The sequence below is a fragment of the Aythya fuligula genome, chromosome 7, assembly GCF_009819795.1.
Source record: "Aythya fuligula isolate bAytFul2 chromosome 7, bAytFul2.pri, whole genome shotgun sequence".
Classification (NCBI taxonomy): domain Eukaryota; kingdom Metazoa; phylum Chordata; class Aves; order Anseriformes; family Anatidae; genus Aythya; species Aythya fuligula.
Genome location: NC_045565.1, coordinates 25133355 through 25341897, shown reverse-complemented (window position 1 = coordinate 25341897; position 208543 = coordinate 25133355). Strand labels below are relative to the sequence as shown.

Genomic DNA, 208543 nt, shown 5'->3' with positions numbered 1-208543 from the left:
TACATCCCATTCCATACAGTCTGATCCACAGAAGATTTTAAGGGGAGATCTGATTAAAGGGCAGAGCTACTAATCCGCTTGATCCTTGTTTATTGACTTCATCTTCTTCCTCTGTTCACCAGAACTGGGAGTATGCATTTTCTTCTTGGCCTCTTTGAACTAATATGTTGTATCCTTTACACCCATCCACGGGGAAGGGAGAGAGCCCATCCACTCCACATTAACTTCTCCTTTCCTTTTAAGGCTGAGCCCAAGTGTTGCATATTCATTACCACATCAAAAACACTTTGCCTGAGGTCTGTCTTGGTGTGCTGTAATGGGTTCAGGACCCCAGCTGTCTGCCCGAGGATTTAGAGCACTGATATTTAATAGTAAATTATACAGCAGAATATTTCATTTTACCCTTTCTTGCTGAAGCAGCATATTTATAATGGTACACTCTAGAGCCACTAAACAAAGATGGGGAGAGCACAACTTTTCTGTTCACACAGTACAGTCTCCTGGTTACTGTGGTCTGGACTCTGGCACTTGAATTTTTGGATGCCAGTCTCTGTTCTTAACCCGTTGTTGGACCTTCCATAAGTCACATCTCCCACTATCTCCCAGTAATACAGTGGAGCAAACTGCAATGTATTCCCAGCATGCTTATGGAAGCCAATTTCCAGCCCACTTTACTAATAGCTTTAACAACCAGAGCACCTAATAAAACCAAAACGCTCTACAGTTAGTCATTCTCGGAATTTTGCTGCTGACATCTCACTAACACCATTTCAAGGCTTGTGGCACAAGTTCAAACCCTTCTTTCATGTACTGAAGCAGCCTAGATCTGAGTTCTGACACCTTGCAGCTGTAAGATTCCTCTGGGTTCTCTAATCACAATCTAGTAATCATACACAACATCAGATCTGAACTGCAAAACTTTTAAAAGAACATCAGCATTCTGGAAGGAAACAGCAGAGTAATTAGTTTTTCTCTAAGTAGTGCCAGATGTGTTTAAAAGTCACAAACATGAGTGCAAAACCTGCATAGTTTGAATTAAAACTAGTAAGAGCATAAACAATCCCCTCCAATAGCTGCAAGCTCACAGATTGCCAGGCTCTGTAAGCTGGTAGGAAGCATGTTTATCAGAGGAGCTCCTGCTAACTCATTTTATTCACCAAATCCATCATTCCTGCTTGAAGTTGAAGCTACACAAGCATGCACCTCCTCAGAGTTCCTGCGTTGGGGCAGTAGATGCTGAAACAGAGGAAAGTTCTATTTTTCTCCAGAAAAGCTCCAAGGCACTTAGAGCCTCAGCTTCCATGAAAACCGTGAATCACCACCTTCCGCTGTGCTACCTTCCCTCACTGCAATGAGAGAAATAGCAAGGAACAGTTCCATTCATCTCATAACTGCCTCAGCACCACTGGAACGGCAGCCCTGTCCTTGAACCTGAGTAAACTGCTCTGCCTTATTCTTAATGCATGCGTATTTCCTTGAATTCTGGCCAGATTGGGTCGTTAGTGGTCTTTAGAGAAAGACACGGACAGCTGAGCTACATCAGAGTGGGTCATAGTTCTTTTAGTCACTTATGTTGGTGGGGGAAGAGTGAAAGATTTCTTTCCTCTGACTAGTTTTTATTCAAATAATTTTGTCTCCACGCTCAAAGTGCTTTTTCTGCTCTATTAGAACCTAAGACAGTTTCAAAAGGCGCCCAAGTGCAAAGCTATTTCCACATTATTGTTTATCTTTGACAGTGCCTCACTCCCCTCCATGCAACCAGTCCAGTGACTAAGAGATGCCTATAAAGAAGAAAAAAAAATAACCGTGCTTAAAGAAAACATCTTTTGCTTTTATTTTCAAGACATCAGTATTACAATTTTTAAAGCCAGTAGTAGGTCAGTTCGGGGACTGACTGACAGCAATGCTTGCAGAGAGGCCTGAGATGACAGACGGTCACCCTGAGTAAAGGCACCACTTTCCTTGATGCAATCAATACCCACGGTCAGCAATGACGTCCTGCCTCCTGCCTAAAGCCAGCGCATCCTCTCCTGAACAGTAAGGAGGAGAGTTCACAGCCATCTCGATCTTTTCAGCACAGATTGATCCCCCCATTAGTAAAGAGAAGAGCCCGCACCACATTACACCAGATCCTCAGAGCACACACTGAAAAGAAGCACTGACACTTCAGCAGGCACGTGCCCAGTGACACCTCAGAGCCCATAATCGCACGCCTCCGGGCTGTTCTTCAGATAGAGCTGGAGGAAGTTTTTGAATGTCTGCGTGTCAGTCATCGTAGCCTGGACAGCAGGGTCCTGCTTCATGGCCTCCATCCAGCGCTGGAGCTTTGGAGCATGGCTCAAGGAGCTACGGGAAAAGGAAAGAGTCTGAATAACGCCAGCGGGACATCAGGAGGGCATCAAGGAAGCTAAACAGCTTTAGAGGTTCTGTTTAACTGCTTGTTTTGCTTTATCCCTCCCAGTGTACCATTTGGCTCAGAGTGGGTGACATTAATACATATCAAATGGTAGGAGAGAGACTGGCATCTGGAAAGTAAGAGTTCTTACAGAGGGTGTGCGCTCTGCAGAGCTGAGCTAAAGAAACAAACAAAGAGCACTTATTGTGCAAGACATCAGCATGTTTCTGCTTGCGTTATTCCTGCTACAAAAGAGACTTTACTCATTTCTCATCTGCTCCGAGTTGAAAGTAGAGGCTTGTGCACCACTGCCTCCCTCTGGAACGCTTTGTTAGTAGTGATTCTTCAACAGATTGTGTGCAGCGGTTGAGTCCTTCTCCACAGCTCACAAATCCCTTCTGTCACAAACCAAAGTAAGCTTCTACTAGCCTGCAACCCAGCAGCTCAAAATGCAGACCGTCTACTGAGGAAACTGAGGATTTGATGAGGAAACTGAGCATTCAACTAACTAACAAAATCCACAGATCCACTCTCACACACCCTTGAGAAAAACTGTGTGGCAAATTGAAAGTTTAACAGCATCCACAGTTCTTTTCCTTCTCTTCTGGCACACTACCTAGCGTACTTCGCATTCCAGTTTCCAAATCCCAAGGTTAGTTAAAGTATAACTTGTCTAGATAGCTCCCAACCTTTACCCAGGAAGCATCTTTTCTTAACATACAGTGGCTGAGCTCTTCAATCACTCAAGTACCTCAATATTTCTAGGCCCACAGTTCTGTATTGTTTGTAATATTTCCCCTTCCCATCAAGGGTCACGCAGAAGACAAAGCACGTCAGAGGTCCACCGGTGAAGTCCTCATTTTACAGTGCCAGAAGTTTCAATTCATGCTGGATTCCCTGCATCTTCCTCATTCTTCATGAATACTTTAGGCAACAGGGTGCCTCTAACTGTACCACACTCCTTGTCCTAGTTTGGGCTGGGATAGAGTTAATTTTCTTCCTAGTAGCTGGTATGGTGCTGTGTTTTGGATTGAGGATGACAATAACGTTGATAACACACCAATGTTTTACTGTAAACACTGCTCAGCAACAACTAAGTCAAAGATTTTATAACTTCTCATTACCACCCTGCCAGCGAGGAGGCTGGGGGTGTGCCAGGAGCTGGAAGGGGACACAGCCAGGACAGCTGGCCCAGACTGGCCAAAGGGATGCCCCGTACCTTATGGCATCATGCTCAGCAATAAAACTGGGGGGAGCTGGCCAGGGGGGCTGCTGCTGCTCAGGGAGTGGCTGCACACTGGTCAGCAGGTGGTTAGCAATTGTATTGTATGTTCCTTGTTACTTTTTTGCTGTTCTTTCTTTTTTTTCCCTCCCCCTTCTCTCATTAAACAGTTCTGATCTCAGCCCATGAATTCTTGCACTTTTCATTTTTCTCTGCCATCCCACTGTAAGAGGGGATGAGTGAGCAAACAGCTGTGTGGTGTTTAGCTGTCTGCCAGGTTAAACCACAGCATTCATCTTCTCATTTCATCACCCACATCCTCATACAAGCTGACTCTTCAGCCCTGTGCTAAACCAGCTATAAATCAGTTCTCCTTTGACACCATTTCCTTATGTTAACCCAATACCATGGTAACTGGAGCTGTTTAAGGAAGTACCAGACCAAGACATTTATGTATAAAAAAATCCATTCCAACAGGGACAGATGACCTACAGCAAGGCAAGACATGATTTACCTACCTCAAAACAAGATGAGCCTCCTTTATCAGCCCAGAACTTCCAAAGAGGATCAGAAGATTTGATCCCAAGCTTGAGGTCTTAGACCAAGAAATTTGAACCTAGGTGTCCATACCTCTACCCACCTCCCCCCCTTCAAATAAGGGCCATTTTCATCTACGATGTAGGAACAGAAAGAAAATCCTGCATTTTGATCACTACTTCTGGATCTGACAAAAATTATTTGTTAGGAAAACAAATCTGACAAAAGGCCTGTTTAAAACCTTTTGTTTTAGTTTTACAGAAGATTCCTTAGCAACTCCCCTCTGGTTTAAGATGCTTTCCCCACCCCAAAGCTGTAACAATGCACTCACTCTCTTCAGCAGCCCCTAAAAGTGGCCCACTGCTGCAGCATGTATGTAAAGAATATTTATGCTGAGGCATTTCAGAGCATGCTAAAAGCCAGGCAAAGTACTCACTCCGTCAGCTCGAATGCTTCTAGGCGTTCAAACCAGGGCCAGATCATGTAGTCAATCATGGAGACTGAGTCCCCACCATAAAACGTAGTGTTGCGTTTGGCCAGAATCTGTGAGGGGCGAGAGAGGACAACTACCCTCAGAAGCAAAATTAGCACATCGGGACCCTACAGTAACAAAAAGCCCAGCTCATAGTGGAATGCAGGCATACTGAAGGAATCAGATGGGAAATAACGCAGATACAGCACACTTCTCCTATGCATGCAGTATCTGGGGAGTCAGAGCTGGTCAGTAACACAGTTGTGATATCAAGTTTTAACTGTTTCATACACTGTCAGTCCAGCTCTTCTCCAGTGCTTGTTCAAAAATTGCCAATTATCATTAATCACTAGTGATCTGCAACTTGTGTGCAAACAAAAAGGAATTCAGCTCTTAGAATCTATCAGTTACTGATTTGTTATCTGTAAAAAAAGGAATAATGGCAGAGACTAGTCAAACAATGCACACGCACTTCTAGAGCAATGAAGTCAACCAAATGTAATGTTGTTTTGGCAAAGACTCTGTTCCCACAACACTTGAGTGCAGTTGGTGCCAGGACAGCATTTCTGACATTACACGTGGAACTGGATTTGATTCCAGGTGCAAAGGAACAGGAAGTATGACGTTTACATACACCAGAAAGACACCCACAGCTCAGCACAAAAAGCAGAGCCACAGGGAATGCATGAGCCCTTGCAGGAAGTTCTTGAAATATGTCAGAAGCCTAAGTGTAACAAACATCAAGCTCAGTATGCTTTAACAAACTTCCAGATCCTGGTCTCTTCTTTTAGGAGTTTGGTCCCCCTTCTTCCAGGCACTTCAGCATTTTTAAGATGGAACTCCAATGGATCTTACAGTGCGTCCCTCAGCCCCCATGATCTAATGAGCTTTAGAGCAGTCCTTTAACATCTCATGCTGTTTGAATTACCAGAAGTCTGGTAGAAAATAACCTGACAGTTACGTTATCTGTAGGTTCCACAGTCCCAGAGACAGGAACACAGCTCCCTCTATTGGACAGCAGCAAACTAAATACAGCAATGTTTGCAAACATTTCCCTCTTGGATTTGTCTTGCAAAAGGCTGAGTAATGTTTGCATGGCTTTGTCCCTTCTTCCCATCCTTAGCCAACCTTTTGCTGCAAAATCCTTCAGAGTATAGTAAAATAGAGACACTGAAAGAGCAGCAAGTATTTCACGGCATTAATAAAGCAGGAAGAAGGTTAATTTTGCCTTAAGGCTGAATAGATTTGTATTTCAGGGAAGTGAAATACTTGAGCTCTTGGGGGAAGCTAAGTGTATCAGCAGCAGCAGTACTCTAGCAGCAGCCTAATCAGATGAGACTACCCTGAAAACAGTTTTAGTTCAGCAATTCAGTGGGCAAGGAAACAGAAAGCACAGGACTGTTAGGAGAATTAGGGAAGTACCAGAAAGCTATTGGAAGCTTCACACAGGAAGCAAAACACGCTGGGGGAGGATTGCTTCTTACCTAAGCTACACACGCATTAGTTGTAGCTGCTAAAAACACAGAAGGAATGGGTTTGTGATGCAGAAAAGTCTGACAGTTGTTCAGGCTAGCCAAGAACCACTGCTGACACTGAAGCAGGATTGTGAAGCTCCTCATACAGCAAAGTCACCTGGCACTTCTGGAGCTCTGCTGCAGTTGCCTACACGGCTGAAGCAGAACACAGCCCATGGCTGGATTTCTGCAAGGGACAGATTACACTCTGCTCCCTCAGCCCACTTTTCCCCTTCCACCAGAAGATAGCAGGCAGAACAAGGATGAACTCTTAGCAGCCAGAACTCCTCAGCCTTTGCTGCTATAACATGCTGCAAGGCCTCCTTACATTTAAGGAGGAACAAAGATGTAAGTGGTCAGCTACAACTCAGAGATCTCCCCATATCCAACAAAGATTTCATCATACAGATGAGTATCAGTTTAGCTACTTGGAATTTGCTGTAATGGTGCTGTTATGCATCCTAGGCTGGGGGGAGTAAATTGAAAGACCGTTGATTGCTATAGCTACCAACCGAACGGGAAGAGATCTAGCTCCAAATACCAAAGCATGGGGAGAGGGATGTAAGGGGAAACTACGTAACTGCCAACCTGCTCACTACTGTGAAACGTTCTTACCTCTTCAAGTTTGCCTAACTTTTCAGTAATCTCCGCTTTCTGAGCTGTGGTATCCTGTCCATCTTTGAGAGCCATAGCACACTTGAAAAATAGAGGTGTTATCTGTATAAAGGAAAGGAGAAAGTTTTTAGTATCACTATTACAATAATACAAGCAAGTCATTCAGAGCTTAGGACACTGAGTTAGATGTTAAGATGTTTTTAAACAGTTAAAGTCCATTAACAAAAATCTTTTATACTTCACAAAAGGTAAAGGCTTAAAGGAAGACAAAATAAAATACTAATGGATTTTAGTCCTGTAGTGACAGAACAAGAAGAGGAGCGTGTTTCTAGCTTGCATGTACTATCAACAAAGTGGCAAGGTACAAAGCAGTATTTTTTTTCCCAGGTACACACTCTTGAAAACCAAATGCACTTTAATTATCAACAGTTAAGGTACTTTTACAAAAAGAGATATGCAGCCCAAAATATGCAGGCTTCTAGAGACCTGTACATTTTTTAATACAGTAATTGCCAGTTAAGAGTATACAGTACAGAAAGTTGCCCAGCAATTAAGCTTAACTATATTTTTAGAAGTTCATATACAAGCATTTTTCTAAGATCTTGTCATTGACACAACCAACATTCACAGCACAATTCGTTTCTTGCAAGATTGCTCCCTGTAACTCCTTTACAACAGGCCTTTCTGAATAGAAATAATAGGAAACATTCTTCCCCTGCCCTTTTATCCCCCTTTCTTTGTCCACATCTTTTCTTCTTTGCATCTTGCATTCCTTCCTCTTCTCTACTGCTTTATATCCAAGACTTCTTTCACTTCCTAGATCCTCCAAAGCACGTGCTTGCACTATCTACATTTAGGGTACAGAGAAGTTATCTGCAGCCAGCCACAGAGCCCGCCTCCACCCCATACTGAGAGCCAAAACCAGGGTGCTTATACAGGTCCCATGTCTATGGCCACCTGCAAGCTCTTGGCCTTGGTTGTAGGCTCTCTCAGTCAGGCACTCGTCACATTCCACAGTCATACAGTGTCCTAAAGCAATGCTCAGATTAAAATAAAGTAACTGTCACTGCCTATGTCTCAGGTTAAATTTAAATGCCGTTTATTTGGCTTTCCTATACACAAGACCCCTCAAGAGATAAAAGCAGCATTAGTAATACAGCTGGAGATTTGGAAGCTCTAGTGAGGTAAGGAACACCCCCTACCCTGATCACACAGTACCTTTGAGAAGTGTTCCAGGAGCATCTTCTGGAAGGCTCGCTCATACGGGTCTGAAGGCATCAGCTTCTTCCCTGGAAATGCTTCATCCAAATAGTCGCAAGTGATCGGGGACTCATAGATAAGCTGGCCTTTGCAGGTCTCCAGAATAGGAACCACCCCAAAGGGGTTCTTCTCAAATAACCAGTCAGGTTTGTTCTTTAGATTGATGTTAATTACTTCATAGCTAGAAGAGTAAAGGAAACAAAATCCAAGCATGTTCAGCCCCACTGCAGTTGACTCCATACCATGGTGAAATGCAGTCATTAAACCTCAACAGCTACAGTCCTTGAGAGGCTGAATGCTCATTCTCCTGCTCTCCCTGGTCTTCCCTGGGATCCTCTCCAGGACTAACCATTTGACACTCAGAACTACTGCCAGGGAGCACTTCCCTTCACCAGAGAAAACCAGAACTGACTTACAGTGATGTGTTTATTAAGTTAATAAGACACACAAACCTTCTGTGAGCACAGAGCAGCAGGCCTTCCAGTCATGCTAAAAACAAAGGTCAAGCTTGGCATACAGCACACTTACCACATGTAAGTTCAGGAACATTCTGAGAAGGAAGCACTTAATTGCATTTAAGCCACACTACAATTAAGAGCTGCCCCAGAACTTTAATCTGACTTTGCACAAAAGTGCAAGTCTTCCCTGCCTGTGATAAGCCTTCTTCTACCTTACATAGAATAGATATGCAGGGCAAAGGCAAAATAAATATTGATTAAAACCAACAAACATACAGGAAATTTGTCTATTAACGAAGCATAAATTACACTCGTGTATGACCCCAGAAAACCCATACAAGGCTTGCTAAACACTGCTGAACCTTCAAAACAATCAAAAGTTACCAGAAGGCGGCTACTAGATTTTTTTTAGCAATAAAAACCCTCCAAACCACTACACTAAAACACACCTCTCAGCCCCCCATATCAGTCCAAAGACACTAAATAAAGGCAGAATTAGACTGACCTGCACATTTTAATGCATCTACTTTTATTTTGGGGGAGGGTGAGAGACACAGACACCACCAACACACACCGCCCTGCCATCAGAGGAGAACTGGGGGCTTAACACTTGCTTTGCTCCCAGCCCAGTGCTGATTATCAAACTTGGGACAGGCTTGGGACTTGCTGGGAAGCAGCAGGTGAAGAACCCCGTTACGCTGAAGCTGTGAGCTGAGGGAAGCATTACTCAGCATTTGGAAACGTGTAAATGACTTGGCTGTCTTGAAATAAGAAACACCATAACTTCTGGCTTCTATAAACTTATTACAACACAAGAATACTTTATAAGATGGTACTTTTTCTTTGTTAAAGATGTCATTCACTTACTCCCACGTTTCACTAAGTGGCAGTATAAAGTTACACTGAAGACTCGCATCTCCTTGAGTTTTTGCTGCACCTTACACTAAAAATAAACAAACACAGGCCGAGGCTCTCTTTGCACTTACTCAGAACAGGGCTAAGTGCTATTACTGCAAACTTTTAGGAAAAAAGCAACACAACTTCTGCATTTGTTTGCTTGTTTTCCTTCGGCTTTACTTCATGCCGACCTCCCACACAGCGTTAAGTACCCCCCACTCCAGCACAGCCTCCCCCTCCCCACCAAACCCACACACGCACCAAAAAACGCTTGTTTTATCAAAACCATCCCCCTTTTCCCTCAGTTCCCGCGGGGATGTTCAGCCAGGAGCTCTTTAGGACACCCAGGCAGGACGGGGGGAGCCTCACCTGATGCCCTTGGCTCGGAGGACGAGGCGAGTCCGCTGGGCGAAGGGGCAGAAGCGCATGCTGTACAGCCGGATCAGCCCCTCGGGCACCGCTCCGGGGGCCGTGCTGCCTGAGGAGGAGAGGAGAAAAGCAGCCCCACCGTCACACCACCCCTCGGTCCCCCTCCGGTGCTCGCAGCCCCGGCTCCCGAGCCCGCCGCTTACCCTTGCCCAGGCTCCGCGAGTGCTCGCCCGCCATGCTGAGCGCCTCACGGAGTACCAAAGGCTGCCTCCTGGGGCGGTCCCTGCCTCAGTTCGCTGCCTTCGTCCCCTTTTTATAGCGACTGAGCGCTGCTTTGTAACCTCCGGCCGCCAATCGCCCGTGGAAATGAAAAATCGAAGGGAAATGCGGCGGTGGGAAGGGCAAGGGTGTTGCAGGCAGCCCTCACGCCCTCCTCCTCCTCCTCAGGAGTCTCCTGCAGCTGCGCTGCCCTTCGCACCAAATCCCAGACTACCTGGGAAATAATGATTTATATAATAATAATAATTTCCACCCTGCCTTCAAGTCAGAGCTCTAAGTGGTGTGGATGCCGTGTGCTTGTGGGCACATGTCCCGGCCATGGATATCTCTGCCAAACCTGTCAGTGCTGATAGAGATCTGGAGCTTTCTGAGAGCCACCAGGGGATCCATGCTTATACAACAGGGGAAGTTTTGCCTGCTGTTGACTTTTAGTTTGGTTTTGTTACTGTAGCTAGGGCTCAGGCATCCTGTCACAAAGACCAGTATTTTTCTGGGGAGATCCTTCCTGCTGGCAAACACTAAGATGGCCACCAGTAAAGTCACCACAAACCTGACACCATAACGCACTCAAATACAACATGAATTTTTGTCAAGTCATTAATTACATAATCAAACACCAATAAGCAACTTAACAGTAAAAGGGAGTGGTAATTTGTTGCACAAGCCTGCCATGCCCTGGGCAAACAGAACCCATATGTAAGACATCCTTTCCAACAAGATAATTCCTCCCACCCTTAGAACTGTGCCAGAGGACATTCCTTATTTTGCTGACAGCCTCCTGTTAGGACAGTTTCAGCAATATTTGGGTCAAAAAAAATCAAAATTTATTTTGAGACAGGCACGCAAATCCAAGGTACAGTTGTAACATTACAGACCTGGGTGCTGTAAGAGCCTCTTGGGGACACAACAGAGGCAGTGCCTGAGAACAGCAAGATCTCACCACAGGGGAACAAATTCCTCATCGTGTTTTGGTTTTGTGCAGCATGGATCACAGAGAATAGTGATAAGAGGCAGGGCAGATGCTCCTGTAGCAGCCAGTAGTGCTGTCAGTGAGTAGCACTGTCTGGGAGCTGCACACTGCTACAGCACACCGATAAAGACTACAGTAAGAAACTGTGAGCAATTATAATAACCCTTTTTTTGTTTGTTTGTTTTTTAGAAGTAGTAATGTATATGTATCAGCCTAGGAGCATAAAAATCAGCTACTTGATGTAACTGGTGTGCGTCTAGGTGGAGTGGAGACTCCCGACGCACCCAGCGCTGTTTCCTTACCTCTACTCTTTTAATAAATTGTAAACTTTGATTATAACCCTATTTTGGGACTGAGCGATTTTTAACGGGGATTCTTACAGTGCTAGTACCAAAAGCCATGAATGTGCAAATCCTGGAAATCGTTAAGGTTGGAAGAGACCTCCAAATTATCTGGTCCAACCATCCCCTACTGCTAACGCTACCAACTAACTCATGTCCCTAAGCACCACGTCCAACCTTTCCCTTTCCAGGGGCGGTGCCTCCACCACCTCCCTGGACAACCCATCCCAACGCTGACCCCCCCCCCCCCCCCCCCCCCCCCCAAAAAAAAAAAGCAGGACCGCAGCCATACACCCCCCCCCTCTCCATATGGGACCACATCTCTCCAGCTGCCTCTGAGGCTTCACCCCCAGAACTGCTTGGGCTGCAGGGCCTCCAGAACAGAGGAACAAGGTGACAGAGCACAGGCAGAGCCGTGCCACCAAGGGAAACCCCAAACACCACTGAAACAGAAGGGAACCCCCCCCCAAAAATCCCCGAGCAACCCCCACGCTGCTCCCCTAACACCAGCAGGCAGCCCGCAGCCTGCTGGCCCTTTAAATACCGAGCGCCAATACATTGGCCCAATCAGCCGCCTGCTTACATCCTGCGGGCAGCCCGCCTCAGCCAATCGCAGCGTCCCTTCTGGTCGCTAGGAGACGGCGTCCCGGGGCGGCATGGCGGCGGGCGAGGAGCAGGCCCCGGGGGGCGGCCGCTGCCCCTCGCCTCAGGAGGCGGCGCTGGACGTGAGGTGGGGGCGGCCGGGCCGGCCTCTCACAGCACTCTCGGCTCTTTAAATCCAATGTTTCTTCCGTGTAATGGGAAAAATGCTTAAGCTTTCTAATCCAATGCAAGTGTTTGAGTTGTTTCATCGACCCCCGTGGTGTGTAAGGGGCAGCTCCCCAGCTAGGAGTGCACAGTTCTTTAGTGGGCAGAAATCTACTTTCAATTTTATTAATTTATTAAAAGGAGGATCAAGCATCGACCAGAGTATATATATATATAAAAAAAAAAAGGCACCGTCTGAAGCATTCATTGCAACGTGAAGCAGGTCCCTTGTGCAAACTGCTTTTACGTGGCAGAGCCGTGACCCAGTTTATTTTTGCTTTGGGGAAAAAAAAAAAAAAAAAAAAAAAAAGCATTATTCAATGCAACAGGGAAAAAAAAAAAAAAAAGTGACCTTTTAAGTGTAGAAGCACAGCCCGTTTCCATAAAACAGAAGCATTTAAAGTTTGCCTTTCTTTTATGCATTCTAGATCACTGTCAGCAGTACAGGTATGTATATCAACATTAGAAGGAAGTGACAATGTTATTTTGCAGTGGGAAGGGGGAATACTATGTTCTGTGTCTTCAGAAAACACAGAACCTTGACAAAACTAAGTTACATATAAAGCCCTGTTTTGAATGAACTATAGCGAGCATTTTTCAGTGAGAAAGTACATTTTGAATGCTCAGTAATTCCGAGTACTTTGTTCCACCTACATTTCACCAGCCAGAAAAGTTTGTCACTGAAGTGCTTCTGACACTCTGTGTTTATAGGGGGCTGGAGACAAAGCGTGGAGAACGTGTGGGGGAACCCCAGCTAGTTCCATGACCCATCGGTCATAGCTGATGTCAGATCAGTCTGGATCCTTTTCCTCATAAACCTTTATTGATTGCATAAGGATAAATTGTGCAGTCAGCCCGTTAATTTATCCCTACATATATATTTTCTAGAATCTGTTTGCAGGAGTAAAACAAAAGTTGAAACTATTTCCACGGACTCAGATCTAGTGCTGGAGGAAAGCATCGAGCTGGTCCTGTGACCCTATTCATAAAGGTCTGCTTGTGTGCCAAGGCAGGTCATACGGTTAGTGCTCATGTGAAAGGGCTGGAAGAGCACTCCTCAGCTGACATGTCTGGGCTCTGTTCCCACAACAGTCAGTATATTTGCAACAACACATGCTAACTCCTCTCTGGCTGTGCTTATTCCTCTGGTGTGTAGCAGAAGAGGCTGAGTAAAAACTGCTGAGAAAGGATGACAGAAGTTATTGCTGGGCATAACTACCTTAAGACTAATCATTAAAGAATGTCCCTAATTACGGCAGCCCTGAGGCTATAATATAATTTACTAGAGTACAGAAGATCAGCAGCTGAACTGCTCTTAAGACTGAGTTATGTTCATGGAAGAAGTATAACAATGCTGCTTGCAATCGCAGAGGGCAAAAATCTCTTCCCACCGCTGCTATGTGGGAGAGGATAAAAGACAGAAAGGGCTTGAACAGAAACTAGAAGGAGCAGCGCTGATGGTAGTGTTGGACACAGGGTGCTGGTATGCTGCCAAAACGGTGTTGCCATGGTACTGCCAGGATCAGCTGTGGCTCAGACGGCTTCACTTAGTGGTTAATGCAAGTCCCCTTGATAAGGAGGTGCTGATGTTGATCCATGCCCTTTCTGAAAGATAAAAAACCACTTGCAGGTGGTTAGGGTTTTGCTGGTATGTTGCAAGTTCTAAAGGTGACTCAGCTTCAGTAATTTATTTCAGTCCCTGAAGTTTTACTGTGTTAAAGTACTGGTGTCTTTAAAGCAGAACAGTCCCTTTAGTTAAGTTTATACAAACTGTGCCTGTTGTTTTTTTTTTTTCTTTTTCTTTTTTTAGTTTACAGCAACGAGATGAACTATGAAAGTTTACAAGAGGTTAAGCAAACATAACCGAGTCCCTAGTATGGATCGTGCTTGTGTAATTATTTCAGAATTAAGGTGTACTCTTTTACTATGACCTATGAGTATCAAAACAAAGCCTGTGAACTGGCTAACTTTATTGTTAATGAAAAGTAGAAGAAATATAAGCATCTTCAAGTTCTTGTGTCAGTCCTTTGTGCTCCATCATTGTAAGATTACCCCTGTGTTTTTGGAAACATGCATCTAGCGATGCATGGTATTAGAGGCTGAAATTCTTGTGGTTTTGCAAGTTTGGTATGAGGATGAATCTAACAAATCCGAAGCATCAGACCAGCATGCCTTTTAAGCTGTTACATTCCATTTTTCGCAGTATTTTGAAAAACGTGTGTCTGTGAGTAACGTTTTAACACAGAGTTGTTCTTTCTTAAGTTGGGTTCAGGGATTCTCGAAAAAGAACTTGGGCTTTATCAACAATCAGACCGTCTGCTACCCTTGTGGCAATTACATCCTCTTCCTGGACATTAAAACAAAGAAGACGACAGTGCTGCAGTGTCCGACCGGCCAGGTGGGAGCCTTCGCAGTGAATGCCAACAGCAAAGTGCTGGCCTTTTCAGATCGGAAGCTGAATCCCCTTATATATGTCTACAGCTTTCCAGAACTGAATAAACTGACAGAATTAAAAGGTACGGGTGTGGTAATGTTCCCTGTTGCCATTTCATTAAAACAAAGCCAGTTTCTAAAGGGTGTTTGTTTTGTTTTTTTTTTGAAATTCTTGAGAAACAGTGTGACAGGAAACTTTCTAATGCCAAGAATCGCATAAAGTATCATAAAGAACTTTTCACTGCACTACTTTCAGTGAGATTCAAGCTGGAGAGGAACAGGACAATATAAAATTTAACTGTTAGAAAGGGAAAACAAATGGAATGAAATGGAATTCGTTACAGGAAAATATAGTCTGAATAACAAAGCAAGATCATATTGCAGGAGGCTCCCAAGCAGACTGCTGAGATGGTCTGATACTGAGACATCTGAGATGTGAGAGGAATTATGGCTCTTTTAGTTCAAGTTTAGAGGCTGTGATCTAATACATATTTCCCCTGTTCCATAATATTTCTCTCCTCAGTTAAGTTGCTTACCCTATCCACGTTTCAGTTTCTTTCCTCTTTAAGAGGATCATAGCAGTTCCTTACCTCATGTACATGATTGAAATTGACTACAAAGGATTGCAGGGCACTTGGGGAAAAAACACTACGAATTTGAGATATTAGTGAAACAAATTATTTAAAAAAAAAATCCAAACAGTGATACTTAGGGAATGTTTTTGTGATCAAATTAAAACAATTTGGTGTGAAGCAAAGGAATCACAGCGTCTTTGAAGAGTGGATACAAAGAAACTGACAAGAGCACTTTGTCACAGTATACAGAAAGTCTGGGCAATTAGAGCTCACGTTCTTTGTTTTCGTGTTTTAGGTAATGTTCAGTTGGACTACACTGTACTTGCATTTAGTTTCACAGGCCCTTATCTAGCCGGTTACTCTTCAATCCCAGAATTTGTTCTTTCAGTATGGTAAGAGTGAAAAAATTTCTTTAATGCTATTTGCATTTAATTAATATTTTTCTGTGTGTGCTATTTTAGTATAAATTAAATTAACAAATGGGAATGATAAACTGGTTGCTTTCACCTTTTTTCTTTTTTTTTTTTTTTTTCCTGATAGATCATTGTCTGCAAACCTTCTGTGCCCAATTTGCTGGTTTTTGTTTGTTTGTTTGTTTGTTTGTTTGTTTTTTCTAGCACTAGGCAGAAAGACTTGTTACTTTGCCACAGCTATCTTCTAGCTTCTTCAAAAATTTTATTTTCAGTAGTACTCTTAATTACTTGTGCTTGATCTTAGTTCTGTCTTATAGGTATGCTCAGTGATCACACTACCATGTGTCACTGGGTTAGATCATCATTTTCATCACTGCAGTGAAAAGAAATATGTGATACAGTGAAGATGCAGAAAGCCAAAATATTTAATTGAATTGTTCTGTAAAAATAAAATTCTGCTCTTGCCTGCATGGCAAAAACGGAAGGAATATACTTCAATGTAATTAAGACCTTTATATTTCTTTTACAATGATTAGAGAAGAGTCAGAAAGAGTTCACATGCTTATCATTCACAGAATAATATGCGTGGTCTAATATCTTCGATGCATGCCCTAAAACAAAAATCCAATGTCTTGAAAGACTATTCTAGGTTATCCCTAAAATAGAAACATCTAGAAATATTTAAATGCTTTAAAGTAGTGACAATTTCCAAGGCCAAACAATGGAAACCTATTTGAATCTGCACAAATTCAACTGTCAGCATCTAATTATCATTAGAACAACCCTTGATTCCAGTCAGAAAGAGTTGAATAACAAAAGAAAGCCACCCTATGATATTAAACTTAGAATTTATAATAACTTGAATAGAGGTAGGTGAATTTACTGTGAGATCAGGATCTTCCTTTTTGCAATTAGATTACAATGTGCATTCATTGTAGAAATTTGTACAGAGGAAAGAAATCCACGTTTAGCATTATTAATGCAATTGCAATATGATGATTACACAATTCCTGTATTTTAAGCACGTAGTTTAGAATAAAAGGTGTAAGAGATGTTTTGAAAGTTAACTCAGACTCAGAACAGACGAAGCCTGTGGATAACTAAAAGCTGCCTTTTGCGTGCCTTATTTTATCCCCAGATCTTTATTCTTTTCTGTTTCAAGGAGAGGCTCAATTTCAGATTCCTGCTTTAGATACACGTACCATAGTGCTTCAGATCTTAATAAATTATCTGCTCTAAGATTGTTGGCACTGTTAGGTATGAGATGAGAATACTGACATCTTTAGAGAGAGACATCTACGCTGGTACCTTTAAAGTCAGAATTACAGCTTATAGCTTTCTGTAATGTTAATGAGAGTTAGTGCTTATGTGTGAATACTTCTCATTTTTTTGCATGCACTATCAATATTACGTTATTGTCTTGCATCCTGATCAGTTCCTGAGAGGAAATTTCTTAGAAGCCAGAACAATGCAATTAAATTAAATCCATTTACAGCACTGTATGCATTTTAGTTTTCTTCATCTCAGCAGTAATGACAAATACGAGAGCTGTAAACGTTATTTAGATTGTCAGATATATTGCCAATGAAATTAAGAAACAGCTACAACCGTTTTTTCAAATTATGTTAATCAGTTTTCAGACAGCACCTAAAAATGCAAATGCATTCAAGAATTAATCTGGACACAGAAATATGTGAATTAGAGTATGAGACTATACAATAGGTTACACCAGACAAAGGTATTCCCATGTTATGTAGAGCTGTATGTAACAGCCCCATACAAATTCTGTGCTGTTCTTTGCCCAAATTAGTTAACGCAGCTGTAGCATGTGCCTGCATTCACAGCACAATTATTGTACAACCCAAGAAATTCATTGATAATCAAGGGCTGACTGAGTTTTCTCTCTTTCCTTCTGAGTTCTCAAAATTATGTTATTATTCCTTCTTTTTGTAGCAGTACTAATTTTATGCGTGGCTAACTAACCACATCCTTTTCAGTCTCAGAACCTGTCTTGTTTGACAGCATTGTTTTTAGTCAGTGGCAAAGTGTTTGTTTTCCAATTGTGATCTTGAGTGTCAGTTAGAATCACATCCACATATTTGGCTTAAATGTTTTTGACGACTTCAGTGGATTTGATTTTCTTTTATTCTCCTTAATGAAGGAACTGGCAAGACAGTATCCTCCTGTGCAGTGAGTCCCAGCCAGGCGTACCAGTGACCTCGTTAAGTTTTAATCCCATGAATTGGCAACAACTGTGTTCTGCTAATGAGAGCTCTGTTACTGTCTGGCATATTGAAAGGAATTATGATGAGCATTACCTTAAGCAAAAGTAAGTAGAACACCTTTCAAGTTAAAAAAAAATAAAATATCTGTAAGTTTATTTTAATGACTAAGACTAGCAACCTACATCTGTTTGCAAAGAATTTAATTCAACTTACTTTGCCTAGCCATTACAATCAGTAATTGTTAAATAGCAACCAGTTTGATTCTACCTAGTTAATCAAGTGAATTGAATTTATGCTTTCATTTCTTAGCACTCTCATATCCCAGTCATGCACACTATTGAAGCTAATACTAATCGGCATTTTTGGTAGTTGTCTCTATCAAAAGCCACCCGATTGCATTAATATAGTGTCTGGACTGCTTTCTTGTTCCTGCAAGTGGTTGTTCTGAGCACTGAGTGGGAACGTGCATTGCTTTTGTGGCTATGAGACTGCTGGGTATGGCTCGATTGCTTTCTAGTAAGCATTGTTAAACAATATGCAGTTATAATCACTAATTGTACCAAAAGCAGTACCAGGTTTCTGTGTGATATCCAGCTTCTGTGGTCAATTTACAGATGTAGAGGGGGTGGCTCTGATAATGCAACTCACTGAGCACAGCAAACCTAGGATTTATTTATGCTAGAAACTTTTTTGAGTCTGATATAAGAGGTGGACTAGTATGCATTGTTCAAGACAGGGATCTTGAAGTATAACATATATGCTGTTGCAGTGGCAGCTATTCTACAATCCCCAACAGCATATTTCACCTCATTAACTATGAATATAACCAGTCTATTACCCCTGACATGGTTATACTACTAAAAGTATAGATGAGGCCTTAATCTGAGATCTGGAAGTTGAAGGCTTGCTGCCTTTTGCAAACGTACTGATACTCTTTTTTTTTCTTCCACTTTTCATTCCATTCAGTAGATGTTAAACCTCCACTGAAAATTATTTTATATAACATTTTTTCAAGTTCTATATAGCATAGTTTGTAAACTATAGAATCCAGAATTCCCACATTATAACAGCCACTTATACACTGATTATCAACTTTTTAACTTTCTCCAAATAAGCATTAAGCTTGAATCCTCACAGCACATATATACAAATTAGGTGTGTGGCATTATTAATCCTGGTTAATAAGGAAACAGAAGGATAGAATAGTTGTTTGTCCAAAGCAACAAGAAAAGACAATGAGCTAGAATGTGGCAGTCCACTTCAGCCAGTTAGGAACATCCCTCCTTTGTAGATAAATGACTATTACTTTTCAGTGACATGGTACATGCCATGTAGAATGATTCTCTACAGCAATATTGTAGGAATTGTTCAAGACCAGGTTAGATGGGGCTTTGAGCAACCTGACCTAGTGGGAAGTGTCCCTGCCCACGGCAGGGGGACTGGAATTAGATGATCTTTAAGGTCCCTTCCAGACCAAACCGTTCTATGATCCTATGAAGAGTTTTCCATTATTATTGTCAAAGTAAAGCCCATTAACCTAGTCAGTGTCTCCACATTTCAAAAACATGCTTCCCATTTTTGTATCAGCATTTACTATTTGTGATATTTCTTTTCCTCAGACAGTGTCTCTTGCTTTTTCACAGCCTTGTGAAACTCCCTTATGGACATGGGTCTCCAAATCTTCATGAAGATTTGTTTTTCCCGGATTCTATTGATGAAGATCCCTACCATGACCCTGTTATGCCAGTTTCAGCCATTGCCGGATTGGTAGGAGATGAAGCAGAAACATTCATGGTAGCTACTAATTTTATGTTTACTATCCAAGTCATTATGCACTGGGGGGAATTGCAAATGTGTGTCTCATAAGTTAAAGCACTCCCTTCCCAGCCTCCCAATGTGAAACATATGGCTTAGGAAAATCAGTTCCTGCACAAGTTGATCTGGATACATTTGCTGTAGAAGATGCTTCCTTGAAATACTGTTTTGTTCAGATTCTTATGTTGAAAAGTATCTAACGCAGCAACTTTCAGTGAGATGAAATTACTGAGCTGGCTGAGTTCTTCAGATATCCAGATATCTTCAGACTGCAGTTGCTGTAAGGAACCAACCTGTACGAAGTATTTAGTGCTGTAACTACCATTCCTCACTGACTTTATAAATTGACAGGCTGCTGCTGCAGATGTTTAAATAAATGGTTGCTATCACTGATGATTTGTATTCTATTACAAATGTACATGAGCAGTTGTCTGACTCTGGACTAAAATCTGCGTGTCAACATTTGTTCATACCTTGGAGTTATTTTCCTCTCTAACATTATAGGGTTTTGTTTGTTTGCTTTTAATTAATAAGAGACAATGTGGTGCTCCTGGGGTGGTTAATGAGGTGCTTTCAGTTTAATGCAGTGGAAACAGTATCATAGCCTGATGAAGCTCTCTTAATCCCCACAGAATTCAATAGAAGGATGTGTTTTCTTTATCACTAAGTCCAAGTCAGCTGAGGTCAATGTGTTGTTGATATAAGCATCAAAACTGGAGAACCATTTATTTAGACTAATAAGTAGAGGAGTTATTGTCAACCTGTAGTCCGTGGTTCCTTGGAGGCAGTAGCCCACTCCTAAGGAATGTGTGACAGGCCAGTAGGAAAAGCAAGCCTGCTGCACGTGCACCCGTTTGCTTGGTAGGTGTCCATGCTCTAGAACAAGATGCTGAGGCCAGGTATGTACCAGAGTGTAACCACGACGGGGCAGCAGAGTGAAAGGAATCGTAACATCCTCAAGCTATCGAACCTTCATTTCTTGCATAATACGGATTTAGTTTTGTTTCAATATTTCTTATAGTTGGGACTGACGTTTTTTAAATTCTCTGCAATTAACAGCCCAATTGACTCCACTTCATCACCAGTACCAATTTTATTCCACTGACTTTTTATAAAACTTTTAATGACAAAAATCCATCCTGGATTTTTTTTTCTCTGCAGAGCTGCTATTCAAAAGGGAGAGAAATTTTTTTAAAAAAAGACTGCATTATTATTATGCACCATTGTACCAATGCACAGTTCAAGAAGCAACCTCATTTTGGATTTACATAATCTCATCCTAGGATTAGCATATTTTATCTCGTTTGCATAAAGGCAGTAATGACAAAGGAACATTATAAAAGTTGTCTTTACACAGGAAGCTTCTGATTCACAGTAGTTCATTTGCAACCTTGCCAAAGATTTGTGCTATTCAAGCCTTGTAGAATCAGGGAAAATGCCTATATTAGATGTTTTTCTGGTGAAGTCCCAACCTGCCATAGATTTATTAGTTTGTCCTATTTGATTTATACAGCAGTAAAGTAGCTCTGCTCACATGCATTGTTCTTTGAATCTTCTTTTAAATGTTCTCACAAGGTTTTCTCATGTGTTTTTACATTTTTTCACTGAAGCCTCTTCAATCTGATTCTTTCCATTCTTGGTATTTATATAACCCCTAGTACTGTTGTATCTGAGCAGGTCGCAGTGTTTAATAATATTTGGTGGAGAGGTACTGTTCTTCCTGTTTTATGGATGACAGTTTTATGAGAATTGTTTTAGATGAAATTCAAGGCACATGGGAGGTCTATGGCTGGGATATTTCTAGAACTAATTTATAAATGACAGAAAGTTTGACAGGGCTGTTTTTTCAGAACAATTTGGGTATACGATAAGAAAAGCTATTCGAACAAAGTGCGTTTTAATGCTAACATGTATGCAAGACCACATGATGAAGAAAAAAGTAAGTTATGTCTACAAAGTACAAGACTCTTCTGAAAAGCAGTTTGAACAACACTTATCAGGGTGACGTCATAGGGGGTAACTCAATTTTGGATTCCGGTGCTATTCTGGTGTATAAATCCCACGATCTGGGAGCTCATTGTGTTGAATTTTATCATAATTTTATCATTAAAAATTGGAAAATTAAATGGTTATGGTGGGCCAAGATCTTTGCAAGAGTATGGAAGATTCCAGAGGGATTTCCAAGCTAGAAGACAAAAATGTTGGAGGATAAATCCAGAAAAAAAAAAAAAAGAAAAAAAAAAAACACAAAAACAAAAACAAACAAACAAACAAACAAAAATATATATATATAGTACACACACCATTTTTAAAGAAAATATGATTCATTGTTTAGACAGGCTTCTGGGGAGAAATATGAGTTCTCTACCTCTATCTCCAGAGACAGGCTTTTCTGGAAGTTGTACTTGGTTCCTAAATTCCTAGCCTCAGTGAAAGGATGACTGAATGTAATAAAATCAGACTTGAGATAATGATTTTTTTATTGGCCTTAAAATGTATGCAACTATACAAATATTTGCCGGTTGCTAATTTAACTGGTTTATTTTTGTGCTGAAGCCTAGAAATGATATTAAGCCTTTGGTGCATTCTACTGCCCACTGCTGGACTGCAACCTCTGACATTTACATGGGCTGTAAAGAAGGACATATTTTGAAAATTGATGCTGAGACACTCAGTGCTTGTGTTCTTCAACAGAAACCTCTACCAGGTAAGAAACAGCTCTGTTGTGTGTTTTATTCATGTAAGGAAGAAGATGGGTAGGACAATGAAGGCTTTTTTTTTGCTTTCTTTTCTTCTATTGTGTAACTCACAGAAGATGTAAAGCTATATAGTAAAGCCATATGAAAAACGTTGTTCTTCTATTAGTATGGTAAACATTTTAGAATGTCTGTTGAATTTCTAAGCGGGTTTCCTTAGCACCCTTTAAAAAGCATTCATTTTTCTAAGGCAAGAAAAAAAAAAAAGCTCTATCTACATGAAAACTGTTAAATAAAATGAAAACAGTTCCAGGAACCTTTATCTTATTAACAGCCCTATTAGATTAAAATAAAACTATTACTATACCAGCTATACACAGTCCATTTACTGCTGGTTAGGTATCAATAATTTATTTGATTTTGCATGAAACGTTAGATTGTCCTCATTTGGAATGTTAGCTAATGACAGAACAGATCTTTGAAGACTCAGGTTTAGCATGATATCAATTAACAGCACAACTGAATTGAATATAATGCTGCTTAGTATAATTCCTTAAGGTCAGCTGTTACATAATCAATTTTCTAATGACAAGTCTGGAAGGACTATCAGGCTTTACTGCAGAAAGTATGAAGCACAGAGAGTGAGCAGAAGATGCCTCTGGCTTAAAACAAAGCAGTCTACATTTAAGTTTTTCTAGAATGCTCAGCACATGTCCCTCAGATTCATTGCAAACTACTAAGGTAATTTGTCTCTCCCATATACATTCCAATCTGTCTGTTTTCATGGAGACCTCTGGCATGCTGGTGAATAAAGTTTTCTGGCAACAACTGCACATTCCATGCCTTTTTTTCTGGGCACCCTGAGGTCTCACCCCTGCTCCCCACCATGTGCTACCCATCTAGGCCTGTTCGGAGGGTTTCTAAGCTGGAGGACAGTTAGAGGTGGGCAGCATAAACTGTTCTGGCAATGGCAACCTGCACCCTGTCATCCTTTGCAGGGATGGAAGGTGTCAGTCCTAGTGCACACATGACGTTCACTGATTCAGTGAACTGGTGGTAAGAGGAGTAGTGGAACAGGCTTCTCCCCAGCACTAGAAGGGGGCAATATGTTGTTGTAAACCAGCATAGAGCTGTTCCGCTAATAAAGACTGAGAGTTAATGGACAGGCTGACAATAATCTTGATTTCTTCTTTTGCTGTTTAAAATATTATTTTTTTTAATTTGCAGCAAGCGTCCCTGACTTTCCCAAAGTACTGTATGTCTGTTCAGTTTTGATAGTTAACACAAAAATGGAAGGCTGCTTCTTAAAAAAAAAAAAAAATAAAAAAAAAATTAAAAATCCAGCTGTGTTTCTCTACTTTTGAAGTTATCAGATCTATAGGTTTACCAAATCAAGAGTTGGAACAGGAAAAGCTGAGGTGTGACTGGAAGTGTTTTTGCCTGTTCAGTAGAAAGAAACAAAAATGTTTGCTAGGCTTTTACTTGGCCTGTTCTTTGAGTCCTGTCCTAAAGCCGTAACAGATTTGTTGGTAATCGTATAGATGCTTCTACTTAATTTAAAATACTTAAATTTAAATCTGTCTCTATTTAGTACAGTACTCAAGTGCATGTCCAACCTTAAGCATGTGCTGTATTCCCACTTCCTTTTACAGCTGCCAGCTGAACTACAGAAAGATTGTGCCTGCCCAGTTACCCAAAGCCTTATCCCAATGATGGATATTGGGAAAGAACGTACATTTTTGATTCAGTATACCAATTCCAGTCTTTTTTGCAGTAGACTGACTTTTAGTGCAGCATTGACATATAAACAAGGCTGATGTTATTTTTTTTTTGTGCAGAACACATGCGTAAAGTATCGGACGTGGTGGCCTATGTTCGTAGAGAAGTATGGAAAAAAAAAGGTATTTCCATGTTCAAATCAAGCTAATAGATTCTTAAACAACACCAGTGACAGCTAAGAGTAATGATATGTGAGTACAGCTGGAAGTCACTGGTTAGAAGAACTCAGATAACGCTGGCCTCTTTAAGACAGATGAATGACAATCTTTTTTTACGTGTACCTGATAAATAACTAATCGGTTTTGTGCTGATAGACAGTCAAATGAATAGCCTCAAGAGAAACAGTGGCAGTGAAATAATATCTGTTCTTTCAAATTTAAATTGGAGTAAGTGATGTTAGAGTAGGTTCTCTTCTGCTTAGTTTTAGTAACATTTTTTTAGATCTGCAGTGACTTGTAATTTAGTTGAGTTAGGATTTAGGGGTTGTTTCCAACACTTTGTTTTGGGTTCCAAAGTGCGAAAAAGATATTCACGTTATGGAGGACACATCATGGAGGAAGTGCAGCACAAGGCCACAAAGATGATTGCAGTTTGAATACTTGACATGGAAAGATGGGCTGAGAGAACTGTTTGTTTAGCCTGAAGGAAAAGGGATATCTTACTATTGTTTTAGCCACCTAATGAAAGGTAACAGAGAAGATGGAACCAGACAGGAAAGGATACAGTTTGCATCAGCACAAATTCTGGGTAAATAATAAGAAAAAAAAAATCATAGTGAAGACATTGGGACAGGTTGCCCGAAGAAGCTATGGAATATTTATTGTTGGGAATATTCAGAGTGGGTATCAGCTGTATATGACCCTGATATGACGCTGGACAATGTGATTCAGCTTTGAAGTTGGGTCTAAATTTGAGTTGGCCCTTTGCTGAGCAGGAAGGAGGGTGGATCAGGGGATTTCTAGAGTCCCTTCCAACATAAATGGCTGTTATGATTCTGTTACCGACAAACTTAGTATATTGGCCTTTGTAGCTATTTAGCAGCGTTTACACAATCAAACTATTTCTCAGATCAGTTTGTAGTTCATCAGACCACAGTAGTATTGTCACTTCAAATTATGTATACCAGCCTTCTCCAGTATCACCAAAGCCAAAAGTCCAAAGAATATGCCATTGAATCGTAGCCCATAGATCTTCTTGCTCTCAAATAGTAAATTCTCCCAGACTTGAAGTCGAGACACATTGTTGAAATAAGTTAAATTTGATATTTTGTGTCGGTCTTGTGCTCTCAGGTGGCAAACCAAGGGATCTGCAAAGAACAGTTGCATTTGCCATGGCATTTTGTAACGAGGGACTGTACACAGCTGGAAATGTAAGGCATCCTTCATGGTCTTAACTTATTCATGCTGCGTGAAAATCAAAGAGTATTTAAATTGAATACATTTGCAGAGTTCACTACAAAGACAGGAGCTAGAAAAAAAAAAAAAAGGAGGGTTTCAGAGCTATAACAGTCCTCTGACATTGTGTATATTTTCCTATTTTCCTTGTTAAGACTTGGGACAAGAAATTGGAAGGGAGCAGAGCAGGAAGAGATTCCGTTTTTGTAGTCAAAGAAGCAACGAAAGAGGATAATACTATTTTTAACAAAGGACAGGGAGATTCTAGAGGAACAGAAAAGAAAGATGAACTTGAAACATGAAAGTAGAGAAAATGGCCAAGAGAATTGCAAAATTGTTTTGTGCAAAATCTGCCTCATTGTTTAACCCTAATGCATGACAGTACACTACTGGTTAAGAGCGGAACAAATTCTGACACTTAAAAAAAAAAATATATGTATATATATATATATATATATGAACTACTAAATATTAACTCATGAGTCTGTTGTTATCAAACATGTGCTGTTACTGAGGAACACCTTAATTTTTCAATAGATTTATTATCCAAGGTAAGAGTCCTCTGGATGTAGACAGACTAAGATCAAATCAGACAACTAGTCATGATATAAAGTTAAAAATTGTTAGTTTAGAGGCTTTCAGAAGTTCTTGCTGATAAGTCTGGCGGAGTGGGCTAGGATGCATGACCTAGACCTGATGATTTGTACTTTTCTGAACAGGAGGGCATTTTATTCTTTTATCACATCAGAGGTCTTCAGTATGAGATGAAAATCTGCGCTGACATCGTAGACCCTATATCCAGCCTCCTGTTCTCTCCTGATTACACAATACTTCTGCTTGTTACTGATCAGGTATAGCATTTGAGAGAATAGCATCGTGTAATGAGATGTTCCTGTGATCCTGTACGTGCATGCCGATGCTGCTAATGTGAAATGTCCATAACGTGATTCCATAAGCCAACAGATGTATCCCAGCAATGAACTTAATCCATGTGGTGTTTTTAACACAAGATTGGAAACTTGTAGTGAAGCATGGAGAAATCATTTTCTACAGATGGTTGATTATAAAGAATAGTTGTTTCCTAATTTCCCAACAAAAACAATGGTTTAGAATATGGATTCAGGGTCTCCAGTGTGTCCAGGCCACGTGGGACCTACTGTGCATGAGCTCTAGGCTTAACATATGCCTGCCCAGTAAGAAAAGTGTAACTTGGGTACATCAGACCTACTGTGGCTATGTAGTAGAGTTATTCTGCACATTCATGCTGAATTTCTCTGGCAATCCAGTCCAAGATTCTTCTTTGAACAGCTTGATGTCCAGATATCTTACGCAAGGGGGCCAAATTCTCATAATACAGCCTTTTTTCCACACCTTTGATCATTTAAATTGGCATTCCTAAGGTTCTTTGGGATGGGGGGAGGTTTCAATGGCAATGCCATGGTAAGTTTGGTCACACTCTCTCTGATTCAATTCTTCTTTTGTAAAATGAGTACAGCGCTTCTAAATTATTTCTCGATATCAGTTATGAATTGCTTCTAAGAGACTCTGAGATCTTTAGATAAAAGCATCTCTTAAAGCATGTTGTTTATGATTTGCATTTTGTGCTGTTTAAGTATATTTATTGATTCTTGGAGTAAGATGAAATAGGATGTTTTTAAATTGTTTTATTGAAGTAATTTTGAGAAGACAAAAAATGTGACTAGCTGGATCAAGATCACTATCAAGTGAACTAACCTGATGTTTAGCTAGTGTACGTTAATATAGTCTGCTAAATTCAGCTGAACTCTACTGGGCACGTTCATTTTAGTATCAAATAAAAACCTTTAAAGAGTGAAGCTCAGAAAAATTGGTATTTTTTTGCTGAAGTATTTGAAAGCTTTTAATGAAAAGTTTGATAGCCCAGTGATGGATTATCTGTTTTTATTTGTCAGGGGACAATCTATACTTACAAACCTGCCCGCAGAGGAGAAGCTGTCAAACTCTTGGATGCAAGCAGCAGTTGTTTTCTGGTGGCTGATTTTCTTCCTCCAGAGAACAAGTACTGTGTGGTATGAAATGATGTTCTCTTTATACATAAGAGTGGCTTTTTTCAGGTAACTGATATGTTGCTAAGGCACAAAACCAACAGTCTTACTGGGACTCATGATGTTTGTTACAGTAGTATAACTACTCATTAAAGGATGTAAATAGCATTAATTCAGGTATGGCTTACAAAAAGGTCAGAACTTGCTTTAGAATACAGGGTAGATAATTCACAGGTGGCTAAAATGTCACACTGGTTTTGCTGTCGATTTGTATGACTCACAAGGGTTCGTGAACAGAACTATGTGAATAAAGTTCAGAGAACAGATATTGAAACAAGGAGTTCCTACTGATATTTGCAGCCCTCAGCACAAATTGGAAGAGAGATGCCTCTGTCATGGGTCCAGGGAGAAAGAAGGCCTTACTCATGGCTCTGTCCATTCTGAGAAACTCCCTGCTTTCGTTCAATGTCTTTGACCTCCTACAAGACACACATTTTAACCAGCAAATCTGATTTGTCCCCAAGCCATGAATTCTTCAAGTAGGAACCCTGGGGTCTTAATTAACTTTGCTGAATCTGTTTCTTTGTTCTTAGCATGGGAACGATAAATTTTACTTCAGAATAAGTAACATGAGGGTTGATTGGTCTCTAGCCATAATTTACTGTGGAATTATAAAATTGTCTGAGCATAAGAAAATGAAGCAAAATTATGATATGCGTCATTCTTCATGTGAGAAAGCAAAGACCTCTCCTTAAGCACTTATTTTTGCAAAGAAAATTCTAAGCAGTTTTGTGTTTTTGTTTTTTTTTTTTATTGTTGGACGAATATTGATCAAGCTTATGTTTTACCCTTGTCTCATCTTGCTTAAAGACCATTCCTGTAGTTGCAGCAATTCACAAAAAATATTAAATGTTTTCTTTAACTTTGCATTTACAGCAAAAGCGAGATCATTCCAACCAAAAACCTTGATCTGATACACCCAGTTGACTGTATATTCCATAGAATAGCTACTAGCTACTTGCAGACTATTTGGTTATTCCACCTTCATCTGACTATGTTTTTCTTTGTTCAAGTCTGTAACAATTTCAGGTGAAGTACAAGTTTGGCTCCTGGAAGATGGGACTTCTCTTAGCAAGACAAACCTTAATATTGAGGTACACGTAACTGGGAGTTCATGTAGTGACTGATACTTAAAGTCTTCATCTATTTTTTTTTCAATTCGTGACGTAATGTTTGATTAAATTGGACAGTTTTGAGGAAAGCTAAGTAGTGTCTTTAAAGAACAAATGAAAGACTTTAAAAAGACTCTCTTTTGGAGTGATTTCTTGACCTAATCACAAAGTTAACTCAGAAAGCAGAAAGGCATTTCATCCTAATGTCCTAGTGATATGTCTTTAAGCATTTATTTAAAAAAAATAAATTATCTAAATCTGTATGATATTACTTTATTAAATTTGTATTTCCAATGAGTATCAGAACTGACAAGAAATGTTTCAAGTGTATAAAAACTGAAAGCCTTGACTGATCTGAAAAACAAGTTTTAGGAATTGAGTTTGAGTTGATAAAGTATTTACAACTGTTAATGCTTTGTTGTGATTGAAGATGCATTTAAGTCCTGAAAAATCCTGTCTTTTTTTCCAGAGGAACAGAGAATTATTTTTTGATAGGTAGATACGGAGCATAAGAAAAAATGCTTATGATGTCTATTAAAATCCTTTATTTGTTTAAAAAAAAAAAAAAAAAAAAAAAAAAAGATTTTTAGATTGGTTTTTGGTTTTCTTCTCCGAATTGTAGAGACTTGTAAATGGTAAAAGAAATTGCATACTAACATATAGCATAATGTCATATAAAATGATATGGAGCTGTTGAGTAACTTCTATATTTCTTAACTAGGCAACTGCTATGGCTTGCTGTCCCTCCTCAAACAGTGTTGCTATAGGGACCAAAAGTGGTCAAATATACTTCATTGATGTTACCGATGTTGAAGCTCCACGGGTTGTTCACATAATTTTTCTTTCCACATTTCCAGTACTATCTTTGCAGTAAGTATGCGGTAACAGAGGCAGGAATAGTATTGATTTGTCGCTCGAATAATGCAGTTAGTTGAAGAAAAAAATTGAAGTTTTTATTCTAAAAATGCCAAAGTAAAGTATTTTAACTATTTCAGTTTTTTTTTTTTTTTTTTTTTTTTTTTTTTTTTTCCTGTATTCCTTGCAAGAGTAGTACCAGGATTTAGATGAGAAAAATATAATAAGGTTGAATTTTTATGAAAAATGAATGGAACGCTAAGGATACTGATGTATAGGATCCTTCTTGACAGATCACCATATGCAGTAATTATGTGCAATTCCATGTATCTGAACTTAGAAAGTTATTTGTCACAGAATATAAATTCAAGGTCTTATGAAGCTAAATTTAAGCCTTTGGGTCATCCCTTCTTATATGGTGGATCTTTTTATTACAGTTATTAACAGTTCATTTGCTAACAGTGCTAGAATTTACCAGTCCTTCTATAAATAGCTCTTGTGATCTGAAAGGATTACTTCTTTATTTTTCAATAATAATAAAAAAGAGAGTATTTTACTTCTATCTTAAAAATAAATGGATTTTGAACTGCTAAACATTAATGTAAATCTGCCTGTTACTTCAAGAGTCAGATGGGATCTCTTGTCATAATTACCTAAGATAAAACATTAAAAATAGATATGGAAAGGAACTTATTTAAAGTGAAATCAATGCAAAGACATGTCTATTCAAAAATATAAGAATATGCTTAGTAGTTTTATTTAAAATAATTTAACTTCAAAGGAAGCTGTTAAAATAGATTGCTACGGAATGACATCAACTTTAGATTGCCAACCCACTCAATTAGAAATTGCACTTAGAGCACTAGGATTTATATCAGGCTCTGACACTGTAAACCTACAAGTTGAAATTTCAATTGCATTTATGCCCTTAAGGTAGTCAGCAGAGTTATGAAACTGTGAATAAAATTTGACCTTTTTATTGACTGCACCAAATGGTTTTTAGAATTTAATATTAAAAATCTGTATTTTACTTGGATTTTTATTTTACCTAGTTATGACCAGAGTGGCCAGTTCCTCATCACTAGAACTACAGAAGAACATATCTTTATTCTAGATGCCCGGCCTTCAAAATTATTCCAGGTTCTTGGATATACAGGTAGTATTTGTAGCAATATAAATTACATCATGTTTTCATTATTTGTTATATTTTATATTTACTTTTTAAAGTATATTACTTAGTCATCAGACTAAGTCACCGTTCTTCATTCTATGTAGGTTTTAGGACGAGCAACCGTAAAAATATTTTTCCCAGCCATTTCCCAAAAAAATCATGTCCTGAACAATCTCATCACCCCATAAATTTAGTTTGCAAATGCACAAATACGACTTTTCTGCCAGGACATGTTTAAGTCTCAGGGAAGAGACTGGATCAGTTGACCAACTGATCAAAAGTCCAGCACAAAAGTAACAGTGGTGGCAAAGAACTTAATATCTCTGTGGCCCACCATGTGAGGACTTATACTAATGATCTATAGGTCATGACACCTGAGAGCAATCTCCTGTTACAAATGCCCACCCCAGACTTCTTTAATATGGGTGGAAGTGTCAGGTTTGGTGATTTTTACTGAAGAGTAAAATATGATGGAATTTTAAGTCACAAAAAAATTCTTCTAAAATTTATAAATCTGCTTGTAGTCTCAATTCCAATAAGGTTATAATTCTGTGCATATAGGTTGTCATCTTTATATATAAAGCCTAAGTATTTTAAGTACATATACATATAAAGTGTAAGTATTAAGTATAAAGGGCATTATTTTATAATTTTAATAGGTTTGATTTCCCAGATAATACTTGGATAGTTGATATGTTAAGCCTATATGGCTTAATTCTGAAGATTATCTAAGGAGAATTACAATCAGAATTTGCCTGATCATGTTCTCCTTGTCTGGCTGACTTCTTAGAACAGGGCCTTTCTGTGCTTTATCTGGTTGTTATCAGCAGACTGTCTCAAAGTTGCTAAAATTCAAGCTAGGTGTCAACTCAGATTTGAATGTTTAATATAACAAAAACACGGTTGGTGCTCAGCATTCTCAGTACCCATTGCCTGAAGCTGAAGTTGTGTGGATTCAACACTTCTGAAGTCAGGTTGTGGCTTGCCTGACACTTTAATACAAATTCAAAATAGTAGAGTTGTGCTTAGATGTGTTCGGAACTGAGATCTCCATTTTGTTTCACGTGATATCACAGTACAAATGTTACCATAAATCGGTAAGAATTTACATTGGTGGTCCTTATCTGCTTCAGTGTTGGCAGATGAAGTGCTGGGTCTCTCTGTAGTTTCTGACTTCGAGAACAACTTAGTTGAAGTAATGGTACTTCTTAATGTAGCAGAGGTCCAGCGAGCGAGGCTGGAAATCTTTTGTCTGCCTTCAGCACTCACCGAAGGTAAGAACTCAAATACATACTTCATAAGGTTTTCCTAAGACAACAACATATTTTTGCCATTCCTTACACAAAATACTAATAATCTTAACTTCTTTCTTTCTTCATCTCATCTGTACATTTTCCTGGGATACCATTTCTCATATGGCTGCCCGTAGACTTAGTCAGCTGAATCATTTCAGCATAAATATTGTGATGCTGTGAAACCCAAGGAAGGAAAAAGAGAAGTGATTCACATGCAGAGTCACAAAGGCTAATTGCAACTGGTGTCCTCACCATACAGCCAGTGCAGGACAGACTTGGTTGTGAGTGACACCTGCACTTCCAGTTTTATGTCTCTTCCAGCCAAGAATTTCCAGTCGAGCAATACAGTTTGAGGTTTCAGTGATATCTTCTGTATGTCACATTACAGAAAAATCATAGAATGACTCAGGTTGGAAGGGACCTTAAAGATCATCTGGTTCTAACTCCCAGAAAGGTAGCTTATGTTCATTATTAACATTTTGTATCATTTTACATTATATGCAAATGGTGACTATCAAAGCCTTTTTTGGAGAAAAATAAAACTAAGTCAACCAAGTGTCAGATTTGCTTGTTATTTACATATATTTTTTAAAAGGCCCTACAATTTATAAACTTTCTAAAACATAATTTTCAATTAAGTTAGTATTTTCTCTAAATATCCAGTAATGTTGGATTACTTTTTGCCCAATTATAGGCAATTATGTTGAAGCTTGATTTTGAAAGATACTGAGGATCAAGAGTTCTTGCATAAGTCTTAATTTTAAATGTCTCTTCTTGAATGCTCAAATTAAACAACCAAAATGAATGAAATGCCCTTCGAAGATATCAACATAAGTGCTTTAACCAATACCACCCAGGCTGTGTATACTTCATGGCAGAGAAATCTAAATGTGATCTAGATGAAAGCAATGATGCCATGATCCTCCCTGCAAACTAATTTGCACTCCTCATATAATACCCAAGAAAGTCAGGTACATTGGTGTAGACAAATTTTCTCATCACTCTGGCTATAATGCTTCTAGTGCTTATTCAGAGCTAGGAGAGCTCTCGCTGTTTCACTGCAGTGTTGCTACATTGGCACAACCCACAGAGTTAGTGTTAGAGCTATGAATCTTAACTCCCATGCTCCTCCTTGAAAACTCAGATCATGCTCACTCTTTGAGATTGTTTGGTTTCAATAATTGATAGGTGGAGCACCTACATTAGTGGTGGGGATTTCTCTCCCTAACTATTTTTTTTTCCAATTTTTTTAGATAATGAAAAGTTTGTTAATGAACAAGGAATGCTAAATGCTAGTGCCATTAAAAAGGAGAAATATGATCTGGATTACCCGTTGAACTCGGCGGTCAGACTGAAGGATAACACAGTGTATGGCTACTGTACCTGTGCACGTGTCATCTGTAAATACAATCTCTCCGAACAGGTAATTCCCTGAAACTGTTATATTTTGGGTGGTAGTGAAGTACCAGCCAACATTTCTGTAGATAAGTGAATACTGAAGAATATTTTCTTAAAAAAAAAATATCCTCTCTGCACTAAAATTCCCAATACTCCATTCCCAAATGTTAATTTTCAGTGTACTACTACTGCTCAGAAACCTGGCAAAAGAAATCTCCTTGTTCTTTTACAGGGAAAGTCAAATACTGGTTCTTAAAACTCATGTAGTTTGTGGACATGTGATCAACAACCCAAAAATCTATTGTTAGTCTCCTTAAAATTGTATAGATATTTCCGTCAACTCAACTGCTTTTAACATTTCGTTTGCTTGGCAGAATATTTTGGAAGATCCACCAGTATTGTCATCAGAAAAGAGGACTCCTAGCAATCAGTTTGGATCAGGATTCCTCTGCTTATCACCCAACAGCCGATGGCTAGCATCAGCAGCAAAAGATGGTGTTTTGTTCATCTATCACACTTCTACTATGGTAGGCAAGTGTTCAGGCACAGGCTTTGTTCGGTTTACACCTGAAAGAGCTGTAAGAGCTACTGTATTTCACTGCAAGCTTTTATTCACTTAAATATAAGATGTTCCTGAAAAATTTTTGTTAAACATGAATTGACATAACATTATACAGTACAATTCTTTTTATAATGAATGTGAATGTGATCACATTATACTACTTACTTTCTTTTCCAGTAAATCTTCAGGTAGATAATTTTACTTCTCTGTCTCCTACAAAATCTATATACTAGAAAATTGCTCCTATCTGTGGTCAAAAACTATGACCTCTAGTCTTTTATATACTTTATATCGATATTTTGGATAGATCTCTATCTAAAAATAAAGCAGCATAATTTACAGACATCGTCTGTTAGAAAAATATATTTGCTGAACTGTTTCTGTGACTTTTCTAGGAAATACTTGCTCAAAAGCATTGCCACTCATATCAAAGAGGGGGAATCAGATCCACAGTATTTTCACTGGATGGCAAATTCATCCTCGTTAATGGTGAAACCGATGGTGCCCTGGTGTGTCTGAAATGGAAGTATGTGTAAAGTGGCAGAACAATATTGATGGTGTCAGTTCTTGGATCCTGACAGACTAATTTTTGCATCTACTTGTGATTCTAGACTTCCTCTTGATTAGTCTCAAAGTAAGGAGGAGAATTTGATGCAGCTGGGCAATAAAATCACTCCTTTCATCTGTTGAGGTGGTCTCCCTAGCTCATGAAAAGGTTCCCACCAGCCTTGTAGGGAATGAATTGTACCTTGGGTGTGGTTACAGATCAAGATCAGAGTGTCTTCTGAGAAGTATTACAGATAATGGGCTTCTTGCTACTTTCAAATAAACCACCTGAGAGGGGCTCTTTGGGTTTATGTGAGTAGGAATTTGAGATATCTGTCAAGATACTGTTTCAACTCAGTGAGTAGGAGACATCACAGTTTTTCAAGGGAATTTAACTGTGGCTGTAGAGAGTTATTAGATACAAAGAGTAAGAGACAGTTGAAACTACAACTTTTCTGTGGTATAAAGTTCAGGTTGATGCAGAGATCAAAGATCTCTTCAGAGCAATATTTATAATCTGGGTAATCCATCTTTCAAAATTTCTAATTCTGTGTAAACTTCATTTAATTCTAGATATATTCATATCTAGATGTATTCAAACAATATGTATTTTAGATATATTCAAACAATATTGAATCATATGTAAAAATACTGAACAAGCATGTTTAAAAAACTTAATGGAAATATTATAGAGAATATTTAAAACTTCAATTTTTATAATACACAACAAATGCATCAGTGTCCTTTCTATTTACTAGGAAAATAAAGGAAACTGAAGTTAAGGAAGCTGCTTTTCATTGGCAATCTCTTCTTACTGTACTGAACAAGTCTATTTCAAATGAAAATGCTGTGTTAAAATGTATGGCAGAATGGCACTTTGACCCAGAATCCACATCGGAATCACTTTCAGAAAAGGAATCTAAGGTATTTTCTTTCTTCTTGTGGGGAAAAAAAAAAGTTTGATCATTATCCTAAGATTATAGGTAAGAGCTGTCTTCAAAAAAAAATAAATCCGTTTGTGAAAGTAGAACACCCCTTGTATATTGACTATGATAATTATTCATTTGTGGAATAGAATTATCAAGGAAATTGAATAGTTTATGGGAAGATGACATATCTTTGATTTCTACTTGTTTGTTTTTTTCTCTCCTCATATGAAGTTATGTCATTCGCAGTTTGATGTTACTGATAAATATTGTGAGTTACTAGTTACATGTTTTTCTGTTGAAATCAAGCAAAGCAGTGATTACAGAGGTCAGTACACTCATCCCATTACAGTCAAAAGTCTTTGCAGAACAGCAAAGCTTTGCTGGGTCAAACCTGGGGAATCATTAGGGAATAAAAATACTTTAACACTCTCTGGAATTTGGTGGTGGTAGTACTGCTTCTAATATGAGTCCATCTTTAAAATTTTATTTCGGGTTCTCTTTCATTCCCTGTAAGTACTCAAGATGAATGCTTATGTCCTTACCTTCAGGAGGCACCAGCTCAGTCGTCTCATGTAGAGGTGACAGAAGATGAAAACTTCTCCAGTTTGCCTTCAGACAGCACCAGTGAAATGACCTGGCTGGGTCAGAAAATAAAGAAGGTATTTTTGTAGAATAAGTACAAACCAAGGCCAAAGTTCTCAAGAGTCAATAGTCATTAGAGGTGTCAAATTATATACAATAAATGAATGCAGTTTTAAGGCATTGTGATGTAGGCTTTTAGAAATGCTAGGTCAAAGTTTGAAATACATCAAGGCAGGAACCTAGCACAACAGGAGCTGTAAAGACCAAGACCACTTCTACACAAGGAATAAACTCAGTAAATATGCCAGACAAGCTGGCTTCCCGCAGAAAGGTATGAAGACATTTTTCTACTAAATGTGTCAAAAAGTTGCACAAAAGATCAGTACAAGTAACAAGGCAGGTGCTTTCTTCTTCTTAAGGGCCACAGTTAACAAACTACAGCAGTGTTAAATTGATAGTCAACTATATGACATTAATTGGAGGAAAAAAAAAAAAAAACAAAAAAACAAAACAAAACAAACACTTTTGGGGTTTATTTCAGGTTAAGGTTGAGGTGAGTATGTTATGCAACCACTTTGATATGAGCCAGAGCACTGTATTTTGTCCAGCTTTTGGGGTCAAATGATGGCAAAATAATTGTCTTTTACAAAGTACCATTGCTTTCTGTATCTCAGAAAGTATCTAAGTAATGACCGTCCAAATTATGATACAGTTTCACAAGTAAATGGAGTGAATCTAAGACATACTTCTAATGAAACTGTGGAATCTTTTCCATCCCTCTCCCAGACATATATTCCTGTTTCTTCTTTCATACGGGCACTCGTGCTTTGAGTGTCTGCATTGGAATTTTTTTGGCAAATCCTTGTGACTGTGCATCCCCATAACTGCCATGTGAATATTAGTGTCATCTTAGGTACAGGTGATAAGAAGCAAAGGTTGAAGTGTAGCAGTGTGGTTCCAGGTTGAGTTAAACTGCTTATTAACGTTTTAGGAGATCTGCACCTGACTTTTAGAGGATATAGTCCATGTATTATCAGAATCATATTTCCATTCCATGCAATCAATAGCTATCATCTTACCTTAAGCTGTAAGTTTATTTTAGAAAAAAAATTCCAGAGGTGAAGAGCAATTTTAATTTTTTTACAGCAAGGCTGTAGCAGCAAAGAATAATATTTCACTCTTTGAAAATCAGTAATAGATACTGGTATACTTCATTTTTTAAATATCCCACCAAAAATGCTTAGTGCCAATGAAAGATCTAAGGAAATATATGGCACCTAACAAATCCTGTGAGTGTGCTTTACCCAGTTCAATGTGTTTGAAATTCATTTAATTTGTGATTACTTCTTTCTTTAATATTTTTTTCTTTCAAGCTCTGTTGATGTAACCTGGCTGGACAATTTTTTCTCTTGGACAATTCTGAGAACCATCCTTCTGAATTAGCATTATGTCTGTTTCAGTTATCTCCCTTTGGAGTTTTGCTTTCTGTACAGATAATGTTCCTTTAGATTATTTCAGTCTTTTTTCTCTTCCTGTCTATTTTTGTCTTTCAACAATATATTTGTTGTATGTCAGGTCATGAGAGAAGAGACTGAGAGGTTTGCTGACCAGAAGAAAGAACTTCAAATGGGAATTAAGAAGCTGCGTAAAACTGTGAGTTTCTTTCAATAATAATGTCTTGACTTCCCAGCTCTTTTTTTTTTTTTTTTTTTTTTTTTTTTAAGGGGCATTTCCTTTATAGCTACCAGCTCTAGACCTCTGTTAGAGTTTTGTCATAAACTCTGGGCAGATGGGTAGTAAAGAGGCATGCTTCTTGAGGTGCTATACTCCGAATCTCTCAGGAGCTACTGTCTGGTTCTCAGTTTCCTTTGTTCCAAAGAAATATTTTGTACCAACTTCATTCCTTGACCAATCTATCTCCTCAGCAGGAAAGTTTTTGCCTAGCATCTTTCTATTACAAAAATTACTGTCCTCTCTTCTTCCGTTTCCTTCCATAAAAATTGTTGTCCGCAAGAAGCAAACAGTCATCTAGAGCAGGTTGCCCAGGACCACGTCCAGACATTTTGAATATCTCCAAGGATGGGGACTCCATGACCTTTCTTGGCAACCTGTTCCAGTGCTCAGTCACCCTCATACTAAAAAACAAAATAAAATAAAATTCAGTCCAGAACTTCCTGTGTTTCAGTTCACATCCATTGCCTCGTGTTGTCACTGAGTCCTACAGAATAGAGCCTGTCTCTGTCATATTTGCATCCTCTTTTCAGGTATTTATATACACTGATGAGATACACCCCTCCCACATGCCCCTTGAGACTTCTTTTTTTCTAGATTCTATGATTGTACAGTCCCAGGTCTCAGTTTTTCAACATAAGAGAAATGCTCCAGTCCCTTAATCATCTTCTTAGGCTTTTGGTGGACTAACTCCAGTATGTCCGTATCTCATTTGTACTGGGAGTCCCAGAACCAGACACTGGTACTCCAAACATGGCCCCACCAATGCTGAGTAGAGATGAAGTGTCACCTCAGCCTGCCAGCAGCACTCCTTTTATTGCAGCCCAGTATACTATTAGCCTTCTTTGCTGCAAGGGCACATTGTTCGTTCATGTTCAACTTCGTGTCCACCAGAACCCTGAGGTGCTTCTGTGGAAAGTTGCTTAGCACCCAGCATGTACTGGTGCATGAAGTTTTCTTCCCCTGGTGCAGGATTTTGCACTTCCCTTTGTTGAACCGTATTGAGATAGATAACCTAATAAAAGCGATAAATAAAACAACTAATAAAACAACTTCAGTGCTCAGTACCTGAGAGTCAAGCATTGTTTACTACAGATTCTTAGAAAATATACAGAACTTCATATATTGCATCCCAATCAACTTTAAAAGAAAGATGAAATACATTCATGTAGCACTCTGTCACAAGCTGTGTGCAGACCGTTCTACCCAATACCATGAAACAGTTAAAAGTGAAGGCAATTAAAATCATTTTACCTGGTATCAAGTTCTACAATGTTAAAAATAGCATCTTATCTATTCGCATTCAATTAATTTTTGTTTCTTAATTAAAAATAAGGTTCAGAAAATGCTGCATGAAAATGAACAGGTGCCAGACATTGAGAAACTGGAGCAACAGGAGTTCAACCTGGATACAGAAGAACAGAAAAAAGCTCAAGCAGAGGCTGAACAAGAAGTGGCCAGGGTATGACAGAATGGCGGTGGGGAGACGTTTTAAAAATGGCAGTGAAAATGAAAAAGAATGATTAAAGAGCAAAGAGGATGGTCTCAAAATTGCTGTTTGCTGCTGAGAAGTAGGAAAAAAAATAAAATCACATTTTGAAGTAGGTGAAACTTTATGCAGACACTGTTAATGGGAATATGAATTATGCCAGAAACTGTAACTCTGACAGTATGCTGAAGTTCTGGGATTCATTTTCTCTCATATAAAAAGATTCCTTTCAATATCATGTGATACAGGGTTTTGGAGAAGGTAGCTCTGAAAGTACAATATAATTAAACGTTAGTAATTATTTTAATCTGTTAATGTTATTTCAGTAAATCAATAGAAACTGCCTGTTTTGCACTTTGTCTTATGTTATTTTATGTACCTTGAAAGGTGAGAGAAAAGATTGAGATGGAGACTTTAGCCAACTGCTACTTGCAGCATGTCATCAGACATGAGTGCTGGGACTCCATGTCTGTAAAAGGACGTACAGTTAAGGTAACCTCTGCTTTTCACCACATTTTCTCTACTAGTTTTTTGATTCCTTTAGGTACAGAGACAAAATAAATAGATGTATAACACATTTCTGATTTACTTATAATATGGGAAAAGGCTTACTTCTCAGGCCTCATGCAATTTTTTCATTTTGTTCATTTTCTCTGACCCTGGCTAGTTTTATCTTCTAAGGTGAGTAAGAGTGCTGATAAGCAGATATGCAATTCCTTAATTCCTTGATCTCAGAGAATATCGTTATGCAGTTTTCCTGAAGTAGTGGTAAATATCATTTTGCTCTGTGCCATGAGTATGACTTCTACTTTACAAAATATAAAGGCCAAATTTAGCACTGATTTTGCCTATTTCTAAGAGAGGGACGTTAGTCTAACTGGTGCTACTGGATTATCTCACGGGTGGTGAAAGACCAAGTGTTTTTACAAAAATCTAGTTCTGGTAGAATTCCCTGTACAAAAATGCTATATCCACAGATTGTTAAAAGGAAGAAAACAACAACAAAAAAATGAAATCAACCATTTTCACTACCAAATAAGCAAGCGCTTTTAGTCTTATTTTTTAATATATTGCTATATTATTTGCTCCTCAATTTTATTCCGGATTTTCAGTCATTGTGACGGTTTAACATTCAGGTATAGAACAAATGAATTGATAAATGCTTTATGAAGACCTTTTAACTCAGTTTTTGTTTTTGAGCAGTGTTTCCATATAGCTTGTGAAGTGCAGAATTATCCCCTGAAACAACTTAATGAAGAAGAGCTGGCAACTTTGGAGAAAGTTCGCCAGTTAAGGAAGATCGAGGCAGCTGATCTTAAGGTACAATCTCTTTGAAGTACTGCAGAAAGGCATTTTGGATCAGGATGTTCTGAATTGAATAGGCATCTTAATCCTTCTTTACAGAGATATATTTCTGAGCTCAATTTTCTTGCTGTAGAAATTGTCCAAATAAAAATAAAAAGATAAGCAAAGATGAACTGTGTTCTTACTCAGAACAAATATATCAGTATTACAGAATCACAGAATAGCCGAGGTTGAAGGAACTCTCTGGAAGTCTAGTCCAACACTCCTGCTTAAAGCAGGATCAGCTACAGCAATCTGCTCAGGACCATATCCATTTAGGTTTGGAGTATTTCCATGGATGGGTTTCCATTAACTCTGTTGGCAACTTGTTCCAGTATTTGACAACCCTCACTTTAGAAGTGTTTTCTTATGTTTAAATTAGGTTTTCTGTATTTTGATGTATACACATTTCCTCTCATCCTATCACTGGATACCACTGAGAAGAGTCTGTCTCTGTTGTTTTAACTCCCCACCATAAGGTTTTTATACATATCAGTAAGATTCCCCCCAAGTCTTCTCTTATTGAGGCTAAACAATCCTAGATCTCTCAGCTTCTCCTCATATTTTAGAAGTTTCGTATTCTTAAGTGTATTAGCAGCTCTTCGCTGAATTTGCTCCAGCATGTCTTTGTGCTGGGGAACCCAAAACTGGACCCAGTGTTCCAGATATGATCATGTATTGACTTGTATTATTTTTATTGCTGGGCAAGGCTTAATTGCTGAATAGAACCTCTAGTACTTTTTCATGCATGTGCCACTGGACTGCTTACAAAATTAATACAGTTATCATGTTTGTGATATTCAGGTTCAGAAGAGAAGTCTTGAGACTGTGTCAGAGACAGAAGAAGAAGAAGAGAATGCGGAAGAAGTAATGGCTGGTGCTAGCACATCTTGCTGCCTGGACGGAAGTCTGAGTTCTCAGTATGGTGGAGACACATCTGTGCTTTACCACCAATTGGACTTGCACTCTAGGGAGCAGAAAGTCAATCAAATAGTATTACTGAAGGTGACTACTTCTTAAATTTGTATTACTGCAGTGACACTGTCGTGTCTGTTGGTTCTCACAGCAGTCACAGCCACTGTTAGCTTCTGGGCAGACTTGCACTGCACAATGGAGAGCTGCCCAGGTCTCTGTTACTGCACTGAAAGCTGATAAATGCACATGGTGTTGTAGAACACCACGTGGTCTTGCCAGCTGAAGTGTATTAATAAACATAACCAGTGTATTAATAAACATAATACAAAAAAGGCTTCCTGTGAAGATGACGTACAAAAGTAGGTAGAAGTGGTTAAATTACTATCAAGCATTGCCTCCTTAGAGCTTTTTAAGGCTGTGTGTGGTAGCAGAGATTAATGATTATGCATTGTAATACATGAAATCTAATAGATATATTGGTGTTTGAAGTCGATGGGGAAGAAACACAAGGAACACCTTTAAATGCAAGCTTGAATGTAACAAGATCTTTCTGTTGCATGGCTTTAAGGATGCATATCCTCTCTCTAACTGTAGAGGCACTTAGATTTCTTGGCCCAGGCAGTGAGCTTGGTCAGAGCTAGATGGTTAGCTAGACATTGAGAACAGCCTTTTTTCTCCCAGCAATAGTGTACCTTGTCTGTCATCCTGCTGTGTTACATCCTACATTATTACTATATTAGAAATCAATGAAATAACCATGGATAGAAATATTTATTGTAATATAAATCACAAACATCTAAGCAACTCAAAATATGAAGCTTAATGGTAGAACTGAAATTCTTTTCACTTTTTTTTTTTCTTTTAGTAAAGTGATGCAGTAGGAGAGATGTAGTTTTCTCTCTTAATATTGTGCTTTTCTTTGTTGAGAACAATTATTTAGGCTAAAAAGGAAGAACATATCCACTAGGGATATATGCTTTTAAAACCATTTACTTTACATGTCAGACAGAAAATCACCTCAAAGCATATAAAAATTGCAGGCTACATCACTTAAAAATCAGGAAAGTATGTCCTTAACATTGCTCTCCTGCTCTTGTGTTTTACAGTCTCTACAATCACAGGTCATGTGTTTTTTAATTTGAAGCGCTTTCTTCCTTCACCCAAAGACTGCAAAAAAATAGCAAATATAAGTAGCCTAATTTTAACTCTTGCTTTGGCAACAGTATGTGTCTCTCAGAATCTTCATCAAATAGCAAAAATAAATAAATAAATAAATAAAAAGTTGACCACTTAACAAACCTTGAACTCTGCCTTTATAACAGAGGGGTCTTACCAGTTTCTCTGTCTGTCACACATACAAATACACACATCCATAATTCCAAAGAATTGAGAAGTAGTACATAATCATTGATGGATGGGACCTGTGAGCATTGCTGTTTCCTTTTTTGGTATTTCAGGACATCATTTACAAAGTGAAAACTGCTTTTAATAAGGAATTTGACATAGTTGCACGACAAAAGGAGCAGGAGATAGCAAGAGTGAAAGAAAGAAACCTGAGGATCCAAGAAATCTTGGCTCAACTTGACCTCCAAGTGGAAGTGTGGGAGCCAGGTCTTACAGATGATGAGATGCCAGAGCAAGTACTCACTGTTCAGGATTCAGAGGTGCCTGAAAAAGAAATCTTTCTCTTTCACCCACACAAATACAGTTCTCTAATTCTTCTCATTTCCAGCCATTGTGTCAGTATTGAAAAGCCTTAAAACAGATGTGTCTGTGTACGTAAAATCATCTGTCTGGCTTTTTTGCTTCCCCTCATTTTTTAGGTAGAAAACTCTTAATAAGCCTCTCTGAAATTAACAAAATACTGTTAAGAAGTTTTTAATTGTCCATAAATTAGGTCCAATTTACCCCTGTTCCTGGTAAGACTCAAATCAGGCTTGCAGGGAGTCACTTCAATAGATGAGAATTTCTCTGTTTTTTTTCTTCAGTTTCTGAGCATCAGAAACTAAGAATCTAGGCACTTAAGCATAGTTAGTACTGTATTTCTAAATCAAATTGATAATATATAAACACTGTACTTTTGATACAAAATATTATTTTATTTCAACTGCTCTTTAAGTCCGTCTTTTCCCTCTTCTGTCTTCTCTCTCACCAATCTATTATTCTACTGCCAGAAAACCCAAAGACATGCTCAAACTATGATTAACATCAGCAAGAAGGACGGTAGTGTATATTTTAGCGTTTTTTTCAGTATAGTTTTTGGAGCTGTTCTAAAGAACAATTTGTTTTCTTGAGGTATATCACCATAAAGCAGAGATACAAAAAAATAATGAATAAAAATAATATTACACCATCTTTCCAAATTTTCTTAATCCATGTGGGATCATGTTTTGAGAAAAAAAATCCTGATAAGAACCCGATTTCCTTCTTTCAGATTAAAGCTGAAAAATACTTGACTCCGCAAGAGCGAGAGAGAGCAGAAATGCTGGCTAAGCTTGAAATGGAAAGACGCCTTACTGCTCTGGTACTTCAAGTCGTATCCTTTTTACTGAACAGGCCATTGTTGCTGATTGGGCTATTTAGTTAATGCTGCCCTGGAATAGTCCAGTAAGGTAGTATAGGAGAATAAACGTAAAAATGCTAAGTAATGACAAAGTGTGCCTTTTCCCTCTTAGTATCATTTACACTTACATGTACATCTACACAGAGCAGCTGAGGGGGAGGAAAGTTTTAGTGTTACACTCCCAGTTATTAAAAATTTGCTTTGTAGCAATTTAAAACACTGTATTGGGAGACTGGGGACTAGATACTTCTCTAAATGTATGCTACGGCTCAGCCAAGAGCTTTGGGCTTGATACAAACTTGTTGGCTGAGTTTCTCTGACCTCTGCTCTTCAGGGATTGGACTAGATCACAGTGCTTTTCTCTGGCTTGTAAATATGTCTATGAAAAGCCTAAAATGGTTCTGGCCCCAAAAGAGATGCACAGTAAGACATTCAACTTGCATCCATAAGACGTACAACCTCATTCATCCTAGCCTGCAAACTGGTCAGGTGTAGTCTACGTACTGCTTCCAAAACTGCCAAAATTGCAGTTTTAGGAAGTTATTTGGTATATGACCATCTGTCTATCAGAAAAAAAAAATAAATAAAAAAATCTTAGACCTTTAGTGTTTCTCACAAGCATCACCAAAAAGCATTAATCTACTAGTGACACAGTAGAATCCTATTGGTGATCTAGAGGTGAACTGTCCTAATACCATTCCCAAAACTTCCAGCTACTCCATCTTCTTTTGTATCCTAAAATATTATTTTTGTCATTCCCAGGACAATGAAAGACTACGTGCGCTTAATGACATGATGGGTGGAGTGCTAGAAGTCCAAAAGGAAGACATATTGAAAATTGTAAGCTGTGTTTCTGCTATATCATTTAGGTAGCTTGTTGTTTTTTTATGGAAACATGAATTGCAATTAGCAAATATTTCCAACCTTAGTAATAAAAGAAGATCAAAGAATTGTAGAATTGCATTGTGCCTAGTTAAATTCCTTAAAAGATCATACAGTGGACTCAAGACTACAAGATTCTAGTGCCTGCACATGATTTGCCCATCAACACCTGTTCCTATCCCAAAGTCCCTATCCTATAGGAACATAATCCCAGTATAATGACTGTTTTATGGGGGAAAGGGTCTATTGCCCGTTGCTGTGATCTTACAGAAAAATAGTGTGTTTCATTTAATGCAGCAAATAAAGTTGTTACAGTAAGAGAGGAAGAAAACAACATGAGTGTCACAGAGAAGGGATAAGGCAGACCAAACCCCGTCAGTGGGATTGATCTGTTTCAGAAAATGAGAACCCCACTTATTCTGTAACAGAAAATATTACATGTCTCGTACTGACAATAGTATGTTTGAGTACAACATACTCGTATTTTACAAGATCCAGTAGAAAATTTTGTAATCAAGTGGAAAGGGACAGGACCATAAACATACAACAAAACTACTGGTACAAGCAACAGGACACAGAAATAGAACGTGTATGTTACTTAGATCTTACCCGTCTCTAATACCTTTCATTAAATTTGATACATGTTGTAGTTTATTAGTATTCTGATGGAGACTTAAAATTGCTTTTTAAGCATGTTTGTCTTTAATACTTGCAGAATATTCCTCCACCTCCTTTTATATCCAAGCCTGAACTTGAATGGAGTGATCAAGAAGTTATAATATTCAGAGAATATGAGGAAAAAGTGAAGGAGTTGAATGAAGAAAAAGAAAAGCGTAGAAGGGTAAATTAAAATGAGAAAGGGAGTGGCTTTGTTCACAGTGCTCATAATTGAAGCTTTCTAATTTTTCTCAGGATCTACTTCTAAAATGAATACTAACAAATAGAACAAATGAAGAATGAAGATCATGCAGCATATTACATAAGTTGTAGCTTAGACAGTAAAAAAGGCAGTCTCTACTAATAACAGTTAGTATATGACAAAACTTGTGATATCTGACAAAAAGTAATTTTCATTTCAAAATAGACCACTATTCCTGAAACGTTTTTTTCAGGTTCCATTCCCAGAGTAGCTGATGCCATACACAAATAATACAATGGCATTTATCCTTCAAAGTGGTATCTGGACAACATAACTTCATATTCTGGCAGCATTATCCTTCGAAAAATGTAACTTCTGGGACCTTTTGGCTGAGGGATTTTTCTTTTACAAAATCATCGTTAATGCCTTTCAAATACAGTATTTAGTTGGTGATGGAAATGAATAGCTTCAGTCCCTGGAACAACCCACAATACTGTTAGGATGGATTCAAAGAAATGTGAATCATGCCTTCTGTTTTGCCACAGTCATGAAAATACTGTCTTCCAGAATGTAGCTGTTGTTTTGATGATGCAAAATATGGACTCTTAGAATTTCTAAAACGGCTGTTCAGAATCATTAACAGGAATACAAACTAGTCTTTTGATAAAAGTGCATAAAGAGCTTAGACACCTTCGTTGCAAGAAAACAGAGGAAAAATGCAGGACAGGACTAAAAAAACTTAATGGAAATAAAAAGAAAAGCTTTTTGTTGGGGAGATACAGTTCCATACTGTGAATTTTCCAGCATTCTTCAGTATACTGTACGAGAATTTGTTCTCCTGTGTATGTTTGCTCCTCTCTTGTCTTTCCCTTCCCCAGTCACTGGAAAATGAATGGAAGAAACTTGAAGCTTCCATACAGGAAACAACACACAATTTTGATGAGACTGTATGCAAGCTCTTTGAAAGAAAAGTGACTTTAGAGATGGTCATCTATCAGGTATGGCAAAGAACATGAATTGTTCATCTCTCCCTCTGTGCAGAAGGAATGTTAACAATTCTTATTATAATCTTTTCACAGGAAGAACTCAAAATAGTCAATCTTATTTATTCTTTACTGTTGGATGAAGAGTTGGACACTAGAGAAGCTGGACTTCAGCATTTCTTTATGAAGAAGCAGAAGGAGAACGTAAATTATTTTAAATGCCGTTCTTAGGAAAAATGTAGTATTTGAAGTATAGTTTCTAGTGAAAATTGCTCTTTCCAAATCAGCATTTTGCTGTAAGTGATTTTTTTGGCAGTTTACAGGGCCATTGACTTTTTCTTGAGGTGTACAGAAGATGTACATTATAAATACATCTACAGATAAACACATTCTTTTGAGTAGAAACTCATCTTGGTTCATCTGGAGTTCTTTGGTGAAGCTCCATACATTGGGAAGGCATACAGCTATTTATTTGTTATATACTCTTTTTTTTTTTTTTTTTTTTTTTTGAGTATCTTATATCAATCTGACAGAACCATAATGATGCTATTTGTGACAGGAAGATGCACAAAAGAACATGTAATGCCATCACATTTTCTCTTGGATGTCTAATGTAGTCCAGGGCCATGCTGACTTGTGTTTGGCAGCCGAAAGCACAGGCAGAGGTAGCACATGAGCACCTGTGTGTGGAAGCTGAACATAATACAGAGTACAATGTGGTTATACACGTATCAACAAACTTAATCTCCTGAAGAGTATGCCAGTCCCTGCCATACCTTATACAAGTCAACAAAAAGACTGGAGAGTGCAAGTAGTCGAGCTGTATTTCAATATGAGTGCTTACTGCTAACAGTAATATTTGTGTCTGACAGTTCTGTTTCCTGTGTCCTGCCAACACCTGTCCGATTCAGGTGATCTAAGTGGTAGCCTTCAGGTTGTTTCTGGCTCACGGCACAATATTAGTCCATTTGCCCAGTTGGTGTAGGTGTTCCTGAGTCCACAGAGAACGCAGTAGTGCCTCCCCATGTCAGACTTCCCACTCAACCTGTAGAGATTTCTGTTTGGAGTTGCAAGCAACTGTTTGTATGTGAGCTTCATGGAAAGGTTCCAACAAAGGCATCTAGCCCGTGTCATTAGTTCACTAGCTGAACTAGTTTTAAAGTTATCTGAGGCCCAGTGTATACCAAGTTACATTTTTCAAAATGCATTTTTAAGAATTTTCTAAATATTCCCATTGGTATATCTTTTGGTCCACGCAGACTGTCAAATACAACAAAGCAGTCTCCCCAGCAAAGTACAAACATTTAACAGCCTTGATAAAACAGATAAGCTTCATATCCTGACGTGTGGCATGCTAACAGGGAAATTGCATTCTACAGTCACAAACCTTTCACTGAGCAGCATTTGAGAATCGCTGATTGATATGACATGATGAAATGAAAGGAAAAGAAAATTTCTATGCAAGTAAAAACAAGAATCAACATAGATCCTCACCTTCAAAATTTAAAAGGAAGACTTAGAAGAATTTGTATAATTTCTTACACAAATTTCATACTTTCTTAAGCACTGGAATACTTGAATTTCATACCTGCTCACCTCTAAGCTGCATCTACAAATAAACCACTGAATAAGGCATTGTATTCTTAAAAATGGCTCATTAGGTTTTCTCTAGAACTGAGAAGGTGTCAGCTTCATCAGTGTACATAAATAGCCATCCAGTGCTTCTTCTGGTTGAGTTTCATTCTTGAAATCCTCTGGTTTTGCTACAGGTCAACGTTACAGAAATAATCCAGAATACAAAAGAGAAAATTGAGTTTCACAGTGATGCATATGAAAATGCAATAGCTGAAGATAAGGTGAGACTCTAGCAAAACACAAGCAAGATTCAGGAATAAAAAAGTTAATGCCGTGTCTCGGTAATAAGAACATACATCATTTTAAGCATGGGATGAGTTCTGCTCAATTTGCTGAGTGCTGAAATAAGGTAATGAAGGAGAGTATATGCATATAAAAAATTATGAAATGGTCCACATTTCCTCAATGCTTGTGAGAGCTTGGAAAAGCACAGTATTTTTGCATTGTTAAGATATGAGTAAGTTGCTGCTTTCTTAAAAATAACATTGTAATGACAAGGAAGCTTTCTGTTTCTGTCCTAGAATCTGGAAAGTGATTTTAGTATGGACTTTGCTGACGTTCCTGAAGATCTTCTTGATGAACTTCTCCAACTTTACAAATGTCGACCAAGGTAAGTTCACCCTGATTAGAATTGTTTAAATACTAGTATCACCTGTGTTTCAAGAATGAGATTGCTATTTCTTTCAATAATCCAAATTATTTTGGTAATCAGTAGACTGCCTGCTTTTATTGGTTGGTTAACAGTATTTAATTTCCTATCATATAAAAAAATGTTATTTTGAATACTAACATTTCCTTATCTACTCTACAAAATCTATTTTAAATGCAATCTAAATAACCATCAGTTCTCAAAAACATATTCTTATTTTGTGTAAGACATTGTCTTACCTTTTTGCTCTTCAAGAGATTGAGAGTATGAAATATTCAGTTATATGTATGAGCTTCTTTTATGTAATAAAAAATAAGTAAATACTGCATGTATTGTGTATGTACACTAGGACCCCAGTGAGAAAAATGCTCCCTTACACCGCTAATCCATATAGGAATTGTTCAGCCTCAACTGAAGATTACAAAGATATACTCACCTGTTTAACGAAAGCCATGGATGAGCTGGATAATCCGAAGCACATGCCTGATGGTTTAGACCCATCTATATGGGAACAGTTTTGTCAAGCTAGACGAAATAAAATGGAGAGTGAGCAACTGGTATGTAAATCCTTCACTTTTCCACTATACTTCTCAGTATTTTCAAGTCTTAAAACTTCTGTGGAGTTCAATGTAGGGTTAGACTGGTAGTGAAGTGACAGTGTAGCATACAAAAACTGCATCTGAGTTGGTAAGTTACCTCTAGTCACCTTCAATTCAGAATAACAGAAATGTCAAGAAGAGAAACCGGCTCTAGTTCTCCTTCAGAGCAAACATTACCATACTAGGGTGGAAGGATTTGATCAAGATAATTATAACCTTAATACAGTTTCTTTAAAAATAATAATAATAAAAAACTTTTCTCTATTTAAAAAGCCTATTAAAATATTTGATTTTCATCATCTGTTGGAGTCTTTCTCTCCCAATAGCATGCTACATCTGCACCAATGTATAACCATTTTCTTCTACAACACCAAGAGCAATTCTTAACAGAGGGTATTGCTGGAAAGCTCTAGTGAACTATTTGCTTATTTTAAAAGCATGAAGGTGGAAATCTGAAATTTCCAGAGATGTAGGTACATTTGACCAAGATAGAAGAAAAAATGATTTCCCTCGATGTCAATAGATCATACATAAATGAATAAATGATTTTTTGAGCTGAATGTAAGAATTGTAACCTCTATGTCATGTGCTCTACTAGGACTCCAAAAATATCAGGCAGCATATTTATATTTACACACACGTCTTCTTAAGATATTATGCTCTCTTCTTGCTTGTCCTGACATGCTTACGAAGTTGGAAAAGTTCAGAATGCCATGATGTTGCTTGTTTAGGTGAAGTGGAAAGCCCTAAATCTGGCAGAGATGCAGGCCTTTCTCCAGAGAAGAATGGATGACGATCAGAAGATTAAGTCAGACATAGAATACATTTCCCAAGAACTCATTTGGTAATTTTGTCTCTTTGCCTATGTTCAGCTCCATATTAATAATCCACCATCACAGAACCAGAAGTCACATACAGAATTACACAGCTGTGCTCTCCAACAGTCTGTTATCTAGAATTCATCTAAAAGAGCTAAGATATTTCAGAGGTGAGGTGTGATTGCAGCATGTGTGAGCAGGCCCAAACCAGTCTTAACCTAGCATTTTAAGTAACAAAATGAGTCAAGATGGCACGGCCTTCGATGCAAACTCACTGCCCCAAAACCTGTTTCTTACACTGAATGCCAAAAAGCCTTCAAGGTCATAGTTGTGCTAGCTGGGTCAGCTAACTTGTGCTCATGTAGGCCTGAGGAAGCTACAGTGATCACTGCTGACTGCAGTTTGCAGCTCAGTCACACATCTGACTTCACTGAGCTGATTTCATTTTTTTCATGTACATGACATAATCTTCACATTCATTGGAATTCAGGAGCAAACCCCAGGATAATTTAAATTAAAAAACAACAGCAAAAAAGAGTGCTTGCTGGGAGTCTCCTTCACTTCCTTTTCAATTGTTGTTGAGGCTTTTGTTTGGTAAATACATTTTTTTTCAGAACAGCTGCTAGAGTTTGTTAAACTGATTCTAGTGGCTGACAACTTTATGTACAGAAATAAATTGCCAACTCCATAGTCATTTTTGGAGCACATAGAAGACAGGCTGTCAAAAAGTAAGCCCTACATGAACATACTGCTTATCAGTAATAAACATTTTGAGAATCACGGGGGGATTTATATAATTAAGTTGAATCACTGAGCATTGTTTTTGTTTTCTGCCATTTTAGGCTGCAGGAGAAGAAGATGAAATTTCATTTGGATTTGACTTTCCAGTTTTTGTTAAAACAAGGACAGGTGGAATTGGAAATTACTGAGATCCCAGATTACACCAATGCCATTCTCATTAATAGGAGTGTTGTTGAAGAACTGAATTCCAGTATCACGGTAACTTATAAGGAAATTTAATTTTTTTAAATAAATATATTGGTCTTCAGGGACTCTGTTTTTTCTCTAGTTTGATATCTAGTTTCAATTCATTAATACACACCAGGAGGCTCAATTGTAAACTAAAAGCTGTTAAGAATTCTGTAATGCCCCTTATTATGATATAGAGATTGCAGTGCAGACTGCTTTCTTGATGTTTGATGAATACAATTCAGATCAATGAAATGACAACAGTTTTTAGACATGCCATCACTTACAAACATGCTGTAAATAGAAAATTCTAATATCCTGGGCTCCAGTCCTAGAATTCTCTCAAGGCAAACATACAGTCATGCTGAGCAGTAGCTTACATTAAGGTTTAACAAACTGATACACCTTTTACGTACGGTGAAATCGATTATCATACTTTAAGCATTCTAGCTGTAAATTTGCCTTTTACTGCTAATACACAAAGCCTTCAGCAACAACTGCAAAATACCTTATACAGAGCAAGTTTGTATTTTGTAGAGATCAGATGCCTTAGCCTTCTTATAAAAGATTGCAAGATGTAGAGAGTACAAATTATTGTAATTTTCTAATTTTCTTCATCTCCTCCTATGATCCAAGACTGTGGCACAGAGTATAAAAGGGAACAAAATTCCACAAAAGATAACCATCTTGGGCAAAGTCTGGAAAGAGTCTGCAGTATGCACATTTTCCTTACTAATATCATCACTTTGGAAGCTTGCCCATCTTGTTGCAAATAATTATTCCATAATCCATAGTGTGTGTTAATTAAGATTAATCTTTTTTTTTTTTTTTTTTCAGGTTCAAGGAGAGAAAAAGATTGCTAGCATGGTGGAGCGTAAAGACTTCTCTAGAGGGATATTTCTGTTGGAATGGGAACATAAGAAAATGAGAATGCAAATAGAAGATCTGAAACAGAAGGCTCGGGATATTGCAGTGCTACCTATTTCAAAAGATCGCCAGCTAGTGAGTTACTTTCTCTAATTTATACTTTATACCACAGAGAATTTTGCTGCCTCCTCTTCTGCAGTTGTTTATACATCTTAACTCTCTTACTGCTACCCAGAAACCTAACATGTCAACAGTTCAGCTTCCAAAGAGAAGTTTTGCTCTTGAGATTGATCTTGAGAGTGATGAAATTCAGTTGCAAATGAGGGCAAAGTTATCCCTGACTAGTTCCCAAGTGCACCCATCTGGTGTCTCACAGAAATACTGTAATTTTTGCTCAGTATTCAGAGATAGAGTTCCTACAGAAGCCTTGCTGAGCCCCAGTGCCATTTGTTGGCCTTGGTACCAGCAGAAGAATGACAGGTAATTGTTTGCTATGTCTGGCAAGCAAGAGACAGCAGCTGGGCAGACCAGTCAGCACCTACAGAGCTTTGAAGAAATGCATTTGGCAGGCCAGAAAACAGGAAAAGGTTGTGGAAGAGCAATGGGGATACCCCTGGGAGAAGAGAGGAGAAGAGAGGTGGTAGAGGAAGTGTAAGGGTGCTGCAGGATCGGATGTAAAGCTGGTTTTGCGGTGATGAGGTAGGGGAAATAAAGGTTCAAAGTAACGGATGTTGGAGGACAGGGAAGCTGGAGATATTGCAGTGGGGAGAGCTATAAAGCACAGGGAAAATAAAGAATATTGGAGAGTGAGTAAAGATATTGCAATTCAATCAAAAGATCAGAAGAAAACCCAAACATCTGTTCTGCTCAGGCTTCATTAGTTCTGCCTGTCCAAACTGCTTGTTCATTTCTGAATCACAGCCATGGGACTTCTGAAACTAACATCAGCAAAACAGCTTTCTGAAGAGGTGATGAGACAATGCACTGAAAAGTTCTTGCAACAAATTTATCACCAGGGTGTCGCTGTTACGTTATGTCAAACTTCACTTAAAGAGATGCACTGTTGGCCAGTTAGACTTGTCCTTGCCCATAGCAATGGTATTTTTGAGTAGAAATGCTAGTAGGAAAGGGCTAGTAGGAAGGGCAACAGAGACCATGACAGGAGCAGAAAGAAACATGGCTCAGAGAAACACATGGGGGCCAGGACCTGAGAATGCCTGGAATGAGGGCTAGTCATAGAAAAAATGAATGAAAGCAATTTGGTGCTGTAGGCAAGGAGCCTGCTGGGTCTTTTCTGTTTCTCTTCTTTTAACTGGAGACAAACCACAGAACTGTTATCTGTCAGTTTGGTGGGATGTTTTTTTTCAGAAAGATAAATGTTACATCCACAGAAACCTGTCTTCTGCGCAACTTTGGCCTCCACCTGTGCTAGCTTTGATGATCATATAAGTAAAAGTATATCTTGTTGTTTTTTTTGACAACCTCACAACAAATTCATATGGTCTTTGTTTCCATCAAAACATATAATGCTTCTTAACGGCTGCATAGTCTATTGTATGGCAAGACTATCTTTAACATATCCATTTATTTATGATCACTAGCAAGGTTTTCCACTGTGTCTAATTCTGTTTTGTTTTTTTGTTTTGTTTTGTTTTGTTTTTGAGTTTCACGTATCATGACTGTCTTTACAGAAGTGTGGAACTGTTGAGAACAGCAAAGGCTTAACAACCTCCTTTCCTTCTGTTTTTAATTCTCAGTTCCTAACCATGCTGAACTATGACAGTCGCATTGCCCACCGCATTTCAGTGATGAAGCAGACTCTTGATGTCATGGATAAGGTAATTATTCCTAAGCGAACCAGTGAACCACCACATTTGAGAGACGTCCTTAATTTAAATGCAACTCCTCTCCTTCATTAGCAAAAGGTGTTTGTAAGGAATAACAGCATCCCACATCAGCATACCACCTCTTCAGCTAACTCAAGGACTGTTAAAGCACAGCCACAACTCCACACACAGATGAATGTATATATACATATACACACCTATGTATTTATTCATCTTTCAGTTTTTTCAAGTTGCCTAGAGCTGTTTCTCTGTAGGACTACCGGTCTGTTCATATCACTACCCTCCTATATTCAAAATAACACAGACACAGCAATCTGATTTGCTGGCTCCCTTACCTATTTCAACATTTAAATTATGACTGTCCTTGTCTGTAAGGGATTCCACTGGATTTTCTCCAGGTTACTGTAGCTGACATCAGCTTCCATTTTCTCTGTGTTCCTTTTCAATCTTTGGTATTTACCCTGGCCCTTTAAAGCCCTTGAAGACAGCATCAGCACAATAGCCTATCTTCCACAGTGGCTGGCAGCCAAGGGAGTATTTTCAATGCGCTGATTCCACTGACTTCCTTTCCCTGCTTTGTCTTTCAAGTTTTCTATTAAATCTCTCTCTCCTTGGCCCATGCCTTTTTGTTCGTCTGCTACTTGTATTAGAACTCCATAAAGCATACTGAAAGACACTATACAAAGTAAAGCTAGCAAATCAAAGCACATGAAAATGAATTGAGCTACAAGACAGTGTTGAAGATTGTAGGCTTCCATCAAAAGTTTGTCTTTTGTATTATCTCATGCATTTGCTTTATTCTTTTGGAAATGGACAGTTGCACAAGAAGAATACGAAGCACCGTCAGAAAAGAATTAGAGAGTTGGAGAAGTGCATCGCTTTAAAAGAGCAGGCAAACTATGAGCTCAGCCTTCAGCTAAAGGAAATGCTTGTGTCTGTTTCAGAAAGGAGGCATATCTCTCGGGCAGCTGGTGAGTCACAGTAACGCACTTTAAGTCACAAGCAAAGAACATTCAGAAAACACCTCCTAAGCTAGACAGTCCTATTCTCCGCCAGCATCACCTAAGGGAAAAGAAATTCCTATCTATCACACTACATGCACAATTAGCATTTCTACCACACCATATTTAATGCTATTTACATAAGATCATACCTAGAGATTGGTGCTCTTGTAGCCAAAGTTAATTGACTTTCCATACAGTCAAGTGAACAGAGGACCAAGAAGCTGAGAAGGGTATGCCTTATTAGGAAAACTGTGTAGTTCTTTTCACTAGTAAAATGGTTTTAACACATTGGGTGTGCACCCAGTGCCTTTTTTATTTATTTATTTGCCTTATTCACTAAAGACTCTTAAAGCTAACTTGCCTATTTTATACAGAACTTGGAATAACTCTGGAGCAGGTCCTGTATAAAGACTATGCAGTTACTGTATGTACAGGGTGACCCTTGTATTTTGTTTTATGCAGACATACAGCGTGTTTCTGAAAGGAACGCAAAGCAGCGTTACCAAGAGATTTTGAAGCAGAAAAACCTGCGGGATCTCCTAAGGGAACAAGAAGAAGAGTTTGGAATTCTTCAGGCAGAAGCTGAAAGACTGAGATCAAGAACATTCCCTATTCTTTAAAAAGCCCAGTCCTGGTAGATGTATAGGAAACTGGTCTTGTCTAAGACCCAGAGTTTGGACATACACCTTCTCTCCCTAAACTCTCAACACTTTCTTCTGTAATTTCTTTTAAAATAGTACCAGTTTGAAAGATGCACGTTGTTCTGTTTCATATATTTTATACTTAGTATTATCTTTCTGTTGTTTTAATATATTTCTGCTGTTTTGATTATATAAACATATAGCTCATTACAGAAAATAAATGGAAGAAGTAGTTGTAGAATGCATATCCTTAGTCTGCAATATGCAATTGGAGGACATTTTGAAATGAAGTACTGCAAGAAAGATGTGATTTTACATCTACAAATTGTTTCTCTCTCCCATGCTTTAATTTCTCTTCCACTTCCATAAATTCACATAAAATCTAAACTTACCCCTTTCTAAGAACATTAACTTTGATACCTTAGGTTTAGCAAAGTTCTGTGCTTATAAGGAAAACTACTTCTGTTTTAACCTCACTGCAGCTGCTTTTTTGCTTTATCACCTCTAACAGGTCTCTAAGGATTCTAATTATATCTTGCACTCTTTTTGCAACATTTTTTTTTCTTCCTGTTGAAAACTTCCATAGAAGCAACAGAATTCCAAATTGCCAAAGGTCTTGGGGAAAAGAAGTACCCCTATCAGGAAGCCCTATCATCATTTCTCAGTAAGCTAAAGAGGCACGAAGACATAGTTTCTTAATACTCAAACTGTGATCAGTAATAAAGGTTATTCAATAATCTCTTCATTAATTCTCAGCAGGCAGCAGCATTCAGTATTCTTAAGAGTAAGAATTCTTGTGACTCCAAACTTAAGTCTAATGAGGCCTATCAGTGTTACAATGAACTATTTCATCTGTGATTTTCTTTCCACTTGAGGTGGAATCTAAGAAATTGCTCCTTATTAAGGAAAACAGGAAAAATAGCATCCATACTGAACAGTTAAGGTACAGCCAATGACAATTGTGATTGCATATGAAAAAACATTCACGGGAGAGATTTATGTAATGTTACACCAGATAAGTGATGATTTTAAGGAGAATAAAAGCTGAAGAGTCATACCAATATGTGTTTAGAAGTGAGAAAATGAGCAATTTCAACTTAAAATAATTATAGAAAAACATTTTGAAGAGACAATGTTTATTGGAGGATAAATGAAATGCTGTTTTATTCAGCTTTACTGCAGAAAGGTAAGCAATGCTGTAGTTGAAGCACTTCATTAGACAAGGGAGCACTTTTCTTATACAAAGGGGAAAAAAAAAAAAAAAAAAAAAAAACAGAACATTGCAGCTTTCCCATAATGTAGTACAGCAGACAGAAGTCAATTCCTGTTTTCTACACTTCCTTTCTACTACCACAGGCTGTGGCCGAAGGGTTAGGAGGAACAGTTCCCCTAAAGGCAACTGTTTTGACCAGCATCTGAAAATGTGTTTTCCAAAAGTCAGCATGGGCTCAATCTCTTCCATAGAGTAATGCCTTTTACAGTGCCTACCGTATCTATGTACAGTTTCACCAGTAGCTCATGAGAAACCCTCCTGGAAAACAAAGTTCACTGTCTGATTGACACTTCTAAGGTTATCAGAATTCATTCAGTCTTTTCTGCTTATGCATGTGTGTAATTGAAAACTTTGTACCAGTAGATTAGGTGTCTACAAAATCTTCTTCTGTTCTGCTGTAGTGCAGTAACTGGTCTTCTAACCCAAAAGAATCTATCAGTTGACTGAGACTCACTTTCTTGCCATCTGCAGAAAAAGCTGACTGTAGCTCATAGAGCATCAGCTGGGTGCTGCTTCTCCATTTCGCTATCAAAGCCTGCAGTTCAGACAGGTTGTTCTGAAATTGGGACAAAAAAGACATTTCAGCAAATGACAAATCAGTTTCATACTCTGCGAATCTATGTTTATAATATGCTTAAAACTGAGATAATATACAAATACCACACAAACTAAATGGCTCAGTATTGTAACTTAAATCAGTAAATGAAGATTTGACTCCATTTCACTTCAAAGTGTGATTTAGAAGTGCTTTTTCAGAGGTTCTCCTCACCTTAGATCGGTACATCTTGACCATTTTGAGCCTTCGAAGTAGTTCTTCCTTCTCTTGCACTTGTTTCACCAGCCTTAGTTTTTCTTCCAGGGACTGTTGGTGACTAAGATCAACCCTAACCCCGTTCTCTCCTGATTCACGGAGACTGTTCTCCTGTGAGGGACTTTTGAAACATGTATGCCCAGTGCAGTTTCCTTCCAGGCTTTCAGAACCATCTTGTAACCTGGAACAATCCACACTTTTTTTTGGCAGATGCTCTTTGTCAACATCAGCACAGTCTTTTTCTTCACTGTCTATTTTGAGCCGCTTTGCCACTGTAAAATTAGCATTAAATGAACGTCTTGTTTTCCTTAATCGTTCCCTTAGAGTTGCACTCATTGGCTGAAGAAAATGAACAGCAAAAGAGAGAAAGATCACAAAAGTCTCATCTTTGATCAAATTTCAAAGAACCAAAACTGAACTCCATGCAGAATATGTCATATACATAGAGATAATTGTAACCAGACTTCTGAATTGTCACTGTAGCATTTGTAAACTTAAAGTTAACAAGTTGATTCCTTCCTTTCAGGTGTGTTTGCACACATGGGTGCAATTTACTGGAAAACATACCTCCATGTTGTCTAGGACCAAATCCAAAAATCCTTACTAAGGGAAAGCTACTCATCTAGTCTTTGTGCAGAAGACATGGCATATATCAGCTTTGCTGATTTTATTTCATCTGGTTTGATTTCTCCTCTTGTTTAATGGAGATTTTTTGTTGCTGTTGTTGCATCCCACCACATGTTTCCTGCATTAGCACTAAAACGTATTTTCTACTTCTAAGTATTTCAACTTGTTCATGCTTTGAGGTCCTTTACTAATGAACATCTAAAAAGGGTTTTTTTCTTCAAAATAAGTATTTTTATAGTTTGTGTCTAACATTTTTACCTGTGGGAAAATACTAAAATAAGGGTGAGAAGGATTACCTAAGGAACGTCTGCAACCTAGCTTTATCCAGCATAAATGCAGTTTTTAGTAACATGCACTACGGTGAGTGTGACAGCATCACAGTACACATGCTAGGAGAAATCCCAAGAAGAGTCTGGCATTATGGAGAATATCCCAACTGCAATCAGAGCGTACTATATTCAAGTGCAAATAGACATGGAAAGACAACTTTGGCTTGAGAAAACTAAGTAGTATTGAAAATTACTAGTATGGGATTTTTGGTAGACTGCTAATAGTGAATACATCACTTTATTCACAGCAAACGTATGCGTATTCAGAGCAAGGCATGCCAAGAACACTCCTTACACCCTTTATCTGCACAACCTTGTAGCTGTACGTATAAGCTACCTTCCAACTACTTGATGATTTCATAAGCATTTTTCTTACTATGAAGAATCACATTATTGGAAAAACAAGTTTTTATACCTGCTTCCCTGAACCAGTCCTCTGGGGAGCTGCTGAGCCAGAGTCCTTTGGAGTATTGCACAAAGATGTCAATTTATCAGACGCTGGTTCTTCCATCTTGAGATGGACAGTCTCTGTTAAAAAACAAAATGAGTTACACGTAGTACCTTTTTCACCTGATTATGAGTCACATGGCTGCAGAAATGAGTAAAAAACTCTAAGAAGAAATACTAGAGCTTATTTTCTAACTGTTACATTCATAAAGACACCTGCTGAAGTTACACAGTGGTTTTATGCACTAAGTAGAATCTTGCTTTATGAATACCTTTTCTTCAAGGTGGCAAATGGCACTACTAACTGGTATACAGGATCTGGCTATGAATTTTGTGTACTATTTTTCCTTCAGTAATAAAAATCTATGGTACTTGTTCTTTGAGATGAAAAATCCTACAAAAAATTTTTAGGTGTTCTCCATTATTATGTTTTTTTTTTTTTCCTCCTAGTGCTATCTATAGCAGTGATGTCTTTTTTCAATTGTTATGCAGGATCAAGACAACTTATGAAGTACTTTGACATATTATACTATGCTTGTATATCCAAGTCAGATCCTACAGCATCAAACTCATCAAAAAAAAGCTCACTCCAAACAAAGTATTTTCTTAATGTGAATGGCTCCTACTGCTTGTCTAACTCAAAATCCTTACAAAGCCAGGTTGTTAAGTACCAGTCCTTTGTTTAACCTTTGTGTAACCCAAGCAGCAATAAAAGGATTGCTGGGAGCCACAAGATTTTTATTGTCCATCTGTATAAACAATTAATCTTTTCTATAAAAAAAAAAAAAAAAAAAAAAAAAAAAAAAAAAAAAAAAAAAAGAATCAGGTACCCAGGTCTGTGAAAATAATCTATTTCATTTGATCCTTCTGGGGATGCTGCTTGAAAAAGTAATTACTCATACAAGTGGACTTTTAGATTATAATATGCATTCCCAGTTTGCTCAGAAAAGCAACTTAATTAAAATGATAAATCACACCACTCAGCATGTATCAACTTTAAATTGATTTGGCAATATCTGACTTAGTTTAGCACTTGTGAACCACCTGCTAATGACCAAAATGCAGCTGGAAAATCGTCAGCTACGCCCTCTGTTTACCTAAAACTTGCCACTGGGAATTTCAAAACACAAGCCTCTTAAAAATAAAATCCCACAAAGAAGTCGCTGGGCAACACAGGACTGGCACAAGGGGCTTCCTCTTCCAAGATGAAACATGCCAAAGTGTTACTAACCCAGCAGCTCTGCTCTTCCTGGCTCTGTACCAAGGACACCTCGGTTATCTCCTCATCTTCATTTGTCTTGTCAAGTCAGCGTTCCCTCTGGTTGTTCCAAATTCAACCTATGGCATCCTATTAGGGAAAAAAAAGGACATAATTATTACAGGGAGTCAATTTAATTGGGAATTTTTAACAATCTGCACATTAAAAAGGAAACCCACAGACCCCATCTGTGATATTATTGTTTCTTAATCCAAGCAAGACTACAAAATGCTTTATCATACCAATACAGTACTGAGCTTGTCATAAATTTGGTTCTCTTACTACCAAGAAGCAAAAATAACTTCAAGCCTATAGGTTAGCTCCAACAGACCCGTTCAACTCTCTCAAAAACGAAACCAAGCCCACAAAACCTGTGGCTTTACACCCCAACGCGGATTACTTGCCTGCAAGCGACCCTGAGCAAAACGAAGACTTTTTCACAACACTTCACTAACACCGTTACTTAAACTTGTTCCTTAAACTTTTTAACAGGACGTTCGCCCACGGGAACACTCCAAGCCCTTCTCCAGCACCCCAAAACCCTTTGCTGGTCCCTGAGGGACCAGATCCTGAGGGACCCGTCCCCAACAGCACCCCCGGCCCCTCACGGCCCCTCAGCGCCACAGGGTGCCCCGCTCCCGGGACCGCGGGCGGCGCCTGCGCGGGCAGCGAGGGCGGGCGGCGCTGCGCCTGCGTGCGGGGAAAGCCTTGCCGGGCTTACGGTGCTCGGTGGGGTGGGTTTGTGTAGCGTCCCCTACACCATCGCCATCACTACTACTCCATGTGGGTGTTATGTGTGTTTCTGTAGTCTGCTGTGTTCCTCAGGCCAGCATGGGCACGCTGTTTTCTGCCCCAGGTGGTGCTCGAGGCTGGGCGCCATCTTGTGGTGTGCCCGCCCGCCTCAGGGAGAGGGGCTCTGGCTGCGCCATGGGGCGCTCGGCACCGTGAGGGGTCGGTGGGGCGAGCCCAGGCATTTTGGCAGTGCTGAGGGAACCACGATGCCGTTTCACGCGGTGATCGCCTCAGGGGCTGTCCCCTCAGTGAAGGGGGAGAGCTGTGCCCGGGGAGCACACCCTGAGGGGTGGGAGATGGGTTGGGAAGCGCAAATTGAGCCACACTGCCTCAGGTGTGCAGGGAGGAGAAGTGAAAATGAAGAAATGTGACTGGAAAAGCAGGCAGGTAGATGGTGAAAATGGCAACGAGCAGTCTCAGCTGTAGTGGCAGTCATGCGGTTCGGTGCCGGATTACATCGCCATGACGTGCAGGCGCTGCTGAAGCAAGTGTCCTGTCAGCAGAGATCTCTCCCGTGCTGCAGGCCTCATTCCCCCAAATGGACTTTAACATTTCTCAGAAGTGATCCATGTAAAACGTTTTTCCAATGTAACTGTGTCAGGACTGAGCAAATGGTTGGAAGTGGCCATAACAGCAACAGCTCCCAGCCTCCAGGTGAGCTGCTCCAAGCTGCCTTCACACAGCTCTGCTGGTCAGTGTGTGTGGAGAATACACACCTGCAGTCTCCATAGATTATTCCCTTGATTTACATAGCAGAACTGCATGAGTATCATGCTTGATTCCTCCTTACAACTGTGGATGAGGATGATGAATTTTCTTTTTGTTTCCTGTAACTTCTCATCTTATTGAAACAGGATAACTGAGAGGTGAGTAAGCACGGAGCACGGTCAATGCTAGCAGTTGCTGTGCTTCTAGCCAAAAGTATACATAGATTCACTCATTTCAAATAGAATTTTACAGTGAGGACAGCAACCTTTTTCTCTCATAACATCAACAGTAAAAGATACAAAAGCGTTCACAGCCCATCTGTAAGAAGTCTGTTTTGGAAACCAGAATTTGGGCCTACAGATTATTCCTTGTACAGGGATTGACTGTGTGTGAAATTGCATATTTTCTAAACTTTATTTCTAAATATTTGAAAATATGCATTTAGCAAATATCAGAAGTTAGATTCTGTGACGAAACTGTATGATCAGGTATAAACACCTAGCAAAAACAAGCACAATGCCTCTACTGGTACTTGAAGAAGTTCTGAAACATTTTTAAGCCCCAGTGTGATCTAGCCCATTTAAATTTATTTATTTATTTTTTAATACTTGCAGCTATTTTTTGTCACTTTTTTTTTTTTTTTTTAAGTATCTAAAAAATGGTTTGCTAATAGAACTGCTGCTGCAAATTCATCAGGTGGGTTGGTTTTCAAATGCACTGGAGCTTTGAGACAACATGTCTCTGGGTTCACAACATGTTTCCTTCTGTCTCTAGGATGGTCCCGTTTTTAAATTACTCATGCTCTGTTGTACAGACACGCTAACAGTTGTGTTGCACAAGAACAACAGAAAGCTTGAGATTTTAGATCATTTGCCAGCTAAGATTCCAGTAAGATTTTACAAGAACACAACGTGAAAAAGTCATCCTGTGCATTATCGTTGCTGCCTTATTAGATTAACGCCCATGTGCCCCACCCTGGGTGAATTCCAGCCAGCCTGAGCCCGTGAATGTAGAAAGATGGTTCCACATGGAGGTTTTGGGTGTTTGATGGACTACACAATGGGGGGAGAAAAGGAAATTTTATCGTTAGTGTTCACTGCTGGGCAGTCACTCTAAGAGGTCCTGTTTCAGGTTGGTATTAAGTGTTTAGCCATTTGTTAAGCTTACCTAGGGATTCACTGGGTGTTTAAACATGTGAGTAGTCCTGCAATTTATGTAACTTGTCCAAGATGTGGCAGGAGGCCCCTGACCAAGCTGGGAACTGGAGAGTAACCTCAGTCACTACCCAGTGACTTCCAGTACTTCTACTGCAGAAACCCAGTAGTGTTTGGTATCGCTATCCACTTAAAGATGGCAAATAGCAGTCAGACTAAAACCTTCCTCCCAAAAAGTGTGCCTCTTTCCCTTGAAAAAGAGATTGTCCATGTGTTACTGATGCTGGCGTGTGTATGGCACGCTGTGGAGCATTTTGCATGCTTTTCAGTTAAGCTCACCAATGTGTGCACGCAGTTAAACATTATAATAACTGTTGTTGGATTACTTTTTATTCCTTTTGTGATCAGACTAATTTGAGTTAAACAAAATGAAAGAAAAATATTATAGGAAATGGTGCACTCGGTATAAAAATTGTTGAGATCTGTTTGCTGAACATACTGCTGCCCTGCAGAGAAACTGGTTTCCCTAAAGAACAAGCAGGAAAATGTGATTCCTTGTTTAATTTCCTTTGGTGTTCCTATGGTGATGTTTTAGTGATTGGATTTTTTTTTTTTTTCCATTTTACACCAGGTGAACGGCAGACAATTTGCCTGCATGAGTGAAAGATGTTGTCTGTAGAACATCTCTTTCATTAATCTTATGTTACCAGGAGAGCACTCAGGCTTCAGCATCTGCACTGACAGGACAAGAACATGTTGTATTCCCCCATGGCATTATCTCTTGTAGCAAATCCAAAGAGGAGAGGAGCAGTAAAGGACACTGACTCTGGGTTTAGAGGCTCCTGTTTGGCCTTCACAGCTTCTTCTCTTCCAGAGTGCCAGAGGCATCACAAAACTTCCATTTAACAGCTTGCTGGGCACAAGAGCCGTGCCTTTTCTCCCTAAACATCGCCAATGAGTAACAGAGATGTTAGTCAACACACCGAGTCTTGAGGCACATATGCATTGCCCCCTCTTCTCACTTTTTGGAAATCTGTTGATCTTGTTTAAAGCCAAATGATGGATCCTGACGCATGAAGTTCGCTGCACTGTCTGCATGTTTTCTCTTGCCGGAGGCGGGAGGGTGGAGTGTTTTTCTGTGCCCAACCACTAACTGCTGCAAACATTTTTAAATCCTTACCCATTTCAGCATGGGCCTAGGGCTGTGTTTTGGCTGGCTGCAATTCACTCCTCAGAAAAATGTTCTGACTTGTTTGCAGCCGTGTAAATGTAGCAAAGGAAGGGCTGCACAGGCTAGATTCCCAGAGTAAAACCAGTTTAGACTACAACAAAACTTGACCTTGGGATACAGATTCTGCTCTTATAATGGTGCAAATGCCCACTAATTACGCAGAAGTTGCAGGACGACATCAGCATAAAGCTGAACCAAAATCAAAATTCTGTCTTTTCTGCTCTGTGCCTGGGGCTTGCTTGAGCTCCACCACATTTTTTGCTTCAGTTTTCAAAGTACCTGTGTTGAAAAGAAAAACTGACATAATTTCTTGTAGCTGAGCTACTGCAATTTGCCATTACAAAAGGTAAGGTAAAAGCCAGCTGAGATGGACTTCCTAGTTCTTGCTGCTGCTTGCGAGAACAACCAAGTGGGTGAGGCACAGTGCTAATGAAAGGGAACAACCTAAGAATGTCTTTTATTTTTGTGTCTGCATGTGGGATTTTCTCTGGCATAGTCATGCCAAAAATTACAGTGTTTGAAGTCTTTATGAGAGAAGCAGGCAGAGAAGGGGAACAATAAACAGACCTTCAGTGTTTTTGTCTTTGGTGGGGAAGTGATTGATCATTATTTTAAGAAATTTCAAGGCTGTTAAATCTAAGCCCTTGCCCAAACTAGTACCTGTTACAGCTTTTGTCATGTGTGATGATCTGAGCGTATTTTTGTGCTCAAGGTATTTGGGAGATTTTGGTTTTTTGTAAGGAACATGCAGCTCTGCCCTGTAATGCTCAGTCAGAGTAGATGTTAAATTGGGGTTGCTTTACATCCTGATTTCAAAAGTCTGTGTCAGTTTTTAAAACGAATTTGGAAGGGAGAAGTTCTTGGAGAGATTGTGGGTGAAATCTGGCTTAGTCTTGGTGTCTTAACTTCCCTGGTCTTCAAGTATTGTGACCGAGGCTCTTGCACCTTCCTCGGCTGTTAGTGGGGACAAGCAGACTCCTTGGTGGCTCGTAGAGCACAGTCTGCTCTGAGGGAGGACAGGCAGACATCCCTCAGCTGAGCAGAAGCATCATGAGCTTTGCTGAGGCAAAAAGCCCTAATTCAGAACCTGGTAACATCTCTCTGTTCCTGTAATATCCTTCGCTGCAGAAGTTTGACTGACTGGCTGTGTTTGCATGACACAGGTTGTGTGTATGAGAGTTTGAAGAGTTGTTTTGGGACACAAAAGTCAATTCCATGCCATGTCCAGGTAACTCATAGCTTGATCACACTGGTCTGTGCTTCTGGCTGCCAAAGGTGAAAGCGTGGACGTGGTTTATCCACAAGTGTAGCTGGTTTGAGGGCTGGTACCACAGTCTGTAGGCCTTGGGGGGCCTGTAGGCAAGTCCTGCAGCAAGCAGGTAAGCACAGACAGACACACACCTTGTGTTCTTCCTGGATTCCTGGGGCTCTCCCTGCTGCTCTGAATGTAGACCTAAGTGAGTCTTGTCCCTCATCACTTCAGCAACAACCCTCGTTATTGGTTTTGGTTTAAAACAACAAAAAAAAACATCATGCTGAGCACACCCCCTGCCTCCTAAACTGCAGCATCAGCAGGCAGGATGTAGAAATACACTCCCTCCCTGTTATTAAGTAACAAATTAGCTCATTAACCTGAGGCTACAGAAAGCCTTGTAAAGTAAAAAAAAAATAGAGGTCTTTTCCTAGGAATCAAATATGAATGTGGTGTTCTGAGAATTTTCCCTCCCTGGATACTGGTGACAAGGAGGTGCCACATAAAGATCCGAGAGTTCAGTGTGCTGTCAGACGTTTGCCTACACTTTTATGGCAAACCAGGCTCAGAATTCAAAGTTCTCGTGTGAGAGCTGGCTCAAAGTGTTTTTCTGTTTTCCTGGTCATACTATCAAGTTAATAACTTGCTTGATAGTTTAAATGTGCTGCTGTGAGAGGTGGGCTCTGTCTGTATGGGTGTGTGCAAACAACATCACACATCTAAGCACAGCTACCTTAGGAAAAAATCCACCGACAATTGTGAATAGGCATAAAACACTCACTTTTAGTGTAAAGGTTGAAGCAAATTCTTTAAAAGTCAAAAGATTCAAAGTATTTACAGATCATGGGAAGTAAATAAACCCTTGTTTAATCAACCCTCCCTTCAAAACATTCAGCTATAGGGAAGGCACCAAGAATGCTGCTGTCCCATCTCTGTCAGCAAGGGATACACAGACTGAGGCTTGTTGACTTCCCCTAGTGTCCTGAGTAAAATGTGCTATGTGTGCCTGTTACGGCTCATCTCAAGCCGGGTATCCCAGTGTTCGTGAGCTGTAGTGGTTCTGTTCTAATTATTTCCAGGCTAATTTCAGGGTAAAATTCCTGATCCTGTTCATATCTGAAGTAACAGCATGTGGAACCCCTTTTTCCACATCAGCGTGCAGAAGGACCTTTACTAATGGGTAACAGACATCGTACCATTTTCATACAGCCTCGATGGGCTTAGAAGAACATTTGTCCTAAATGGAGTCCCATAATGCTGATCTGGTACTAAGAAAATTAAGAAAATTCTTTGGTGAGCCAAGTTACAAACTGCTACCCACTTTAACTGGGGACATTTCCGCATCAGTTGATGATGTAGCTGTGAGGTTGTGTCCTGGCATCAGTGACCTTCATCCCACGTATCAGTGGTCATGTAAAAAGGGCACTTCTTTGTCACCCTCTTTGACAGTCACACCATAAGATAGCACTCCTGCAACTGGAAACCTCCTAATGTAATCACAGCTGAAAGGAGAGCTACTCTGATCTTGATTTTTTTAAAAGTTTAGTGCATTTTCCTTGAGTTAATTACAAGCATTTTCATGGGTAACATGCCAGAATGATCTATTTCATCATTGTTAAATGCTTGGTGGTAACTCAACATATGGGTATGTATTGACAAGTTTTCTCTTGAAAGACTGCGCAGGAGTGAGATCAGCAGATAGATCACCCTGGAGTTTTAACTATCATGTGCCCTGCCTCTTCTTGAGTCTGTAAAAACAGGAGTGAATAACCTTAAAACTGCCCACAGTAATGTCTAGATAGAACATCCTTTGTGCCATCCCTCATTTTTGTAAGATCATGGGCATGTATAGCTGCACCCTACGTAATCATGTGAAACATGGGTACAAAGAATAATCAAATATATCACTATTTGCATCATGCAGTTTGTTTTCTTCAGTGACGACAACTTTTTTTTTGCATTTCAGAAAGAAATTCTGAGTCAGATTTTATTTATTTATTTTGCCTTAAATCAGGATTCTCTAGAAGCCTACCTTACTTCATCATTTTGGCCTATCAAGGCCATTAGTAGAATGAACGCAACTGAAATCTAAGATTTCCTTTCCATTTATGCCCCACAGATGCAGCCATGTTTGAAGTGATGCTGTAGGTGATTAAACCGTGGTTTAATGGTCATCATCTCTGGCAGAGGAATCCCAAGAGATGGCCACCAATTCCAGAAGATTTTGAATGAAGAGATTGGTATGTGCTAAATCAAAGCATCTTTAGAACATATTTCAAAATTAAATGTTGTCTGTGTTTTCCCACTGATGTTTTAAAACTACAGGTCTTAAGTAAAGCAGTAAACAGTGCACTGAAAGGACACTTTTAGACTATTCTAACTCTTTAAAATGCTGTTTTCAGTTATCCATAATAGTTCCTTGAATACTTAGTACAGAATTATTCTGTGAGTATTTCAGATGCACATAGCACACAACAAACAATGAATTTGTATTTGAGCATGTGCTTGTTTATTGATTACTTGTTTATACGTTGAGAGTTGTACATCCTAATATTTTATTGTACACCTCTATTGCTTCTAAATGCTGTTGTGTTTTTTTTTTCACTAGTCTGTTATTTTTCAGTTGTCCACAGTGCCCAGTGCATTTGTTTTAGAAAAAGCAGGATTCCACAGACACTGCAAATAACTCCAGTAAAATAAAGAATAAAAGTAGGAGCGTGTAATCCTAATAACTCATTTAACACCAACTCACCTTCACTGCCCAGCCTCACGTAGCTGACTGCTCTTGACTCTTTCTGGCAATTGCTGAGTCTCTGTTTCCATTGCATCTCTTCCATTTGGTCTCTGTCTTCCTAAGGCTTCCTTATATGATATTTCGTCTGCATGTGTTGGCTTGTTGATTTCTTTGTTTTGTTTGATTGCATATTCTTGGCATGCATTAGCTTCTACAGATGCTTTTCTCCCTTCCAGATTTTGTGTACTGAGATGGAGGGGATCAAACCTTGTATTGATGAGGTTGGGGATATATCAGTAGGTATTGGACATGGCTGTTTATTTTAAAGAATTTTCTTGTAGAAATATTAAGAACACCATTTTCCAATGCACACTTTTTGTGCATGCACTACTAAGTAAATACCTACTGAAACTAAGTTCAACACTGCCTGCTGGTCCCATCTATGAGCTTCACTAATTTGGCACTGCTTGTCATCTTCCAGCAAAATACAGTAGTTTTACCTGTAGTTACAGGTTTAAAGATATCTGCAAGACTGCTAAATTGTTATTATCAAAACAGTAATTAGCAGAAGTGTCATGGAATTAAGCTAGGCCAGCATGTGTTTGACAGCCTTGGGCAATGCTGGGAGTGGAGTCCCCAGCTCAGCACAGTACGTACATACATGTGTAGCTTTAAGCATGTGGGTAGTCCCCAAGAAGGGTAGTGGTGGTGCACAGTGGTCAGAGGACTGGGAAGCCTAAGGAAGAGCAGTGGGAGCAGGAAAAGCTGAGTCTGATGTTGAAATCCCTAATGGCATACACGACAGCAGCGTTCAAATACATAAAAGTGTCAGTGACAAAAAAGGAGGTAAGTTACACTGAAAATGTAGAAGAGAAAGGGATCCTCAGCTGAAGCACGAGTTACTTGTTTTGGAACTCCAAGGTAATTTCCAACAGCAGGCACAGTGAGGTGTGCACCAGATTGGCTCAGGAGGCTCTGAAACCTCTAGACAATTTTGGTGTCTTTTAAAGAAAAATCTGTTGAGAATAGTTAAGTGGAGCTGGGTCTTAGAATAGGGAGATGGACAAGATACCTACTTGTCAGCGTTTTCAGATGTATTTTTCTACAGTTGTAAAACTTTATGTGCTTCAAATTACACACCTACATCAATATGGAATATATAAAGACTCTCAGTGTTCACCCTTACAGACTTAGGCAAATATTATTCTGTCAGAAGGGGGAGCACTGGAACGGAGTTCTCACTGGGCTCCTTGTGAGTGCCTTCCTAATCTTCACAAGAGAAACTGGATTCAGTGAGCTCAGTGGACTAACTCCAGTCATACACACACTTGTTAGTGAGGGTTCTTCACGTCAAATCACCAAAATTGTGCTTGAGCCACAATTTTTATCTTCCCCTCATACCTAACACAAAGATTTTCTTGGTGCAGACTTGAATCTTTGAGAGAGGGGAAATACTTTATTCTGAACTCTATGCTGAAAACTAAACCCAGCTGCGTTACTGAAGTTACATTATTTGCTGAGGTTAAAAAACCTTCAGCTGACAACTTTAATCATGGATGATAATAAAGTGGAAGTCAAAGGGCTGTTCTTTTGAAGGCACTGGGTAAGCAAGGCAGTCACCGTAACGTGCATCTGGCAACCTGCAGTAACATTTTCTCAGAAAGATCCATCCCAGCAGGAACATCTGAAAACCATAAAATACAGAGATGATTTTGATAAGGGAAGGCTGCATGTTATCACATGTCTCACAAGCTGAACTTCGGACAGAAGCAAATTAATGGGAATCTGAATCACTTTGAAATGAAAAGGCTGAATAATAACAAATTTCCAGGCAGTGATCATCTTGCTGACAAGAAGTGACACACAAGAGCCCCGGCTTTTGGGAAAGGCAATACCTGTGTGCTTTGGGTCAGAAAAGGGATTTTTCAAGCAGAGACATGAAAATAGAGATGGGCATAGCCAGAAGGTTCAGAGCCAAGTCAGAAAATTTGCCAGAAACTGGAAAGAAAGGTTACTTAAATAGCTTGCCCCTAAGTTTTCAGTGTTCACTTACAACTGTCTTAGAACTTTTTCAAAAATCATCTGCTACCCTGAAGTCAGTGTTCAAGCCCTGGTACAAGCAATGCACAACAAATAAAAGCTTCCTTTTCCCTCAGGGTTTTCCCCTGTCAGCTGAGCTGCTAGAGTGCAGCGTACTGACCATCATGCTGCTGTTTCTCCCTTTGCTTGTGATTAAATACCTTCCTGGCACTGGAGGAAGGTTGGTTTGCCAAACGAGATCCTCCTGCAGGCAGCGTTATGTGAAAGACTGATAGAACCACTGTGTGGCCATTACTGAGGAGAGCAAGAAATGAAAGAGTAACTGAGCTTAGGAGCTAGATTATATAAAGAGGCTTTCCTCTGCTTCTGCTCTTTAGCTTCTCTGCATATTCCTTGTTTACATCCTTGCCTAGCTACAGAGACGTAGGAGTCCTGCAGAAAATACCCAATCAACTCTGGCGCCTTGGCGAGCTGCTGCATGGTTGTCGTCTTCATGGTTGTCGTCTTGATGTCATTTCAGTCGTACCAGTGAGTTACAGACCAGTGACACGAGCTGTGCTAGGTGCAGCAGCTGGGACATCTGGGTTCTACCTGCATCAACTGCCAGAGGGTCAGGCATGGTAGAGCTACACGTACGTGATTTCTGCAGGTGATACTGTCAGTACTGCTACTGCTACACCAATAACCGTGGGTAGATGCACCACAGGCTGTATTGTACCATTGTGTTCTTTTGAAGCAGAAATAAATCAGGTGGAAGGACCACAGACCAGCACTGATCCGTTCTGTTATCTGCTGGGCCCTAAATCTTCTCTTTGTTTATCCTTCAACAAACAGATTTTGGTTGGAATTAGCATATCACCTGCGGTTTTGTATGGCAAAGGTGTGTCTGGCTGGAGATTTGCTTGCAGAAGCATGATCGCTAATAAAAGGTGGGAGGCTTGGAGAGGTGTGGGGGAATGGGAGCATGCAGAAAATAACCCCGGATGGTGCTGGATGCTGCTTTTAACCCACATAAGAAGAAAGCTACAAACCAAAAAGTGCTCTAGATTAAAGAGCAGTGAGGGATCATAAAACCGATTGAAAAACATTTGTTAATGAGCAGCCAGCTATGAATTTCAACTTCTACAATATAGTTCAAATATTTACTCTCATTCTAGCTATTGATGGGGTGACTAACTACTCTGTAGCCTCAGCCATAGCTTCCAGCTTTTACTTTTTTATATAATTAACACAGAGGCAAGGCAAAAAAAAAAAAAAAAAAAAAAAAAAAGGAATGGCTGGAGACTGAGATTTTAACTGTAATATCTGTTTTTCAAGTGGTTTCTGAAGAGAAGCGTCGAGAAGTGTTGTGTTTGCTGAATACTGTGGGTCTGATCTGTAGTTTTGCTTCTGTGGTATCGTTTGTGTGGTCAGGAATTCTGTGCCAGGCTGTCAGATATGGGTGTGAAACTTGATCTGAAGTGCTAGCCTATGGAAGGAAATCCACAAATGCTATAATTATGTAACAAGATACAGGCTAAAAGGCACTGTGAGATAGATAAATAAATTTGTATTTTTTATTTAAGCATGAAAATATAAAATAAAAATATAAAATGTAAAATATACTATATATTATTTATACTAACATGTAAAAATATATAAAATCCAAGCATAAAATCCTTAAATCTCATAAGATATAAAGATCTTTACATAACAACAGAAGCTGAGCAAGATAGACCTTGTACCTTGCGGCCAAGATCTTAAAGAAAATTCTTGGTGTGGCGGGAGGTTGGATCAGAGTTTCAGCCTGTGCCAGCTTTCCCCCAAACAGAGTGAGGACCAGCACTGTCACACGGATTTCCACCACAGAGCAGGCAGCACACTGCAGTTTTCTGTCTCCAAAGCCTTGCAGTGACCAGGCTGAACAAAGTGACTGCTGTGCTCCTTGCAAAGCTAGCAAAGACGGAAGGGAGTCTTTTTGTAAGCAATCAATTCGCCTTAAAAGTCAGAAGAAAAATATGTTCTAGAGGAAGACACCTATAACATCGTCTGTGGGAAGAGACGTTAGCAGACTGAGTCACCTGCAGTTCCGCTGAGCTCTGTGACTCCTTTACTGCTTGTTCCTGAGGGGTTCTCCTGGAGTCAAGGACGGCTAAACATGCTCCGTGCTGGCATTTGTACCTCTTGATACAACAGCTTAAAGCTTGTTGGCTTTGCTGTCTCCATCATGATCTGAAGGAGGCGGAAATCTGATGTAATCATTCAGACCATCCACCCTGTTCCATTTTCTAAAAAAACGGCTGATGAATTTGAAATGGCTTAAGCTTGGAGGTTGTCATCACATGAATCTTTTTTAAAGACTTAGGAAGAAAAAGATACTGCACTGCTACACAAGTGATATAGAAACTGCAACCAAATCCACTACTGTCTAGTTTGATGTTTTCTACCACGAGCTTCCCTTCCCACTGTTGAGGACAAAAGCATTTGTCCTGCTTTCAGATCTGTAGATCAAAGCTTCCCTGGATGTAGGATTGAATTTGGGGCATGAACTTATGAGTTGTATTGCTTTGACGACCTATAGAGCTCTCTTATTTTTCAGGATGCAATAAAAATGAAATATTTTCCTTACTTTCTCACATATTTTCCATGAACCGTTGCCACAAACCCCATGTGCAGTATAGACTATAGCAGCTTTGGATGGGTACTTAGGCTTTCATAGCCTTTTTGCTCACTTTAAAAAGTACTTTGGAGCCAGTACATCAGTCTTTTATTCCAGGTCCAGCTTTTTATTGGTGCTGTAAACTGCGTAAGTCTTATCAGCAGCCATCTAGTTCTTCATTTTATCAGTTGATCCTGAGCTGAAGCAATCACAGAGTAACAGGATGGTTCGGGCTGGAAGGAACCTTAAAGATCACCCTGTTCCCATCCCCTGCCACGGGCAGGGACACCTCCCACCAGACCAGGTTGCCCCCAGCGCCATCCAGCCTGGCTGTGAACACTTCCAGGGATGGGGCATCCACAGCTTCTCTGGCAACCTTTTCCAGTGATTCACCACCCTCATAGTGAAGAATTTCTTCCCAATATCTAATCTAAATCTTCCCTCTTTTAGTTTAAAACTTACTCCTAGTCCTATCACTCCACTCCCTGACAAAGAGTCCCTCCTCAGCTTTCCTGCAGGCCCTCTTTAGGTACTGGAAAGCTGCTGTGAAGTCTGCCCAGAGCCTTCTCTTCCCTAGACAGAACAACCCCAGCTCCCTCAGCCTGTCTTCATAGGAGAGGTGCTCCAGCCCTCTGATCGTCCTTGTGGTCCTCCTCTGGACCTGCTCTAACTGGTTGGTGTCCTTTTTATGCTGAACACAGTGCTCCAGGTGGGGTCACATGAGAGTGGAGAGGGGAAAAGTGACGGAGACACAATTTCTACAACACAGAAGAACGTTTCCAAAGAGGAGGCAGCCCTGAAGAAGTGTTACTGGCTCTGCATGGGACTACCTCATTCTTTACTTCAGTCATTTTTACGGTGTGAGACAGAAGGGTCTCCAGCCTCAGTACTGAAAACACGTACGAAGCTTCCAGCTGCCACGGGAGGTGTGTTCTGGAGACTGATTCGACCAAAAGGCTCATGTCCTGTCTTGTGTTCCCAGTCCTGCAGGAGAAGATCTGCAGTCTTCCAGCCATGTGTATTGGATAATAATATTTTATGCCTCTGGAATGTATCTGCTAATAAAGGAGTGCCATTTAAATCAGGGCTTTGCAAGCCTGTACATGGCAGGGGAGGCTGCGTGCCCCAGGAAAAGCAGGTGCAGTAAGACAGAATTGAGCCTTTCTGAGGACCAGCGTGGCAAATAAATAGAGGCAGAAGTAGGAATAAAATCAGTTTCACATGACTCCTTGCCTCAGGCAGTTGTAGTAAGTGGGATGATGTTGCCCTTTGTTCTGAAAAAAAGATCTATAGTTGCTCCATTATAATATGCAGTGTTAATGCGGATCTTAACAAATGCAACAGAAGCAAGCACAATCCAGCCCTATGCTATGAGAAACCGTCTCTTACCGATTCAAAACTCATTTGCAATAGTCTGATAAACGTGTGTTTGGAAGTTAGCTGATTTGTGGTCGGGAAGCACCCATAAAGTGGTGCTTCCCTGGAAGTCTTCAAAAGATGTTTAGATGTAGAGCTTAGGGAAATGGTTTAGTGGGGACTGTTAGCGTTAGGTCAGAGGTTGGACTCGATGACCTTGAGGTCTCTTCCAACCTAGAAAATTCTGTGATTCTGTGATAACAAGAAGCTGATTAAGGCAGAAGTATGGAATCTCTTCTGATCGATGGCAATAAACATAGCTCACAAGGTGTTCCCTCAGAAGGAGTGCCTCAGCAGCCCATCCAGGACTTATCATTCTGTTTACTTTGGCAGTGAAAAGAGAGCACCACCCTGAAATGCTTGAGAGCCTAATCACTGGCAGGGCCTTCCTAGCGACGAAGAGGAAGGAGCATGTTGCTGGAGAATTTAGCAGACATCACCTCTGGGACAGAAATCTTGAAGAGCTTTTTTGGTCTTCCATTCAAAGTCTGAATCAGGAAATTTGCTGAATGGCCTCAGCCTTCATCATGGGTGGGCTCTAGAGGGACAGCCAGAACCTCGTGGGATCTGCAGAGCACAGCTGTTCTGATGTGTTTTTACAAAACCACATTTATTTATTTATTTTTACATCAGAAGCATGGCTTCATAATCTTGATACTTCTCCTAGAAAACTTACTATTTTAAAGGAAATATTTTCTCAAGTCCCTTCAGCCCAAGACAGATTAACTGAGGATTAGAGCCAATAATGTGAAAATCTCATCTTTAAGTCACTGTAAAAGTGATTCAGAGAAAGGACTTGCACCAGATTTTACATGTTCCAAGTGAATGTATTCACCGCTGGGCTGCCCTTCTCTTGCTTCTCCATGGAACATGTAATGCCTTGATTTCCATTTGACACAGATTTAGGCCAAGGGGAGGCTCTGACCCCTTCAATATTAGTCACCTGTGTTAATTAGCAGATCTCCTGTCATGATCAGACAGACAGGAGCACATCTACGAGCTCAGCATGCAGCAGAATTAGAATTCACATGCGTTTCCCAGCTTGCCTTTATTTTTTGTCATCCTCCCTAGTCTTCTCCAACATTTGTGCCTAGGGTAACATTTAACCTCCCTCGTTTTTGATACTAGAAAAAATGCACTCAGGAAATGACACCACAGCCGTGCCCAGCACAACTCCCTCATATAATGCTGTAGTAGTGCTGGATGGTATTTGTTATCTGAGTTGGTCAGCGACTTCTAACGTTCTTCTATATAAGACAATTTATTACTCTTGAATCTTAGCTAGGTAAACCTAGCAGAAGTGAGTGAAAACCAAGTCTCAGGATTGTACATGAAATGTGGGTTTTTAAGTGATTTTATTTGCTTGTTAAAGCAGTGAAAATAGAGATATAAAAGCTTTGTGCTCTCACCTCCCTCTTATTGTAAAGAATGATCCCAGAAAAATATTCCTGGGGAACAATACCCAACTGTTACCATCATTCAGGTCTGAAAAATCAACTGTCTTGTACTTACCATAGCTGGTTTTAGTTGGATCTGCCTCATTTAGCAATGGTTTTCTTCAAGTTCTGCCCAGAACCAGACTACAGCTTGAGAACGTTAGGAGGTAGTTCCCAAACAGGGTTTATTTAAACAAATATTTTTGGACGAAATTCATTATTTTCTTGATTTGATGCTTAGTGTGAGGGGTTTTCATTTTAAGTGATTAAAAGATACTTTGAAAAGTTGTTTTAAAAAGCTTTGGTATTTTCTTTGTTAAAAACCGTTTAACTTGGTGAAAACTTATATGCCCAGTAATTCTCCTTGCTGCCCTGGGAAAAAAGAAAAAAGAAACAGAAATCTTCACACAATCTGCAGTAATGGTGCTGGAGTACAAAACCTGGGTTCAGGCCATTGTACTTAACATCCTTTTGTTTTCTAATTGAATCTTACTAAAAAGGCAGTTTCATGATCAATGTACACATGGGCACAGGCAGGCAACCACACACAGACACGGTGCAGGGACTGCAAAAGAGCCTGTCGTGTGCAAACATAGGAACTGAAAAGCTTAAAGACTTGTATTAGCTTTTCTTTTATGTGTGGTTTGTTTGCTTGGCTGTTGTTTTTGTTTCATTTGGCTTGGGTTTTTATGTTTTTTTGTGTGTTCCCTAATGTGACAGACTGGCATGCCACGTAAATGGGGCACAGTGAAGAACTGTGTTAATAAAAGAGGCTGAACTTAAATCATTTACTTTCTATCCTGGCTCCAAAATTACCAGGTACTTTCCATGTGTTAGGAATCCTGCAGAAGTATATTTGCAGAAGTATCCTTGCCTTGTCTACCTGACATGCTGTGTGTTTTGTGGTTTTGACATGTTTTCTCTGTTCTGGTGCAAGAGTTTTCAGGCTTTTTCAACTCCCAGATGTCTGAAGATTTTCAGGGGAAGGCTTGTGTGACAACAGAGCGGATGATAAGGAGATCTACTCTTGAAAGCAGAGTTAGATCTTGAAAATATTTCAAAATGGACATTAGGAAAAACTTTACTGTAAGTGTGGTCAAACAGTGATGCCCCGTGCCTGTCAGTGTTCAGGAGGCACTTAGATGATGCCCTTAACGACATGCTTTGACTCGTGGTTAGCCCTGAAGTGGTCAGGCACTGGACTTGGCCTTTGTAGGTCCGTTCCAACTTAACTTTTTCCTTCCCTTCCCTTCAGCCACCCTCCCATGTGTTTCCCATCCTGCTAATGAGAATCTCTCCCACCAAGCAGGAGGTGAGTAGCTGCAAGCTGTGGCTGAGCCTGCCTGAGGTTTTCCACCAGGACTTGTTACCAATGGAGGTTTTAAATTTTCTGTCAAGAGGGCAGCTGGAAATCATGCTTTTTCACCAATACTCAATGGTTTCTGAGGCAGATCTCTAAGATAAGTGTCTCAAGCTTTTGTTCTGTGTGTACTGTTGCCCTGCATATTCTCTCTGTGTTGCTTTTTGTGATGGTGCTTAAAGCTGCGGGCTTTGGACTGGCAGCTGGAAGAAGTGGTTGAATTGTTTGTTTGAAGTACTGATTGCTTGAAATTTTGGCCATGGGTATGGCTGGTGAGCAATTCACAAATCAAATCTTGTTTTTCTGGGGGCTGCCAGATATTTTTTTTTTATTGTTTTTGCTTGTTGCCAGTTCTTTGTAAACACTTTGCTTTGTCTTTTCCCCTCTATTTGTATTGGCAGCACCACAGGCAGGTCATCTGGCATTGGTTTTGTCCCTTTGCTGCCTGGCTGGCTGAACCATTTGACATGCAGGGTTAGCAAATAATGTAATGTGTTTCCTTGGGAAGAGTTTTGGACCAATTGGCACCAGTGCTAAAACCGGGGAGAAGTCTGTGAGTGAGCTTGCAAGCTGTCAGAAGTTTTCTAAAAGTTAAGGGATAGGAAATTATTGATCCTGGAAGTTGGACTTTACAGTCTTAAATAAAATACTCAGGGACTGGTTTCCTTTGTCTTTGACCAAGCACATTGGGCAGTGGGCTGGCCGTGAGTACCTAGCAGCATCAAACAAGAGGCTCAGTGCAGCTCGTGGCTCTGTCCCTGTCTGCAGCATGTGCTGAGGGCAACTCTTACCTGGAGGACAGCAAAAGGGATTATTCATCATCGCAGCACTAAGGAGAGGAGTCTCATGGATGAAAGTTACATAAACTCCCAAGGACACCCCTCAGAGCAGCAGTGATCAGGTCCTTCTGCTTTGCAGCTCTGTTCCATGGCAGATGCTGTGGTTTTCTGCCCAGCTGTGGTTTGCTGGCTTCCTGATTGCCTCGGGTGAGGCAGAGCAGGAGACACAGAGGTGACAGCAGGTCACATTTGCAAATGAGTCTGTTGACATCCCAGCCTTGGTGCCTTCTGAGGTGAGTCTGATGTGTGTGGTAAGTCTGGGTTCTGCCAGCCCGTCCCTGCTGCATGGCCCGTCCTGTACCAAGATGTAAAATGTGCCCGAGCATCGGCGCACACAGAAGGCTGCAAGGACAGGGGGACTTTAAGAGGCCAGCGGTGTGTTTTGTTTGGACCTGCCTGTCACCACAGCCTGCATCATCAGGAGCAGTCCCAGACGCACAGGACAATGTGTACGCCCATTGTGCAGAGCACCCGGGTGGAGTTACAGCCCTCCTGTCCTTGCTGTGGGCTTGGCTTTGGGCAGAGGCCACCAGAACTCATTCCCCACCAAACAGCCCAGTCCCTCCATTCTGGACCAGCACAGTTCAGTTTATCCTGCACTGTTACGGATCAGTGTTTTATCCCAGTCCGTATAAATCCAGAAGGAGAGAGGAAAGATGGTCCTTAGCTGTACAGCTTTTATATGAATGAGTACAAACAGCCAAGATGTCTTCTCCTGATCACTGAGCTCTCTTGGGACCTGGCAGATTGTGTTAGCAATGTGTTTGGTTTTTTTGCATCCTGACGTTACTCATCTCCCAGCACCCTAAAGAAACGATCAGATCCCCACGGGGCTGTTATTCATGCCCGAGGTTACTCACGATGAGTTTCTGAAGGGATGTGCAAGCCGTGGGCTCGGGGCGTTGAGTCAAGGCGTGACTCAGGAGGCTCTGGTTGGTTCCGAGCTGCCTGGCCCAGTGTGCAAACCCAAGCACTGAGGGAGCTGCAGTTGCTACCCAGAAATAGGTGTTGCTGCTTCTTCCCTATGTGAAGCACCTTTGTGTGGGCCTGCAATATTCCAGCCATATTCATGGCTGATTCACTAGCCATGTAATTTATGTGTCAACTGACAGCCCAATACGCACCTTATCCTGTGCTGCACAGATCCCTCTGAGGTTGGAGATAACAAGCTGTCATCATTTGGCTGTTTCTAGACCACGAACATACCTTCAGCTGCTAGCAGACAGCCATGGCAGGGTTCAACTTTGAGGCTTTTTATCTTTGGGCTCAGCTTGCAGAGGGCAAAGTGATTCAGATTTGCCGTAGCACAGCCCACTTCCAGGTGCAGTGAATGCGCAGTGTGGACTTCTCCCTCATCTTCCCTGCCTTTGCAGTGTCAGCATCAGCTGCTGTAAACTTTTGGAACATTTCATAGGTCTTTGCTCAAGTCTGTTCTCAGGCAGGGCTTTATAATTCAGCAGTCATCTCCAGATTAGCTCAGAGGAGCCTGAAGATAGCTCTGTTGCGTTGTGTTGCAGTGAGCCAGGTAGCTGCAGCACCTCACTCTCAGTGGCTCTGAATACCTGAGGCAATTGCTGGCCAGTACAAGGTGAGGTTGCTCAGGACCTCTCTAAATTATGTTCTTGATGTCCTTGATGTTGACACTTGCGCATTAGGAACCTCAATGAACTTGAGTGTGCTTCACTGGGCAGATTTTACCAGCATCTTCAGCTTCATTTTCTGCTACATTTCCACTTTTAAATGCAGAGTCAGTGCTCTCAAGATGTGATCTATTTCCAGTTTCCTTTTAAGGCACCTCAATGCCATCCCTCCAACCCCCCCCTTTTTTTTTTTCTTTCCAGTAAGAAATTGGCAACATGACTCATGAAGAGCAGTTCCACAAACACTTTGTTGTCAAGAAACCTTAAACCAATATCTTTGTCACTGACCACACTGTATAGGTTAAAATACTGCAATTTTCTTATTTTATCAAAATTGCTCTGACTACTTCTGTTTATGCATATAAATATTTATGCATATATGTGTAAGGAAAGCTGTAGGACAAAGGTAAATAGGGAGAGAATTCCTACAGTGCTGAGGGCATTGCTTTAGAATTTGAGGTCCCACCTCTTGCTCCAGCAAAGTGTGCCAGTCCAGTGAGCCCCAGTGGGTCTTACAGACCTACAGTAGCCTACTGCATTCAGTCCTTTCCTTGAACTGCTTCTGTCTGTGAGCAGACAGGATATGCCTGAAGCACACATCTGTGGTGCTGGAAGCAGATGTAAAATGAGATCACTGAACTGCAGGGTGGAAGTAGAGTTGATAATAAGAGGGATGGTAATGCAACGTTTTGAAGAGCATGAAGGTCATAAGCCAAAGCCACTTCTGTCCTTTCTGTCAGGTCAGAAGCCAAAGCAGTCCCAGGCTGGTGAGGTCCCTGACAGCTCTACACATCTTAATGGCTTCATTAGCACATGTGGCTGGATTAGACAACTGAATATCCTTTGATTAGTGCACAGAAAGATTTCCTCCACGCTTCATATCTGACTAAAGACAAATATAAACACAAGTTCTGGGATTTAAGAGATGCTTTGATGAATTCTGAAGAAGTTTTGATCCCCTGTAAGAAACCCAGGGCCAAGCCTTTGTGTAGTGCTTTATACCAGCTGTGTCTCTCAACACCTTTAGAAATTTCCAGTATGAGCGGAGTATGATCTTGGCTGGACACAGCTACAGTTTCTCAAAAGGTCTGTGCAAAAATAGATATGAAGCCTCAAAAGTTCTCTCCCTTGCAGCAGTATGAGTCTGACAAAGTCTGTGTAGGGTAAGAGAAGCCTTGGTGAATTCTGAAAATGTATAAAGAAACACAGAGCACCAAATGACACTGCCGTGTTCAGGAGGAGAAAAATCTTCACACAAGGCATAGGTAAGCTGTGAAACTTTGCTGTACAACACTGGGCATGCTAAAATGTTGTACAGAGTCAAAAAACTAATTGGACAAATTAACGGAAAAAACACCCTCATGGAATGATTGCAAAATTTCTGCCTTTGACTAAAGAAGTCTCCAGCGAACACCAGGAGCATATCTGCATGTGCTCGACTCATTCACCCAGCCTGCCCATCGCTGTTGATATGGGCCATGGTGGGACACAGCTGTGAGCTGGATGGAGTTTGTCTTCAACCCTCCGTGGCTGCTTTTCTGCTTCCATGGTAGACATGGAAGAAATCTTGTTTCTTACTCAGTTTGGTGTGTTTCGTTTGATTTCGGTATTTACTGATAATGCTGTCTCCTGAATAGAGCATAAATGTCTGTAGGGGCTGCAAGCAGTTCAGGGCACTGACTTCTGTTTTCAGCCTGTTTGTACCAGCTGGAAGTTTGCTCCAGCGTATGCAAGCAGCAAAATAGGATTCGCTCACAGCCAGCTTTGCAGAGATATCGGCAGGTGCTGCGTAATAACGTTCTGCAAGAAAATGCCAGAACAGGTGAGATTCGTGTGTTAAAATGCTCAGATCATGTATCAGAAAGCCCTGCTGTAACAGTTCATAAGCCTTCACTCCTTTGTCTGTCTGGGATCTAAACAGTTAATCTACCTGAGCAAATAGGTAGGAACATTCTTGCTTTCAGTGAAGTTTGACTCCTGGAGGCAGATTTTTTTTTTCCAGTGAGTTCAGATAATTGGAAGGGTAGGGTGAGGCAGGAAACCACGACACACCTTTGTCAGGACTTGTTTAGGAGCAAGGGATAGAAAAGCCCAAGAAGGACGAGAGTAAAACAGGTTAAATAAAGAAGAGGTGAACATTTCTGGATGATCACTCCAATTCCACACACCTCTGGAGGCACATAATATAAGGTGTAGGTGGCAAATTTTATAGGAAACAGTTGAGGAGAAAAACAGCCTTTCAGTTCAGTAACCAAAGCATACCAGGTAAGTTACATTATTTAGAAAAAAAATAGGAAGAAAAATATCCTTTATTTTCTGTTTTATTTTATTTTATTTCCAGATTCCTTGCAGGATGCTGTGTTCTCAGACAAAATAGAGGAGGTGTTATGTTTCTTCTGTGGGGGAATACAGTGTAAAATTAGAATTGTATAAGAGCTGGGTCTTCTGGGGTTGTGTTTGTCACAGACTATAGCTCTTTTAATAAGAGCATTAAGTGCAAGGAGTATATCTTGTGGGAGATAAGAAATGCGAAGCCAAGTTCAATGTAATTTTTAATACGTTTTGTGAAACCACCATGCAAATAGATAAAGGTAACTGAATGCTCTCCATTGCGCAAGGGCATCAGTGTGGTGAAATGTGGATCATCTGCTGGCTGTTTTTAAATCCAAGAGGATCTGAAATGTGCTGGAAGAATAATGACTGTAAATTTAAGCTTCAGGTGCTGGTTGCGGGCTGTAATATAAAGGAATAAGTCCTGAAAATGCCTGGAGCTACTTTGGAGTGAAAGTCCATTTCGCCACAGACAAGCTTTGCTTTGTCTCAGGCAGGTTTATTTATCAGCACTGAGTCACTGATTACAGATTTTGGGCCACATCTTGTCATAGAAGGTTAGTTACAAGGCCCTGTAAAAGTGTTTTTGAAGCTTCATCACAATAAGCCAGAGAAGTCTGATTTGAGAAGTGCTTTGAATCCTTTCTGCAGCTGGTCTGGCAGCTTGAACACAGTGACATGAGGTAAAAGCCCTGCCTTCTGTTCCTGTTTTTGGACTGACTTGTAGTGAGGCTTTGGGGCTGTTACTTGTCCTACAGCACATCCACGCTTTGGTTGTGTGCCTAACCTGCTTCCCTGGCACTAGCATCGTCTGAGGGGATCTACTGAGTGAGCAGACCTGGTTTTGTTGATTCGGTCCTGACTATGTCGCTGTTGGTTGAGTGACTGGAAGTGGAAGAAGTAGCGTTAAAGCAGAGTGAGAAGGTCAGGGTCCTAGATGTGGGACATGGGGTGAGGGAGAGCTAAGGGGGCATTTTTTTAACCGGTTCTGTTAGCCCTAGGACAGCAGCACCTGAAATGCACCCGTAGAGGATTTGATGTGGTGGCAGGCAGGGCATTTGCTTCTAACGCTGTCAGTGACATGGTTTGGAGGCATCTACCGAGTCTCAGGGTATTTGTGATCAAAGGGTTCCTCTGACATTAAAAATTATTAATCTCAGCACCTGCTGGTGCCTTTTTCTCCTAAAGGAGTGTCTCCCAGCAGGAGCCATACTAATAGAGGGAGGAGAGTGCTGAAGGGATGTGCTGTGAGAGTAACAGCAGTCAGACAGGATAAATGGAAGGCTGTTACAGAGGAACAAAGAGATCTGAAATGTACCTGCTTTCATTTTTCCACCAAAATAAGTCTTCGTGGCTATAAAATAGTTTTTCCCTTCCCATTTGAGAAGTGCCTGTAATAATCTTAATTGCCATTGCACACCACTAATACCTAGCTTCTGAAATAACACGGGGAGTTTGAACGTCCCATCCCAGGCTGCCTTAGCATCCTCGCCAGTGCGCTGTGCTGCACTCAGCTGGAGCAGCAGTGTTGGGCTTACGTGGAAAGCACAGACCTAAACAGATCCCTCCTGGTTCCTTGTGCAAATTCCCTGTTTTTGGGAGTGCCACGAGCATGTTTCAGCCCCAAGGTTGTGTTAAACCAACCTGAGTGTTGTCCTGTCTTAAACTGTGCTGTTGGAGAGCGATCCCACATCACAAGCTCCTGCTTGTCGCTCCGAGATAATTGCCGGTGACTCCTCCGATTCCACAGCGCCGCTGCTTTACCTCAGACATTGCCCACAGCTACGTCTTCCTGAACCCAGTTAGGAGGAGCTGGTGAAGCGAGCCAGTCCTGGCAGATAGTGGGAGTCAAGCTCGGTCAGCCTGCAGGAGCCTGGGCTGCCTTTCGCATTCACGTGGCAAAGACACGCGCAAGATCAAAATTCTGCTTGGTATCAGAGCAAGGTGCCTTTTCTCAAGGAAAGGCGAGGACACAGAAGATGTGTGCGCTCAGGGGTGGTACTGGCCTCCTCCCAGTGCCAGAAAGAGGAGTTCTGCAGCTACAAGGCAGGAGGGAAGCAGTTTCCAAACATAAAGCTGTAGTGCTGACATCCCTACAGCAGCTTTTGGCATCTGGTTTTGGGGAAGAAGCTGCAGAGGTGCTTCCCCTGTTGATGCAATCAGGAGTAGCAGAGATTGCCTTTCCTTGGAGGGAATGGCCGGGAAGCTTTCCTTGCAGGACCGGTGTCCTGCTGAAGGCAAAGCTCTCGTAATGCACAGAGCTCTGCCTAGGAATCAGCCCCCTGCCTAGTCCCTTGGAAATCCCCAGTACTAGCAAACACTGCAGGGGTTGGGTCGTGTCCTGCTGCCAAGGCTGTGTAAGGACCTGGATGGGGCTTCAGGAGCTGCTCAAAGGCAGCTCTCAATATCTGAATCCGAGCTTCAGATATTCCTCCGTATTCCTGCCTCGTGTCCTTGTCTGTTCATGGGTAGGAAGCATAACATCGAAGGTGGTCCTTGGCAGATGCTTTGCAGGAGGGTAAGGTGGAATCACGAGGACCAAACCCAAGTGGCAGCTCAACTGGGGGGCCTTGGGTTCTGCCTCAACCACACTCTGGAAACTTGGAAAGAATTTTGCCCCAAACATTTTCAGACTCAGCCTGTTCAGTGTGTAGTTTTCTGTACAGTTGGGCCTTCAGCTTTAAGGAGTCATCAAATGCAGAGGAGAGTTTTTGCCTATTATCACCTTCTGTGTGAATTAAAATTTCTTCCTTCCCTGCATTTGCAGCTACACAACATGAAATATTATCTTAGTGAGACTAGGAGTGAGCAGCTATATATTGGCTTCTGGCAGGAGTGTTTTCTTTTTGAGCTGATGTTTCTTTTTCACAACCATAATGTTTCTTTCTGGTATTTCTGCCTTGGCAGACACTCATACCTGTGCCAGGGCTAGTAATTGTGACTAGGGAGGGATCCAAGTCAGGAGGAAGAACACACACAGCATTCACAGCAGTGATTTCAATGCCGTGTAGACTAACCTGACCTGGCCTGAAATTAGCCCAGATTCCACAGCCATAGACTTACAGGGGTCTGTAAGGCAAGATAAAGCTCTTCCTACCTTAAGCTCCTTGCTGCTGAAAACAGACGTTGTAAAGGCACCTCTGGTGTTTTTCTGCTTCCCTGAAGTCAGTGCTAGGACTTGAGCATGAATATATCCTGGGAGTGCCCAGGATGAACATCACAGTGCAACAATATTTCTGCTAGGCTTTTGTGCTAGCACAGGCGTGATGTGGGTAGCAAACAGAGGTAGAACTCCAGCATTTGTCTGCGTTTCTATTCCTGAATTGCTGAATCCTGCACAGAGCAGGTGTGTGGGAGTGATGTTTGAATCCTGTGGGTTTGATCAGACCTTTATAGAGGCACAGTCTGGTGCACACAGGTGGCTCTGGAAATGCACTTTAAACTTTTTGGCGTGGATGGCTTCCAGGCAGTCCAGTCCCCTGCTGAAGAGAGAAGACTTGTAGGACTTGTGGGGATTTGTTGCCATCTTCTGCTATTCACAAAACTCTAAGTACAGTCTTTATGCTTTCCCTGCAGGTGGCAATGGTATGGATTCTGTAACGAAGAAAACGAGGCAAGATGGCTCAGAAGTTACAGAAAGACGTAAGGAGAACATTTTCTATTTTCTTATTACAAGATTAAATTGCACACCAAAGATCCCTCAAACAGATTTCCAGTTTTATAAAAGGTTCAATGCTGACCAGATATCCAGACCTAAGTCTGCACGTGTCCTTGGCATCTCTGCCAAAGTCAGAAAAAAGAATAGAATGGGTCAAGCTCAGACTTTTAGAGACATTTAGCATGACCTGATTGTTTAAACAGAAATGATTGCCCTGTGGTAACATTTCTAACCAGTAGTGCAAACATTTTGATTCTCCTTGTGCCTCTGAGTCCAATGCCCTGTATGGTCTGGAAAATGTTCTTTAGATATATTTTTTGGCTGTATGTAAAACAGGATGTTTGCTGCTGGTGTTGTGGGAGTTAGCTAGTAGGAAGCTAGTGAGGGGTCTGACCTTGGGCTTCACAGTTACAGCAACTGCTGTGTGGTTCAGTAGTGCCCTGAAATAATATGACTTCCATGGCTCCAGGGACTTGTAAAGAAAAAAGTCTTTCGTGGCAGTGATGCACTTAGTGTAACGTGACAAAAGTGTGCAAGCATACAGCCTGCAGCTTTCAGGCAGTGTGGTCTTAAGGGACTTTGCTTTAAATGTAATGATCTTCTTGAATAAGTCATGCTGTTCCATGGGAATGAAGTAGAACATTGATCTCATCTGACTAGAATAACATGCAATAACTTCTGCGTAATAATAATATTTTTCTGTCCTCAGTTATTACAGAGACAGTAACGACAAGGCTGACTTCCTTACCACCCAGTAAGTAATTGTGATCCATTGCATTACTTCTGCTCAGTGACTGCTGCCCCTCCGTGCTATCTGGCTGCATTACTTTCATAAATCCCTGGGTGCAACAGGTCTTGCTGCAGGAAGACTAACACCCAAAGAGAAGCTATTTTCAGAAATGCCCCTCCCAGAATGCTGCTTAGGGGAGAGAAGGAGCAGTATGTGGGGAACCATCAGGCTGTTGTCAGAAACAAAGTTCCACAGTCCACCACTCTTCAAGGGTGTAGACCCAGATATATTCTCCAGTGGGGCCTGTCTCTTGGGGACAAGAGGCAAAAGTGATGGGTCTGCTGTCTCCATCTTACCCAGTCGACAACAGTGGGTGAATCCCTTTAGGTAGTATCAGATGTTACAGGTGATTTCTGTCTCTGTGCAGCAAGAAGGGAAGACTCCTCCATGCTCTTTATACCACTGTGTTGCTGATTAGCTTGCTGCAGCTGAGTTGGAAAGGGATTGGATTGTCTCATTTATGATGAGGGTTAACAGAAGCGTCCCCCAGCCCATGTCCAAAACAAAACTTGACAACAAACGTGTTGACTCTGCAGCATGAATGTTTATCTGCCCTGCCAAGACACATCCCTGCAGTTCTGATGTCTTGCCAGACATGAAGCTGTCCTTGTAAAGTATGAGGACAGCTTTGGGTACCTCCTGCCTTGTCTTGCAGTATCCTTGCTCTTCTTGTGTTTTACCCTGACAGAATGTCTCATTTTGTGCTCTTCTCTTCCAGAAGGAGGGAGCAGCAGTGGGCTCAAAACATCATCCCACACTGGAGGGAGTGGAGTGGAAAAGAGGTCTTACACCCATGGCAGCAGCTATGTGACTTCAAGTAAGGAGTAAAGACGTTGGAAATAGAAAGCAAAGGCAGCATAAATGGGCTGAGGAGAGATTCAGGGCAGGGAGGTAGATTGAGGCAGAGGTGAGGAAAACAGAGTTTCTGAAAGTAGAAATGACAAATACTCAAAGCAAAGGTATTATTTCCCTAAAATTGGTTGTGAGGATGGGTGAGTAAATGGCAAAATTCCCATTTTCCACAGGAAAAACTTGATTTCAGGTTACTTTTCTTTAACTTTTTGAAAAACTCTTTTTCTTTGAGGGGAACAATAACAAAAAATATCATTCCTACCACCCTTAAGTTACTTGAAAATCAGATTTCCCTTCTTTCAGGATTTCCAAATCACAACTTTTCTGAGCATTTTTTTTTTTCAAAAGACAGTTTTGATTAATCTGTTTGTTAGTCTTGCAGAGGACAGATTACTATTAAAGATTTTCACATAACATATTTTCATAACATATTTTCTTGTGTATGTATCCATGGTTTTAGCACTTTGAATCATCTGACGTATTTTCTGGTTGTGTTAAATCAGTATGTCCCGTCCACTCTGTAAAAACAGAGTTCTTCTCTAGCAACCTTCTTTGCTGAGCTTTTTGATTGTCATGGTGAAGGTTTTTGAAAAATGAACTTCCCAGCCAAGTTTCTGGCACACCTTCCTCTCTGTCCCCAATTGGACAGATTGGATACCTGTCCTCACAGAAAACATTCTCCATGCTCCAGAAGAGCTGACAAGTCTAAGGGAGGGAAGTGGTTGGGCGTGGAAGCTCAAAGGGTGAATGAGCCATTCCCAGTCTGACACTCAGCCTCTTATCAGTTAAAGGCCAGAGTGTGGAATCCCTTTGCCTCAGGGCAAATGTGAAGTAACTCCAGTAAAGATACCAATCTAATTGTCTAGACTGGCACCAGTCTAACTGAGAACAGAACCCATTCCTGAAAACTCTTCACTTAAATGACTCTGTGGGTTTACCAACCTACTTGTTATTTCTTCCAGTATGTAGAAAAAGGGAAAAGAGTCTGAATTTCTGAGATAATGAACCCTTCAAGATTTACAAAGCATTTTCTAATCTTTGCTTTCCCATTCTGCTTGCAGAATGCCTCCAGCAGAGGCCCACTTGTCACTGTAGTTCTTTCTGCTGAATTAAGTGGAAAAGTCACAGAACAAAACAGGTCCATGTAGAGGGGAAAATGAACTAGAAAATACTTCGAGAACACAAGGGCGTGCTCTTTTTTACAGTGATGAGTAAACAATGTCCAGTCCGATCCTGCTGATCAGCATGCGTATATTGTACTTTGTCACAGGGCTCCCCTTGTGCTGCACTCTGATCATACTCCAGCAGCAGATTTCAAAACAAGAATCTGGTCCCTTCACAAACCAAGCATTCATTATGGCTGCTCAGTTCTTTTTCCACAGCACTGATGTGAATTAAGAAGGGAAACTTCTCCCCTCTGTCTAAATGTAACACTAATAACCTCCAGGCTGCCTTGGGCCTGACTCACACCTCTATCACTTCTCCAGGAAATGGACTGAGTAAGGCGTGACTAAGTGAGAATGTGGCTGGTTGCTTTGGAAAGGAAGCGTGCTCATGTCTGCCTTCCCTCAGCTCCTGAACTGCATCCTTCAGCACTAGGAATTTTGTTCAACCATCTCCCAGTTTTTGTATAATATAACGCTGAAGTTTACAGGTATATCTGTATCCAAACCAAAACCCAGCTCCATCCAAAGACAGATGTCTTCCTGCTCAGTAGAAATGGCTAATTCACCTCATTAGGCCAAATGCTGCAGTCAATGAGATCATTGACAAGAGACGTTTTAAAAACAGAAAGACAAACTCCTCTCTGCATGAATGCTGAGGTCAGTCAGAGTTAGATCTAAATGTGGTTCTTGCCCATCTCTAGTTGTGAGATACCAATGCAAATCTGTCCAGCTCTGAAGACAGGAACATCAAGCACTCAGGACTTGTAGAGTCTACACCCAGGGCATTTATTCCATTTGCTGAGGGCTTTTTTTTTTTTGTGTGTGTATAGGTGGAAGTGGTAGACTGAATTCATCATCGTCATCTGGCTACAGACAAGCACAGTCTCCCAGCTCAACTCTCACCAAATCACCTGGTTCAACGTTTGAAAGAAAAACTTATGTCAGCCGCCATGCAACGTATGAAGGTATCACAGAATGTGCCATACAAAGCAGGCAATGGGTAGTGCACTCTGAGGTCAATTGGAACTGCCAGCATATTAATGCATGATTATCCTAATTAGCACAAGAATCCCATTGTGGCTTTCCTAGGAAATAAGCCACCAGGGACGCATTTTAATGGTGGGGTCCTATTTATAGTAATGTTCATTCCTGAGAAGAGTTGTGGCATATTTTTGTTGAAAGACATTAGCAACTCTTTCAAGTGATCCTGAATAGCTCTTTTTGAATGAAATGTTTATTACCCAGTGGGATTAGACATGTACCTGGAAGATATATTTGGAAACTGCTTAATGGTCTTCTAAAAAGTATTAATGACATCTTTCTATTCTTTGCAGGGAGCTCCAGTGCTAACTCTTCTCCAGAGTTCCCCAGAAAAGAGTTTGGTATGTTCTTTCAGAACTGTCCCTCTGAGTATTAAGGGAAGGTCATGTGAGTTGGTGACTACAATGGCTTTTCACACATTAATACGTCTTGCTCTGCCGGTGCTGCCACTATATTGGCAGCCAGTGCAGCTCCTGATTTCAAATGAGTTATTAGAGATTTACATCAGTGTAGCAGACAGCAGAGTCAGCTATCAGTATCTCTAGCTGATATTGATTCCACAACAGAGGCTGCATACTTTATACCTACTGTACCTACTGCCTTCAGCTGCTCTTCTAACAGTCCCCATATGGCACAGGACATGGACAGAAGAAGAGAGACGTAGGGCACTTTGTGGCATTTGCTGTCCCATAGCTAGGGGAATAACTCCAAGCAAAAAAATATAGCCCCTTAAGATTTTGAGCCATTGCTGGGTTTGCTCTTCCATGCACTAGCTCTTTTCTAGACTTCAGCATGTTTATATGATGTTATTGGAAAGATGAATTGGATCTCAAGTGGTATATTTATATTGAATATTGTCAGCAGCTATGAGCTTGCCCTGTCCAAACTCTGACAGGCCTATTATGTTCGGCGCTGGCAGAGAATGTGATCAGGTTGTCTTTCTGGTTCAGGGAAGAGACAGGGCTTCACAGCATCCAGCCTTGGTTGATGGCATAAACAGGGCTATTATCCTCCGATTGGCCTGTAGAAATAGGAGATCATCATCTGTGAACAACATTTATGTGTACAAACAGAAACAGCAGATGGTCCAGAAATGCTAAGGTGCTATGCACTCTTTGAGATACCTCATGGTCTAAAGGGGGCCTGGCAGAAACCGAGGAATCAATGTCCCCAGCTGTGCCTCAAGTAATGCAGGCTGCTGCCTGAATTTCAGCACTCTGAGCAGGGTTCATGTATTCATTTTCAGAGGTGGTGTAAGCAGTTAAGACCTAATATTGTTTTTCTCTCGTTGGTGTTCACAGCATCTGCTTCCACACGAGGGAGAAGCCAAAGTCGAGGTGAGTGATACTGCTCTTTTAAAAGCCTCCTTTTTTAATTCTTCAGTATAATTCAGGGTATGTTAAACAGGCCTATTCCTTGGCTAGAATCAAAGCAGTGTAAGTCTAGAGTCAGATAAGGTATGTGGATTTACACCACTACAGATGTGAACCATTTTATCTGTAAGCAATTGCTTAAAGGCTCGGTGTAAAAATGGACTCCAGTAAAGGTCATGGTGGTTAGGACTTTATCAGAATGGAGGGTCTGCTTGGGGACTTCGACATCTGGGGGTATAGGACATAGTTTTCCATCTTGACTGTTTACTACCATAAACTCAGTCCATCCATGCTCTGTGACCCCCCTCTGACAATTTTACAATGCTGTATTTGTGTTTCTCCTCCTGAGATCTATGTAACAAACCATAAGGCCATTCCCTGAAATGGTCTCATGCTGGTGGTAAGGAGATGTTGAAGAAATTATGGACTTGTTGTGGTGTGTTTAGCAAGCTTACTGTAAACCTGCATCGTTTAAATCATTCAGCTCTTCTAATAATTTATTAACAGTGTTGGGGAAAGCAGGATTATATCACTGTGCAAGAGTTTAATATATGTTCCCAGTTGCTTGAGGAGGAAACTATAATGTCACTTTATCCAAGTTAATTTTAGCAGTGGGTATAAATCTACGTCTGCTCTTGCATACTCCTCTTGGAGAATGTCACAGTTACCAATTATTCTACCTCAGATCTTCACAGTCTCCTCTAGCACAATACATACGTCCCAGCAGAACCAGGCCATACATAATAAAGCAGAGAATCAGCTGCAGTTTCTCATACTACTTCAGAAAATTGCCCCAGTCTATCATCTTCTCCACCTGAATGCCAAAGTCCGTGTTTCATTTCTAGTGCATGCATTTTCAGATTTCATCTTGAGGAGCATGTTTCACATGTCCTGGCTGGTCAACTTGCTTGTGGGTAGCAAGCTTACAGGCTTGCCCCACCAAATCAGATTGATTCTCTTGTGCTGGACAGTAAAAGTCAGTAATAAGATGGAATATCTCTTGAGAATGTTGGCTTAATAAATGTCTGCTTGTGACCTGATAGTTTTAATTCAATGGAGTTTTTGTCAAGTTGGGGGTTACATTTAAAGAGACAAAACAAAAGGCAGCAGGTTGCAAGAGCCTAAATCCTACAGCCTATTATATAGATGGAAGTGTGAGTTTTACCCATTAAGTAATAGGGAACTTGTGTATTTAGTGAGCCTTAAAATCCTGAGGCTTCTTTTGGCTCTGTAAGTTTTCACCCAGTAAAATAATAGTAATTGTGATGAGGTGGAATATCAATGTTATTGAGGACTGTATAATCAGACCTTCCATTTGATTGGCACTGACAATTCGATTGATTTCAGTAGAGGCCCTCAAGGAGCAAAATACTGCTCTCTGGAATTAAAAGTAGCAAAATTTGACCCCAAAACAAAAAGTCACTCAAACCAATTTACACCAAATTCACATAAGCCACGAGTGCTGCTCAGATCAAGTAGCAAGGTAACACAGACATCAGGAAAAAAGAACTTCACTTCAGCCTAAAAATTCATTTCCAGCTCAGGGCATAAATACATCTCACTCCATATTCATGATCTGTTTTTTTCCCTTCCCAGAAAGTGAAATACGAGTCCGGCTTCAGAGTGCATCTCCCTCCGGCAGATGTAAGTACCATGGCTTATACTCCAGGGGGAACAGGTATAACACAGCGAGTGTTGCTACTCTAGGTATGTCTGCAGTGTCTCTAGGATCCAGTCTTGATGGATATGATGGATAGCAGCATGTTATCCCATTTTCCTGCTGTAAGAACTTTCATTTATCTCCCCCTTCTGAACAAGGAAGCATGCTGTGGGATATATGGTGGTCTTGCAAGGTTAGAGTTGTACTTAGACCCTGAAATGAGGCCCTTGAAACTTTGTTAAGTCAGTGGTGCCCCCAGAAAAGTACAACTTCGTAGACACTCACAGGTAAATTCCACTAAATGGTTTAGTCTGGGCAGGATTACAGATCAGTGAAACAATGGCTTTTGGATATATTTGTATGCTTGTTTTTCCTGCCAGGGACAGAGCTGGATGATGTAAAACGTTTGCTGAAAGGAAGTCGATCAGCCAGCTGCAGCCCTACTCGATCACCATCAAGTACCCTCCCAATACCGAAAAAAGCTGTGGTGGAGACAAAGATGGTTACCGAGAGCTCTCAGTCAGGTACGTGGCAGAGAACAGTTAGCAATGCTGGAGCCTTCCAAACATATTCTTTTTCCATAAAAATACCCACTATACCCAGTTGCTAAGAACATCAGGGTAAGAATCCATGGTCTCTGTCCCTGGTAGTGCTGGCAATAAAGAGAAAGGGGCAGAATGCCAGAGGGCTGCCCTACCATGAGCCATTCTAGGTGGCTTTCTGGTGACTTGTCCAACTTCCATAAAATTAAGCCAGTTCCTGCTGCCAGCAGCTTTAATCCAGAGGTAGTGCTGGCAGAGACCAGAGCTCCAAGTAAACTTGTCTTACAGTGGCATTATCTCTTGTCTCTGAGCAAGATGAAGATAGCAGTGAAGACAACATTTGGGTCAGTGTTTGTTTTATTGGCCATACCACTGGTCCAGAAATCAGTAGAATTTGATAATAATAGAAATACTATTTGAAATGTTATAACTAGCTTTTGTTATTTATAAGGCCCACAGCAGTGCTTGAGGCAGTGGTGTTCACATTCACTCCACTGTTCTCCACCAGTATGTAGGAACAAGGAATGTCTTTTTTCTTTCTGCTGGCTCAAATCCTGCCTCAAACTGGGAATTTTAGTCCAGTACACAAGTGAGCCAGAGCCACACATGTGGGAAGCAAAAATCATAGGTTTCACACTCCAGGATGATTTATTAATAGGAATATGAAACAAAGTACATTAAGTGTTTTATTGTGGTATCACAACATCTATAAATAGTGAAATCTCCTCAAGGCATTTTGTGAATGGTCATGCTATCAGGTCAGTCCATTGTTTAAAATTCAGGTGGGTTGCAGTCTGCTGGCATTTGAGATCAATTATACCATCTTAACCTGGAGTCACTGCATGGACTCCACTACGTTAATTGAAATCTAAGGCAGATTAATTTGTCTGCCACATAAACCTGCAGTGCATGCTAAATCACAAGCCTGGTCCTGTTGAAAACCATTATTGTTTTGTTTTGTTTTTTTTTTTTACAGTGTCGGGGACATATGATACAACCATACTGAATACTGCCCTCCCTTCATACACCTGGTCCTCAACTCTGCCTGCTGGGTCTTCCCTTGGCGGATACCACAACAGCATGGCCCAGAGCTCATCCTTGATCAATGCCATGTCTCACTCTACAGGATCAGGTACATTCCCGGGACTGCCCAGGCTGGCAGGAAAAATCTCCATGCTGAAGCTGGGTCAAAAGTAGTACTCTTTCTGCAGAGAGAGAATTTAAATGATGGAAGAATCAAGGTGGCAGAAGATAGGCTTACATTTTCTCCGCTTTTCTGTAACTTCGTGCTCTCTGCTTCCACAATGACTGTATTTGAAAGTTCTTGTTTGTGAGGATCAATCGTCCTGACTGCTTGATCTGTCTTTGAAATTTTATGATAGCTTTGTTGTTGACTTAAATGAGGCTCACATTCTCTATTAAAACTAGTTTTAGACTCTAGTGAACTTCAGATGATTCTGCCCACTGTAAGAACACCTGGTTCTAATCCTTCAGTCCTCTTACACTAAAGATGTAATCAATAAATTTTGACTGTGATTACTCCTTTTAAGACCTGCCTCTAAGTACCAGGGATGCTGTTATTTCCCAGATGCAGAGAAAGAGTGCAGGAAGCTTCATGATAGTGTTCTACTAAAAGCTTTGCTTTCTCACATTATTTCATGATTGCAACTTGTCTGATATGGGATTTTCTCCCCTTTGTGAGTTCTGTAAAAGCATGGTTTGGTGTCACAATTTTCAAGATTCTTCCTCTGTGCAATTACTGTGCATTTTCACTAACTGCATTTTCAAGTGACCCTTACTCTTAAGTTCTGTAGCTATGCCACTGGCTTGGTGCTTGATTTCTGATTCCATAGAAGTAATAAAATTTGATTTCCTCTTTTTGCAGTTTTTGGTGTTCCAAATAACCTGGCTCCCACCAATCATGCTCTGAACACAGGCCTGAGCACTTCCTCAACAGGTCAGATTTTTCTGTTCTTCCTTTCAAACTTTCACAGCATAACTGTCCTGACAGACACGTACAATGAACTGCCCTGCAGGACTCCTACAACTCCTACAATTTTTCTTTGCAGTGTTTGGAGTTCAAAACAACCTGACACCAAACTCTTCAACCCTGACCCAGAATGCCTCTGCAGCCTCCACAGGTCAGCAACAATTTAAGCCTAGAGAAAATGTGGGAGTCCCTGGTGTGTGCTGCCTTCTCCCACCTTTTCTGCAGTGCCTAGAATGTTCATACTGACAGAGGTTCCTTCACTGCCCTCTGCTGGTGTGGAGCAGGGTGGTGTGAGGAGATGCTGAGGAACATGTCCTCTCCTTTGCCTATGCAGGAATGGCTCCCACTCCCTATGTAAGCACTAGAAACTTTTTTACTAGGGAAGCCCTTGCTCGTTTGAGTTTTCCTCAGTGCCTTAAATGAGAAAAGATTCCTGAAACGGTGTGCAGCCTAAGGCTGGTATGTGTAGGTACCTTGTTGTCCTCCATCTCTTTCATTCTGGGATTTCTTCATTGCAGCATATGGGATGAAGAACACTTCTCAGAGCAACACCATGGCTAGTACTGGTGTGTCTGCCTCAGCAGGTGAGTGTACCATTTCCAGTTGTTTAGGCATGGCTTTGTTCAAGCATGTCATGGTAGCAGTGAGTTAGAGATTCAGCCAGCTATGTGCTACTAACACCTGACTTCTCAGGAGCATGACTTGTCACTAGCCAAGCCCCTCACCAGTGCCTTTCTGAAAAGAAGGCAAATGACCCAGAATCTCAGAGTGAGAAAATTGGCTGGCCTGAGAGAGATCTCCCCCACTTTGTGGTAACTTGGATAATCTTACTGAAGCTATTTCCACTCAGTAGACAACTGGATAGATCACACGTGTGACATTGTGCTTCATATGAAGCCAAAACATTGGCAAGGTTACACTTAACCATTATTTTTCAGTAGTATCAGCCTTGACCATCCAAAAACCAAGTATTTGATGATCAGATTGTTTGATTAATGAGAGAAGCTGAGGTCTTTCTACTGGCCTTTGGTCTCTGAATGGTTGGGATTCAACTTTTCAAGCTTATTTTCTGTAACTACGACATCTATGAATAAGACTTTTATTTTTTGTTTAAGGGAAGTCAAGTTTCTTTTGTAATCCAAGTTCTCTCAACGGCAAGCCTTAAAAATAGGTGGAAATACAACAGAAGTTATGATAATATTTCTAATGTAGGTTTACTCCAGCTTTGTACTAGAATGATGGAATAACACCAGTCTGTGTATCTTAATTCTCAATGTTCTGTCAATTTCTCTGCAAGCTCAGGTTTGTACACCCTTCCAGTTATATTTGATACTGCCTAATGGCAGAAGGGTGACTACAGCAACATTTCTTAACCTTGTTTGGCCTGAGCCCAACCTCAGTAAGCCACGGTTCAAAGCCTCATGAGCATGCCTGGCTCCCAAGGATATGGAGTGCTTTGTGTTTCCGAGTATCTCTGCTCACCTGCTTAAGATGTGCTGGCTCTGATGAACCTTGGATGTCTCTCTAAGACTGAGTTTCTATGATTCTGTAGTAGTGTTTTTGAGAAGTGAGGTGGTCATTGAGCAAATCATTTTTATATGTTATTGAATTCTACATGCTCTCCATTTCCTAAAGAAGCTGTTCCCCTGCTAGTGAAATATCGAAAGACAACTCTAATAAGATTTAACGAAACACAGCACTCCACTTAGCTTCAAGTGATCAGTGTGTCTCTTGCTGGCTTGTAGTGGTGGCAACCCCAATCACAACAGGACTCCCTGTTCTCACAAACAAAACTGTTGTAAGTTGTAATTATGACTCTTTGGCCATGCTCTTCTCCTTCTCTTACCTGTCCTTTACCAATATTCCAGGGGGAACTGTTTTGAGCTCCCAGGGGGATGACATTCTGCGCAAAGACTGCAAGTTCCTGCTGCTGGAGAAGGACAATGCCCCAGCAAAGAAGGAGATGGAGCTCTTGATCATGACAAAGGATAGTGGCAAAGTCTTTAGTGCCTCGAACACCGGGCTTAATGGAGGTAACTTATCTTCCTTGGGATGTGTGGGTATGCTGAGGGTAGGGAAATGGACAGTGATCATAAGGGGAAGGTAAATCAGGAGCATCCCCACAGGGCACATTCTGGAGATGATAAATTTTGACAGAGCTTCAGTGAGAACAACGTGGCTTGGGAATGTATAAGAAGAGTCCTACACATGCAGCCAGATCAACTCTGCCAGTGTAGAGTCTTCTCTATCTGTGGAGTTCAGAGTTCAGGACACTATACCTGACTCAAACCCCTGCAGCCCAGCCATGAAGCTTGGGCAGGCATTTAGCCTTTAACCATGCCAGCAGCATTTAGGTCTAGCCTGTGCATTTAAAGCTCCAGAGCATGCCTTGTGACATTTCACGCAGCTCAGGAGCCTCAAAAACAGAAACTAGATCTGCAGCTGGCTTAAACTGACAGAACTGTTGTGACTTCCTAGAAAAAACATGCCTTTTGCCTTTGGGAAAAAAGAAAAAAGAAAGAAAGAAAAAAAAAAGGCTTGGTTGAATTCCTGTTGTAATGTTTTCAATTACATTTGGTTCCTGTTCAGGATCCTTTGCCGAAGACACATTGAAGAAAGAGAAGCAAGGATTTTCTTCTTCTTACGCTACAGATACGGGCCTCAAATCAGATGCAAATGGTAAGAGTTTGCCCCTATGGCAATGCAAGAGAACTACCTTCTCCTGCCTCCAGTACTACCTTCCCCCCTGCAAGCCCATGCTCTAAGTTTGATCGTGCATGGAAAGACTGTTAAATCTTCTTCTACTGTTACAACAGGAGGACTGAAATCAGTACCAACAAGGGACAAAGCAACATATGCAGGTAAGTGTTGCTGTTCAGACTTTGACTCTGACTCTGAAATCAAGGAGCTGTTCACTGTGAGAGTGCCCTTCCCTCTTTCAGAAATACGAAATGGCGATGTGGGGGGTGCAGTTGGATCAGCACCATCTTGGTGTCCCTGTGGTTCCTGCTGTAGCTGGTGGAAATGGCTCCTGGGTTTGCTTCTGGCCTGGTTGCTTCTCCTCGGGTTACTGTTTGGACTCATTGCTCTGGGTAAGAAATAAACACAAGAGCTGGCTGGGTCACAGACCTCCATGTGTAGTTAACATCAGGACTGAACAGAAATCCACCTCTGTGTGTCCCTGTCCCTGAGAAAGATTACAGCCATGGTGAGAAGGAGAGAAAGGGAAGCCGCAGAAGTAAGGTCTCCCTTCTGCTTACAGGAGGGAGTTTGATATGGAGGAATAAAATGTTGAATAGAACAGAAAGAATAACAGAGGGTTTAAGCTGGCAAAGAGGCCAAGCAAACTGTAACTCACTACCAGAGCTGCCAACCCAGAGAGCTGAGGAGGAGCGTGTTCAGTGCTCAAAATCGTGACTGCCACCAACATATTACAAATGGACAGAAATAATGGATAAGGAATATAAACCTGCAATGAAGGCTTATATAGTCTTGGGGTGAGGAGAGTGGGAAAACTTCTGAGGTCTGAAGTCTTTCTTCTCCTTGGAGACTATCAGATTCCAAAGCTGTCATTTAAACTCCAGATTTCCCTGCTAGGAAAAAAAAAAAAAAAAAAAAAAGTGATGCAAAGAATAGTCCTGCAAAATTCAGTGTCCATAGCTCTCTGTCACAGTGATGCCTTCTCACTGCTATTAGAAGTCCCTGGTATAGAACCTGCATCTACATGTTCCCAACCATTTTACTTTAACCTTCCAGCGGAAGAAGTGAGAAAGCTGAAATCTCGCGTGGACGACCTGGAAAAAATCAATCACAGCTTCCTGGCAGTTAACCATGGGAGTCCAAGCATAGCAAAAGACGTTTCAAGAGTAGACTATCTTCAAGGTGTGGCACCCTCTTCAACCTTCCCTCTTGAAAATGAAGAATCAGTTTGGTTGATGGTGAAGAGCAGACTGAACAAAGAAATAGAACGAGGTGAGCAGAGTAAATGTCCTTCTGCATGAGACCAGATTATTTAAAGGGGAGTGGGAAAGTTTGACTTCCTAAGGACCTAAAGACCAGGACTTCTGGAGTGCAGTGCAGTCTCTCAGATACAGAATCCTCGCCTGTCCTCAAAGAGCTTTGCTGGAGCACAGAATGCTGCCAACTGACAGAGGTGGTGCATCCTTTAAAGCTAGCAGGGATGGGAGAAGAAAGGAAGCTGTAGCAAGTGAGATTTCCATTTTGAAAGAACTGCACAGAAAAAATGAACCCACAGCTTATTTGTCATGCTACTTTTGGTAGCAAGGGAAAGATTATGTATTTCTCTTTCAATGGAAATGGGCTAAGAAGAGAGGAGCCTGCATTTTCCCAGCTTCAGAGGTTTCACGTAACTCTTAGCAGTTCAAGGGTTTGCAAAGGCAAATTTGTTGAGGAAACTCTACTCCCAAAGCCATATCGTGTTTGATAATCTGTGCTACTTGCAGCCTCAAAATCTAATTAGAAGGATGTTTGTATGTGAAGGGAGTAGCTACTTTGCTGTGTACACTTGTACAAAGTAACAGCACTTTTTCTTCCTGTTGCAGGCTACTTCCGAGGAGAGAGAGGAGAACCTGGTATGAAAGGTACAGCCATCTAGTCCTTCTGTTCCCCTGTCCTAGTCCTTGGTTCTGGCAATGCTCAAGTTTGGAGTGGTTGTTGCCACAAGAGGCAGCTGGCAGTGAGAAAGCTGACGTTGGTTTATACTTAAACAAAAAGAGCATGAAGCTGGTTTGCCACTTAAACTGTGGAGGGCTTGGACCTATGCAGAATTAATACAAGAGGCCCAATCACCCTACACATTGTGTGAGTGTGAAAGGCCAGATCCCATATGTCACTGGTGAGATGGGTGCACCCTGCACTGTCCAGGGGGGAATTGTCCATGTTCATCTACAACTTGTTCGTATTTTATTGAAAGATAAAAAGCAACTAGAAAAACAAAATACATGAGGAATCACTGGGAATATCTCCAGGATCTCTCCTGATCTTATTTTTCTTCTCTTTTTCTCAGGTGACATGGGAATGCAGGGTCCTAAAGGTGAGTCTGGAGTTACCTGCTGTTTTGGGTTGTTCGACAGCCTTCCATTGGGCCTAGATAGCATATGAACTTTTATTGCCCCAGAAGTTAGACAGAGAAGCTGATGCACCCTGTGGTTCAGAAATTGCTGAGATAGTCTTTGCTCTTCCTGGCAAAGGCAATTTTAGAGGTCACGGAGGAGAGAGAACAATTCTTATTTTGAATCTTTTTTCACCTGGATTAAAATCATTCCTGAGGTAAAACTATACCTGGTTTAATCACAAAGTGCTTCAGAGATTTTTGTGTAGTGTGAACAATTCGATCCATTGCATAAATACAAGGGGCCCAGCATGGCATTGCTGGAGAAGGTAGAACTTGTAAACATGCCAGGAACATAAACTCCTTTTTATGAGGGGGTGAGAATCAGTCAAATGTAAAAAAACAGGGAAGATATATTCCTCACTGACTGTCTATTTCTTTCTCCCTGCAGGAGATCGAGGACTTCCTGGTGTCCCAGGTGAGCAGTAGTACAATTCCCCTTTGAGGGAGGACGCTTAGTGATGTTACTGTTGACATTGCTGTTGACAAAAACAAATTTTTCACTGCAAATCTTACTCAAGGTACAGATGGATTAAGTCACTTGATTAATACCTTGATGCTGAGCTACAGAGATTTGGTTATAAGCACGGCCTCAGCCTGACTTTCCTTTATTTGACCATTACTAATTTGGGGGTGTGAAGATCCCAGCTTACTTTCGAAAGAGACCCACAGCTACATGAGTACTTGGCCTGACTTCCTTGTGCTCTTATATTTGTTATGCTCTTTTAAAGACATACCTCTTTGAGTACCCAACCTGCAAATAATAAATCCTTTAGCCCAGCTGCTGAATCCCTCCAGGTTTCAGGTTCCCAGGTTCCACTAATTTGTGTGTTATTCATTCATGGTACACAGACAAGGACTCTGAACATTTGCTGTGTTTTTCTTTCCAGGCATTCCTGGTCCAATTGGGCACCAAGGGCCAGAAGGACCAAAGGGACAGAAAGGGAGCATGGGTAAGCATCTTCAGCAGTGCTCAGAGTCTCTCACGGCTGTTTGGCACTTGACAAGGGAATCCAGACATAGCTTGGTGTGATCATTGCTTTCCTCCATGGAGGCAGACATGGATCTTTCTTGCCCAAGGCCTGCGTAAAGACAGCTTTTCTAACAAGGCATTTGTCTCCTGTAGGTGATCCTGGTATGGAGGGTCCCATGGGACAAAGAGGTCGAGAAGGGTTACCAGGACCTCGAGGAGAGCCTGGACCACCTGGATTTGGAGAAAAAGGAGACAGAGGTAGGAACTAGATCTCTTGTTCTTGGATAAAGCTGAGATAGACAAAAGCTGGAATTCGGTCCTGATTTATCAGACACCTCAGGAATAGGATTTGATTTGATTATTCAAATCCAAATTTCATTTTAGATGTTCCCAACACAGACAAATCTGACTTAAGGGGGTTTTGTGCCAAGCTTACAAAGGGCAAACAAGTAATTTTGTTTTGCCAGATTTCACCATCAAGTCTAAGTTTGGCAGAAGCAAAAGCTCTTAGCATCAAGGTCATCTTCTTCCCTGCTATCCAACTCACCTAAGCTGGGGGTTTATTCTCTTTCTTATCCTAAAGATCAGTGAGATGGGATTTTTTTTCTTGGACAATGCGTGTTTATTTGTCTGTTTTGAACTGACAAGCAGATTACCTAGCAGATTGTTCATGTCACTTGCCAGAGAAAATAATAATGGAAAATGGGATCACAACTGTATTTTATATTATCTATTTCTGCTCTTTTTCTGCAGGTGCTGTTGGTGAGCCAGGTCCTCCAGGGCCACCTGGTCCCCCAGGTTCTGCTGGCCTTAAAGGTAAATATGGACAGAGAGAACCTAGCAGACTGTCTAGGTGCACTGTGAGGAGGAAATGAACACTCCAGCCTTCCTGTTTCACTTATATTGCACTTCATTAATCAGAAAAATAAATTGGCAGTCCTCATTTTAGCTAAAATTTACTTTGGTAGGTACATATAACCTTTAGAGCAATAAATTTGTGGGGATTTTTAGTGAGAGTGGGGATCAGCAGAGAGATTTCAAAAAATGTCAGTTTTTAATATATGTTATGTGTCCATCTGTTTTTTCTCTGCTTTCAGATATGGTAGGGTAAATTCCATACCCCTATCAGGTTGTTAATAGAGTTACAGCTCTGCAGTTCATGTAATGGGGATCCAAATTGCTCTATAAAGAATGGATCCTACCTGGAGCACAGATCCCAACATCTCAGCCAAGATGGAAGGCTTTAGTCCCTTTACTTTACCTTAGGGAAAACCAGTTCCTCTATGTTACAAGAACTGAGCTGTGTAGATTCAATGTCCTGCTTTTCAAGCTGCCAGTGATGCCATTTCTTCTAGGGGCTGGGGAGATCCTGATCTCTTAAACATCCATTGGGTTGTGGATGCTGCTGGTTAAACTCAAAGATATTTTGTTCATTTTCTAATTGTGGTGATACTGAAAGCAATTCTGTGTTCCTTATTTGCAGGTCTGACGGGTTCTCCAGGACCCCAAGGCCCTCCAGGTGAGTGCTGCCTTCCTTTGCTATGGTGCCTTACAGACTAGAGGGGAAAAAAAATAGTGACAACTTCTCACAGTTTGTCTTCCTTAGTGGTGCTCAGTCGTCAGTGGGATGAATTAACTCCCTCATCTCATTTTTCTGCAGGTCCTCCTGGCCTACAAGGATTTAGAGGAGAAGCAGGTCTCCCAGGTGCTAAAGGTAAACTTCTCTTCCCCTGTGCAATTAGAGCAGCACTAGCTGATGGTCCTTTTCCAGCACTGCTCTGAGAAACACACTTGATCTGAGCAGTGTTGAGGTGCTAGCAGCAGAGAAAAGTGTAAGAGGAGGAGGAACTAGACTCAGTGGTTATGAGAAAATACTGAGAAATAGAAGAGATAGATAATAGAGAAATCTGGATGAGGAAACATGGATGGATGGATGGAGCTGCAAGGAAGGAAAGGAAGTTCCAGTTTAAGTTTCTCTGATGTTGGAATTTGTGTTTCTTCTATGACTTTCTTTGGTGTATGGAATTTCTTTCCTTTCTGTCTCGTTATTTCTATTGTTCAATCATCCATTTATCTTTCAGGTGAGAAAGGAGCTGCTGGAGCCCCTGGACCCAAAGGTATGTTGATCAATTAAATATATTTTCCGGATATTTTATTTAGGTTCCTTCAGATATGAATACTGTCCATGGTAATTAACCCTACCCTTCTTTGGCGTGCTGTTTTGTGCTTTTGTCAGAAAGCAGACTGTCTTTGTCTGATGAAAAGATTTCACAATGAAGCAATCTCACAGAATCCTTTCCTTTTTTGTACTGCAGGTGACCAGGGTGAGAAAGGTTCTCGTGGAATGACAGGTCAGTGGATTGTTTTCCTGAAGTAGCAGCCTGTCTAATATGCACATGAATTACTTGAATTTTCAAAGAACAGACAGCCCAGCCAATCCTAGTTAGCCTTCTGAAAAAAAAAGTTTTTGGTTATAGGAGTTTTATTTTATGCACCCACGTTCTAACTAAATAGTTCCCATCCTTAGTGGGAATCTTTGTGTTTGTCTTTTGGGGAAATTCTCCCTCCTGTGAACTGTATTGACTTCCCTTGAGCATTTTTAATGCCCAGAAACAGTCATGAATCATGAGGTCTGAACATCCTGTCAATGCTGGTTTTCAGTTGCAAAGCACCAAATATTGCTAACGGTCATAACTTGCATCTTCACCAAGATCTGTCTGATCCATTTTCGCGTCATCTCATTACAGGTGAACAAGGCTCAAGAGGTATACCTGGTCCTCCAGGAGAGCCAGGGGCCAAAGGACCACCAGGTGAGTAACAGAAAAAGCTATGTTTATGTGTTGGACAATACCATTTCCACCCTGAGTCTGTTTTTGTGAGCACAGACAAGGGAACAACTTGTGAATGGAATTGTATTGGTTTTGATCACAGGTCTTTTCTCTAGATAGCTAAAATCAGTCTGTACACTCAGAAAAGTTGTCCTACTTTTTTTTTTTTGAAACTCCAAGTTTCAAGTGAACTTTTTTCTGGATCTTCAGTGACTGCAGCCAAGGTTTTATTCAGATGCAATAAGAAGAAAAGCCACTTCCTAGTGCTTAGGGCTGTACTCTGCTTAGTAGGAAGACTGGGCAACTGAGTTACTATTTTACCAGTCCCTAAGAATCTCTTTTTTTTTTTTTTGGACAGGACAAGCTGGCCGTGATGGGAAGCCAGGTGAAAAAGGTAAGAGATTCCTCTGAGGTAGAAGAGCAGGTACTTTCTGATTTGGCAGGCAGTTGATTTGTAAAAAGGGTGGGAGAAGATGGCAGCTGGTTCGTGACCTGGGACATGTCAGGAAAACTGTAGTCACCTTGTAGGCATGGAACTGAGACATATAATGGAGCCAGCTGTAAATTTGTGACTGAATTGTTCTCACTGCAATTCTTTTCTGGCATGGGGGTTCACCTCTCAGACCTCTGTCACTGAAATTGGCCCCTTGGCTATGAAGGTACAGAAGGTATAGATGGGATGGCCGGTGGCCAAGCTTGAATGGATTGGATTGGTAGATTATAAATCGTGGATTGTGAGTTGTTAATGGTGATTATATCCCTAGGTGAACCGGGTCTTATGGGAATGCCAGGAGCCCGAGGCCCTCCAGGACCTTCTGGAGATGCAGGAGAGCCAGGTAAAAGCATACAGAGAACAAAAATAATTATTTTCTTGGTCAGGAACACGTCTCCGTCAACAATTTCCAGTCTTATTTTGAAGTTAAGACTGGCAGAGGATCTCTGTAGAGTAAGACGGTGATAAAAAGAAAATACAAAGGGAATTTAGACCCTTTGTGATCTCAGGATTGCACACACTGCAGGCCAGAACAGCAGTGCCAACATTCAGTTTACATACCAGGTGCTAGGCCAACTTGTACCACCTGTGTGCTGTGTGCTGTATTTTTAAGCAAATGTAATCTTTTTTTTCCTTGTCTATCCTTCCCCCTGACCAAAATTTGTTTAGATATCTTAGAATATTTGCCCTTTTTTTTTCCCCCAGGTCTCACAGGACCCCAAGGACCTCCAGGTAGGTTTTTTCACCATGTTTAAGTTTATCAATGACACACTTTTATACAGGCAAAAACCCTTTGTGATTTTCCCTCTGTACAACCCAGGGCTCCTGACGTGATATTCCAAGGTTTTTTCTTCCTTGGCTTTTGAGACAGACTTTATGGTTGGTGCGTAAGTTTTGAGGAAAGCAGAGCCAGGAGTGTTTGAAAGTTTGCCCAGAACATAATTTGCAACAAAGATCGTGTTTCAGTTCCCTGCATATCACTGGAAAATCCTTCTAATCAGCAGCAGAAACAGAGGGGAGAGGTGGAAACAGAGGATGTGATGTTCTGCAAGCAGAAGTGGTTTGGGGGGCACGTCACCAGGGAATTTAGCCAGGAGCCTCAGAGCAGGGAGCAGTACCTGGGAGAAGTTGCAGGCAAATCTGGTGAGCAGTGCCATCGTTCAGAGAGCAGAGGGAGAAGGGAGGCCCTTACCCCTCTGCACAAGGACACCACCAGCTCCGCCATGAAACCCTCCACCTGCTGTCAGGACCTTGTGAAGCAGGCAAACATGCTTATAAATGCTGAAAGCCAGGTTCTTGTGTAGGAAGTTCCTTTTATAAATCTACAAGTGAAACTCACTGGGGTACCTGAATGAAACAGAATGATATTTGTGCTACCTATTTAAAATTGTTTGTCTACCTTGTATCAGGACTTCCAGGGAACCCCGGCAGACCAGGGACTAAAGGTGAGTTTTGTTTCTTCCCTGATACTCATTTTCTCTCTAAGCACTTCATTTGAAGGAGGATTAGCTGCTCTGCTGACCAGTCCCTGAATCAACAGTGGCATCTAGTGGCTTTAGGAAAGGAAGTTTTGTGGAATAGTTGGTAGCCAAAGCCTTGCTGAGCACACATGAAAGACAGGGCACCCACTAAGGTACTCATCATAGCTAGTTCTCCAGCTGAGAAAACCTTAGCAAACCTGGTTCTACCCTGGGCATGTGAGCGTGATGCCTGGTGACTGCAGGGGTATCTGTGCACCTTTCTCAGATAAATCAAGGCCTGTTGTCTATTCTGGCAGATGTGGTGCTTGGAAAGATCAGAGAACCTGGATTATCTCTGGATTATATCTGTGGATTAGCCGGGCTTTGTTGCTTCTTCCACAGCCCTCCAGTGCTGTGATTTCTCACACGAGATCAAGGACAAAGAGATCAGGAATCACATGTTTAATAAGACAAATGAGAAAATGTTATTGATACAGTGACAGATCTTCCCCCGAAAAAAAGAAATTCAGCTTTTGTCTCTTTCCTTTTCTTAGGAGAACCTGGAGCTCCAGGCAAAGTCATCAGTGCTGGTATGTAGTGCTGCGAGAGTCCAAGTGGTTCTGCTTTTGGAAAATTTTCTCTGTATTTGTTTTGCGTTCTAAATTCATCTTGACTGTGTACCAGGCTTCTACTGGGGGCTCCCAGTGTTGCTATAGATGGTCAAATCATTCCTTAAGGTTAGATTTGTTGCACGTTTGCTGCATGTGTGTGTTATGCATGTGTACAAGTGTATGTGTTTGTTTTTCAGAGGGTTCATCAACTATTGCTCTCCCAGGACCCCCAGGTCCACCTGGCCCACCTGGCCCCACTGGACCCCCTGGTGTTCCAGGTAAAGAAGCTTCAGTGTTTTTTGCAGGCAGCTTGCATTCGTTGCCGTGTATCTAGTTCTTAATTTAACATTTGATGTTTATGGTCCCTGCCAGGGGGCCCCATGTAGGAGTCAGGATTGCTCAGGCAGTTTAGACACTCATGGTCCTCACCCTTCCCTGCAGAAAGAACAAGATCTCAGGCAGCATTAGGGAGGCAGTGGCCCTAAAAGAGAAACAGGATACAATTGCAATGATGCAGGACAGAAGGAAGGGCTGGGAAAATGAAGAAACTGGGAAGACTGCTGTTACCTCCTGATGACTACTAGAGACAGGCCAAATTCAGCAACTCAAATCAAGCTCTTTTGCCTCTCAGTAAAGCAAGTGTGTGTCTAATCCCTCTCCTTACACCAGAACTGAAATTATTAAGTATAAAGAAATTATTAGCATGCTGGTGGCAGGCAGCAAAGTTTCTGGGCCTTGGTTCTTGTGGCACTTCTGTGCCTGTCCCATCTGTGTAGCTGGCGCTAATCCTGGAGCTGATTTGGTAGAACAAGCCTTTGCAGCAGGGAATGCATGAGGAGGGTTAGACCTATTGCACCTCGGTAGTGGTCAGCACCATTCTGGTTATTTCCGCAGTCTGAGAGGCACCAAGCACTTTAATGAATTCTTACCCAATAGCAATTCCATTTACTTGAGCAGATGAATGCATTATTTGATAGCCTCTTTTCTTATAAAGGACCTATTGATTCTCTCCAGCTTCTGTAAAATAGAACCAGGAAAATCTAACACAATCACTTTTTGTTTTTGTTTTTTGAAACCAGGTCCTGTTGGGCCAGCTGGTCTCCCTGGACAGCAAGGTACCATTCTCCATCTGCCCTGGTTCTGCTCCTTAAGAGAACTGAATTCATTAGTTTTCTTTTGTTTCTAGTCTCTCAGCCCTTGGCATAATCTCACTCGCTTTTGTTTGCAGATTTGTTCCTTTCAGTTCATTTTGCTGCATTATTGAGCTTAATTAATCTGTTAAAGAATTTCCATTCTTCTTTTTTTTTCCTTCCCAAGGGAAGGAGGGGATAGTAAGAGCCAGTGTGATATGGAAGCTGCAAATGTCTTTTTTTTTTTTTTTTTCCCTGGAAGCTGACATTTTTAAGGCACTTCTCAAATGTAGTTGCCTTTCTGTGGTATGGGATATAGCTCAGCTGTATACCTCCTGCTATTCTGAAAGATGCAAGAACAAACTACAGCCAAATTAGTAATAATGTCACTGAAACCACTGCCAATTAGGCAGACATCTGTTTGGAAAGGCCTGAGCAGAGCTGAGTCTCCTAAGAACCCTTTTTAGCTGGTTTTCTATGGTCCTTGTAGGGCAAATTGTGCAGTAATTTCCACGTTTGAGTCCAGTGTCCCTCAGAGCCAGGGACTGAGTTAAGGCTTCCAGTTCACATAACTAAAATCTGAACCCATTGTCAGGGAGATGAGGTGTGGGTACAAAATGTCACCCTCTGTCAGTTAACTAATTTGCTTTTTCTTTCTTTTTTTTCCTGAAAAAGGTCCACGGGGTGAGAAGGGATCCCCAGGTGAAGCTGTGGTAGAAACTATCAGGACAGAAGTCTCATCACTGGCATCTCAGAGTAAGTGGGCCTGGCCTTCCACTCCTTCCTTTGGAGAGGTGCTGGAGGTCCTGAGGCTGCTCCCAGCCAACAGGAGGTGCCTCTACCTCCTTCCCCTCAACAGGCCATAGGGCAAGTGTGTGTGCATGTGATTAGTGGTGGGACACCAATACCAGCCAGCTTTTTGCCCTGCTTATCATCCGTGCATTCCAGAGTGCTTTCAAAAGGAGTTAGATGTCACCAGGCCCATGGTGCTGAGAGGAAAGCTATGAAATGGTGGTTAGTGAACAGCTCTCAGCAGGAGAGATGGTCACAGAGCTGTGGGAACTCAGTCTGGCCTTTCAGACACTGTGTTTGCACAGGGAGGTTCCCTGAGTAGTATGAAGATGGAGCCATCTGTAAGGGGAGAACTGGTTTAATAGGGTGCGTTAATCTGAGCAACAAGGAGGGAAGGAAATCAGATTCTCTCAGCAAATTAGAGGACGAATTCACAGGAGGAAAATGCTATTTCAAGATGGGAATAAGTGGAGCAGAACAGAATGGTTTAGCAGTGTCCTGAAGAAAATGCAAAGCTAGATGTGTGATGCACTTACAGCCAGGATTCGTAGGGTCTGGGACCTCTGTAAGTGTGCAGAAGAGGCAAGGTAGAGGACATCAGAGTCACACTTGCCTGGGTCCACCATTGACTGCAGGAGCTTCTATCAGCAACATACCAAGTGTTTCCATAGCTGCAGTAGCTTCACAGCAACAAGTTTTTCCTTTTTGTCTGTGTTTCATTTGCACAGTGATGGCAGATTTACAAGGGCGAGCAGGACCACCAGGTCCCCCTGGACCACCAGGTATGTAACACAGCGGAGTTCAGCACGTAAGCAGGGGCACAGAGACACACTCAGCATGCTTCTGGAGTGTGCAGCTGGCCATGTGAACACCCTCTGACACCCCTGTTTCTTTCATCATTAGGTGAATCTGTGCAGGGACCCCCTGGACCTCGTGGCCCACCAGGTAAGAGCTTGTTTCTCTGAAACAACCCTGAAAAGTGAGATATTTTTTAGTGCCTCTGTCCTGCACTTTGTTGTATGCCAGATAGGATTTTGGGAGTTGTTAGGACTGACATCACTGGAAGTAGGATTTCACACAGCGGGTTCCTATTAATACAGTTTCACAGCAGTGAGATGCTGCCCAAGGGAGCAGATTTGCTTTGGCAAAGGTTTGCTAGACAGACTAGTAAGTCATAAGTCATGCTTCTTGGGAAGAAGCTCAATGTTCTCAAATCCCCAAAGGAAACAACTGCAAACAATTCTGTATTTAATTCTTGCTTATCCAGCTTTAACTTCCAGCTGGGGACAGATGTAGCAGCTCTGACCATGAGGAACATGTCCCCACTCCACTTCTTGTAGCAAAGTGATAGCTTGCCTTCCATGGCCAGAAGAGAGGACATGCAGGGGGGTGTCAGACAGGAGCATAACCCCATTCCTTGCTTTCTGCTCGGTAGCAAAGGGGAGCAGGTCTGGTGTGTGATCATATGAACCTTCCCTCTTAATGCAGCAAAGGGCAGCTGGGATAGGCACACTGCACCACAAAGAGGGGAATTTCTCTGTCCTACATCTGCTATAGTGGCAAATGATAATGAAAAGGAGTAAAAGGGGGGAGAGTTATGTACAGAAAATAATGACACTAGCTTCTACTTGGAAAATTTTGAGTTATCTCTGTGGCTGGAGTTGGAGGAGCTCTAACATGCCTTTGCTCACGTTACTGAGGCTCACTTTTTCTGAAGCTTGTTTGTGTCCCTTTTGCACAGGGGAGGGATTGCCAGGACCTCCAGGCCCACCAGGGAGACCAGGATCTTCTATGTCCACCTCAGGTAGGCTCCTCCCACTCACTCCCTCACCTGTGCCCTGGGAATGTCCTGCCTGTTGTGGTTCCAGAGAGCATACCCTTGGTTTTGAACAGGTGAAACCAAAGGAAACTTGTATCATGTTCTGTTGGATGTCATAAAGAAACATTTTTGTTTTAATTACAGAAACATTCCTCACAGGCCCACCGGGTCCACCAGGTCCACCAGGCCCGAAGGGAGACCAAGGTGAGTCCTCAGCAAGATTCTGAATGGATCTCAGCACCACAGACTGAAAAGGCAGAAGGAAGGGCTTGGATGCAGAAACTCTCCTGCCTTTCTGTGGCCGTAGGAGAGCTGGCACAGTGGTCACTAAGTAGTATTCCTGCCTGCTTCAGTAAAAACAGTCAGTTGTTGAAGAAATTTGTTAGTCTCCAGTACCGATGTCAAGGCACTGCTGTATTCAGAGCCCAGCTTTGCAAGCCCTTGACGTTCAAGAACATTCAAAACTTCAGATTTGCCATTAAAGAAAGGGGAACAATCTTTTTGCAAAATAGAACATGGACTTGGTAACTCAGTGCAAGGAGGTGGCTGTGTTAAGCATAGCTCAGCTCTCAGTTGGTAGGAAAACAAAGGATCTGATCCCGTTCCCCATTCCTGCCCTGCAAACTGAAGACCATGAGACTGTTCTGCAGGTTGGGCTGGGTTGCTGTTGCAGATCAGAGCAAAACAAATATTAACAATGTTCCTCTGCTCCCCTGTTTGCAGGCGAACCAGGTCCACGAGGATTCACAGGTAAGAAAGCTTCCAGGGGATGTCATTGGGGTGCAGCGTGGCTTGTTTGTGTATATGACTGCTCCTCCATTCTGTGTCCCATGCAGGAGAACCGGGTGAACCTGGCCTTCCAGGATTCTTCTCCCATGGTCAGTCTGTACCCCTTTTCCTCCTTTAAATTCATTGTCCATAAGCAGATGCCAGGGGGCAAAGTCCTGCTCTATCCTAACTCAGTTTTGGTGGAGCCAGGATTTTGTCCACACGTTCTATTCCTTCGAATCTCTAACTCTCCTTTGGCAATTGGCAGGTGGTACAGTCACCATGCAGGGACCTCCAGGCCCACCAGGCCCGCCAGGACCCAAAGGTGAAGTTAAAAATCTTCCTTCTTTCTTTGCTGGTGGCCTTACACAGTTGTGTCGGGTTGGGACTAAGGGATGGAGCAGCCTGCTCCTTTGGGAATTGCAGCTGTTCCCACCCCTGCCTTTTCAGGCACAGCAGAACCGGGGCAATTGAATTCCTCCAAGGGCTTGGTGGTGGCCTCTCTGCCAAGATGTAGCTCAGCTGGTTTACAAACCAAGGGTGCAGCCTGCAGTGAAACCTGCAATAACTGTCTGTCTCCTTCATTCTGTTTTCCAGGTGATGCAGGTGTCCCAGGCGCTCCTGGCATCCCAGGAACATCTCGAGGTAAGAACTGTCATTGCTCTGATGCTACCAGGAAATGCTGATGTTCCTGTCCGGGACTGGGAGCAGCAGGGCAGTGGGGTTAGCCTAATGGCTTTGGGTGCTTTTTGGCTCTCTATCCACATTTCTGCACAGCTTTGTTTTCAGTGCACAAACTGAGCAGGTCTGTCAGTACAAAGCCAGGGAAATCTCTGGATGCAGCCCTGCCCATCTGCATAGGCTGAGTTGTAAGATGCCAAATGAATTAAAGACTCACTACCTAATAGCCCATGCTTAGAGTGTGTTTGGAGATAGAAGGGGAGCCACTGACTGCATAGGTCATTCCCAAAGCTCTTCCCAGACCTGTGGGAAGGGCTTAATGCAAGCTCAATGCTTAGCATTACTTGGTCTAATGCACCATGCCAAAAACATTCCTTGCAATGATTTCTGTAGGTGGATCCAGACAAATTCAGGGACCCCCAGGTCCTCCCGGCCCACCCGGTCCTCCTGGCCCAGGTGGAAGTTCCTCTCAAGAGATCCAGCAGTATGTCACTGACTACCTGAAAAGTGAGTATGACTGGGTTTTGCTGCAGGTCAGCAGATGCCTGTCTTCCTTTTGCTCCCTGAGCCCCTTGCCACTGTTAGAGGCAGCAGCCCTATTTTTCTTGAATATTACAAAGTGCTGTTGCCTGCTGTGGCCTCTGCAGAACTGTTCTTTTGTAGCCCTGCTTTTTCCCTAGGGGAAAAGGGTCCAATAATTGTGCATTTGGCCATCATCTTCCCTCTAATGATGTGAGCATATCTTGGGCATCCCTCCTAGGTGACAATGTAAGGCATTATTTGACCGGTGCCCAAGGCCCACCAGGCCCTCCAGGCCCACCCGGGATCATCACCACTGCAGATGGGAATAGCTTGGATTATGCGGAGCTGGCTACGCGGGTTATGAGCTATATGACAAGTAAGCACCCTGTGCCTGTGCCGGTAAACTCTGTGAGTACCAAATCACACCCTGCTGAGCTTGTGCAACACCTAGAAGACCAGAACCTCAGGAGAGACAACAAGTCTTTAAGCAGCAGCCCCTTAAAGCCCGTGTGAGACTGCAGCTGATTCGTGGGGCTCTCCATGGGAAGCCCATTCCAGCAGTTAAACTGGATTAATTCAGCTTTCCTGTGTCCCTGTCTGACCCCTCTTCACCTGCTTCTTCCTCTTAACCTTGGCTGACACAGAACCTTTTTATTCCCACAGGCTCTTCAGATCGTTATCAGTCATATGTCAGTTCAGTGTCATCTACATCAGTTTTGTATCAAGAACTTTTGGACATGCTGCAGAGTAAGTGGCCCTGAAGAGAAACATGGGAGGTGGGGATGAAGCATCCCAGCAGCTTGGAGGTCTGCCCTTCCCTCTAGTCTCCTGTCTCCAGCTGGAGTTAGCTGGAAAAGGAGCTTTGCGTCCATAGGTTTGAGTGATCTCTCTAGTGGAGAGGTCTCAGCTCAGCTGCGAGCCCCTCACACCTGGCTTCTTTAAAACAGCTGGACAGTCCTAAAGAAATGTCTTTCATTTCCAGGAGAAGAGATTCGTCAGTATCTGATTGGACCTCAGGGCCCACCGGGGCCTCCTGGACCAGGAGGAGATGGAATGGCTCTGTCACTGGATTATGATGAGTTGACCAGGCGGTTTATCAGCTACTTGTCAAGTAAGGGTCTTTTTAGTGTGTATTTCCCTCTGTTCTCTTGAGAGCTGACCAAATAGCTCATGCAGTCAATGAAAACTTTTCCAGTGTTGACTGAGTGAAACCCTAAGTACAGAGACGTCCTCACAGAGATTGTGAGAGACTTGGAGATTAGAGATTGTGAGAGAACAAAGATACCTTGTGACTAAGGCATTATCCAGACACGAGGAATGAGTTCTTGCTTTGCTAAGAACTGAGCTGAGGGCCATCACCTCACCTTAGCCATCTTAGGAGTCCCATCAATGCCTTCAATTTCCTTTATCTTCCTTTTCTGTCTGGGTCTGTGGCCAGGATGTATTTCACTGGGGAGGAGTTGATCTATGCCCGCTTTGTGTCAAGGCAGCCCAGGCGATGAGCTTGCAGCAGCCTTCCTGCACTGCCTGCGAGCGAGCCCTGCAGCCTACCTGCTCCCACTGCACAGCCCCTTTTGGTAACGTGCTATTGTTGGATCTGTCTGATTTTGCAGGTTCTGGGATGAACATTGGGCTCCCTGGACCACCTGGGCCTCCGGGGACACCTGGCATATCATACAGTGAGCTAGCAGCGTACCTGCGAAGTAAGCCAACTTCCTGACTCCCGTGCCACATGCCACAGGTTCCTCCACACCCCCAGCAGCTTTTTCCAGGCCCAGTCACACTAACAAAGCTCAATATGTGAGGGCGCTGCCACAGGGTCCCTACCATCATCCCCGATCTGCAAAGGACTCATTTGTGAGTGCAGAACTTTTCCTTTTGGCTGTCACCACAAATAGCCCTCTACAAGACTGCAGTGATCCTCTCTGCCTCAGTTAAAGCCCTGCGGACCTCCTGGGCAATGCCAGGACCTGCACAGACCGCGAGTGGCTGCAGACAGATCCCTGTGCTTCTTGAGAAGATTTGTCTTCTCAAACTCTGCAGCATAAAGGAGCTTCTTGGACTTTTTAAAAAGTCCATCTAAAAATATGAACCTCTACACTCTTTGGGGTGTCCACTCAGGGAAGTGGGCTGCACCAGCAAGGCTGCACTAGAAGGTGCTGGGGAGAAACAAGTACCCCAGGCTTGGTTTTAGTTGGCATTACCATATTGTCAGGGAAAGTTCATCAGAATTGCAGAGGGTTGGGTAACATCTTATCTTCCCTTGTGTCTTGCAGACTCTGAATTCAGTGGTCTCGTTGGCCCCCAAGGGCCTCCAGGGCCTCCAGGGATCCCTGGATCACCCGGCGCCTCTCTGGAGGACATCTCTGCTTACCTACAAAGTAAAGCACCTGGGTTTCTCACAGCTGGCAGGGAGGTTCTGGGGGGAACTGAGCCTGAGATTTAGCTCACTGGGACCTGTGAGTGCCCACTGGGAACCAGGTCACGTGAAAAAATCTCAGCTGGAAAGGGCTGGAATCTGGGGTTGGAACCTTTAAGCTTACAAGATTCCTAGATGTGCCATTTTCTTGTCCTCTCACTGTAAGTCATCTTTCTTTCTCTCAAGATGTGGGATACTCTTCCATCTCCGGAGTGCAGGGCCCGCCTGGCCCGCCGGGCCCTCCAGGGCCACCAGGCTTCTCGGGAACCGGGCTCCTGTCCTACGCAGACATCACCAACAGCGACGAGTTCCGGAGCGAGCTGATCCAGTACCTGAAGAGTAAGGGGACGGTGTCCATCCCGTGCTGAGGCAGCCCTGTAGCAGCCTTCCTTGAGGAGGCACTGGAGCAACAACACCTTATCCCCGTGGGCTCATCCCAACACTTCCCTTACAGGCTGTAGGGCAGTCAGCTTCACCCCGTAGGCCTGTCTCCTCTCAGTCCAACTGCAAGGCCAAAGTCCTTGTTGTGAGCCTGAAGGAACAGGCACCGGGCAGTCCCGAATGGCCTGCACCGAGCAGTGAGCCGTTAGTAAGGTCAGCTGCAGACTTTTGCCATTGGAAAAGCGTTTTCTTTGAGAAACCCCTTCCTACAGAGAAAACGATGATGTGAGATTTGGAAGGCATCTGGGCCAGCTGTGAGGCAGCACTGCCCTGAGCTGTCACGCTGGCAAATCATCCAGGGCAGCCTTTCAAGGACAAGGGGGTGCCCTCACTTCTGGGAGCCTGGGCGCAGAAGGCCCTTCTGGCAGTGCTGCTGTCCTTGACCTGAGAGCAGTGCACCCATCTGCAGAACCATCGGGTGTGGGGTGGGGCAGGTATCCCCGTGTCCCTGAAATCCCCTCAGCGCCTCTTGTATTTTGCAGGTGATGAAATTCGAAGCTACATCTCGGGGCCGCCCGGGCCCCCTGGGCCGCGGGGACCACCAGGACCCAAAGGAGACAGCGGTTTGGTGGCTGGGTCTCTGGCATCCGTGTATGGCGAGTCGCTGGCTTCTGAGCGGTCGCACGGAGGATCCCGTGGTGCTGAGGGCTCCCACGGGGCATCGCTGGGCGCAGGCAGCTCTTACAGCAGCTCCATGAGCAGCATGTCATCCTACAGCGCCTCCATGGGCAGCGAGGGCTCCTATGGTGCCTCCATGGGTGGTGATGGCTCTTTTGATGACTTGCTGGCAGCTGAGGAGTCCCACAGGAGATCAGCAGGTTCCGGCAGATCCTACAGCAACTCCTTCTCTGGGTCCCTGGATTACAACGAGCTGGCGCGCCACGTGTCAGAGAACCTGCAGAGTGAGTGGGACACCTCCCTGTACATGCTGCCATCCCATTCCCTCGCCCCATTCCCTTCCCTCACCCTTCCTGCTGCCTGCAGCTATTCCTAACATCCTCCCGCCCCAGCATCCAGCCACAGCTCCTTTCAAACAACGTCTTCATCTCCTCAGGCCGAGGTATCCTCCAGGACCTGATGTCTTACACTGGACAGGGGCCACCAGGTCCCCCAGGCCCTCCTGGTCCCCCTGGAATCAGCAGGGTCTTTGCAGCCTATGGCAATGTCACCGAGGACCTTATGGACTTCTTCAGAGGTAAGTGACGTTGACCTGGTGTTTCTGGCTCATGCATGTGAGGTCTCTCCAGCCTCTTGTAGAGTTAACAACCCTTTCACCCTTGCATGCTGAAGAAATTTAATCAAGATGCAAAGCTGGAGGCAGGTGGTCTTTCCATCCCCTTCCTCCCTTGCTGTTCTCATCATTAGGAAGGCCATCAGGCTTTCCCACGACCTGTAGGAAACTCACCCCAAACCCTAAAGACTTGCAAATCCTGTGGCCCATTTTAAGCTGGTTGGGCTGCCACGTGTAGGGCAAAACAAGAGAGCTGCTGCTCAGTGCTCTCACATTGCGTGGACCAGCTCCAGCCCTGGTGACAGCCAGGGCACTTGTAGGGGTGGCAGAGCAGTGCTGGTGCCATGAGCTCACAGCCTGCCCCCGGGACTTTATTGGGACCAAAACCATTTACAAAAATCCTGCCCTGCTCAGTGTAACCCCATCTAACCTAGAGCGATGGCCTGCCCGTGTGACTCAGCGCTTCTCTAAGCGAACACAGAGTCCTCTGCAGGTGGTTTGTCCTGTTCCTTCATGCTCACTTTTATTTTCCTCTCCAGCACATGGAACTGTCCAGGGGCCTCCTGGTGAGAAGGGCGAGCGGGGTTACCCCGGACCCAAAGGTGAGGCCGGCCACCCCTTCCCTCTCATGCCGTGTCCACAGGGGTGGTTGGCGCTGGGCTGCTCTCGGGGTCCCAGCCCCGCTGCAGGCCCTCAGCCCAAGCACCCTCCCCACCTGGTCTCCCTTCCCCTGCCTGGCCCTGCTTGCAGGCTGTCATGCTCAGGGTGAACTTGGCCTTCTTGTTCCTTCAGGTGACCCTGGACCGATGGGCCCGCCGGGACGCCATGGGCAAAGGGGACCCAAAGGAGAGAAAGGCGAGAAAGGTAGGGACGTCTGCCCCCCAGGAGAGCAGGGCTGGGCTGGAGGATCCCCCAGACACCGGCCCAGCTCTGGGGAACGGACACAACACATGTTGGGTTTCTGTTGTTTGATTTAAAGTTTTGTTTTGTTTTGCCCATATGAATGCTTCAAGTAACCCGCCTTTCAACGTCCTTGTCCCCAGGTGAACAAGTGTACGTTGGCAGAAGAAAAAGAAGAAGCGTTGGGGTTTAAGGAAAGAGCCAACTCAGCTCTGCACTGGGCAGCATTCCTAGCAGCCCACAGAGAATCTGTGTGGATCTTCACTGCCTTACTGCTAACATGTCCTCGCCAGTAAGCTAACTCCTTAGACTCGATAGTTCGGTGTTGCTGCTGAGGTTTGAATGGCTCCGGGACGTGTCCAGCACGGCCCTGCTGTGGGTGTTTGTTCCTGTTGTGAATGTGTGCCTTCGTGCCCCGACTTCCCAGGTGTGTGCGTCTGGGGGCTGACCAGGGCTCCCCGGCCCTGCCAGCCCAGGCTTCTTGTGTTACTCCTGGCTATGTAAAAACCTATCATTTTTTTTAATCAACTATCCAAGTATTCAGCAAAAAAAGAAAACAGAAATCCTTCCCCACCGAACAACTGTTTTTTTAGAGCTCAGATTCAGACAAAAAGTGCTGTAGGAAGCTCTGGGACAGCTTTCTGAGCGCCCCAGGATTTCTTCTCCACGTGTTTGCTGTGCTGGCCACAGGCAGGAGGACCTGGTGAAGCAGGTGGGGGGGGCATGCACAGAGACAGAACCAAAGCACTTTTGTTAAACAATTTGTTGACTTTTAAAAAATATTTTTGTATTCTATTTTTTAAACATCAGGAAAAAATAACTTTTTAATGTAAACATCCCCATTAAAGTGTATTTTATACCCCCGCATGTGCCTATCAGTGTTACCTTGGGCAGTCAACCAAAATCGGTGATTGTAGCAGCTGCAGCATGTGGTCAGAGTGGCTGAGGGCTGCTCTTCTGCTTCTCAGCACTGGTACATGATGGGAGCAGGCAGCGAGTTCTTTCCTGGTGTGGTGGTTTTCAGTCTTGTTACTGGGGGCCTCTGCACACTGCCACCACATCGCCTTGCTTGCCCTGAGGCAATTCGCGTCACAGGCTGGGCTGTGGAGGAAGCAGCCCGAATTTGGAATTTGGAGTGAATTTGGAATTCCCTCACACCTCCCTTGAGTTTCATGCAAGTATTCCAAGAACAAAACAGAGCTCATCTCAGCAAACTGTGATTTTTATTGTATTTACAGCAGAATTATTACAATATTCTACAGAAAGCCATGAAATCAAATTGCTTTTTAAAAACGAGACCAAAAAAAATAAAACACAGAAAACAAACAAAAAAAACTGGTGTATGGCTGCTACTGCAAATTTATTTCCATGAGCTGTACATACAGAGATCCTTAGCCAACTATTTATCCATCTCTTGATTTTTGGTTGCTTCCTGTAAGGCAAAATTAACTTGGTTTGTGAACACAAAACATTCAACGAACTGCTGGGACGAGGTGAGGCTGGAGCTGCCGTGCATTTCCAGGCTTTGTGACAGAACAAACAGCGCCCTGCCCGGCTTGCTTACAGAGAACAGGGGCAGGACAGCGCAACAGCTGGGTTTCACTGGATGGCTCTAGAATGCTTAGTTCCTGCTCTTTCCCCCTTTCAGCCTGGGTGATTGATGATCAGAGAGAAAGGGGCTTTACCTAGCATGGAAACCGTGGAAGATTTTTCATAAAATCAGAGCAACGTGGGGCTCAGTAACGCCCTTCTGCTTTCAGTGCAGAGAAGTGCGTGAGCCCTTAGTTGCTGCTTTAAGTGTGTTTTAGCTTAAGAGGGCTTCTGCTTCCCTCCGGAGCCGCAGACTGCCCTTGGGCCAGGAGTGCAATAGTTACAGAAACGAAGGACGAGGACTGAGGCAAGAAAAAGAGGCTGACAAACAACTAAAAGCTCTGCAAACAGCATCACCTTCCAGCTAGAGAAATGCTATGAAGCTTTCTTCCTTTCCCTCCCTTCATCTGCTCTCATCCTTTGTAAGAATAAGAAACGTGCCAGGGCATCCTGGCCCCGCCTTGTCTGGGGCTGAGGAAGGGTAGCTCTCTCTGACCTCATTTCATGTCTGCTGTGAATTAAACACAGACAGGGACTGGGAAACACATGTGGACACATCAACACAAGGAAGGTTCTCTGAGATCCAGAAGTACAGATCTTGCAGTACAATGACAGGGCTGTAACTGCTAACATGCAAAGCAGGAAGTTACCCAGGTGGTGGCCAGCATCAGGGCTCCTCCTTTCCCCGAGCTCCAATGACTGCGGCACCACTGCCTTCATTTTGCTGCCATAAAAGACATTTTTACACTGTGGCCTGAGGAAAGCAATTACATTACTGTTTTGCCTGGCTCTATCAGACTCTGACTTTGTTAAGGTGCTAAGGTTCCTATGTATTCTTTAAGAAAAAAAATCCTGTTCCCTGTAGATATATCAAAGGTCTCTGTGATAGAAGAATCATTTTTAAATACCTGGCTTGCTGGCTCTTAAGCCATGTGAGGGGTTGGATACTGAACAAAGTCCTGCGAAGAATCACCGAGTGAACACCCATGGTCAGGACACCGCGGGTCAGGGTGGTGGTACCAACAGCTGCAGCGCTGCCCCCTCTCACTTTGAAGATCTAAAGGAAAACCTTTAACAATAAATTAGCATAAATCTAGTCAACCATAGAAGTAGCCTCCATACCATAGCTTTTCGTGCCACACTTGCTTCTTACGCATTCAGCAGAGACCTTGAAAGAAAACCACGGAGTTCTGTGGGAAACAGAGCAGCAAACGTGCTGGAGTATTCCCTCTTCACCCAAGTAACAGCAAAGTTTAAACTAATTTAAGATTAAAAGAGCTTGGTCATCCAAAGATCTCCCTGGTCCACCTGCAAGGCTGCACTGGCAGAGAATTACAAGACACTGGGAGCAGCTGAGCTCCCGTAACTGTCAGGCTGTGAGAAGAACTGCTGACTCCTCTATTTACAATGCCCCATCCCAAGAAAGCTAATTTAGCAAGTGCTGAAATCTGCTTTCAGAGCTGATTAAAAATTGTGAGGTCTGAATCCGTCAGAGGCCATGAGCTTGCATGGAGATATTTTTCTTGTCCAAACCAACTGTAAATAGAGGTGCAGAGAACGATGCACTGCGCTGTGGTGCACGCGCTTTAGGGCCTTTGTTCATCTTCCTGCAGCCAGCAACTGTGATGTAAAAGGAAGGTGAGCACGAACCAGTATTTGCTCAGCTTCTGAGGGGCACATAGAAAAAATGCGATCTGCCAGAAACTCAGCAAGCCAGCAGACTGTTTTGACTACAGAAAACACACCTAACTACCTCTGAGACAGAGCTCTTGCCATTTATTAAAGGGATTATGTGACACGTGATAGGAGAGAGATTGGATTTTATATCTCATAAGATCTCTTCCAGGCCAATGCGAGACTAAATCTGTTTGAATTGGATTTTCTGACAGTGCCCTAACAGCATACACCTCCTCTTTCATGTTCCACAATGCTGATAAAATGCTGGCTTTCAATCTAAACATGTAAGTACCTATGTTAGCTCCTGTTATCCCAGAGAAGTGGATTTGCACACCAGGTATCAATTCTCAGCACAGTCACAAGACTGCAGCTGCTTAACAGCGCTCTACAGCTCCAGACACAGCCAAGGACTCACTAAGGCTTCAATTGTTACATTCAGTCCCTCCCTGCACCACACAACTCAGGCATTTGTACAATTTACAGTGAGGTCAGATTGCAGGAGCTTGTGTGAGAAGGATCTTCAAATTAAAGATTTACCAGACGTAGACAGAGGTAACCACTATGCCAATATATATTAGCAAGTTATCACTGAAACTGCCGAGAATCTAAGAAGATTAACATTTCTCTGAGAATTTAATGTGGATAAAGGCAGAGATAATCCAGAAGAGGAAATCTGCCTGCCAAGTTTACTCTCCAAATAAATCACTGAGCCTGCTCCATACAAAATTGCAAACAAATTCTGTTAAATACAGAGGTGAAGATTACTCAATGTTATTTTAGTAACGGTCAATTTATGATGGTGGAACTTAAAGGAAAGGCCTTCAGAGTCTTTTTTCAGCCTACTGAACAAACAACTTAAGGAACTTTGCATTTAGCAACAGATAACATTCTAGAGATAATGATATGTGAATTTACAATGGTACACAATACAGTGATATAATAAAATGCCAGAAATTAAGGCTAGCTATTAAAGTAATTATGCTATCAAAAAGTTATAAAAATTAAATTAAAACATGCATTTTCCAACTGCTTTTACTGTGCTGCAAATTTTAAATGTCTTCACTGAGAAGGTATAGTTTCAACATCCAAGGATTTCAGCATCCAAGATTTCAACCGCATCTGATTAAAGTCCTATGTTAATTTGAGTTCATTCACGTGCATCAATACTGTTCCCATGAAATGAACATCGTGTAAATGTTCACCAGTCTCACATTAAATGCAAGCTAGCAAAACAAAACCAACGTTGCAGTTGACGCCCAAAGAGACTAGAAAGTTAGGCCTCAAATAACAGAAAACAAATACTATTTTACAAATTTAACGCCAGCATACCAAATACAGCTTACAATACTGTCTTGATATGACTCGAACCATTACAAGGAGTGCAGTAAAAGTGACCTAATACACTTTTCCTTCCCTACCAGCTATGAGAAACATTTCAGATTTTTTCCACTGCAGATCAGTCAGGTAAATAACTTATTTTACATCTATGAACTTAAAAAATAAAAACCGTCTATGTTAGTACATGGCAACACAAAAGCAAAAAACCAGCTTCATTAAGTATTTTGTCTATATATTTAACTTAAATCTTTCTATAAAATAAAATGACTAAAACAAACAAACAAAAAAAATCAAGTTAACATTTCCAACCAAATCAGACCTCTGCTATGGTTATCCATAAATACAACCACCCACCTCCACTTCTGCGATGGAGTTCCAATGAACAGGCTTTGGTAAGAACAGAAGGATGGCTCTACCCATTCCCGGTACAGTTAGAGCGACCGCGTGCGTCTCGCACAATGCTTCCTAAAAAATACATTCTACAGCTTTTCGATTTGTAGAACTAACCACCTGTAATAGCTAAGGAAAACAACAAACTGTGCATTTTAAAGTTAGCATTTCTTTCACCTTTACATATTTTAGTGCAAAATATTTTAGGGTGAGGATTTACAACAAAAATGGCAGTAGCAGCAAGAAATCTTCTGTTTTGTACAGTAACAACAATGCAAAGGAGCTTTACTTTGTTTTTGTTTCATAAGTGACAAATACTACCCTGTTGCCAGGATTAGTATACGGAAGTGTTTCAGGCACTGTATTAATTAAACTAGCACCCCATTTCATTATGGAACTAATGGACAAAATATGTAATGGAGATCAGCTCAGTTTAATTTATGCCAGAGGTTTCTTTTTTTTTTTTAAAGAAGTTGCAAAGGTTTTTACTGTTACCATCCATATTTAAACACAAGGGTTCATTTTTTTATGATTATTGGCATGTTCTGAGCAATTAGTTTCAGTCCTCACTATGAAGACACTGCTCAACACTAACATTATAAACCTCTTGTGGCAGTTTCAGTTGTGGAATTCTCTTGTGTAGAAATGACACACTTAAAAACACAGTAGCAGAACTTATACAGTTTAAATATTCACATAAGAAACCGTTTTTTTGTGATGAGAAAGGTTATAATTCATATTTTAGGCTTACTTAAAGTCAAAACCATAGATAACATACTTTTTGAGACTGAGATAAAAAAAAACATTCTTGAAACATCTGAAGGACATCACATTACCATTATACACCAACTCCTTTTCTCTTTTCTTCCATTCAAAGTAGTAAAAAAAGAATGATCGTGACACTGATTGTCTCCACCGAAAACAAAAAGTGCCAGGTCTTTTGATGTACTCCACAGATTAGATCAGGTTAGACGACGGGGATGAAGAACTCCAAATATGAAAAACCTACAGCAGTTCCCAGAGTTACGACCCAGTGGAGTGAAGGCTGGGGATTGGATAGAATTTGGAAATCCGGCTTTGTGTTGAAGGGTTAAGGCATTCAGATTCTCCAGTCATTTTAAAGAAAACTTCCTGCTCTTGCAGTTTTCTGGCAAATTCTTCTTCCAGTGTCTAAAACCAAGATCAGATTGTTATATGAATATAAGGCAATGGAAGTACAAGAAGCCTGTTCAACTGCTGACAGTCTGATACAAGATCTTAACAAAATGAACAAACAGACTAAACAAACAGCTACCACCACAACCCTCTCTATTTGTTACTTCATCCTCTTTTTTTTTTTTTTTTTAAATATCCTATTAGCTTTTGAAATAGAGTCCTAAAACAGATTTACTCCAGCTAAGAGGTTTTATACGCAATTATTCAGACATGCCCTGCAAGAGGACCACAGGAAGAGGCTGATAACGTGAGGCTTTTTTGTTGCACATATTTTAACTTAATATAAGTGAACTATAGCAGTTTTGTATAGTAGCTCAATTCTCCTCCTCAGCAAAATATATATGATCTGTATTTGCTAGGTTTAACACTTCATTATATTCCAATTCAAACTGCTCCAATTTACCTTTTTTCTTGGTCTCAATTTCTCTCTCCATTCCTTCAGCTCTTGGCTGTGCTCTTCATCCAGCTCTTTTAGCTTCTGAGTCTCATGCTCAACCAGTAGATGGCATTTTTCATTCTTAAAACAAGATAAAGATAATCCTTGTCAAACTAATTCAGATTAGACAACTTAATATTTGTCTAGTGACATATGTTGTCCTAATTCTTTTTAATTAGCTTATTAGCCTGTGCAAACAGTGACGTACATAATTACAAGATAAAAGTTTGTTGTGGGTCTGCATTATCAAGAGCTGATCTTGCCACGAGAACCAATGGAGATAAGAAATACTTGTAAATCTAAACACGCTGCTGAGTACCATTCAGAGAGCAGCCGACAGCGCTACTCCAAACTGTGGTCACTGCCTAATAACACCACCCAAGGTCACGCAGCATTTCTGCTTTGTTTTCTGAAATTTTTTCTCTAATTGTATAATTTATTAAAATCAATTACATTAAAAAGGAGGTAGTTTGTTGGTTTTTTATTGGAAAAATACTTCCAAACTTCTGGAAGAATACTTCCAGTACTTCAACTCTTGGTGAGTTGAAGGAGTTGAGACTAACAAATGGGGTCCAGAGAGACAGAAACATGCTTGCATAGAAGCAGCCACAGAATCACCCTGTAATGAGAAGGATAATCAAACCACACGTTAAGTTTCACATTCCTTTAAGTTATACACGTTTGTTTAGCTGCCAGGGGCCTTTTGAAGCATGGCAAGAATACAGTTTAGCATTTGGCTGCAACAATTCTTTAATATTAAAGAGCAGTTGACAACTGCAGTCTCTAAAGCCCTTCTTGTTCCTAAGACTCCAGTCCCAGCTGGCTCTGATGCAGAGTATGAAAGCACAGCAACAAAAATGACAAGCACTTGGCTAGTCCTGAGTGCAGCTAAGGGCCAGCTTCTCTTGATGTGGCCTTAATCTGCCTGATTTTGCTTTAGCTGAAAGTCTCACACAGACTCCCACGGTATTTGAGGATTTGCTGGGGCGTATTAGTAGTAGCGCAGCCAGGGCCTGTTTTCACCAGATGCAGGAAAACCATGGGTAGAAGTAGCTTCACTGGCCAATGAAAGATGGAACCTCTCTCTACACAAAGGTGATCAGCAGGTGATCATTTAATGCATTAAAACTGCCTGGCGTCCCCGAAGCAGAGAAAAAGCAGACGTCATGGAAAAGGATGCCTGGCCTTCGGTATGCAGAACCTACTTCTACAAAATGCATACGAAAAACAACAACATTGAATTCCTTACTGCAAGAAGAGCATTCCTTCTAAATAGCTTCCAAAAGCTCAAAAGTGGCAGCCTGCACGTTGCAAAGACTCCATGACTTGTGGGCAATGCCTGGTGCTGCCTGCCTCTGCTCCAAATAATGACATTTGAGCAAAAGCAGGTTAAAACGAAACATTTCCTACACAGAACAGTGCTGGGAACTTGGTAAATATTCTAGGAGCTACCATCTGCCTATGGCTCAAGCTCTTCTTATGTGTAAAATGATTTCTTATTAATTGATGTTAGGTTCTGGGCCTGGTTAAACAGTATCATGCAGGCCTTTAAAAGCAACGTTGAAAAAAATCCACATGAATCAGTAAAAATGCAGGAAAAGATGTTTCTGCTTTGTCTGTGCCTGTTATTAACATGAATCTTCCCACTGAACATTCATTTAATGTCATCTATTTTTAACCTGTAACTGATGCAGTTCTCTGATGTTTGCTTCACACTGCAACTGAAGGTCCCGCATTTGATTTTCATGTTTCTGATGCTGAGCCAGTCTCTCGTTTTTCTGTCTCTTTTCTTCTTGAACTGCAAACTAAAATTAAAAAGATGATTTGTATCATGCCTCTATATACAACAGTTTACATGAGTCAAAAAGTGTTTAAAACAAGTATAAACACCATACAGTAATAGTGATTTGAATGGTTTTAAGATATATGAATATCGACTGTATTTTTATTTTATTTTTAAACTCCTACAAATGGAATGGCCTCACAGTTTTGTCCACCATTCCTTTTTTCTCTGCACTCTAATCTCTCTGTAAAGCACAGCACATTTCACTTTCAGACACCTAAAGTTAACTCTCTCTAAAGCTAAGTGACACAGAGGTGTTGCTACAAGTCTTGGTTGAGGTTGACGTTAAGCAGTAAGGGAGCTATTTCCCAGATTTTACTTCCCAGATTTTTTTTTAATCCTTCCATTGCTCGTCATATGGAAACCATGATCTGGGACTTCTGTGCATAAAGCAAATCTCTAAAACCTTCACAATGTTCCCTTTTAAAGGATGACAGTTATTCTAAATAAATTCTAATTTCTAATTTCTGTGCATCTTCCACAACCTCTCCAGGCAACCTGCTCCATTGTCTGACCACCCTCACAGTGATTTTTTTCCTCATTCTTAAGTTATACACTTACATTGACTTACATAAAACTATTTCAGTTTCTGCCGACTGCCTCTCATCCCATCACTGGGCTCCACTGAGAGAATGTGGCTCTCCCTCCCCTCCTCCCTCCCATCACGCATTTATACATGTGACTACCATCCTCCTGAGGCTTCTCTTCTCCAGACTGAAGCATCCAACAAGTTCAGCCTCTTCTCTTACACCACGATCCACTGACCCCTTAGCCATCACCACGGCCCTTGGCTGGACTTGCTACTTAAGCTGTCTGTCTTGCTCTGGGGAGCCCAGCACAGGACCCAAGATGTGCCTCAAGTGAAAAGGGGAAGACGACTTCCTCCCACCTGCCAGCAGCACTCTTCCTCACACAGCCCAGGATGCTGCTGGGCTTCTTTGCCACAAGGGCACACTGTTGTGTTGGCACACTGTTGGCTCACGTTCAACTTGCTGTCCATTGGGACCACTGCGGCCTTTTCAGCAAAGCTGCTTTCATGGCAGTCAACACCCAGCATGTGCTGGTGCCTACAACTACTCTTCCCGAGGTGCAGAACTTTGAGTTTGCCTTTGTTGAACGCCATGAGGTTCACCTCTGCCCAATTCTCCAGCTTGTGAATCCTTCTGAATGGCACCACACACATCCATGCATCAACCTAGTTTTGTACCACCTGCAAGCTTGCTGAGAGTGCATTCTTGCCTGTCGTCACACTGACATTTACATCACATCAAGATTTCACACTACTAAAATAATTTTTATTACCTGCTTAATTTTTTCACGATCTTGGTCTGGAGAGGCTAATGAATTGATTCTTAAACTTTTCTTAAACATAGCCATTCGAGTCTTTGCTTCACTTCGCTGGATTTTAGGCAGTCTGGCTCTTTCCTGAGTTTGCTTGTTCTTTAACTCCTCAATAAGGCGTTGATTATATCTCTGCATTTGTTCCGTTTCCTAAAACATTAACCACACAGAAATGTTACAGAATACTTGTTATTTTACAACTGTTACATCATTTCATCAATAAGCACGTTGTTTGAGCGTTTATTTCAGCAGAAACCAGCGGCCCTGCCCTAGTGGTAGGGATAGGGAGGATCAAGTCTTCCTTTTATTCCAGGGAGCTCTGGATCATGCCCAACCCATAAAAAGTTATTTAGTCATTGAAGAAATATGGCGTATATTACCAGTTGTAATCCGTACAACTTGTGAATTACATTTTTTAACTGTCTCTGCTCTTTGAAAGGAGAAACTTTAGTGGAACTGAACCTCCACTCCTGCAGTTGTAAAGTTACAGTCTGGCAACTGTAACTACTGCAAGATTTGAACTACTCTAAGGTTTATTTGTTTTTCACTACATAGCACAGAACGTATACAGAATGGAAATACCTGCACAGGTATTGCCTAGGCAAGCAAAGAGCTACCTGAAGAGATCACAAGTCTAAAATGTATTGGAAATCAAGTAAATATAAAATATATTTTTGATTTAATACACAAAAGAAAGCGTTAAAATCAACACTAACTTTTTCATGCCTCTTAAGCAGCTGGTGCCTCTGCATGAAGTACTGATCCTTGAGCTGCTGTTTGAGGAGTTGGTGTTTCTCTTGTAGGTGTCGCTCCTCCAGCTCCCAGATTGCAGCTTCACGAGCTGGAAAAAACACAGGCTGGTTTAGAAAGCACAATACAATCATTCTGAATCCACCTGCAAGTGGATGTTTAGAAGTGGCCTACAGCTGCATTTTAAGAGCAAAGCTTTTCTATAGCACATGGCTTTATTGCAGTTCCTTATAAGTCATAAAGGCCTCTGATTTCAGAAGTTTCAGGCAGACTGTTGGTTTATTACGATACAACACAAATATGTCTTTAAGGAGAGAGTCTGACGCTGAATACCTCTCATGAGCTGCTGTTTGTTGTTGAGGCAATCGCGTTCAATAGTGGCTAGTTCTGTCTTCTGCTGCTGAATTATTTTCTTTAGAGATGCGTCCAGTTCTTGTTGCTGCTTCTGCACAAATTCCTGTTCCTGGTGGAAACCAATAGAAATAAATTAAATTTTGTTCCTCTAGCCACATTACTGTTTAATGAAATTCCCAGTTCCGTGTTATATATACACAAAAACAAATACAGATAAGAAAATTTGAGCTAACATGCCTCGTGCTATAGAACTACCTATCTCTTGTATTTTCTATGCAGAGAGTAGAGAATATTTTTAATATTTAAATACTTTCAGAAATAAGAACAAAGGCAACAGACTAACCAATCATCTGTAAATCATTCCAGCTCATCTCTCCTCAAAACAAACTGCAAGTTCAAAGCTAGCGAAGACAAACATGCTCGATGTAAAGCTGATTTCAGTATATCAAATGTCATGGATTCATGGATGTAAGAAAAAAGCATTTCTGATTATTTTGCTTTGGGTTATTAGGTAAAGCCTATTTGTTTATATGCTGGGTTTCAGGTTTGTATCTCTATCTCAAGTGCTTCATCCTGTCATGAACTCAAGTGGTTTATCACCTCACAAATACCAAGTTTCTGATGGAGGTTTGGAATCCCCTCAGGCTGCCATGAAGACTCCCAATGGCTTTCATGGGAACTGTGTCCTGCAGGACTTAAAGACTCGGTGCACCAGAGCTGACCTGGCTCCTTGCAAAGTGATACACCTGCCATCTGCGTGCTGCAGTCCCCGTATCACCTGCATCTTCCTCTTATCTAGCGCATTCCAGTCTGTGGCATCACCTTACAGAGAGCAGGTAGTAGTAGGAAGCCCCCACCACACCCCGAGGACGTCCTGTTGCATTTCTTCTCTGCCACTATTCAAAAACCAAACCTCAAACGTATCTACAAGCATGCAGGCATGCGCACACGCTTAAAGAATTAAAGCAGATGCTTCCATCAGCATATAAATGTCAAAAAAGCACAATAGTAGTATAGGTATCAGAGCCAAGGCGAGCAGCTGCAGAGCTTGCTGTTGTACATAACAAAGCAAAAAGATGGCCTGTTGGAACGGAGATGGCATGAGGCAGGAAAACAGTGCTGGGTGATGTGTGGAAGGGCCTCCTGAGCTAAGCTTTTTACTTTATTTTTACTGAATGAGCCATCAGCAACATATGGAATTAGGTATTTGTCTAAAATCCTTTGTTATATGTGCAGGAGCATCTTGATTTTCATCTCTACAGAAAGTCATTGAATAGCAGACAAGGCTTTCGTTTCTCCCAGGGGGCAGCAGAGTTGCACAAGTAACAAAACCAGAGGGAGGAAGCTGGGGAATGCTCAGACAGCAGCAGACCTGGGGGTACAAAAAGGACTGGGAGGCCACCTTTGTGAACGACGCCAGGCATTTGTAACCAAATACGTAGGCTGAAGAAAAACACTGCTTTGGTTCCCTTGCTCGATAGGGAAAGGATACAAAAACTAGAAGTTTATTTTGAGCATGTGGGCACATAATTAATACTACGTATGATGTGCTAGGAGTTTTTTGATTTAGGAAGTGCATCAGGACAGCTGCTCTAGTGTAGTCATGGTCAAAACACAATTATGCTTGGGATTTACTGTCAGTAATTTAAATATCGTTGCTGCTGCATCTACACTGTAAATCTTAAAAACACAAAAACCCCAAAACACACAAACCATGCTAATTGCTAGTACTAAGACAAACCTGGCAATTGCAGAAAACAATCTGGCCTTGCTACTTCCCACATCTACCCAGGTATCACAGAAATAACGAGCACTGACTTTACTGAAGAACATGCTGGGTGGTGCAAAAGGCAGGCAGTACAAGGCAGTCTGCCTTTTAAAAAATACCACCTGGTTTTGCTCAGTATCTTAGACTCCCACCTTTACAATACACAATCTCACTGCACGCAGAGCATACAAGTCACACTGTTCCTCACATGTGCTGAACAAATAACACACACCAGAGACCAGCGTTATATCATGTTGGAGAGATACTTCAGGTGTCTTGCCCAGAGGACAGTAAAAAGACCAAAATTTCAGTAAATAGTGCAGTGATAAAACATTTGTGCTAACTCTCTTGGAGGCGGCAGTGAAACTGATCAGCACATATGCGGAGGAGAAGAAAACCACACATTTGGAAAATTAGGGAAATAAAACTTTTTGGTTTGCATTTTAGGACTTACATCCTGCATTTGTGCGTTGAACAGTGTACACGAAGACAACTGAAAAGACTGAATCATAACCTGAGCAACGCCCTGTGGGACACAACGTACTTCCCATGTCAGAATACAATCAAATAGAGCAGATCTTCAAAAGAAAGAAGGTAACCTCTGCTGTATGTTAGAAATACACATTCAAAATGTCAAATCTAATTGCAAAAAAGGTAGTTGCTGACAGTAAAAATTCTGGCCATCTAAGATGTTCCATTTGCACCTTGCCTAGTACTTCCTCATTCCAAGTAAGGATCTTCCAACTTTAAAACCGTCCCTTACTTTAACATAGTGAAACCAGCGAAGGAAACAAAGTCACCACAACCATTATGAAAATTTAGTTCCTGAATTGTTTCCTTAACAAGCTTAGAGACACATCCTGGGTATGGGGCGAGCTGTAACTCAATCAAATTCTCAGCTGGGAAATCCCCTCTTGAACCGAACATGTAATCAGATAGAGCTGCTGGTATTTTCTGCTAGGTCACAATCATTTAATCTTTAAATTACTCAACCCAAACCTGCTCTGCTGGGGTACAAACTCACTCACCTACAAACTACGGCCATCACAACAGCATTTTTTCTGAAATATTAGCCTCTGTCCAGCTAGCTCATATAAAGGCAGCAAGTTTGAAGGCGTGACATTATATTTGATGTCTTATAAAGTTTCTCTACACCTACATTTAGACGTTAAATAGTTTAGTTTCACCTAATCTGTTCTGCTACTAGAATATGATGCCTAATGCTTACCTATTCTATATATGTTCTTCCCCTGTGCTTGTACTTCCCCAAAATAACTTCTGCCTGAAACCTCCATCATTTGACAGACCTGCAGGTACTTACCACTCATAAAAGCACCGTAATGAAAATTGCCATAGAAAAATTGTTATTTTTTTGGCACAACGTAACAAAACATGATGCTTAACAGCACAAACTTGAAAATCACCGCTCCTACAATTCTACACATTATACTCCACGGGAAGTGACACGGGAATATTTGAAGAAAAGAGAGCAATCCACAGGGTTAGTTTGAGTTAAGTTTCATGTTCACTCAACAACAACAAGTGAAATTATCAAGCTGTGTGAATACTGCTGCCTTTTGTATTTTAGTAGCTTGAAGCTGCCATTGTTACCTGAGCATGCTGGCTTTGTGCAAGCTCCTCTTTCTTGCGTTTCATGAGCTCTTTTCTCAGCTCTTTTGGTGCTTTCTCCACTTCACATAAAACCTACAGTGTATATAAGCATGCAGAAGGTGGCGAAAAGAACACTTTTTCTCCGTAGCAAGCATTATTGTGAACATAGGACATGCAGGTCAAGCACTAGAGGAACTGGGAAGCGTGCATTACTTCAGTGGCAGGGATGTTAGCTTAGTGAGGAGAGCTTAATGAAAAGAGACGGAACAATGCATGCTTTAGGTGTGCCAGCGCAGAGAGAGGCATATGCCAGCTTCTTTTTGCATGCAAATGCTGCCCAGTGCTCTCAGAAATGGCAGTCTCTTGCTTGCATTTTCATGCAGCAGCTAGAACAGTCGGTAGATAAGAAAACCGCCACCTGCAGAAGTGGCATTTTCTTAAAGCACTACTGAAAAAGGGCTACAGAGTATGTTTACCTCATGGTAAAGCTGTGAAAAACGGTTGGAAACTTAAAATGAATTCCACAGAAAGAGAGCTATTTCTGACACTGTCTTGAACATGAAGATGAATTTACAAGATGCCATTATCCGTGTTTCAACCATAAATGACATCTACATAAGGTAAGTCTTAAAAATAATCATAGAAGCAAATAAAATATTAATGGTTGTAAATGTTCAGTTCTGAAGAATTTAAAAGCAAAAACCATCCGTAACTGATTGTGTTTTTAAGAAACTTTTCATTACACATATGCTGAACTGGAACATTTGTTTCAGTTCAACATGAGTTAGACTAGATGAGTAGAAATATTCTAAATATAACCTGGCTAAATCAGCTGAATATGAATCTGTTACTTTGCTGGTTGTTTTTTTGGTGTTTGGTTTTTTTTTGTTTTTTTTTTTTTCCCCCTCACTTGTGAATGGCAAACCTTAACACTGCACACACCTCAATATAACATGGGTAGTTTGAGAGCACCAGCTGCATTTTCCTTCAAACCGTAAATCACCTTCTGAAGTTCTAAATACAAAACTACGCACCCAAAGACCAATGCCTATTTGTTTAGTAGTGGAAGCATCATCAGAAAACAGAGTCCAAATCACCACATGCTACTCCTGTTTCCGTGAAAGAACTGCTTTTAGCTCAGAGAAATATATAAAATTCTTCCCGCTTTCCCATGTAGGACCCAATCACCAGTAAGTAGAAAGAGACTCAAAAAATGCAAGAGGTTCCGCAAAAAAAGAAAAATGGTTATTTACATGAGCAGACAGTTCAAACTGAATATATTTTTTTCTATGCATTTTTTTTTAAACTACAGGATCTTTCTATGCAAAAGCATGGACAGTACAGATTCTAAAAGAAATCTCTGAAAGTCTAATAACTATTAGAGCAAACACTAGAGACATTTATATACAAACAAGCACTATATAGCTGATCTGAAAATGAAATAAAACAGCTATTATGAGGCAAAATCCATAGAGGTACACCGCTCTTATTCTAACGCAAGCAAATCAAAAGCAAAAGGTGTCAGTGCAAAGTGTCACTCACTTTGCCTTAACTGTGCAACACACAGGAAATTAATTGTAAAAGATTTTAGGTCATCAGATTTGTCTCTCTTAGCTTGCCTTTTTGAGTTAAAGAACAAAATCCACCTAACACTTACTATAAAGAAATTCTAAATCACATCAGCAGGTGTTTAATAAAAATCTAATAAATTAACCAAAACTCAGGAATTTAAGTGTTTCTTCTCATTAATGAAGAACATGTTGTTTTCTTTGAAATTCTAATTTACTAAGTATTTACTAAGCAGTTATAGCTGGTTTGTTTAACATAGCAATCTCAAATATTTTCAGTCTTTAATAAAATACTCTATCTTAATCTATTACTTGTAAAAAGAATTATTAAATATTCTGTGAAAAATAAAGTCTCCTAATTTGATGATATTTTCTACATTAAATCAATACCCAAAGGTTCCTGTTAGCTGTTTGTATTTCACTTTTGGCAGTAAAACAAAAGGAATACCACTGACTACTAGTACTCCCTCCACAACTTATTATAGCACATGAGGCTGATGTGACTTTTGGGAGACCTAACCTTAACCATTTGCTATGGCCATACTCCTTATTTTCTATACCATCATCTTTGTCTCTTACCTCCTTCTTTTTGTTCTTCAGCATGTTCTGGAATTTGGACAATTCTTTCTCCTGTTCTGCTTTGATGCGTTTTGCTTCATCTCGTAAACGATTTGTGTGTTCCTGTTCCAACCGCTCTATTGTCTGCTTCTGCTGCTTCTCTAGATTTTCTATTTCTTGGTCATATTGTCGCTTTTTACTCTGTTTAAAAAACAAAACAAAACAAAAAACACCTTCATTTTGTTTACTGACAAGTGTGTTCTAGCATACAAGCTTGGCATCCCGTAACACAAAAATATTGCCATTAGTAGCAAGAATTAAACAAACTATAGCCATTAAAGAAATGCCCGTAATGCTGTTGTGAGTATTTGGCCTACTCCATCAGGATGTCACATTTTAAGAGCACCAAGATCCAAAAAACTCACTGTCATTTCCTGTTCAAAACGTCTGTACATCTGTTCTCGCTGTTGCAGGAGCTTGTTACTAAGCTGCTGTTGGGCTCTCTGCTCTTCTTTCTGAAGAAGCCTCAGCTCTCTTAGCTCTTGACGCCTAATAATGAAAGAGAACTTATAATATTGATAGAAAAATAAAAGAAAGTTATAAAAAAAAGCATTTACAACTTAGGTCCACTAAAGCTATTTTTGTATCATCTCATTAGGAAACACTCTGCATTCCTTTCTATTTACAAAAATAAACGAAAGCAATGCCAAACATGACAAAAATAAGACCATTACCCCTCTTGCTTTTACTCAATGTGAAAAAAATCAGTTACGTACAAGACAATAAAACCTCCTGTAAAATTTACTTTTACAAAAGCTTACCGTAGAAATCTCATTTCTTCACTTTTTGAGTCATTTTCAGTAACTATTTTTGACGTGGTTACACTCACTTCTACTCCATCAACAACAAACTTCCTAGTTTTCTTTAAAGTTTTCTTCTGTCTTCTAGTTTCCTGAATAAAACATCAGTAAGTTATTCTGTATCTAAGTCATATTCCTTTAAAAAAAAAAATAAATTACTTCAAATGTTTGTGTGGAGGGCTGCTGCATATAAATCAGGAGTTCTTGGTTACTGGTTATCACTTAAGTGAGAACTTGGAAAAATTCTCATGTACTGAAACATTCTTTATTCAAAGGAAAACTGATTACTGATAATCTAAATTGCGGTTCAGAGAAAAAGCTAGGTAATCCCTGAATGAAACACTGATGCAGTTTGATTTTCAAGAGCTGAAGAGAGTTGCAAGTACTGTTGGCTTGTGCCTATAATTTTCTCAGTCGTGAAAAAAGGTATTTAATTCTGAAAAACAGTACTGAAACTGAATAACAACTAACTCATCTGCTCAATTATTTTTCCTCACACCTTTTAACTAGCAAGGCTTTTTGTTGTTCCTTGTTTTTTGTTTTGTTTTTAATTCTTATATGATAGTAACCAACTCATGTGACCTTGCTGACAGAATTGGAAAGATTCCCACTTCTCAAAGCTGCTATTGTTTCACGACAGAACAAAAGAGACCCTGGCAGAAACTTTGTCTCCATTGTGTAAGGGTTTACTGCAAATACACTGAAGTCGTGCTAGCATAGCCATGTCCTTTTTGTTGTTGTTTTTCTTCAAACCCGTGATTACACCGTTACTATCGTGGTATGGCAATAATCATATCGGTATAAAGATATAAAGTTCATATTCTGGAACGTGCTTTATGTAAACAAGCTCATTCATCCCAGCATAACTGCATCAATATAGTACAAAGGAGTAGTACAGTGCTTGGCATACGCAGACTTGAGAGGCTGTCTGCCTTAGATCTTTTAATTCTAAACAGAGAAACAGAAGATGGAAGTGACAGGAATTCAGCGTGAGACTCAGAGATCTGTCCTGGTAAAGCAGGGATTCTGTGCAGTGTAAGGCACTGAACCAGTCTTCTTGACTACCAGATGTGAACTACAACTACACACAGATCTCCTTGTCTATAACTGTTTGTTATATTTTAATAAGGCAGATTAGCATATAATCCTGTAACAAAATAAGAAACTAATTAACAGTTCTGTAGCTACTAGCTTGGCTGCACAACATTCAGACATTACTGAGTGTTCAATTCAGAATATTGCAGTTTATACGAATTTTTAATATTCCATGCTGCCATAGCAGTTCCTCACAGTTTTTTTAGCAAAGTTCAAATGTGGAGATAGTTTTAGGGCTGCACTCACACAGGGTTTTATATACAAATATATTATTGCTTACACTTACCTGTAGCGATATTGATCCTGTCTCTTTGTTTTTACTAAGGAAACTAGAAATTGACAAATTCAAGTCAATGCTGCTGTTATCAGCCGTAGAACCTGTGCCCGAATCCGCATCATTTTCCTTCAGATTCTCAGATTCTAGCTGCTGCAACGTTTCAGTACTGTCTTGATTTTCCATTTTGACCTTTTCATCATTTTCTTCAGTGCTTATACTAATACTGGGTACTGGAGTGACTTCAGAGTCATCGGCTTGTTCATCGGCAGCATCTTGAAGCTTACTCTTCATTATTTCATCAGAAGTTACTGCCAACTGTTCTTTGTCTCTCTGAATATTGTTTTCCTGGATATTCTCAGGTCTGTGCTCCTCTGATGTTTGGTCCATCTCCGTCAGCTTATCCACCGCCTTATCAGAAATAGCCTCAGGCTTGGCCTGCATTGTCTTCTGGCCCATATCATCTTTTCCAGAGTCTTTGCTCTCTGTTTCCTCCATGCTACTTATTTGACAAATATCCTCATTTTCACTTTCTGCCAACTTCTCATCTGCTTTGATCACTTTATCTTGGCTTTCTGATAGAGTTTCTTCAGAGCTGATTATCTCACAGACCTGCTTAGCCTGACTTTCCACAGGCTTATCCGCCATCTCAGGTATTTTATCCCCCTCGATGATCTGTGTTTCAGCAGTACCACCTATCTCCTTAATGTTGTCATTTGCATGCTTTATTAGTTCCTTTTCTTCATCTGACACTTTATCCTCAGCACTAGGTACAGATTCTATAGTGATGTCTGTCACAGCCTCTTCCTGAGCTCCATCTTCCTTTTGCTCTATAGTATTATCTACAGTGACCTTTTCAGTCTTATTTTCTGAGAGATCTACTCTGTTTTCCTCTTCTTTTTCACCAGTTTCCTCAGAAATGGCTTCTCTGATTTCTACCGTATCAGCAGCTGTAGGTATTATTTTAACTTTATCTTCCTCTATTTGTACATTTCCTATGTCACTTTCTTTCTCTGTTTTTTGGTTCTGTTCATTTACTTCTGGTTTTGTTACTGTATCAAGTTCTTCCCCTCCTTTCTGAGGTTCTGCATTTTCAGGTGCTTCTTCCAGACTTTCTGTACTCTTTTCAGCTGGCAATAGTTTGCCTTGCTCAACTTCACCAGTTGGTACAGAACCATTCTGCACTTTCATATCATCAGCAGTAGCATCAGAGATGTTCTCAACCATTTTCCTAACATTAATGCCCTCAGATTCATCTCCAATTTTTTTATCATCTGGAAATATCGTGCTGTTTTTATCCTCAATTGCATTGCTTTCTGTTTTCTCAGAAAGAGATTCCAGTACAGAGGCATTCTGTGAAAGCTTATCCTCTTCAGAGCTGGCAATACTAAGGTCTGATGATGCACGCTTGTCTGCAGGTAGCTGCTAAAAAATTAAAGGAAAGGAAAAATTTAAGGAAATTTTAAAGGAACTATTTCATCATTTTCTAAATCAATTAAAGCACAGTTCTACTGAGGAATATCCAAAGAGATGAGTATATTGTATTTACAGGCAAAATTATATGAATTTAATAGTTTCAGACTACTTCACTGGGTGTTATGACAGGACAAGTACCTTAACCGTAGCTGGGCTCTGAACAGAACATTTCACAAAAACTCTCCTCCATTTGTAAGAATTCAATAAAATAAAGTGCAATTGAAAGAGAGGGATTATGATCTGTCCTCTGCCGCACACTGCACAGAATCTTCTCGTCTTTTTGCACTCACATCGCTCCTTATTTTATTAGTTTAGTTTCCCTGATAGTCCCATCTACAGCCAGATTTGAAAAACATGTATTTGTTCTGTTTGGCTAGGAAGGAGCAATGTAGCTTTAGTTAGTGCAGCACTGATAAAATTCAATATTAAAACCTCATTCCGCTTCATCAAAATTAATCTCTCCTTTTGTTCTTTGATAAAAATATGTAGATTTCTGTTTTAATCACTGTTAAACTCCATTAAAAGTGTGAGAACTTCCAGCACAGCTGAATAAGTCGTAATATGGAACTGGAACAGAAACAGTTACCTAACTGTAGAAATTGCCATCACTGGAATTTAAATAAAGGTTATCAGATTACATGCAGATATACAAAAGAATACACCAATAAAGTATCACTTTAACCATAATTGCCCTTTAACTCTTCAAAGTGATTATGGTATCTCTCTGTCTATTTACTGTTAGAACCCTGTAATTTGGAGATAGGGCTTCTGATTTGCCATTTGGAATATACTAGGCTAATTATTGTAACAAGCGCAGGTTTGATCACACATTTCCTACCTGAAGGTTTTCCTAAGCACACCGAAAACAGTCTTTTAATTTAAAAGTGCATTTAAGAGATTTCAATTGTTCTAGAAGTGTAGTGTTCTCCATGCTTTTTCTAAAACTAACGCAGTACTGTAACTGCATCTTCCTCACAGCTCCCTAGGCTCAGGCAGGAACTACCCTAACAGTACAAGTCACCAACGTACAGCTGCTTGTTTTGAGACACTTTGAGTCACAGGGTGGACTTCATGCTCAGCTTGCCTGGAAATGGACGCCTTAGCAGCTAATCAGCAGATGGAGGTGGTGCGCGATGCCCTAGGAGATTGAGAGTAAGTCCTGGAGGAAGCTGGTGGGAATGCACACTTGGAGGTTTGCTTGGGTTGGATAAAGAAAGTAATCTGAAGGCCAGGGAACATGCCTGGTTTGGTGAGGTACGAGGTGGGAAGGGAGGAGTGCTTCTTGTGCTGCTTCCAGTGGTACTGGTCACTGTCCGTGCTGACAGTGCTTGAACCAGTTTTATCAGAGCACTGCCGACATGTGCACTGTGCAGCCTACTACCACATAATTGAACTTCAGGGCTTTGCTCTTTGACAAACTGATTCCTGTTCTAAGTTTCGTAAGCATCTTTAAAAATACACTCAGTATCCTCTTAGTAAAATATATTTTCTTGATTTGGAGTTTTTCCTTTGACAGCCACACTAAAATCAGAAACTTAGCTTATGTTGTAATAGTCACATATTTCACATTTTAAGCATCATATGAAATACAAGAGTATGTTCACTCGTCCATCTAGTCATTTAGACTTAAAACCTTTGATATATAAATCAGCATCAGTTTTTTAAGCAGTCTACACTGCATACACAAGTAAAAATAAACAGAGATAATATCCCTTATTAATAGTTCTTAATGAGATGAAGAACATGCTGATTTTGAAAACACTAGCTATCTTGTAAGAAGGCTACAGTCTGTTTCTGCAGTTATTCTTAGATGACTTGCTGCAAAAGTTAGGTAGAACATCAGAAAATTGAGTTCTCCATAGGAAATTTGTGATTGAAACTAATTGCATATTTAAACTAATTTTAAACTGACCAGAGAATTTTCTGTTTCCTCCTCTTCATCTTCATCTTTACCATCTTCAACTTCTTCTGTAACTTCTGCCTTAGCCTCCGCAATCAATTCTCGTATCGGTTTATTGGAAGTAACCGTAACAAACGGATGCTTGTGAAAATAAAACATAATATTAAGCTCTAACTTCATCATACACAGTGGGAAAATCATATCTTAAAAGAAATATTAACTTCAGAGAAACATTACTCTGGTTCTCTCAAACTTGAAGACTCACAATGTTAACAATAATCATAATTGTCTTAACGTACTTTTCTCCGTTGAAGTTTTAAAATCAAAACATTTGTAATCACATATACTGTGTAAATAATATAACAAACACGCTAAAAACACAAGGTATTCATTTATACTAACCTGTTTCAGAATCCAAAGTATAAAAGTAGATTTGTTTTAAAGGTTATTTTTCCTGGAAATGGTTTTCATTTCTTTCCAGTTCCACAGTAAAACTATTTCCTGATAAGTTTTTATCTAGAAACATTCTTTCCAGAGAAAAAATCTTTTTCCTTTGGAACATTTTTTCTTATCAAGAACATGGAACTATTTCTTTAAGAGAAAACAGATACCTGCTCTTCTCCTACTCCTGCTGTCTTAATCTTCTTTCTCCACTTGGCCCTGCTGCTTAATCTATTCAACACATGTCAGATGTATTATGGATAAAGTAAATGTGCGCTGACGTTAAACAGAATCAAATGTACCTAGTCACATCTACTCCTGTTTAGCCATTCTGCAGTGACAGCATTATAGAAGACAGCTGAGCACTAAAGCTTTTAAAACACCTGTCAGCAATTGACTACTTATGTAAATATCTCCTTCACCCATTACATGTATCAAAGTATAATTTAAATACTTATGCAAATTAATTAGTTATACTATATCAAAATATATGTAAGCAAAGACTTTGATCTGCCCTTGGCATTATTTCATTATGTTTTGCCAAATAACGATCATCCAACAGTATCAAACACAGATTGTGTACAAACACCTAATATTAAATTTAAGTAGTCACTCCAATTATACTCTGCTTTTAAGAGAATATAAAATAGGCTTGCCTTCAAACAATACTTCTGAACAGTTAATTCCTCCTACCTGTAAAAGCTGAGTTGCACTCCACCTTGCATCTACATTCTTTTCCAAACATTTCTTCAGAAAATCTTTAAAATCTGATGACCTACACAAAAATCAAACAGGTAGTGGCTTTTATTTAGCCTTGACATGAGATCAGTGCAGTGAAACGTCTTTTGCTTTCACATGTATCTACACCACAACTCCATGTCCTACTGATTTAGAAAAACAGAAAGACAATGAAGGAGTGAAAAGACCAGCATGACACTTATCATTAAAATGTTCTTCCATTTATGGAAGAGTTGACTTCTGGCTGTGAATTTACAATACAACACATCTGCTATATCCCCAACTAAATCACAGAAGGATATTACAGCAACCAAAGAGTTAACAGCTTTTTTCATTTTGTTTTTAATGTTTTTCTAGTATAAAAATATCTAAGTTTTCCTTAATCTAATGTTCTTTTTCAGGTAGTCTTCAGAACTTTTACTGCATGGGTAAAAGGTTATTTTTCATACATCTTAATGTAACATCTGCCAGGTCTTTAAATTCTACAAAATATTTTTGCATAAAAGCTTCCATACAGAGCTACAGCAAAAATGTCACAGTACTGCTGTGTAAGGATATACATGTATATAGGATATATATCTGCCTATATATAGGATGTAGATATACACACACAGAGCATGCATAGAATATGTATCCGTACTTGACTTCATGCATAAAACTAGTACCATAAAGTTCAGCAAGACTTAAGGCACACATATAGGCCTTATAGTCAAATTCTACAAACTGGGGTGGGAAAGTTGTCATTAAAATACAAACCATTTTGAAGGCTGTGCTAACGTAGGTGGATCAGATTTTGCTATTTTCAGGAGCACTCGCATTGGATTTAATTCATGATGAGGTGGCTCTATTTGAGCCATTTCTATTAAAGTAATGCCAAGAGACCAAATGTCAGCCTTGTAATCATAAGGCCTGTCTTTAGATGTCTCACACATTACTACTTCTGGAGCCATCCTGCAAACAGAATAATGAAGTACCAGGTTAGAAAATGCACTCTTCTCTTACAAAAAAGGTTCTCAACATGAATTTGCTGCAACGTTTTAAAAAGCAGATTCTACTCTTAATACATTTACATGATATTTAATCAAGTTTATATTAACAACAGAAGTAATATTAGGGTATTAGTTCATACTGAAAGGCCAATGAAATGGTGCACTTACCAATATGGTGTACCAATGAAAGAATCTCTTCTTTGTATTGTTCTTGTGTTTTTAGCTGATACTCCAAAATCCGCTGTTAATTAAGTTAAATTACGTTAAATTACATTAAATTATTTTCATTAGAAAATGACTACATTAGCCTATGAAATGTTCCTTGGACATAGCATATTAACTCTTATTAATTCAGTAAATCATTCAGTTTTTGATTTCAGGATTTAAATTCTCAGAGATTTTTCTTTCATTTTTCCCCGTCTATCTTACATGCTTCTTTGCACAGCTATGTTATTTGTCAGTAAAGCACTATTTTTCATTTAGAAAAGATGACATTTAAATATAAACATTATAGACTTATTATAGATGTAACTTTCTTAATGAAGATCTAGAGATTAGAGCAGAGGGACAAAATAGCCATATGTTTGTCTTTAATCTATACAAAATGACTTGATGGGCTCAACACCTGGGAAGCCTAATTTTGCTCTGTGCAGAAAAAAAAAAAGAGGATTAAGAGAGCTATTTAATCAAATACAAAACCTGAAATATTGATGCACTATAGATACTGAAATAATAAAGCTCAAATGCAAGGAGGAAATTTGCTGTTCACATATTTATAAAATGAGGAATCTACATCTTTATGTACCAGAAACAAAAAGTACAGAAAATTTAAAAGGGCTAAAATGCTCTTTTAAGGGACGCTGTACACTTTTCAAATCTTTTCTATAGAAATCTTGACTATAAGCTTGAATACATCACTAAATATACGTATGGAGGAAATCTGCCTCTGGTCTGAGCTGTGAAGTAAGCTCTGTGCAAGCTAGCAAGATACGTGTGTCAGCCAAGTTTGACAAAAGGTTCAACTTGTTCTACTCCATATGAGGCGGAGCCAGCTCATGCGAGGTAATTAAAATGAACAGAAAGAAATCAATGCCTCCCTTACCATGAATCTCTATTAGCTATATTTTCTCTTACACTGTATTACTTAGAAACTACATGAGTAGTTCTATTATGCTTAGAAATATGGCCCATCACTGTAAGTTATTATTAAATCTTCAGCCTTCCAAGAGAAGCCAAAAAAAGTAAAAATAATAATACTTGCAGATGAAGAGAAAAAAAATGAAGAACTTCTCATCCTTAGATTTGTATTTAGATGGCTACATACTGAACTCTGCCTAAGTATAGCCTACAGAAAACACGATTATAAGACCACATAAAGTTCTGGAAAAGAGTTATGTACAACATGCTTACCTAGCTTAATGTCTCCATCTAATGTGAAAAGAATATTGCCAGCTTTTAGATCTCTGTGGATGATCTTATTTTCATGCAAGTAGTTCAATGCTTCCAGTGTCTGCCTGCATACCACTTTGATCTGTGGCTCTGTCAATGGCCTTTCAAGCTCTTGAAGAGAAAGAGACAAACACAATGTTTTTGCATTTTTTTTTTCTCATAGCAACCAGTATAGAAATATATCTAAAAAAATCAATTAATCTGACCAATTCTAAACACCTTATGTTAGAAAAACTATCTTGAAATACTTGTTCCTTTTAGGTTAACATCAAAATTATTATGATTATTATTATTTTTAAGTGAAACAAAAATTTCATCCCTTGTATCCCTAACGTTCCATATTATGTACTTACTCCTACCTATCTGAACTGTGGAAAGGCTACATAGTGTAGAGACTGGGCATCTTTTCTGTGCTACACAGAGATGTTAAAGATAGACCCTTTACTTACTGGCATTAGCATTCACCTAATTTGAGGAATAAGCACAGGAAATCTAACTTTAAGGTTGATGCAATATAAAAAGTTATCACAATCTAATTTGGAGGATGACAAAGGAAGGGGGAGAATGAGATCCTAAAAAAGGATCAATATAGATCATGTTAAAACAACAGAGAGCTTCATAAGCATGAGAGAACAGCTCATCACACTCATTTAAGAATCAAGACATTAAAAATGGATTTTGAGAAGTAAATAAACACTTTAAAAATGAGAGGATTAGTCTAACTCAGCAAGTTACCATATCCACAGATACAGTTGTAAATATCGTTTAAAGACCCCGACATTCAACACATATGCCACACCTATTACATAAACATTTGCATTTCAAAACAATACACATGTGAAGCAAGTCTTAAAATACATAAATATTATTAATTTAAGATGTCAAAAATGTTATTATTTGAAACAACTTATTTACCCAACATTACTGCATCTACTGCTCCACCTGCACAAAATTCGATCAGGATCTGTATACAAACAAAAGAATACATAAATTACAAGTTAAATAGTTCTGCTGAACTGAGTCATTGATTAAGGGACCACTATTGGGAAACAAGAATTTCAGACTATTTGACTATGAATTATTATTTTTTAAGCTAACTTCTACAAAATATCGGTACAACTTGGAGCAACCAACAGTATGGCTGTGAAGCTAAAGCAAATGACTTGAAAAAAATGCTTGGAGATCCTCAAAGTTTTAATCCAAATGTAAGATTCCACATTAAAAGTATCAAGGTCAGCTTGAAGCTGACTAGTAATGTGATTTACTTATGTGCCACAAACTCTTCTGTTGTTATATCGTACTTAAATATTATAACCTAGTTGGAATATTCAAGCAGAGAGAGGAGCTACATTATTTTCCAGTAGATATTAAATATTAACGAAAATTAGTTTGTGTTCATTTTCATGTTTGTATTCATTTTCCTCCATTTTCACTGATGCCTACAATACAGAAGTGGTTTTATCCCAGAATCTACTCATACCAAAACAATGCAATCTCCAGGTCTCAGTTTACATGTGAAACATAAACAAACTGAACTGCCACTATTTTGGGGCACAAACTATGCTCACATTTAGGACAGAAAAAACATACACAAAGGAGAAAAAGAGTAGACAAAGCGAATGAGGAGAGCAGGGAAGCAAAGCAAAGAGATCATCCAAGATTGCCACTCCATTCTTCCTTAGCTGTTTTAATTCTTTAATTTGAACTTTGAACATTAAATTATAACTTTCAGTCTGACAGCTGAAGAGCATTTTTTGTCAGAAACCTAAACAGCCCTCTGGGAAGTAGTATCTTGATTTTTTGTACTTTACAGTACGTTTAAAATCAGAGTGTAATTGTTCATGGAAGAAGAAACCTCAAATTATACCCTACAAAATAACACTCAGATTTACCCCTCAGAAGATCATTTTCTTCAAATTACGATTCAATTAATACTTGCAACAATGGTACTAGCACATGCATTATAAAATGCAATTCTTTGTAGATTCTTAAACCTTTATCCCATTTACTTGCTTCCGCATATTTATTGTCAAGTAAAGTATAGGAAATTCTGTATGAAGAGTTCCCTTGTCTAAAATTTTGTGTTTGATCTGACAATCTGACAAAGGTCTCTTTGGTAAAGAAACCATGTTTCTAAAACCAGAAAGCAAAAACATGTTCTTTATGTCCAACTCTCATTCTTATTTTTCTCTCCCTCTCCACTAAGTTCTGTTTACTTACCACATCATTACAGCCTTCTCCTCCCTCTCATTTTCATGGCTCTCCACTTCACTGTAACTCTTTATCTACAATTTTGTTTTAAACCTAAAGTTAGCTAGAAGAGATGTAAATAATCTGCCAGTGAAGCCTGTCAACTGTTCCAAATTCTAGGCATATTTGCTTTCATGTTCACCTTTATGCATGGAAATTTTTTTGCTATTCCACCGTACACACAGCATCATTTTACTCCATAGTCAGATCATAGAAAGCATTCACAAAGCTCATCAAAAGAAATCTCCATCAGGAAATACGGTGTTACACTTCCATTGTTTCCATGCTTAAAGGATAACTTGGAGGAAGTTTTCTGTTATTTGTTTTAGGTATCTTTCTGAATTATAGTCTCCTTTTAAAGAGATACGTATCCTTTGTGTAATTCCAAAAGCACTTACAAATACTGCATCAGGCCACCTAAAGGAAAAAATCGTATTTTCACTGCTCAAGTTATTCAGTGCATAGGGCAAACCAGAAAATTGAGGTATAGTCACATACACTCCCACAACACTTCTATGTACAAATATCTAGATTTTTAGCAAATTATTGTTCACATCCTGGTAAACTGTCCTTCCTGCAAGTACTAACAAAATCACTTCTATCTAAAATACATACTTCCCAGGCTGACCTTTTCAGCCCATTATTTATTTTGCAGCTGTAAATTCTGAGACTCATTCTAAATTGTGATAATGTAATTAAAATCTGAATCCTGCTGTTACAAATAAGTACCAACCAAGAACTCTCCGCATACAGCACAATGAAATGCTAATTTCCAGATTTTATATTCAGACTGCTGACTTGATGACTCAATGCAGCCTGATTTTACAGTGACAGCCTCCTATCAGTCATATTTACAATTTAGAAATTAGTTTTGAAATTGTGGAATTATCCCAATAGTGACAACCCAGACGAAATGTGATAATATTTCAATAAAACCATGAAAAAAAATAATTTCAATATTCTTTTAAAATAAAAGAATTTAGAGAAGAAAAAATACCTACCCACAGATTGTTTTCATAGTAGAAAGCATCTAGGAGCTTAACAATATTAGGATGATCACAGGATGCCAAAATATCAATCTCAACCATATAATCTTCAAGTTCTTCTTCTGATTTAGTATCAATCACCTTTGCAGCAGCTAGTACTTTTGTTTCTTTGTTCTGAGCCTGTAAAAAAAGTTACAGCAGTTTTTTAGAGATTAATTTTTCCAAACAATTGTCACCAGCAAAAAAACCCAGATCCTCCCTCTTGATATTTCTGCACCGTTTCCCTACATTTAGCTTGCCTCTCCACAAAAAGAGAATATCTGCATAGTAAAGACTAGATAAATTCCAGCAGAAGAAAGCAATTTTTCTCAAGGTCATGAATCAATGAAAGATTTTCTCAAGGTCACGAATCAATGAAAGATAGGGACACGGAAATACTCAGTCCCTGCTGCATTCTTCAAACCATGATGCAGCTTAGGGTCATTACCGTTTTGTATGCCTTGGGTGAAGTTCTGCGCTGCTCCTCAAAGAACTATTTACTAACACTTGGCAAGAAGCATAAGGCAGCCTCCACCCTCTCATTTTTGGCTGTGCATTCTTGCCCTTCTGACACTCCCCACATTGTGGCAGCACAGCTGTTGGCAAAGCCACATAGAAAACCAGATCTGCTACCAGTAATCAGTAGGTTACTCTCTTCTTGAGCCAGGGGCTGCATTCAAGCTCCTGTGCTAGAGAGATGCCAAGCCACCATTAATTTGTCTGAGCATTTAACTCTGTTTGCCTTGTTTGCTTCAGAAGTCTAGGAGCACTGGCTACTCATCGAAGCCTGCATTCATCCAGCCTCTACTTTACTGCTCCACACCTTGAGACAAGGCAGCAGAGCTGCTGTAGTGACGTGGTCAGCTGCAGAACAGGTGAGATTTGGACTTGGGAAAACAAAACCTTGGGTACCCGGGAATAAAAAAACGTTTTTGCTACGCACTTAAATATTCCTACGTTAAAAAAAAAAAAAAAAAAAAAAAGCCAAGGAAATTGCAACCAATTAGAGACGCTGGTTTTTAAATAGTAAAAAAAAAAAAAAATCAGTCCAAGTTATAATTGGTGAAGCAGACTTCAGTCTGACATGCGACACCCATGCAGAATGGGTCTAGATCCCCTCCGCCTGGCTGTAGACACCGCAATGGGAAGTTTGGGGCAGAGCAGCAGGAGACGGGGCCCTGCCAGGGCCATTCCAACTGCCCGGGGCAGCTGCTGGATGGGCACCTTGGTCCCAAACCTTGCGAGACGAACCCAGGAACCCAGGAAACCAAGGAAAGCCCCAACCTCTGTCACCTAATCTCTTTCATACAAATGTAACTTGAAAACTGTGAAGAGAGCAAGTAAGAATTCTTAAGAAAAATTTCTACGGTCTACGTATTATTACTTTGACAACCATAAAGAATTTTCTCGATGTGGCTCATGAAAGAAAAAAAAAAAAAGATTTAAAACAGATGTTTATGAAAACATTTAGTAAAACAACCGTAACAGCAAAACACGGTTATAAGATGAATCAGCTAATGCTCGGTGTATGGTAAGGGTAAAGATTGTATGGTACACATGTAGTAGGTTTTTGTCTTGATACTAATTTCAAAAACAGCAACAACAAAAAATCACCTTCCACATTTACCTTAATATTTTCCCTCCTCTTTTTAACAACAGAGACAAGGGATCCGTATGATGTTATTCAAGAACATACTATTGAGAAGTTTTCAAACATATTCTAATAAGAAAAAAGTCTGCTAAATAATGTGAAAAAATATTTGTTTCGGTTTCATGTTTTATAGCAGGAATGAAAGAGCAACTTTCCTGTCCCAGAGCTCCACTGTAAATGAAACCTGAAAGGTTTAGCAGATGTCTCACAACCCAACAGAGCTAGACTTGGTAGTTCGTGTGTGCAGAAGACAAGTTGTTAGAGCACCTTTAAAAATATTAAAATTTCAACTATAAATTTACTTTTTTTGAAACAAGAATGGCCAGGCACTCCCCACAGTACTGTAGAATTTATTATGAGGATACTTCAAAAAAAATAAATATTTGTTACACAAATTTGCACATTAACTGTAGAGTAGTCAGAGTGTTTTCTTTAATTAAAATTGCATTTTCAACTTCGACTTCAGTTTAACAATAACTGATACTACCCTTTTCAGATTAAATTCCACCTTTGAGGGAAAGAAAGAAGCAAGGATAAACTAGGATGCACAATTCCACTCTAGGGAGGTTTGCTGTATTTATATTATACAGTGCTCCCCCCACACACTTCCCTCCCCCATATCTACAGAGTACTTTGTATTTTGATTTTTCCCAGATCCTTTTGCTTGAAGCAATTAGAAAATCTGCTTTGGATAATTATTTTTTTTCCCTCCTTGTGGTAGCTCTATTAAAACATCTGGTTTTAAAACAGAAGTGCTAATAGAGACGGGGATTATCTTTAGGAGCATCTTAACTATAAACAAAAGAAAATATACTCCAATTCTTACTTCCGATAGTAATATTTTGTATGTCTAGATTCAGACTTTTATCTTCAAAAGACAACAGCTTTAAAATTAGCATATTTCCACCACATATTTCTGTGGGCAGACAAGATATACAACTCTATAGTAAACATCCACTTATGGGACTTGCCGTAAGCAGCACAAAAGAAATCCTGTCCCGTGGATTCTGAGGCTGAAAAACCCTGTATGATTGACCAGTACTAAGTGTCCAAACATCCCTTAAATCAGAAAGAAGTGTTCTTCATTAGTGAAAGTACATTTTTCTCTAAAATTCACTAATAAAATAAAATGAAGCCTCTGTTCTAAAAGACTTGAGTGGCATTGCGTTGTCCAAGAGAAAAGCCCACTCGATTCCGAGGAACAATGAGCATTTACAGCTTTGTGGGGGCACGGTTGTTCTTTCTAGACTTTGGCTGAAATCTTTCTTCTGCTGCCTAACATTCCCCAAAGGTCAGAGCAGGAGCAAAAATGTTAGTGTAGCTGCAGTCTGGATTTGCATATCCTCATTTTGCATTTGAGCACATTAACATTTCAAGTCAAATAATCATTAATGTTACTCAGAGGTTGTGTTCTTTTAAGATGTGCCCTGTATCAGAAGCCCAGCAACTTCTTCCTATATCACAGATCTCAATTATCACTTCAGGTTTCTCCTGTATGCTCCGCTTAAATAATTTTGGTTCCACTTCCATGACAGATGATTTAAGCTTCAGTCCCAAGACATCCAAACTGCTGTCTTTAATGATTATGGTTCAATCCTGCCTTATGTGGAGACAGGGAAGAAAGGGAAGAGAAAGATTTTCTTTGTTTGTATCAACCTTTCATCTCAAAATGTATATAAACACGTGGTTGGAAGCTGAAATGGAATAACCCATTCCTCCAATAATTAACTATTATGTGCAACAATACATAAACATTGCAATCCTTTCACCAAAACTTCTATTTGGATGTGTGCTTAAGGTTACAGCAGCAAACATTAACTTCCAGAGAGACAGCAAGCACAAGGGAATGGCAAACTGTGTGCTGCAGCACTGATCTTGCAATAGATGGAACAGCCTCGTTAGCAGGAAAGGCACAGAAAAATATCTTTATTCTCCTAATTCTAAGAGTGTTGAAAAAGACAGCCAGCTTGCACGTAATAAATATGGTCTAGGAAATTAGAACTTGCAAATTGCTTTCTCTCTGAACCTAAATCCCTCACACTAAAATGGCAATGACATCAACTGTGGAAAAATGTTGTGAACAGCTGGAAACATATCCGTCCGTACCAGAAAGAGGAATAACCCTTCTACGTGAAACTAGCATCTGCGAGTACATGAAATTAGTGACCCCTTCCCTATTAATCCTGGATTTTGATACAGTATCATATATCCAAATACGAGTTCCAGATCCAGAAGCTTTGTGAAGAGACTGATAGCAGAATATTAAAAGGCAGGTTTACTGTCTGGGCATTCAGCCAAGCAGTTGCATATTCCCAGCCACAGACAACAGGGAGAGCAGAGCCACGGTTCCACGGTAATAGGATTAGAGCTCAGAGATAGCTCAGTCTTTCATCTTGAGATGGCCAATGTGAAGTTTTGGCCCTGGTTGCGAGGAGCTGTTTCAGTTTCCTACCAGCAGCAAACGCTTCCTACCCAACTGCGCAGCTGCCCTGCTGTGACATGGCACGTAGGCATCTACAAATTAAAACACCACTTCCAACTGAAAAAAGAAAAGCACGTCCTTCATCTCCCATTCAGCCAGCCAGAATCGCTGCTGAGATGGGAGATGAAATATCATTTGTCACCTTTCTTCCCAACGCCTGCTCGCTGCTGAGAAGTTATATAACCACGCTGAATGTTTTGCAAGCAGCAAAACAAATCAGTTGAGCTCTTCCTTTCTGACTCATTCTTCTCAGCTACAGTCATAATCATAGTCCATCAAGGTTGCCCAGAAGCGAAAAACACACATCCCTATTCAGGGAGTGTTTTTGCAGGTAAAATGCTACACTTCTGCGGAAAGCTGGGATTGTCAGACCTAGCTCCCTGTACGCTTTGTGAGGATGCCTCATCTGAGTAATCAGCACTGAACAAGTGTCCTTGCACAGCACAAAGCAAGAGCTGTTTCTCAGAGCTCTCAGAAAGATCTCAGGCTTCCTTGAACATATGAAGGAAGAAAAAAAGTTGCTAGAACTTCAGACTGTAACAGCCCAATCGAATTAACCTCTAAGTAGCAGCTTGGTCTAACACAAACTATGCTGGACTCCACGTCCATTTGGTGTATCATAACTGAAATTGTTCCATGCATTTTGAAACTAAAATACTGCTTGGTCGTGCAGGTTTAAGTGTTGAAACATCTTTTAAATTTTTTTTATTAATGAAAGTAGATTTTTCTCTAAAAATCATTAACTGCATAACATCTAACATCAAATGTTGAGAAATTGAATTAACACTATCAATTTGAATTTAAGAGGAAACTTAGCTGCTTGTGCTGTATTAAATCACTGTTTTTACAGTAACTCAGAAGTTAGGCTGAGGAAGGAGATAGCAGCTTCCACACACTTCTGGAAATTAAGAAAGATGAGAATTTCAAAGAAGATGCATTTTTTCTATATACCAGTTTCCACTGCACGATGTTTGAAAACATAATATTAAAAAGAAGCCACAGAGAGTTTCAATACATCTGTTTGGTCCAAGGAATTAAGCAGCAGCTAACTTCAGTTACACCTGCTAGAACACGTTGCAGTGACTGTTGCAGAAGAAGCTAACAAAAGGACAGCATCTACCAGGGAAGATGATACACCCTTACACTCCAGCCCATGAGTCACAATTTTTTCCTGCCTGTACAGCTACACCTACAGGAGAGTTTCTTCTACTGAGGAAAGGAAATGTTTAAGGCCAGGGGATGTTTAATGCCACACTGAAGCAGCAGATGAGAGCACCTCTCCTTCCTACAATGACACAGCGTTACTAACAACATCATGTCCAGGGCTCGGTGCAGACTGCACATACTTATGGCATGATGATGTGGTGCTGCCGTTGTGGCTGCACTGGTTTTGGAACTGTTTCCATGACAACTTGACTCTTTTTACGTTCTCCTTGCACTTCGTATTTATTGTGGTTCTTCTGCTTCCTCCATAGTTGGCATCCGGGATTCCACAAAATATTTTGGGGACTGGTATGCAACACAGTTTTTATATTTAACTTAATGAAAATACATTAGGGAAATCATGAACTCCGTGGTACTTTGCATACTAGCTAGGCAGAGTTTGCATCCAGATTCGTGTGCTGTTTCCCCGAAATTATAGGGATACTTATACATGCATCGGTGAGGCATCCAGGGCTCAGCTGGCCAATAAGTGCACAATAACTGAAACAGTTCTTTACAGGCAACTTAAGAGAGGCAATTATATCAGATTATAGAATCATTCTTCTTATTTAAGCACACCCATTTAGAAAAAAATCCTAAGCATCGGCACGATAGTGTTTTATAACATTAGCTCTCCCCCTTCTCTTGTTGCATAAGAGCTCACTTAAAAGCAACCCAGAAATCCAGCTGATAATATAGGGGAAACATTTGCAACTAAGACATTAAATGGTGTCAGAGGTGTAAAAGCAAAGGACTGCTATTTTCTTCCCTAAACTGAGTTATTATAACCGTACATACTACTTGCAAAAGCAGCATTAAACCCCACAATTCTGCATCACAATCAACTCCCCTAAGAGAAGAGGGAGGTGCGACAAGTCAAGATTTACCCCTGCAGTGCTGCTTTGCAGAGGGCACTAAGAGCTGCCAGCAGGTTTTCCCCAGTTTACCCAGCACCAGTCAGTGTCAAGCCCAAACTGACTTCCAGCTTCCCAGGAAACCCGGCCCAGTGCATCCTCACCCTGCCCTATGGAGAGCCTATCATTATTTGTTCTGTCTTCTTGCATTAAAAAACCAAAACACTTACAGCTGATTCATTTACATGTTTATTTTAATTGCTATAGCTTAAAATCAGATCTTTATTCCAGCAATAAACATTCTCCAGATGACAAATTAATAAAGCTTCCAATTAGCGATGATATAAATAATTGTTAATCAAGCCACAATTGCCAGTTCTAGCTGTTCGCTACAACTACTTTTAAGACATTCGCCAACAACCAGAGTTGAGGCTGTGTCTCAACCACTTTTCAGAGCAACCATGCTGCCAGGTTGATAGCTGGGAATTGTATCTTTTGCTCTTGATGCTCTTATGGGTTGTCTGAACACAGACTGTAAGAAATCTGACTCCTTTACCTGGGGGCATTCTCTATTGTTATCTTGCTTCTATCCTCTGCTAGAGGCAGAAGCCTTAGTGCACTGGATTTCTTAGTTCACTTAGAAATGCAGTTTGCTTAGATTTCTTCCATTAACAACATGGCTCAGAGAGCCAACATTATTCCTGCTAACATCTTTTCCTAGGGAGACATTTGGACTTTTAGAAGCCATCTCCACAGCTGCCTGCAAACAAATACATCATGGAGAATTTTGGCTTCGTTTAGTACGAAGTCATTTTGTTTACTAGCATTTTACAGACTACATGTTGTACATTCACAGCTGTACACATATTACCCTAGAATTTAAATAAAGTAGTTAGGTCAAGCCACAGTTCCCCCTTACTCCGTTCCTTTGAGTTAGGTAAGGAAACACAAAATTAGGAATTCTTCTGCCCAGGGCCTTTAGCCAGATCAGAGGTAAGATGGCTAGATCAGTTTTTCAAGCCAGTTTCCAATGCCAGTTGTGCATTCATGCACAACAACAAAAAAAACACATCCACAGAAACTTGTTTTTCCCAACTAGAAATGAACAAGTCAACAAAAATAATAAAGAACAAATGACAATTTCTTTGGACTTTAAGAACCCTTCAACAAAGACCTTCTGACAGGTTACTAGGGAAACTACATAGTCATAGAAATGAAATGCGGTGCAGTCATTAAGTTAAAAAAAAATTGCTGTCAAAGTAAAGAATGATTAAATACTCTACATTTCAGATGCAGAACGAAAACATTTGAGGATCTGTACTAAGAGTTTATTCTCTGTATTTACTGTAGAAGATGACTGGATATAACAGAATTTAATCATTATTTGAAGTGTATATACCTCACTAGCTCAAGAAAACGGTCAGTTTGGGAAATGGTACTGCAGAGCCCGACCCTGCAATGCGAACCATGTTCGAGACTTGCAGTGAGCACAGCTAAATGGCCAGAGGGGAAAGATTAAACAAAACAAAATGAAGCACTACCATCCCATTTCATTCTGTCTTACTAATATAAGCAATAAAAGAATACTTCATACATTAAGGAGAAAAATATAAGCTATATAAGCAGTTTAAAGTCTACTATTTTACATAAAGACATTTGATGAAAAAGTGAAGTCACAGTTGTAGCGTAGTGGGAAGTGAAACGACTGCATCAATGCCACATTCATATTGGCAAGAGCTCTTGCAAAACTATCAAAGCGCATACTCTGTATTGCTCCACGCAGGCTCTCGCCTGTTGAGATGAAACTTCCCCTATTTCTGAAGGAAAGAGGAAGTAGAGTAGCTCTTGGCAGTTTTCATTAAAAAGCTATATATCATCCTCCTTACGTAAGACTGTTACAGGGACAAATTCATAATTCTTTTGGTATTAATGTATTTTAAGAAACAGGAACTCCAGCATTCTAGAGGGAAGTTATTGCTCTTATGCATGTATCTTTTAAGTCAATTAATAGAAACCAACGGCAAAGACAACAAAACAACAAGAAGTCAATACAGTTAAGTCAGTTTCTTTCAACTCTTCCATTGCTTTGTAATATGAACAAGATATTTTCAGGTCAGTTCTACAAAATGTATTCTGATGTACATTATTTAGTGCTTACAGTCTGTGACTTCCCCTTAGTTTTATTATGAGTCTTTTACATAATGATGCTAAAGCTACGTGTCATCTCACGGAAACAGCAGGAAATCTTCTGACAGCAAGGCAAAAAGGTTCTCTCACATAGTATTCAGTGTTCTAGCTATATTTTTGTGCTGCAGGTATCACATATCAAGAGATGAGGAAATCATCTGAACAAACATTTGTTATTCCTTGTAAATCGGCTATTCAAGTGCCACCAAAACAGCAACTTGGGTTCTGTAAGTAAACTTCATTCACATTCAGCAGAGTAGTGGGACAAGTTGCTTCCGATGTTAACTTTCAGAATCAGTTTCTTTTTTAAATGGTGAATTCCAACAACTTTTGAGCCAAAGCTGAACCTGTCCTGTCCTTTCTACCTTGCATCAGCACTGTCACTTGTCTGGCCCTCCTGTGAGCTGGCTGGAGGACAGGAACTGACTGTGTACGCTCAGCTTCTGGATGGGTTTGGTCCCCTGGCCCAGATCATCACAGGGTCAGCGAGCACCAAAGCTGTCACAAGTAGCAGGTGGGAATGGGAATACTGGGTCAGCACTCTGGCTGAGTTGACTTGTGCTGTTGTAACCTGGTGTGGAAGGCAGACAGGGAGAAGACCCAAACACTCCAACAGTCGCTTCTGTACTTCCTAGAGACATTGAAAATCTGAGAAAACATGTTACTGACTGTTTCACCTAGTATCACAGTTCCATGTTGTTTCAGTTTTCAAAAGAACCTTAAGGCTAAGAGTTGAGTTTGACACTAAAAAGTTTTAAAGTCATCAGCTATTAAACATCCATTTTCTATGTGCCAGGATCCCTGAAGTGCTTTGAGTTAAGCTCTCAGGCTTTTCTCTTGCTCAACTGCAGCCCTTTGAATTATTTAAGGTTTTTATTATTTGAACTGTAGTAACATTTAAAGAAATTGGCTCTGTTTATGGTACAGTATTGATTAAGACTAAAACTTTTTTTTTTATTGCACCAGCCCAAAGGGAAACGTTCCCATGCTGGACAACTAAAGGCTAAGTTTATGACAGCATCAAAACTCATGTCCCTGAAACAGGAGAATTAAGAAGCCTGTACACTAGCATTTTTATATTTCACTTTTAAATACTATTGTTTGAAGCCTAACATTAAATTAAACAAACAACTCCTAGGGTCATTAAGCTGACCAGAACATCTAGGTCTGCTACTAAGGGTCAGCTTAAAGCTCTTGCTGTAACAAAGGAGGCACTTTCAGGTAACAGCTATCCTTGTCCATAGGAAACACTTGACAGTTCTTGTTTATATGATGATCCTTCAGCGTTCAGACTTCCCACCCGGAAGAGATGAAAAGTAGCAGCAGACTGCTTTCCTCTTTCCGGTTACTTACAAAGCCAGTTAGTGCATTTCCACTAGCAGTAAAAACTATTCGGAAGGTGAAAGAGTGAAAAACAAGCTTGGCTGAACTCTTAGGAGTACCCATTGAGTTTGTTTTAGGGTAATGCCTTTCCAAACCCTTCTGACCACATTTCCCAGAGCTGATCTGACGTTCCAGACTTGCACAGGATGATGCAGTTGTGCAGACCTCTGGATCTGACCCAGGATTGCACTGAGGAGCAGAACAGCTCACTTGAATGGTGAATTAAAAGATCCCCAGTAGCCATGGAGGTCATGCAAGTGAGATAGAGAAGGCAGAAAGAAAGACAGTTAAACCATTAAGGAATCAAGCAGTTGGTCTTACAAATACAAAATAAAAAGGTTGGGCCTCTTCAATTCAGACAGGAAAAAAAGCTTAAAGGTGGGGCAGGAACATGACTGAGCTTTCCAAAATTAACACAGCAGCACACTGAATTGAATACAACCTGACTGGCACAAAGGCTCTGAAGGAGATGAGTTTACTGCAACATGCTAATTCTTGCTGAAGCTCTCAACTGAGATTTCTCAATTGAAGTTTTACCTACTAATTACAAAGCATTAACTCTTTAGCTGGTAAAGCACTGCTTGGAAATACAAGTGGAAAGTCATCTGTTAAGCTGTAAAAACCAGACAACTGTTGGAGGAAAAACTTGGGATTTCCAGCATAAATCTGTGTCCAGAGGGCTATGTCCTACAAGATACAGTAAGAATTAATTCCAGTGCAACTTCCCTTGGAACACTGTTTTCTTAGTCACAGTTATGACTAAGAATTTCTAGAGATAAGACCTAGTTCCCCAAAGTCCTCCTTAAGCAAGCAAATCCCAGATGTAAAATGCTGTCCAATTCAATATCAAAACTGAAAAGGGGACAATCTTCTCTAACTCATTATCAAGCTGGAGGGATTCAAGAACAATTCTGCCTTAGCACTGGGATTCACCATTGCTTTCATACCAGGTAAAACAATTTTTGTGTAGGCACAACTGAAGTTCTCAGGTAATGGTTCCCCTGAAATTGCTGTAGACTACAGTTGCAATTCCACTCTCAGCTCACCCACTCATTTGGAATTACTGCATTAAGGAAACTTCAGGAAAATTCTTTACAAGAATACTGAACTCCCTTTATATCACCTCCTTCAGTTTCACATACCAAGATTTGGAAAACAGCAACCAACAGATTAACTTAAGGCTGCCTTTTGAAGGTAACAGTCACTGAGCCCTCTGTAATACAGAGGGATTGAGCAAATTTTAAATGCTACTCAATCAATGTAGCTCTTATGGAACAATCCTACTTTTTCACTCCTTCACTTTCTTCTCCATAGAAAGTCGATAAAAATTTAAAATCACATCATAGGAAAACATACTTCAGGTAGAAACACTTCCTAAAGCCAGATTTGGGGTTAAACTTGATTCCAGCATTAATCTATTCTTGAGCCATTTATTGCTCTTGGCTACAGGTAATTAAACAGAAAATGGCTCAGAAATAAACAGATATATAAAGGGGAAAAATGCTCATGTCTTTCTTCTAGATTCTAAACCAGTGTTCATACTTAGCTGTTTGAAATTTCCCTCTCTATATAAACATATGCAGTGCAAATCACTCCTCATCCAGAAGAGTGAAAAAGAACAAGAAAAATCTATATGCTATGACTTTAATATTGGAACTTGCTTTTATGGACATTTCAAAGTGCTTTAAGAAAAAATATGTCCTCTTCAAACCAAATATGATAGTTTAAGTAGATGCATTAAGCATACAAAGAATCTTCCATTATTATTTGTTTTTTCTTTAGGTAAATTTTCTGCTGTACATTTTACTTGTTTTACGTGCATGAGCATAGTGCATATTCAACAGAAAATCAGAAATGTCAGTGGAATGTTAACATTTCCTGTGATGCCCTGGTTTTTAGTTGAAGTACAAATATCATTGAAGACCAATCTGAGGTAGCCTGCTAGATTTTATCCATTAGTTAATTTTTAGTGCCTGTCATCGTTCAAACATTCTGCAAGTACTAGATCTTCATCTATAAAAAGACTTCATTTTCTGAGTAGGAAGAAGTGTTTCCACAGAACATATTTGAAAGTTAAGATATTCTCTTCAGCAGTCCATACAGTAATCATATTATAAAGTCATTAAAAGTGAATGCGAAAGAGGGAGATACAATATATATTTTACACAGGTTTGGAGATGAACTATAAACCCTCATTCATCTTTTGTTTTGCTGGCTACTCCACCCAGGTTTGTTGTTTGTCTAACAGCAAATTTCATGGCTTTTCCATCACTGAACACCGAACGGTGGAACAATCTGGACAGTATCTAGTGAAGAGACAGCACAAGCCTCGAAATTGAGTAATTTGGCAGTTACTGTAAAGTAAGACTACAGGCAGAAGAGTTGAAACAAGATGACTTTGGCAATTGAGCTTATAATCTGAATATAATTAAAGGCTATTGGGGGAGCACAAAGGAGCAAAGACTGAAAAAAGTATTCATAAATTACACTTCAGGCACCAGGGTCTCAAGGAATGCATTTAAGATCACAAACCGGAAGATTTAATTACATGCTGCCTCTGCTACAGAAATGCAACTGTCATTAAGGAGCGTGATGGTTATAATCTTGTAAGATTCTCAAAACGTGGGTCATGGTCCATGAAATATGTAAGGTCCATTCACAGCTGCACTCAGCAGTGGTAGTAATTAGGATAAACTGGTAAACAGCTCTAAAGCTTACCTGTAATACAAAAGAGCCAAGCAAATTTTGTGTTTACACCATGCACACACCTCAGATGTATGATAGGCAGCTACATACAACAAGGCAGGACTTCGTACACAGATCTGGGAATCATTAAGCCACAGGTGCCACCAAACGATGTTCGTAATACTCAGTGGGTACCATTCTGCAACCTGAATACTGATGTGAATGGCAGACATTTCTACTTCCACCTTGGACAGTGTTGAAAGAGAGTGGTAAGGCAACCTGAGAGTTTATAATGCACAGTAGTCACATCAAAGTCTCCTACTTATTCTGGTTCCTTAAGTTTACTCTAAAACAAACAAAAAAAAACAACAGTGCTGCTTTCAGAGAATGTAAAAAAATAAATAAATCTGGAGACATCAGAGACCTAGAAAAAAAATTATCATTTGATGACTGAGTGTTTAAAAATTGCTGCATTCTTATGTTGCTACTTACATGCCCTTCAGGAGCTCCAGACAATTTACTGGAAAAACCTTTCTTCAAGGCTCAATTTTGGAAGGCTGTAGTGGCAAAGGGGCAGAAAAAAGGGAGGTTCCTTATGTTTCCTATCATTTTATGTTTGCACTGGGGAAAACTGTCATTTCAGGTCACAGACAACATCAGAAATTAATAAAACTGCAAGAGAAAAAACTATTGAGAAAGAACCAACTTGGGCATCTCACAAGTATTCTCATCACCTACAGTCTGACCCTAAACGAGGGGAATTATGGCAATTTTGTGCCATTTTAAAATTTAAAACAGCCATTTAAAAAAAAACATTACTTCCAGGATGTTTTCCAAATTTAGATTTTTTTTTTCTCCCCCATTTCTGAATAAGAATCGTAAAGTAGGGACCACAGCAATCGCAAACACAAATCCAATGAATTATTCCTTCATTATTGTTTATGGGGTGGTCAAATCTAGAATTTGGGTGACCACCAAAAGAAACTTGCAAACTACTGCTCTGCAACAATAGCACATACTGCTGCCTGGGGGATTGTATTACTGGAGGGCTATTTCTCTGCCCAAGATTTAGTTGAGAAGGTTTAACCAATTTGTCTACAAGACCTGTTAAAAAAAAAAACATTACCACATTTTTTCAGCTCCTATATCAGAATTATTAGACCACATGTGACTTAAGCATGAGGAATTATTTCACCAAGTTAGAGCAGCTGAAAAAAAAAAAAGCTTCATTCTGCAATGTACTTGAAAAAACAACGCAGTCACGTTTTGCTTATGCCTAAAATCCAAGGAGAGTCTTACTCTCCAGACAAGAAACCAAGCACACTAATAGTTAGCTAGGAGATATGAACTATCAGGTTACATGGAAAAAATAGCAACTTCTATAAACAGTTTAGAACTCCAAGTAAATAGGAAATGGTTATTTGATTTTTTTTAAACAGTTTATATAGCTGTGCTCACACCTTGGAAAAGATGACTGCCTCACTAAGAAGTGGTCATGAGCAATTTATATTTATCCTCCACAAACTTGTCTGCAGCTTTAATTCTGAAGGCAAGAGACAGACAATACATTAGTCATAAGTTAAGTATTGTGATGCTGGTTTTCGGCCAAGTCACTAAGACATCCAAAAAGTGAGGCACTTAACATGTGCCTACTTCTTACTTCTTCAGAGTATTTCCTCACCACAAACTAAATGAAAAGGAGACGTCACTGCCTGCAAATATCCACTTAAAACAAGAAAATTCCTCTTTACAACCCACAGACAGCTTACTTGCACTACCCATCTCCTCAGAAAACTTTGTGAAAGTGACAATAGGTGTAAAGAGATCTGCGAAGCTTTTGCCTTACCACAATTTCTTGGGTTTAAACAGTGATATTGCCTTCTCCTTATCTGGTATCTTCAACACACTAGAACTGCAGCAGCGTGACAGTAAAGATAAGACTACAGAGCAGCAGGCAAAAGGAAGAAAAGGTTAACTTTGAGCAACTCACCAAGCTGATCAGCCAGACTAAAATCCTTCGTCTTCTGTGGACGGCATGCATCTTCTTTTCATCTAGAGCCTATAAAGCAGCCCTAAAACATCCAGGCTACTCTTACGGAAAGGACTGACCTCAACAAGCTTTAAGAAAAGCTTTAGCTCTATTTTATATGGATTGCATATTTAAAATTTAACATTATCATCTTATACATTACTCTCTTGAGAGTAAATCAGCTCTCCTCCCCTCTCTCCTTTATCTACTAATGCCTCAATGGCTAAACAAAGCAACATGGCATTGAAGTGAATATTAATTCGGATCTCTTGAGGACAACTGAACTATTTTACTGCTCTAGTTTAATAAGAGGTCAACTCATATATAGTCAGTTATGAATGGAAATAGATCAGAACGATTAAGTACAGCAAACAACTTTTATCAAGATTGCTGGAAGTTCTGAACAGATTCACTCTTATGTATTAAAATTTAATCTAGCATATTTTCGCCTGCTTATTCTTTCCATGTCCAGCCTTATTGCAGCCATGCACGAAACTTCAGGTTCCTGAAACACAGTACTTGACTGGAAACATAACACACAAGATTTCAGATGAACTCAAGCAATGCACTTCTGCATGGACTGCATCTTTAATGTGAAAGGCTTGTGAGTTCCAACAGCTCTAAAATCCTTCTGAACAATTACCTGCTAGTAGAGCTAATGACACTACGTAAATCAAAAGAAACAACAGATGAAAAAAGCCACCAGTGAGTGCTTCAGCTTAGATATTAATTGGTCAGATCTACTCTTGCAAGTGGTAAGTCACAGAAGTGAAAGATAGCCATCCTAGCAAACAGTGCGATACATTAGTGTTGTAAAGAGAACTTCAAGCTGCAATATCTGACTGTAGCAATGCTTTAGACAAATGTGCCTCTAAGGCCATGGAGACTAGGAAATATAAGTTCTCCTCGTTCTGCCCTGACTTTGTTTTCAGGACAGACTTCAGGCATTTTTTCATGTTAGAAAATAAGATATGATGCAGCATTAGACAAAAAGTATTTCTAAGCAGCCACCATTTGTCAGTTATGTTGGTGGTTTTTTTTAAAGCATTAAAAGGAGTTAAAGCTGGTTAAATGAGGCAGCCAAAATGGTCTGGTTTTATTAAATCGCTATTCAAGAATTGTGTGTTTCTGGCTGCTGTAGAAGACATTAAGGCAAAGCAAGCTCTTCTGAAAGTCACACAGTTCCATTAGAGGCAAGTTTTAAATACAGAAACAAAAGCTCAACTTAAACGAAGCTACATCACTAGTTTATTTCATTTAAAGGACGTAACATTATCAAAAGTCCTCTTTCATTAGACAGAGCTGAGTTTGTATTGGCTGGTTTTGCAGACAAAGTATAGAGGAATACTTATGCAGTTGTAACTTTTCAGAAGAAAATTCATTTGGTTATGCTGCTCGCCCTGATTATAGCTACCAGCTTCCAAAACATTTCTGCTCCCGACTAAAGAGGAAGCAGAGCTGGCTTTTTAACCATGCAGTGGTTAATTGCTGACAGTTGGAAGACTTGTCTTGGTAACTTCAGATGAAATACAAATATTTGACTTCCCAAATTGCTATAAGAATCTTGCACGCACAATGCCTCCAACATCTAATATTCGGGGTAATAAATGTGACACTATAAATGGGCAGAATATGCCAATTCAAACCGAGAAGCATGAATACAATTCAAAATCAGACAAGTACAAAGGGCTCTCTCAAGGAAACTGGACAGTTTCTCTCACACTGTGTATATACACACAGTATTTTCCCTATATACCATATATAGGTACCTTGCTATCTTACACAGTATCCTGCCACGCATATTCTGCCGGTATAGAATGTGTTCCCACAGAAAACCTAAAATTAGTATATTTGTACAGATGGCACCCATAATTATCATAACGATGCACTGAAGACCACAAATTTCTTGGAGGAGTAGACTCCAGCAAAGGGCTCAGAGATCACACCAACAAAGCACTACAGAAATGTCTTTCTGCAGTATAAGGGTTCTTATGTTAGAGTACAGTATTCATAATACCAAAAAAAAAGGGCTGGCAAATTTTACTGAAATACAGTCCCAGCATTTTATTTCCCTTCACATGTTCACTCAGGAAGATATCTGCATTTTAATTAGCTGTGCATCTGTATGATAAAGAGGCTCAGTCAGGAGCTTTAGCAAGAAAGCCCCAGAACACATTAGGCATTTTTAAAGGTCTGTTTTCACACCATCTGAACAGTAACTTCTGTCAATTTAGAAAGCAGCCTAAAGCTGATGAAAGACTTCACACGGTTACTTAAAATGACTATACTTTAACAATTACTTACACTGATTGACCTTAAAGAGATCTGCACTACAGGCACTGAACTGGCATTTGATACAAATAGGGTAATGTAACACACAATAATATAACATCATATAATAATGGAACTAAGTTACAAAGCAAACTGTTTACAATAAACTTTAACACTTGAAGCCTAAAATTTTTCAGGAAACTTGATCAAATCAGATGTTTTAATCCTTAAGGAAATAAAATAACAAGTAGTTGGAGAGCTACCTAGCTCCCAGTTTAAGTTGAAATTCCTGCTTCTTCAATGTCTTTCTGAACCCTGGCATCCCAACCAGGAATTCTTGGAAACCCACAAATGGCAGTTAAAAAAGATTGGAAAGAAGTCCATATCAGCAACCTCACCATTCTCTTTCCAAGGGCCATCACCTGATACTGAAGAACCACAAGAGCCTAGAAATTGAAAAAGGATGAAAAGCTACCCCATTATTCCTTAACCAAGAGCAAAAAAAGAAAGGAAAACAGCCTAAAAGTGGCCTCTCTGAAGAGGCTGAAAAGGCCAGAAGGAGAAGCCCTGTACAACCATCAACCTTGCCACGGGCAGCCTGCAGTTACACAGCCCCTCTGAGCACAGGAGGGGCTTGCAACAGCAGCTGAACACTTGGAAGTTTTAAGGACCACTACTCCTGAACATCATTTAGAAGTCAGCGAACACAAATCCCTCAATTGTCAGGGCCATGTGAGCTTTAGAAGATGACAACAGACAGCATCAGAGGAAATAAGCTCTTCCTGTAATTTAAACAAGTTACAAAAAATAAGCAAGACCCTTGTACTTGATTGGGAAGAATGGAAATGAATCACAAGCTTCCAATACCCCGAAGGCTTAACTATCACTAGATGCAGTATTTTTTAATGTAAAAAAATATTATCAGCAAGGCTTCATAATCCTGCCAGAATCATTTAAAAGTTGCTTTTGAGTATCTATTTAAATATTTGATACTCTTGTCCAAAAGATGAGCTTACAGCTAAGCCAAATACTTTTCTAGGGAAAATCAGAGCATGCAGCCTATGTTTTTATTAAAAACACAAAGTTTATAAAGCCTTATTTATCTGACCATTTATTTCGTCCTGCATCTGCCAAGGCTCCAAGAACAAGGACATTCATACAGTGACTCCTAGGATCTTAATTACAAAGATGTTTTAACCTTTGCAAATCCCGTTTATAGAGTTAAAATATAGTACAACTCTGTTTCTATGCACAGACTGGCAGTTTCCACTAATTTTCCACCTCAGGAGTAACTGCAGAAGGGTGTTGTGACATCAGCTTCAGCTAAAAATGCTCTAACCACTTCTTTGGTAGAACTCATATCTGATTAACCATTTACAGGAATTCAAAATGGAGATGATTAAACTCTTGAAGCATGTTCATGAAGTTTTAATGAATGTTTTGATTATTAATGTTAAGCAAAGAGACTTCTTTTTGTCAAACGTAACTGGCACTAGGGTTATCTTCTGTTTAAAAAACAAAAGCTAACAGTCTCCACAAGTTGACAGTTCTGTTAACAGTTTTAATTCCAAAATTTGAGTAGGTATTAAAGGGGTTATTCTTGCAGTTGCTCAATTGAGGTGTATATCCAAGAAAGAACACTACAACACACCCTTGCTTTCGAAACACTTCCTTGCCAAGCATGCTCAGATGCAGGAAAACAAGCACAGTTTGTATCTGAGCGTAATCCTTTTTCCTCAAACTAGGTGGAAACAAAATGAATGCTGCTGCGTACATGCAGCAAGACTCATTTTTCTAAACAGGATTTTTTTTTTCCCCCTGAAACACTGGTACCTGTGCTACACATTCATCGATTTTAGCTGTGTTACTGCATGTGTAATTCTGACTACCAGAATTTTAAGAGGGTTTAATTTCAAAAACTTCAAGATAAAGTGTTTACACTTTGCCACTTCCCAATCAGATAAAAATCCATCTAACTTGAAAACTCTCTTGATGTAGACAAATTGCACTGATAAGCAAAATTTATCGGTTCTCTTGCTCAGACACCTTCCTCTACAGACTGGGGCTCAGACAGAGATGCTGACTGATAAATATGAATTGACAAGAGGTTTGCAGATGGGAGGGGAAATGCACGTGGGGGCGGGGGAAAACATTTAGTATTGTTTCTTTAAGGCTCCCCCAGTCATCTCTCTGGGACAGAGCATCATAGTCACAGAAAAGAAAACAAAACTCCACACTTAGAAATCCAAAGTTCTAAGAAATAACCCCAATTCTCAGCAAATGCTCTTAGAGACAACGCGATGCTTTTAAAGTCACCAAGCTTTATGAGGCAGCAACTTCAGCCATATTCCCCAGTCGTTTTAATAAGAAAAATTATGATCTTCCACACTGACAGCAGGACCACCATCTAGCCCACGTACTACACCAACATCAAAATAAACTGGATGCTCCTAACACACAAGATGTAGGCCACTTCCTAGGGGGGGAAAACCCCCAGCATTCTGACTCCACTGGGGCAACACGCTTTTGCTCAAATTCACAAGCAGGTAACACCACAACACAAAGTCTAAAAATAGTTTATACTGAAAATAGCCCAGGTTTCAGGAGTGCAAGATCTGTACCCAGATTTCATGAAGTCTCAAGTGAGACTTTAAGTCTAAAAATGAACACTTCTTGACCAGATTAGCTTTTAGAAACACTGTAAATGCTGTTGTTTCTCATGCTATTATTTCTAGCCCCCACATCTGCTCCAGGGTCCCAATTTATGCCAGTTCCCTGATTCTGTCATGCTTATCCCCCTTGACATTTGTTCCAAACTATCCCTAAATGAGATGTAGAGCATTGATGACTTCTCAGAGGGAAAAATTAGCTGGCGATTTGTCTGAAAACTACCATCCTGTCAAACACCAGCAGTATATCTATTTTATTAGGCTATCTGGCTGGAGAAGTGGCAGATAATAACCCTTGGAAACGCCGCTTTTGCGAGATTAAACAGATGAAACAGAGAAGTTAGGAGCACACGCAGACACCCTGCCACGTACGGACAGCCGGGGTGCCCCATGAGGACCCACGACAGAAGGCCCACAAAACCAGCTCAGCTTGACTCCCACGGGCAGCAAAACTCCAAAAAAAAAGAATAATAAATAGAAAATAGAAATAAAGCAGCCTGAACTTGACGCCCGCCTGGCAGGGCCGCGCTCCACACGTGCCCTGACGGGGGCTCTGAGGCGGGCTCGGCGCCGCCTGAGGGGGAGCCGCGGCCGTACCTTGAACACCTTCCCGAAGGCGCCGTCGCCCAGCTCGCCGATGATCTCCCACAGCTCCTCCGGGTTCAGGTCCCTCTTGACGTGCTCGTACTGCTTCTTCTTCTTCTCGCCGCCCAGCTTGAAGATCTTGCGAAAGTTAAAGAAGGACATCGCGGCTCTCCCCCCCCCCCCACTCCCCTCCTCGCCTCACGGGGCCCGCTGAGGGGAAGCAAACGGCCGGGAGCCCCCCGAGCCTAGGGGCCGGCGGCGGGCCGGGGGGGCATGGCGGCGGCAACAAGTTGCCCGGGCGGCACCGGGGGGTGGTGGTGGCGGTGATAAAGCTGCTCCTCCGCTGAAGGAACGGGGCTGACGGCGCCGCTCCGCTGCCGGGCTCCGCTCCCCGCCCTGGCGCCGAGCGGGGCCGGGCGGCTCCGTTTCCTGCGGGGCGGGGCGGCCCCGGCACCTCCCCCCCCTCCCTCCCCTTCCCGGTACCTCCCCCCCCTCCCTCCCCTCCTCCTCCTCCCGCCGCTGGCGCGTGCGCGCGCCCCGCGCTCGCTCCCCCCCCCCCCCACTCCCCGCCCGCGCGTGCGCGCTCCCGCCCCTCCTCTCCTCCGACGCATGCGCAGACGCCACACCTCCCCCCCAGACAACCAGCACTCGCTGCCAAAGGCGGGTTTTAACCCCAGCCCGCCCGCCCACGTGACGCGGGGAGGGCCAATAGGAGCGCGCCGAGGCCTCCGGCGGGTAAGTTGGTGTCCGGGCCCAAAATGGAGGAGGGCGCGCCCCCGCTCCCCCCCCCCCCTTTTACCTCACCTCACGGCGGGGGGGGGGGGCTCGTTGTCCCCTGAGGTGGCGCTGCCCGCTCCTGCCCCCCCCGTTGCTTTTCCCTCCCTGCCCCTCACAGGCCGAAGGGCCTCGTAAAGTCATTAAGGGTGGAAGAAACCTCCAAAATCATCTGGTCCAGCCACCAGTGTCACCCAGCTGTGTCCCCAAGCACCACGTCCTGCCCTTATGGAGGCCCCGGGCTGCACAGAGGTTCCTTGAGGCGGAAAGGGGCTGCCCAGGGAGACCTGCTTTGGGGGGACACTTGCTTTTTGGGGTTACCTGCTTTTTGGGGGGACACCCACTCTCTGGGGACACTCGCTTTTTGGGGACACTCGCTTTTGCCAGCCCTGCTTCTCCACCTGCCCCTCACCTGCCACAGCAGTCGTGGCATGGCGTAGCATTATATGAGATCTCCCATGGGATCTGATCCCAGCCTTGATTTGCCCTCCCCGACAGCCTCATCCCACAAGCGATTTCTTCATCAAAAAATGGTTGCATTTGAATAGCCGCGGTGCCTGTATGCTGCAAAACGTGTGGTGTGCCTTCACGCGGAAGCGGGAGGTGTGCCCGGCTCCTGGATAAGATGCGATTAGCAGGCATCTCGCAGGCAAAGTTTGGGCTGTGACAGGAGGCGGCAAGCTGATCCTGCAGTTAAGGCAATGATTTGAGACTTAGGAGATCTGGCGATGAGACAAACGCCCTGTGAGAATAATAATGTAACACCATAGCCTCTTACCAACCGGAGTGCCTGCAGTTACCATTAATTTAAGCCGTTCATTAAGAACTTCTAAAGATCAGGCCTCCGGTGTGCATCATTCCTCAGACCATTTTATTAGCATGACAGTAGTTTGCTATCTAACGAGGGCAGTTTATGTGTAAACTCAGTAACGCCAATGAGAGGCTGAGATAGACTGGTTGTGGGGATCGTGGCAGCCCAGGCAGCCTGCCTGAAAGGAACACGATTTTAAGGAATAGAAAATGCTGGGCTAGGTCGAGAAGAGGATTTCAGCAAAGGAGTAGTACAGGTGTTTGTAGTAATAAAGGCTCCAACAGTGGTTCAGAGGGAAATAAGGGCATAGTAGTAGTCTGGAACCGAATTTTCCATCGTGTCATAACAGTGATCTTGGTGGGTGAGGTGTGCTGGGGTTGAAGCCTCTTAAGAATATGTTGGTGTTGTATGGTAAGTAATTGCTACTGCTAATAGTATTTATAGTGTACAGGAACACACTGTGCCCCCACAAAACAAGAAGATGCCCCTGTCAGGAAAATCTGATGAGTGAAGTAACAATGTTGTCATAAGTTAATTTCTTTAATCTGTACAAAATCAGTTTCAAAGGTAGGCCTACTCTATGAATAGAGAGCCTCTCAAATACATTTGCTAACCTAATAGGAGTCTGATTTGCTGTAGCAATCAGCATTGTTCAAAAATGATCTGGGGCTTTGTGGTTCCTTGGTATTGACAGCTGGGATGCATAATGTCAAACCATTGAGGAGGGTGTTAAAGCCCAGACCATTTATGTGTATAAAGCTAATGCCAAGAAACAGCTGCGATCTAGATGAGCTGTTTTCCTTTCACCTTTATGATCCGACTGGCTGCACCTAGTAGCTTCATTTTGAAGCTTCATATACATAGTTGGGATTAAATGCAATAAGAAAGTAAGTATTTTGGTTTTAACTTGGATCTTTAAAGTGCTTTGGGGGCTGATTTGCATCTGGTTGTTTGAACTAATCGATGAGGACAGGGTGGAAAAAAAAAAGGAATCCAAAAGCCTTAGCATGAAATCCTTGTATCTAGGCAGGATCAGCTTTTCTTTAGCCTCGGGGTTAATGTGAGAGGGCAGCGGGGGGTGCGTGCGTGTATGCCAGGGTTTGTAACAGTAACTGGGAATAAATGCCAAAGTGAAAAAAAGTTCTTGAGCTACAAGTGAAGGAATGTAATTGGGTTTGCTCCCGTAAGAGTGATGGCAATTAGGCGACAAAGATACCAGGGCCATGTTCTTTCTCAGCTCTACTGATGAAGAGTGCAAGGAGTTCACATACAGCATCTACATAACTTACTGGTTTGCTTTTAGCACGCGAGTGATAAACCAGGTTCACTCGGAGCAGACCAGGGACAGTAGCGTCATCCTAACACTGACTGAATATTGCTAGGTATTACTGCAGATGTGTTGTTTTAGACTTTTATGAAGATAGTCTCCATACCAGAGAGCTTTTAATTCATATAAGGTTGAAAATACAAGATGAGAGACTGGCACAACAAATGAGCCAAGAAGCTGGCGATAAAGTTTCATTTTAAACTTTTTTTTCTTACTTTTTAATAGTTATTTGAGGTCTAAATATAGTATCTGAAAATGAGAATAAGCCACAGTTTTCTTTTTCTAAAAATAAACCCTTTCAGGTGAAGGCTAAGTGCTAGTAGCAAAACATTCCCAATTTGCATTGACTTCCTGGTATGCAGGAGGCTGTGTAAAGCCTGTTTTTTTTTTTGTTTGTTTTGGTTTGGTTTGGTTTGTTTTTTTGCTGTTCTTTCTTTTCTCCTGGTAGCAGGAGTTTTTAGCAACTGTAAATGTTTTCAGATGGTAGGGATAAAAAGATAAAAGTGGATTATAAGGATACAGAAGTGTTGTCTTTGGGAATTCAATGCAATGTGTTTTGAAAATTCAGTGCTTCCTTAAAATGCCTGAGTAGGCTGATAGTGAAGAACTATCTTAGTTATACATTGAATAAACTAGCTTGGAAATAGCTGTGACTCTTTACTGAAATCCTTTTCTCCTCTTAAAGATTTAGAAGTCTCCTCCCTGCTTTCTGCTGCTAAATGTCACCGTCCTTTCCAATTGACTTTTAATTACTTACACTTGTTACTGTTCTCACCTGCCCCCCCTTTAAGTTCTACCTCCATTTCATTTAAACTGCTTTTCTTCGGCTTCTCTTCATTCAGAGTAAATGCACGCTTCAGAAATTTAATCATAGATGTATGCTTCACTACGTAAATTGCCCTAAACTGCAGTCCTACATCCTGTCCTTAGTTCTTTCAAAAATAATTAATGGTATATTTTTATATCATCTTGACTTTCTGTCCACCCACGCTTTCACTGATCTCCTCCAATCTTCTTTCTGATGTCTGAGTTCATTGAACTGCTGTAAGATCACGGGTGACTTGTTGGTGGCTAAATCTGAGACGTGCTTCTTGTTTTGTATGCCTTGATCTGTCTGTCACCATTGACACTCAGTGCTCACTCTTCTGTTTTCTTTACTTGATGCATGTGGTATTTTTGTTGATGTTTTCCAGTTGTATGGAGGTGTTTTTTCCATTGACTCTATTTTTTCTTCTTTTTTTCTGTCCCCGGAGTTAATGTTGTCTCTTGTGTAGGATTCTTGTTTCAGTCATAAACTCTACTCTGCCTCTGAAGTCGTTCCCAAAGTCTGCTGTGCTTCCTGCCGAATCTGACACCTTTTTCCTTGGAGTTCTGGATACTCTGGGATGAAATTCAGATACTTTGCCTTGTACCACCATAATTTTACTAACTTTATGCTTAGGAGAGAGTTTTGGTGACTCCCACACCCAACCTATTTCTTTCTTCTCCCATTTCAGCAGACATTTTCCTCTCCTACCGTACCCGACTCCTCTATCCTAATGCTCTAATTGATGGTAGATAAGCACTGAAAAAAGTCTTTTATTCTTTTAGGGTGTTAAGAGGGTAGCCTAAATGGCTGTGCATTTTCCTCCAAAGAGCATCAAGTCAGAGTACCCATTTGTTGGAAGCATTGCAAGTGGTGACAGCATCATATACAGTGCTCCCTAAACCCTTCTGCTGCATGGACAGTTGGTAGATCTGTAGCTTAGAGATGGGTATTTCTGTTCTGCATTTGAAAATGAATTAATCCTCAGACTCCTGTCAATAACCTGGAAACGATGCTCTGCATGGCTTCTTGGTTTTGATGCACTTCCATAGGAAATATGCACTGGGATGCGTCCATGGGAAATCTAAGAATTGCCGTAGAAACACAGGGCAATTGGAAGCTTCAACCTATACTGGTGCTATTTGATGTTTGTAATAAAAAGATCATGTGTTAAAATGTTACGAGTAAGATCTTCGAAAAGTCTGGGTTTAGTCAAAATTGGCTTAGGTTTTTCAGTAGTCGGTGGGGGAAAGTATCTTCAGAGGGCAATACACCCACTTGAGATGCTTACATTTGTTACACGGTGCTTAGTTGTGTGAGGTGAGTTGTTCTAGAAATGCACGATGGGGTTTCTACTTCTGACCTTCGGAGATAACGCTCCCAGCAAACCTTCTGATCTTCTGATAGCAGGCAACACCTCTGGACTGATGACAGAGCAATTTAGAGAGTAGCCAGATTACCTGAATATTTCCAAGTAAATTAACGATGTTTTATGGAATAATGGACTTTATTTGAAAACAAACGTTAGATAAAAAACAATAATATAAGTCTAAAAAAATCAAATAAGAATCAGATATTTCAATAAATATTACAAGAATATTTCATGACACATCAGATCAAATGTATTCAAGCTTTAATGTGTTTGCTTAATTGAAGTTCTTGCCAAAAAAAAAGAAAAAAAAAATGTTTGTCTTATTGTTTCCAGCTGATCTGCTTCAAAACAAGACTGATACTCTGAAGCATAGTCAGGCTTGCATATATAATTGGAGGGGTAAGTTGTGCTTTTACACTTACTTGGGTGACAAGCAAACCCATACCTTGGGTTTAATGGGAAATGTCAACTGCTTTAAAATTCTGTAGCTGATTGTTTTTATTGATTAATTGACTAATGTAGTTAGAAACTTCAAGTCCTCTTTCATGATAAAATTTTGAAGAAGAAGGTTGGACACTGCTCAGTTTACATTTAATTTGAAAATTCCTATAAAGTGAGTTTCGGGTTAGTATTAAAACTTTTTGTTGCATTGTGGATGGCTGTATTTTTGTAGTACAGTAGCTATTCTAAATTCTTTTATCCCATGTGTTGATGACTATAATAATGTCACAGAACCATGCATGAATAAGTCTACCTAGACTATTGATTTCTTTTAAAATAATATAAAATCAAACTACTCCTAGCCTTAGCAGTATTGGTATCTTCTTTCTAAGCATTTTATTCACTTGAGATTATACTTAAAGCAACATTTATTTGATCAAAACTGTACATGAACACAAGGCAAAGTGTTTAAAACTTGTAGAGCCCCCTCCATCTGATGGATATTAGAAGCTTTAGTTAAGTCACATGAAAGCATGCATTACAAATGCTTCTCCATGTTTGTCTTTCCTCCAGATGGTAATTAGACCTTTTCCTCTTGCATAGGAGTCACGAGCTGATTTGTTCTTTTTGTTCGTGGCTTTCAAATTTGCATTAGTTCACATAGCAGCTAGGATTAGAAATTTATTAAGGGATAAAGATAGCTTTGCATCTCAGTCAATACTGGCACAAAATATCTGAATCAAAAACCCCACATGTATTACTGCTTTTCTTTCTGCAAATCCCGAATTTCATCCTCTGTTTCCCAGGAACCTTTTTCCAGACTGGACATTATGTTCTTGTGTGATCCTGATCAGCTCTGGAATCTTAGGACTGAATAACTTGTTCTGCAATATGGAAATAAGTTGTTTGTTTGTTTGTCTTGGTTTTTAATTATTATTATGGCCAGCAACCCAGTGCTGGTTATGCAGTAAGCATAAGCAGGGTCCTTATCATTCCTTCTACACAGATTATAAAAACATACCTTGCTGAAAAATAGGGAACATTTTGGAAGGAAAAAGAGGACAATCTGATGAAAGGGTAGGACAGAAAGCCACTGATGGTTTAGTGATATCCCAGTGAGAGACACTGCAGTGGGATAATGTTGGAAACGTATCTATTATCAAAAAGAGCAAATAACTTTTAAATGTGAGATACTGACTGTTCATTAATGCAAAGCTAGACTTTAAATTATAAACTGTTACTGAGAAAAGCGTACTTTTTCACTGAAAAAGTCATTTTTACGTTGCATCCACGTTTAACATAGTTTATGCATGTATTATGTTCTGCTATTTTTATCTAGATTTTTATAAACTATAGTGTAATTCTGTTTTGTGAGTCAAAAAATACTGTAACTTGTAAAATATGGTTTGGTTTTCTGTAGGTTCTCTTCTTGGTATTACAGCTGCACATGCTGCTGCTGTCCTGTGGAGATTGTTCAGGCAAACAACAGCTATTGTGTGTCTGACAATAGCATACACAAACTTTGGGTGCTGGGACCTGCTTATGAGAAAACAGCATTGTGATGGGATTCACTTTGTAGCTCAAGTTCCCCAAAATCCCCCAAATTCTTTTTTTTTTTTTTTTTTTTTTTACAGAATAGGCCTTTAATCTCACACCCACAGAATTATATTGCATAGTACACCATGAGGTATTTATGAATTAAAACAAAAAAGTCCATTACTCTAATTTGAACTGAATTTTCGGTAGCAGAGACCCATAAAATTACCCAAAGAAAAAATAATTCCTGCAACTGGTGGCAGAGCTATAATCTAATGTTCTGGATGCAGTATACAGGAGCAACTGACTTTCAGAAGCCTGAGGTAGGGTGTGGCATCTATTGAAATACAATTAAGGAAACACTTTAATCTGTTTATAAAAGGATGTTTTGTCTGTCTTTTTTTTTTCCCACATACCACGAAGTCAGAAATAGCAACGACTTTATCATATGGTAACTGTGACAGTGATTCATGCAGGGAATATAAGGAGTTGCAGCCACAGGATTCAGTGAGGTGTTTTCTTTCGGGATTCTTGCTATTCTGTCCATTTGGTGACTTCCTAATGGATTCAGAAAAAGTTTTTATTGAAGGTAGGCTAAAATCATTACTAGCAAATCAGTTTAGCCTTCTTTGCTCTATGGGGAGGTAAGCTGTTAAGACGACATTCATATTGCAGGCAAGGAGTTCCTGTGCAGTTTTTGGTTTGTCCTGTACGGGACTGGTGTCTTGTATCGGCTCTCAGTGATGAGATATGGAAAGAGCTCAGAGGGAGGACCTGTAAAATACTCATTAGTTCAGAACATCCTCTGAGAATTGCAAAAATTGCTAACCCACAATTTGATAGAGGACAAAGTCTCTGGATTTTTAACGGGTCTGAGTAGAATTTAGCAGCTGAAGATGAGGGATGATGAGCCAGAATCCTTAGCAGAGAAGAAACTACTCTTCAAATCATTCAGAGTTCATAGAGCAGAGTGTAAGAGATGGTGCAGAACAATTTGTCTTAAGGAATTGAGAAGTATCTGTACACCGTTGGCATTTCTGTGTCCCTCTAGTGTGAGCATCCAAAGAATAAGAGAAGATCAAATCAATTTTCTTTACCTAATAAAACTTTTTGTAGTTCTGTTGTGCCTCAGAAATCCTGTGCTTGATTTCAGGTATAGAAGTTCTAGTCCTCAGAAAGGTGGCACAGTTGCAAAAGAAATTCAGAGGCTTGATGGCTGGGAATCTACATCTTTGATGCTGCAAACAACTCTGGATACTTTTTCTAGACAATGGCTGAGAGGACAAATAACCTCGACAAGGAGCATTAGAAAAATATAATCAAACTTTGCTCTTCCATGTGTTGATAGTATGAAATTCTCCCAGTAAGAGAGAAAATACTATAATAATAATAATGTCTCAATGCTTTTTTTTTTTTTTTTCCATGCTGTCTTTCAGTTTGCACGGGGTTATCTTTAGTAGCATCTAAACATTTTTCTACAAGAAGTTCCTTCAGACCAGGAAGTATTACGAGTTTATATTTGCAGGAGAAAACAAATAATTTTGTGGAATTGCATACAAAGGGAGAAAAACAAAACAAAACAAAAACTAACTGGTCTAGAAATGAAAGTCAGTGTAAAGTTAATTTTATTATCCTTCCAACCATTTTAACAGTCCTCCAAAAGAGCTCCAAATGTAATCTCAGCCTCTAGTTATGCTCACAGACAATGTGATGATCCTGCTTGTGTCTGAAACTTCAAAGTTATTCTGCCTTGAATTATTTTGTGTATGCCAACACCAGTGTTAGTTGGAGCCCACATTTCAAGCAGAGCCTCAGTTTGCATGGGTTTGTTCTGATATAGTTAAAAGGTTCGCTTGTACAGCAAAGAAAAACTTTAATTGAATTCAGAACTTTAAACAGGTCTGCCATAATCTTAACGCTTTGGTGTGCTCTGTGAATATTTTGAAAACTTTTTTGCACGTCTGTGCACCTCAACCAAACACGAGGTTAATCATTGGTAGGTCTCTGGTTGTCGTGGAACGCTCTGTTGTGCTATGAATGTTCATATAGATCCTGATCTTAATCCAGAGGCTGTTTTAATTTACACCAGATGCATAAACTCATTTAAAGGAGCAAAAAGTAGTCAGGAAAACTTGCTTCTAGAACTGGAATTAACTTTGTTGTGGAGAATACAGGCCTAACAGCTTTAGAAAGCTGTTTAACTGTGTTTGCCCCATCTACCCACATCTGTGGAATTTGAAAATACGCCTTCAAGAAGTAGCACTAAATCTATTTTACTCTGCTGTAGCAAAGTAGGAAAGCTGACTGTGTTGCCTTAAAATGTGGTGAGTTATGTTTTATTCTCTTTGCTTTGTTCGTTAACCTGAATATCCCTTTACGGTGGATCAGTAAAATACGTGTATCTGTCCCAAAAATGTTCACTTGCCAAGAGACTGCTTGGAGCCCTTTTCTCTCAAAGCTTCCATCCTGCTGTTTTTCCAACCAGCAGACTTATTATTTATTAAGAAAGGAGAAAAAAAAAAGTAATTTATTTTTAGTTTTTGTTTGTTTTTACTTTACGCCAACAACTGGGAACTGTCTTTCCCAGCAAAAGAATGTCTTTTCAGCAGCTCAGCTCATTCTCACAGCGCGGTGGGAGATTAAGAGCTTTTAGAGGGAATTAATCACCTTCATAGACTTCCTCTTGCCCTCACTGCAGACAGGTTAGGAGAATTAGTTGAAGAGGGTACTTCAGCGTGATTATCTAATGGCTTTAAAATACAAATAGCAAGTGAAGCTTTATGACTATCAGCAGTGATTACCACTACTTTATTTGTGTCAAGATTACAGCTGTGACAAATAAACACAGAGCCAGTGTGTTTGTCTGTTGAGTGGTTTGCTGGTTTCTTGATACACAGAAAATGTCTTGTGACTAACACGTGGGATGAGGATCTGAAGGAGCTGCTTCTACTTTTTTTTTTTTTTTTTATTGCACGCTTCATTTTTGGTTGACCAGAATCATGCTTTTGGAAAATTGGGGGCTGAAACCTTGTCACCAGGTTTAACTTGCATGTAAAACAATCTGCAGTGCCAAAAAAGAAGATGCTTTAGGATTGTAAGTTCTGCCCTTCTTCTTTCTGAGACTGTTGATGTTGGAGAAACCAACCTATCTGGTCTTTTGCAGAAACACCTGTCTGTCCAGAAGGATTTCAAAATTCTTCTGGAAATGAAAAACAGAGATAAAAATACATGACCGTTTACATCAGAAGACATTAACTCTCCTGGAAGACTATTCAATGCAGTAACTGTGTCAGTCTGGTGACAAAATACGGTGTTTTTTCTCCTATCTAGTGATTGTGAGCAATACTTTTCTATGTTGCTTACTGGCTAAAGTTCATGGCGATGGGTCTTTTGTCTTGCACCATCTTCCCTTGGCAGGGAAGCGTGCTGTGATATCTCATGTAATTAAAAGACAGATGTTTAAAGTTTCGAGCAGTGTCTTTCCCAGAAATCCTGCAATTTGTTCTCTTTCGGTAAATGAGTTATCTCAGGAGGTTGCAGTTGTTAACACTTGCACAAATGACTTCAGGAACTGCCGAACTTATTGAAATTCAGGAGTTCTAGCTCTCAAGTTTGCTTCAAAAATAGCTTTTAAAAATTGAAACTATACTTTCTTGCATACAAGACATAGAGGATGTAGTTCCCTACTGACATTTGTTACAGCATCTAGTATGGGAGTGCACACAAGCAGTAGAAGGTAGATTATTAGATTGGAAGTGTTTAGCCTACTTTCTCTGAGTGATGTATTCTGATCTCAGTGGCTTTTTTTCTTGTTACTAGTGTTGAAAATGATCTTTTAATTATGTAGCTTTAAAAAAAGCCTATGGATGAACTTCGGCTTTAGAATCTTTATTCCCTATTGTCTGTAACCAAAGGCTTTACTTTCCAGCTCACTTAGATCTACTTGAGTAATAAAACGTTGGTTTTGTTTGCTTGCTTTTAACTTAAAATGTTGTATGTGGCTTTGGCTAATTAAAACCATTTTTAACTGTATGGTGCTGGAATTGCCTCTGCTGCTCATGAAGAATTGAATAATGCTCCTTTGTCGAGCAGGGTGTTGACTCAGCCACAGCTGAGTTCAATTCAGATGATCGGGGTGGTTGCAAAACCCAGCTGCTTGCTCTGCCCCACTTTCCACAAGTTGCTTTCTCTGTGGTGGCGATGGCTGACCCATAAAGCAATTCTTTACCAACCACAGCTCATAGCCCGGTTTGTTCGAGTTCACCAAGGGTGACTGCAAGTTGTTTTAATGCACTGGGCAGCCAGCTGCAGCAGTTCAGGATCTTCTTCTGTGTATGTGGTTGGTGCTGGTGCAGTGTGTAGGCTTTGGAGAGGAGCAGATGCCTGGCAGGATGTTTATACCGCGTGTGTTGGTGGGTAAATATCCTCTGCTTCTGACTCAAAGCTAGCTTGAGAGAGTCTCTGCAGCGCTTTGCCAGTAGTTGCATGCTAATTGCAGACAACCTTTGGCAAACTACTTTTTGCGTGGCTTCATCTGGCTCCAAACAATCATCATGGTCATCTTAAAGTAAGGAAATCTTCTCCAAGAGCTCTGGCTGTAAATCACATCCAGTTAAAAGGCTCCACAAAAAAACACAAACACAGGTTCTCTTCCTTGCGGTTCCCATGTCACTGGGATTGGAAGAAGTCCAGTTCTTAATCTTTTCACATTTTTTGAAAAAGGTGAACACAGGATTAGGAACTGAGATATTTATTTTCTGAAGCTGCTCCTGTTGAACAAAGCTCCCAATTAAACCACCCAAGGGATATTTGAACGAGCCTGGACCATCCTCCCAGGTGGGCTACTTGGGAAGGAAGGTAGCAAATGTGCTTGGTTTTGGGACGTGGCAGCTGTTGAGAAGCCTGCTAACTTTCTTTGGTTTCTCTTCTCCTGTTAGGATAGGATAGTACCTTGCTGAGCTCACAAGAGGAGCCTGAAGATTAGGGACTTGTTTCAATTCTCACTAAGGTCAGAAAAGCTAACATTGATAGCAGGAGGTCAAGGAGAGGGCCTTGTTTGAAAAGGATAGTGCCTAGAATAGTCTCAAATTGGGGTGTTTTTATTTATTTGTACTTAAATAACTGCCATAAAAACTTCACGTTTTTACCTTTGGAACAGGACTGTTTCGCAGAGAAGCATTTCAGTAATAACATTTAGTGCCTGATTTCCTGTGTGTTTATTTGTTTTGCTGTGTCTTTGTTACCTTCAGAGGTATTTTACCAAGAGGCAAAAAAGGATATTTCGTATTTATTAAGCGCGTGGACCTGATGCCTCTTTTGCCTTTCCATCACCTCGCGGGACTGAGTTCTTTCCACTACTGCAGTTGCAAAGTCCTTACTTGCTTTCAAAACAAAATGCAGAAAGAGATAACGTTTCACTAAATCTCATCACATGGTTCAGCAAAAGTCACTTCAGTTCCCAAACATTTCTATGCACAGATCTGTTTGGAATTGTTAATTGCTGGCTGTGTTGTTATTGATTCCAGCGCCGTGCATCACCACAGCGCCTGCGGTTTGCCCCTTGGTTCGTGCAGGGTGGCTGTTATCTGCCGGGCTGATAGCGTATCGCCAGCAGGACCCGTGAGGAGCAGAAAGCACTGCTGGCATAATGGGAGGCCCTGCTTTTGGCAGGATGGCTCCGTGATTAATTAACCCCCAGGATGGAGAGGCTTCCTGTGCCAATCTGAGTGGAAGTTATGGGAAGATAGTGGTACGTAGCTGAAGAGAAATTGATTAGAAGCATTTTTATCAGCCTTGTAGGAATTCTGTTCTCTAACACTATCGGTCTGCGTGCATCAAGCCTGTAAACTAAATGAAAAATAGATCCATTGGAAGGGGTTACCTAACATCTTTGTTTGTTACAGGAGCAAAAAGACGACAGCTGCCGATGCCATGAGCTGGCTGTAAGGCAGAGCTCACTGCAGAATTATCAGAAAGTTTCCACCCTAGCAGAATGGCCTCCTAATGAGTGTGTGGAGGGAAGCAGTACAGGGGACAGTAGATGTCTCTGCCTCCCAGAGGCCACAAGCCTTTGGTTTTGAATAGGTAACTGGTAAAATAGGGCTACTGAGTGTACCACTTGGGAGGGAAGAAAGAAAATGGGCTTGGCGTTGGGTGGTGGCACTGCTTGGAAAGGCTGAAGGGACCACGAAAGGGCAAGAGAAAACTGCTGTGCAGAAGCAGAGCCTGTTGGCCATCGCCAAAAGCAAGTTAGTGGCTAGAGTGCAGTTTCACTATCCCAGCCTTGTAGGTATGGATTGTCTAGCTTGTGGCTTCAGAGGATTCATTCTCGAGACTTCAGAAAAACTTGTTGTGCCTTCATTGTGCCAGGGAGGGGATTTGCTTTGTATCAGGGAATCCCCAGAACTTTGGATGTCTGCAGCACACATCAACCCAGCAGAGTGCTACTGTACGTGAAGGGTGAACATTTCTATGGTGAAGAGCTGTAACAAGGCTTGTGAGGTAGAGGGAAGCTACAGAATTTGAGATTTAATTCCCAGTAGTTCTGAGATACAAAGAGCTTTTGCTGCACAAATCAATCTTTCTTCAGGACAGGGAAGCAGTAAAAGATGCTTCGTTTCCTGTAAGGCAGAAATGTTCAGCCTTCTGGCTAGTGCTCAGTCGATTACCACGTTTAAAATGCCCAGATGTTAATTGCGTAGTGAAATAATACATTGCAGATATTTTTAATCTCTAGTGGTGCTGCTTCACCAATTTTTCCACTCAGATGTGCACATGTGCGGGGGTGACTGCTGCGTTTTGCTCCAGCGAGTGGCTGTTCATGCACAACACAAAGTTAGGCTTTTCACCTGATTCTCTTTTTTTTTTAGCTTGTTTTTAAGGTCTGCTACCTGTCTAGGAGAACAGGCTAATGCTGAGCTACGACAGTTTGCAATAATCCTGCAGAATACACTGGGGGACGTGGTGCAGAAAGGAATATTGCTTTGTGTGCAAGATAATGACAGGCAACAAGACTGAGATTGTGTCCACGTTTCTTGCCTGGGAGAAGAGCCACTAAAAGTGAATAGCTGGGGGGCTGTACCCCATAAAAGACAAAAAGGTACCCTGAAAGTGCCTGTTGGAGAGCAGGACGCTGAGCAGGAGTGCTTCTCTTTGTTCCAACTTCCCATGTGCTAACCCTGATTGACCGTAGGATGTATGTTTGTTGTTTGGTGTGTGAACTCTGTGTGTGTGCCATAACCTTTTGTTGGGCTAATTGTTTTTTTTTTTTCATATATATATATTTACAGTAATGTAGGAACAAGGCAGGTACCAGCATACATGAGACTGCAAGCAATCAGAGAGGCACTGGGAAGACTAATTTTGTCATGAAAATGAATGTGCTAAGTAAAATACAGGTTCAAACCATGTGTTTGCTCGGGAAGGTTTGTGGTCTAAATTTGATATAGGCTATATAGCAAGCAACTGGAGAGCTGCCATATGGAGGAACAGCAACCTTGCGTTATGAAGTTCATGTGGTTAACAGCTTAGCTTAGCAATTTCTACTGAGCACTGCCTGCAATTCAGCAGCAGAAAAAGTGTGTTTCCTGTGGAGATTCGAGTGGAAAAAAGGATGGTAAGAAGTTTCTGAGTAGGCATTGCATGTGCAAAAGGGGTAGGTTGGGAAAACCTGCTTGTAGGTGGCAGAGAGACAAAAATCCAAGTGTAAACAAAAATACTCAGGTTGTTACCTAAAGGTGAAGTCATGGTGGAACTTTCCAAAGTATTTATTTTGGAAATAAGTATAATTATCGTCTGCAGTTCTTTTCACCTTATAAAGGAGATGTCAGCAACACTCTAGCATATTGTGCTGCACTGTTTTTCTGCCACAAATTAAACTTTAAGTGTGAAAACAGAAATGAAGCGGAATCCAAGCTGTGTTGCTTCCCAAAGAAGCAAGATGCTATCCTGATATTCGTGGCGTGTTGGCTCTCTAGCAGTAGCTATAAGTGTCTCTTGCAGAGTACAGAGATCACTGGCAACCCGTAGCAGGGAGCTCTTCTCTCTCAGAAGACTTGAGCTTCCAACTCTCAGCTGTAATGCAGGATTAAAGCTGCCCACTTACCACCTCTGGTCTACACCTGTAAGTGGCTGATGTCCATTCAGTGGTAACGTGGAGAGCTTTACAGGAACAATTTAATTACCCGTGCAAGAGAAACTAATAAAAAGTATATCCAGCCTCAAAATCTCTACAAGGTGTCCAGGACAAACCTTCTTGAATTGAGAGCTATTTTTTTTTTGAAACCAACTGTGATAAACTGAGAATTAGCTCTGGACAGAAGGTAGGCATGAAGCAGGGAAAACTGAAGAGGTAAAAGGGGAAAGGAACCATTATGAAGTTATTGGACACTGCATGTCCAAAATAAAGAAGGGCTGGTTGCTTTTTCTTTTATTAAAAGAAAAAAAAAAAAAGCCTTCCTTCCCGTGGTAAAGCACAGGGTGAACAATGAGGAGAATATCTTAGGGAAGGGAAAGAGAATGATGGGGAGGAAAATGAAGTATACAGGAAGTAACTCATTATTATCCCCCTCTTAAAGAAGTATTGTATTTGGTTCTCTCTATGTCCACAGATGAGAAATCCCTGAAATTCTATTTCAGTTGAAGGAGCTTGGCAGAATGATGTTACTGTTGAGCTTCAATACTGAAATAAATTGTCAGTATTGATATTGTGACCATTTCTTATGAGATGCAAAGGTAACATTGTGTTAGACAAGTTCTTGCGACTCTTCATCAGCTCTGGTGTGTTGCTGTTTGTAAAATCACGAGCTATTTTTTCATTCAGCTGGAACATAGGAGAACAGCCTCTCCTCACCTGTGTGGACAATAACTACATTTTTTCCTGTGTTCACAGGTTTTGAATGCAGTCTGAGTCCAAGAAGTATGAAGAAGAGACGCCTTCTCTGTTCTGGGGGTTGGATCCTGTGTTTTCTGCGTTTGCAAGACTCTATATTAAAGATATAAAAGAAATGAGAGAATCTAAACAAGTGCCAGGTATGTACTTATATGTGCTGGTTATGATACGTGTAGAATTATAATTGATTTACGTTGTGCTTCTTGTCCAGGGATTTAAGAATGTTCGTGCAGTTATTTTTTAATGTCCCGAAGCTAAGTGACAGTAGTATCCTGTAGCAGTCCTAGGAAGAACAGGTTGTATACCACGGTCAAAGGATTATAGATGGAAAAACAGAATGTGTTAGTTCTGAAGGCTTTTCTTCTTGTGTGTATATATATTTATACACACGTGTATATACACACAACCTGTGTTACATTAAGGTAACATTGTGCTTCTGCTGTGTGTTATACTCTGAAAGTTAGTTCTAAAAACGCTGGTCCTTTCTGTCATGTGTTATACCTTGCCACTGTCTCCACAACAGTTGATGAGGAATTTATACCTCTTTTTTTTTTTTTTTTTTTTAATTACATAATATTGATTATTTAATGGCATTGATGAGTGCATGTATTTTGCTTTTGCCAATGCATATTAACGTAATATTAAAAAAAAGATAACGGCTTTGTCTGCTTAATTTCTAGATATAATAGATAAGACTTTCTTCATATATTTGAACAACTTTACTGTACATTCTGGCATCTATTCAGAATCTTATGCCACGCCTTTTGTTTCCTAGCCATTGCTGGAAACTGTATGCTTTGCAGTCTGTTTCTGCTGGTGTTTGGCCAATATCACCCACACGTGTACGTTGTCTAAAGCAATGTGGGTCTGACCTTGAGCTTTTGTTTGCACTATAAAAAGTGCGTGTGTGTATATATATACTATGTATATGTACCTATAAAAGGTACCTGCGTTTGGCTCTTTGAATAAATTCTGTCCTGTAGGTTTTGTTATTCTTGTTGTTTTTTTTTAACAGCAAAGATAACAATAGCGCTCTTCTTATTGAAATGAAGAACTGGTAGTTCTTTGCTTCTTCACAACCATTTTTATGTTCATAGGGACTTTGCAAATTGCAAAAGTTTATTTATATATATATATAAATTTCTACAGCACTTTGTTATTTAACATGAGGGGAGATTTTTTTTCTTAAAGCCATTGCAAGTATGGGACTACAGTCTGTTAATATTTGTGCTAGTGTTAGCAGTATCTAGAAGATTTTTAAAGTCTGCAGTCTTATTGAAGTATTGGTATAGCAAATGCATCTGATAAAGACTGCTTCTGCTTTAATTAAGGACATTTTAATTGTTCTTGAACAAAATACAAAGCAACTCATACACGCACACATACTCAGAAGAATTAAAACTGAACATTAAAAATCATGTTTCAAAAGAGGACTAGCCCTGGAAAGTATAACCCTGTGCTCTTTTGTTCACCTCTAAATCACTTGGGTTTTCCTTCTCACTTCCCTTCCCTTTCTTTTACTGAAGCGAGTTGTCCTGTGCTTCAGGAACTATTTCAGTTTGGTTGTTATGCTTTTTTTCTAAGATGGCCCTAAGGAAGTGGTATCTGTCATGTCAAGATATCAGCCTTTAAAATTGGTGCATGCAAGCTTTCTCCGCTTCCTGTGCATCTGGCGTTCTGCACAACTAAGTTTGCTTGCAGCCCTGTTACATTTTAGAAACCGAACTTTAAAGAATAAAATGAATTTCATAGAACAAACATCCTGAACTCTGCTCACCGTCCTGGCACTGTGTACATACCAAATGAGCTATCTTTCAGCATTTCGCATTCGTTGGCAACAAATGATAGCACAATGGAAACACTTCTGGGGGAAGGAAGAAGGTAGGTGTTTGCCACCAGTGTTCTCTGCTTTTAATGGCTTTTTTTAAAGGCCAGATGGAGCTAATTATGATTAACTATAAATCAGTCACTAAGTAAGGGTAATTAAGAATGAACAAGTGCAAAACAGAGTTGTAACTAGGAGGAATGGGAAGAAACACAGGCTGAATGTCAGGAAAAACATCCTTAGAATGATATCTGCTAAATGGCAGAGCAGCCTCCCCAGGAAGAAGGTGGGATCCCATTCACTGGGATTATTTATATCCTGACTGTACAAATTGCCAGGAATTTACTGTACGGAACAATCTTGTATTGGTCCTGAGGAAATGAACTGAATGACCTAATAAGTTTTTTCTTTCCATTTTTAAGCATTAGGATTTGATGCAACAATGACTAATCCCTTAAAAGAACACAGAGGAAAGCATTAAATCTGTCCAATTACTCTCCTGCTATAAATGGTGACAAGAAGGCTGGAAAACCACTCAGTTAAAAACAGCAACAGTGTTGTCTTAGAGGCCTTGAAATGAGAGTGGGTGTCATACTCGGTTGTAACACATAATCACATCATGAAAATGAGCTTTTCTCAGAGATATCACGCACCACTGCATTGTGACAGCTTATCAACGAACAAGGGAAGCTCCAAATAACATAAAAGGAGGTAATAAGAATTAAAGCACTGGCAAACACCTCAGTGCTAGTAAAGATACGACCAGAAGTTGCTCTGGTGAGCTCTGTATCTATAGCCCCCTAAACCACTGCTGTGGCTTCCTGTTGTGGTAACAGCATCTTAATATCCGTGTTATTTACTGGGTTAATCAGAGCTTGATTGAATGCACTCACACACGGCTCGAAATGTTTAGTGTGTTTTTATTGCTGCTGATATGAACATAATTTGAACAGATAATCTGGGAGGAGAAAAACTCCTTTACACTTGATGACTTTTTAAGTCATCAAGTTCAACAACTTCTAATTGATAGTGTAAATATAATTTTATCTTTTACATTAATTCAGGTAGTTTCTCAGAGAGTAAGGGTGGAGTTCTGTGTAAGTTTATGGGGATGGAGAGAACCAGTTTTATCTGGCCGCTGTCCTTTGCCAAAACTCAGATTACTAACTGCGAAATGAACATAATAACACGTTGCCTGCTTGCACATGAAGAGCTTGGAGTCTGCCTCGCAGATTTGCCCTGAAACTGACCCAGACCTTCTTTTATAGCCATTTTGTAAGGTTTAATTAATGTTTATATATACTGGGAGCATCTTCATTGAGAGTTTCTGTGTAGTAGTGTTTATTTGTGTCCTGATAAATGCAATGAGGAGTGGACAAACCTGCTAAACATTCTCTGTGCCACGCCTGGCCAGTGACTGCATGGGTAGGTTACCAGTGCTGAGATGACAGCGATAGATGCATCCTCAAACCATGCCAGCAGACTTTGACCAGCAAAACTTTTTGTTTGTGACCTGCTTGGCTGATCACCTTTGACTTTTTCTGAGACTTTGCTGGTTGTGTCTCTTACGCGAAGAAAGCTAATTCCAGACCCATTTAAGGCTGCCAGCTATGTAGGGCAAGTTATTTTGGGATTTCAGTTTTTATTTTACATTTTTTTAAATGCAGAATGATTTTGTGACTCCTTTTGCTGCAGTGTTTCTCTTTTCCTTTGTGAGATTTGCCACGGAGTTAAATGTTCCCTTTGTGTCCTTTGAGTTACCTAGTTTTTAGTAGACACTGAACATCCCGGGTGGTGTTATATTTCAGTAAAACAACAGTGTTCCAAAACTGCTGAAAACACATTGAATAAAATTACTCTGGCATGTATGTGGAGCTTATTGTCCTGTTATCCTCCTGCTGGTGGGCTATGAAGCTTCAGTATATGCTTACATCAGTGTTTGTTAAAGACATTTGTCACTCTCTTTCAATAGATTACAGCATGTGGCAACCTCAGTAAGTTCAAGTCCGCTGGGCTCCGATTCCTTCCCATTTCCTGAATGTAATTTTGTGTGTTATTCTTATCCAAGAATATCCAAGTCATCTTTATACATACACAAAAATAGCTTTGAATAGATGTTTTTAGAACATGTTATTTCAGAAACTGAAGCTCAGGATACTGCCCATGACGACTGCATACTGTACTCTGCAATCTAAAAGGGCTGGTACGCTCCCTCCCATCCCCTGCCCCTTGCTGTGGCTCCCGTCCTTTTAGAAATGAAAGACAGAATTGTGTAGAATTGTTGGTTTTCCCTCTTTTGGGTGGCTCTCCCTTAACCAGGAACAGCTGCACTGCGAGAAGCTCAAACTGCTTCCATTGTGTTCCATTATTCATTCTGAAGACTGCTGAAAATGTTTAAAAAAAAAAAAAAAAAAAAAAGCCTAAAGCCTGCAGCAAACAAACTGTTTTGCAGATCCAAATGTACAAGAAACCAAGCAGTTAATGAAGTTCTGCAACTACAAAAGCACGATTTTGGTCTCCTACATAGAGCTGATTCTTCCTTCTAATATTCCCAGAACTCAACATCAAGGGGGATTTTTCACATGAGGAGGCATTAGTTAAGTTTAAGGTACATTAAACATGTAAGAAATGTTTTTTACTGACAAAAGTGACTATATCAGGTAGGCTGTTGAAGGGGGAAAAAAAAAGTAGTTATACTTAACCAGAATGTTTTGTGTCTAGGTATATTCTTCTATAATGGGCACCCAGTAAGACAGGTGGACATTGTTGGGATAGTGGTTCATACTAAAGAACGAGATGCCTTTTACAGTTATGGAGGTAAGATAAGTTTCCTTCTTTGTTCTTGCACTTATCAGCCCTCTGATCTTACTGTTAAAACTTCAAAGGTTGCCTTTTTTTTTTTTTATCAGTGTTGGTTCTTGGAACAACTCTGCTCTTGTCCTTATATAGTGCATCCCCAGCCCAGATTAGCTGGCAAATTTAGGGAAGTTACTGTTTCTCTTCACTTAAAAATAGAGAAATAAGTGGTTAAAGCTGAGTAACTGTTTTGGAGTCATCTAGAAAATCTTATTTTTTGTTATTGTTTTGCCACTGGACTCTACCATCCTCCCTTCACATATATGCAGCTTCTTCGGTCACATATAAATGGATTTAATGGTTCCTGCAAGGAAGAAGTTGCTTCTTCCTTTTTTGAAATTCAGAAATCCCTTCTTTCTTCTTGTATGTTTTGTCATATTTTGAAGCCAGGTTTTCATAGTAGGCAGGAGTTTGTTTATGTTAGACCCATCAGTGCCTTAGCAAATCTGACTCAACCATCACACTGTGTACCAGTCCTTACCAACACCAGCTGAGAGTTGACTTCTCCCTGCTGCTTTTCCCAATATCCAGACTGTTTCATTAACACAGAAACATCTGAGAGTCATTTTGTTCAGCTGTCTTTTTCATCTGGAGAAAAAGCAGCGTGGAGTAGTGGTGATGTGGCAAGTTTAAGAGGTAGGGGAGGCAATCTCATGGTAGGAAGGGGGAGCCAAATGCATGGGCACTATCCAAACATTTGAAGGACTTGTGTCCAGTGTCCACCTGACAGAGGTAAGTTGTGGAGTGCCTCTTTGATGAATAATTCCTGTAAGAGGAATGTTGTGAAGATACCATCGACAGCTTAGAGCCAGGTCCCGGCTTCTGTAACACCTGCAGTTGCATCATACTGCTGCGGAGCAGCACTGACAGCTAGTGCATGTAGCATACCCCACACATGGCTGCTTGAAGTTGTCTCTGCTCTGCAGAAATTTCCCTGCAAGTTTCTTAAAGGGGATATTTTCTAGATTATTTTTTTTTCAATCTTCTATTTTGCTAAATAATCAAATTTAGGTATTTTAAGGCATGAGTTCCTATGACACCTGGAGTAGCACAAGCTAAACAAAAGCCTAAGTTAGGACATGGTGATGTAACTGGTGATGTGATGAAGTGCTGAAAAAAGCAGAATGCCAGCTATTATTCTTTTATTGCACTAGTATGCAAATACAGTTATCACTTCATGAGAAGAGGAAGATAATCATAGTGACCAAGGCAAAACCAATTCTGGGGTAATGCTTTCCCATGCTTGCCTCAGCATTAGTTTGGACATAAAACTGTTGGAAATGCTTGATTAGGAGCAGAAAATGGAAGAATAGAAATTAAAAAAGGAGCTGCAGACTAGTGGAAATCAGGCCTGAGTGTCAGAGCAGCCAACGTTTAAGTACAGCTCTCAGTGAGCCTGCCTTCCTGCTGTCCTTCCACATCTACCTCTGCTCTTTGTTCCGGCAGTTCCTGGTTTGAACTTCCAGGCTACCTGCCAGGGTGCCTCTCCCCAGCCTGTCCTCGCTTTCAGGCAGGCTGACTCCACCAACATAAAACTAACTTCTTAGACAGTTTCCTGGTTGTAACTCGGGGCATCTCTCAGTTCAGCAGACTCTGGCTGGTGTTGCAGAGCAGGTGTTGCATCGGTCAGAGCGCTGCGTGCTGCTCAGCATTTGCTCACTTTCCCTCTGCTTAAAAGCGACTTACAAAGCAATCTCCCCTTTGTAGTTTTGCTCTGATAGAGATCTGAAATGTCTTGGTATCACTGCCACCATCTCCCCTCCCTCATTTCCTACCTGTTTAATTCACAATATATATATCCCTGTTATAGGTGTTAGGTCCTCTCTGTGCTGTGAAACCAGACAGCCAGCATTGGTGGCAAAATAATAATTCTAAGAGGGTGAATTGGCTTTCTTACCTGGCAATAAATAAATACATGTAATTATATGCTGTGTAAAACCCATTTTTGACATATTTTTTTTGTTATTTTATAATCACTTAGGGAAAGGGTATCTAATTGAAGCCTAAACCGAGGCTCGTATTTTTAGTTAGTGCACCTTTCTGACTTTTTTTTTTCCTTTCCTTTTTTATAAAACCAAACAATATCACGTGATTTTCATTACACTCCAGGGCCAGTCTGAAAGGTTTAACACTTGCCTGAGAAACAAACAAACAAAAAAATCTCACTGGGATCTCAGCAGGCTCACGTAGGCCCTACGAGAACACACTTTTTGTTGTAAAGAAATAAAAGCAAACACAGTTTGTAATATTCCAGCTGACTTTGAGAAGACTGCTTCTCAAATAGTTAATGTGTAACTGTCAAGATGGGTACGATAACGAATGTAAGAGTCAAAAAAAAAAAAAAAAATTAAACCCAAGGGCATGAGGAAGGGAAGCAGGGAGCACAGGAAGTTTTCAAAAGCTTGTAGACCCCCTGAGTGCATTTAAAATAGATTAACGTTTTCCCATCTAATTAGAATACAATTGCCATAGTTCACATTCATCTGTGGTTCAGGAGTTATTTGTCTTTTTGCTCAAAGCTTTTATCTGTGAACTGGGAAAACTTGGTTTCAGTGCCTGGCTCTGCTACCAGCATTCTCTTTGTGGTCAAGACTGGGTCAATCCCTGTAGGACTCCGTGTTTGACTGTTACATTGAGGAGGAGGAGTCTGGCCTCCTAATCCTTCAGTCTTGGTTGTTCCTAAGCTGCTTAGGAAGCGTGTCTGTTGCAGCTGGTCTCTAGCTGGAACATCTAGATGCTGCAGTGCCATAATGGTGAGATGTCATCTGCCCTCTTATAGCCATCGCTGGCTGGCATCGAGGGCTTGGCATGGTGTATGGGGGCACTTCCTCCTGCTAAAATAGTTGGTCTGGATCTTTACCAAGGACAGGAAATCCTACCAGCTAGATTGTTATCGATACCGGTGCAGAATTAAAGCTGATGAAATTGCTCCAGACACAGGAGCTCAAAAGGGGGATATGCAATAAACCAGCCATAACTTTAGGGATGGAATTTGGAATTGCTTGAATCTTATAAATGCTGTGTGTTTGCTATTAGGAATGTGGCTGTTCCAGACTAGGTCAGCAAACCCACTGGGAAACAGGAAGACAAGACAATGACTTGAAATCAGACCCCCAAATAGGGAGATTGTTTCAAAACATATGAGACAATGCAGAGGCGTTTTGCTTTGATGCTATGGTTCCCAGAGGAAACGGCCGCAGGTACCAATCAGTGCCTTCCTGGTAAACACGAATGATGCTTTTGTAGTCATGGATCTGGTTTGGGGATCAGAAGAAAACTGCAGATTCTGATTTGTGCAGAGTGGAAGCCCAGTGTTGGAGATGGTTATGCTCAAGGAGAAACATGCTCGGAGTGTTAGAGGGACTGGAAATGGGATCCTTGCCATGCCTTGAGAGGCACCCTGTGCCCTCTTATTTGGAGGGTGGTTATTGAGCACGCTGCCTACATACATACAGTCTCTTGATTCTTCTGCTTTTTTTTTTAATTTTATTTTAAATTTTATTATTTTTATTTATTTATTTATTTATTTATCTGCTGTCTTTAACAATATAGTGCCTAGGGCAGAAATCACAGTTGATTTTGCCCAGGTACTAGCAAAACAGGAAAAGCTCTGTGTGTATATAGCTACCCTGCTCAGGAGGTGTTGGGCTTTTTCTGAAAGGAAGTGGCTCGCATGCCACTAGTGGTGCATTAAGCTGGGAATCCCTGGCCTAGGGCAGAACCACAAGCACATCCTTTGTCCTCCCTGGCTAGAGGAGCTGCCTTTCTGCTCTACGGATCATCTTCCTATACAGGAAAGGCCAGCAGACGTTGTGCACGATATTAATTAGCGTGAAAACTGCAGCCGGAGGGAGGACACTCAGTCTGTTCACATTACTGTACCCCCCAAGCTTGAAGTGCTGTTTTCTCATTGCTGCAGTAAAGTTTCTGTGCTTTGTGCCTGGTTTCCTACTTCAATTTGTCTAGCTTCAGCTCTCAGGACTGATCTGTTTTCTGACTTCGTCAATTAAATTAGAAACCTCTCGTACCCAGTATATGTAGTGAATCATCATGAATTACGTAAAAGCTTTATTTTATTTTTTTGAGGAGTTGCCTGTTATTTTGCTGACCATGGACATAGGCATCGTATCTGGTGCTGAGCTACAGCCACAAACAAGTCTGATTATTTCAAAGACAGAAGTAGGAGTTGAGCACCCACTTTCCCTTTTAAACTGGTTGGGCTGAGATAGTCTTGGCAGTTATGTCCCTGCATATCTATGTATTTTCACTTCTTGGAACCTGCTTTTCACTACTTGCTCCCTGTAACTCTTGCATTATAATTTTTTTTATTTTTTTTTTCCAGTGGATGATAGTACTGGAGTTATAAATTGTGTCTGCTGGAAAAATCCCATGGTATCCAGATCTTTATCAGGTATTTTATCAAATAAATAATTCCTCTTTTGTCTGTATTTTTTTTCTGTTTTCTCATGTCTTAAATAATTCAATAAATGATCAAACTTGCAGAAGAGCAAATGGAACTTACTTTTAAAATTATTATTATTATTATTTTATGCCACCATGTCCTACAGCCTGGGCCATTTTGGGATCTTCATGTTGGTTTTTGTCCTGTTGCCAATAGTGATGCAAACAAAACCACTACATTATGACCTGTCATGCCTTCTCCTTTTGAGTAATACGTTTCAATTCCGTGCTGTGAAATTTTTTAGAGAATCCTCTTATAGTTTTCAGAGCAGCTTGGTCTATGTTCCCCATCCTTGTGATACAGTAGTTTCAGGATCCCCCTTCTTTTCTTTTGTTCACATTCATATTCTCCTCCTGTTCATGCATTGTGATATTAGTGGTGAACTCAAAAGTAGCTTTAAACACAGCAGGAACAATACCATTGGTCTTTTTATGATTTGAACAGTTCTAAATGTGCAGAAAATGTATTTTTGAAATGAAGTTAATCTTACATTCATAACAGAAGAACTCGGTAGTGTCTAGCTTTCTATTTGCCTTTTTTCCAGTACTCCTTGTAGATCAAATTATGAGATAATTTCTACTTTGGGTGATCCTGAAAGCCCCTGTAGTAGTTTGGAGCTGATAAAACCCTGCTGAAATAAACGTTGCTATACATTTACACATGTACTACATAAAATGGGGAGGGAAAAGCTTGATATCAAAATTGAAAACTGTTTATATTTGTGGAATAACCCTGTTTATACAAACATGATTCATATGAGCTTACGTTTAACAATAGTATGACAAGTGGTATGAAAGGTTCCTACAGCGCTGGAATTCAGAAGACATTTCCTGCTCTTAAAGAATTTTTCCAGAAAAGTAATGGGGACCCACAATCAAATCATTTTTTTTTGTGAAGAACTTAAATTCATGAAAGCAATTGTGTGAAATACTGGTTCACACAGAGTGAGGACCCAGAGTGCTTGTTTTAGCCTTGTGTTCTTATTTTACTTGTGCATCAATACTGATTGAATGAACACTGTTTTATTGATGGAAATAATTCGTATTTGCTAAAGAAAACAGCTCCCAAAGGCACAGGAAACTTTCTTCTCGCCTTTTGTAATCATGATCAGGGCTTCTTGGATCATTAGTCAGGTTTTCAGCTAGGAAAAAATTACCCTCCTGCAAAGGTGCATTACGTAAACGTGAAGTTCTGTCAAGTTGCATTCATCTCAGTGTGGACATGAAATTGCATCACATCAGTCCTTTGGCCTCACCTCAGATGAATCATGCTTCTTTTATATAAAAAGTACAGCTGACCTTTTTTCTTCCCCTGTCCCTTTTAGTATGACAAAATCACTCTTGCCAGTTTCAAATTAATATTTCAATTTTCAACCTATCTGTGACATTCAATAATAAGTCAGTATCTCTTTCCTTATACACCTTCCCCGGGTGAACTATTTAAGTAAATACAATACTATAAACTATCTTTGTTATCCAAAAATTTTGCTGCTCAGAACACATGATGCCTGATCTTGCCCCTTTTTAGCAATATGACTGCTGTGACGCTTATGTATTCCATGCCTGATTTGCTCACCTTTTCTTACAGGTAGTCCAAGCACACTCAGCAGTCTTAAAGTGCTTGAACAGATGAAGAAACTCCAGGAAACAGTGAGCCAGAAAACCAAGCTGGTGATTGGGGATGTTGTGAGGGTCAGAGGTTACATCCGAACCTACCGGCAACAAAGAGAAATTCAGGCTTCGTGTTTTTGTGAGTGTTACAGATCTGTGACGTATGTAACTTGGTTGTCTGTATTTATAAGACACAAGCTGTATTTAATTCATTGAATAATTTTCACTTCGTTTTCTGGCAGCTCATTTTTCTAAAGAGATTTTCATCTGTATGCCTTTATTTTAATGTTAGCAGTGTAAGGTTAGAAAATATGCTACTTAATGTGTGGGATCAGACTGCCTGTAAATGCGGCATTCCTGGAAAATCTATGAAGATGACCAGAATGCAGACAAGAAGGTTGTCCAGATATTATGATTGGCTATCTTTGATAGTGAATTGCTCTTCATTTTTGTGTTGAAGCATAACAACCAAGACCTATAGGAAGGGAATTGATGACCTTCTGTGTCACACTTCATCAAGAGTGTTTGCTGCTTTAAAGAAACAGTTGTTTGTTGCAGCCCGTATAATCCATTCCACAGGCAGCCAGCAATTTATTGTCACATTTTTACATTAAAGCCCGAGTTTTCCTAAACTATCTGGCTCTGCAGAATGACTGAGAAGCATTCCTCACTGTCACTCTGGCACATATCCGACAGCTGTTTGGACAGTAGTCCATTATTTGTATCCCAGGAGCTTCCAGTTGCATAACATCTATTCTCCTCAGTGCCTTTGTTATTGTGTAACTGGAGAAGCTTGTCTTTTAAAAGCCTTGTGTAGCTCAGATAGAAAGTTTCTAGTTTTTTTCAGCTGTAGCTAAAGTCTGAGAGGGAGGTCAACCCTCCTTTCCAAACAGAAGTTTTATGAATATATAACCCATTCAAGGGTTGGTAACAATGCCATTGTTTCATTAAAGGAGAGCCACACAATTCAAATGGTCTCTAAATTGGTTTCAGATTGGCACAAACAAAACTCCTTGCTATATGCTAACTTCGTTTAATGTGTAAAGACTGCTGAAAGGTAAAATATAGGTCACAAATTCCAGTTGAATAAGTTTTTCAGATGCAAGCATAGTCTGCAATACACTGTGGTCATTTACTGCCTTGTAAACTGTAAAAGCGGGAGTGACCTTTGTGGTTTTGTTTTCATAACAACAAAAACAAACAAAATTTGCCGATTTAATACTGGCCTGTGACACTCCATTGTGCTGCCTCAGGTATGTTTGCTTAAAAGACAAGTCTGTGTGTTCTTTTTTCTGCTCCAGATAAAGTGGATGATCCTGTGTGTGATGTTCAGATTTCAAGGATGTTGGAGCTCCCTTGTCTCTATAGAGAAGTTTACGATAAACCTTTCCAAAGCCCAGGGGAGGGACAGAGGTAAATGTGGTATGCAGACTGGTCTAAAGGCAAAGCATGGGATTTTATTATTGCTTATTTGTTATTTAACTTCAGAGAAAGATGGAACAGGGCCCCACTGTGATTTAGTCTCTGCACAAGCATTTAGTAGCAGTCTTCTTTTCTCTAAATAATTGATGATCCATACAGATGAGATACTTGTTCATAATCTGAGAAAAGAAGTATAAAGCTGAACTAAAATGAATACTAGGAAGGTAGTAAAATACTGTGTACGTGCCTCTTGCATCTCTTAAAGGAGTGAGTCTGCAGCAAGATTTGCAGGCGAGATCAACGAATTAAATGGATGAGCAACCTTGGCTGATTTTGTTTTACATATAAGGATAAAGAGCTCATCAATCAAAATATTCCTGAATCTGCTGCTCTTGTCTGCAAATCATGATTTGCGTAACCTCAAACTAATTCAAACACAAGTTACTGTATTCAGCTTAAGGGTAGCTGGATACTTATTGGCAGGTCTGATGCATGTAGTGTGGTTTTAGAGACTTCAGATCTTAAAATCCCAACACTATTTCAATAAATGATTGAAGAGGAAGAGCTGGATGTTCAATGCATTTTAAAATGGTCTGTTTTAATTAAGGGTTTAGATTCAAATTCTTTATGGGCGATAAAATGCCTCCTGACCTTTGAAAACCGGTCTACCAGGCTAACATTAGGCAAGTGATCTAAAAATATCAGTAGTGTATTTCTTCCCTTTTAACCTGTTCTTTGTATCCTTGCAGTGGCCCAGAGGGTTTGGATTTCTCAATTTATATTCTGCATGAGAAAGTGAAAGACTTCCTACTAGAAAACAAAATTCAGACCTTTTACCAACAGGAGCTGGAAACGATAGATACTCTGGTGTCCCTGGCTGGTGAGCCACTGTCCAGTCGCAGCTGTCAGGTGAGTGACTGTACCTGTTTCAAGTTTTTGGTAGGCAAAATAATGCCATGAATTCTAAACAATCAGATAAGAGACTGATGCATTCAGAGGATTCAAAAACTGTAAGTGCTTTTTCATCATCATTAGTTTTATGCGTGCATTATTTACACGGCCTGAGAAACCTTGTCACGTGGGGTATTTGAAGCTGGACTGAAGAAAGCCACAAGAAAATTCTGTTGTATTAGGGCTGAGTAACCTTACAGTATGCAATGTGCACTGCCTTACCTAGAGCTGGGAAAAATGTCACTGATCTCCTTAAGGCACTCGAGCTGTTTGGTTCAGATATTTGAGATCCTGAATCGGCTCAGGAGAATGGAGGACAATTCTTTGTCTTATTTCTCATTTGAAGTTCAATATATGAGTATAGATGTGGCTTTCAAAGGGAGATTATAATGAGTGAATGAAAAAAATGCTTTGTTAAACACTTCCGTTGTTGGACATCCCTAGCTGTGAAAGGTCATGACTGAAAGGGTCAGATGGTTGCATTTAGATGAAATCAGTTTATGTGTAATTGCATGTAATCGAATTGTTAAGAAGTTTCCCAGTGAGATAGTATGCTCTTGACCAACTACAAAATGATAGAACAAAAAGCATTTTGTAAAATGGTTTTATATTACTTTGTTATTTGGGTAAATTACAGGCCCGATTCTCAACAGGTGTGAAGTGGTAAACTTCTGCAAAACCAGGAGTTATGGATTTTAGCAAGTTACCAACAGCAACTGAAACATGAATCCAGAGCATTATGACTCACTTGTTTGCTTTTTGGTTTTCCGTAAAGAAATAAATTCATGGCAGTCATTTTCGGTGCCTGATCCAGACACTCACTGTTAGAAGTGTTATGTTATATTAGTAGATAATATTAATTTACTACTTTCTTTAAAAAAAAAAAAAAAAAAAAAGCCAGATAATGATAAAAAGTAGCTCTATTCATGCTTCAGTGAACTGCTTCTGCTAACTGCTTTTTGGTTTATTTTTATTAAAGGCTTTATTTGTTTGCTTTAAAATGATCATGGATATAAGCAAGGACAGGAGCTACTATGATTTGTAACTGAAAAGTTTGATACTAGAAAATCCAGTGCGGAACAGGGTATTTTTCTAAACCAGCTGGAAGAGCATTAAAAGTCCTCAGACACTTTACATAAGAGGAAGTAGTGGTCAGTGTGACTAATACTGGAAGTGTCCGTCTCTGAAGTTTCAGCATTTATAGAAAGATTAAGATGAATGACTTGCAAAGCCATTTAAAGAAGGAACTGGTGCAGAGCAAACATAAAGGCACCTCCATCTCTCCTCCCCTGCTCCCTGCAGCATCAGCCTTGCTAGTAGTCATGAAGAACTATCTTAATTAGTAGCTGTTGCTCCTGACCCTGATGCAAGGGTGTGAGTATATGTCCCAGGAATCTGGGCACACAGATGCTTATTTAGAAATTGCAGTTCTCTCCATTGCCCTTTGGTATTAATTCCTTGCAAAGAGGATTATATCTCTTTGCATAAGAAAGAACATTCAGTTGTCAAGTGACCTGAATGCCTTGAGAGTGCTCCCAGTAGTGCTCTGGGAATGTATTTTGTTGTTCCTCTGCCCTGTCCCTTGAAGACGTCACTTCCCATAAATGGCAAAGGGTCGAGTACCAGGTTTGATCCACAAAAATAAGTGATAGATCTGATTCCTTTACGTCTTCCTTTCTCTTTCACTGTGTAGTCTTCTGTTTTGCATCTCCCTCAAAACAAGAAAAGATGAAAGGTGCTGCTAGTGTAGAATGATTTTATATCATGCCTATATACCAAGGCACGAGATAGGTGAGTAGACCAAACTGTACGCCTTAAGCCACAGTACAACACACATACCTGCTCACTTCTTGCACTTTTCCTGGCTGTGACGGGATGTTTTGAAGTATAATTGGTCTTTTACACTTTTTCCTGTTTCCAATGTTATAGCACAGCTGCTGTTTAAACCCTTTTCTTGACTTTCTCTCCCTTTCTCTGTGCTCCTAGGAGATGTGGTGCACTCCCTTCATCTCTTTCGCATCTTTTAAAGTACTTGCACAGTGTTTCTCAACATAGGAGGGTATCTTCTCATGGAAAATTTCCTCCAGGGTGGTGGTGAGCCGCTGTGGAATCATTGGCAGTGGAGTGGAACAGGGGGGTGAAGATGGAAGGAGGTAGCTGAGGTAGGCAGCATCTCTCTGTTCCTTTCCAGGATTACTGTATCTAAACCCTGTCCCTGTCCCACACATGTTCTAGAAGATCTAGTTCCAGTCCTAATCGTTCCCCAGCATTTGGTCCTCCAGAAGAATAAATTTCCCTCTAGCAGGTGCATGTGGCAGAACTTAAATCATGTCCTCTACTCAAACTAGGTAACTTTTAGCTTTATAGTTGCAGAGGTAAGAGAACTCAACGTTTTTAAAAATAATTACAAGTTAACAAATCTGTTTTGATTTTTAAAACTAGTAAAGCTTTATTTCACATAACCAGTGTCTCCTTTATTCCTAATTGGTAGTCTTTCCCTTAAAACAAATGTCTTTTGAGTCTGAAGGGGTGGGTACCACAGGGAAAACTACAAGCAAGAAGAAAGGAAAAGTCATCTTGTGATTAGAGAACGGAGTGTACTTACTGGACTTAGACAATTAATGGCCTGGCTTTTTGTTGTTGTTTGTTTAGAGAAAAAAAATGCTCAAGTGAACTTGATCCATCCAGTTTCTGATCTGGAGTAAATTTGACTTGCAACCAGCCAGTCTTGATCAACCGTTTTGATGTACTACTCCCATGCCTTAGCTATAGTGTGTGCTGTTTTCCTATCATTGTAGCTCGTGCACGTCACTATCTTGGACTTGGTAATGCTTTCCAAACTCTACTGTTTGTACTTCCCTTGATTTGAATATTATCTCAAGGTCAGCAGTGACAAGTAGAAAAAGCAGGGAGTTTTACGGTGTTATGCTTACCCCGGTCATGTACGTTGTGCTGTAGCTATATCACAGTGCTTTGCATTATACATTCTTGATGCTATTTTCTTCTCTTCCTGCCTCTTCAGGAAGCTTCACTGCTACTTTAAATACGTGTATTGCAATGCTTATTATAGGAGCCCAGGGCTGACACATCCAGAATCGCTATTACTAAAATTATCACCTGTCTAAAGCAAGGCTTAAATGTTGCGTGAGAAATTGCAAAGGGCAATTTCCATGAGTAGTATCACGTGTGTGGTTATACCAGGAAACTTTAACACCGTCAGGGTGTGTTGTGATTTGTAATGAGCCAAAGGTTACATACTTTCAGCGTTCAAACTAATTCCTGTACCACTTCATTCTTTGACCTATTATTGATTGTGCAGGAGGTTTATTTTGCTTTAAAGACCTGAGAATAATTGGTTGCACAGCACCAGCCCGCTAAAATATGTGAGACTCACCAGCTGGAATACGTTGGTTAAAATATTGACTTAATTCTGGAGACAAGTATTCTGTTGGCTTTGCTAGGGTCCATGGCTGGACTTGGGAGGGGGGTAGTGATAAATCATTATTCAGTAGCTGCTTCTCCAAGCAGGGTGTAGGGAGGTGTGCTTTGCAAAAGTGATGAATGATTTGAGGGTGGTCCTGTGCTTGGATGTCCAGCTTCATTTATTTAAAAAGGACCTGATTTGAGAGGGACAGGGAGAACCCCTGCTGTCAGCACTTCAGGGAACCTGAAACTTAAGGCATGCTTGAAGGGAGACACTTTGAAAAATGACTTGTGAATGTTGCAAGAGGGAAATTGAAAATCCAGATTCAAATCTCACTAGTGCTTTGGATCAGCATTTAAACTACCTAATACCTGCAAATGCTTTGAATTTCTTGGATAATAAGCTTTGTAAAAGTAAAGTGATGGTTTTTAAGCTGTGATTTGAAAGGAACTATGTTAACACCTATAAGCGCATCTGTGTAACTGTTGAAATGCAAGCATTTCTCCATCTCCTCCTGAAATAAAAGCAGGAATGTGAAATCAGGTAGGATTTTATTGTCCCAAATTTCTTCTGCCTTCGTTCAGCCTCCTCTAGATCTCTGCTAAGAAGGCAAAATCACAAGCTTCAGTGTACGCTGGCTCTCAGGGGGATTGTGCAAGTCCAGAAGAAAAGAGGGTCTGGTTTGGCATAAAAGAAAGGTGAGGTATTAGGGAGACAGGCTATTGACTTTTGGATTTGCAGGATGAGAAACTGGAGATGTTTTGGGTGGACCAAAAGAACAGATCAAATAACTTTAGGTGGTGTTCACAAAGAACTTGTCAAATTGTTGATTTACTCAGAGGGCTAGAGAGGCAGAAGCATGTTCTAGAGCATGCTAGAAAACAAAAACACAAAAACTTTTCCCATTATTTCGGGATAATATTAAAGTCTCTGGATAGGGCAAGAGCCCTCATCTGTTTTTCAGAGGTAATTCTCCCACAGAGCCCTTTTTTTCAGACTCTGCAGCACATGTGAGAGGGTGCTGATATGTAGCAGCTTCTTCCTTATTTTCTCACTCCCAAGTCTGCCTCTCTGCCTTCTCTGTCAATCTCTTGACTTACTTTCTTAGTGATTCTGTTTCAGTATCCATCCAGGCAGAGCTGTGTGTCAGTTCACACGGAGCCTGTTTTTAATTATCTCCCTTTTCTGACGGGATCTCAGTGTTAAGCCAAACTGAATAATTATCCTGCTTCTTTGGAGATATTTTTATCTTTTTTCCCCTCGCCAAATGTTTGCTTTCACATTAAAAATTGATCAGAGTCTTGAGGTGGTTGCTTTGCTAGCAGTTTCTTTAGATTCCTGCATTTCTTAGAGGCAAAGCCTCTTCATTTTAGGTACAGCAATGTGAATGTGCTTTTCACAGGATGGTTGAGGTTGGAAGGGGCCTCTGGAGATCACCTAGTCCAGCTCCCCTGCCAAGCAGGATCACCTAGAGCACGTTGGCAGGATGGCATCCAGGTGGGTTTTGAGTATCTCCAGAGTAAGTGACTCCACAGGCAACCTGTTCCAGTGCTCTGCGCTGTCACCCTCACAGCAAACAAGTGTTTTCTCATATTCAGCTGGAAATTCTGCATTTCAGTTTGTGCCCATTGCCTCTTGTCCCGAAGGAAAAAAAAATAATTAAGAGCAAGTATTCACTCTTCACTTACAAAGCAAACAAACAAAATCCCTTTCTTCTACATTTTGTTTGTTTCTTCAGTTCATAAGAAGCAGCACTATGGAAAGAAGTATGATCGAGGTATGAGAAGTATGATTAATGGTGTGAGGGGAATGGTGTCCAGATGTAAGGTCAGGTTTGTAGTTAAAAGTAGTGTCTATAGTTGTACTGGTACAGCTGTGGTGGACAGGGGACAAGCAAACATTCAAACACTAAAATCCTTCTGTAACAGGAGAAAACTCAAAGCCAAATAAAGACAGAATAATAGCTATTCTTCTGTGGTAATTGTCTTGGACTATAAGGTAATTATTTTTGACTAACGATTTGAGAGGAAAAAGATTGCTGTTGTTGGACAGAAAGAAAGAGTGAGAGAGCTGTGATTATGGCCTGCTGAAACATTGAGGGGAAGGGCGTGGAGAAAACTGTGGAGCGTGCCAATGCCAATATCTCTGTTGGATCTCCTAAACCATTCCTGGTGAGGCCTGTCAATTCCCAGGCTTACAGCTAGTCCGAGTTGGACTTGAGCCTTACAAATGGGTGGAAGTAATGCTTTGTGAAGGGACGTTCTTCCATTACCAACCTGGTGTCTGTCACCACGTGTCCATGTGAGTTCACTCTGGCACACGGTGGTTGCTTGATTCACTCCCAGTATTTCTCTGAGTTCCCCTGGTGAATGAAGTAGGATGCACGAAGCCTGATACTTCTGCTCAGGACAGGATGGGAGCGTTTATGGTGGCAGATGAAGAAAGGGCTTGGCAAATCTTGCTTTGGTTGCTCTGGTGTGGTCTGGTTCCATTCATCACATGTTCGCTTGTGGGAAGCAGTTCAGCTCTGTTCTCAAAGGAAACCACAGGGAGCACAGAGTGTTCCCAACAGATGTGGAAACAACAACTGGGGAATTGAAGCAGCCTTTGTAGATAAATGGAAGGTTGAAACAGTGGGACAGATAAAGATGGGAAAGAATGTAATGGTCTAGCTCTTATCTGCCCGTACGTTCTCCTCTCCACAGCTGATTCTTTATTTCCTTCCACTTCCCCAGCTGTCATTCCACTGTCTTAGCTCTGCTCTATCTCCAAACAAACCCTGCTTTTCCTTTTTTTTCCCCATTTTTTTTTTACTTCCTACTCTGCTAGCAGTGTCCTGAACTCTTCACAAGAGACTTATTTCCCACCTGCCTTCTAGCCTTCATCCTTTGTTTCCCTATCTCATGTATCTGTCTTAATTTCTTGCATGCTCTTTCTCCTTACATTTTCATTAGGGCTGTGGAGAGACTCTTAAAAGCGTGACTAAAATATTTGTAAAAATCCGGAAAGCAGGGGACAAGAAACAAATATCATTCTTACCAGTTTCCTTCTTTTCTTTGGACACAGCCTCAGTTTGGTATCAGGAGATGGAGATCCAATTCCCAGCACTTGGATTCCTCTTGAATATCACCCTACAAAGCGCTGATCTTTGCTTCTTTCCATATACCCCTCACTCCCAGAAAACAACATAGAAATACCATCAAAGCAGATGAGCTAAACAGTCAAATTCTCTGTAAGCATCATAGGCCTATTCCAAAAGAAGGGGGCTCTCGGTACATAATCAAATAGCTGCAAACAGCAGTTAGGAGATTGTACAATTCTGACAAAACCACAAGCTTCTGATATTTATATTTTTTTTAAAGACTGAGGTGTTGGTTAGTTCATATGTAACTGATGAAGTTAACGGGTTGGTTCGCATGTAACAAATAAGAAAAATGTGGAACAAAATGACGTGAAGTTCTCTTGCTCTTGAAATTGTCTGGAGCTTTTGCCATCAGCTTTAGTTGGGCTGAGATTTCTCACCATCTGCTGTGTACATTTCTTCCCATCCAGGTGAATTCAAAACCTGACTCCAGCTCCAAAAGGATTCACAGTGTTTTTAAGGAAGCAATAAGGATGCTACAAGAAGAAGGAGTGGTTTTCCAGAAACCTAGTAGCTCCAAGGACTTGTACCATGTAAGGAATTGAGCTGTGATTGCAAACATATTCAATAGTATGACTATTGTGTATAGAATCATAGAATCATAGAATATCCTGAGTTGGAAGGGACCCTTAAGGATCATCAAGTCCAACTCTTGACACCGCACAGGTCTACCCAAGTTTCAGAGTAGAAATATTTCAGGAAAGGAAGCTGGACCTCCGAACGCTGTCTGTTTATTCCAAAGGCTTATCTACGTCTTTCTTTACTCTTACCTCTCTGTCACCCTCCAAGCTAATCTTTTTGTAACTCAGTGCCACTCTTCAGCACTGCTGCTGTTCTAGGTGCAGTCTGTGTTCAGCCTAGGTTGCTTAACTGTACGCTGATGTGACAGAGCGCACTGAAGACTGGGACAGGTCTCTGTCAGGTTTAGGTTAAAACTCAGTGTTCTGTTGAGTTGGATGCCCTCTTTTGGGTTGATTCTGGTATCTTATGTTCTTCTCCTAACTCCTAAATGCTGCTAACATTGCTCAAAAGATAACTGAAGATGTAACATGCATTATTTATCTTGGAGACAGCATATCTTGCTGACTGTAGTTATGACAATGTAAGTTCATGGCCATACATCGTGGCCTTGATGTATGGCCATGATACATCCTTTTTAACATCCTCTCCATTTACTGTGAAATAGACTACTATAAATTGCCAGTTTCTTCCGTTATCTCCAGGTGACTGATCATGATAAGGAGCTGCTTAAAGTGACCCTCGATGTGGTTAAAGAGGACTGCCGAAAACCCAGGCGTAAGTACCGGTGTGGTCAGGTTTCTGGTGAGCTATGAGCTGGTGCTGGTATGTCGATGACAATCTCTCCTCCTGCTGCTGGATTAGGTACACTTCCTGTCCTTACCCTTAAACTCGAAGCTAAGTTGCTTGTGTAGCTCATCAGTGTAGCTAAAAGCAGAAGTGCAGGAACAGCTTCCTATGAGCAGAGAGAGAGAGAGTGAGAGAGCACATGTGCCCAGAATGAAGCAACCTCGCAGGTCTGAAATGAGCAGCCATTATCTAAGATCTGTATCTTTTGAGTGTACATAGATTTTGGGAGGAACCAAATGCAATGAGGTTAGGTCAGCAACTAATAGCAGTTGCTCTGCACTTCGGGTAGGTGGCAGATCTTGCTAGGTCAGTTTCTACAGGGGAGCTGACACAAAAGCGGTAGTGCAGAAAAGTGAAATCCTCACCTCCATTAAGCCAACAGTAACATTCACTTATATCAGTAGGGTATTCTCTGTAGGTTTTAAACAAGTGCAGAGTTTCAGTGGCTGTTCTTTACAGGTAGGGATTTCAGTCTAACAAAATCCACTTGATTTCATGTAATATACCTCATCTGGCTTCGGAGTTACCCTGTTCCTGAAGCATATGGTATCTTATTGCCATTGCAAAAGGTAGTGCTTGACTTGAGTGGCTGCTAATTGCACAGGTACATTGATACAGAGTTTGTCAATGCATTGGGCAGAACATGTTAGCAGGGATCACTTGCTGCTGGAGTGCAGCTAGTTGTGGGGTAAAATGTAGTAAAGAATAAATGACTGACTAAAACATAAAGCATATACTCTTAAATTGCTTTTCTCCTTATACCATCATAATAATGATAGTGCTTGTAGGACCTGATCTGTGATGGTTATCCTGCAGAGAAAAAAGGGTGAGTGAAGTGGAATGATTCTTGAGTTCCCAACTGTCTATCTTAAGCAATAGCGCAGCTGTTAACATGGTTTATATGTGGAAATAAAAGTTTTGTCTCTCTGGGGGGTTGGTGAGAGTAGCTGTTACAGGGCGAGCAGTTGAAGATGAGCTTAGTTGCTGGAGGCTGTGTGAGTGCAACAAATTACAGTATGTTTTCTATTGTCTTTTATCCATTAACAAATACAAACACCTCCTCTGTAAAAGGCAAATCATTCTTCTGTCCGTTTTACAGATTAGCAAGTTCTCTTGGAAACACATTTTGTTTCCTAATTGGGCCACTGTAAGAGCCAGAACTTGTATGTAGTTGATGCAGGACACCAGGCCTGGTGTGCATTGTCACAGTGGTGAAGTACTCTCCCTGCTCCACCAGAGGTTAAGTTTTTTCTACCAGTCAACAGCGGATAGAAACTGATAGATAGTTACAGAGAAAACTTTGCAGAACCCTGAGTTCTCAAAGCTATTTTTTTCATACTGAGCAGGGAAAAAATAGCAATTGCCTTACAGAGCCTCTTGCTCTCCTTGAAGCTTTCTGTTTACTTTCCTGTTGTAAAAAGCACAGTTTCCAGGTAAGTCTCTCTTCCTCTGATGGGTTTGAGAAGGACTGTTTCAATGTTCCAGTCATTGGTATTAGAAGACGTTGAGAAGGAAAACCAAAAAGCTTCGATCAAAACCAGCAGGATACTTTTGAATATTTTATTGTCCCTGAATGATGCAATGGCACAGAGCTCAGTGTAATTGTCGGGCCCCCTCTGCTGTCCATGGGCAGGTACAGCCACCCGCTTGGCCTTGGTTAGCGAGCAGGCTCCTGGTGAGAAAATAGGAACATCATGGTAGTGCCTCAAAGGCTTTTACTTGGTTATTGCAAGAAATTTGTACCCATTTTCCTTGAAGAACAACGTTAATCTTCCATGACAGTAAGACTGTTTTTATTATAAACCAAACGCTTCTATCCAAATTTCTCTGCTAGCTTTCAAGACAATGCCTCACCCCAATCATTTCTTGTGACACACTCTCAGGCCCAACCCAGCTGCCTGGAACTATTGTACAAACAAAAAAACCCTCAGCATGACTAGTCTGAGCTCCACAAACCCTGATATGTCAACATTACAATCCTAGTCCTTGGTTCTAATTGTAATTCCCCACAGCCTGATCTGAAGTGCCCTTATAAGAGTCCACTCTGGGTCTATCTAGAGGCTTAAGACAGCCTGAAAAGGGTGACAGTATAGTTTGACTCCAGACTGAACTGCAAAATGATAAACTTAATCCAGGTTTTTTTCTTTTCTTGGTGTATTTGTTCTGGTTTTAGGCTTAGATGAAGCTAATAGTAAAGAGAATAAAGCCAAAACTACCTGAAGTTAAATTTAATGTGTCCAACTGGACCTGTGTTGTCCACATGTCCACAATAGTCAAAGAGTAGTTTCTCTCTAACTCTGTCCCCTTTTGTATCAGTAGGCAAGGCAGTTTATCACAGCCTGGATTACCAGAGGTTGTAGACAAAAGCTAAAGCCCATAGTGGCAGTGAAAGAAGGACAGCATCACACCGCTGCGAAGCGTGTATTCCCTCTAACTTGGGTGGTAGCCTAGGAATGTATCTGGGCTGCTTAATTATTGCACACACCTGCCATTACCCCAAAATGCCATTTTCTACCAGCATCTTGAACAAAAGATGTATTGTGCTGTTGGGTAACACCTGAGTCACTAATCTAATTCATCAGGGCTTAAGCTAGTTTACTGTAGATCAGGGATGGGCGCTCTGACTGTCTTATGACAAACCTGTGACTAATCCAAAATGCAGCTACCCACTTTGTTTGGAGCAGCAGGCACTAAGAGCAGGTAGACTCCTTGTTCTGTTCTCTGTGCTTATCCATCCTAGGGTGGTGAATGTATTTTCTCCCAGCCACAAAGGTCTTTCATCAGACTGAGCCACTGACTTCTAAAGAAATATCCTTGCCTGAATTATGGTCTGACAGGAGTTAGGCTGAAGTGTACACAGTGCCACCTCCTATCTACCAGTGACTTTCCTCTGCAGCTTCTAAGGCAGTTCTGGGGCTTAGCTGATTCTAGAGTTAGGGATTTGCTAAAATAAAACCAAAAGCAGCAGCAAAATAGGACAGGGATCTTCTTGGCCCCAGAACTTCATGCAAATTTCTCACTAGCTGTATCAAACTTACCTTACGTCATCCTGAACTGAGGGCTGAGGTGGAGGAAAGTCATTTGTGTTAATGTGCTTCATTTATGCCAGTTTTCCATTGTTAGCCATGGAGGAGAACAATCTCAGTTGCTGTTTTGAGAACTTGAGGGAAAGACTGGGATCCTGAAGCACTGATAGTGACTTTACAGGGCCTGTGAGGGAAATTGTTGGTAGGGACAGCTGAACTTCAGTTAATGTCCATCAGGCACACAGTAGCTGCTGCACGCTGCACTGCAGTTATTAAGGACATCTATTTCTGACTTGCTCTCTAAGAAAATGATTTTTCTTTTAAATATATTTCTGCTTTTATGTACATTTTCAGGGTTTTTTCTCTTTAAAATTAGATGAAACTTGATACCGAAGTTCTGTGACTTTCTAATCCAGTAATTGTTTGAGAAGTTTCAATTGTAGGAATGGGATTGCATCGCTAGCTAACAAAAGTTGCACTGTGACAGTTTTTCCACAAGATGACAGTGTTGGGCAAGTAGTCACATCTGGCCACGGGCCTGCCTCCTGTTCCAGACGTTTTTAATGCTGTACACAAGCAAAAGGATTTTCATTTGGTTTCCGGCTACATTCTCCTTTTTTAATTCTTTTTCCTACAGATGCTGAAAAAGGCTGCCACTTTCTTCATGTCCTGAGTTGTGTTCGGCAGAACTACAACCCCAGCCTGGCTGAAGTGGTGATGCACCGCGTCTTGGAACTGCTGGAGAGTAACAGTGATGTTGTCAGCACCATGGAAGGATACTATATGGCATTTTAAAGAGGGAAGATATGTTTGTTTTGGTCCAATCAGGATAAAGTGAGGAATTAGGAACGGTTGAAACAGAACTCTGACACTGAAAAATTGCTATTACCAAGTATGATCTAGATGGGGGGGGGGGGGGGGGGGGGGGGAAAGAGCGTTCTGCTTCTCCAAGTGCTATTTTTGTTCAGCTCCTGAGAAGTTGTCCAAATATTTGTTTTAATATTCTTGCTGACTTCCTCCTTATTACTAGTGAAAGTTGTATCAAACTGATTCTGGACGTCCTAACACAGCAGGGGAGCTGGAAAGGAAGCTGGACTTTTTCTCTGCATGTCCTTCCCTGATAAAACAGTAAGATGTGACACGGCCTTCTCGCATCTACGTCCAGTGAGCCCTAAAGAGAAGTCACTGCTAAAGAGCACTGTTTACAGTAATGATCATGTCAGGACTCATCATTCTGGTTTAAAGACTGATGCTGTGATGCTTCCATATGGCAGTAGCTGTTCTTTTTATGTATGCTTTGTAATAGCTAGAGAAAGCACATGAAAGAAAACAGTCAAAAGGTTTGCCTGCCCTTCCTGGCAGTGTTGGTGCACCCACGTATGTATAGGTATATTCCTGAATGTGCACGGATATGCTACTCCCAAAGCAATCCCTACCTTCCTCTGAGAAGTAATACTCAGGAATGAGGACCAGCACCCCTTTCCCATCCTGCAGCCTTCTCCACTGCTTGTAAAGCTTGTCTGGATTCCCCTGGCTACCGCATGCACTACTGATGTGTGTTATTGTGGATTCTATTCAGACAAGAAGTCTCAAAATCAGCCACTGTTTTGCTCTTTATTTTTATATTGTTTTCTACATTACAAATGATAAACTATGAATCAGGTGCTTTGAAAAGAAAGTATGAAAACCAGCAAGACTCGCTTTGACCTTGCTTCCTGTTGCCTTTTGTGTCTTCTTCCTTGTCACCTTCAGGAAAAATACTATCCATATCCATGCTTGCAGTAGAACACAAGACATTAACGAAATAAGATCAGCCTGGAGAAGGTTAACATGCAAGGCATTTGACCTGGAATAATCAAAACTCTGGTATGTGCCACAGTTTTCAAAGCCTGGAGCTGTTCAGTATCTGCTCGGAGGGCTCGCTGCAGCAGGGGCTTGTCGAAGCACTCTGTTTAATTCATGGTGTGGAGGTTATACCTTCAATTTGAAAAGCATAAAAAGGAAAAATGTATCCTTCCTCACTGCTCTGCACCTTCCCTGTAACAGTTGAACTAGCAGGCTCCCAGGAGGCAGATGTAGTGGTAAAGCCCTATAAGGATTGACATAGCAGGGAAAAATAAACCATATGCATGAGGAAAGCCAGTGAGTAGCCCCATGTGTGCCAAGTCTCTGGTTTGCTGTTAT

General features: G+C 40.8%; 6 protein-coding genes across 9 annotated transcripts; 3 read left to right on the top strand and 3 right to left on the bottom strand.

The window, feature by feature from the left end:
• Positions 1-1819: 1819 nt before the first annotated feature.
• GSTO1 (glutathione S-transferase omega 1) lies at positions 1820-10182 on the bottom strand. Its single transcript, XM_032191275.1, has 6 exons — positions 9943-10182; positions 9740-9848; positions 7974-8196; positions 6756-6857; positions 4591-4697; positions 1820-2346 (listed from the first exon to the last, which is right to left on the bottom strand). Exons 1-6 carry the CDS (start codon positions 9974-9976, stop codon positions 2193-2195), a joined length of 729 nt encoding a protein of 242 aa, XP_032047166.1. The 5' UTR covers positions 9977-10182; the 3' UTR covers positions 1820-2192.
• A 1803-nt stretch (positions 10183-11985) lies between these two features.
• On the top strand, positions 11986-55774 carry CFAP43 (cilia and flagella associated protein 43). Its single transcript, XM_032191223.1, has 39 exons — positions 11986-12059; positions 14399-14652; positions 15440-15536; positions 17719-17886; positions 19426-19576; positions 22154-22304; positions 24132-24194; positions 25362-25441; positions 26186-26317; positions 27398-27514; positions 28564-28644; positions 29384-29532; positions 30570-30673; positions 31822-31962; positions 33237-33406; positions 33756-33908; positions 34339-34469; positions 35248-35413; positions 35967-36077; positions 37576-37653; positions 39068-39193; positions 39608-39712; positions 40424-40540; positions 41369-41569; positions 42937-43143; positions 43914-44003; positions 44805-44882; positions 45640-45765; positions 46662-46781; positions 46863-46970; positions 48536-48622; positions 48923-49011; positions 49400-49607; positions 50381-50493; positions 51310-51466; positions 52274-52438; positions 54061-54141; positions 54968-55121; positions 55617-55774. The coding sequence occupies exons 1-39, from the start codon at positions 11986-11988 to the stop codon at positions 55772-55774; spliced, it is 5061 nt and encodes a 1686-aa protein (XP_032047114.1).
• Positions 55775-57074: 1300 nt separating this feature from the next.
• Positions 57075-60626, bottom strand: SFR1 (SWI5 dependent homologous recombination repair protein 1). Its single transcript, XM_032191312.1, has 4 exons — positions 60514-60626; positions 59251-59363; positions 57838-58218; positions 57075-57624 (listed from the first exon to the last, which is right to left on the bottom strand). Exons 2-4 carry the CDS (start codon positions 59344-59346, stop codon positions 57433-57435), a joined length of 669 nt encoding a protein of 222 aa, XP_032047203.1. The 5' UTR covers positions 59347-59363; positions 60514-60626; the 3' UTR covers positions 57075-57432.
• Positions 60627-85698: 25072 nt separating this feature from the next.
• On the top strand, positions 85699-117575 carry COL17A1 (collagen type XVII alpha 1 chain). Its single transcript, XM_032191600.1, has 56 exons — positions 85699-85753; positions 86479-86523; positions 87278-87376; positions 89408-89542; positions 89912-89959; positions 90920-90955; positions 92588-92635; positions 93032-93175; positions 94170-94325; positions 95079-95150; positions 95263-95334; positions 95702-95767; positions 97052-97216; positions 97773-97862; positions 98000-98044; positions 98126-98275; positions 98940-99155; positions 99746-99784; positions 100210-100236; positions 100706-100732; positions 101205-101267; positions 101441-101545; positions 102041-102103; positions 102771-102806; positions 102948-103001; positions 103369-103404; positions 103603-103638; positions 104035-104097; positions 104474-104509; positions 104880-104951; positions 105314-105340; positions 106018-106053; positions 106623-106658; positions 106877-106957; positions 107759-107794; positions 108485-108565; positions 109330-109383; positions 109505-109546; positions 110343-110405; positions 110565-110624; positions 111144-111170; positions 111257-111298; positions 111457-111513; positions 111786-111833; positions 112263-112376; positions 112630-112767; positions 113055-113138; positions 113374-113502; positions 114005-114094; positions 114668-114772; positions 114997-115149; positions 115734-116153; positions 116306-116446; positions 117022-117084; positions 117275-117346; positions 117526-117575. Exons 1-56 carry the CDS (start codon positions 85699-85701, stop codon positions 117573-117575), a joined length of 4548 nt encoding a protein of 1515 aa, XP_032047491.1.
• A 1008-nt stretch (positions 117576-118583) lies between these two features.
• On the bottom strand, positions 118584-166736 carry SLK (STE20 like kinase). 2 transcript variants are annotated; one of them, XM_032190748.1, is made up of 18 exons: positions 166330-166736; positions 146295-146459; positions 143959-144007; positions 143005-143154; positions 141763-141835; positions 141362-141556; positions 140561-140642; positions 139439-139567; positions 136063-137475; positions 134643-134773; positions 134247-134370; positions 133843-134022; positions 128296-128425; positions 127929-128053; positions 127174-127362; positions 125708-125833; positions 123996-124109; positions 118584-123547 (listed from the first exon to the last, which is right to left on the bottom strand). In XM_032190748.1, the coding sequence occupies exons 1-18, from the start codon at positions 166477-166479 to the stop codon at positions 123401-123403; spliced, it is 3672 nt and encodes a 1223-aa protein (XP_032046639.1). In that variant the 5' UTR covers positions 166480-166736; the 3' UTR covers positions 118584-123400. The 2 variants fall into 2 exon arrangements, with proteins under 2 accessions (XP_032046639.1, XP_032046640.1); XM_032190749.1 differs by having other exon boundaries at positions 136063-137472.
• A 254-nt stretch (positions 166737-166990) lies between these two features.
• On the top strand, positions 166991-208070 carry STN1 (STN1 subunit of CST complex). 3 transcript variants are annotated; one of them, XM_032191352.1, is made up of 11 exons: positions 167002-167052; positions 171740-171805; positions 182274-182413; positions 186820-186915; positions 191297-191365; positions 193004-193165; positions 194328-194439; positions 195198-195357; positions 202376-202498; positions 203189-203261; positions 206997-208070. In XM_032191352.1, the coding sequence occupies exons 3-11, from the start codon at positions 182281-182283 to the stop codon at positions 207152-207154; spliced, it is 1086 nt and encodes a 361-aa protein (XP_032047243.1). In that variant the 5' UTR covers positions 167002-167052; positions 171740-171805; positions 182274-182280; the 3' UTR covers positions 207155-208070. The 3 variants fall into 3 exon arrangements, with proteins under 3 accessions (XP_032047244.1, XP_032047243.1, XP_032047245.1); XM_032191353.1 differs by lacking the exon at positions 171740-171805 and having other exon boundaries at positions 166991-167052; XM_032191354.1 differs by lacking the exon at positions 186820-186915.
• Positions 208071-208543: the final 473 nt, after the last annotated feature.

What these genes read in the sequence shown, in the direction of transcription:
- CFAP43 (XM_032191223.1), top strand. Translation starts at nt 11,986, where the DNA reads ATGGCGGCGGGCGAGGAGCAGGCCCCGGGGGGCGGCCGCTGCCCCTCG. An exon ending in AGACAAACCTTAATATTGAG is followed by an intron (nt 28,645 to 29,383) that starts GTACACGTAACT and finishes TTTCTTAACTAG; the next exon opens with GCAACTGCTATGGCTTGCTG. An exon ending in TTTCAGAAAAGGAATCTAAG is followed by an intron (nt 35,414 to 35,966) that starts GTATTTTCTTTC and finishes CCTTACCTTCAG; the next exon opens with GAGGCACCAGCTCAGTCGTC.
- STN1 (XM_032191353.1), top strand. Translation starts at nt 182,281, where the DNA reads ATGCAGTCTGAGTCCAAGAAGTATGAAGAAGAGACGCCTTCTCTGTTC. An exon ending in GGTATCCAGATCTTTATCAG is followed by an intron (nt 191,366 to 193,003) that starts GTATTTTATCAA and finishes CTTTTCTTACAG; the next exon opens with GTAGTCCAAGCACACTCAGC. An exon ending in AGCCCAGGGGAGGGACAGAG is followed by an intron (nt 194,440 to 195,197) that starts GTAAATGTGGTA and finishes GTATCCTTGCAG; the next exon opens with TGGCCCAGAGGGTTTGGATT.
- SLK (XM_032190748.1), bottom strand. Translation starts at nt 166,479, where the DNA reads ATGTCCTTCTTTAACTTTCGCAAGATCTTCAAGCTGGGCGGCGAGAAG. An exon ending in AGGAAACAGAAAATTCTCTG is followed by an intron (nt 137,476 to 139,438) that starts GTCAGTTTAAAA and finishes TTAATTTTTTAG; the next exon opens with CAGCTACCTGCAGACAAGCG. An exon ending in GAAGAAATGAGATTTCTACG is followed by an intron (nt 134,371 to 134,642) that starts GTAAGCTTTTGT and finishes TTTCATTATTAG; the next exon opens with GCGTCAAGAGCTAAGAGAGC.
- SFR1 (XM_032191312.1), bottom strand. Translation starts at nt 59,346, where the DNA reads ATGGAAGAACCAGCGTCTGATAAATTGACATCTTTGTGCAATACTCCA. An exon ending in GGACTGGTTCAGGGAAGCAG is followed by an intron (nt 58,219 to 59,250) that starts GTATAAAAACTT and finishes CATTTTCTTCAG; the next exon opens with CCAATGAGTGCAACTCTAAG. An exon ending in TCAAGATGTACCGATCTAAG is followed by an intron (nt 57,625 to 57,837) that starts GTGAGGAGAACC and finishes TCCCAATTTCAG; the next exon opens with AACAACCTGTCTGAACTGCA.
- COL17A1 (XM_032191600.1), top strand. Translation starts at nt 85,699, where the DNA reads ATGGATTCTGTAACGAAGAAAACGAGGCAAGATGGCTCAGAAGTTACA. An exon ending in GAACACCGGGCTTAATGGAG is followed by an intron (nt 97,217 to 97,772) that starts GTAACTTATCTT and finishes GTTCCTGTTCAG; the next exon opens with GATCCTTTGCCGAAGACACA. An exon ending in TGGAGATGCAGGAGAGCCAG is followed by an intron (nt 104,952 to 105,313) that starts GTAAAAGCATAC and finishes TTTTTCCCCCAG; the next exon opens with GTCTCACAGGACCCCAAGGA.
- GSTO1 (XM_032191275.1), bottom strand. Translation starts at nt 9,976, where the DNA reads ATGGCGGGCGAGCACTCGCGGAGCCTGGGCAAGG. An exon ending in CTCGCGGAGCCTGGGCAAGG is followed by an intron (nt 9,849 to 9,942) that starts GTAAGCGGCGGG and finishes TCTCCTCCTCAG; the next exon opens with GCAGCACGGCCCCCGGAGCG. An exon ending in GAAGCATTCGAGCTGACGGA is followed by an intron (nt 2,347 to 4,590) that starts GTGAGTACTTTG and finishes CTTTTCCCGTAG; the next exon opens with CTCCTTGAGCCATGCTCCAA.